This window comes from Macaca fascicularis, chromosome 18, assembly GCF_037993035.2.
Source record: "Macaca fascicularis isolate 582-1 chromosome 18, T2T-MFA8v1.1".
NCBI lineage: Eukaryota > Metazoa > Chordata > Mammalia > Primates > Cercopithecidae > Macaca > Macaca fascicularis.
The window spans coordinates 43485394-43752911 of record NC_088392.1 but is presented as its reverse complement, the minus strand read 5'-3'; the positions used below and the strand labels follow the sequence as shown (position 1 = coordinate 43752911).

The following is a 267518-nucleotide window of genomic DNA, read 5'->3' as shown; positions in this document are numbered from 1 at the left end:
ATCAATATATCAGCCCGAAGCTAGCTGCCTCCTCCTGGAAGCCTTTGAGGATTGGAAATAACTGGTCCTGGCTTGGGCTCCTGCGCACAAGACCCCCTGGACCGAATGAAATCCAGGCTCTGCGGGGTGATAGAAGCGATCTGATCAGATGGTGGTCGCAAGGACCCGGTGTAAGCTCCAGAAGGCCTGGGAGCCCACAACGCCCGCAGTTGCTAAAGGTGTAGACGCCTTGGCGTCACGGCGGGTCACGGCGGGCCCCACCGGCACCTGTTGCAGATCTTCCCCTGGGGCACGTTTCATTTTTTATTTTACTTTTTGATGTTGCAGGTGTTTTTAATGAATGGGGTCACGTTTTAGTCTAAAATGTCATGGAGAGGTCATCGCTGCTGTTTCCCCTTGACTCTGGTTACTTTGTGGTGTCCTAACAGGACCTCCAGGAGCTTAGCTGCTCTCTGACTCCCTTTCCATTATCAGGAGGCAAGACCCTTCCCTGCCCATTCCACCCCAGCAAGAGGGGCCCAAGATTCCTTCTTCTCCTTCCACTCTTCCACCCTCACAAATAAAACCCCTCTCTGCATTGTATTAGATTGGTACAAAAGTAATTGCGGTTTTTGCCATTACTTTTAATAGTAATACAGGGCTTATGACAAAGTACTCCCTGGTATGACAGGCCCCAAGCCCAACCTGAGGCCCAGAGGGGTTGAATGACTTGCCCAAGATCACAGTTTATTTAAGGGATGAAGAGCTCAAGGTTAGAGCTCTGCCCTTCTAAACAGAGGCAAAGACAGACATCCTTCCTGGGGCAGATCCATCCCGGACAGAGGAATAGGTGCTCAAGGAGGGGAGGATAAAGGTCAAGTTTGCCAAGACTGGCACCAGACCAGCCTGGAGAAGCAAGCGTTCACCCCTGGAGCAGGTTCTAGTTACGCCCAGACACAGTGAAAGGGCAATTGCTAGAGTGATGTGAAGCACCTCGAACAAGTTCTGCTCCATAATACTGCCGCCAGCGCCACTCAGATGAACTCCCAATAAAGTCATCCACAACTGCAAAGACGGAGAGGTGGCTTCCAGCCACCAAGCATCTCCAAGGGATGCATTCATTTACCTACTTGCTCATATCCTTTGAAAGCAGTGAGGTTAGAAGGAAGGCAGAGAAGCCTGGCAGAACTATCAAGGGGCAGCAGAGGACATGGTAGGCAGTAGGAATCTTGGCTTAACTGCAGAGGTAAGAAATGGCACTAACTGGGGACACAGAAGCGGGACAGTTGGAGACACCACTAAGGTTTTTCCTAGAAGTTTTAAATATTCTGGAAAATAGTTTAGATGCAATTCTAATTGTCACATTTTCATGTTTAATATATGTATAATTGTTAAGTTATTAGAACGTTTCACAAGCTCTCACAGTACATTGTGCTTGATTTTCGCAACTCAGACCCTAAGCTCCCTGAATTTTAACTCGCTTCCGCCATCTGGTGACAAAGTTTGTAATTGTAAATGGTCATCTCGCTGCTGGAAAATACTCTTCATTCCTCAAACATTTAAGTTCATCTCTGGGGCAGGTATTGTGAGTAAAAAGACAAAGTGTGTGCTATATCCAAGGGGTATATTTAGGATATTTTACTAACTTCTATGGTTTGAATGTTGCCCCCTCCAAGAATTCTTGTTGAAACTTAATCTGAAATGAGACAGTTTTGAGAGAGATAGGGTCTTTAAGAGGCGATTGGGTCACGAGGGCCACTAGTCCCATTCATGGATTAATGGGTTAGTAGATTAATGGATTATCAGGGGATGAAACCAGTGGCTTTATACTTTACAAGAAGAGGAATAGATGGTTGGGTGCAGTGGCTCATGCCTGTAATCCCCGCACTTTGGGAGGCTGAGGCAGGTGGATCACCTGAGGTCAGGAGTTCAAGACCAGGCAGGCCAACATGATGTAACCCCATCTCTACTAAAAATACAAAATTAGCCAGCGTGGTGGCACACGCCTGTAGTCCCAGCTACTTGGGAGGCTGAGACAGGAGAATCACTTGAACCCAGGAGGCGTAGGCTACAGTGAGCCAAGACCGCGCTACTGCACTCCAGCCTGGGTGAGACAGAGTGAGACATCATCTAAAAAAAAAAAGAAGAAGAAGAAGAAGAAAAAGAAGAGGAAGAGAGGCCTGAGCTAGCATGATCAACCCCCTTGCCATGTTATGCCCTGTGCCACAGAGTCCCCACCAGCAAGAAGGCCCTCACAAATGCAGCTCCTCAACCTTGAACTTTTCAGCCTTCATAACTGTAAGAAACAAATTCTTTTCCTTTATAAACTACCTAATGTCAGATACTCTGTTATAAGCAACAGAAAACATATTAAGACATTAACAAAGTTAAACAATATTATTATAGCAATTATGAAATTATTTAATACATTTAAGACAAATAATACATTTAAGATAATCACTGTATTTTGGCATAATCTCTTTCAACAATATATATTTGCATGAGTAAGTTCTTATTGTATATAAAATGTTGAGTCTAGCTTTTTTAACTTAATATTTCATAAGTATTTTCTAAAATCACTAAATATATTTTTTCTAACAAAAAGTTTGATAGAACATAGGGCTGGCCACTTTATAAGCAGACAATCTTGCATGTAAAAATTGAAAATCTCTGTGAAGGGCTGGGTAGGGTGGCTCACACCTGTAATCCCAGCACTTTGGGAGGCCGAGGTGGGCAGATCACTTGAGGTCAGGAGTTCAAGACCAGCCTGGCCAACATGGTGAAACCCTGTCTCTACAAAAAAATACAAAACTTAGCCGGGCAGACGTGGCACAGCACCTGTAATCCCCCCTACTTGGGAGGCTGAGCCAGGAGAATCACTTAAGCCTGGGAGGTAGAGGCTGCAGTGAGCCAAGTTTGCACCACTGCACTCCAGCCCGGGTGACAGAGCGAGACTCCATCTCAAAATAAAATAAAATAAAAATATCGGTGAAGAGAAATTTGGCCATGTGATCAAAATGTAAAATGCCCCTACCTTTTGACCCAATGAGTCCATGTCAAAAAACCTACCGTTCAAGTATATTCTTACATATGCAAAGTAAAATATAATACAGTTATTCATAGCAGTGTGGTTATTTTGGAAAAATATACTTGAAATAATTAATGTCCATCCATGGATTACTAGCTCAATATATTGTCATATATTGATCCAACGAAGTCATATTTAGGCATAAAAATTGAGGAAGCTCTTTGCGTATTGGTATGGAACAATCATCAGATATATTAATAAGTAAAAAACAAAAGGCAAAACAAGCTATGACTAGAGTGAGAAGAAAAAAGAACACACACACACTTTCAATGGTCCTCTCTGAAGTGGGGGTCTGGGGCCTGAGAGATAGGAGAAAGAGAGCAGAAGAGAGCCCTACTTTTCATCCCGTGCCCTTCTGGACCTTAGAATTTATACTCTGTGAGTTTATTATAAACCCAAAGAAAACTCATCAATATCATTTTTAATTTTTGCATAACTTCCCATCAAGCAGATATACCAATATGTACTTAGCATTTCCCTAATGCTTTTGGAAATATTACTGTGATAAATATCTTTTATACAAATCATTGTTAAAACTACTCACAGTGGAGGCCAGGTGCAGTGGCTCATGCCTATAATCCCAGCACTTTGGGAGGCTGAGGTGGGTGGATCATTTGAGGTCAGGAGTTCGAGACCAGCCTGGCCAACATGGTGAAACCCTGCCTCTCCTAAAAATACAAAAATTAGCTAGGTGTGGTGGTGGGCACCTGTGATCCCAGCTACTTGGGAGTCTGAGGCAGGAGAATCGCTTGAACCTGGGAGGCGGAGGTTGCAGCGAGCTGAGATCACGCCACTGCACTGCAGCCTGGGTGACAGAGTGAGACTACATCTCAAAAAAAAAAAAAAAAAAAAGAAAGAAAATTACTCATAGTGGAATTACAGGTTAAAGAATATAAATATTTTTAAGGTTCTTGAAATATATTACCAAATAGTTTTCCACAAAAGTTGTTTCAGTCTATACTCTCAGTAGTGTACAATGGTGTCCCTGCCTTTCCAGAAACATTGGATAACATCATTCATAATCCTTGTTATATGATCATGGAAACGTTCTAGTGCTGTAAATTTGCATGGTTTTTATCACTACTTGATCAGGTTTTTCATATGCATGTTTTTTCAGGCTATGCCATCTTTTGGGAATTGTCCTTTGTCCAAATTTATCTCTAGAAGTTTTGTTAGTTTTCTTTTTTTTTTCTTTTTTAAAGCCAATCAAATTTAGTAGTGGGGGACTGTACATCAACTTTAGTGACAATAATATTAATAAGTTCTGATAATCCACTACCATTGGACCAGTGAAAAGTCGTGTTGTTTTTTTTTTTTTTTAACCAATTTGCCATTTTTGTTGCAAACATGTCTTGCTCTGTATTTCACGGCCTAGCACGCTATCTAGCACATCATAGGTGCTCAATAAACATTGATTTAACTGAATTAAATTAATTTGTATTTAATTAGATTTTGCGGGGCCCAGTTTTCATGTTTATACAACCCTATGTATTGACGTCCTCTGTCATTTTTTCCATTGCTTCTTTTGTTTAAAATCCCTTCCCCATCCAGGATCAGTGCAACACAGATGTGACTTGGAAGAACCTCGGAGCAGTCCAACCTATCTCGTAGTTACAAGGACTTGCTGACTTCAAAAAGTAAGAAATCATCCCACCCAACCTGTACTCATTACCTACCGCTGCAAAATACATTACTTCAGAAATTGCAGCTTAAAACAAGAAACATTTATTATTGCCCCCAGTTTCTCAGGGCTAGGGATTTTACAACTGTGTGAGTCTGGCTCAGGGTAACTCATGAAGTGGTAGGCAGGCTGTCAGTGGGGCTGCAGTAGGCCTGAGCCCCACCAGGAACTGGAGAATCTGCTTCGAGCTAATTCCTGTGGTTGTCTGCAGCTGCTTGCTGGCTGTTTGCCTAAGGTAAACGTCATAGTGGCATGGGCTTTGTCATAAAGCTGCTCACAACATGGCAACCTGCCTTCCCCAGAGCAAGGGATCTGAGAGAGAAGGAAACTCAGGCAGAGGCCATGTTATTTTTATAACCTAATCTCGGAGCCCTATTTCAGGCCATGTCACCAACAAGTGGCAGGAGTTCCTACCTAACCCAGACCCCAACCCTGGGTCTGAATGGAGATTCCCATGCAACTCAGATCTGTGAGGCACTGCTGTGTCTCCTCTCTGCCCATCAGTGGTCACCTACGCACAGCATTAACACTGCTAGCTGAAGTCCAGGTTTTGCTTTGGGGAGGAACCCATACTCTTGTCAGAATGCCCTGGTACAGTGAACTAGCCATGCCACTTAGAAATTCCATGGCAGGAATGCAGTGGAGTGCCATGGAGTGCAGTGGCAATGATCTCGGCTCACTGTAATCTCCACCTCCCGGGTTCAAGCAATTCTCCTGCCTCAGCCTGGGACTACAGGTGCATGCCACTATACCCAGCTAATTTTTGTATTTTTAGTAGAGACAGGGTTTCACCATGTTGGTCAGGCTGGTCTCCTTGAGTTACGTTTTTATGGATATGTTGTTATACATATTCCAAAATTATTTTAGATCCCTAAAATTCTCATATGCCTTGGTATGTTATCATGTAATTATGGTAATTGTTTTAAATTATTATAGGCACAGAAATAACCAAATTTATTTGTCAACTGTGTGTTTAACTGTGACCATTTCAAGTCATTTCCACAGTTAAGTGCTTAGATCCAATGCATTTTCTTTTTTTTTTTTTTTTTTTTTTTTTTGAGACGGAGTCTGGCTCTGTCGCCCGGGCTGGAGTGCAGTAGCCGGATCTCAGCTCACTGCAAGCTCCGCCCCCCGGATTTACGCCATTCTCCTGCCTCAGCCTCCCGAGTAGCTAGGACTACAGGCACCCGCCGCCTCGCCCGGCTAGTTTTTTGTATTTTTTAGTAGAGACGGGGTTTCACCGTGTTCGCCAGGATGGTCTCGATCTCCTGACCTAGTGATCCGCCCGTCTCCGCCTCCCAAAGTGCTGGGATTACAGGCTTGAGCCACCGTGCCCGGCCGATCCAATGCATTTTCTAAAAGCTCTTTGCAAGCAAGTAAAATCCTAAAGTGTGTCTTCAAAGAGATTCATGAAAAGGATGGAATTGACCTTGACAAGCACTCTTGAATACAGGTTTCCGGTAACTTAGGATCATATTATTTGGACTGGATGAGAAGTCTCAGAACTCTAATGAAGAGACTGCCTGGTTTATGAAACTGGTAATACAAGCAGGATAAAAACTAATTGAATATCAAGAAAATAATTTGCCATATTTTCATGCCAAATTAGTCAAAACTGAAATTGTTTATATATGCAATTTGAATGAACACTTATGGTCCAAATCATATTACCTATGATAGCCCATTTAATAAATAGTGCTATGCACCTGAATTAGAGAAACAAAATTGGTATTTAGGAGGATACAGGCCAGGTATGATGGCTCATGCCTGTAATCCTACTGCTTTGGGAGGTCAAGGTGGGAGGATCACTGAAGGCCAGGCAGAGCAACATAGTGAGACCTCAGCTATACAAAATATTTTTAAATTTTTTAAAAAAGGATATAAATTCAGTGTTAAGCATGGACTCATGGAGAGCCTAGATGGCCACCTGGTCTTCCCTGAGTCCTTAAAGCTTCCATTATTAAAAGCTCTTCAATCTACGGATCATTATGGAAGGGCTAAAATAATCCAAATAACGAGTATGCGTGTGTGTGTGTGGTGACTGTCCTAAATCACTAAAATGGTTTATGACCAATATTTGGTTTGTTACATCCATCCCATAATCCTGGGAAGACAATCAAAACTTCAGGTACATTTCTGCTACCTGAGGGGCTAAACATTTACAGAGGGATTTCATTGAATTGCCATTTTCAGAGCACATTTTCTGGTTCTTTTCTGCTTTCCCATGCAAGAAGGCTGATGCTATAAGAGTAGCTAAAGGGTTATTAGGAAATATCTCTCCCTCATGGGGCATGTCCAGAGAAATCACCAGTGACAAAGGTACTTGTTTCACTGGACAAGCTGCAAAACAGCTAGATGAAGTATTACAGATATAAAAGCACTATACAGGCCAGGCATGGTGGCTCACGCCTGTAAATCCTAGCACTTTGGGAGGCCAAGGCGGGTGGATCACTTGAGGTCAGGTGTTCGAGACCAGCCTGGCCAACATGGTGAAACTCCCTCTCTACTAAAATACAAAAATTAGCTGGGCATGGTGGTGTGCACCTGTAATCCCAGCTACTTGGGAGGCCGAGGCAGGAGAATTGCTTGAACCTGGGAGGTGGAGGTTGTAGTGAGCTGAGATTACACCACTGCACTCCAGCCTGGGCAAGAGAGCGAGACTCCATCTCCAAAAAAAGGAAACAGGCCAGGTGCTGTAATTTATGCCTGTAATCCCAGCACTTTGGGAGGCCAAGGCAGGTGGATCACCTGAGGTCAGGAGTTCCAGACCAGCCTGGCCTACATGGCAAAACCTGGTCTCTACTAAAAATACATAAACTAGTCAGGCACAGTGGTGGGCACCTGTAGTCCCAGCTCCTCAGGAAGCTGAGGCAGGAGAATTGCTTGAGCCCAGGAGGTGGCGGTTGCAGTGAGCCAAGATTGTACCACCACACTCTAACCTGGGTGACAGAGAGATTCTATCTCCAAAAAATAAATAAATGAATAAAATAAAAGCAGTATACAAAGCTGATTGAATCAACTGGTCAAAGATATTGCAGATTGATTACAGTCAGATCCATTTCCAGTGGAAAACAGAAGTTGACCCTTTATGAAATAATCACTGGAAGGCCTATGCTCCTAATAATAGAAACTTGTGTATCTTCAGCTCCTAAACTCTGATAAAACTAGATGCTGCGAGGCTTTAATGCATTTTGCCAAAATGTATTTTTACTATGTAAAGGAAGCTTTTCATGTAAAGGAAGCTTTTCATGATCCGTCAGCTGAGGACAATCAAACCCTTTATGAGCTAGAACCTGGACACTGGGTCTTCTGGAAACCATCAGAGAAAGACTTCCCTTTCCAAACACACTGCAGCCAAACTTCAGGACCTCAAACCTTAGATCTGTAATCTCACAACTTAGAAGGGACTTCAGACTCTTACAACTGTACACACCCAATGAAAATCTTAAGGTAAAGCTAACTAGGTAAATCTCCCCAGAGACAGATGGCATCCTAGATGTGGATAGCCTTCCCAAGATCACAGAGCAAGACTTCTCTGCCATCATATGACTCTTAGCTATTAACTTTTTTCTTGCTTATGTCTCTATGATGGAAAAATGGTCTTGTGCACCCCATGGGGTATACTTTTGTGGAAGAATTTGCAGCCGACTTTATACATGGGCAACTTTATGCCTTGATGGATAGAAGACAAAGGGCCAATGTGAACTAGGAATGTTAATGGTATATTTGTTGTCCCATCATCAGTCAGAAATACAACATTGGTCCACTCTCTTAACTTACATCATAGGTTAAAGAGGACATTGTCAGGAGGCCCTCACCATTCTGTATGGGCATTATTCACTAGGTCCCTTTTTCCATGGCTTGGAGTAAATGTAAATGAGGCCATGATTTAAAATGTATCATTTATAATAGGCTCTATAGCAAATGCTACTGCAAAGGCTATGTTTAGACGAAAGACTTCTTTCAATTATCTTTCTAAAGTTGTACTAGGCCAGAAGCAGTGGCTCACGCCTGTAATCCAAACACTTTGGGAAGCTGAGGTGGGAAGATCACTTGAACCCAGGAGTACCAGACCAGCCCGGACAACATAGCAAGACCTCATCTCTACTAAAAATAATAATAAAAAAAATTAGCCTGACATGGGGGCACGTGCCTGTATTCCCAACACTTTGGTAGGCTGAGGCAGGAGGATCGCTTGAGCCCAGGAGATTGAGGCTGCAATAAACTATGACTGTGCCACTACCCTCCAGCTTGGGCTACAGAGCAAGATCCTGTCTCAAAAATAAAATAAATTGTACTAGATCTCTAGTAGTCTAGTGGTTAGGAAAAAAATTAAGTTGTACTAGATAACACAATTGCTCTAGACTACCTACCGGCTGAACAGGGAACAATCTGTGCAGTTGATAACACTTCTTGTTGCACATGGATGAATACATCAGGCATTATAGAGACTCAGTTGCAGAGGATTAACAAACAGGTTGCTTGGTTAAAATGAGTGGACTCTTCATTTGGCTCATTCTTTGATCTATTTGATTTTACTTAGTTTGGTTCATGGCGCCCCCCTGGGTAAGGAGCTTACCCCAAATTATTGGTATTATTCTCCTGATAGTCATAATAGTAGTCTCCCTGCTGTGCTGTATTCTCTCAAAAGTTTTCAATGTTTGCATGTAGCCATTCACAGAATGTCAAATGGCCTTTGACTGGAATGAGAAAATATTCAAAAAAATAAATGTGACCATCAGAACACTGTAACCTATAAATGATGTGCTGAGATTGGAAACCCAAAACGTAACTGGGAGTGGCACTAAACACCCTATGTTTTAGTCACACTGTCACCTAAGTGAGAACCTGACCAAAAGGGGGGAACTGTAAACAAAATTATAGGAGGCCATTGTTTTGGACTGAGCTCGTGCACTACGTCCTAAGAGACCAGACCAAACCAAAATGAAGTAACTCATGCTAAATGCGACATAATACAACTGAAACTTTAAAGGAGGCGGATATATCCCACAACAGATCGGGGGTTTTGTTGTTGTCGTTGTTTCGGCTTCTGAAAACACGAGATTCCAACATAAGAAGTCTCATCTGCTCTCTAACCTTTACAAAACAGTAAACCACCTTTGTAAGGTGGGAACAGTAATCCTTGTACCCACCTTACAAAGCCCACTGTTTCGCTCTTTCCCAGTGGGATTTGAGACCAAATAAATACATTTACAATGGTGACAGTGACACCAATGCCTAAAGTTTTGGTCAACATCTCAATTTTGAGAAATGTCAGTTTTAAGAGGTTGACCACAAGAGGGTAATTGGAAATTGTTTAGGCTAACGCTGCCTCCATACTTGTTTGACCTAAGATTCTCCATACATAATGAGTTGTAACCTAACTGGATGTGTAAACAGACTATAACCTACTCTTGCAACAAGTACGTGAGTTTCAATCACAGCAGCCATGCATCAAGCAGTTACAGGCAGCCAACTGTTCAAATCGTTTCAAACAGGCAAATGTCAGGTGCAACCAATCTAGCTGTTTCTGTACCTCACTTCCATTTTGTTACATCCTTTTCCTTTTTCTGCCCATAAATTGTCTCTGACCATGCAGCAGCACTGGAGTTGCTCTGAACCTATTCTGGACCTGGTGGGATTGCCCACTTCAAGAATTGTTCTTTGCTTGATTAAACTCTGTTAAGTTTGTCTAAAAAGTTTTTCTAACACATATAATCCATATACTGCAAGCAGGTTAAGTCACTGTTCCCAAAATAAACTATGTTCCTACTTTCATTCCTTTGTGTATGCAGCTAGGTCTACCTAGGTCAAGAATGCTCTTGACTTTCATTCTCTGCTGTCAAAATCTAACTGATGTTATAATACACTGAATTTTTTTTTTTTTTTTTTTGAGATGGAGTCTCTCTTTGTCATCCAGGCTGGAGTGCGGTGGTGCGATCTCAGCTCACTGCAACCTCTGTCTCCTGGGTTCGAGTGATTCTCCTGCCTCAGCCTCCCAAATAGTTGGGATTACAGGCGCCCGCCACCACGCCCAGCTAATTTTTGTATTTTTAGTAGAGACGGGGTTTCACCAGTTGGCCAGGCTGGTCTCAAACTCCTGACCTCAGGTGATCCATCCGCCTTGGCCTCCCAAAGTGCTTGGATTATAGGCGTAAGCCACCGCGCCCAGCAATACACTGAATTTTTTAAAAACCTGTGAGTCTACACTGATACAAGAAAGCTTTCCTTTGAGAAGAATGCAGCCATTAAATGGAGAAAATAAGTATAAAATCACCATTTTATAACTCCCAATGTTAAAACTACTTCAGGAAAGGATCGAATATATCCTATACCATTCAGTAAAATGTGTTTGGGGAACAAGATATTCACAAATCCCAAAGCATTACCCCAAAGAATACTTATTACAAAAGAAAAAAATGTATCTTGTCACATGTGTCCCTACCAAAAATCTTTATCTTGAATCTAAATCTCTAATCAAATTCAAAATGTGGTATTGTGTAGGACAACTAGTTGACTCCTCAAAAAATTCAGTCATGGAAAACAAGACAACGAATGGGGTATTCAAAGATTTGTACTTAAAGAGACTAAAACACACAAAGTAAATGTCATAGGTAAATGTGGCTTTAACTCTGGTTTTAAAAAGATAACCATTGTAAGATTCTAGGAAGCCAGGTGCAGTGGTGCCAGGGGCAGTAGCACATGCCTGTAGTCCCAAGTACTCAGAGGGAGGTGGATGAATTGCTTTATCCAGGAGTTTGAGACTTAGCAAGACACAATCTCAAAAAAAAAAAAAAAAAAAGCTTGGGATACAATTAGGGAAATGTTAATATGAAGTGCATATTGCTGAATTAATTTTCTTAGGTATAATAATGGTATTGTGGTTATTTAGAAGAATGTTTTTACTCTTGGGAAACAAAGACTGAATTTTTTTTTTTTTTTTAAGATGGGGGGTCTCGGCCAGGCACGGTGGCTCACGCCTGTAATCCCAGCCCCTTGGGAGGCCGAGGCAGGCAGATCTCACGAGGTCAGGAAATCGAGACCATCCTGGCTAACACAGTGAAACCCTGTCTCTAATAAAAATACAAAAAAATTAGCCGGGCGAGGTGGTGGGTGCCTGTAGTCCCAGCTACTCAGAAGGCTGAGGCAGAACTTGCAGTGAGCAGAGATCGTGCCACTGCACTCCAGCCTGGGCGACAGAGCGAGACTCCATCTTTTTTTTGAGACTATAGTCTCAAAAAAAAAAAAAAAAAAAGATTGGGGAGGGGGTCTCATTTTGTCACCCAGGCTAGAGTACAAGAGAATGAATTTTTTTTAAGACAGAGTTTCGCTCTTTCCCTCAGGCAGTGGTATGCTCACTGCAACCTCTACTCGCTGGGTTCAAGCAATTCTCCTGCCTCAGCCTCCCAAGTAGCTGGGATTATAGGCACCTGCCATCACACCCAGCTAATTTTTGTATTTTTAGTAAACATGGGGTTTTGCCATGTTGGTCAGGCTGGTCTCAAATTCCTGACCTGATGTGATCCACATGCCTCGATCTCCCAAAGTGCTAAGATTACAGGCATGAGCCACCACATCCAGCCAAGACTGAAATTTTTGAGATGAAGTGTCAAGATGTCTGTAACTTACTCTCCAATGATTCACCAGAAAAATAAAAGAAAATGCACCAAAATATTAACAAGTGGTGTATACTGAAGAAGGGTAAATGGATATTAATTGTACTATTCTTTCAATTTTTCTTTAGGTCTGAGTATTTTCATAAAGTCAGTCAAGTCCGGCAGCCTTGTAACTCTTGCCAAAAGTCAACTCCTCCATAAATCCCTTCCTAGTTCTACCATTAAACATAGATCTTTTAATCCAAATGGCACTTTGTAGTGGTTACTCCATCTTATTTGTATTTCTATGTAGCAATTATATAGTATTTACAAGTCATGATGAATTGGTCTTTCGTTCTCCCTCCTCCTCCTTACTCCTAGGTTAGGTAAGTTGCTGATGGAGTCCTTTTGTCTCTTACTCATCTTTGAATCCTTTTTAAGTGTTCATCTCATAGGTAATGCTCAATTAATAGCTGAACTAAGCACTACTTTAGATATGCTTACCTTAATATTCTTGCAATCACAGATTATAGAGCTGAGACGCTAAGAGACTTTCAGGAGAGCAAAAAAGACAAGACCTTATAGTTAACAGTTTTTAAAAAACAAGTCTGAAAGCCGTAAAACTTTGTATTTCAAAGGTCAAGAGCCTTCTCAAACGTTCACCACCCCCAGTGATAAGATAAATGCACACAGACACAATTTTGTAACAGTCACTTGGTTGCCACATAGAAGGACCATTTGGCAGTGTATCTAGGCCTGCCTAGTAAAAACAGCCAGGTGCCTATGAGGTCTTCTATGTCATTAGTCTCTAAGTACTTAGTAAAAAGCAGTATTTCAATCTCATGGTTCATTGCTGTAACAGAAAGGGCTGGATTCTATAGCTCAGCAAAGGCACCGGGGAAAGGACTATGCAGTTTTAGGGGAGATCTTGAAGTCTCCTAGCACAACTTTTTTTAAGAGTCAGAGGCTGGAATGCAGTGGTGTGATCATAGCTCACTGCAACCTGTTTCAAACTCCTGGGCTCAAGTGATCCTCCCAAAGTGCTGAGATTACAGGCGTAAACCACTGCACCTGGGCTATCATATTTTTTTAAAATATCACATCGAGGCCAGGCGCAGTGGCTCACATCTGTAATCCCAGCACTTCGGGAGGCCGAGGCGGGTGGTTCATCTGAGGTCAGGAGTTTGAAACCAGCCTGACCAACATGGTGAAACCCTGTCTCTACTAAAAATACAAAACTTAGCCAGGTATGGTGGTGCACACCTATAATCACAGCTACTCAGGAGGCTGAGGTAGGAGAATCGCTTGAACCCAGGAGGCGGAGAAGGTTGCAGTGAGCCAAGATCGCGCCATTGCACTCCAGCCTGGGTGATAAAAAGCGAAACTCCGTCTCAAAAAAAAAAAAAAAAAAATCATATCAGACCGGACCAGTAGTTAACAATTGGAATTTGATTTATAATAGACAAACATAGTTATCTTCATTTGAGAAGCTTATTGAGCATTTACGTGCCAGGAGTGGGCTAGGAGATACAGTCAACAAACAAACAATACATATTCCCAGTAATAAATTAATTCCAATCCATTAGCCACTCAAAAGTATTTTTCTCCATAGTAATCACCACTGACACTAGGTATAAAATGCTCCAACAGGCCGGGCACGCTGGCTCACCCTTGTAATCCCAGCACTTTGGGAGGCCAGTGGATCACCTGAGGTGAGTAGTTTGAGACCAGCCTGACCAAAATGGAAAAACCCCATCTCTACTAAAAATACAAAATTAGCCAGGCGTGGTGGCGCATGCCTGTAATCCCAGCTACTCGGGAGCCTGAGGCAGGAGAATCGCTTGAACCCAGGAGGCGGTGGTTGTGGTGGGTTGAGATCGTGCCACTGCACTCCAGCCTGGGCAACAAGAGTGAAACTCTCCAAAACAAACAGAAAAACAAAACAAAACAAAAAACACCTCGAAATGTGCAGAACCTTCTAACTAAAAGTAACTTCCTTATTCCAGAAAAGGCAAATCAGATCCAGAAGTTATTTCTCGAGTAGACAGCTAGAAAGCAAGAGTCAAGATCAGAAATGACCAATTGCTATCGAGTTCAGTGTTCCTCTAAGTACTGAAAAGGACTTATGAGTACTTTAAGGGCTCTCTCCCTTTCCTACCAAAGATGTTGGAACCCATATATGTAAATATATTTTGACTTACTGGAGACCAAGTGATGGATAAAAATGAAGTTTCGGTATAGCAAATCTCCATCAACAAAATTAAATGGCAAGGGAGGGGGAACCCTAGGAAAAATATTTTAGAACATGACCATGCATGATCCCTACAGACAAAAGCCTTTATAAATCCGTCTGGCTAATATGGTGACACCCTGTCTCTACTAAAAATACAAAAATTAGCAGTGCATGGTGGTGGGTGCCTGTAGTTTCAGCTTCTCGGGAGGCTGAGGCAGGAGAATCGCTTGAACCTGGGAGGCAGAGGTTGCAGTGAGCCGAGATCGGGCCACTGCACTCCAGCCTGGGTGACAGAGAGAGACTCCATCTCAAAATAAATTAAAAAAAAAAAAAAAGGTTAACACAGTAAGAATGAGCAAAGGCTATGAAAAATTAAAAGTAAATAAATAAATCAATCAGTAGGCCGGGCGTGATGGCTCACACCTGTAATCCCAGTACTTTGGAAGGCCAAGGCGGGCAGATCACGAAGTCTGGAGCTCAAGAGCAGCCTGGCCAACATGGTGAAACCGTCTCTACTAAAAATACAAAAAATTGTCGGGAGCGGTGGCTCAAGCCTGTAATCCCAGCACTTTGGGAGGCCGAGACAGGCAGATCACGAGGTCAGGAGATCGAGACCATCCTAACATGGGCTAACATGGTGAAACCCCGTCTCCACTAAAAAATACAAAAAACTAGCCGGGCGAGGTGGCGGGCGCCTGTAGTCCCAGCTACTCGGGAGGCTGAGGCAGAATGGCATAAACCCAGGAGGCGGAGCTTGCAGTGAGCTGAGAGCTGGCCACTGCACTCCAGCCTGGGCGACAGAGCGAGACTCCGTCTCAAAAAAAAAGTTAGCTGGGTGTATTGGCATGCGCCTGTAATCCCAGAGACTCCAGAGGCTGAGGCAGGAGAATCACTTGAACCCGGGAGGTGGAAGTTGCAGTGAGCTGAGATCACGCCGCTGAGATCGCACCACTGCTCTCCAGACTAGGTGACAGAGCGAGACTCTCTCAAAAAAATAAATACATAAATCAGTTTAAAAAAAAAAAAAACGCAGTAAGGATGAGCAAAAGTTATGAAAAGTTAGTAACAGAATAAATAAAGTAGCTCTTAAAATATTAAAAGATGGTCGGGCGTGGTAGTTCACACCCGTAAATCCCAGCACTTTGGGAGACCAAGGCAGGAGGATCACTTGAGCCCAGGAGTTCATCATCAGCCAACATGGCAAGACCCTCTCTCTAGAAAAAATAGAAAAATTGGCTGGGTATGGTGGTATGTGCCTGTAACCCCAGCTACTCAGGAGGCTGAGGTAGAAGAATCGATTGAACCCAGGTGGCAGAAGCTGCAGTGAGCTGAGATCACACCACTGTACAGCCTGGGTGAGAGATGGAGACCCTGTCTCAAAACAAACAAGAGATACTGCCAAGTTTTCATAATCCTATGCATTCTATCTTCTCAGCTTTTGTTCCCAGCAGATTTTTTCATTTCCCCGGGAATTTTAACTGTCGTATTATTTTCCTGCCTACAGTACCTCTTTATGCAGGTACACCCTCTGGGCAGAGAAGCCAGCTATGCTCTTCGGTATTGTCAGCCTGCCACATACATCAAGTTTAGGAATTTTTCTTAAACACAAAGCATTCCAGAAACTTACAAAGAGCAGCTAGGTGTGGTGGCTCACACTTGTAATCCCAGCACTGTGGTAGGGCAAGGCAGGTGGATCACCTGAGGTCAGGAGTCCGAGACTGCCCTGGCCAACATGGTGAAACCCCGTCTCTACTACAAATATTTAAAAACTAGCCAGGCATGGTGGCGGGCACTTGTAATCCCAGCTACTTGGGAGGCTGAGGCAGGAGAACTGCTTGAACCCAGGAGATGGAAGTTACAGTGGGCTGACAGGGTGCCAACTGTACTCCAGCCTTGGTGACAGAGACTCTGTTTCAAAAAAAAGAAAAAAGAAACTTAAAGAGCTCAGCCTTGAATTATCTACCCCAGTTGACTGTACCAATATTCAAGTAAAATATATCAAGAAGCATGTTTACCAATTTCTCAATTTGATCTTGGTTTTAAAGAATAACAAATGACAGAAACAACTACACATTATGGAACCTTTATTTTTCATGTGATTTCTGTACATAAGGAGTATCAGAGTAACCCTTTTACAAATGGAACTAATTTACTAGAACAATGGCAAAATTGAACTGGTATTTGATGTGAATCCACAGGAGTTTAAGCTTCAAATCCAGCCAAGAACTTTGTTACAATCTCTTTCAGCTTTGCATCTGATTCTTCTGAGATCTTTCCATCAGCCCTATTTGGAAATAAAAGCAGGTCATAAGTTCTGACCTGGACAAAATTTTAATGACTAGCCTAACTACAGATCTGAAAATAATTTTAACTTTATATCTTAAACATAACTTTACAAAACAGGCCAACAATTGCATTCATACCTGATAGTACCCAACAGGGCTTGGTGCTGGCTGATAACATGAGACAAGAAAGCATTCTCAAACTTTGTAATCTTGCTGGGCTCCAGTTTATCAAGATAGCCCCTTACACCCGCATAGATAACAGCCACTTGTTCTTCAATAGCCATGGGAGCTGGAAAGATACAAAAAGAATGCCAAGTGAGTTGCTCAAAGAAATGAATGACATGTTACCAAAGTCAGGAAAACTTACTTTTTCTCCAATTCCTAACATGTCCCTGAAATTATCTATTCTTCACAATCTCAGTGACCGAGAGCTCCACTTAATAATCCTTCCTCCCTCCCCCGACAGAAAACAGTTATTTCTTATATTTTCAAGGCTTGAAGTATACAATCTTTCAGTATAGTCCATAAGCACTGTTTATAATCTGACAGTATTAATACTGTTTTGGGTATAAATATTTTGCTGAAATCACTTGACAAAATAAAAACATATTAACTTTCTTTTAAATCTGCCAAATTACACATTCATATAGCCAAGTGGGGGAGGGGAATCTAACAAGCCTTAATTCCTGAAAGGCAGACATTATACTTCAGTTTTCCTGGTTGTGAAGCCCCTATCATTTACATTCAAATGACAATAAGAAATGTAGTTTGGGCCCAGTGTGGTAACTCACACCTGTAATCACAGCACTCTGGGAATCTGAGGTGGGTGGATCACTTAAGGTCAGGGGTTCGAGACCAGCCTGGCCAAAACAGTAGAGGTTTTACCATTTCTACTAAAAACATACTCCAGCCTGCGTGACAAAGGGAGACTCTGTATCAAAGAAAGGAAGGGAGGAAGGGATGAAGGGAGGGAGGGAGGGAGGGAGGGTGTTAGTTTGGGGCTGGGAATGGTGGCTCACGCCTGTAATACCAGTACTTTGGGAGGTGGGAAGATGGCATGAGGTCAGGAGTTCAAGACCAGCCTAGGCAACACAGTGAGACCTTGTCTCTAACAAAATATAAAAAAAATTAGCCAGACATGGTAGTGCATGCCCGTAGTCCTAGCTACTCAGGAAGCTAAGGCTGCAGGACTGCATGAGCCCACGAGTTCAAGGCTGCAGTAAGCTATGATGGCACCAATGCACTCAACCCTGGGTGACACAGCAAGACACTGTCTCTGTTTAAAAAACAAGGCTGGGCACGGTGGCTCACGCCTGTAATCCCAGCACTTTGGGAGGCCGAGGCGGACGGATCACGAGGTCAGGAGATTGAGACCATCCTGGCTAACACGGTGAAACCCCATCTCTACTAAAAATACAAAAAATTAGCTGGGTGTGGTGGTAGACACCTGTAGTCCCAGCTACTCGGGAGGCTGAGGCAGGAGAATGGCATGAACCCGGGAGGCGGAATTTGCAGTGAGCAGAGACCGTGCCACTGTACTCCAGCCTGGGCGACACAGCGAGACTCCGTCTCAAAAAAAAAAAAAAAAAAAAAAAAATACAGGGCCGCGCACAGTGGCTCACGCCTGTAATCCCAGCACTTTGGGAGGCTGAGACAGGGTAGATTGCCTGAGGTCAGGAATTCAAGACCAGCCTGGCCAACATGGTAAAACCCCATCTCTACTAAAAATACAAAAATTAGCCGGGCGTGGTGGCTGATGCCTGTAATCTGAGCTACTTGGGAGGCTGAGGCAGGAGAATCGCGTGAATCCGGGAGGTGGAGGCTGCAGTGAGCCAAGGTCGCACCATTGCATTCCAGCCTGGGCCACAAGAATGAAACTTCGCCTCAAAAAAAAAAAAAAAAAAAAAATCAAAAATCAAAAAACAAATGTAGTTTAAGTAAAAGTGCCTTTGATGAAAGATAACAGATAACAACACATAGTACAGGCTGTGATATGTGATGTAGCTCTGTGGGCCTGAGAAGACCTTGATACACAATAAGAACCTGACCAAACGAAGAAAAGAACAACTCACAATACTGTCCTTGCTTCAGCAACTCAGTTAGACGCACACCACGACTCAAAAGTTGTTGAGTGGCAGCATCGAGGTCAGAACCAAACTGGGCAAAAGCAGCAACCTCACGATACTGAGCCAATTCCAGCTTCATGGTACCTGCCACCTGAAATACAGAAATTACTGTACTGTAACTCAGTGACACAGAGCACTATACAAATATAGTTAATATATGAATACTTTAAGATGCTAATCTAATGATAGCCCCCTTCCTGCCAAGTGAGGCAAAATTACCTGCTTCATAGCCCTGGTTTGGGCAGCAGATCCGACACGAGACACAGACAGACCAACGTTAATGGCAGGGCGGATACCTTTGTAGAACAATTCTGTTTCCAAGAAGATCTATAAGGTAAAGAAATACGCATGCTAGCAAGCTTAAAGTAAGAAATCAGCTATCTTCAAATCTGTCATTATGTCAAAAAGCTGAAACTCAAAACCTAAACATAATAGTCAACATCTTTATACTGAAATATATACAAATGAAGAGATATAATTTCTATTTGATTCAAAATTATCTAAAAGGGAGAACAGTAGTGGTTAAAAATGAAACAAGAATGAAACACACTACTCTATGAAATAACTGGGTGACAGATACGTTGGGTTTCACCATGCCATTCTGCTAACTTTTCTATGTATTTGAAATGTTCCATAATAAAAAGTAAAATGCATTTAGCAAATCAGTTAATATACCATTAGTCTAAACCAATGCCTTAGAATTATCCAAATCTTTTTTTACATTTATTTTAATCATAATATAATACCTGTCCGTCAGTGATGGAAATGACATTCGTTGGAATGTAAGCAGACACATCACCAGCCTGTGTTTCTATGACTGGCAAAGCAGTCAAGGAGCCACCACCAAAAGCATCGTTCATTTTGGCTGCTCTCTCCAACAATCGGGAGTGTAGGTAGAACACATCACCAGGATAGGCCTCACGACCAGGGGGACGGCGCAGCAACAGAGACATCTGACGGTAAGCAACAGCCTATGGTACAGAATAGGTTTGTGAAGTTGACCTATTAAATAGAAGTTGCATATGTGAACTTTCACTGCAGTACAAATAAGTAGATTCTAAAAATACATTTCCTTTGACCTGTTTGGATAAGTCGTCATAGATGATCAAAGCATGTTTGCCATTGTCTCTAAAATACTCTCCCATGGAACAGCCAGAGTAAGGAGCCAGGTACTGAAGTGGGGCAGCATCCGAGGCTGTAGCTGACACCACAATGGTGTACTTCATGGCATCTGAGGAGAAAATACATTTTATGTTTTACAATGTTATCAATATTGTGATTTTAAATTGGAGGCTACTATAAAAATTACCCAAGTGCCAGAAGTATTTACTATTAAGAGTTAATCAGGCTGGGTGCGGTGGCTCACGCCTGTAATCCCAGCACTTTGGGAGGCCAAGGCGGGTGATCATCTGAGATCAAGAGTTCGAGACCAGCCTGACCAATATGAGGAAACTCCGTCTCCACTAAAATTACAAAAGTTAGCCGGGCGTGGTGGCATGCGCCTGTAATCCCAGCTACTTGGGAGGCTGAGACAGGAGAATCACTTGAACCCGGGAGGCAGAGGTTGCGGTGACCTGAGATCGTGCCATCGCACTCCAGTCTGGGCAACAAGAGTGAAACTCTGTCTCAAACAAACAAACAAAAAAGAGTTAATTAGAATCAAACAGCTTCCACTTTAAAGAAACCAACAAAACCTTTAAATGTATTAGTGTTTTATATTATTTTACTTACTGATTTGTATTTAAAAGTTCAGCTCATTAGGGAATAATTAAAATATATCATCATTAAGGAGAAGCTATTCTACAATTAGCAGTAATAGGACTTGAGATAATAGCAACAGGACTAAATTTCTTTTACTACCTGCATCTGTAAGTCTCTTCACCAACTGGGCAACAGTGGATCTCTTTTGACCAATAGCAACATAGATACAGTACAGCTTCTTCTTTTCATCAGATCCATCATTGAAACGTTTCTGGTTAATGATTGTGTCAATAGCAATTGAGGTTTTCCTTTAAAAAGATAAAGTAAACAGAAATCTTCCTAAACTTAAAAGGTAAAATTTTACTACTATTAATCCTCATATTACATTCTAATGTCCCCATTACCATTTACCATTCCAAGACTAAAATGTAATCCTTCCATTGAGCAAATTTTAGTTAGCACTTTTAATATGCTTTTGAGTCTTTACCCAGTCTGTCGGTCACCAATAATCAGCTCACGCTGACCACGACCAATTGGCACCAAGCTATCCACAGCCTTAATGCCAGTCTGCATTGGTTCCCGCACTGAAATTCGAGGAATGATACCGGGGGCTTTCAGACCAACTCGCCTACGGGTCTTGGAACCAATTGGACCCTGTTAAAAAAATGAAAAGAAAAACCCTAAGCATAATCAGTTCTGATGTTTGTTAAAAGCTGCAACTATATCTAATCAACATTAAACCTACCTTTCCATCAATAGCATTACCAAGAGCATCAACTACACGACCCAACAGCTCCTCACCAACTGGAACGTCCACAATGGCTCCTGTCCTCTTCACTATATCTCCTTCCTTAATCAGTTTATCATTTCCAAACACGACAACACCAACATTGTCAGATTCCAAGTTCAAGGACATACCCTGCACAAAAGACACAACTGAACATCAACGAAGCTGAATGGGCACTCCTCCCCATACACCAATACTACCTAAGAAAATAGCCGGGGGGAAAAGCAGTATTGTCCTTTTCACCTGGTTTATTCTTTAGTACTTTTCCAACTAAATAACCCTCTCTGATTGAGACGTTTAAAATAGCAACATATTCCCTTGAATAATCTTAGGACAGCACATTGATAAGCCTAATATGCTATCATATCCTCAAATAACTGTTACAGAAGCAAAGAAATTGGACAGGTTAATAAGCTTTTTCCACTGCATTTTCTTTGGCAATGACTCTTGGGCTGGGTGATCAGTATGAAATAAAGTGATGGAAATCTTAAGACAAATGTGATTATCATCTTTTTTATGTGTGAGAAGCTCCATAAACAGTTTCAAAAATTAATCAAAACCTGTACTCTCTGGGTTAGTAGAAAGTGAAATTAAAAGCTACCTAACTGAAACCAATCAAATACAAATTTTTCGTAACCTAACAGCACCAAATCACCTCTCATCATTATAACTATATTTTAGATCCTTAAATCATGTCTGAAGCAAAAAGGCTATTCCAGGAATAGTCTGGTCAGTAATGAAAACTCTGGAGAAGTACTTGGAGTATCATGGAATATCATTACAGGTCCAAAAACTGTAATCTACATCTCTGATGTTCAATACAGCATCCAATAACCACATGTGGCTATTTAAATTTGTCAAATTTAAAAGATGAAAAATTCAATTCCTGTCACATTAGACATATTTTACATGATTAATAGTGATAGTAGGTACCATATTAAACAGATGTATTCTCATCACTGCAGAATACTATGTATGTCCAATACTATTGGACAGTATTGTTCTAGACACTTGGATTTTAAAAGCTAAAAGGGGAACTCGGAATTAATTTGTTTCGACCTCACCTTTCAAAAATACTGTATACTGAAGATGTTAAACTGGCCAATGTCTTACAGCTCATGATAACTTTGGGCTCTGTATTTAAGTCTTCCACATCAAGTGGCTTTTTCCATAGTAGACATTAGCAAGAGTATCAAGACTATCTTTTCCCATACCTGTGTGCCTACTAAACAGTTCTACTCTCTAGTTTATCCAGATGTCATCTTCTGCTTTCCCTAACTCCTACAACTTATGTCTCATACCACTGACAGATGAGACTCAACCCAACAGAAAGCAGACTTACATCATTAGAGAGCTTCTGATAGCTACACCAAAACTCGCCTTTGAACAATAGGTCTACTCACTAGAAATACAAAGTCACGAACTTCCAACTTTCCACCAGAAAAATTCTGTTGAAGTTATCAAATGCTTTGCTTTTGTATAAAATAATCTTAACAGCAAGAAAGAACAGACTTGAACTTCTTGGATTTGCAGTTAAAGTTTACTCAATTTTATATTTTGGAGCCAGTGGCTACAAGTTATATATAAATCAGTCCCTAGAGTAAAAAAAAAACCTGGCAAATTCAAACCCTTAAGTTTATTCTCTTTACGATATATGATAATAACAAGAAAAAAAATCTGAGGCAAATTGAGACAAAGTTTTTAAAAAATCTGACACAATCTCTGATGCACTAAATGAATAACTGAGAAGACTTAGATACCAAAATCTTATTTTATAATTTACCTTTAAACCTGAAGAAAACTCTACCATTTCTTCTGCCTGTACATTCCTCAGCCCATGTACGCGGGCAATACCATCACCAATACTTAAGACACGCCCAGTTTCTTCAAGGTCAACAGAGATATCAGCTCCAAGAATACGCTCTTCAAGAATAGAGGACATCTCAGCAGTCCCTATGGAAGACATTTCAACTCAATTACAAAAATTATCTGGGCCAGGCGCGGTGGCTCACACCTGTAATCCCAGCACTTTGGGAGGCCGAGGCGGGCGGATCACCTGGTCAATCTCAAAAAAACAAAAATAAAAAATAAAAACCAACTGTGTGTCTTTAACACTTTAACAAAGTGTGTCTTTCTCTTTCAAGGCACACAGGGTAGTATAGGTGGTATTCTTCATCTTAGCATATAGCGGTCAGGTGCAGTTGCTCACGCCAGTAATACTAGCGCCTTGGGAGGCAGGCGGACCACTTGAGGCCAAGAGTTCGAGACCAGCCTGGCCAACATAGCGAAATCCCATCTCTACTTAAAAAAAAAAAAAAAAAAAATTAGCCAGCTGTGGTGGTGCATGCTTGTAATATCAGCTACTCGTGAGGCTGAGGCAGAAGAGAATCACTTGAACTCAGGAGGCGGCGGTTCCAGTGAACCAAGACTATGCCACTGCACTCCAGTCTGGGTAACAGAGCAAAACTCTGTCTCAAAACAAAACAAAACAAACAAACAAAAACATCCCAGCACTTTGGGAGGCCAAGGTGGACAGATCACCTGAGGTCAGGGCTTTGAGACCAGCCAGGCCAACATGGTGAAACTCTCTACTAAAAATACAAAAATTAGCCGGGTGTGCTAGTGCACGCCTGTAATCCCCACCACTAGGGAGGCTGAAGCAGGAGAATCACTTGAACCAGGGAGGTGGAGGTTGCAGTGAGCCAAGATCCCACAACTGCACTCCAGCCTGGGCAACAGAGTCTCAAAAAAAAAAGGAGGCCAGGCACAGTGCCTCACACCTGTAATCACACCACTTTGGAAGGCCAAGGCAGGTGGATCACCTGAAGTCAGGAGTTCGAGACCAGCCTGGCCAACATGGTGAAACTCCGTCTCTACTAAAAATATAAAAATTAGCGGAGTGTGGTGGCGGGCACCTATAATCCCAGCTACTCAGGAGGCTGAGGCAGGAGAATCACTCCAACCCGGGAGGCAGAGGTTACAGTGAGCCCAGATAGTGCCAATGCACTCTAGCCTGGACGACAAGAGCAAAACTCCATCTCAAAAAAAAAAAAAAAAAAAAAAAAAAAAGAACATATATACGCTGAGTGTGTGGGTGTGTGTGTACACATACACGTATACATACACACACTCACACACACATATATATTTAACCTTTATTTTGAAAGTCCATATACTCATCTCCAAAGAAATTCCCCAACCTATAATGTCTTCCTATGCTCACCTCCCCATTTCCCTACCACATCTGTAATGTGCAAGTTCACAGACTGCCAAGTATCTAGCAGTTACTGCCTTTGAAAAATAAAACCTATCATTAGGAACTTACATGTTTTCTGGCACAAGTATACATATGTAACAAACCTGCACCTTATGCACATGTACCCTAGAACTTAAAGTATAATAAAAAAAATAACAACAAAAAAAGAAGTTACATGTTTTCTAACGCTTTTTCAAAGAGGAAAAAAGAAGTCTTTCACAGGTCAGAAAGATTCCATTACCTAGTATACGGTCCTTCCGTTTCTACCCAAGGGCCATTATCAGAACAAAGAAGCTGTACTAACATCAAAAGAAAAACATGTAACTGTAGTTCATTTGATTATAACAAGAGAACCACGACAGGGCTAAATGGCACACAATGGTTTAAGAACCTCAGAGTATATACAAACTAAAGAAAAAACTAACAAATGAAAAACAACCCACAACAGTTACATGATGTATGTAATTTTGATCTTCATCTAGTGTGATAATTTGTATCTTCATCTAGTAAGTGCAGTGTAGACTGAGAAATAGTGACTTACCAGTCTTCTGAAGATGAGTGTTAGAGGCATGGAGGTTCCTTGCAGCAATGAAAGATGAACCCAAAGCATTTCTGGAGACCTAGTGCAAAAGTATTCTTAAAAATTTGAATTTTAACAGAGTCTTTATAAAACTGACAAGCTTAAACAAATGCCAGCTTAGTATGATCAAAGTACTGGTGAAAATACTTATTATATATAAAGCATTTTGTTTAAAACGTTAAATGAAATGAAGTACCTTTTGATATATGCGAAAACCTTTTATACAGCTCCTAGTACACAGTAAACACTCACATATTTTTAAAATGCAGTCTGTATTTTATTACTATTTTTTTGAGACGGCTCACTGCATCCTCCACCTCCTGGGCTCAAGCAATTCTCCTGCCTCAGCCTCCCGAGCATCTGGGATTACAGGGGTGCGCCACCACCACCCGTTCAACTTTTTATATTTTTGGTAGAGATGGGGTTTCACCATGCTGGCCAGGCTGGTCTCCAACTCCTGACCTCCAGTGATCTACCCGCCTCAGCCTCCCAAAGTGCTGGGATTACAGGCGTGAGCCACCCCCGACTTACTTTTATTTTTTGGGACAGGGTCTCACTGTCACCCAGGCTGGAGTGCAATGGTGCAATCACGGCTCACTACAGCCTTGACTTCCTGGGCTCAAGTGATCCCACCTCAGCCTTCCCAGTAGGTGGGACCACAGGAGTACACCACCTGGCCAGGCTAATTTTTCTATTTATTTTTTTTTGTTGAGACAGGATTTCACTGTGTTGCCCAGATTGTACTCTCTCTCTCTATATATATATATATATAACATATAAAATATATAGATTTAAAATACATAAATATATATACATAGTATAAATATATATAAAAATGCATAAATATATAAAATATATAGATATAAAATACATAAATATATATACATAATATACATATATAAAAATACATATATTATATATACACATATATATATTATATATATAAATACACACACACGCACACACATATATACACACACACACATAATCTTTTTCCCCCCCAGACGGAGTCTCACTCTGTCACTCAAGCTGGAGTGCAGTGGCAAGATCTCTGCTCACTGCAACCTCCACCTCCCAGGTTCAAGCGATTCTCGTGCCTCAAGCCTCCTGAGTAGCTGGGACTACCAGTGACCACCACCACGCCCCGTTAATTTTTGTATTTTTAGTAGAGACAGGGTTTCGCCAGGTTGGCCAGGCTGATCTCAAACTCCCGACCTCAGGTGATCCACCCACCTTGGCCTACCAAAGTGCTGGAATTACAGGCCTGAGCCACCGCGCCTAGCCTTGCAGTATTTTAAAAAGCAACTGTTGGCAGGGCGCGGTGGCTCACGCCTGTAATCCCAGCACTTTGGGAGGCCACCAAGGCGAGTGGATCACCTAAGGTTGGGAGTTCGAGACCAGCCTGACCAACATGGAGAAACTCCGCCTCTACTAGAAATACAAAATTAGGTGGGCGTGGTGACACATGCCTGCAATCCCAGCCACTCAGGAGGCTGAGGCAGGAGAATCGCTTGAACCTAGGAGGCGGAGGTTGCAGTGAGCCGAGATCCCGAGATGTCCCAGCCTGAGCCACAAGAGGAAAACTCCGTCTCAAAGAAAAAAAAAAAAAAGCAACTGTTAACAAAACCTAAGTGTCTTTCCCTTTAAAGGTACCCAATTTTTATTATTTTGACTTAAGATGTCAATGTATTTCCAATTTTACTTAAAAAAAAAAACAAAAAACACAACAACAAGCGACCAGGCACGATGGCTCACGCCTGTAATCCCAGCACTTTAGAAGGCCGAGGCAGGCGGATCACCTGAGGTACGGAGTTCGAGACCAGCCTGGCCAACATGGTGAAACCCCGTCTCTACGAAAAAATACAAAAAGTAGCAGGGCATGACGGTGGGTGCCTGCAATTCCAGCTACTCGGGAGGCTGAGGCGGGAGAATCGCCTGAACCCGGGAGGCGCGGGTTGCAGTGAGCCAAGATCACGCCATTGCACTGCAGCCTGGGTGACTGAGCGACACTCCGTCTCAAAAAAAAAAAAAAAAAGCAAATAAAAACCTAATAAATGCTAGAGTTAGATTAGAAACTAAGAGTTATGGGATGTGGACTTATTTTACTCTCTCAACAAATCCTGCAGCCACCTGGAACTTCCTTTTGTTTCTTTCCTTCAAGTTTTAAGGCTGCGACTGGTTACTGTCAATTCTGAAGCTACTACCTTCCATAGGAGCCAGATGAAAACCGTTAAAAATGCATTTTTGTTAACAGAAAACCATGATGCTACCAGCAGTTGTTAAGGCAGCAAAACAGCCAACATGTTTATTTCAACTTTCAAATTCAGATTACTTTTAAAACAAAAAAAAAGTGTCAGCGTCAATGCGTTTACACTGAAATGTTAATTTCAAGGGAAACAACCAAGGGCATTAACTCTTACAGCCATTTGCCAACCTTGTTCTCTTTTACTTGAATTCTCAATCACTAAAAATTACTCAAAACCAGGTGGAAAACTCTAGGACAAATTATTTAAACACGTTCAAGTGCCACAAAGCACACTCTCTTGCCGGAGAGACAATTTAGAAACCAGCTTCACTGCTGCCACAGTGCTGGCCACATGAAATGGTTCTTTGCACCTGCACGATGTTTTCACGGTCGTTTCGTATTCAGCACTAAGAGAAAGCCTACTTAAGTATTCCAAACACCACCTCCATTTATTCCTTTCCTCTAAACTGAGCTCCAGGCAAAGGTGAAATGCTGCTGACCTTCACACAATGTCAGACTTCCATGACTAGCTTCAGCAAGAGCTGACAGCAGTTTCCTGACCTTCAGCAGGACGCGACCCTAAGAATCCGCCGAGGAACCTCACCGATTCGGAAAAGGCCTCGGAGAGCTAGCGCCCAAGCCCTGACCTTCACCCAAGACCCTACTTCTCGGGCCGCTCTCAGTCGAAGACAGGAATCTTGAGGTCTTCTATCTGGACACCGTCGAGTTCACTGTCTGCCCTGTACCATTCTGCCTCACTCTGCGCAGGCAGCGAGCAAAAGCGGACCTCTGTCGCCCGCTCTGCACAGCCCCAAAGCCACGGGTGCAAGATGGCGGCATCCGCCACAGCCCCTCGCCCTCCTGCAGAAAGAGCGCCCGAGGCGGCGCACCACCACCCTGCAGCCCCGCCCGGCCGCCTCCACCATGCCGGCCCTCGGTGCTCACCAGTCCGGCCCGCCGAGGGAGGGCGCGGACCACGGCCGCAGCAACGCGTACGGACAGCATCTTTGCAGTTTCTCCGCAGGCGTTACCTCTGCAGCCGCAGCCTCCGGACTGACTGGGACAAAATGGCCGAGCCGCAAAGAAGGTCAAGACAGCCGGCCCACCTGACCCGGAAGTACTGCCCCTCGCGTTCACCACCGCTCTCCCCCGCCCCCCGGGGCCACTCTGCATTTTTTGGCAGGTTACTTATTTTTTAAGTAACATTTTTAAGTTTAAACCTCAAAATGAATGATTAGATATATTCCAGCTTTGTCCTGGCATTCGTTATACATTTATTTTTGTCTTTTGGGTCGACCTTGTGGTTGCCCCAGGTGACCACGTGGGTAGCGGAACCTGCTAAGCAGCAGTTCCCAGGCCCCATCCGGTGCTAGATGATGAGGGCCTCACCCCGTCGGGGGCCCGGCAGTCTTGAGGACCAGGGCCATTAATAGTGTCGGTAATGTTAGACCGCGGTTTAGCACGAGTAGCAACAGTGAACAGCTAAACCCCGGGACTGGCCACCAGCAGGGCGTCTCCCACAGAGCCCTTTAATCTGCAGGTCGCTAGCCCCACCTCAGACCCTCTGAGTAGAAAATTTGGGGCAATCTTTATTTTTAACAAACACCTGCACTGTTCCAGGTGATCCGATCTGCACTCAGGTTAAAGATTCCCAGCTTTTTTAGATTCATTCTAAAAGAATCCTGTCAGTGAATTAGAGCAAACTGTTTAAAAATCCTGATAACTGGGGGAGGGAGAGCATCAAGATAAACAGCTAATACATGCGGAGCTTAATACCTAGGTGATGGGATGATAGGTGCAGCAAACCACCGTGGCACACGTTTACCTATGTAACAAATCTGCACGTCCTGCACATGTATCCCAGAACTTAAAAAAAAAAAAAATCACAAGGAGGCCTAGTACAGCGATTGCCAGTCCTACTGAGAATTGTCCAGAATCAGAAGTCTTACACCAGGACAGGACAAGGACTCACTTTTTCCTCTGCCAACATCTAGTTTCATGCCATTGGGAACTCTACTTCTTCATTTGGACTAAAAGGGAGATGATGAAAAAATGCTTTCTATGCTTACCCCGATGGGCTTTTTTTTTTTTCTCTCCACATAATTACTATACTGAGATTGTTGTGATATATGCAGGATTTGTGTGTATGTGTGATGCTGGTTATGTCATAGTGGAGACTTATTAACGTTGCCTTCACTTTTCTATTTTTTCATTTATTTTATTTTATTTAAGACGGGCTCTCGGCCGGGCGCGGTGGCTCAAGCCTGTAATCCCAGCACTTTGGGAGGCCGAGACGGGCGGATCACGAGGTCAGGAGATCGAGACCATCCTGGGTAACACAGTGAAACCCCGTCTCTACTAAAAATACAAAAACTTAGCCGGGCGAGGTGGCAGGCGCCTGTAGTCCCAGCTACTCTGGAGGCTGAGGCAGGAGAATGGCGTGAACCCGGGAGGCGGAGCTTGCAGTGAGCTGAGATCCGGCCACTGCACTCCAGCCTGGGTGACAGAGCGAGACTCCGTCTCAAAAAAAAAAAAAAAAAAAAAAAAAAAAAAAAAAAAAAAAAGACGGGCTCTCACTCTGTTGCCCAGGATAGAGTGCAGTGGGTTTATCACCATTCATTGCAGCCTCGAACTCCTGGGCTCAAGCAGTCCTCCGACCTCAGCCTTCCAAGTAGCTGGGACCACAGCAGTGCACCACCACACCTGGCTAATTTTTTTGTAAAGCCGGCAGGGGGTGGGGGTGTCTCACTATGTTGCCCAGGCTGGTCTCAAACTCCTGGCTTCAAGTGATCCTCCCTCCTCAGCTTCCCAAAGTGCTGGGATTACAGGCGTGAGCCACCACGCCTGGTCCACTTTTCACTGTTTGGAGAAGCATTTTCAGCTCCATCCCCCAAATCCTGGCTTACACCTAAAACCTGAATTTGGGTGAGGCAAATGAATATCCGGGCTACAAGGGTCATCTCCTGAAACATGGCTTGTAAGCATGTAATTGGCCATCCTTTTCTCTAGTATTCTGCTAACTTTTCAAGGTAAGCCATGGGGAAATAGAGCAACAATTTTCCTGGGAATCAGGGGTAGAAAAAGGCTGTCTAAGTTGGGTGCAGTGGCTCACACCTGTAATTCTAGCACTTTGGGAGGCCAAGGTGGGTGGATCACCTGAGGTCAGGGCTTTGAGACCAGCCTGGCCAACATGGTGAAACCCCATCTCTACTGAAAATAGAAAAATTAGTCAGGTGTGGAGGTGGGCACCTGTAATCCCAGCTACTGGGGAGGCTGAGGCAGGAGAATTACTTGAACCCAGGAGGCAGAGGTTGCAGTGAGCCAAGATTGCACCACTGTCCTCCAGCCTGGGCAATAAGAGTGAGACTCCATCTTAAAAAAGAAAGAAAGAAAGAAAGAAAAAGGCTATCCAAGTAAAATAAAATACAGAGACGAATTCTCCAAATTTAAAATATTTAGGAAGCAATAATTGCCATTCAGGGCATACACACAAACAGGGTGGTCTTTGGTATGTCAGAAGAACAAAGAGATGGTTAGAGGTTTTATTTTTGCAAAAGAGAAATGTAGCCAGAAACAGTGGCTCATGCCTGTAATCCCAACACTTTGGGAAGCGAAGATGAGTGGTTCACTTGAGCCCAGGAGTTTGGGGCTGCAGTGAGCTGTGATCACACCAGTACACTCCAGCCTGGGCAACAAAGCAAGACCCTGTATCAAAACAAAAACAAAAAAAGAGAACTGTTACATATTGCTCTTTAAGAAAGTTCATTGTCACTAGTAAGGTTTTGGGGAGCTGGCAAGTTTTGATTGGCAAGTGATGGCAACTAGGTAAAACGATTCTTAGAGTCACTGCAGGTTGTTTTAACAGTTAATTAGATAAAACTGGTTTAGGTTACAGCAGGCAGTTTCAGCAGTCAGGCTTGCAGATAATTACATTTTTGGAGCAATGTTATGTGCCCTGAGTACTTTTTTTCCCTTTACCTCTCGAAACTGTTTTAGTTGGGGATGACAAGAATGACCCAATCAACTTTCACAAGCTAACAGGAAAAAAATATAGTTTATAAAAACAACAAGGCTGGGCGTAGTGGCTCACACGTTATCCTAGCGTGTTGGGAGGCTGAGGCGGGCAGATCGCCTGAGGTCAGGAGTTCAAGACCAGCCTGGCCAACATGGCAAAACCCTGTCTCTACTGCAAATTCAAAAATTAGCTGGGGGTGGTGGTGCATGCCTGTAACCCCGGCTACTCGGGAGGCTGAGGAAGGAGAATCGCTTGAACCCGGGAGGTGGAGGTTGCGGTGAGCCAGGTGGAGGTTGCAGTGAGCCGAGATTGCGTCATTGCACTTCAGCATGCACGATGGGAGTGAGACTCCATCTCAAGACAACAACAACAACAACATTAGTCGGCATGGTGGCTCACACCTGTAATCCCAGCACTTTGGGAGGCTGAGGCAGGTTGATCACTTGAAGTCAGGAGTTCAAGACCAGTCAGGTCAACATAGTGAGATCCCCGCACCCCCTGCCCCGTCTTTACTAAAAATACAAACATTAGCTGGGCATGGTGGCACATGCCTGTAATCCCAGCTATTTAGGAGGCTGAGGCATGAGAATCACTTAAACCTGGGAGGTGGCGGTTGCAGTGATCACTGCACTCTAGCCTGGACAACACAGTGAGATTCTGTCTCAAAAAAAAAAAATACAGGGATATTTTGTAAAATTTGTAGTGATAAAAGTGGACACAAGACATAAAGATAACTTTTTTTGCCCCATACTGAAGGGCTGCACCAGTTTATCTGAAATTTGGTTACAGAGCAGAGATATATTTAGTTTTTGTTTTGTTTTGTTTTTTGTTTAGAGGCAGGTTCTCACTTTGTTGCCCAGGCTGGAGTGCAGTGTCTCAATCTCTACTCACTGCAAACTCTACCTCCAGGGTTCAAGTGATTCTCTTGCCTCAGCCTCCCGAGTAGCTGGGATTACAGGCATGTGCCAACGTGCCTGGCTAATTTTTGTATTTTTAGTAGAGATGGGGTTTTGCCATGTTGGCCAGGCTGGTCTTGAACTCCTGACCTCAGGTGATCACCCGCTTCAGCCTCCCAAAATGCTGAGAATATAGGCATGAGGCACTGCGCCCAGCCAGAGCAGAGATATATTTGAAGCAAAAAGTATAAGCAACACAGGTTGGGTGTGGCGCCTCATGCCTGTCATCCCAGCATTTTGAGAGGCCCAAATGGGAGCATCACTTGAGGTCAGGAGTTCAAAAACAGCCTGGGCAACATAGCGAGACCCTCTTTCTACAAAAAAATACAAAAAGTTAGCTGGGTGTAGTGGTGCACACATGTAGTCCCAGCTACCCAGGAGGCTGACGTGGGAGGATTGCTTGAGCCCAGGAGTTCAAGGTTGCAGTGAACTATGATCACCACTGTACTCCAGCCTGGGCGAAAGAGCAAGACCCTGTCTCTAAAAATAAAATAAAATAAATAATAAGTAAGCTTGGCTTGCTAGTAAGTTTCCTTTGAAAAGAAAATCATTTTAGGCTAAGCGCGTTGGCTCACACCTGTAATCCCAGCACTTTGAGAGGCTGAGGCAGGCATATCACTTGAGGTCAGGAGTTTGAGACCAGCCTGGTCAATATGGTGAAACTCCCGCTCTACTAAAAATAAAAAAATTGGCCATGCATGCTAGCGCAAGCCTGTAATCCCAACTACTGGAGGGGCTGAGACAGGAGAATTGCTTGAACTCCGGGGGCGGAGGTCTCAGTGAGCCAAGATCATGCCACTGTGCTCCAGCCTGGGGAACGGAGAAAGACGCCATCTCAAAAAGAAAAGAAAATGCCATGCGCTGTGGCTTACGCCTGTAATCCCAGCACTTTTTTGGGAGGCCGAGGAGGGCGGATCACGAGGTTGGGAGTTCAAGACCAGCCTGGCCAATGTGGTGAAACCCCATCTCTACTAAAAATACAAATATTAGCAGGCGTAGTAGCATTTGCCTGTAGTCCCAGCTACTTGGGAGGCTGAGACAGAAGAATCGCTTGAACCCAGAAGGCAGAGGTTGCAGTGAGCCGAGATCGTGCCACTGCACTCCAGCCTGGGCGACACAGCAAGACTCCATCTCCAAAATAAAAAAAAAAAGAAAAAAAGAAAATCATTTTAAATATGCAAATGACTTAGGAGGAAGATATTTGGTGCTAAACCTGATCCACAATTTGATATTAAACCACACTTGACAGAAAGTTGAGTATATGATCCTTCCTTTAGCTATCCTCTTTTCCTAGTAACACAGTACCCAATAGGAGGTTGCTGATGGCAGTGTGGAGACGGAAACACTCAAATGGAGCCAGAACGTTTCGGTCACCTTCCAACTCTACTACCTAATCTTGATCAAGTCATTTAATCCTTGTGTATATGTTTTATGTAAAAATGGGTAAAATAATACGTGTCCATTTATTTTACAGAGACCCTGCAAGAATGAAACAAAAATATAAAAACATATTAAAAAGTTACCTTGCTATATAAATATATATGAAGAACCTCTCATGCTGTTTAAATACAGGGTGATGGAGGGAGGAGACTTAGGGAAGGCAAGAAATGAACTGAACAATGGCTGAGCAGCAGTGACAGTACCAGCAGATCGACGCCACTAAAAAACATTTTCCTGGCCGGGCGCAGTGGCTCACGCCTGTAATCCCAGCACTTTGGGAGGCTGAGGCGGGCGGATAGCCTGAGGTCGGGGGTTCGAGACCAGCTTGGCCAGCATGGCCCGTCGCTACTAAAAATACAAAAATTAGCCGGGCGTGGTGGCACATGCCTGTAATCCCAGTAGCTACTCGGGAAGCTGAGGCAGGAGAATCGCTTGAACCTGGGAGGCAGCGGAGATCGCGCCATTGCACTCCAGCCTGGGCAACACAGCGAGACGCCGTCTCAAAAAAAAAAAAAAAAAATTCCGTAGTTCTTAGGTAGGGGGAACTAACGGACCAGGTTAAGATTGCCGCAGCTCATATTGCCAAGGTAGAATATAAATTCTAAATGGATGCAATCAATGTGGAAGAAACACAAACATCTTGCTAACCAGAACCAAACGTTTCAAGTACTTTTTTAAACGACAAGTGATTCAAGCGAGAAATAAAAATAAAAGAAAGAAAAAACAACCTGGTTCTAGGCTGCTCTATTTCTCGTAGTGGAGATTATAACGCGGAAGGCGGGAAGAGCTGGGAAGTGGCAAGCAGGCTTGCGATGCCAGAGCCTTGGACCAGCCTTGCACAGGCGCTCAGCGGCCGGCAGCCCAAGGAAAAACCACAACTCCCAGAAATCCCGGACCCGGCGAGGGGCGGGTGCCCACGGCGTGTGGGCGGAGCCTAGGGAGTGAGCGAGGCGCATCTCCAGCGGGAGCGGCAGCTATGGAGCCACTGGAGGAGAGAGAAACGCAGGTGCTGTGGCGGGAATGGGGATCGGTGGCCTCCTGGAAAACGCGTTTTTGACACCCCCGCGCCGCCAGCGCGTCTCCTGCTCGCGCCACGTCTACTTTTCTCTCCCGTATTCCACACATCCGTCTTTCAGTGCTGCAGTTACTATCTGCAAGCCCCCTTGTGCTTAGACCCTCCTGAAAAATGTCTTTCTCTTCCTGCCCGGGCCTCCCCTTGTTTGGATCTGGCCTGGGAGAGGCGTTGAGCAGCCCCTGGCGACAGACTCTGGAGTGGGACTTAAGAAGCCAAACCCGCCTTCCGGTTCGCTGCTCACCCCGATGCTTCCACATCTGAGCGGCTTCCGCGCCCTGCATCCCAACACTGGGAGCCTCCCGGCGCGGCGGGGCGTCTGGGGATCGAGGGACAATTGCTTTTTTCAGGCCGTGCACGGTCTAATAATGCTTTCTCACTGTTCTATTAAGCTTTACGGTTTTTCAAGGGGGGCAAATTGTTAGCCTGTACTGCTTTTGTAGATTTGGGAAAGAACGGATAGTTCTCTGTTAATTTTTAGTCTTGTTCATTGTGTACTTGCTCACTTTTTATTTTGCTGATATCTAGTATCTCCCTAAAGACAAGTGAGGTTGTGAAGTAGGCCTCCAAAATAGTCACAGAAAGCATTTAGTTTGCTTTTGATCACTTCTTTGTCATAATCTCATCGAGCCATTACAGTAAACAAGGCTTATAATATTTGTCTTTCTTTTAATGGTTAGGTTGCTGCGTGGTTAAAAAAAATATTTGGAGATCATCCCATTCCACAGTATGAGGTGAACCCACGGACCACAGAGATTTTACATCACCTTTCAGAACGCAACAGGGTCCGGGACAGGGATGTCTATCTGGTAGTAGAGGACTTGAAGCAGAAAGCAAGTGAATACGAATCCGAAGGTGAGATTAAGTCCAGAGTTTTGAACGAGAATAAATAGAGGTAACCAAATTTTATAACTCTAAAGTATACAGGATTAATTTACTGTAGACTACTTGTTTTGCTCCTTTATTTTTCCCGGATTTTTCATCCACTGTGTTATAGTAGTAACTTTCTTTTTTATTATTGTTTCATGTTATATATATATATATTTTTTTGAGGGGGGACAGTCTTGCTCTGTCACCCAGGCTGGAGTAGAGTGGTGTGATCTCAGCTTAATGCAGCCTCCACCTCCTGGGTTCAAGTGATTCTTGTGCCTCAGCCTCCCAAGTAGCTGGGACTACAGGCCTGCACCATCACGCCCAGCTAATTTTTGTATTTTAGTAGAGACAGGGTTTCACCATATTGGCCAGGCTGTTCTCGAACTCCTGACCTCAGGTAATCTGCCTGCCTCAGCCTCCCAAAGTGGTGGGATTACAGGCATAAGCCACCCTGCCCGGCCAGTAGTAATTCTCTGAATAATAAATGTTATTATACTAAATACCTTATTGGTACTCCGATAGAAAAATAGTAAGCCTTAAAAGAGTCTAAACTTGTTAGCCTGACACACAAGATGCCTTGTGGTGTTTTACTTACCTAATCTGTTTGGTCCATTTCCGGTCTCGGTGATTTAGTCATATGAACCTATCAGGACACCTGAGGTGGTGGCCATGAAATATGAGACTTGGACAAAATTACCCTATGACTACGTATCAGGAGATTGCATTCGAATTTTCTGCTGGGCATATATAGTTTGAAAAAGTACATTCACGACGCCTATTGTTTTTATAATACAAACCACAAAAGTAAAGATTGACAAAAATCTTTTTAGATACGAGAATATACCAAAGAGAGAGGAAGTGAGGCCTGCATCTCCCCTATGTTTAACCAGATGTATGGTATTTGTTACATATGATATTTTGAATATAGTACAGTTTATCTTTGATTCTATTGCATATGTGCATTTTTCCAGTTTTCTTTTAAAAATCAATATACAGCAGGACCAGGTACAGTGGCTCACACCTGTAATCCCAGCACTTTGGGAGGCCAGGGTGGGCAGATCACTTGAGGCCAGGAGTTTGAGAGCAGCCTGCCAAGATGGTAAAGCCCCGTCTCTACTAAAAATACAAAAATTATCCAGGTGTGTGGATAATTTTTGTGTGCTTGTAATCCCAGCTACTTGGGATGCTGAGGTGGGAGAAATGCTTGAACCCGGGAGGTGGAGGCTGAAGTGAGCAGATATCACACCACTGCACTCCAGTCTGGGCAACAGAGTGAGACTCTGTCTCATAACAAGCAAACCAACAAACAATTAATTAAAAATTAACATATGGTAAAACTGACTTTTTGTTTTTGTGTACCATGTTAATACACTTAGAGTGTAGAACCACTCCCACAATCTGAAATCACACACACAATCAGGATGCAGAACAGTTCCATCACCCCAAAAACCTCCCCTGTGCCACTCCTTTATAGCTATATTCGCCCATATATGTGCTTTTAAAATTGTCTTATTTTTAAATGATTTTATTTTTATAATTATTAAAATACAGTACAGAGAAAGGGACTTGGAGCCCAGAAAAATCTCATTTTATAAGAGCTTTTTTGTCTATCATATACTGTAACCAAAAATCTAAGCATTTCAAAGTAAAATTATTTATGTCTGTCCTTAAATACCTTTCAGGGTGATACATATTAAATAACAAATGTTCTAACTAATGTAAGCAAAATTTTAACACAGTTTTTTCTGTTTAGGTATCTAGAAAAGCATTGCCACCATTGATATCTGATAACTCTGTGCATCATTACTTCTCTTTTCTAAGTTTTTCCTTCTTTTATACAGTGAAAGTGTTGAGCAGAAAATGAAAAATATGTGGAACTTTATAACAAGTGTACATTCATGTGTATTGGTAAAGAGTTTCAGTTTCTTCTGTTTGCAATTCTAAAAACTGAGTAGTAACGCCATATATAACTCTCTGAACTTGAATGACCTTTGAGTTAAAAATAATCCAAATCATTTTTTAGGTGCAGTTTTTATTTCTGCAAAGCACAGTTCTTTACAGCACATGAGATTGGAACATTTTGGAAATATTTGCAGGAATTGGGAAAGGACATAAAACTTTTAGACGAAGTTTTTTTGTTGTTGTTTTTGTTTTTTATAGTGGAGAGATAGAGTCTTCCTATTTTGCTCAGGTTGGTCTTGAACTACTGGGTTTAAGTGATCCTCCCACCTCAGCCTACCAAGTAGCTGGGATTATAGGTGGACACCACGTGCCTGGCTGTATGAAGATATTTAGTCATGAGGAATAAAGATGAAACTATTGAAACTATTTATTCTTCATGCCACCGATTTGTCAGTTGAGGAGGCAAATGAAAAGAAATTGCCCTGGCTAAAACCTCCAATACGGTGTTGGACAGAATTGGCAAGTGCTCTGTCGCTCTGTCACCCGGGCTAGAGTGCAGTGGCGCGATCTCCGCTCACTGCAACCTGCACCGCCCAGGTTCATTTGTAGCTGGGATTACAGGCAGGCGCCCACCACACCTGGCTAATTTTTTTATTTTTGGTAGAGGCGAGGTATCACCATATTGGCCAGGCTGGTCTCAAACTCCTGACCTCAAATGATCCACCCACCTTGGCCTCCCAAAGTGCGGGGATTACAAGCGAGGAAATTTACTTCTATTCCTAGTTTGTTGAGTACATTTATCAAGAAAGGGTATTGGATTTTGTCATTTGCTTTTTTTGTGTCTTTTGACATGATCATGTGATTTTTGTTTTTTATTCTGTTCATGTGATGTATTACATTAATTAACTTTCAGACATTGAACCAACATTTATCCCTAGGAAAAATCTCAGTTGCTCCTGGTATAATTTTTTTTTTTTTTTAATTTCTTTTTTTTTTTTTTTTTCTTTTCCTGATGGAATCTTGCTCTGTCACACCCAGGCTGGAGTGCAGTGGCACGATCTCAGTTCACTGCAACCTCTGCCTCCTGGGTTCAAGCAATTCTCCTGCCTCAGCTTCCCAGAGTAGCTGGGATTACAGGCACCCACTACCACACCCCGCTAATTTTTGTATTTTTAGTAGAGATGGCGTTTTGCCTTGTTGGTCAAGCTGGTCTTGAACTCCTGACCTCAGGTGATCCACCCTTCTTGGCCTCCCAAAGTGTTAAGATTATAGGCGTGAGCCACCATGCCCAGCCAGTTTTCTTTTCTTATAATGTCTTTATCTGGTTTTGGTATCAGGATAATACCAGTCTGATGGAAAGAGTTGGGAATTACTTTTTTTTTCTGTTTTTTGGAAGAGTTGGTGAAAAATTGGTATTAATTTTTCTTTAAGTTATTTGGTGGAATTCAGTGGTAACGTCATCTGGACCTGGACTTTTCTTTGGGAGAAGGTTTTTTATTGCTAGTTCAATCTGTTCACTTGTTGTAGGCCTATTCAAATGATCTGTTCTTGAGTCAGTTTTCGTAGTTGGTTCATTTCATCTAAGTTTCCTAAGTTGTTGATATACAATTGTTTTTAGTATTTCTTTATAATTCTTTTTATAAAATAGGTTGATAGGACTGTCCTCGCTCTCATTTCTAATTTGTCTTCTCACTTTTCTTCTTAGACAATTTATTTATTTATTTATTTTTTGAGACAGAGTGTTGCTGTGTCGCCCAGCTGGAGTGCAGTGGTGCAATCTCAGCTCACTGCAACCTTTGCCTCCTGGGTTCAAGTGATTCTTCTGCCTCAGCCTCCCAAGTAGGTGGGATTACAGGTGTGTGCCACCATGCCCGGCTAAGTTTTCTATTTTTTTTCAGTAGTGTTGGGGTTTATCCATGTTGTTTAGGCTGGTCTCGAACTCTTGACCTTGTGATCCGCCCGCCTCAGCCTCCCAAAATGCTGGGATTAAAGGCATGAGCCACCACTCCTGGCCTTATTTATTTATTTATTTTTGAGACAGGGTCTCACTCTGTCTCCCAGTCTGGAGTGCAGTGGCGCCATCACGTGAGCCTTAACTTCTGGGACTCAAGGGTTTTCCTGCCTCAGCCACATCCCACACTCCTCATGCCCGGACCCCCTTCCCACCCCAACTCCTGAGCTTAAGCAGTCCACTCATTTCTGCCCCACAGAGTGCTGGGATTACAGACTTGAGCCACTGCCAGGCCACTGCCTCTCCATTTTGTTGATCTTTCTAAAGAGCCAACTTTTGCTTTCACTTTTTTTTCCCTATTGGTTTTCTATTCTCTATACTATTAATTTCCACTCTATTTTTTTTTCTTTCCTTTTTTTTTTTTTTTTTTTTTTTTTTTTTTTTTTTCCCGAGACAGAGTCTCACTCTGTCACCCAGGCTGGAATGCAGTGGCATGATCTCATCTCACTGCAACCTCCGCCTCCCGGGTTCAAGCGATTTTCCTGCCTCAGCCCCATGAGTAGCTGGGATTCAGGCACAGGCCACCATAGCCAGCGAATTTTTGTATATTTACTAGAGACAGTATTTCACCGTGTTGCTCAGGCTGGTCTTAAACTTCTGACCCTGCCTCAGCCTCCCAAAGTGCTATGATTTATAGGTGTGAGCAACCACTCCTGGCCCACTCTAATTTTTAGTATTTCATTACTTTGGCTTGCTTTAGGTTTAGTCTGCTCTTCTTTTTTCAGTGTCTTAAAATGGAAAGTTAGGCTATTGATTTGAGATCTTTCTTCTTTGTTAAAATAGGAATTTACAAGTATAAATTTCCCTCCACATGCCATTTGCAATGTATTTCATAAGTTTTGTTGCATTGTATCTTTATTTTCATTCTTCTCAAAGTATTTTCTAATGTGTTTGATTTAATCTTTACCTGTTGGTTATTAGGAGTGTATTGTTTAATTCGACTTTGTATTAGTTCGTTCTCACACTGCTATAACGAACTACCTGAGACTAGGTATAAAGAAAAGAGGTTTAATTGACTCACAGTTCCATGTGGCTGAGGAGGCCTCAGGAAAGTTACAATCATGGTTGAAGGCGAAGGGGAAGCAAGGCACGTCTTACTCACTATGCCAGAGCAGGAGAGAGAGAGCGCGCAAAGCTGGAAGTGCCACACTTTTAAACCATCAGATCCGGTGAGAACTCACTATCACGAGAACAGTAAGGGGGACGTCCGCCCCCATGATCCAGTCACCTCCCACCAGTCCCCTCCCCGACACGCGGGGAGTACAATTCAACATGAGATTTAGGTGGGGACATGGAGCCAAACTATATCACACATATTTGTGAGTTTCCTAAATTTCTTTCTGTTATTGATTTCTAATTTCATTTCATTTTGACCAAAGAATACCTTGCATTATTTTGATCCTTTTAAATGTATTGACATTTGTTTTATGGCCCAGCATAAAGCTATTCTTTCCTGAAGAATGTTCCATGTGCCCTTGAGAAGTATGTATATTCTCTCGTTGGGTGGAGTATTCTTTTTCTTTTCTTTCTTTTTTTTTTTTTCCTGAGATAGAGTCATGCTCTGTCGCCCAGGCTGGAGTGCAGTGGCGTGATCTCGGCTCACTGTAACCTCGCCTCTCGGGTTCAAGCAGTTCTCCTGAGTCAGCCTCCCAAATAGCTAGGATTACAGGCACATGCCACCACGCTCAGGTAATTTGTGTATTCCTAGTACAGACAGGGTTTCAGCATGTTGGCCAGGCTGGTCTCAAACTCCTGACCTCATGATCCGCCCACCTCGGCCTCCCAAAGTGCAGGGATTACAGGAGTGAGCCACCACGCCCTGCCTCAGTTGCTTTTTTGAACAGTTAAGAGAAGAAAGTAGAAAAAATATGCATGTATGTTCTCTTTATAATTCCATAGTTACCATTACTTACAGTCTTTGTTTTTTCATATGCATTCAGATTACTATTTGAGGCTACTTGATTTCAGCCTACAAAACTTCCCTTAGTTCTTGTAAGTTGAGTCTGCTAGCAACAGATTCTCTCAGTTTTTTTCTATCTAGCAGACTTTATTTTGTCCTTTTTTTTTTTTTTTTGACACAGAGCCTTGCTCTGTCACCCAGGCTGGTGTGCAGTGGCATGATCATAGCTCACTGCAGCCTCAAACTCCTGGGCTCAAGTGATCCCCCTGCCTTAGCCTCCCAAGTAGATAGGACTACAGATGTGAATCACCATGCCCAGCTTAATTTTTTAATTTTTTTTTTTTTAGATGGAGTTTTGCTCTTGTTGCCCAGACTGGAGTGCAGTGGTGCAATCTCAGCTCACTGCAACCTCTGCCTCCTGGGTTCAAGTGATTCTTTTGCCTCAGCTTCCCAGTAGCTGGGATTACAGGCATGAGCCACCACACCTGGCTAATTTTGTATTTTTAGTAGAGGCAGGGTTTCATCATGTTGGCCAGGCTGGTCTTGAACTCCTAACCTCATGTGATCCACCTATCTGACCTCTCAAAGTGTGGGATTACAGGCATGAGTCACCGACCTGGCCTTTAAAATTTTTTTGTAGTGGTGGAATCTTGCTATTTTGCCTAGGCTGTGCCTTCATTTTTTAAAGGTAGTTTTGCTAGGTATAGGATTCTTGGTTGAAGATTTTTTTCTGTTTGAGCACTTTGAATGTGTTATTTCACTGTCTTCTGGCCTACATTATTTCACCAAGAAGTCAGCTATTAATCTTGCTGGGGCTTCTTTGTAAGTAACAGGTAGTTTTTCTATTGCTGCTTTCAACATTTTCTTTTCTTTTTTTTATTTTTTTTTGAGACGGAGTTGCCCAGGCTGGAGTGCAGTGGTGCATTCTCGGCACACTGCAACCTCCACCTTCTGGGTTCAAGCGATTCTCCTGCCTCAGCCTCCTGGGTAGCTGGGACTACAGGCGCGTTCCACCATGCCTGGCTAATTTTTTATATTTTTAGCAGAGACGGGGTTTCACCGTGTTAGCCAGGATGGTCTTGATCTCCTGATCTATCCAGCTCGGCCTCCCAAAATGGGATTACACGCATGAACCAATGCACTCGGCCTCAAGATTTTCTTTTACTTCAGCATTTTTTACTTTGATATGTCTGTTTGCAGTTCTCTTTACATTTATTTTACTTGCATTTGTTGAGCTTCCTGAATGTGTATATTATTGCAGAGCATGGTAAATTTTCAGCATTGTTTCTTGTTATATTATTAATGTTATTATTTTTGAGACAGAGTCTCACTCTGTCGCTCAGGCTGGAGTGCAGGAGCGTGATCTCGGCTCACTGCCACCTCTGCCTCCCCAGCTCAAGTTCTGTCTCAGCCTTCTGAGTAGCTGGGATTATAGGCATCTGTCACCACACCTGGCTAATTTTTGTATTTTTATTAGAGACGGGTTTTCGCCATGTTGGACAGGCTGGTTTTGAACTCCTGGCCTCAAGGGATCCTCCCACCTCAGCCTCCCAAAGTGCTAGGATTACAGGTGTGAGCCACAGGGCCCAGCCCAATTTTTGTATTTTTAATAGAGATAGGGTTTCATCATGTTGGCCAGGCTGGTCTTGAACCCCTGACCTCAAGTGATCTGCCTGCCTCGGCCTCCCAAAGTGCTGGGATTACAGGCATGAACCACTGCACCCAGCTAATTTCTTGTTATATTATTTTCACTTCTTTCTCTTTTCTCTCCTTCTGGGACTCGCATTATGTGTGTGTTGATATGCTTAATGGTGTTCCACATTTCTTTGTGGCTCTCTTCATTTTCTTTCTTTTTTTTTTTTTTTTTGAGATGGACTCTTGCCCTGTTGCCCAGGCTGGAGTGCAATGGCACGATCTCAGCTCACTGCAACCTCCGCCTCCCAGGTTCAAGCTATTCTCCTGCCTCAACCTCCTGAGTAGCTGGGATTATAGTTGCGCGCCACCACACCCGGCTAATTTTTTGTATCTTTAGTAGAAATGGGGTTTCACCATGTTGGCCAGGCTGGTCTCGATCTCCTGAGCCTCGGCCTCCCAAAGTGCTGGGATTACAGGCATGAACCACTGCGCTTTGCCTTTCATTTTCCTTTATTCTTTTTTCTCTGTTCTTTGGCTTCCATATTTTTATTTATTTATTTATTATTTATTTATTTATTTTCCATATTTTATTAATTTAATTTAATTTATTTATTTATTATTTATTGTCTCACTCTTGTTGCCCAGGCTAAAGCAATGGCACAATCTCAGCTCACTGCAGCCTTCACCTTCTGGATTCAAGCGATTCTCTTGCCGCAGTCTCCCAAGTAGCTGGGACTACAGGCGTGCACCACTATGCCTGGCTAAGTTTTGTATTTTTAGTAAAGATGGGGTTTCATCGTGTTGCCCAGGCTGGTCGAAAACTCCTGACCTTGAGTGATCTGCCTGTCTCAGCCTCCCAAAGTGCTGGGATTAGAGGCGTGAGCCACCATGCCCAGCCCACAATATCTTTTGATCTATTTTCAAGTTCACTTATTCTTTCTTCTGCCACTGCAAATCTAGCGTTAATTCTCTCTAATGAATTTTTCAGTTCAGTTATTTCACTCTAGAATTCTCATTTAGTTCTTACAATTTCTTTCTCTTCATTGATATTCTTTATTTGATGCAACATTTTCATCTTACCTCATGTTCCTTCTTTAATTGGTTTCCTTTAATTCTGTGAACACGCTTATTATGGATATTTGAAGTTTTTCCTGATAAAGCCAACGTCTGGTCATTCTCACAGGCAGCTTCTGTTGCTTGCTTTTTTCCATTACAGTTCCTTTCTTGTTCTTTGCATTCCTTGTTTGTTTGTTTGTTTTTTGAGACGGAGTCTCGCTCTGTTGCCCAGGCTGGAGTGCAGTGGCGCGATCTGGGCTCACTGTAAGCTCCGCCTCCCGGGTTCACACCATTCTCCTGCCTCAGCCTCTCGAGTAGCTGGGACTACAGGCGCCCGCCACCATGCCCAGCTAATTTTTTGTATTTTTAGTAGAGATAGGGTTTCACTGTGTTAGCCAGGATGGTCTTGATCTCCTGACCTTGTGATCCACCTGCCTCGGCCTCCCAAAGTGCTGGGATTACAGGCGTGAGCCACTGCGCCCGGCCACGTTCCTCTTTTTTGTTGTTGTTGTTGTTCTTGGAAACTGGACATTTCAGACAACATATTGTATCCTTGCTGGGTACTCATCTTACTTCCTCCTGTTATTGTTATTTGCTTAGCTGTCTGCTGGCTGGACTATTTTAGTGAAGTCTGTTTATCCCCTGTAGTGTTAAACTCCTGATGTTGCTCCTCAGGGAGACACATACCTGAGTATCCCCAAGCTCACTCTGAGTTGACAGTGTTTGGGTCAAGCTGACTTCCTCTCTTTCACTGAGCACACCTAACTGTAAAATTCCACTAATTGACAGCTGTTGTTTTCAACAAGGCCCTGGGCATAAACTGCTCTACAAGCAATTCCAATCAAATTCTAGCTCCCTTGGAGGAATAGTTTCTGAGGTCAGTTAGATATTTGTTTTATCTTCTGGATGGCTCCTCCTAGATGTCGTACTCACTGGTTCTCCCCTGCAAACTAACTGCCCTGCAGTTTCGCCTGTGTCTTGATTCTGCTCCTAATTCCTTTGACCACAACTTCTACTCTTTTTGAGATTGCCGTTAGGCTTGAACCTCTCCAAGCTCTGTTGCAAATGTAGTCAGTTCCTTTGGGAAGAGATGGGGAGCCATCTGTTTTGTGACTTGCTTTTCCCCCGAGGCAAAATCTCTGAGGCCAGCCTCTAGAGTTGGAGTTGGGGCTGGGTAGGGAAAATGTCAAGTTTCTCACTGAGTGATATGCCAGCTATAGGAACTGCTTGGTAGAGAGGGAGTGCGGCAGCCTTAGGTCTTCTTGGCTTGCCTCTCCTGGTGTGGAACCACCACCTCACTAGCCGGAGCAAGGGCCACTGGGACTCCAGTATTCTCAGCTTGCCTTACTCCAGGAGCTTCCATTCCAAGAGCAGTGGCTGGGCAGACACCTCTCGACCACATCCCCTTGGGACTTGGATGCAGTAGCAGATAGCTAGTGGCAGGATAAAAAACACTAAAATCTTGCTTCTCCCAGGAAGAAAGCCTTCTAGCTGGGAGCTGGGAGCAAGGAAAACCCTGTGTTGACTGTAGCAGTCTGGAGTGGAGTCTCCGCCTCCGTGAGCTGAAAGGGCGGAGGGAGGAGTCTTGGTTCAAATACCACAAATTCTCAGTGTCCTTACTGAGTTTTTTATAGATTTTATTGAATAGTTGTTTCTTCATTTGCTGTTTACCCTTAGGACCATTTTTAGAGGCTTTAAATGGTTGGGTTTGTTTTCTTTCTTGTAATTTTCACCAGTTTCACTGAAGAGCAGGTCAGCCCAACTCCTGCACTACTATGCTATAAGTTGATCTCCTGATCAACTGATTTTTGACAAGGGTGTAACAAGACAATTCAACCGAGGAAACAATAGCGTTTTCAACAAAAGGGACAACTGGATATCCACATGCTCAAGAATGAAGTTGGACTCGAACTCACACGAAATAGAAGAATTATCTCAAAATGAATAAAAAGCCTAAAAAGGCCAGGTGCGGTGTAATCCCAGCACTTTGGGAGGCCGAGGTGGGTGGATCACCTGAGGTTAGGAGTTTGAGACCAGCTTGGCCAACGGAGCGAAACCCCGTCTCTACTAAAAATGCAAAAATTAGCCAGGCATGGTGGCATGTGCCTGTAGTCCCAGCTACTTGGGAGGCTGAGGTGGGAGGATTGCTTGAGCCCAGGAAGCAGAGGTTGCAATGAGCCAATATCATGCCACTGCACTCCAGCTTGGGTGATAGAGTGAGACCCTGCCTCAAAAAAAAAAAAAAAAAAAGCCTAGAAAATATAAGAACTAAACCTAAAATGCATAGAAGGCAACAAAGGTATATACCCTTGTAACCTTGGATTTGGCATTGGTTTCTTGGATATGATACCAAAAGCACAAGCAACAAAAGAAAAAGTACTTAAATTAGACATCGTCAAAATGTAAAACTTTTGTTCTCAAAGGACACCATCAAGAATATGAAGACAGGCCGGGCGTCATGGCTCACACCTATAATCTCAGCACTTTGGGAGGCTGAGGCAGGTGGATCACCTGAGTCTCGAGTTCAAGACCAGCCTGGCCAACATGGTGAAACTCTGTCTCTACTAAAAATACAAAAATTAGCTGGGTATGGTGGCATGCACCTGTAATCTCATCTATTTGGGAGGCTGAGGCATGAGAATCACTTGAACCTGGGAGGCAGAGGTTGCAGTGAGCCAAGGTCGTGCCACTGCACTCCAGCCTGAGCAACAGAGCAAGACTGTCTAAAAAAAAAAAAAAAAAAATGAAAAGAGACAGTCCTCAGAATGGGAGAAAATATTTATAAATATATCTGATATGGGACTTGTATCTACAACATGTAAAGAACTCTTACAACTCAATAATAAAGGCTGGGCACAGTGGCTCACACATGTAATCCCACCACTTTGGGAGGCTGAGGCGGACAGACTGCTTAAGCCCAGGAGTTTGAGGTCAGCCTAGGCAACATGGCGAAACCACAGCTCTAAAAAAATCACCAAAATTAACCAGGCATGGTGGTGGACACCTGTAGTCTCAGCTACTTGGGAGCCTGAGGTGGGAGGATCACTTGAGCCCAGGAAGTGGAGGTTGCAGTGAGCAGAGATTGTGCCACTGTACTCCAGCCTGGGTGACAGAGCGAGACCCTGTCTCAAAAACAACAACAAAGAAAACCTCAATAATAAAAAGACAACCCAATTTTAAAATGGGCAAGGGGTATACATAGACATTTCTCCTACGAGGATACACAAATGGTCACAAAGCCCAGCATCATTAGTCATCAGAGAAATTCAAATCAAAACCACAGTGCTAGGCTGGGCACAGTGGCTCACGCCAGTAATCCCAGCACTTTGGGAGGCCAAGGCAGGCAGATCGCTTGAGTCCAGGAGTTCAAGACCAGCCTGGGCAACATGGCAAAACACCATCTCTACAAAAAAATACAAAAATTAGCCAGGTATAGTGGTCCACAGCTACCTGGGAGGCCGAGGTGGGAGGATCATCTGAGATCGTGCCACTGTTCTCCATCCTGGATGACAGGGAGACCCTGTCTCAAGAAAATAAGCAAATACCACAGTGCTACTTCACACTCACTAGGATGGCTATAATCAAAAAGACAGATATTACAACTGTTGGAGAAGATGTGGAAAATTGGAGCCTTCATCACTTCTAGTGGGAATATAAAATCATCCAACCACTTTGGAAAACAATCTGACTGTTCCTAAAATGTTTAAACATAGAGTAAACATATGACCAGCAATTCCATTTATACCCAAGAGAAATGAAAACATGTGTTCATATCAAAACCTGACACGTACTGAATGAGTGTTTTTAGCAGCATTTGTAATAGCCAAAATGTGGAAACAACCCAAATGTCCATCAGTGGTTAAGTGGATAAATAAAATGTGATATGTCCGTATAATGGAATATTATTCAGCAATAAAAAGGAATGAGCCGGGCGCGGTGGCTCAAGCCTGTAATCCCAGCACTTTGGGAGGCCGAGACGGGCGGATCACGAGGTCAGGAGATCGAGACCATCCTGGCTAACACGGTGAAACCCCGCCTCTACTAAAAAATACAAAAAACTAGCCGGGCAAGGTGGCGGGCGCCTGTAGTCCCAGCTACTCGGGAGGCTGAGGCAGGAGAATGGCGTGAACCCGGGAGGCGGAGCTTGCAGTGAGCTGAGATCCGGCCACTGCACTCCAGCCTGGGCGACAGAGCGAGACTCCGTCTCAAAAAAAAAAAAAAAAAAAAAAAAAAAAAAAAAAAAAAAAAAAGGAATGAAGTACTGGTACATGCTGTGGCATAATGAACCTTGAAACTATTGTGAGAGAAACTAGTCACAGAGGACCACACATCTTATGATGCCATTCATATGAAATGTCCCAAATAGGCAAATGAGTAAAGACAGGAAGTGGTTGCTAGGGTTTCATGGGTTGGGAGATTAGAAAGTGATGACTAAACAGAGCTGGGCATGGTGGCTCACACCTGTAATCCTAGCACTTTGGGAGGCTAAGGCTGGTGGATCACCTGAGGTCAGCCTGGGCAACCTAGCAAGATCTGGTCTCTATAAGAAAAAAATAAGCCAGGGGCGGTGGCTCACGCTTCTAATCCAAGCACTTTGGGAGGCTGAGGTGGGCAGATCACAAGGTCAGGAGTTCAAGACCAGCCTGGCCAACACAGTGAAACCCTGTCTCTACTAAAAATACAAAAAACATTAGCTGGGCGTGGTGGTGGGCACCTGTAATCCCAGCTACTCAGGAGGCTGAGGCAGGAGAATCACTTGAACCCAGGAGACGGAGATGGCAGTGAGCTGAGATTGCACCACTGCACTCCAGCCTGGGTGACAGCGAGACTCCATTTCAAAAAGAAAAAAAAAAGAAAAAAGAAATAAAGTGATGACTAAGGGTTGTAGAATTTCTTTTTGGAGTGATGAAAATGTTTTTAAGAATAGGTTGTACCGATGGGGATACAACTCTGAATACACTAAAAGCCACTGAATTACATACCTTAGGTGGGTGGCTTATATGGTATGTGAAGTATGTCTTGATAAAGCTGTTAAAAATGTTTTAAAAAGCAAACAGTCACCATGGAACTCTTTCATGTTTTTAGCCAAGTATCTTCAAGACCTTCTCATGGAGAGTGTGAATTTTTCCCCTGCCAACCTCTCTAGCACTGGTTCCAGGTATCTGAATGCTTTGGTTGACAGTTCAGTGGCCCTTGAAACAAAGGATACCTCACTAGCTAGGTAATTCTTGCTTCGGTTTTAATTTCCACAATCATATCTGCTATAAGGTCTTAAAGACTTTTTGTTCTCAGCATAATTCTATATGAAAAATTGGCAGTAAATACAAAGCACTGAATTTAGTTACTTCATGTCTTTGCCAGTAAGTATAATTAATTTGGATAAACTTGGTATTGGTTAATTTTTAGTGTTTTCTTCTTCCAGGATTAGGTTTATGAAGGGTGGTTCTCATGTATATTTGGAAAGGAGTTACTATCACATTGTTTCCTGTGTATAAGAAGAAAGATAGTATGCTAAATGATTTGGTTGAGCATAGTAAATTTTGGTTATGTCTACCTTTTTGTTGAGTAGGTAAGGAATTTTCATTCTTTTTGACAGGCATTTTACTTATATAATAACATGATTCTTCCAACAACCTTTAGAGGAAACTGAGGGTCAGGAGGTGTGGGTTAAATCATTTCTCCGAGCTACTAAATGGCAGAGCTGAGATTCAAAACCAGTCTTATAAAGTTCATATGACTATCACTTTTGGCCATATCTTAGCTAGGACTACTAATATTTTGTTTTTGTTTTTGTTTTTGTTTTTGAGACAGAGTCTCGTTCTGTTGCCCAGGCTGGAGTGCAGTGGCGTAATCTGGGCTCACTACAACCTCCGCCTCCCGGGGTAAAGCGATTCTCCTACCTCAGCCTCCCGAATACCTGGGATTACAGGCGCTTGCCACCATGCCCGGCTAATTTTTTTGTATTTTTAGTAGAGACAGGGTTTCACCATGCTGGCCAGGCTGGTCTCAAACTCCTGACCTTGTGATCTACCCACCTCTGCCTCCCAAAGTGCTGAGATTACAGGCGTGAGCCACTGCCCTTTAGGACTATGAATATTAATATAACCTATAATCAAAGAACAACGCAGCAGAACAGTTTACCTGTCAACTTAAAGGCAATTTATATATAAACTCAAAGAGTAGTGTTTTAGGTATAAGAACATGCCTACTGCCGGGCGCGGTGGCTCACGCCTGTAATCCCAGCACTTTGGGAGGCCGAGGCGGGCGGATCACAAGGTCAGGAGATCGAGACCACGGTGAAACCCCGTCTCTACTAAAAATACAAAAAATTAGCCGGGCGCGGTTGTGGGCGCCTGTAGTCCCAGCTACTCGGGAGGCTGAGGCAGGAGAATGGCGTGAACCCGGGAGGCGGAGCTTGCAGTGAGCCGAGATTGCGCCACTGCACTCCAGCCTGGGCGACAGAGCGAGACTCCGTCTCAAAAAAAAAAAAAAAAAAAAAAAAAGAACATGCCTACTGTATGGCAGCAGAAATCTAGACTTGAATTAAGTAAGTTCAGCAGATAACAAATACCAGTTGTATGTTAATTGCATAAGCATTGGGGAAGCAAGGATGAATCATATAATTTCTTGCCCTTTTTTTTTTTTTTTTTTTTTTACAAATACAGTGTGTTTTAGAATTTTTTAAACTTTTTCTGATACTTACATACTATCATACAACTTAAAGTCACATTATGTTTTGTGCCTTCTTACTATAGCTCTGGTATAACACTGGGGAAGCAAGATGAATACGATAGTAACTGCCTTCAAGAACAGTCTCTGCTTACAGTCAAATAAGGGAGATGGAAATGTAACTATAACATAGTGTGACAGCTGTAACAGTAAAAGTATGTATAAGGTACAGCTGGGTAGCACAGAGAAGGAGGTAGTTAATGCCAGGATGACAGTGATGCTCATCTGAGTTTTGAAGGAACAAATGGAACTTTGCCAAATGAAGAAGGGCATTCCAGGCAACGGGAACAGTGTGTAAAAAAACACATAAAGGTATGAACAGCATGGTTATATAAAAATCTACATAGCAGTAAAGTCATTTTTAGCAATAAGGAGTAATTATAATGATTGCCCATTAAGCCCATGTATATGACCAGATTCTTCTTTTAGTTTTATCCCTGCAGTGAATGATTTGACCTCTAATCTCTTTCGTACCAAATCAAAAAGTGAAGAAATCAAGATTGAACTGGAAAAACTTGAAAAAAATCTAACTGCAACGTTAGTATTAGAAAAATGTCTACAAGAGTAAGTAACTGAGTTCTAAATGGTGACAATTTATAAATAAGGGAGTAATAGGACATTGTCAAATTTAGTTTTGGCAGTAGGTATGATTTTAAAAACATTAGGAAATAGGGTCCATGAAACACTTTTTTAAGTAGAATGATTAGTGAAGCTGGAGATCGTTGGATATGACTTTTTCAGCTTTTTTTTTTTTTTTTGAGACGGAGTCTCGCTCTGTCACCCAGGCTGGAGTACAATGGCGCGATCTCAGCTCACCGCAACCTCCACCTCCCGGGTTCAAGCGATTCTCCTGCCTCAGCCTCCTAAATAGCTGGGATTACAGGCATGAGCCATCACGCCCAGCTAATTTTGTATTTTTAGTAGAGACGGGGTTTCTCCATGTGGGTCAGGCTGGTCTCGAACTCCCGACCTCAGGTGATCCACCCACCTTGGCCTCCCAAAGTGCTGGGATTATAGGCGTGAGCCACTGCGCCCCGCCTGACTTTTTCAGCTTTTATTCATACAATTTCTTACCTTGTTTTTTTTCTTTTCTTTTTTCTTTTCTTTTTTTTTTTTTTTTTTGAGATGGAGTCTCGCTGCAACATCCAAGCTGGAGTGGTGCAATGTTGCAGTCTCGGCTCACTGCAGCCTCCACTTCCCAGGTTCAAGCGATTCTTCTGCCTCAGCCTCCCCAGTAGCTGGGAGCACAGTTGTGCACCACCACACCCAGCTGATTTTTGTGTTTTTAGTAGAGACAGGGTTCGCCATATTGGCCAGGCTGGTCTCGAACTGCTGACCTCAAGTGGTCCACCTGCCTTGGTTTCCCAAAATGCTGGGATTATATGCATGAGCCACCACGCACAGCCTCTTGCCTTTTTTTAAAAAACAAATAATGTGGGTTTTAGAATTTTCAAACTCGGCCGGGCACGGTGGCTCAAGCCTGTAATCCCAGCACTTTGGGAGGCCGAGACGGGCGGATCACGAGGTCAGGAGATCGAGACCAGCCTGGCTAACACGGTGAAACCCCGTCTCTACTAAAAATACAAAAAACTAGCCGGGCGAGGTGGCGGGCGCCTGTAGTCCCAGCTATTTGGGAGGCTGAGGCAGGAGAATGGCGTAAACCTGGGAGGCAGAGCTTGTAGTGAGCTGAGATCCGGCCACTGCACTCCAGCCTGGGTGACAGAGCGAGACTCTGTCTCAAAAAAAAAAAAAAAAAAAAAAAGAATTTTCAAACTCTATGTGATTTTTTTTATACTTATAAACTACCATACAACTTAAAGTCACATTATGTTTTGTTGTGCATTCTTGCTATAGCTGTGGTATCCCTCTTATGATGCTTTAGGCCTTTTTCAGGTCCTTTTTACCCCAGAGATTAGGGCCTATAGATCAGGGGTATGTGTACATATGCACAAGTAATTTGGCGGTATGTAAATTTATTCAACAAATATTGACTACATATGTGCAAGGCACTGTGTTGTCACATTTATCTTTATTTATTTATTTGTTTAATTTGTGTTTCTGAGACAGAGTTTCTCTCTTGTCACCCAGGCTAGAGTGCAGTGGCGTGATCTCAGCTCACTGCAACCTCTGCTTTCCAGGTTCAAGTGTTTCTCCTGCCTCAGCCTTTCAAGTAGCTGGGATTACAGGCACCTGCCACCACACCCAGCTAATTTTTTTGTATCTTTAGCAGAGATGGGGTTTCACCATGTTGGCCAGGCTGGTCTCGAACTTCATGTCACATTCAGTAAAGAGGTTTTTAGGACCTCCTATTTCAAATTGACTTCAGGATATGTTAAATTATTATTATTATTATTTAAACAAAATTCACAGTTTATTTAGGTTGAAATAAACTATACAAAATTGACTTTCTTTGCCAAAAATAACAGCAATATTTTCCATATTATTTCTAGATAAGCCACAAAACAAAATATGGAACGCTTCACAAATTTGCACATCTTCCTTGTGCAGAGGCCGTTCTAATTTTCTCTGTATTGTTCTAATTTTAATATATGAGCTGCCGAAGTGAGCACCAATTTTTTTTTTGAATGGCCGATTTACTTTCTTCAAGAATAATTGGCTTACATTAATTGTAAAATTGTTGTAAACCTGGGCAGCATAGTGAGACTGTCTCTACAAAAAAAATTATTTATTTTATTATTTTTTTAAATTTGAGATGGAGCATTACTCTACCGTCCAAGCTGGAGTGCAGTGGTACAATCTCAGCTCATTGCAACCTCCATCTCCCAGGTTCAAGTGATTTTCCTGCCTCAGCCTCCCCAGTAGCCAGGATTATAGGTGCATGCCACCATGTCTGGCTAATTTTTGTATTTTTAGTAGAAACAGGGTTTCACCATGTTGGCCAGGCTGGTCTTGAACTCCTGACCCCAGGTGATCTGCCCACCTTGGTCTCCCAAAGTGCTGGGATTATAGATGTAAGCCACTGTGGCTGGCCATCTACAAAAATTTTAAAAATTAGCCAGGTGTAGTGGCATGTGTCTGTAGCCCTAGCTATATGGGAGACTGAGGTGGGAGGATCACTTGAGCCAAGGAGCTTGAGGCTGCAGTGATCACACCACTGCATTCAAGCATGCGTGACAGACCAAGACCTCATCTCTTAAAAAAAAAAAAAAAAGCCCAGAGTGCAACATGGAGGGAAAGATGACCTGGTTACCAACTCTTGGCCAAGCCAGCATTGAATCCAAAAGTAGTAGAGTTTCTATTGTACAATACTTTTACTGAGGAGAAGAAGAAAATGTTTTTAATTTTGCTTTTTAAAGGGATGTCAAGAAAGCAGAGTTGCATCAGTCTATAGAAAGGGCCAAAGTTGATAATCGTCGTCAGAACATGGACTTTCTAAAAGCAAAGTCAGAGGAATTCAGATTTGGAATCAAGGCTGCAGAGGTTTGTATGAAGGACTGAATATAGTTAGCTCTCTTCATCCTTATTTTTTACCATCACCCTCACAGCTAGGCATTATTATTCCCTTTTTACAGATGAGAGGACTACGGAGAAGTTGGTAACTTGCCTAAGATTACATAGCCAGCATTGTAAGCAGATCTAGATTCAAACTCAGGCATCCAGGCTCTGAAACTCAGGCCTTACACACTGTACCCATCTTGTCACAAATGCATGAGTGTGGAAAGGATTCACATGTAAGGTGCAAATGCTTAGATACATGTACAGTTTTTCATTTATACTTTGTAGCTCCTCTTTACTGTGTTATATGTTAAAAATATTTGATGGTGGTCACTTTTGAAATAATTTTTTAACTGAACTCCTTTTTTTGGTAATTGTAGGAGCAACTTTCAGCCAGAGGCATGGATGCTTCTCTGTCTCATCAGTCCCTAGTAGCACTATCGGAGGTGAGCTTATTTTAACTTAATTTAACTTTCTTTAAAATTTCACTCCACGATCTGCTTTTTCATTTGTTTATTTTTATTTGGCTTTTATTCACTGTGGACCTGATTTCTTTTCCTTTACCATTGTACTCTATATTCACTGGTATTTATATCTTTTATTCCATGTTTAGCTGTATATGCCCTCACATTTCCATGGTTTCCTTTTTATTATAAGTTAGAAACTCTGCTGGAGTCACTTATGTATTATGGATGTATTTATTAGACAGATTTATTAAAGGACCATAAGCTAATCATCTAGGTGCTCCCCTTTCTTCTCTTTCAGTAGACAGTAAAATGCAGGTCTCCAAACTCCTGTAGTTACCAAATGCAATTCTGGGATTTTAGGTTATATAAAGGTTTTGCCTGTTTTGGTGGGAAGAGAGAGAAATAGCGGGTTTTGTTTTGTTTTATTATTCTTAACATTTTTCATACTTCGTTCTTGGAATCTAATGTTGACAATTCATAAATATGTATTTGGGACTCTAGTTCTTCCTTTACATTTTTTTCCCTTGTTTTAATAAATAGAGATGGGGGTCTTGCTATGTTGCCCAAACTGGTCTCAAATTCCTTGGCTCAAGTGATCCTCCCACCTTGGCCTCCCAAAGTGCTGGGGTTAGAAGTGTGAGCCACCACACCCAGCCTCCTTTAGGTTTTGATTCCTCTTAATCACATTCTTTTGTATTCTTAGACAGCATACTTCAATCCTATTGTTAATAAATGGGAGTAAAGACCATGCATGGTGGCTCACACCTCTAATCCCAGTACTTTGGGAGGCAGAGGCAGGAAGATTACTTAAGCCCAAGAGTTTGAGACCAGCCTGGGCAACAAATCAAGACTCTAGCTCTACAAAAAGTTTTAAAAAACTAGGCCAGGCGCGGTGGCTCATTCCTGTAATCCCAGCACTTTGGGAGGCCAAGGCAGGCGAATAACATAAGGTTGGGAGTTTGAGACCAGCCTGGCCAAAATGGCAAAACCTTGTCTCTACTAAAAATACTAAAATTAGCTGTGTGTGGTGGGACATGCCTGTAATCCCAGGTACTCAGGAGGCTGAGACAAGAGAAAGGAGAATCGCTTGAACCCAGGAGGCAGAGGTTGCCGTGACCTGAGATCGTGCCACTGCACTCCAGCCTGGGTGACAGAGCAAGACTCCATCTCAAAAAAAAAAAAGAGCTGGGCACGGTGGCTCACGCCTATAATCTTAGCATTTTGGGAGGCCGAGGTGTGTGGATCATAAGGTCAGGAGAACGAGACCATCCTGGCTAACACGGTGAAACCCCATCTCTACTAAAAATACAAAAAATTAGCTGGGGTGGTGGCACATGCCTGTAGTCCTAGCTACTTGGGAGGCTGAGGCAGGAGAATTGCTTGAACCCAGGAGGCGGAGGTTGCAGTGAGCCGAGATTGCGCCACCTCACTCCAGCCTGGGCGATAGCGAGACTCCATCTCAAAAAAACAAAAATTAGCCAGGCATGGTGGTGCATGCCTGTGTTCCCAGCTACCTGGGAGGCTGAGGCAGGAAGGTTGCTTGAGCCCAGGAGTTTGAGGCTACCGTAAGCCGTGGTTGTACCACTGCACTCCAGCCTGGGCAACACAGAGAGATTCCGTTTCAAAAAATAATAATTAAATAAGAATATCACTTTCCTATTTTAAGCATCTAACAGGTGCTGTTTCCATTTGGAGTGAGTTTATCTATTTATCTTAGAAGCTCTTTATTTGATAACATTATTTAAAACATACTAATGTAAATGCTTTGTTGTGTTTTATTTCAGAAATGGGCAGTATTAGTTGCATTGTGAATGTTTCTGTTACTCTGTGACTGTGTTCTTTTACCCCCAGAAACTGGCAAGATTAAAGCAACAGACTATACCTTTGAAGAAAAAATTGGAATCCTATTTAGACTTAATGCCGGTAATACTTTTCGTGTATTAAAAAAAAATTGTTTCCTCCAACTTTCCCTAAGGGTACTATATGACCATGAAAATAGTGTGTTTAAGCCAGGCGTGCTGGCTCACGCCTGTAATCCCAGCACTTTTGGAGGCTGAGGCAGGCTGATCACCTGAGGTCAGGAGTTCGAGACCAGCCTGACCAGCACGGTGAAACCCCGTCTCTACTAAAAATACAAAAATTAGCTGGGCATGGTGGTGGGAATCTATAATCCCAGCTACTGAGGAGGCTGAGGCAGGAAAATTTCATGAACCCGGGAGGCAGAGGCTGCAGTGAGCCGAGATTGCGCCATTGCACTCCAGCCTGGGCAACAGAGTGAGACTCCCTCTCAAAAAAAAAAAGAAAGAAAGAAAATAATGTATCGGTTTTTAAGGGTTTAAAGTCAGTGGTCAATTTCAGTGTTATATGTACATTGGGTCTTCCCTCTGGGAGGCTTTTTGCCTTTTGAAAAGGATTGTGGCGTTATTTTTCTCCTTGAGTCTGAATTGAGGCAATATGACTTTTCCTTGTTTTATTTTTTTTTTAAAGAATCCATCTCTTGCTCGAGTGAAAATTGAAGAAGCAAAGCGTGAATTAGTAAGTAGTTCCTGTAATTTTTTCAGATTTTTTAAAAAAGAAAATAAATGCTAATATAGCTCAAGTCCTCTTCATCCTTCTTTCCTTTCTCCTCAGTAGTAAACTGCAGTCCTAAAGTTACTGTGTATCATTCTCCTGCAGCTTTTAATGCTTTTTTGGTTGTGTACGTGTGTATATATTTTTTCCATTAAAAAACATATAGTAACTGGGCACGGTGGCTCACACCTGTAATCTCAGCACTTTGGGAGGCTGAGGCGGGCGGATCACCAGAGGTCAGGAGTTCAAGACCAGCCTGGCCAATATGGGGAAACCCTGTCTCTACTAAAAATACAGAAATAAGCTGGGTGTGGTGATGTGTGCCTGTAATCCCAGCTACTCGGGAGGCTGAGGCAGGAGAATCGCTCGAACCTGGGAGGTGGAGGTTGCAGTGAACCGAGATCACGCCACTGCACTCAGCCTGGGGGACAGAGCAAGACTTCATCTCAAAAACAACAAAAAAAAACCACATAGTAGTATTTTAGCCTTTTAAAATTTTGTGTAGATTTCCCTAGTGGAAAAAGGGGGATATATTGGGACATACAGAATATTCTAGGCAAAAAGAATTTGCAAAGTCATATAAGCTGAAAAATGGAGGACTTATTCAAGCTGTAGCAAGTGATAAGTTCCAGCTGCTTAGAAGCATGAAATGTAAGATGGAGTTGGAAAAAGTTCATTGGTTTATGATGTAGAGGGCCTTAATATATAAAGAGTGTTGAACTTAGAGGATGTAGAGACCATGGAAAGCTGCTGTGTGTTTGCTTGTTTTTTAAACTCAAGAGAAATATCAAAGCTATGCTTTTTATTTTTTTTTTGAGAAAGAGTCTTGCTCTGTCTTCTAGACTAGAGTGCAATGGTGTTAGCTCACTGCAACCTCCGTCTCACAGATTCAAGCAATTCTCATGCCTCAGCCTCCCAAGTAGCTGGGATTACAGGTGCATACCACCATGCCCAGCTAATTTTTATATTTTTATTTATTTATTTATTTTTTTAATGGAGTCTTGCTCTGTTGCCCAGGCTGGAGTGCAATGGCATGATCTCAGATCACTGCAACCTCCACCTCCCAGGTTCAAATGATTCTCTTGTCTCAGCCTCCTGAATAGCTGGAACTACAGGCACCTGCCACCACGCCTGGCTAATTTTTATATTTTTAGTAGAGAGGGGGTTTCGCCACATCGGCTAGGCTGGTCTCGAACTCTTGACCTCAGGTGATCCACCCACCTTGGCCTCCCAAAGTGGTGGGATTACAGGCGTGAGCCACCACACTCGGCCAAATTTCTGTATTTTTAGTAGAGATGGGGTTTCACCATGTTGGCCAGGCTGGTCTCCAACTCCTGACCTCAAGTGATCCACCGGCTTTGGCCTTCCAAAGTGCTAGCATTATAGGCATGAGCCACCAAGCCTGGCCAAAGCTATGCTTTTTGATCAGGTTAGTGCATTAGGAAGATTATTCTGTAGCCAGTGTTTAGGGTTGATTGGGGGAGGGAGAAAGAAAATTGCAGAAACCAATTTGCCTATTTAGGCCAGAGAAGAAGTAAAGAGGACAGTGGCAATGAAAATGGAAAAGAAGCTGGGCGCAGTGGCTCACACCTGTAATCCCAGCACTTTGGGAGGCCAAGGTGGGTGGATCACAAGGTCAAGAGTTGAAGACCAACCAGGCCAAGATAGTGAAACCCCATCTCTACTAAAAATACAAAAAAAATTAGCCAGGCGTAGTGTTGGGCGCCTGTAATCTCAGCTACTCAGGAGGCTGAGGCAGAGAATTGCTTGAACCCAGGAGGCAGCGGTTGCAGAGTGAGCCGAGATCGTCCCACTGCACTCCAGCCTGGGTAACAGTGACACTGCGTCTCAAAAAAAAAAAAAAAAAAAAAAAAAGCAGAAAAGAGGTGATGTGAGTGACATTGTGGAAGCATATTGTTTTAGTAGCAAAGGCCAGAAAAATTTATTCATGTGTCATTACAGATTTCTCTCTCTAAAGGTTTTTTTTTCTCTTCCCTTCACATGTTTCTTAGAATCACTTAGGAGTCTGAGTGCTTTTGCAGGGGAAGAGAAGGGAGATGTAAAAGCAAGGGAATGTCTAAAAGCGTATTAGATATTCATAATGGTATTTTTAAAATTTTTTGTTTTAATGTTTCCTTTTTTGTTTCCCTTATTTTAAATAACATTAAATAAAAGTTAGAACATCTGTTTTATGTCGTTATTTATGGTATGTCTTTCTTCCTATAGGATAGCATTGAAGCTGAACTTACAAGAAGAGTAGACATGATGGAACTGTGACATGAGCCAAATAAACATCCTTTTCCCTAGCAAAGTAAATCGAATAGGACTTTACAGAGTTCTTTTTCCTCTTGGCATTTCTTAATAACAAAATTTTGTGTGTTCTTAGATTACAGAATGTCATATTTGATAGAATATGGTTTCTTACTGTATATTGCATTTTTGTGCCCAAATACATAGTTTTCATATTAAAAAGGCTTTTCTCTTACTTCATTTCTATGTGGTTGGTGGTTAAGAATCCTTCAGTAGCTCTACAAGGCAAACGTTACAACAGTTGTGCATGTATTCATTAGGTCAGCTAAAGTGAAAAGGAAAGGTTCCACAGCTCCCCAGTATGTTTCTCCCACTCTCTTCTTCCTCCAGGGGTTTGCTTTCATTCTTTTTGATCAGCTCACTGCCTGCCTCCAAATGTTAATATATGCAGGAATTTAGTTTATGAAAAAGATGACCTTTTAAATCAGTAGTAGAAAGATGGATAATTCAACACTTGGCATTAGGTCCATACTTCACACCTGATGTCAGGATAATCCAAAGAATCAAATATTTAAATATAAAAAATTTAAAAATAAAGGTACTAGAAGAAATCGAAGGGAAGTTTTAATGTTTTGACCTCTTTTTAAGAGACAGGCTCTTGGGCCGGGCGCGGTGGCTCAAGCCTATAATCCCAGCACTTTGGGAGGCCGAGACGGGCGGATCACGAGGTCAGGAGATCGAGACCATCCTGGCTAACACGGTGAAACCCCGTCTCTACTAAAAAAAATACAAAAAACTAGCCGGGCGCGGTGGCGGGCGCCTGTAGTCCCAGCTACTCGGGAGGCTGAGGCGGGAGAATGGCGTGAACCCGGGAGGCGGAGCTTGCAGTGAGCTGAGATCCGGCCACTGCACTCCAGCCTGGGCGTCAGAGAGAGACTCCGTCTCAAAAAAAAAAAAAAAAAAAAAAAAGAGACAGGCTCTTGCTATATTGCCCAGGCTGGCCTCAAAATCCTGGACTCAAGCAATCCTCCCACCTCAGCCTGTTGAGTACCTGACACCACAGGTATGTGCCCCTGCACCCAGGCTAATGTTTGATTTTTAAATAATTGTGAGTCAGACATGTATGACCAGAACTCAAGTGCCATCAATAAGTGCTTAAAATCTTTAAATGTTTTGTTTTAAGCCAGAGTCTTGTTCTGTCTCCCAGGCTGGAGTGCAATGGTATGATCTTGGCTCACTGCAGCCTCCACCTCCCAAATTCAAGGGATTTTCATGCCTCAGCTTCCCAAGTAGCTGGGACTACAGGCGTGCACCACCACATCGGCTAATTTTTGTGTTTTTATTAGAGACGGGGTTTCACCATGTTGACCAGGCTGGTCTCGAACTCCTGACCTTAAGTGATCTGCTTGCCTTGGCCTCCCAGAGTGCTGGGATTACATGCATGAGCCGCCGCACCTGGCCTATTTGAATATTTTGAAATAATAAAAATACCTGCATGGCAAGATCTATTGTAAGTAAAATCAAAGGACATGATAAATGTAGTACAGGAGGAGATTTTTCACTGTACCTTTTTGTGCCTTTTAAAGTTTTATACTATACAGTTAAAAAAAATCAGCTTTAAAAAAATTATTTCAATGTCTTTAAAGCTTTTTTCTTCTTTCCTTTCCCTTGCTGCCAGCCAGAAAAAGACATTTGTATTTTCTTTTGGAAACTGTCCATATCCTTTTGCCATTTGTGTATTAGCTTTTGGTCTTTTTGTTAACAATTCATGTATTAGCTAAGTTAATCTTTTGTGATTTGACTTGCAAATATTTTCCAAGTTTGTCATTTGACTTAATTGCAGTGCTTTTTATAAGGCAATTTGATAGACTGATTTTGGAAATGACCACAATAATTCTTATTATCTCTATGCACTCACCCCTTTGTAATATGACTTGGCTATTTCTCCCATCAAAGGAGAGTCTATACTCCACCTGCTGTATCTGGCTTGGCCCTATGACTTGTTTTGGCCAATGAGACAACAGCAGATGTGACAAAAGCAAAGGAATATAAACTATGCACTGGGGCTTGCTCTCTCTTACTTCTCTTTGGAATTCCAAAACCACCATTTAAAGAAGCCGGGACAGGCCTGTTGGAGGAGAATAAACTATATGAACAGCCTGGCATGGCGGCTTATGCCTGTAATCCCAGCACTTTGGGAGGCCAAGGTGGCTTATTATTTGAGGTCAGGAGTTCGAGACCAGCCTGGGCAACATGGTGAAACCCTGTCTCTACTACAAATGCAAAAATTAGCTGGGCGTGGTGGTGCACACATGTAGTCCAAGCTACTTGAAAGGGTGAGGCAGGAGAATTACCTGAACTCTGGAGATGGAGGTTGCAGTGAGCTGAGATGACACCACTTGAGCGATAGAGCAAGACTCTGTCTCACAAAAAAGAAACAACATGAAGCACAGACAGTAATTCCAACTGAACCTTGCCCCCAACCCTTAAGACCAAACTGGCTGCCAATTGCTAGATATGTGAATGAGGTATTCTTAGACTGTCTAGTTCCAATTAAGCCACCAACAAACTGCAGAGATCAACCAAGCAAGCCCAAGCCAGAAGCTCAACTGATTTGAAACATTCATTATATTTTAGAATTCCTCTGCCAGGCACGATGGCTCAAGCCTCGTAATCCCAGCACTTTGGGAGGCTGAGGCAGGTGGATTACAAGCTCAGGAGTTTGAGACCAGCCTGGCCAACATAGTGAAACCCCATCTCTACTAAAAATACAAAAAAATTTAGCTGGGCGTGGTGGCAGGCGCCTGTAATCCCAGCTACTCTGGAGGCTGAGGCTGTAGAATCGCTTGAACCCGGGAGGCAGAGGTTGCAGTGAGCCAAGATCCTGCCACTGCATTCCAGCCTGGGTGACAGAGCAAGATTCTGTTTCCAAAAAAAGAAGAAAAAAAGAATGCAAGTAAAATGACATCAAACAAGCAGACAGTTTATTAACAGCAGATCTAAATTAGCTGGGCATGCTGGTACATTCCTATAGTCCTAGCTACTTGATTGCTTGAGCCCAGGAGGTTGAGGCTGCAACTCCAGCCTGGGCAACAGAGCAAGACCTTGTCTCTGAAACAAACAAAAAGGCCAGGCTTGGTGGATCACTGCTGAACCCCAACACTTCAGGAGGCCAAGACAGGTGGATCACCTGAGGTCAGGAGTTCAAAATCAATGTGGCCAACATGGTGATACCCTGTCTCTACTAAAAATAGAAAAATTAGTTGGGGATTGTGGCACGTGCCCGTAGTCCTAGCTACTTGGGATGCTGAGGCAAGAGAATTGCTTGAACCTGGGAGGACAAGGTTGCAGTGAGCCGGGATTGCACCACTGCACTCTAGCCTGGGTGACAGAGTGAGACTGTCTCAAAAAAAAAAAACCTAACTAAATAAATAAATTTTAAAAATTAAAAAACACCCAGCAGACCTACATTAATGGAAATTCTAAAAAAAAAAAATATATATATATATCAGAAGGAAAATGATTCCAGATTGAAGGCCTGGAACACAATGGAGAATTAACTGCAAAGAATGTGGCAAATACATGTATGTGGGTAAATATAAAAAACGTTGACCAGGCCAGGCCCAGTGGCTCACACCTGTGAGCCCAGCACTTTGGGAGACCAAGACGGGCAGATCACCTGAGGTCAGGAGTTTGAGACCAGCCTGACCAACATGATGAAACCCTGTCTCTACTAAAAGTACAAAAATTAGCCAGGTGTGGTGGCATGAGTCTGTAATCCCAGCTACTCAGGAGGCTGAGACAGGAGAATCGCTTAAACCCAGGAGGCAGAGGTTGCAGTGAGCTGAGATTGCGCCATTGCACTCCAGCCTGGGCAACAAAAGTGAAACACTGTCTCAAAATAAATAAATAAACAAAATACAAAAAACAAACAAACAAAAAACATTGACCAAGAAACAGTAACAAAATGATTAATAGGGGCTGGGTGCAGTGGCTCACACCTGTAATCCCAGCACTCTGGGAGGCTGAGGCAGGAGGATCGCTTGAGCTTAGGAACTCGAGACCAGCCTGAACTACATGAGGAAACCCTGCCTCTACCAAAATACCAAAAATTAGCTGTGTGTGGTAGCTGGTGCCTTTAGTCTCAGCTACTCAGGAGGCTGAGGTGGGAGGATCACGAGCCCAGGAGGAGGAGGTTGCAGTGAGCAGAGACTGTGCCATTGCACTTCAGCCTGGGTGACAGAGTGAGACCCTGACTCAAAAAATAATAATAATGACATGGAAAATAAATACAAAGGAGAGGATGAACAAACCAAAAGTTGATTCTTTGAAAAGATTAGGAAATTTGCCATGTTATGTAAATTTTTAAATGAATAGAGATAGCATTATTCATAATATTTTCTTGCCTCCAGCATCTAAAGTGAATCTCCTTTGCTTCCTTGTTCCAATAACATTTGGAGTTACAAAAAAGGTGGTGGGATAGGGAGTACAGCTGGTCAGGAAGCCAGGAAAGCTGGGTCCAGAGAGCACAGAGGAGTGGAGTAGATCCTGGAGGAGTCAGGGGCAGCTGCTCCGAGGACCTTCTGTCTCTTTGCCTTGATGTGCCAGGAGGGATGTGGGGTGTGGACAAGCAAACATTTAAGGCAGTCCAAAATTAAAACTTTTGCTATAATTCCATTTCTAGGTATCTAACCTGCATATATCTTGCAAACATCAAATACACACACATATGGGGAGATGGTGGCGTAAGAGGGAGGAGCCTCCATATTTTTGTCTCCACTTCTGGTCCCTGCACTGCATGTCTGACTGTAGAGAACCACCATGTTACTCCTAAATACTTCTCCACTTGTCTCCTAAGAGCAGACATTCTGAGATAACCACTATGAAGTGATCAAAAACAGGGATTTTAACATTGATACAATATTATTAAATGTTATCAAGTTGGGGGCTGGGCATGGCGGCTCACACCTGTATTCCCAGCACTTTGGGAGGCCAAGGAGGGCAGATCACCTGAGGTCAGGATCACCTGAGGTCAGGAGCTCGAGACCAGCCTGGCCAACATGGTGAAACCCTGTCTTTGCTACAAACACAAAAGCTAGCCAGGCGTGGTAGCAAGCGCCTGTAGTCCTAGCTACTCGGGAGGTTGAGGCAGGAGAATTGCTTGAACCTGGGAGGCAGAGGTTGCAGTGAGCTGAGATCACCACATTGCACTCTAGCCTGGGCAACAAGAGTGAGACTTTGTCTCAAAAAAAAAAAAAGGTATCAAGTTAACATTGATAAAATATATAATCCATACTCAAATTTCTCCATTGTCTCTGTAATGCACTTTATTATTATTATTATTATTTTAGGACAGAGTTTTGCTCTTATCATCCAGGCTGGAGTGCAGTGGCACAATCTTGGCTCGCTGCAACCTCTGCCTCCAAGGTTCAAGCAATTCTCCTGCCTCAGCCTCCCGAGTAGCTGGGATTACAGGTGTCCGCCACCATGCCTGGCTAAATTTTTTTTGTATTTGTAATAGACATGGGGATTCATCATGTTGACCAGGCTGGTCTCGAACTCCTAACGTCAGGTGATCTCCCTGCCTTGGCCTCCCAAAGTGCTGGGATTACAGGCGTAAGCCACTGTGCCTGGCCTGTAATGCACTTTATAATAGTTGTTTCCCCGTCCAGGATTGTATATTGTGTGTAGTTATGTCTGTCTTAAGCCAGCTTTAGAGACCTCGTTTTGACCATTTTGCTTCATTAGACCCCTATATCTAAGTCTATGAAACTTTCTTTCCCAAATTCGGTTGTCTGAGCAGGTCAGACAGGATGGTACAAATCTAGGAACCATTGCATATTGAAGCAGAAGACTTTCCTTTGCCCCAGTGTTTTGCCAGTGGGAGGGGCAATACAATCAAGAGATTTGTGTTTGCTGCTACTTAATTAAGAACTCGTGACCTAGGCAAGGGGTAAAGTTACCATCAGAATAGAATAAATTGAGACAGCCTGTGTTCCATGGGAAGCATGCGAAGCTCAATATTGGATAAGAAGTGCATCATGAATGAAAAGATGTTCCTTGTGAAAATGTGTCTGCAGCTATTTTTAGAGTGGACTGAGGATTGTGTGTGAATGTCCTTGGAACTTGTTTGATTGCCAGGAGAACTTTTTCTTGTGGATTGTCACAGGAGCACGTGACAGATGGCTCACTGCAAGGCTGGCTATGACCCTATGCCTGGATTGCTGATGTGGGTTAGGTGAGATGCCACCTAAAGAGGGCAGCCTGTCAGCTTTATTTAGTACCATGATGCATGGACGTCCTTCTGATCCTGGCGCAGCTTCCTCTCACGTTGTGCAGGTGTATATTTTTAGGCTTATTTTGCAGTACGCTGCTCTCACATTTTCGGTTTTCTTTAAATTCTGCAGCAGCAGTTGTGGGCTGACAGGCTGCCTCCACAGTGTTGGGAGAGAGAATTGTTCTCTCTACTTTTTCAGGATCCAGATTTTCTGCAGCATATTCAGACTCTGAACAGGAAACCTAGCTCTTATGCTACTTAGCGATATGATCTTTAAAAACTTCACGTAAGGCCGGGCGCGGTGGCTCACGCCTGTAATCCCAGCACTTTGGGAGGCCGAGGCGGGCGGATCACAAGGTCAGGAGATCGAGACCACGGTGAAACCCCGTCTCTACTAAAAATACAAAAAATTAGCCGGGCGCGGTTGTGGGCGCCTGTAGTCCCAGCTACTCGGGAGGCTGAGGCAGGAGAATGGCGTGAACCCGGGAGGCGGAGCTTGCAGTGAGCCGAGATCGCGCCACTGCACTCCAGCCTGGGCGACAGAGCGAGACTCCGTCTCAAAAAAAAAAAAAAAAAAAAAAAAAAAAAAAAAAGACTTCACGTAAATTCTGTGATGTCAAAACGGATATCACAGCTGCCCTACCATCCTCCCACCTCACTCACTCACTCACTGAATTCTTAACAAGTATTAATAAGCACTATGTGTTAGGAGAGGAGTTACAAAGATAAATAAGAATTCCCCCTCAATCTCAGAGAGGCAATTTATAAATTTACAGAATGTCAGGCTGGAAGGGACTGTCCAGTGCAAATTTTAGTCTTATAGACAAGGAAACTAGGGCCCAAAGAAGTAAAGTGACAGCCCAGATGTCACCCCCAGTCAAGATCAGAACCCAAATTGCTTACTTCCCATCCCAAAGATGTTTCCTCCGCATCACTTACCTTTGGCTAAACTCTAATTAAAATCTCAATCACTAGAGCTAGCTTTTAGCTACTTTAGAAATCTAGATGGGAGATACTCAAGCTCCTCAAATGTAAAACAATAAATTTCTTTAAAAAAAAAAAAAGCTCTAAACAACTTTTAACCACAAAAATACCTGCTTATTGTAAACATTTCCAATAATTCTAAAACATATAAAACTTAAAAGTCTAAGATCAGGCCGGGTGCAGTGGCTCATGCCTGTAATCTCAGCACTTTGGGAGGCCGAGGTAGGTGGATCATGAGGTCAGGAGTTCAAGACCAGCCTGTCCAAGATGGTGAAACTCTGTCTCTACTAAAAATACAAAAAGTGGCCGGACACGGTGGCTCAAGCCTGTAATCCCAGCACTTTGGGAGGCCGAGACGGGCGGATCACGAGGTCAGGAGATCGAGACCATCCTGGCTAACACAGTGAAACTCCGTCTCTACTAAAAATACAAAAACTTAGCCGGGCGAGGTGGCAGGCGCCTGTAGTCCCAGCTACTCGGGAGGCTGAGGCAGGAGAATGGCGTGAACCCGGGAGGCGGAGCTTGCAGTGAGCTGAGATCCGGCCACTACACTCCAGCCTGGGTGACAGAGCGAGACTCCGTCTCAAAAAAAAAAAAAAAAAAAAACAAAAAGTGTGCTGGGCATGGTCATGGGCACCTATAATCCCAGCTACTTGGGAGGCTGAGGCAGGAGAATCGCTTGAACCCAGGAGGTGGAGGTTGCAGTGAGCCAAGATCACACTACTGTATTCCAGCCTGGGCAACAGAGTGAGACTGCTTAAAAAAAAAAAAAAAAAAAAAAAGTCTATTTCTACTCCTATCTCAAATTCTACTCCCTAAGGGTAACTACTCTCATTGGAGTGTATCCCTCTAGACTTTTATCTATGCAAACCCAAAATGTACACTTTTTTTTTTTTTTTTGAGATGGTGTTTCGGTCTTGTTGCTTAGGCTGGTGTACAATGGCACAGTCTCGGCTCACTGCAACCTCTGCCTCCCTGGTTCAAGTGATTCTCCTGTCTCAGCCTCCTAGTAACTGAGATTACAGGTGCCCACCACCACACCCGGCTAATTTTTGTATTTTTAGTAGAGACGGGGTTTCACCATGTTGGTCAGGCTGGTCTGGAACTCCTGACCTCAGGCAATCCGCCCACCTCGGCCTCCTAAAGTGCTGGGATTACAGGCGTGAGCCACTGTGCCCGCCTAATGCATTTTTAATACATGGTACACATTCAGTCTCCATGTTTTCCTCCTATGTGTATAAAGATTCCAGATTCTTCTTGATACTTTGTTGTCTCTGTCCCATCCCCTGTGCTGTGCTGTGTTGGGAACTATGGTTCTATTGCTGCCAAGGATCATCAGCTCAGGTTTATAATTCCCAATGCTCTCTCTTGGCCAGACTTCTACAGGCAACGTTATAGACAAATGTTTTTGTGTTTTTGAAACATTTCCTGTCATCTGCAGCTAAATGCAATTACATAAAAGAGAAATACACCTCTCTTTTGTTTAAACCTTGTTTTTGTGTTTTCTGTCACATGCAGCTCTGGGTCACTGTGTCAGTTTTGAATGGCATTTAGCTGCATATGACAGAAAACACAAAAACACGGTTTAAGCAAAAGAGAGGTTTATTTCTCTTTTATGTAAAATATCAGAAGCAGGCAGTCCAGGGTGGAGGTGGCAGTCTCTATAGGCATCAGGGATTCAAAGTTCATTCTTTGTGCTCCACTACATTTCCATCCTCAAGGTCACCTTATGGTTATACGATGGCTGCCGCAGCATCTGCATTCACGTCCACATCACTTTGAACAAGGTTACTTGCAAGAAGAGCTGGAAAATGCAGTGCGTTAGTGGTCAAACTGCTGCACAGAATAAATTTGCGGTTCTGTTAGTTAAGGAAGAATGAGAAGAAGGATTAACATGAGTAACTAGCAGTTTCTACCACAGTAGAAATCCTTTTTTACCTTCTAGTCCCGGGTTGAATTTTCTGCTTTAGCTCACTTTCTATTCTTCGGAGAAATAAGATTTCTTTTCTTTCTTTCTTTTTTTTTTTTTTTTTTGAGACAGAGTCGCGCTGTCTCCCAGGCTGGAGTGCAGTGCACGATCCTGGCTCACTGCAATCTCCGCCTCCCGGGTTCATGCCATTCTCCTGCCTTAGCCGCCCAAGTAGCTGGGACTATAGGCACCCTCCACCATGCCCGGCTAATTTTTTTTTGTATTTTTAGTAGAGATGGGGTTTCACCGTGTTAGCCAGGATGGTCTCGATCTCCTGACCTCGTGATCCACCTGCCTCGGCCTCCCAAAGTGCTGGGATTACAGGCATGAGCCACCACGCCCGGCCTTTTCTTTCTTTTCATTCAGCTTTGCCACTTCTTTTCCTGCCACCTGTTGTTCTAACAAAGCTCAGTTTTTCTTTCTCTTCCAAATTGAGATGTCAGATTCCCTTCTGTTTGTATTTTTTAAAGTAACATTTTAACATTTGCTTCATATTCTAGAATTATGTCTCTCCTCATCTCCAGATTCACAGACATATATTCTTGAGTAACCTTTCTTTAAAGCAGAGTATATATAGCAAAACCAGAAGGATATGGCTTGATAAACTTTCACAAAGGAACACACCCCTGGAAATATTACCCAGATTAGGGTCCATATAGAGTATCATCAGGAAACTGCCTTTCTTTTTCTTTTTCTTTTTCTTTTTTTTTGAGACAGAGTCTTATTCTGTTGGCCAGACTGGAGTGCAGCAGTGCCAAGATCTCGGCTCACTGTAACCTCTGTCTCCTGGGCTCAAGCAATTCTCCTGTCTCAGCCCAAGTAGGTGGGATTACAGGCGTGTGCCACCACACCCAGCTAATTTTTGTATTTTTAGTAGAGACAGGGTTTCACCATGTTGGCCAGACTGGTCTCGAACTCCTGACCTCAGGTAATCCGCCCACTTTGGCCTCCCAAAGGGCTGGGATTACAGGCATGAGCCACCGTGTCCAACTGGAGACCACCTTTCTTATGTCCCCCAAAGTCATGTCCTTCCCCCAAAGTCATGAAGATCCCAAGTTGTATTACTTTGATTAATATTTCCAGTTTTAGAACTTTATTGAAATGAAATCAGACAGCATGTACTTTTGTGCCTAGCCACTTTCACATGTTACATATTTGACGTTTGTCTATAATGTTGCAGGTAGCAGAAGTTTTTTATTTCTGTTGACTTTAGAGCAGTGATTCTTGGGGACGGGAATTGGTGGTGATTTAATCTCCCTAGGGGACATTCGACAATCTCTGGAGACATTTTTTGGTTGTCACAACTAGGGTAGTGCCAGTTGTACTGCAGTCTAGTGGGTAGAGGCCAGTGGTGCTGCTAAATCGTATATGGTATACACAGGTTAGCCCCTCACAGCAAAAAGTTATCTCGCCCAAAATGGCAATAGTGCCCTACTTTAGAATACCTCATTGTTTTATTTACCCATTCTACTGTTGATGGACATTTGTGTTGCTTCTACTTGGGGTTCTTATGAATAAAACTGCTATGCACATTCTCATACATGTTATTTGGTATGCATATGTGTGCATTTATGTAAAGTGGATACCTAAGACTAAAATTGCTAGTATGTTCAACTTTAGAAAAATCTACAATACATTTTCCAAAATGAATGTTTTAATTTACACTCTCACCAGCTATGTGTGTGAGAGTTCCAGCTGCTCCACGTTCTCATAAATCCTTGGTATTGCTATTAAAAATTTTTCTAGGCTGGGCACAGTGGCTCATGCCTGTAATCCTGACACTTTGGGAGGCTGAGGCGAATGGATCACTTGAAGTCAAGAGTTTAAGAACAGCCTCGCCAGCATGGTAGAACCCTGTCTCTACTAAAAATACAAAAATTAGCCAGGCATGGTGGCAGGTGCCTGTAATCCCAGATGAGGAAAGAATCGCTTGAACACGAGAGGTGGAGGTTGCGGTGAGCTGAGATCACGCCACTGCACTCCAGCCTGGGCGAAAGAACAAGACTCTGTCTCAAAAAAAAAAAAAAGCTAAACTATTTTTTGAGTGTTAGTAGTATACAATTCTAGTTTTAGTTTGACATTTCTATATGATTAACAAGGTTAAGAACATTTTCACATACTTGTTGGCTATTTAGATACTCTGTTTTGTGAATTGCCCATTTAGTCTTTTGCCCATTTTTCTGTTAGACTGTGCCTTTTTCTTATTGATTTGTGGCAGTTCTTTATATATTCTGGATATTAACTCTTTACCTGCTAAAGTATTGCAAATGTCTTATCTTATTTTTGGCTTGCCTTTTTGCTCTTTTAATAAATAACATCTTTCGACGAACAGATTTTTTTTTTTTTTTGAAACGGAGTCTCTTTCTGTCGCCCAGGCTGGAGTGCAATGGCGCAATCTCAGCTCACTGCAAACTCTGCCTCCTCGGTTCAAACGATTCTCCTGCCTCAGCCTCCTGAGTAGCTGGGATTACAGGCATGCACCACCATGCTCAGCTAATTTTCATATTTTTAGTAGAGACGGAGTTTCACCATGTTGGCCAAGTTGGTCTCAAACTCCTGACCTCAAGTGATCCACCCATCAAAGTGCTAGGATCACAGATACTGAGCCACCACAACTGGCCTGCCTTTTTCTATGGGTTAGAAGCAGGCCACAGGCCCTGTCTCCACACAAGATGGAAAAATCACACAAAGGCATGAACACCAGGAGGCAAGGCTTGTGGGGACCACTCTGATTCTGTCCACTACACAACATTTCTGCTGAGAAATCATCTGTCCACCAAACTAACATTGTTTATCTTTAAGTAAGTGTATTTTTTCCTGCGTTTTTTTTTTTTTTTTTTTTTTTTGGTTTGTTTTTTTGTTTTCTTTGAGACAGAGTCCCACTTTATTGCCCAGGCTGGGGTACAGTGGCGTGATCTCGGCTTACTGCAACTTCTGCCACCTGGTTCAAGCGATTCTCCTGGCTCAGCCTCCCGAGTGAGTAGCTGGGATTATAGGCGCCTGCTACCGCACCTGACTAATTTTTGTATGTTTAGTAGAGACGGGATTTCACCATCTTGGCTAGGCTGGTCTGGAACTCCTGACCTCAGGTGATCCACCCGCCTCGGCCTCCCAAAGTGCTGGGATTACAGGTGTGAGCCACTGCGCCTGGCCATTCTGTGGTCATTTTTGTCTCTCTGTCTTTGGTTTTCAGCAATCCTATGATGTGCTAGCTGAGTTTTTCTTTTTTTAACTTATCCTAATTAGGGTTCATAGAACTCCTTGTATTAGTAGCTTGACTTATTTTATCTCCTTGAAAAAAATCAGCATTATCTCTTTTAAGTATTGCCTCTGCTCCATTTTCTCCCTCCTTGTTTCTCATACCACCAATGACCTAGATGTTAGACTTTCTCACTGTCTCCAGTAGACATTTTGCACTCTTTTCTGTATTTTCCACCCTCTTTTTCTCTCCTCTTTTTTCCCATCAGCTTTTCCTCCTTCAGTCTGGATTTTTTTTTATTATTATTTTATTTTTTTATAGAGATTGGGGTCCTACTATGTTGGCCAAACTGGTCTCGAATTCCTGGGTTCAAGTGATCCTCCTGCCTTAGCCTCCCAAAGTGCTGGGATTACAGGTGTGAGCCACCGTGCCCAGCTTGGCAACCAGTTTTTGTTCAGCTTTTCAGCATGCCTATCCTACACCATTTATGAATCAGCACATTCCTCAAGGGTAAAGAGAGGCTTCATTCCAGGAGTTTCTCTTCCCTCTGAACCTTAGCCCCTCAAGTACTGACTACTTGGGCAGCTCTCTCATACCTTCAAACAATTTTTTTTTGAGATGGAGTCTTGCTCTGTCACCAGGCTGGAGTGCAGTGGCATGGTCTTGGCTCACTGCAACCTCTGCCTCCCAGCTTCAAGTGATCCTCCTGCCTCAGCCTCCCACATAACTGTGACTACAGGCACGTACCACCACACCCAGCTAATTTTTGTATTTTTAGTAGAGACAGAGTTTCACCATGTTGGCCAGGATGGTCTTGATCTCCTGATCTTGTGATCTGCCCGCCTTGGCCTCCCAAAGTGCTGGGATTACAGGCGTAAGCCACCGCACTGGGCCCAAACAATGTTTTACTTTGCATTTTTTCAGCTTTCCTAGTTGTTCTCTGCAAAAGGATTCATCTACCCACATAGGCCTACATTTATACTTAATATAGATTTCACCATACTTTCCCACCAGGTCTGAAGTTAACTACTACAGTTCATATTTTTCTGTTTGTTTGTTTATTTTGTTTTGTTTTTAGAGACAAGATTTTTATCTGTTGCAGAGGCTGGAGTGCAGTGTCACCATCATAGCTCAAGCAATCCTCCTCCCTCAGCCTCTAGAGGATGACAGACGTGCACCACCATGCCTGGTTAATTTTTTTTGTGGAGATGGGGTCTCTCTATGTTGCCTGGGCTTGTCTCAAACTCCTGGCTTCCAGCAGTCTTCCCACCCCGGCCTCCCAAAGTATTGGGATAACAGGCATGAGCCATTGTGCCTGGCCACATTCCTTTTATAGGAAGCTAATATTATATCACACCCCTTTGTTATAGAGAATGGTCCAAGAAAAAAAACTCTATCTGTCTGTCTGTCTATCTATCTATCTATCTATCTATCTATCTATCTATCTATCTATCTATCTATCATCTATCTATCTCACGACCCTGATATTGTAACTGGCAAAAGGGTCTGGCTGCTTGCTGTTTGTAAAAAGAAGCCAAAATAATAACAAGGTGTGATAAAAAAGAGAGTGAGACTTTATTATCCATGCCAGCAAGGGAAAGAATGAAAAAAATTCTACTTTTGAATTTGTAGAGGGAGTGCAGGGGTTTTTAAAGAGAGGATTTGGGCCAGGCATGGTTGCTCATGCCTATAATCCCAACAATATGGGAGGTGTAGGCAGGCAGATCACTAGAGCTCAGGAGTTCAAGACCAGCCTGGGCAACATGGCGAAACTCCATCTCTACAAAAAATACAAAAATTAGCCAGGTATGGTGGCACACACCTGTATTCCCAGCTACTTGGGAGGCTGAGGTGGGGGGATCACTTGAGCCCAGGAGGTGCAGGCTGAAGTGAGTGGTGATGGTGCCACTGCACTCCAGCCTGGGTAACAGAGTGAGACCTCGTCTAACACACACACACACACACACACACACGGGGGGTGGGCGGTTTGGAATGCAGAAGAGGAAGGGGAGCTAGCAGGTATTGGGCAGCATGATTTTCTCCAATAGCTTATCTTGAATTATTGTTCCATCCGGTGAAGGGGTTGGCGCCATCGTGGCTCAAGGTGTCTGGTCTGTATCAGGATCCAGCCCCTGAAGCTTCTAAGGAAATATATGACCAGATAACTGAGTATGGTATGTGCCTAACATGCATCTAAGTGAATACGTGTACATAAAGCATGGGAACATAGAATAGGAAAAGAAAAGGATTGGAGGTTCACAGCACATTCCGAAGCTATATTTGAAGCTGAAAGGAAAGATATATGCAGTTTGTCTCAAAGTTGTATCTTGAGATTGAGGAGAAAGGAGGAAAGAAAACAAAACTTTAAAACACAGTTTGGGCTGGGCGCAGTGGCTCACATCTGTAATCCCAGCATTTTGGGAGGCAGAGGTGGGCAGATTGCTTGAGCCCAGGAGTTTGAGACCAGCCGGTGCAACATGGCAAAAGCCCACCTCTACCAAAACAAAACAAAACAAAATTAGCCAAGTGTGGTGGTGCGTACCTGTGATCTCAGTTACTCAGGAGGCTAAAGTGGGAGGATTACTTGAGCCTGGGAGGCAGAGGTTGCAGTGAGCCAAGATTGCGCCCCTGCACTCCAGCGTGGGCAACAGAGCCAGAGCCCTGTCTAAAATAAAATAACTAAAAGCGGCCAGGCATGGTGGCTCACTCCTATAATCCCAGCACTTTTGGAGGCCAAGGCAGGCAAATCACAAGGTCAGGAGTTCAAGACCAACCTGGCCAATATGGTGAAACCCTGTCTCTACTAAAAATACAAAAATTAGCTGGGGGTGGTGGTGTGCGCCTGTAGTCCCAGCTACTCAGGAGGCTGAGGCAGAAGAACCGCTTGAACCCGGCAGGCGGAGGTTGCAGTGAGCTGAGATTGCACCACGGCACTCTAGCCTGGGCGACAGAGTGAGACTCCATCTCATATAAATAAATAAATAATAAAATAACTAGCCGGGAGCAGTGGCTCATGCCTGTAATCACCGCGCTTTGGGAGGCTGAGGCGGGTGGATCACCTGAGGTCAGGAGTTCAAGACCAGCCTGACCAACATGGAGAAAACCTGTCTCTACTAAAAAATACAAAATTAGCCACGCGTGGTGTTGCAAGCCTGTAATCCCAGCTACTTGGGAGACTGAGGCAGGAGAATCACTTGAACCCAGGAGGCGATGGTTTCAATGAGCCGAGATTGCACCATTTTACTCCAGCCTGGGCAAGAAGAACAAAACTCCATCTAAAATAATAATAATAATGATAATAACTAAAAGTATAATTGGATTGTTCGTAACGCAAAGGATAAATGCTTGAGGTGATGGAGACCCCATTTACCCGGATGTGATTATTACACATTGTATGCCTGTATCAAATTATCTTATATACTCCATACATATATACACTTACAAAATACATATACTCACAAAAAGTGAACATAAAAAACAAAAGAAAGCAAGCTCGATGCTGCCAGGAGAATTTACTGTTTGTTTTAGCAAACTTCTAATGATAGACCCCCTGTTTCTCAGAACATTAATAAGAAGGGCTTAAAATTAAGAATACTTCATTTCTCCCTTTAAGGCATATATGTAATTCCTCAATTCAGAAGTGTCTTTCTCAAGGACCAGAGAGCCATTCCTTTGAAATGTAATCATCAGAAAGGATAGGCCCTCTGTCTCCCAGTCGCTGTGGAAGGGCAGAATCCCTAACTCACATAATTGCCAGCTAGCAGACACAGCTGGCCTAATTGCATTTATACTGACCAACCCTTTGCAGTTTTTCCCCTCGCTGACTTTACTGGGACCTCACTTGTCTCCTCTGTCATTCTGTCTTTCGAAGACCCAGTCAACTCAGCACAAATCAGAAAGGAGCTTGGGCTTCTCGGCCTTTGAGATCAAGTGCAGAATGCAGTTTGGCTCTTTCTTCTGTCAGCAGTTGCCGAATAAAACCCGAGTTTTGTGTTTTTGTTTTTCTTATAGAGACAGGGGTCTCACTGTGTTGCCCAGGTTGGTCTCAAACTCCTGGCCTCAAGCACTCCTCCTGTCTCAGCCTCCCAAGGTGCCAGGATTACAGGCATGAGCCAAGGCCCTTGGCCAATAAAATCTGTTTTCACCACTTTCACTACTGTGCAGCTGTGTTTGTCTTTAACAGGTAATACCAGTGTGGTGATGGTGGTGATAAGTGTTTTAGTCATTACTGCTGTATAACAAGCTACTTGAAAACTGGAATAAAACAATCACACCTTCGTGGGTGAGAAATTTTGACAGAGTATAGTGGACATGGCTTATCTTTGCTCCTTACTATCTGGGGCCTCAAGTTAGCAATATTTAAAGAATCATCCATTCCATAGCTGAGGAGTAGAATCACCTGGAGATGTCTTCGCTCATGTCTGTATGCTGGCCGAGATCTCAGCCTCTGGCTGAAACACTTATACATGACCTCTCTGAGTGATGTATGTGATGGCTAGTTTGAGTTTCTTTTTGACATTATTGCTGGTTTTTAAGGGTAGATGTCTCAACAAAGTATATGGCACTTTTATGACCTAACCTTGGGAGTCACAAAGGATTACTTCCACCATGCAATATCAATCAAGGCAGTCACAGTAGTCCACCCAGAGTCAAAGGATTACTTCCGCCATACATATCAATCAAGGCAGTCATAGTAGTCCACCCAGAGTCTAAGGATTATTTCCACCATATATATCAATCAAGGCAGTCATCATAGTCCACCCAGAGTCAAGGGAAGGGGACACAGACTCCCCACAATGGGAGGAGTGTTAGGATTACATCATGAGAAAAGCACAAAACCACCTTCGGAAAACAGTCTGCCAGAAAGAACAACCTTGTTGTGCTCCTGAGTTGAATGGAAATTCTTCTACTAAAGGGGTTTTGCCTTTAAGCTTGGGTTCAGATTTATTTATTTATCATGTCAAGGAAATTCTTTTAGTACAATTTTATTTGGTTTTTATTATTATTTTTAATCTATATATTTTTATTTTAAACTGCACCGCCCTTGGCCCCAGGACCCAGGGAGGCTGGTTTTTTTTTTGAGACAGGGTCTCACTCTGTTATCCAGGCTGGAGTGCAGTGGCGTCATCTCTGCTCATTGCAGCCTTGACCCCCAGGGGTCAAGGGATCAGACTCCTGAGTAGCCTCAGACTCCTGAGTAGCTGGGACCACAGGTGTGCACCACCATGCCCAGCTAATTTTGTTTTTACTTTTTGTAGAGACGAAATCTCATTATGTTGCCCAGGCAGGTCTCGAACTCCTGGGCTCAAGTGATCTGTCTACCTTGGCTTCCCAAAGTGCTAGGATCACAGGTGTGAACCACTGCACCTGGCCTTGTTGGTTTTTTTTTTTTTTTTTTTAACAGGTAGTGAATTTTTTCAAATGCCTTTGTATCATCGATGAAAAGGCAGCAAAGTGAGGTAATAATGAATGAGGTTGTGGTTGCTCCCTTTGAGGGAGCAGTTTCTTCATTCAATAAGCATTTTTGAGCACGTATGGTGTGCCCAGCGCTCTGCGAGGCACTAGATAAAACATTGAACCAAACTGAAGTAGTTCCCTGCCCTCAAGAACTTTACACCCAAAATGACCCAGATCCTGTAAACTACCAGAAGTCTGGCATTTATGCCAGTAAACACAGAGAGAAGTGTTATGGCCTGCTCTCTCACCTCTGTTACCAAACAAAACCAATAACCTAACCCTGCAGCTCTCTCCTTCCTAGGACACGGAATCACTTGTTTGAAGGGCAAGGGGGGGGCCGTTGACATATATAATTTTAGCCACCAGAGGGCAGTCACATCTTTAAGATACTTTCAAAGTTAAGGAAAAAAGGACAAACCCAGTCCTTGAAAGGCTATTGGGTGGTCCTGGGGCGAAAGTCAAATCACATGGTAAGATTCGCTCCCAAAACGACAAGCCCAGCGCTCAAACCACTCTCCTACTTCGGGCCTGGGGATTGCACCCATTTAGCATGAGGCTCTGGTTCCTTGAGGGGAGGATGATGCATGAAATCTGACAGAGGGTCGCCGGGTGCAGTGGCTCACACCTGTAATCCCAGCACTTAGGGAGGCCAAGGTGGGCGGATCACCTGAGGTCAGGAGTTCGAGACCAGCCAGCAGTCTCTACTAAAAATACAAAATTAGCCAGGCGTGGTGGTGGATGCCTGTAATCCCAGCTATTTCGGAGGCTGAGGCAGGGAGAATTGCTTGAACCTGGGAGGCAGAGCTTGCAGTGAGCCGAGATAGCGCCTTTGCACTCCACCCTGGGCGACAGAGCGAGACTCCATCTCAAAAAAACAAACAAACAAAAACAAAACAAAAAACACACAAACAGAGGGTCTCCTAACCAAAGCAAATACTTCAGAGGATGTTAACTACATAGGAAGTCCTAGATGGAGGGGCCTAGGGACCCACAGTACTCACTGAAGAGAGTCCCTCAATGAGCATATTTTGTTTTATTTTATTTTATGAGACAAGGTCTCACTCTTTTGTCCAGGCTAGAGTGTGTGAGTGTGTGACCATGGCTCACTGCAGCCCAGGCTCAAGCGATCCTCCCACCTCAGCCTCCTGAGTAGCTGGGATTATAGGTTATTGCCACCGTGCCCCACTACTTTTTGTACTTTTTGCAGAAATGGGGTTTCGCCGTGTTCCCCAGGCTGGTCTCAAATTCCTGGGCTCAAGCGATCCACCCACCTCGGCCTCCCACGGCACCCAGCCCTAAAGGAGCATTTATTGAGCAATATCTATTCAACAATAAGTTCTGTACTTGGGCTAGAGAGAAATAGACTTGCTCTGGCGCAAAGAGAAGACTCACTTACACAACATTATGAGAAAGAAAATCAAGGACAATCCTGAGCCAAGCAGTGTCTAGCCAGGATGTCCCTTCCCTCCATTCCCGGGGAAGCACATGGAGAAACACCCGGGATGCCAGTTGTTTAGACACAGCATGCAGCCTTCACCCTGGGAGTACTGCCAGCTTGGGAATGCTGCCAGAAGGCCCCAGCCCATCCCCTTCCTCTACCTAGCCTGGTGTGAGGGATCTATTTCCAGTCTTTGGTGTTTGCTTTGTGTTTCTTACTTATTTATGTATTTATTTTCTTGTCGGAAGTGTTTTATCAAAGGCCCACATTTCCTCCCCAATCTGAGGCTTGAGCAGCTTTGTCAAAATATAAGCAAGACAGACTTTCAGGCTCTACCCAGCCTCCTCCCACCTCCACATCAACGAATGCAGAGCCCACTTGAAAGAGAAGAAGGGAAGGGAAGGAGATCTAGGAAGGAAAATGGTTTAAAAATCACAAAAATGGCCAGGCACGGTGGCTCATGCCTGTAATCCCAGCACTTTGGGAGGCCAAGGCAGGCAGATCACGAGGTCAAGAGTTCAAGACAGCCTGACCCATATGGTGAAACCCTGTCTGTACTAAAAATACAAAAATTAGCCAAGCGTGGTGGTACAAGCCTCTAGTCCCAGCTACTCGGGAGGTTGAGGCAAGAGAATTGCTTGAACCCAGGAGGCAGAGGTTGCAGTGAGCTGAGATCACGCCATTGCACTCCAGCCTGGATTACAGAGCAAGACTCCATCTCAAAAATAAAATAAAATAAAAAATCTCGAAAACCTGCTTCTCCCACAGGGCTGTGAGAATGCATATCCTTAGCCCAAATCTGGCATATGGTCAGAACTCAATGAGTGTCAATTACGGGCTCACAATCCCTTACTGGAATTTCCAAAGCCCCCAAAGCTCTAAAACTCAAAGGTTTTTCATAATTCATTTGGCAAAACCTGATCTGACCTGAATTCATTTGGCAGCAGAACCTCGCCTGAACCCCCATTTTGGTCAACTGCAGAACTCTAAGGCCTGTGACTCCTGGGTGCTCCTTCAGGTGCTACTGGGGGAATTATGTTTATGGTATAAGCATCTGATTACCTATCTGAAATCTGGAACATTCTGAATTCTGAAATGTAACTGGCCCCAGGGACCTGTTTCTATAGGAAACCTAGGTTCTAGATCTTGTTTCTGCTGTTACCTAGCTGTGTGACATTAGATGTGGTAGACAGACAGACCCTAGAGTGGCCCTAAAATTTCCCATCTGCTGCTGTTCACTTTATTTATCTACTTACTTATTTCTGATATGGAGTCTAGCTCTGTCGCCCAGGCTGGAGTGCAGTAGCGTGATTTCGGCTCACTGCCACCTCTGCCTCCCGAGTTCAAGCAATTCTCCTGCCTCAGCCTCCCGAGTAGCTGGGATTACAGGCATGTGCCGCCACACTCAGCAAATTTTTGTATTTTTAGTAGAGACGGGGTTTCACTGTGTTGGCCAGGCTGGTCTCGAACTCCTGACCTCGTGATCCACCCACCTCAGCTTCCCAAAGTGCATGAGCCACCACGCCTGGCCTATTTATTTATTTTTCAAGACAGAGCCTTGCTCTGTCGCCCAGGCCAGAGTGCAGTGGCGCGATCTCAGCTCACTGCAACCTCCGCCTCCTGGGTTCAAGAATCTTCCTGCCTCAGTCTCCCAAGTAGCTGGGATGTAATCCCCTCCCTTTGAATGTGGGTGGGACACATTCAAACTTTGTGTGACTTGATTCTCACAAACAGAATATGGCAAAGGTAAAGAAATCTGGAAGATGTAATTAGGGTCTCAAATCTGTTGATTTTATTTCATCAAAAGGGAGATCATCTGGGTGGGCCTGACTCAATCAGTTAAAAGCCTTAAAAGGCTTTTAAGGACTGGCCCCTTTCTGAGGTTGGAGACTCTCTCTCGGTTATTGGCTTTGAAGAAATTGACCTGGTATGAGAAGACCTATGGAGAGAGCCACTTGGCAGGGAAGAGTGGGCAGCATTTAGTTGCGAGAGCATTCGGCTGACCACCAGCAAGAAAATGGGTACTTTGGTCCTACAGCTGCAAGAAGATGGATTCTGCTAACAGCCTGAGGGAGCCTGGAAGCAGGTCTTTCCCTACTTGAGCCTCTGATGAGACTCCAGCCCCAGCTGACACCTTGATTTCAGCCTGGGGAAACGCTGGAGCAGAGGAGGCAGCTAAGCTGAGCTCAGGCTCCTGACCCATAGAAATGATGCTAAGTATGTGTTATTTTAATCTGCTATATGACAATCATTTTTAGGTGATTTGTGGGCAACACAGAAAGCCAGTACATTAGGGAAGTCTCTTAACCTCCCTGGGTCCCAGTTGCGCATCTGTGAATTAGGGAAATGGTTGAAGCGGGTCACACCTAGGAGTCTCTCAGGCTCTAGCTTTTGGAGACTCTGTATGGGCAGATGCTGAGTGCTGCACCGTTGTGAGAAGGAAGAATTGTTCTCTAATGGGTGAGCAGGCTAGTGCTCTAATGTGGGGGGCTGTGGGTGCCAAGGAGGTGTGTTGTTGAGGTGGCTGCTGCAAAATGCAGACAGCTGAGGACTCACCCTGAGTCCTCGATGACCCATCTGCCAGGCTGGACACTGACCACAGCTGGCACCACGCCTGGCTGCAGAGGCGATCAGCTTTCAAGAGCAGGAAAAACAAACATCCTCTTTCCCCTGCTCTGTAAGGGAAGCACAACCATGCTGGGCATCCATCCCCACCTCTGTTAATTTAGTAGCGGGGCAAAGGGTCCACTCTGCAGTCTTCCTCCCATGACACCTAAAACTCTTGGGCTGTGACCTCTAGGACTGCCCTGAGGAGCTCTTGGGAAGCTGAGTCAGGAAGGGCATCAGGTTTCCTGCTAGCTCTTGGCACACTTCTGAAGTAGGTGAGCTTGTGCTTCTGTGCTGTCCCACCCAGCCGGTCTGCCAGGTCTCTCTGCTTCCCACACCCACTGCCGCCTGTCCCGGGGCCCAGACCACCAACACACGCCAGAGGTGGGGCACCCACTGTCTGCCTTCCCTCCCCCAATACTCCCTCACACACAGCTGACACGCTCATCTGACTGGCTAAAGGGATTGTCCCTTATTAAATTCCTTGGGGGATGATCTCATTAAGCCTTGTTATGGGTCACTGCTATTTCGGGGAGAATAAATTTGCTGCAATCTATGGGCAGCTAGCTAATTGAAACCTGAGGAAGGGGCTGGGGGAGAGGAGGGTACGGGTGAGGGAGTGGAGGGAGCCTGAAAGTGTGGGGAGTCCCTGGCCTGGTGAGAGCTGGGAGCTGGCTGGGAGGAGGCTGAAGGTGCACATGAGAGTAGCCGATAAGGAGGAAACCACAGGCTGCGGAGGGGGAGGGGAGACAAAAGCAGGTGTCAGCTGCCTCCTGATGCAGGGAGATAGCCTCCTAACTGCCTCCCAGGCCTCTGCGCTCAGCCCGGCCCCAACACATGAGTCCAGGCCAGCACAAAGTGATAAGCACCTAGGCCAGGATGTGGCAACAGAGATGGAAAAGAAGGAGATATGAGAGAACTTGGAAACAAATTCGATACAGGGATGAAGGAGAGGAAAAAACCCAAGATGACCTTTAAAGATGCCTGGAGAATGGGGAGAGGCGCCAGCCGGAGCACAAGCCCAGCAGAGGCCCCCGAGCAACGCCAAGTTCACTGCTCTGCTGTTTCAAGAATCCTTCTTCACCCATTTCCGAAAAAACGTTTCCTAGCTCCAGTTTTCTGCCCCTTCAGCCTTTCATTTATTCATGCAAGCATTCATTCGGTTCGTCGGAATGGAGACTTTTCACAGCACTCTATCAGCCCCTCTGCTGAATACCGGCAATGCAAATATAAACAAATACATTTTATAGGCCAAGCGTCTTGGGTCCACCCAGAGCAGTAGCTGCTCCCAGGAGCTCTTTTCCTTCCATTCCCTCTTTTCCAACACTTGTGTTGATTTTCAGGATAGCTGCTGCAGAGAAGAGAATGCAAAGATGGAGGAAGGTTTTGTGTTGGGGATCTAAAGACAAAGGAACTTGTGACTTTTGGTCATGCTGGGAGACAGGTGACCACTAATTGTGTGGCCCTTGGCTGGTCTCTGTTTTTTTGAGACTGAGTTTTGCTCTTGTTGCCCAGGCTGCGGTGCAGTGGCACGATCTCAGCTGCAAGCTCTGCCTCCCAGTTTCAAGCGATTCTCCTGCCTCAGCCTCCCGAGTAGCTGGGATTACAGGCATCCATCGCCATATTGACCAAGCTGGTCTCGAGTTCCTGACCTCAGGTGATCCACTTTGGCTGGTCTCTTAATGCTCACAGCCTGAATTTTATCACCTGTAAAAGGAGAAATAGGCTTAGGTGATTTTAGAAACCTCTTCTAGTTTCTTTCTATGCTCTTGTTTTATGGATGCGAAAGTACTCTGAAAAGTTTGATTTCTACACAGATGTAAGGTAGTTCTTTATTTCAGAAAGCGATAATAATGCGAGTGCCCACAGGGTGGATGTGGGTTGTGAAATGGAAACTCCATCCCCCACTTCTTCCTTCCCTTCGGAGGGGTCGCCATTGGAGCCACATTCCTGGAGTCTTTCTGGCCTGACTCTCCCGGCAAGAAGAATGGTTCCCATGCAGTAATATTTTCTCCATCCAATATTTTGTCTGAAATGTCATCAGGAAACATTAATCCCCATGGATCCCATGTCAGCTGCACTCCTTTATATTTCAAGACCATTGTGGGAGGTAGAGCATGAAACCAATTCACCGTCTGGTGTGAAGGTTTCAAGGGAGAAGTTGAGCCTGCGAAGCCTCACCAGGTGCTCTCTTTAGGACCTGCCTGAGGGTAGATTCTGGGCTGCTCAGACAGGGCTGAGCTTATCCAGCACTCCTGTGACTGGTTGAACAGTCTGTCTACATTCACTGTGACAGGAATGTGATAGGAAGTCCATGGGGGCTGCTCATTTGCACTATGTCCTCCAATCCAGCTTTGATCTGCCACAAAGTTGACATTTAAGTGTTCACGTGTTTCTTGTTTCCTGCATCTTATTTTTTAGTTGGTTCCAAACTTGAGGAGACAAAGAGAGAGAGCGTTGTTTATTACACAGGCCCCAACCCTAGCAAGAGAAAACAGAACAAAAAACCATCACAGTACACATTATAAGTCTTCCTTGGGGATTTTGTTCTTTTTTTCTTTTTTTGAGACAGGGTCTCACTCTGTCATCCACAGTGGAGTGCAGCTACATGATCTGGGCTCACTGCAGCCTCCACCTCCCAGGTTCAAGCAATTCTCCTGCCTCAGCCTCCCGAGTATCTGGGATTAGAGGTGCCCACCACCATGCCCAGCTAATTTTCGTATTTTTAGTACAGATGGGGTTTTGCAGTGTTGACCAGGTTGGTCTCAAACTCCTGACCTCAAGTGATCCACCTGCCTTGATCTCCCAAAATGCTGGGATTACAGGAGTGCGCCACCACACCCGGCTAATTTTTGTATCTTTAGTAGAGACAGGGTTTCACCATGTTGGCCAGACTGGTCTCAAAGGAGATTTTGTTCTTTTTTCTAAACTTCTCTCTTACCCTTGCCTTCCCCACACCAAAATGAGTATCAGCCTCCGGGCACTCATTCCCAGAATGACCCGGTCCTTTCATTCCACTGTGACATCTTTCCAGAATGCTTTTCTTCTTCTCTACGAGGCAAAATTCTTGTCGTTCTTAGAGTCATGGCTCAGAGTTCTCCTCCTCGGTGAGTCAATCCTTCTCAAGGAGCTCAGGCTGAGTCTGCAGTTTCTTTGTCTCAGTTCCTAGGACTCTATTCTATTATGCTATCACTAGTCCTAATGGGAGGAGACCTCATGTCTGTCTTGCCCAATAGAGCAGACTAGGTTGAGTGCTACACCTGGAAGGACTTCCTCTGGCCACATCTGTGTCTTCTTAGAACTATTGTGTCTGGAGTTTCCTGGGTGGGGAAGGGAAATGAAACCTCAGCAATGACTGGCATGAATTCTCCTGCCAGGTGGGGGCCTTAAAGTAGAAATCGAATTGATTTCTAGGAAATGAAGAAAGTGATGTTTCTTGCATACTTGAGTTGGAGGGCTAGAGTATTATTTACTATAAATAAATTCTGACCTTGTTTATTCCTGAAATGTTGCTCTCCTCATTCTTCCATCCTAGAAATTTTGTCAAGGCTTGAATCAGTCCAGAATTTACTCTCTTGTTCCCTTACCTGTTGCTTGGAATGTGACCGTTTGGGGAGTGTGTTTTGTTTTGTTTTGCTTTGTTTTGTTTTGCGACAGAGTCTTTCTCTGTTGCTCAGGCTGCAGTGCAGTGGTGCGATCTTGGCTCACTGCAACTCTGCTTCCTGGGTTCAAGCGATTTCCTGCTTACTTTGTTTTTTTGTATTTTTAGTAGAAATAGCATTTCACCATATTGGCCAGGCTGGTCCCGAACTGCTGACCTCAAGTGATCTGGCTGGCCTTGGCCTCCCAAAGTGCTAGGATTACAGGCATGAGCCACCACACCTGGCATGGGGAGTGTTTTACCATTCCTGAGACTAGATGGTGACAGGTCCTTCCAACAGCCTGAGCCAAGCCTGACACAGATGGGAACCCCTTCAGTGGATGAGTCCTTCCTGCCACAGACTAGATGTAAATAAAGTCCTTCTACTGTGTCTTCAGTGAGGACAGGAGAACAGAGGGCTGCTCAAGGTCAAGTTGTACACTCAGAGGCTGGAGAAGAAGCCCCACCCAGAGAAAGCCCAGGTGAGCTGTTCAGGACAGGAAGGATCCTCCGAGACCTGCAGATCATGCCACCAACCAGCATCAGGCCTACCTCCAAGGAGCACAGGGTATCCAGGAAGAACATCAGGCCGCACTCACTTTCGGGCTAGACCAGTCCCCTCTATTCCAAAGAATACTTTTTAGGACTGGAAGCATCCCTCTCGCCTCCTTAGCCCCTCTCTTGTCCTTGCTGCCCTCCTTGACCTTGGTTCCCTTTGTTTCCAGTGAGCCAAGTGGAGGTATACTCTCCCACCTCGTCACGTGCAGCCTGCCTGGGAACACAGTGTCTCCGAGGCTGACTGAGGAGAACAGACCTTGAGGAGAAAAACAGCAGCACAGAGAAGGAAAAACAGAGGGAGGCCTGGGGAGAAAGGAGAGCTGTCAGCTGGGGTTTCCCACAGAAGCAGAGTCTGAGACAAGAGCTGGCACACAGGTCATTTATTTTGGGAATTACCCCAGAACAGGAGTGAGGAACTGGGGAGAGTGACCTGAGGAAGGAGGGAGAGCCATTCCAGTGTGTGCTGCCTTATCAAGCTCGTCTCCGAGGAGGCCGCCTGGGCTTGGTCCACCTGTTTGCCCCTAAAGGGAACCAAAGAACGAGCTTCAAAATCGTTCATCTGAGGGAAATAATAGAGAACGTTTATCCACCAGTTCTGGCTCCCTCGGGACAAGGTTGCCCCATAGGATGTTAACTCCTTCTCTCGTCTAGGTTTGTCCATGTGCAATCCAGAGTGTCCCAGGAGGGAAACCCTGGGGCAGGTGACACCCACAGGCAACTACAACAGTGACTGGAGGGTAAATGTGAACCAAGGTGTGAGCTGGGGCACCATACAAAAGAGAAGAGTGAGGCCGGGCGCGGTGGCTCAAGCCTGTAATCCCAGCACTTTGGGAGGCCGAGATGGGCGGATCACGAGGTCAGGAGATCGAGACCATCCTGGCTAACACGGTGAAACCCCGTCTCTACTAAGAAATACAAAAAATAGCCGGGCGAGGTGGCAGCGCCTGTAGTCCCAGCTACTCGGGAGGCTGAGGCCGGAGAATGGCGTGAACCCGGGAGGCGGAGCTTGCAGTGAGCTGAGATCCGGCCACTGCACTCCAGCCTGGGCGACAGAGCGAGACTCCGTCTCAAAAAAAAAAAAAAAAAAAAAAGAGAAGAGTGAGGACGAAGCTGCAGCACAAAATGGAGATTAGAAGGAAAAGCGAGGGCAGTGGAGCCATCGTTGTCTGCTTGCCTGATGCACACAGCAAGTCAATATGCCGAGACACCGGGCTGCCCAGTGAAAGAGGTTTAACTGTAGGGTCACTGAATGAGGAGATGGGAGAAAACCTCATCTCTATCTCTCCAAGGAATTTGGGGTTAGGGTTCTCAAGGGTTTTGGAGTGGGCAGAAGTGCGGAAATCGTTGATTGGTGGAAGAGTGCAGGCTGAAGTCCTGGGTCAGGGAGAGGAAAAATCTGTATTCTCACATGGATCCTGTTCCTCTGTGGGGGTCTTCAGACTGGGTGCTGGAACTGGGGGGTCTGAAAAACCTTTTAGGTCGGGCGCAGTGGTGCACACCTGTAATCCCAGCACTTTGAGGGCCGAGGCACGTGGATCACTTGAGGTCAGGAGTTGGAAACCAGCTTAGCCATCATGGTGAAAACCTGTCTCTACTAAAAATACAAAAAATTAGCCGGGTGTGGTGGAGCATGCCTGTAATGCCAGCTACTCAGGAGGCTGAGGCAGGAGAATCGCTTGAACCCAGGAGGCGGAGGTTGCAGTGAGCTGAGATAGGGTAGTGCCACTGCGCTCCAGCCAGGAACCATGGGGATGCAAATCAATTATTAGTCTTATGACCCTAATGTCAGAGATCCTACCTGTAGGCAAAAAGGCAGTGCAAATGGTCAGGAACTAGTGACTTTTAGCAACAAGAAAGTGGGCAGAGTGCAGCCTTATTAATTAGTGTTTAATTACAGCTCTATTTCTGTCCAGAACCCAGCATACAATTCTTGTCAGCCCTCTGGGGGCAGTCCCAGGAGGACAACTGAGGAGAAGACAAAGCAACAACAAACAATCCTTGTTTCAGGGAGAGATGTGAGCAGGGCAGAGGCAGCCTTTCAGCAGCCGGGGCCTCTGCCAAGCTCCTAGAACTGGTTGGGGTGAGCCATGAGTGGTACAGAGTTCTTGCTGCTACAAAACTCTGGCAGGCCCACTGGCAGGGATGAGTGGCCTTGGCAGTGACTGTATATTCCCACCCCCTTGTAGCCAGGGGCAATCTCTTTTGGGCCTTGCATGATAATAAGCTGTGTCCTGAGCGTTCCTGACTCTTCCAGTTCAACAATACCAATTTAGAGTTTTTAGCTGAGAACACACCTCTCTCAAAGGACAGGCTGAAGGAACAGGATTATAAAAGGATCATGACCTGCTAGAATGGAAACAAGTTTCCTACAGTTCTTGTGGCAGTGCCCCCCCCCCACCCCCAGTTAGGGTTATGGTCACTCCCTGCCATCAGTATAACCCCAAAGGTTGGATGGATTTGAGGAGATAGATTCTAGAAGCTTCTGAAATTAAGTGGAAATCTTTGGAAAAGTAAGAAAAGAGTTCCAGGGGAACCTTTTCACTACCCTTTGGAAAGGCCTGGAACATTCCATACTTGTATTCTATCTACACTTTAGACTCAGTCTATCCCACAATAGTGTGGGACTCTTTCCATACTATGAGTCCATTGTGGACTCATTTCCACAATGACATTTTCCCTCTGTGAATTAACAATATCAATAGCACAGATTTAGCTTTAGCTCTCAACGGTCCTTTTTTTTAAAATTTTAATTTTTTTTATGTTTATGTTTTCGAGATGATGTCTTGCTCTGTCATCCAGAACTAGAGTGCAGTGGAGCAATCATAGCTCACTGTAGCCTCAAACTCCTGGCCTCACATGATCCTCCTGCCTCAGCCTCCAGAGTAGCTAAGATAATAGGTGTGGACCACTGCACCCAGCTCAATTGTCTTCTTATTGTTCTTTTCCTTTGAGTTATTCTTGTCTTTTTGTATCATAAATTCTAGAGTTAAATTAGCTGGGTGTGGGAGTGCATGTCTATAGTTCCAGCTCCTCATGAGGCTGAGGTAGGAGAATCATTTGTATCCAGGAAGCAGAGGTTGCAGTGAGCTGAGATTGCGCCACTGCATTCCAGCCTGGGTGACAGAGTAAGACTCAAACATTTTTTAAAAATTAAAAAAAAATAATAATAAATAAATAAATTATAGAGCTTTGTATTTTCCTGGTTCCTGGTACACCAGGACTAGAAAATAGTTGGATTTGTGAATCAGTAAGAATCCACAAGCGTGTGTGTGTTAGACTGGCCTTCTTAGGCCACCAGAATGTTATGATTTGAGGATTCTATAAAACCTGGCTTGGATGCCGGGTGCGGTGGCTGACACCTGTAATCCCAGCACTTTGGGAGGCCAAGGTGGGTGGGTCATCAGAGGCCAGGAGTTTGAGACCAGCCTGACCAATATGGTGAAACCCTGTCTTTACTAAAAATACAAAAGTTAGTCGGACATGATGGTGTGTGCCTGTAGTCCCAGCTACTAGGGAGGCTGAGACAGGAGAATTCTTTGAGCGTGGGAGGCAGAGGTTGCAGTGAGGAAAAAACAAAACAAAAAACCTGGTTTGGGAAGTCGAGACTGAGGTGAGCTGTGATCGCCACTGCACTCCAGCCTGGGCAACAGAGTGAGACCGTCTTCAAAAATAAAACCCAAACCAAAACAAAACAAAACAAAAAACGTGACTCAACAAAAAGATCTCCCTCTCCCGAGCTGACCTGCCTTACTCTTTGAAATTCCTACCCTGTGTGTCACTCCTTGACTGCTTCTAGAGAAGTGTTTGTTTTAGATGGACAGAAGTGTTTTGTCACCTGGGAAGGGCAATATTAGTCAGCTACCACTCTAGTAAGAATTAGTTTCTGTAATTAATTGTTGTTAAGACATGGGGTATGGAAGCCTTAGAGATTGAATCCTAGGCCAGGAAGGTGTGGTTATTGGAAGTCAGGAGCGGCAAAGAGGGCTGAGGTCCTGGGGCCTTGAATGATGAGAGAAGGCACTGGCTGGGTTTAAGAGGTCATGAGCATAGCAGGGAAGGACACACCGAAGGTAAACTTTGGGTTCATATTTTTGCCTTAGGTAAGGCTTCCTGTAGTGAAGGCAACTCATTCAGGAACTGCTCTGTTTGCTTCTTTTTTCGTTTTTTTGAAACAGGGTCTTACTGTGTTACTCAGGCTTAGTGCAATGGTGAGATCATGGCTCACTGCAGCCCCGACCTTCCAGGCCCAAGTGATCCTCACATCTCAGCCTCCAGAGTAGCTGGGACTACAGGCACATGTCACCACGCCCAGCTGATTTTTTTTTTTTTGTAGAGACGACAGTGTCTCCCTATGTTGCCCAGACTGGTCTTGAACTCCTGGGCTCAAGCAATCCTTCCACCTCAGCCTCCCAAAGTGCTAGGATTACAGGTGTGAGCCACCTTGCTTGGCCTCTGATTATTTCACTAACAGGTCTTGTTACCGGAAAGGGGTCCCAATCCAGACCCGAAGAGAGGGTTCTTGGATCTTGCGCAAGAAAGAACTCCAGGTGAATCCATACACTAAAGTGAAAGCAAGTTTATTAAGAAAGTAAAGGAACAGGCCGGGCGCAGTGGCTCACGCCTGTAATCTCAGCACTTTGGGAGGCTGAGGTTGGTGGATCACCCGAGGCTAGGAGTTCAAGACCAGCCTGGCCAACATGGTGAAACCCTGTCTCTACTAAAAATACAAAAAACTAGCCAGGTGTGGTGGTGGGCACCTGTAGTCCCAGCTACTTGGGAGGCTGAGGCAGGAGAATCACTTGAACCTGGGAGGTGGAGGTTGCAGCGAGCTGAGATTGTACCATTGTACTCCAGCCTGGGCAACAAGAGTGAAGCTTTATCTCAAAAAAAAAAAAAAAAGAAAGAAAGAAAAGAAAGGAATAAAACAATGGCTGCTCTATAGGCAGAGCAGCCTTGAGGGCTGCTGGTTGGCTATTTTATGGTTATTTCTTGATGGTATGCTAAACAAGGGATGGATTATTCATGAGTTTTCCTAGAAAAGGATGGGTAATTACCCTGGAACTGAGGGTTCCTTCCCTTTTAGACCATATAGAGTAACTTCCTGATGTTGCCATGGCATTCGTAAACTGTCATGGCCCTGCTGGGAGTGTCTCTTAGCATGCTAATGTATTATAATTAGCTTATAATGAGCAGTGAGGACAACCAGAGGTCAATTCCGTCACCATCTTGGTTTTGGTAGGATTTGGTCAGCTTCTTTACTGCGTGCTGTTTTATCAGTAAGATCTTTGTGACCTGTGTCTGTGGCGACCTCCTATCTTATCCTGTGACTTAGAATGCCTAACTTCCTGGGAATGGAGCCAGTAGCTCTCACCCTTATTTTACTCTGCCCTTATTCAAGATGGAGTCGCTCTGGTTCAAACACCTCTGACAGTCTTAGTTGTCTGCAGGCAGAGACTGGCCGTATGTACCTTATATACCCCCCAGTCTGACCCAAAGTGCATGTGTGTGTGTGCTCTCTCAGATTAAAGGGATGGGGCCAGATTTGCAGCTCACCCTCCAGCTTTGCAGGCATCCTGGACTTGTGGTGGGCCTGGCTTCACTCAGTCAGGCCTCCCTGATATCCCAGGGACAGATTTAGGTATGCCTCCCTGCAGAGCTGGCCTTCTGCCCTTCTGATGACTCGAAGAACTAATGAAAGAAATCACCAGAAGAATTAAAAAGCTAGAACAGTTGTACTATGCACTTTAAGGACACATTTCTTCAAAAAGTGAAGTTAGTACAGAGATGCCATTATGTTGGGACTCTGTATTTTTTTTACTTTATTGATTTATTTTGAGACGGAGTCTTGGTCTGTCACCCAGGCTGGAGGGCAGTGGTACGATCACGGCTCACTACAAGCTCCCCCTCCCGGGTTCACGCCATTCTCCTGCCTCAGCCTCTGGCGTAGCTGGGATTACAGGCGACTGCCACCACGCCCAGCTAATTTTTTGTATTTTTAGTAGCGATGGCATTTCACTGTGTTAGCCAGGATGGTCTCGATCTCCTGACCTTGTGATCTGCCTGCCTCAGCCTCCTGAAGTGCTAGGATTACAGGCGTGAGCCACTACGCCCAGCCCGGACTGTTTAAAATATGGTAGTGATCTCTGAGGTCCCTTCTAGGCTGGTGCTTACTCGTGGTTACCAGTAAATTACAGCTACTCATGAATTGTGGAGGCTTTTGAAAACTACCCAGAGGTCTGTGGTCCTGGGGGTTTGTCGCCTGGCTGGTGGGGGCCCTCCTAGTCTGCTGTCCCCAGCCCCCAACCAGGTTCTGTAAATCTCTGCTTTGTCTTTCTCCTAGGGAGTCCCAGTCTATTTCCCCAAGGCCTGGTGCCTTTGCACCAGACTCCTCAAGAGAAGACTCACATGAGATACTCTGCTTCATTTAATTTTAGGTTATTGTTGCTGCTGTCAGTCTATTGAAGTATTTCAATGAATGCTTGTATTGTTCTCCTGCCCAGAGTTTTTTCAGATGATCAGCACATTATAAAACACAATAATGAGTCTAATTCCCCACCCCCAATACGCACACACAATGGCACTGCTAAGTCCCACAGATATGTACAGTAGTGAAAAGAGTTTGGGATTTGAAGGCAGCAGAATGACGTTTAGTCCCTATTTTCCCATTTAGTGCTGGTGGCCTTGGGCAACTCATTCATTCATTCATTCATTCATTCATTCATTCATTCGATAGGCATTTATTTGAAATCTTTTGGTGTCAGTTGTATAAGCGCTGCAAAATGGTAGCAGTATCCACCTACCCTAACTACCTTTCAGGGCTGTTTAGAGGAGCTAATGAAATCCTACTTATAAGACGGTTCAAGTTAAGCTCTATACAAATGTACATTCTTGGCATGAATAAGCAAAAAGACAAAAACGAAATTGGAGGGGAGGGGGATAAGGGCCCAAACCATAACCCTTAAATATCATTTGTATGAAAGACACACCTGTTTTGGAGTCTGGCTGTGCCCTGCACTTTCCTGATGCCAGCCTTCCCTTATGCCAGACTTTGCCCGGGATACCTTTCTCTTCATCTCCATCCATGGAAGCTTTGCTCTTTCTCCAAGGCCCTAGTCAAAAGCTTCCTCTTCCAAGAAGTCCTTGGTGCTCTTGGGAATTAATTCCTCCCTGCGACATGTCCCTATACTGCATCAACCCCCTCTGCTATTGCGATGTGTTTCTAGGTTGAGCCCTGTTCTTAGACAGACAGCAGTCATCTTGAGGGAGGTGACCACGTTCTCTTCCAGGAATCCTGATTCCCTCCCTGCCCTTTAGCCCATGTGACTTGCTTAGGTGAACTGTCTTCTCTGAGCCTCAGTTTCCTTCTCTGTAAAACCTACCTGTCCTGCTCATTGTCATGAGGATTATATGACAAGAGCCTAACAATGTGCCTTGTGTGGTTAGTGGGCAGGCTTCCAATGAATACTTTTAGAGTAAAATCGAACAACATGCATCATTTGGCTTAATACTCACCTAGAGAAGACGGGCGTGTAATCACGTGTGCACACAAGGAATGTTGGGATGGTCCTCACCTGGTAATATTTTCCCCACCCACTACTCTACCTGAAATTTCACCAGGAAAGATGAATTCCCATGGATTCCACCTCAGAGGCACTCCTTTATAATTCAAGACCCCTGGGAGAGGCAGAGCATGAAACCAACTCACCTTCTGGTGTCTGGGGGAATGACCGCTTTGACTGCCACCTAAATAAAAGGTAGAGAGGGTCACACGGAAGGAAGGCAAGGAATCCTCTCGAGATTTGGCCTAGGACTGGTCTTGCTTAATATAACATATTTAGTTCAAACCAAATATAACATATTTATTTAAAGTCAGGCCAGCCACAGTGGCTAATGCCTATAATCCCAGCTCTTTGGGAGGCCATGGCAGGAGGATCGTTTGAGGCCAGGAGCTCCAGACCAGCCTGGACAACAGAGTGAGACCTGTCTCTAAAAAAAAAAAGAAAAATTTAGCTGGCCATGGTGATATGTGCCTCTAGTCCTAGCTACTTAGGAGGCTGAGGTGGGAGGATTGCTTATGCCCAGGAGTCCAAAGTTACAGTGAGCTATGATCATGCCATGGTACTCCAGCCTGGGTAATATAGAGAGACCCTGTCTCTAAAAACAATTTAAAAATAAAAATAAATAGGCCAGGCACAGTGGCTCACACCTGTAATCCCAACACTTTGGGAGGCCAAGGCAGGCAGACCACCTGAGGTCAGGAGTTCAAGATAAGCCTGGCCAACATGGTGACACCCCATCTGTACTAAAAATACAAAAATTAGTCGGGCATGGGGGCATGTGCCTGTAGTCCCAGCTACTCGGGAGGCTGAGGCAGGAGAATCACTTGAACCCAAGAGGCAGAGGTTGCAGTGAGCCAAGATGGCGCCACTGTACTCCAGCCTGGGTGACACAGTGAGACTCCGTCTCAAAAAAATAAAATAAAGTAAATATAATAAAATAAATAGGCCAGGCACGGTGGCTCACACCTGTAATCCTAACACTTTGGGAGGCTTAGGCAGGTGGATCACCTGAGGTTGGGAGTTCGAGACCAGCCCGACCAACATGGAGAAACCCCGTCTCTACTAAAAATACAAAAAATTAGCCGGGCATGGTGGTACATGCCTGTAAATTCCAGCTACTCGGGAGGCTGAGGTAGGAGAATCGCTTGAATCCGGGAGGCAGAGGCTGCAGTGAGCCGAGATTGCGCCATTATACTCCAGCCTGGGCAACAAGAGTGAAACTCTGTCTCAAAAAAAATAAAAATAAAAATAAAAAATAAATAAAAATGAAGTCAAAGTTTTAGAATCCTGTATTTTTTATTTTTATTTTTTTGTCTGGTACTAGTTTTCTAATTCTCTGACAGCAAGTGAGTATCCAAACAATTCAATGCAATTCTGACACTAACCACCGAGAGTTATTTCAAACCCCACAGGATAAGGGCCCAGTACCACAAGGCTGCCCCCACTTCAGATGCTAGCCAGAACTGAGGTGCCTGGGCTACCCACATTTACGTCTAGCAGATTGTGAATTTGGGGGTTCCCATGACCTCTCCCCCCTTAAATTCAATAATTCACTAGCAGGGCTCACAGAACTGTGGAAAGCACTTTCCTTACTAATACCAGCTTATTATAAAGGATTCAACTCAGGAATCTAAATGGGAGGTCCCGAGTTGGATCCTTTATAATATCCTTCCTTACCTTAGGCAAGGAAGAAAGGCAGATTATAGCTTTGAGCTTCCATGCCCTCTCCAGTGGGCCATCCTCCCAGCACCAACTGGAAACTCTCTGATACGTGGTTTTGGGGATTTTACTGAAGTTTCCTTAGACTTTGGTGATTGAACTCAATCTCCAACCCCTCTTCCATCCTGGGAGGTTGTGGGTGGGGAGGGGGCTGAATGTTCCAACCCTCTCTCTAATCATATGATTGGTTCCTGTGGTGACCAGCCCTCATCCAGAAGCTATCTAGGGACTCTCCAAGAGCCACACTCAGGTGTGGCTGAAAGGGGCTCATCCTGAATAACAAAGGACATTCCTACCATTCAGGAGATCCTGAGGCACTTAAGAGCTTTGTGCCAGGAACTGGGGCAAAGACCAAATGTGTATTTTTTATTCTACCACAGATACCCTGATTTTGTCTTTACTTAAATACTGTAGTTTTTGGGAGCTGGGGAGAGGAAGATGAAGACAGTCTCCATAAAGCTGATGTTACAAGGGCTTTGAAGTTTTACCAAGCCCTTTCTTCCAAAGCAGCGTCTCAGCCAGTCGCAGTGACGCATGCCTGTGATCCCAACACTTTGGGAGGACAACGAGGGCGATCACCTGAAGTCAGGAGTTTAAGACCAACCTGGCCAACATGGTGAAACCTGTCTCTGCTAAAAATACAAAAATTAGCTGGGTGTGCTGGCAGGCACCTGTAGTTTCAGCTACTTGAGAGGCTTAAGGGAGGCGAATCACTTGAACCAAGGAGGCGGAGGTTTCAGCGAGCCGAGATTGTGCCACTGCACTACTCTGGTCCAGGCGACCAAGTGAAACTCTGTCTCAAAATAAAATAAAATTAAACACAATTAAAAATAAAAATAACGAATAAATCCCAGGCTTCTTACACTCTCATTCAGTCCCCCAACTTCCCTTGAAGCCTTCTCTCTCCTCACTCCTCTGCTGTCCAGCCGCAGGCATCTGGCCCTTGGGTAGTTGTCCTCCAAATATCCCAGGGGCTTTTCTACCTCTTACCCACCCCTCCCACAAAGTCAGTTTCTCTGCACACTTGTCCTTTCAATCACACAAACTCTTTTTGGCTGTCCCATCTGCCAGGCTCTATACTGGACACCAAGGGGGCAGTGAAGAAGGATGACCTGGCTCTGCTCTCAAGGCACTGAGTCTTCCTCCTTTGTTTTTTTGTTTTGAGATGGAGTTTCGCTCTTGTTGCTCAAGCTGGAGTGCAATGGCATGATCTTGGCTCACTACAACCTCCGCCTCCCGGGTTCAAGTGATTCTTCTGCCTCAGCCTCCAGAGTAACCGGGATTACAGGCATGCGCCACCACGCCCGGCTAATTTTTGCATTTTTAGTAGAGACGGGGTTTCACCGTGTTAGCCAGGATGGTCTGGATCTCCTGACCTCGTGATCCACCCGTCTCGGCCTCCCAAAGTGCTGGGGAGTCTTCCTCCTTTTTAACTACCTGTAGGCAGGTTTCAGACCCTCCCTGAGGCATTCTCCTGTTGCCTTGTCTGCAGGGGTCTCTCCTTCCTCCTGACTTCTCACCCACTTGGCACCTGGCACCACTTCCTTGTTTTGACATCCTTGTAGGTTTCGGAATCTTAGGTCTACTTCCTCCATTCACTACACTTGCACTGAGTGTGTCTGGGGTCTCTGCATGAGGCTCTGAGCATGGTCAGACAGCAAGGACCCTACCCCCTGGCCGCTCTTCTCTCTGGTGTGTCCGATGGAAGTGAAAAAGAGCATGCAAAGCAGGAACACATGAGGGCATGTGTTAAGAAGAAGACGGGTGCAGTCACGGGGAGTGCAGGTGCTAGTTCAGATGGGGTGTCAGAAGAGCCTCTGCCCCACCCAGGAGGTCCCCCAAGGTCAGGCACCATGTCATACAGGATAATTCCTTTTCATTAAAAAATAAGAGGCTTATACATACTTGTTAAATCCCAACACTGGGAGGACGAGGCAGGAAGATGTCTTGAGTCCAGGAGTTCAAGACCAGCCTGGGCAACATAGTGAGACCCTGTTTCTACGAACATTTTTATTTTATTATTATTACTATTTTTAGAGGGAGTTCCACTCTTGTTGCCCAAGCTGGAGTGCAATGGCGCGATCTTGGCTCATCATAACCTCTGCCTCCTGGGTTCAAGCGATTCTCCTGCCTCAGCCTCCTGAGTAGCTGGGATTATAAGGATACACCACCACACCCAGCTAATTTTTTTTTTTTTTTTTGAGACGGAGTCTCGCTCTGTCACCCAGGCTGGAGTGCAGTGGCGCGATCTCGGCTCACTGCAAGCTCCGCCTCCTGGGTTTACGCCATTCTCCTGCTTCAGCCTCCTGAGTAGCTGGGACTACAGGCGCCCGCCACCGCGCCCGGCTAATTTTTTGTATTTTTAGTAGAGACGGGGTTTCACCGTGGTCTCGATCTCCTGACCTTGTGATCCGCCCGCCTCGGCCTCCCAAAGTGCTGGGATTACAGGCGTGAGCCACCGCGCCCGGCTAATTTTGTATTTTTAGTAGAGACGGGGTTTCTCCACGTTGGTCAGGCTGGTCTTGAACTCCCAACCTCAGGTGATCTGCCCGCCTTGGCCTCCCAAAGTGCTGGGATTACAGGCGTGAGCCACCGTGCCCGACTACAAAATTTTTAAAAATTGCTTGTGGTCCCAGGTACTTGGGAGGCTCAAGTGGGAGGATTGCTTGAGTCCGGGAAGTTGAGGCTGCAGTGAGCTGTGATTGTGCCATTGCATTCCAGCCTGGGAGACAGAGTGAGACTCGGTCTCAAAAAACAAACAAAACAAACAAACAAAAAACCAACAACAAAAAAACAATGAAACAAAAAAATGAAACTGTCCTTTGCATTTATTTTCACTTTTTTTTTTTTTTCCTTTTTCAGAACTTACAGACTTTCTAAATAGATGGAGTTTCTGGGGGATCACCTGGTTGGAAAGAGAGATTTGGAGCTGGGTTTCAGAGTACTTTATCCAAGACAGATGAGTCTTAATTGACCAGCCCAGAGAACCAGGGTGGGGAGCTGGAAGTTTGTGGGGGAAAGGGGCCCCCCTCCCAGTCACCCTTGGCTCCATTTTCATGGTATCCTTCTGCACTGTTCCATTCTGGTTCCACGTGAACCTGCTGCTCTGGAAAAATGAGTCTGTTGAGATGGAAATTTCACTTGTATTTGACCACTGAGAGTCTGTGGCCTAGAAGGTGCTGGCCTGGAGTGCTGCCATCAGAGCGGCAGCCTCGTTCTAGAGCATTCTGCCTGAGCCCAGCATGGAGCAGAGAGCTGAAATCATGAGTCATTCTACTGTCACTCCTCCAGAGCCTGCAAGGGAGTACTGGGGGGTCATCCATGTCTGACAGGCGAGGACAATGGGGCTCAGTGAGGTTACATAACTGCCTGAGGGTCACTCTGCTAGAGAGAGGCAGAACTCGGTCCAACATCAGGTCTGTCAAACCCCAGAGCCCCCGGTCCTGACAACTGTCTGATCTTCCACTACTTAGAGTCCTTAGAATGCTTCTGGATGTCCTTGTGTTGGAGGAAGCCATTTAATCCCATGGAATGACGCTGTGAGGCAGAGCGCGTCATGTTAACCCTGGAAGCGGTGACTTGTCTGAGGTTCTGTGGCTACTATTGTGCAGAAGGTCAGCATTTCCCCGGAGGCCACTGGCAATCCTAGTGGCTGCTGGCTATGGTAGGGGTGGGTGGTTATGTTGAGGGAGGCCAGGTTGCCCCCTTTTTTTTTTTTGAGTCAGAGTCTCGCTGGAGTGCAGTGGCACAATCTCAGCTCACTGCAACCTCTGCCTCCCAGGTTCAAGCAATTCTCCTGCCTCAGCCTCCCAAGTAGCTGGGACTATAGGAGAGTGCCACTACAGGAGCGTGCCACCACACCTGGCTTTTTTTTTTTTTTTTGAGACAGATCTCACTCTGTCACCCAGGCTGGAGTGCAGTGGCATAGTCTTGGCTCACTGCAACCTCCATCTCCAGGATTCAAGTGATTCTCCTGTCTCAGCCTCCAGAGTAGCTGGGACTACAGGTGTGCGCCACCACGCCTGGTTAATTTTTTGTATTTTTAGTAGAGACGGGGTTTCACCATGTTGGCCAGGCTGGTCTTGAACTCCCGACCTAAAGTGATCTGCCTGCCTTGGCCTCCCAGAGTGCTAGGATTACAGGCCTGAGCCACCACGCCTGGCCTTAGGTTGCCCAATTCTTAGTAATCTGAGATGGAAGGGAGGGGGCAGCCCAGAGCCCAAAAATGAGGGTTCCTCCCCTCGTCTCCCCTACTTTCATCATCTGTAGGGTGGTTCTCAAAATCATGTCCATTTTACAGGGCAAATGGTAGAAGTAACCTGCTCAGTCAGGATAGATCAGATTACAGTCAAAGCCAGACCAGCCACACCCTGATGCTACTGTCCAGGCCACTACGGCTGGCAGGTACCTGCTGCAGGCTTAGCCCCAGGCTAGGTGGTATATCAGGTGCAAAAAATGATGGTGAAGAGTGATTCTGACAGGCTTGGCTCTGGACTCTAGGGCTATGACAGAAATTGAGAGGATGACAAATATGATTTAGTAGTAACCCTACAGATAGGCCAAGGGCAGACATGTTTGTAGGAGCGTGTGTGTGAGCAGGGCAGTCTTGACCCACAGCCGGAGGCCGGGATAGAGTGGGTAGTGAGGGTAGTGGTGATGGGGGTTGTGTCTGGGCTGAGCTGGTTTTGTGGGGGAGATGGCATTTCAGGAGCTTGTAGAGCTAAGTATTGGATACACAGAAGACTTTGAGGCAGAAGTAGGGTCCCTTCTGCTCCTACAGAAGAAGAGGAAGAAGCAAGTAACTGTCCCATTTAATAATGGAAATACAGTAGTAATAAAAATATTAGTAATTAGGATATCAAATACCCTAGCCTCCAAAAATATGCAAAGGCCATTCGCTGCAGGAAACTGACTTATTGGTATTAAACAGGAGAAGGGGCTGGGTGTGGTGGCTTACACTTGTAATCCTAGCACTTTGGGAGGCTGAGGCGGGTGGAGAACCTGAGGTCAGGAGTTCGAGACTAGCCTGGCCAACATGGTGAAACCCTGTCTCTACTAAAAAATATTAAAAATTAGCCGGGCGTGGTGGCATGCGCCTGTAATCCCAGCTACTCGGGAGGCTGAGGCAGGAGAATCGCTTGAACTGGGGGGGCAGAGGTTGCAGTGAGCCAAGATGGCGCCACTACACTCCAGTCTGGGTGACAGAGCAAGACTCTGTCTCAAGAAAAAAACAAAACAAAACAGAACAAAAAACAAAGAAACAACAATAACAACAAAAAACAGGAGAAGGACCCAAGATGGTATCTCAGTAGTCAGGGCAGTATTCCCACAGCATTGGTTAGATCAGACTGTCATGGAATCTTTTAAAAACTCAGTGTGTTAGTCCACATTCACTCATTCATTTTCGGACAGTTGTGATCTTAGTAGTGATTTTTTCTTTGCTTTTCTTTTTTTCCTGCAAGAGGCTGGGCTCTTGTCACTACCCCACAACCTCTCAAATCCCTTGAGGACTCAGGTAGCAGAAAGTAAATACATGAATGAACGAGTGAAATAACATATACAGATAAACTACTTAGCTAGCACACACTACGTTCTCAGTGATTCTCAATGAGGCAGTGGTGGCTGTGGTTAAGAAGTAAGCTCTGCCTGTGTTGTAATCCAACACTGCCACTTACTTGGATGTGTCATCTTGGGCAGGTCACTCTGTGCCTCAGTTTCCACCTTTGCAACTTGGGGCTAGTAATGCCATCCAACTCATAGGGTTGTTATGAGTTGTAAAGAGGATTCATTGAATTTAACCCATTTAAATGCAAAGTGCCTGGTATGTAATAGGCATTCAATAAAAGTTATTTTCTTTTCATAATTATTCTTGTAGTTAGGGATGAAAAACTCGCACTCCTGTAGGCAGTCAGAAAAAATGAGTGAAGTGGGGGAACTAATGGGCCTGGTCTGAAGGGGGATACTGATGTTTAGGGGAGTACGGACTCAGTAGTGTAAGATTTTCAGAATCTCCTCTTGACGGGTCTCATCCGAGGTTCCAGCACAGCTCTGTAAAGGTGAAAGCTTTATTATTATTATTTTTCTTCTCAAAACACTGCAGTGCTTTGGGTGAGCGCGGGTCCTTGGCCAGATCTTGAGTCGTGAGATGCGTCTTCAGCATCTCCTGCTTCTCCTTGGGAAGCCCTCTACCCGCCAGTTGGCCCGCGCCCTCCTCCCCGTTCTCGGGGTTCGATCCACCTCCTTTCCCCTACCCTCCTAAGGGCTGACTGCAAATCGGAGGGCGACTGCAGAGGCGGAATTCGGGGCAGAGCGGCGTCTCCCCTGCGGGCCCCGTCCCACCAGCAGGTGGCGGTCGATCTGCAAGGCCTGCAAGGTGCCCCGGCAGAAACTTGAGCAGATGTTGGTGCCGCTGCCCAAGAAGACCTCAGCCTAGTCTCCCCGAGCCCGGCTGAGTCTCCGCGAGCCCAGCTGTCCGCATCCGCGAAAAAGCGGGGAGAGAAGGGCGCGGGCCCTCCGGAGGCTGGAGCGACTCAAAGATTCAGACACCGCGAGCTGCTTTCGGAAGGGCTTCAGGAGGGGGTGAGTACTGAGCAGCGCACAGAAAAGGGAGCGCTGTCCTTTGTTGAAGGCATTGTCCTTGTCTTGCATTGAGTGGCTTTCACACACCCCGGGAAAGACATTTCTGGAAGGAGACAGTCTCAACAGAAGGAGGGAGCGCGGGAAAGAAGCCCGGGGAGCTGGCGCCTTTACGCCCCGCGGTCTGCAGCGGGAGGAGCGCGGGTTCCATCGCGCCAGATGGCGCTGTCTGGCTTTTCTCGGGCCTCGGGCGCCAGTCTCCAGAGGTCCCCGGCGCAGCAGCCTCTCTAGCCGGCCGACGCAGGCTCTGTGTTTCCGGGCGGAAGTGAGGCGCCGAGCGGAACGGCCTCTGGTGACATTTTCTTGGGGGCGGCGCGGACGACTGAAGGGACTTGGTGGTAGAGGCTGCGGAGGCGGCGAGGTTCACTTTGATCCCGGCAGGGGCTCTGACCGCGACCCTCTGCTCGCCGCCGGCGCTTGTTCCGAGGAGGAGAAGGCGGCGGTGGCCGTCGCGTCCTGAGTCACCGCAGCGGGGAGAGTCCCAGCCGGGGGGTCGGTGCGTGCCCCGACGGGGCGCGCGCGGAGCGAGCGAGGAGGCACGGAGTCGCAGCGGAGCGCAGGTGAGGCGGGAAGGGGCGCAGGGCCGCGGCCTGGCTACTGGTCGAGTTGCGGAGCCCGGGCTGCGTCCCAGGGATGCGTCGGGGCGAGTCGGAGGGCTGCGGGCCGCGGTGAGGGCTCTGCGGCGTCCGGACGCTGGGATCCTGGCGGGCCCGGCTGGTGGGCGCCGGGAACTCGCAGCCTGGACTGGCGTCTGACGCGGGGGCATCGCACCGCTCCAACCTCCTTGCTCGTCAGCCGCTGGTGACCCTAGCGTCCTCCCGGCCCGGCGGAGTTGGCTACGGCACCCCAAGCCCCCAGACGCTGGGGCCGGGTCGAGGCAAGTCCTTTTCCGTGGGGTACTAAGGAGAGGCTGGAGGTGCCGCAGTCCCCGGGCTGCGGGGGGAAGCGGCTTCACGGCGTTGGAGTTGTCTTCACGCAACTTTCTGGCTCCTAGGCCCGCCTGGGAAGCAGTGGCGGCAACTCCGCCAGCTCCGCGAGCCGGGGGTCTGGCGCCGATACCTGCCCCTGCAGTGGAGAGCTCCAGGGCTGCGGCCGCAGTGGCCTTGGAGGAGGGAGAAAAGGCTTTCTTAGGCTTGGCGCCGCCTGCCTCTCGGCGTTTCCACTACCTTCGGTCGGCAGGCGCCTCCGGTCAATGGGAGAGATGTGTCAGTCTCCAAAATTGACCGCTTCTGGGGAGTTCGTCAACTTTATTTCAAAACCGGTGAGGATGTACACTGACGAACCCGGCTTAAAGACTATCGCCTTTACGCAAGCCATTCATTCTCACTTTTAAATTGTCCGCCTACCCCCCACCCCACTCCGTCCCCGGCAGCCCCCATCACAAAATTGATGTTCGCAGGTTGAAGTAGAGAACATCGGTAGGAGCCCTCCCAGATAGATCCTTGAGCAGTTTCGGCTTGGATGGGTTTTTCGTTTTTTGCCTGACCTTTTGCTTTTTGAATCCTCCCACCCAGTAAAATTAAAATCCCACTGATAATACTTCGTCAAGGTTGGACTTCTTAATTACAAATACATCTGCCAATTTTGCTTAGGCTATTATTGTGTAGTATTGGGTACATGCTAACAGTTTGAATCACTCCCTTTCTTCTCTTGGGATATTTTAAGGATGGAAGCTATTAACTTTCTAATGTAGTTTTGCTGATCCTGGCAATCTAGATTCCTCCAGTAATCAGAGCATTGCCTTTTGGTTTAACAAGCATTTTTAGAGGCCTGCAATTGATAGTTACTACCTGATGTCCTGAGGAGTCACATCGCTATTTTATTTATTTATTTATTTATTTGAGACGGAGTCTGCTCTGTAGCCCAGGCTGGAGTTCAGTGGTGTGATCTCTGCTCACTGCAACCTCCGCCTCCCGGGTCCTGGTTCAAGCAATTATCCTGCCTCAGCCTCCCGAGTAGCTGGGATTACGGACACGAGCCACGCCCAGCTAATTTTTGTATTTTTAGTAGAGACGGGGTTTCACCACGTTGGCCAGGCTGCTCTTGAACTCCTGACCTCGTGATCCGCTCTCCTCAGCTTCCCAAAGTGCTGGAATTACAGGCGTGAGCCACCGCGCCCGGCCTGAATCAGATTTCTTAATGGGAAAAATTTTTTTTCTGACACATTTTTGGGAAAATTTTTTTTTCTGACACCTTTTTGTGAAAAATGGGATGGACTGGACATTGGAGCTGGAAACTTTCCCCATTGTTAGAATAAGTTCACAGTGTAGTTGTTACTTACTCACTTTATATTACTTTAACATGCATCTATTTGAGAGTAGCTGTCATAATCTTTGTTTTATGGTTATCATGATTAATTCAAAACCCATATAGTAAAGATAAATTCAGCTTTAGGTTCTAATTTAATGCAGTTCCTTTAGGACTGAGGGCTAATGCATGTCCTTCAAAGGTTTCTTGCTCCTAATGTTAATAGTGACATTGGTACTTTCAGTCTTTTTATTGTATGACTAGTAAATTCTGTGCGCTTGTGTAGTTACTCATTATACAAGAAGTTGTTTTGTTGGGATTCCCAGTCTTACGGCTTTTGTTGACACGTGCATGAACAGACTTGATAGATAGGCAGTTTCAGTATTCTTTTTAAAGTTTGGAATTCGTGTACACTAGAGACCCAAACCTTACTTTGGTAAATCATCTTAGATCTTCCTTATTTTCCTGCACGTAACTGAGGATGTGGCAATAGCATGTATTCATGTTTACTGAATTGACAGTTCTTGAGAAAAACCTGTAAAAGGTGAAAAATGTTGTGTGTGTGTGCTTTTTTTTTTTTTAAAGACACTCTTACTCTGTCACCCAGGCTGGAGTGCAGTGGCATGATCACAGCTCACTGCAGCCTCAACCTCCCAAGCTCAAGCAATCCTCCCACCTCAGCCTCCCAAGTAGCTGGGACCACAGGCTTGTGCCATCACACTCAGCTCATTTTTTAATTTTTTTTTTTTTTTTTTTTTGAGACAGAGTTTCACTCTTGTTGCCCAGTCTGGAGTGCAATGGCACGATCACGGCTCACTGCAATCTCCGCCTCCCGGGTTCAAGTGATTCTCCTGCCTCAGCCTACCAATTAGCTGGGATTACAGGCATGTGCCACCACGCCTGGCTAATTTTGTATTTTTAGTAGAGATGGGGTTTCTCCGTGTTGGTCAGGCTGGTCTTGAACTCCTGACCTTAGGCGATCTGCCCGCCTCGGCCTCCCAAAGTGCTGGGATTACAGGCGTGAGCCACCATGCTTGGCTAATTTTTAAATTTTTTGTAGAGATGGAGTCTCCCTATGTTGCCCAGACTTGTCTTGAACTCTTGGGCTCAGGCAGTCCTCCTGCCTTGGCCTCCCAAAGTGTTGGGATTACAGTTGTGAGCAACTGCACCCAGCCTAAATGTTGTATTTTCAATGTGTTCCTTTAAGGAATACTGATTTCGGTATCTTCTGTTATTTTAGGAAAGAGTTTGGGACCAAATAAAGTTTCTTGGGTTACTGTAATTCTGTAGGCAAAATGAAATACACGTGATAATTTGAATAAAAAGTTGTGAGACTATAAAAGGGGAGAGCTATATAGAAGGGGGATAGAAAAGAGTGGATAAAATATTTGTGAGGGGCTGGGTGCAGTGGCTCACACCTCTAATCCCAGCATTTTGGGTGGCTGAGACAGGAGGATCAGTTGAGCTCAGGAGTTTGAGACTAGCCTGGGCAACACAGTGAGAGCCTCTTTCTCTCTCTTTCTTTCCTTTTTTTTTTTTTTTTTTTGATGGAGTCTTGCTCTGTCGCCCAGGCTGGAGTGCAGTGGCGCAATCTTGGCTCACTGCAACCTCTGCCTCCTGGGTTCAAAGGATTCTCCCACCTCAGGCTCCCTAGTAGTTAAAACAGGCGACTGCCACCAGGCCCGACTAATTTTTGTTTTTTCAGTAGAGATGGGGTTTCACCATGTTGGCCAGGTTGGTCTCAAACTCTTGACCTCAAGTGATCTCCTGCCTCGGCCTCCCAAAGTGCTGGAATTACAGGTGTGAGCTACCACGCCCGGCTTTGAGAGCTAATTTCTATAAAAAATAAAAAAACTTAGCTGGGTGGGGTGGTGTGCATCTTTAGTCCCTGCTACTTGTGGGGCTGAGGTGGAAGGATCGCCCAGGAGGTTGAGGCTGCAGTGAGCTGTGACTGTGCCACTGCACTCCAGCCTGGGCAACAAAGTGAGACCTTGTCTCAAAATAATAATAATAATTCAGTTATGATAATAATAAAAACCTCTTTATTCTCACAACACTAATTTATTGAGTGTTTACTGTGTGCCAGCAGTGCTGTAGTTGCAGGAACTGTAGTGGTGAATAAGACCAACAAGGCCTCCTGGTGCTTAAGGAGCTTAGACATTTAAACGTGAGGTTTGAGTTGGATTTCCAGGTGAGCATGCCAGGCTAGGGCAGCCTAACCAAAGTCATGATTGTCAGTGCACTTGAATGGTTAAGTGGGGCCAGTGCCTTGAGTTTTCAAAAGGAATGGGTAGGGCAGATGGAGATAGGGCCAAGTTGCAAAGGTACCTTATTAGTCCGCTAATGGGTTGGGAATTTTCTTCTTTTTGGAGGAAAGAATTCCAGGTAGAATATGAAGAATGTGATAGGCATTCCTTTTATTTTTATTTTTATTTATTTATTTATTTATTTTGAGACAGAGTCTCACTGCAGTGCCCAGGCTGGAGTGCAGTGGCACAATCTCTGCTCACTGCAACCTCTACCTCCTGGGTTCAGACGATTTTCCTGCCTCAGCCTCCTGAGTAGTTGGGATTACAGGCATGTGCCATCATGCCCGGTTAATTTTTGTATTTTAATAGAGATAGGGTTTCACTCTGTTGGCCAGGCTGGTCTCAAACTCCTGACCTCGGGTGATCCGCCTGTTTCGGCCTCCCAAAGTGCTGAGATTACAGGCGGGAGCCACCATGCCTGGCCCCGACATTCCTTTTTAAAGATTTTTCTGGGGCTGGGTGCAGTGGCTCATGCCTGTAATCCCAGCATGCTGGGAGGCCGAGGCTGGTGGATTGCTTGAGCCCAGGAGACTAACCTGGGCAACATGGCAAAACCCTGTCTCTACAGAAAAATTAAAAGATTATCTGGGTGTGGTGGCATGCACCCGTAGTCTCAGCTACTCAGGAGGCTGAAATGGGAGCAGCAATTGAGCCCAGGAGTTGGTGGCTGCAGCGAGTGGTGATCACACCACTGCGTGAGACTCTTTCTCAAAAAAGAGAACAAAAATATATTTTTTCATTATCCTTAAGTTGAGTGAATATAAATTTTTTTTTGAGATGGCATCTTGCTCTTTCACCCAGGCTGAAGTGCAGTGTCAGGATCTCGGCTTGCCACAACCTCCACCTCCTGGGTTCAAGTGATTCTCCTGACTCAGCCTCCCGAGTAGCTGGGATTACAGGCACGTGCCACCACACCCAGCTAATTTTTTATATTTTTGGTAGAGACGAAGTTTCACCCTGTTGGTCAGGCTGGTCTTGAACTCCTGACCTCAAGTGTTCCGCTCACCTTGGCCTCCCAAAGTGCTAGGATTACAGGGGTGAGCCACTGCGCCTGGCCTAGTGAATATAAATTTTATTGGTTTTATTTATTTTGGTTTGGTTTATTTATTTTGATTTCTTGGTCATGAGATTAAAGAAATCTGATATTTTTCTTTAGTTGTCAAATTCCGGTCTTGGTTTTGAGTTTGACTGTTGTCATGATACTTTTCTAAATCCTTTTAGCCTTTATCTTTGCTTGTACCTCCTTTCCTTACTTTTTCAGGACTCTTATGATTCCACTTAAAGAAGCAGTGTTTTCTGCTTCTGTGTGGGCAGCTTCTCTCAGCAGAAGTGGGATTGATGTTCAGTCAGTCAGTTTTCACACTCAGCCTACAGGGCCTTGTAAAAGTAAGGAGCAGGGTGAAACTAAAAAGTATCTTGCTTTTTTAAAGTTACCTTTTTTTTTTTTTTTTTTTTTTGAGACAGAGTTTCTCTGTTGTTGCCTATGCTGGAGTGCAATGGCGCAATCTCCGCTCACTGCAACCTCCGCCTCCCGGGTTCAAGTGATTCTCCTGCCTCAGCCTCCCAAGTAGCTGGGATTACAGGCATGGGCCACCACACCCGGCTAATTTTGTATTTTTAGTAGAGACGGGGTTTCTCCATGTTGGTGGGGCTGATCTCAAACTCCCGACCTCAGGTGATCCACCTGCCTCGGCCTCCCAAAGTGCTGGGATTACTGGCGTCAGCCACCGCGCCTGGCCTATAGTTCTTTTCTATATTCCTGAACTGCTAGGAGAGGAAACTGTGTGATCTATGTATTATACAGATTTATCAGAACATATTTGTAGCAGCTGATAATAGTAAATGTGATTTTAAAATACTTTAAAGTAGCCAGTATAATTGAGATTTGATAAGTTGTTTGCTTAGTTGTTAGGATTTTTGGCTTTAATATACAGTGTTTTAAGTTTTGTTTCTGTTCTCTTTCATGTCTATTCAAAATAAGGGACCTCATTCCTCTTTGCTCAGACTCTGCCACTTAATAGGTAAATGGTATAAATTCCTAAATTATTAACTTTAAGTAATTTTAAAACCTATCTACATGAGTATTTTCTAGTTAAGTGACAATTTAAAGTGGAAATCTATCAGCAGGGACTTAATGCATATGTGGTATTTATACCTGGTTAAATTAAAAACCCATTTACTGAACATTTACGTGCCAGGTGGTAATGGGCACATAAAATAAGCAGTTTGGGGCGGGGCACAGTGGCTCACGCCTGTAATCTCAGCACTTTGGGAGGCCGAGGTGGGCGGATCACCTGAAGTTGGGAGTTCGAGACCAGCCTGACCAACTTGGAGAAACCCCATCTCTACTAAAAATAAAAAATTAGCTGGGCATGGTGATGCATGCCTGTAATCCCAGCTACTCGGGAGGCTGAGGCAGGAGAATCTCTTGAACCTGGGAGACGGTTGCGGTGAGCCAACATTGTGCCATTGCACTCCACCCTGGTCAACAAGAGGGAAACTGTCTCAAAAAGAAAAAAAAAAAAAAAGCAATCTCTGCCCAGGGAACTCAACTAGTGAACCAGATGATTTCTAAGTTTCCTTCCTGCTCTAAAATATGAAGAAGGGAAAGTAGATTGTAAGGGAAAAAAGTACTGCATAACAAAACAACTGTAGTATGGAACTGGTGTTTTCTTTCATAAATTCATTTTAAATAAGGTATTAGAAAATAGCATTTTTCTTAGTATCTCTAAGCTTGAAAGGCTGGAAACTTAAATGCCATTTTTTGGGCTGGGCATGGTGACTCATGCCTGTAATCCTAGCACTTTGGGAAGCCAAGGCAGATGGATCATGAGGTCAGAAGTTTGAGACCAGCCTGGCCAACATGATAAAACCCTGTCTCTACTAAAAGTACAAAAATTAACTGGGTGTAGTGGTGCACGCCTGTAATCCCACCTGCTTGGGAGGCTGAGGCAGGAAAATTGCTTGAACCTGCGAGGCAGAGGTTGCAGTGAGCCGGGATCATGCTATTGCACTCCAGATCTGGGCAACAGAGCAAGATCGGGAGGTGTCGTTTTTTTTGTAATGCCTGTTCATTTGTAAAATACATTTTTTCTGTGCTTGTAATTCAAGTCCATGTATTCTGATTGTTGTTCAAAGAGAAACAACATTAAATTGTTAAAACTTACTTAGAGCAGCCATTCCTAAGAATGTATATAAACTAGAATTGTGCTTAGGTAGTCTAGAAATTAAGTTTATTTTTACTGATTGATTGATTGATTGATTGAGATGGGGTCTTACTGTGCTGGCCAGGCTGGTCTCCAACTCCTGGGCTCAAGTGATCCTCCCATTTCGACCTTTCATAGTGCTAAGATTATAGATGTGAGCCACTGTGCCTGGCTGAAGGTAAGTTTTTATTAGCATAGTTAGCATTAGAGAAACAAAATACTGACCAAAGTGACCAGTAGAAGTTATTTTTTCACTGAGTTGACTGGTTTAAAAAAATGACCTTTACGGGCCGGGCGCGGTGGCTCAAGCCTGTAATCCCAGCACTTTGGGAGGCCGAGGCGGGTGGATCACGAGGTCAGGAGATCGAGACTATCCTGGCTAACATGGTGAAACTCCGTCTCTACTAAAAATACAAAAAACTAGCCGGGCGTGGTGGCGGGCGCCTGTAGTCTCAGCTACTTGGGAGGCTGAGGTGGGAGAATGGCGTGAACCCAGGAGGCGGAGCTTGCAGTGAGCCGAGATCACGCCACTGCACTCCAGCCTGGGAGACACAGCGAGACTAAGTCTCAAAAAAAAAAAAAAAAAAAAAAATGACCTTTACGATGATGTCTGGAGTCTGCATTTTGTTAGGTGCCTTATAATTAGCGAAAGGTATTGTCGGGGATAGGAAAGTTGGGTGTGGACTAAAACTTAAGGAAAACAGGATTGTTTTTCTTTCTGTATTAAGAACAAAAACTTCATGTGGTTAAAATTTTAAGCAGTATTCTGTCTGCTTTAGTTTTAACCTAGCGTAGAAACATAGCTTGTAGCTTATTCTTAAATCAACAATTATCAAAGGTTTCTTACTATTTTTCTCACTGAAATCAACTAAGCACTTTGCAGTGAGCCTGCGGGTGTGTATAGTGGAGAGAGTTTCGGCAGCTTTTGTCTTGGGACCTCGGTTCCTGGCATGTAGTGATCCATCTTTATGTGAATTGTCTTCTGAAGGACATAGAAAATGACTAGGGCAGAAATCTTGGAGAAAATTTAGAATCTTTGTTTTAGGGCCAGGCATGGTAGCTCACATCTGTAATCTCAGCACTTTGGGAGGCAGAGGTGGGAGGACAGCTTGAGCCCAGGAGTCTTAGACCAGCTGGGGCAACAAACTGAGACCCCGTCTCTATTAAAAAATTATTTTTACAAATTAAAAGAACCTCTGTTTTAAATTATTCTTGATTTACACTGATGGTGCTTTTGAGTACTTTAGAAAATCTCTCATTAGCCACAGTGGTTTTTTTTTTTTTTTTTTTTTGCATTTGGTAACTTCCTTGGCTTCTTACTTGATGCTAGTTTATTCACAGCCCTGGTGCAGGTCCAGGTACATGCCAGAAGTAGTAATATCTGCAATATGAAGTGATTTGAGCAGCCATTATCACTCTTGGCCTATTTATAGAGCTTATATCAGTGGAGAAAAGGTTGGCTGGCAAGCAAGCAAAGCTGATCTCTGGTGGTTGCAATCTCACAATTTATATTTAAGTTCTGGATAGGCCAAATTCAGCACATTATGGACAGATCCATTCAGCTGTATTAATATTAGTGTTCCCTTTCTCTACTCTAACTTTTTAGAACTCCAGTTTCCCAGTCAGCTTCACTGTTAAAGGAAAGAAAACCGAAAAACTTAACCACACTAAAAAGGAATAATTCCTTAATGTCATATGATAGTGTTCAGATTTTTCTGTTATCTCATAAATGTGTCAGATCAAGAGCCAGATAAGTTCCCTGCATTGTTTTGTAATCTGTAGGTTCGCCCTCCATTTCTTTTCCCTAGCAAATTATTAGTTACAAAAGAAGTTTTCCCAGTCTGGATTTAGCAGTTACATTCCTCTGGATTCCTGTGGTGGTGGTGGTAAATGTTTTTCTCTGACCCCTGGGTTTCTTGTTAATTGGTATTAGATTTAGAAGCTTGATCAGATTGTTTCTATAATATGTATTCTCTCTCTTGCTTCTTTTGCAGGGGATGAAGGGGAATACTTTTTTTTTTTTTTTTTTTTTTGAGGCGGAGTCTTCACTCTGTCGCCCAGGCTGGAGTGCAGTGGCACCATCTCGGCTCACTGCAAGCTCCGCCTCCCAGGTTCGCGCCATTCTCCTGCCTCAGCCTCCCGAGTAGCTGGGACTACAGGCGCCCGCCACCGCGCCCGGCTAATTTTTTGTATTTTAGTAGAGACGGGGTTTCACCGTGTTAGCCAGGATGGTCTCGATCTCCTGACCTCGTGATCCGCCTGCCTCGGCCTCCCAAAGTGCAGGGATTACAGGCGTGAGCCACTGCGCCCGGCCTGAAGGGGAATACTTTATAGATGGTACTTGCATCTGTAGATGCATAATACTTGGTTCCCTGTGATGTTAGTAGCTTTTGGCGATCATTGCCCAGTTCTGTTAATTAATTGCTCGTAATTCCTCACTCTGAATGGGACATCCTCTCATCATACCCAGCTTGAGTCTTTTATGCTTGTTTATAGCTTCTTCAAACTTTTCTTTCTTTTGAGGAGTAAGGGAAGGGATAAGTTGCTGTGGAGAAAAGGGCTCTTTCTACTATATTGTATTTCTGTAAGTGTTTTTTATTTTAGTCCTAATCTTTGGTTCTTGCACTGTCTACATTGTCTATGCTGCAACTTCTTGGTGGGAAAACTGACTCGAAATCCCAGCAAATAATTGAAAGAAGTCCTTCAAAACCAAATTTAAAAAAATTTTTTTTCTGAGACGGAGTCTTGCTCTGTCGCCCAGGCTAGAGTGCAGTGGCACGATCTCAGCTGACTGCAACTTCCGCCTCCCGGGTTCAAGCGATTCTCCTGCCTCAGCCTCCTGAGTTGCTAGAATTACAGATGTGTGCCACCACGCCTGGTTAATTTTTGTATTTTATTTTTGAGACGGAGCCTCGCACTGTCACCCGGGATGCTGTGCATTGGCATGATCTCGGCTACTTGCAACCTCTGCCTCCTGGGTTCAAGCGATTATTCTGCCTCAGCCTCCTGAGTAGCTAGGATTACAGGTGCCCACCACCATGCCCAGCTAATGTTTTTTGTATTTTTAGTAGAGACGGAGTTTCACTGTGTTGGCCAGGCTGGTCTTGAACTCCTGACCTCGTGATCTGCCTGCTTTGGCTTCTCAAAGTCCTGAGATTACAGGCGTAAGCCACTGCGTCCAGCAATTTTTGTATTTTTAATAGAGACGGGGTTTCAGCATATTGGCCAGGCTGGTCTCGAATTCCTGACCTTGTGATCTGCCTGCCTCGGCCTCCCAAAGTGCTGGGATGACAGGCATGAGCTACCGTGCCCGGCCTCAAAAACCAAAATTTATGGCCAGGGGTTGTGGCTCACACCTGTCATCTTAGCGCTTTGGGAGGCCAAGGTGGGCAGATGGCTTAAACACAGGAGTTCGAGACCAGCCTGGGCAACATGGTGAAACTCCATCTCTCCTAAGAATATACAAATTAACTGGGCGTGGTGGCATGCGGCTGTAGTCCCAGCTACTCAGGAGGCTGAGGTGGGAGAATCACCTGAGCCTAGGAAGGTAAGGCTGCAGTGATCTGTGATTGTGCCACTACACTCCAGCCTGAGTGATGGAAGTGAGACCCTGTCATAACAACAACAATAACAACAACAACAACAACAAAAGATTTAGGAAGATTAGTATTATGAATGCAATGGAGTCTCTTCCTAGAATTAAATGTGTGAGGCAAGGGGCCTTCATTTGAATTTTAGTAAGATATTGCTTTCTACCTCATTTTGTGGTTATATAGCTAAAGATAATTAGTTTCATAGTGCCTCATTCTTGCATATTTATGTATAGACACACAATCACTTTATATACAGTATTCTAAATGTAAGGAAACAGCTTTTTTAGGCTGTTAGCAGTTGAGTCAGTTTTCGTCTTAGGTTTTATGTAGAAAGAGAAAAGGGAAGTTACTCTGTGAGAAATGATTCTATGTAATGGAATATATTTTCATGTACAAATGAATAGTACTTTTAAGCAAACAAGTTGTTTTCATTAGTGGTCTTGGTTTAAAAGATTGAGTTCATCAATTCAACAAATATTTATCAGATATTGATTATGTGTTAGGAACTGTGAGTGAACTGATGCTGAGCATGATCCCTGTTTTCATGGGAGATTGCAGCATAGAGGGCTGAGGGGGTAAGTAAAAATATTTACGCATGTAATTTGTTTCTTTTCAATTGTGTTTCTCATAGTGTGCTGTTTATTATTCTCCTCCCTCATGTATAAAGTTAACTCTTAATTTCTTGGGCTTATATTTCCTCTGATTGCTCCATGTGCGCGCGTGTGCCACAGTCGGAAAAATCAGGTAATAATTGTTAGGTGTTAATTTTCTTGGATGATTACTAGTATTGTGATTGTCTTCCACCATTGTCACAGCACTCTACTGTGCTAGCCAACTTGTCTAACTGAAATAACTTTTAAGTCTTTTTGTGACAATTGCTAAAGCCAGCAGGAAATAGGCACACAATACTGTTTGAAAGCCCTGCTTCATTCTAGTTTTATCTTCATGCATTGCTGTTTGTCTCTTGTTGTCCAGTCTGCATATTCCCTATCCTCAATTCTTGTTTTTATTTAAAAAACCAGGCAAGGCCGGGTGTGGTGCCTCATGCCTGTAATCCCAGTACTTTGTGAGGCCTAGGCGGGCAGATCACTTGAGGTTGGGAGTTGGAGACCAGCCTGGCCAACATGATGAAACCCCGACTCTACTAAAAATACAAAAATTAGCTGGGCGTGCTGGCATACGCTGGTAATCTCAACTCCCCAGGAGCCTGAGGAAGGAGAATCGCTTGAACCCAGGAGGGGAAGGTTGCTGTGAGCTGAGATCGTGCCACTGCACTGCATGCAGCCTGGGCGGCCAAGTGAGACCCTATCTCAAAGAATAAAAATAAAAAAACAGGCAAAACTTTGAAAATACCAAAAGTTGGGCATTTTGGACAGGGAGGGGGGCATTTTTAAGTGTTTAGGTGTAGAGTAGGCAAACTTTCACAAAGAGCTAAGAGAGTGTTTTTATTTTATTATTTTTATTGATTTTAATTTTTTTTTTTCTTTTTTGAGACGGAGTCTTGCTTTGTTGCCCAAGCTGGAGTGTAGTGGCACAATCTTGGCTCACTGCAACCTCCACCTCCCGGGTTCAAGCAGTTCTCCTGCCTTAGCCTCCTGAGTAGCTGAGATTACAGGTACATGCCACCACACCTGGATAATTTTTGTATTTTTAGTAGACACGGGGTTTCACCATGCTGGTCAGGCTGGTCTCGAACTCCTGATCTCAGGTGATTCGCCCACCTTGGCCTCCCAAAGTGCTGGGATTATAGGTGTGAGCCACTGCCCCTGGCCAGTAACTGCCTTAAAGGCAGAAATTTCTATTTTCTTGGAGTTATCTATGTTCTTGTTGGTGGTCTCTTGACTTCGGTTTATTTAAAGTTTCATTCATATGAGAAGTGCCCAATTTCCTTGATTTTTGGTGCCAGGATGGTACATAATTTTTGAATAATAGATTCAGTAATAAACATACATGGTTTAATATTTAAACTGTAAGCCAGCTGACAGTTTTTGGATTTTCAAGCTAAGCCTATTAAAAAATAACTTAAAAAATTTGTTTAGACTAAACTGCTGTGAGGCTAAACTATAACTCCCTTGCTAAGTAACTCCCTCCCTCGCTTAATAACTCCCTCTCCCCTCCCTGTATGGCATAGTTTTTCTTTTATTGATTAACCATTTGGCATGCATTGAGCATAATTTTAAGTAAGCACAGTATGGAAATACACTATGTGTTTTTCTTGAGATATAATACTGAAGATAATAAAGGAATAGTGGTTGTGTGGTTTCTGTAAAATAACACAGTGGATGTTTTGTTTTTAGGGAAAGTTATCAAATCAACAGCACTTAAATTTTATATGAAGTAGCTTAGTATTTGTGATGGAAACAGTAGTTTATACTAATTAAGCTATAGATCTGAGCAAGGATATAATATACTGATTGCATTTCATGTGCATGTGCGTGTGGTTTTTTTTTTTTTTGAGACAGAGTCTCACTCTGTTGCTTAGACTGGAGTGTAGTGGCACAATCTTGGCTCACTGCAACCTTTGCCTCCCAGGTTCAAGCGATTCTTCTGCCTCAGCCTCCTGAATAGCTGGGACTACAGGCATGTGCCACCATGCCCAGCTAATTTTTGTATTTGTAGTAGAGATGGGGTTTCACTATATTGGCCAGGCTGGTCTTAAACTCCTGACCTCGTGATCTAGCTGCCTTGGCCTCCCAAAGTGCTGGGATTACAGGTGTGAGCCACTGTGCCCAGGTATGGGCCTGCTTTTTTGAAAAAATAATTCATTTGTAAGCCTAGTATTATTATGTCTATTCGAAGGGCACATATTATTTTTATGATGCCTTGGCAGGTAACGTCAGGCAGAAGTAACTGAGGTAAAGAGTAACTGTCCACTTGTGCAGATTTTGTCCTTTAAAATCATATATATTTGAGATGGAGTTTCGTTCTTTTTGCCCAGGTTGGAGTGCAATGGTGCAATCTTGGCTTACTGTGACCTCTGCCTCCCCGGTTCAAGTGATTCTCCTGTCTCAGCCTCCTGAGCAGCCGGGATTACAAGTGCCTGCCACTACGCCCGGCCAAGTTTTGTTTTTTAAATAGAGACGAGGCTTCACTGTGTTGGCCAGGTTGGTCTCGGAACTCCTGCCCTCAGGTGATCCACCTGCATCGGCCTCCCAAAGTGCTAGGATTACAGGCGTGAGCCCCCGCGCCCGGCCACAATCATATATATATATATGTATGTATAGTTTTTTTGAGACAGAGTCTCACTCTGTCACCGGGGCTGGAGTGCACTGGTGTCATCTCAGCTCAATGTAACCTCCTCCTCCCAGGTTTGAGTGATTCTCCTGCCTCAGCCTCTTGAGTAGCTGGGGCTACAGGCGCCTGCCAACCATGCCCAGCTCATTTTTTGTAGTTTTAATAGAGACGGGGTTTCAACACGTTAGCCAGAATGGTCTTGATCTCCTGACCTCATGATCTGCCCACCTTGGCCTCCCAAAGTGTTGGGATTACAGGCATGAGCCACCATACCCCAGCCCCTAAAATCTTTTTTTTTTGAGACGAAGTCTCACTCTCGTTGCCTATGCTGGAGCTCAGTGGCGTGATCTTGGCTCACTGCAACCTCCTCTTCCTGGGTTCAAGTGATTCTCCTGCCTCAGGCTCCTGAGTAGTTGAGATTACAGGTGTGCGCCACCACGCCTGGCTAACTTTTGTATTTGTAGTAGAGGCTGGGTTTCACCATGCTGGCCAGGCTGGTCTCGAACTCCTGACCTTAGGTGATCCCCCGGCCTCAGCTTCCCAACGTGCTGGGATTACAGGCATGAGCCACCGTGCCCAGCCTAAAATCATATTTTTTAAATAAAAAAAAATACATATTTTGAGACAGGATCTCACTCTGTTGCCCAGGCTTGGGTGCGGTGGTGTAATCATGGCTCCGTGCAGCAGCGACCTCCCTGGCTCAGGTGATCCTCCTGTCTCAGCCGTCTGAGTAGCTGAGACTACAGGCATTGCACCATGAGGCCCAGCTTGTTTTTCTTTTTTCTTTTTTTTTTTGAGACGGAGTCTCACCCTATCGCCCAGGCTTGAGTACAGTGGCACCATCTCGGCTCACTGCAACCTCTGCCTGCCAGGTTCAAGTGATTCTCCTGTCTCAGCCTCCCAAGTAGCTGGGACTACAGGCGCACACCATCACGCCTGGCTAGTTTATTGTATTTTTAGTTGAGATGGGGTTTCACCATGTTGGCTGCCTGATCTCGAACTCCTGACCTCATGATCCTCCCGCCTCGGCCTTCCAAAGTGCTGGGATTACAGGTGTGAGCCACCATGCTTGGCGGCCCAGCTTATTTTTCTTATTTTTAGTAGGGACGAGGTCTCACTATGTTGCCTAGGCTGGTCTCGAACACCTGAGCTCAAGCAGTCCTCCTACCTTGACCTCCCAAAGTGCTGGAGATTACAGGTGTGAGCCACCATGCCTGGCAAAAATTTTAAATGGTTGGGGAATTATTAACGTAGAAATACAAGATTTTGAAATGTCAACTTACCTTTTAAGAAATCAAAATGGTAGCTGGGCACAGTGGTTCATGCCTGTAGTTCTAGCACTTTGGGAGGCTGAGGCAGGGGGATCACTTGAGCCCAGGAATTCAAGATCCTGAGTCAGAAAAGATCTTGGTATGTTGAAAGATCTGGAGCCTAATGAGGGCAAATGATGCTTATGATGATATTTGAGTGACACGTATCTGGGATTTAAAAAAAAATCAAAGTTGACCGGGTGCGGGGTGGCTTATGCCTGTAATCCCAGCACTTTGGGAGGCCGAGGCGGGTAGATCACCTGAGGTCAGGAGTTCGAGACCATCCTGGACTAAATGGTGAAGCCCCGTCACTATTAAAAATATAAAAATTAGCCAGGTGTGGTGGCTGGTGCCTCTAATCCCAGCTACTCAGGAAGCTGAGGCAGGAGAATCACCGCAACCTGGGAGGTGGAGGTTGCCGTGAGCCAAGATCACGCCACTGCACTCCAGCCTGGGTGACAGAGCAAGACTCTGTCTCAAAAAAAAAAAAATCAAAGTTTATTCTAATTGGAAGGAAACATGTAGGGAAAGTATAGGTCAAGGCAAGGAGCTGTCTTGTTCTCCTTCTTAAGTGTGAAATGTAGATGTGCTTTTATTTACACAAAAGGTGTATTCTTGTATATTTGTGGGTAACCAAATTCTAAATAGCAACCTTCAAATACATTGAGAAAACTTACTTTAAAGGAGTCTGTATTAAAACATTTTTTAAAAAAAATTTATTTAAAGAGATGGGGTCTCATTATGTTACCCAGGCTGGCCTTAAATTTCTTGGGCTCAAGTGATCCTCTGCCTTAAGCTCCGGAAAAGTTCGTACTGCAGACACATGCTGTGGTGCCCAGATAAAACCTTATCTTTGACCAGGTGTGGTGGCTCATGTCTGTAATCCCTGCAGTTTACAAGACCAGGGTGGGTAGATTGCTTGAGTCCAGGAGTTTGATACCAGCCTGGGCAACATAGTGAAATCCCTATTTCTATAAAAAATTAGTGGGGCTTGGTGGCGTGTGCCTGTAGTCCCGGCTACTTGGGACACGGACACTAAGGTGGGCGAATCACTTGAGTCTTAGGATTTGACGGAGCAGTGAGTGATGATCATGCCCCTGCCCTCTAGCCTGCGTGACAGAGTGAGATACTGTCTCAAAAAAAAAAAAAAAAAAAAAAGAAAACCTTATATTTTAAATGTGTATAACCTAATTTATCTTTTGTAATGATATAGACATTCAGAACTTTCATGTTTGGTTGAAGAAGGCTACTTGTGTAGCAGGATCTAGTTTTATCGTAAGAGGCAGGTTGGAAATTCAGAAACTCTTCTAAATATATCTATCTAAAGATATCTTGGCCATTGACCTACATATTCTTTTCTTAGGAATCAGGATTATGCATTTTAGGTTAGCTATGAGCAATAATTAATGAAAATAATTAAAATGTTCTGAAAACCTAAATAGAATTTTTTAGAGATAGTTGTCAATATGGAAAGGCCATTTATCCTGTGTAGTGTTTTTAAATTACAGCTTTTCAGGCTGGGCGCGGTGGCTCACACTTGTAATCCCACACTTTGGGAGGCCGAGGAGGGTGGATCACCTGAGGTTGGGGGGTTCAAGACCAGCCTGACCAACATGGAGAAATGCCGTCTCTACTAAAAACACAAAAATTAGCTGGGCATGGTGGCTCATGCCCGTTAGTCCCAGCTACTCTGGAGGCTGAGGCAGGAGAATCGCTTGAACCCGGGAGGCAGAGGTTGCGGTGAGCTGAGATCGCACCATTGCACTCCAGCCTGGGCAACAAGAGCGAAACTATCTCAAAAAACAAACAAACAAACAAACAAACAAATTACAGCTTTTCAAAAAACCTACAAATATGCAGTAAAACATTCACCATTTTAAAAAACTCATTAGTGTCTAGAGCATTCTTTGGATGGGTTTTTGAAATGAAATTACGTCTTTTAAAAAAATTCTTGAAACTTTGAAAACATTGAGATCTCAGCTAATTCATGGTAAGATTATGCTGTGTCTTAAATTTACCAGCAGCCCCAGTGACACCCTTGTAGTGCAGCATGGAGGCACTAGTTTTAATGCTAAGAAGCAAAGGCCAAGGTAGTACAGATTGCTCCCATATTGCCTTTTCCAAGTCTGTGTGTAGACCCATTAACTGCACTGGTTTTCTGTATGCTATGACCCTAGCTCCTATGAAAGATGTTTTTGCAGAAGATGGCTATAATGTGTGTTTATGCATCATCTGTGTTTTTTTTAAAGCAAAAATGAGATTTAATAGATTCATTTAACTCTGATAAATCCAGTGTGCAACTGGTCTCTGGCCCAGTTGGATCCAGGGCTCATTTGATATTATCTCGGCACTGTTTTTCTCTCTTTGTGTACTGGCTCTGTGTACTACTTTTGGTCTTTATTTTCAGCCAGGCTTTCCTCTCATGAGGGCAGAGTTGGCCCCCAGTAGCTCTCAGCTAACTCATTTCCTCAGTATTGAGAAAAAAAAATTAATAGACTTTATTTTTTAGGTCAGTTTTAGGTTTGCAGAAAAATTTAACAAAAAGTACAGAGGGTCCTCAACCCATTTTGTCCTGTTATTAACATATTGCATTAGTCTGGCATATTTGTTACAACTGACAAGCTAATATTGATACATTATTATTTGTCATTTATTTAATTTAATTTTTTTTTTTTTTTTTGGTAGAGATGGAGTCTCTATAAAACTTCATCTTGCGTTGCCCAAAACTTCATCTTGCCACCATGCCTGGCCTGATACATTATTAAAGTTCATAGTTTACATTAGGGTTCACTCTTTTTGTATTGATTAACACAGGGATTCTATGTTGAATAAAACTAAGTAACAGTTCCAGTCTGGCCAACATGGTGAAACTGGGCATGGTGGCACGTTCCTGTAGTCCCAGCTACTTGGGAGGCTGTGGCAGGAGAATTGCTTGAACTTGGGCAGTGGAAGTTGCAAGTGAGCTGAGATTGTGCCACTGCACTCTAGCCTGGGTAACAAAGTGAGACTGTCTCAAAAAAAAAAAAAAAAAAAAAAAAGTCAGAATGTGGACTCTGGAATGACTTTATTTAAAATCCTGACTCTACAGTACTGCCTACAGTATTGGCAGTATAGGTTCTGTGAATTCATGCAGATTCCCTTTTTTTTTTTTTTGAGAGATGGAGTTTCGCTCTTGTTGCCCAGGCTGTAGTGCAATGGTGTGATCTCGGCTCACTGCAACCTCTGCTTCCAGGGTTCAAGTGATTCACTTGCCTCAGCCTCCCGAGTAGCTGGGATTACAGGTGTGTGCCACCATGCTCAGCTAATTTTGTATTTTTAGTAGAGACAGGGTTTCACCATGTTGGTCAGGCTGGTCTTGAACTCCTGACCTCAAGTGATCCACCCACCTCGGCCTCCCAAAGTGCTGGAATTACAGGTGTGAGCCATTGCGCCCAGTCGGTTTTGTTTTGTTTTTTGTTTTGTTTTGTTTTTGTTTTTTAATGACAAAGTCTCACTCTGTTGCCCAGGCTGCAGTGCAGTGGTGCAATCTCAGCTCACTGCAACCTGCACTTCCTGGGTTCAAGCTGTTCTTGTGTCTCAGTCTCCCGAGTAGCTGGGATTACAAGTGCACGCCAGCACACCTGGCTGATTTTGATATTTTTTGTAGAAATGGGGTTTCACCATTTTGGCCAGGCTGGTCTTGAACTCCTGGCCTCAGGTGATCTGCCCACCTTGGTCTCCCAAAGTGCTGGGATTACATGCGTGAACCACTGTGCCGGGCCCCTAACCTTACATTGTAGTGGATGTTTACACACCTTTAAGTTAGGTCAAATGTAACTTTGAAATCTCTTCTTGGGTTTTAAGTTCAGTGCCCCTAACTTTTCTTGTTTTTTCCCTAAAAGACAGTGTTGCTCAGTTGCCCAGGCCAGAGTGAAAGGCTCACTGCCACATCCAACTCCTGGGCTCAAGTAGTCCTTCTACATGCCTGGCTAATTTTTAAATTTTTTGTATAGATGGGGTCTGGCTATGTTTCCCAGGCTGGTCCCAAACTCCTTGCCTCAAGCAGTCCTCTTGTGTTGGCCTCCCAAAGTGCTGGGATTACAGGTGTTCACCACCATGTCTGCCCTCTGGTTTGTTTTTATTTTTCCCTATATCTGTCTTATTATGAAGGGGAGGTTTAAGATTCTGTAACAGGCTGGGTGCGGAATCTCATGCCTGTAATCCCAGCACTTTGGGAGGTGGAGGCGGGCGGACCACGAGGTCAGGAGTTGAAGACCAGCCTGACCAACATGGTGGAACCCCGTCTCTGCTAAAAGGGGCTACTACAGAATTTTTTTTTGTTTTTTGAGACGGAGTCTCACTCTGTCGTGCAGGCTGGAGTGCAATGGCGTGGTCTCGGCTCACTGCAACCTCCACCTCCCGGGTTCAAGCAATTCTCCCACCTCAGCCTTCCGAGTAACTGGGACTATAGGCGTGTGCCACCATGCCTGGCTAATTTTTTTGTATTTTTAGTAGAGATGGGGTTCCACCATGTTGACCAGGCTGGTCTCGTACTCCTGACCTTGTGATCCGCCCGCCTTGGCCTCCCAAAGTGCTGGGATTACAGGCGTGAGCCACCATGCCTGGCCTCTTGTTTTAATTTAAATTTAAATTTAATTAATTAATTATTATTTTTTTTTGAGATGGAGTCTCATTCTGTGGTCCAGGCTGTAGTACAGTGGTGTGGTCTTGACTCACTGCAACCTCTGCCTCCCGTGTTCAAGCGATTCTGCCTCAGGCACCCGAGTACCTGGGACTACAGGTGTGTGCTCCCACGCCTGGCTAATTTTTTGTATTTTTAGTAGTGACTGGTTTTCGTCATGTTGGCTAGGCTGGTCTCGAACTCCTGACCTCAAGTGATTGAAGTGCCTTGGCCTCCCAAAGTACTGTATTTACAGGCATGAGCCACCATGCCTGGCCTTAAATATATTTTCAAAGACTTTAAAATATACACAGAGATGTGTAATAATGATTCCCCGTGTACCTACTTATTACACAGTTTCAATGATTATCCACATTTTGCCATTTGTTTTTAGTTATGCTTTCTACTTTCATTAATTTTTTCCTAAAGTTTTTTATTTAACCTTTTTTTTTTTTTTTTTTAGATAGAGCCTCACTCAGTTGCCCAGGCTGGAGTGCAGTGTTTTGATTGTAGTTTGCTACAGCCTGGAATTTCTGGGATCAAGCAATTCTCCTTCCTCGGTCTCCCAAGTAGCAAGGACCATAGGTGTGCACTGTCATTCCCATTGTAGAGATGGGGCCTCATGATGTTACCCAGACTGGTCTCAAACTCCTGGGCTTAAGCAATCTTCCTGCCGTGGCCTCCCAAAGTGCTGGAATTACAGCTTGAGCCACTATGCCTGGCATCTCACATAAACTTTTTTTTTTGAGGGGGAGTCTTGCTCTGTCACCCAAGCTGGAGTGTAATGGCACGATCTCAACTCACTGCAGCCTGTGCCTCCTGGGTTCAAGCAGTCCTCCTCCTTAGCCTTCAGAGTAGCTGGGATTGCAAGTGTGTGCCACCACACCTGACTAATTTTTGTATTTTTAGTAGAGACAGGGTTTCACCATGTTGGCCAAGCTGGTCTCGAACTCCTGACCTCAAGTGATCTACCTGCTTCAGCCTCCCAAAGTGCTGGTATTACAGGCATGAGCCACTGTGCCTGGCCCAGATAAACTTTTGAAGAAACCCAACCATTATACCATTGTCATCTGTAACAATTAATAATAATATAAAATAATTTACTGTCTGATCTGTGTTTACTTTTTCCTGATTGCCTCAAAAATGTCATTTTTAAGTTGGTTTGTATGATACTGATCTTTCTTTTTTTTTTTTTGAGATGGAGTCTCACTCTGTCGCCCAGTCTAGAGCGCAGTGGCGTGATCTCGGCTCACCGCAAGCTCTGCCTCTCGGGTTCACATCCTTGTCCTGCCTCAGCCTTCTGAGTAGCTGGGACTACAGGCGCCCACCACCACGTCCGGCTAATTTTTTGCATTTTTAGTAGAGACGGGGTTTCACCGTGTTAGCCAGGGTGGTCTCTATCTCCTGACCTTGTGATCCACCCGCCTTGGCCTCCCAAAGTTCTGGGATTACAGGCATGAGCCACTGCACCTGGCCCAAAACTGATCTTTCTAACTAATATTTTTATTAAATTGCAGTGAGATATATATGTTACTCTTTATGGTGGTCTTATCCAAACCCTTTTTGGGTACAGTTTGAGCATTTTTATTCCAAAATGTTTGGGAGCAGAAGTGTTTCGAGTTCTGGATTTTTAAAAAAAAAATATGCATTATACTTACAAGTTGAGCATTCCTGATCTGAAAAATTCAGAATTTGAAATGCTCTAATGAACATTTCTTTTGAGTGTCATGTCGGCCGTCAGAAAGTTTTTGATTTTGGAGTATTTTGGATTTGGGGATTTTTAGATTAGGGATATTATGTGTATTATATCTAAAAATTTTATGAACTCAGTATATTGTTACAGTCACTACTTCATACAGTCTTATGCCTCGTAAAGAAGCTAGGAGAAGGTCAGCGTGGTGGCTCACACCTGTAATCCCAGTGCTTTGGGAGGCTGAGGCGGGCGGATCATGAGGTCAGGAGTTTGATACCAGCCTGGCCAACATGGTAAAACCCCATCTCTACTAAAAATAGAAAAAATTTGCCGGGTGTGGTGGCAGGCTTCTGTAATCCCAGCTACTCAGGAGGCTGAGGCAGGAGAATCGTTTGAACCGGGGAGGCAGAGGTTGCAGTGAGCTGAGACCACACCACAGCACTCCAGCCTGGGAAACAGAGTGAGACTCCGTCTCAAAAAATGGAACAAAACAAGGCTAGGCACATTGGCTCATGCCTGTAATCCCAGCACTTTGGGAGGCCAAGACGGGTGGATCACGAGGTCAGGAGATCGAGACCATCCTGGCTAACACAGTGAAACCCTGTCTTTACTAAAAATACAAAAAAATTAGCCGGGTGTAGTGGCGGGCACCTGTAGTCCCAGCTACTCGGGAGGCTGAGGCAGGAGAATGGCGTGAACCTGGGAGGCGGAGCTTGCAGTGAGCCAAGATCACGCCACTGCACTCCAGCCTGGGCGACTGAATGAGATTCCGTTTCCAAAACCAAAACAAAACATAAAGAAGCTAGGAGAAGAGTAGAGACTGAATATAGTTATAGTTTTTATTATATTAATCAGCTGTATTTGTCATTTCTGGTTTTTTTCATTTGCTCCTGTGAATTCAGGATACCATCTGCAGTCAAATTTTTTTTTTTTTTGAAATGGAGTCTTGCTTTGTCACCCAGGCTGGAGTGCATTGTCGTGATCTCAGCTCACTGCAAGCCCTACCTCCCGGGTTTAAGCGATTATGCCACCTCAGCCTCCTGAGTAGCTGGGATTACAGGTGCGCATCACTACGCCCAGCTAATTTTTGTATTTTTAGTAGACAAGGAGTTTCACTATGTTGGTCAGGCTGGTCTCAAACTCCTGACCTCATGATCCGCCTGCCTCGGCCTCCCAAAGTGCTGAGATTACAGGCATGAGCCACCATGCCTGGCCTTCTGTCATTTTCTTAGCCCAATACAGCTTTGCTTTCACTTACCTCCTTTGTGCTTTTTTTTTTTTTTTTTTTTTTTTTTGAGACAGAGTCTCGCTCTTTGCCCAGGCTGGAATGCAATTGCACAGTCTCGGCTCACTTCAACCTCTGCCTCCTGGGTTCAAGTGATTCTCCTGCCTCAGCCTCCCAAGTAGCTGGGATTACAGGTGCTCATCACCACACCCAGCTATATTTTTTTTGTATTTTTAGTAGAGACGGGGTTTCACCATGTTGGCCAGGTTGGTCTTGAACTCCTGACCTCAGGTGATCCACCTGCCTCAGTTTCCCAAAGTGCTGGGATTACAGGTGTGAACCAATGTGCCCGGCCTCCTTTACACTTTTATTGGCAAATATATATTACATTTTTATATCTTGTAGGCCTAACAATACATTTACATACATACTGCTTTATATAGCAGTTGCCTTTTAAGTCAGTTAAGAGGGGGAAAAAAAACAGAAATAGGCATTTGTATTCTCCTTTTTGGGGGACAGGGTCTTGCTCTGTTGCCCAGGCTGGAGTGCAGTGGCACAGTCTCAGCTCATTATAGCCTCGACCTCCTAGGCTTAATCCATCCTCCTACCTCAGCCTCTCAAGTAGCTAGGAACCATAGGTATGAGCCACTATGCCCAGCTAATTTTTGTATTTTTTATAGAGATGGGTTTCGCCATGTTTCCCAGGCTGGTCTCAAACTCCTGAGCTCAAGTGATCTGCCCACCTCAGCCTCCCAAAATGGTTTGATTACAGGCTTGAGCCACTATGCCTGGCCCATTTGTAGTGTTTTGAAAAATAATTGCATAATTACTTTTATGCAGTTATTTAATGTTTTTTGTTTATTTGTATGACTTTTGATTACTATCTAGGGTCACTTGCTTTTAGTCTGAAGAGATTTTTTTAGTATTTCTTGTAAGCTGGATTCACTGGCAACAAATTCTCTGTGTCTCGGAAGGTTTATTTCACCTTCATTTTTAGAAGGTAGCTTTGTTGGATATAGGATTTTTGAAAAACGTTTTTTCTTCCCTTGAGCACTTTGAATATGCTATCCACTGCCTTCGGGCTTTCATTGTTTCTATTGGAAACTCAGCTGTTAATGTTATTGAGTTTTCCTTGTGAGTAATAAGTCATTTTGCCCTTTCAAGATTTTTTTTTTTTTGGGTTTTAGCATTTTTATTGTGATGTGTCTCATTGTGGCTCTCTTTGCATTTATCCTACTTGGAGTTTATTGAGCTTCCTTAATGTGTAGATTCATGTTTTAAAAATAAATATGGGAAATGGTGCCAGGACATGGGTGATCATAGACACACTCTTTTCACTGTTGCTGTGCCCAACGTGGAGCCTCTGTTCTCCCAAGTGGGGGATGTTAAGAAGGAAGCCCATTCCTCTGGCAGTACTTGCCAGAACTTAGGCTCAGCGACAGGTAGCTGGGGGCAGGATGAGAAATGTTGTCCTGCTTCTCATTGGAAGGTAGCCCAGGAGTTTAACACCACAACCCTGGCAACATGGCAAGACCCTGTCTCTACAAAGAAAAAAACATTTTTTAAATTAATGAGGTATGGTGACACATGCCTGTGGTCTCAGTTACTTGGGAGGCTGAAGCAGAAAGATCACTTGAGCCCAGGACCTTAAGGCTGCTCTGAGCCATGTTTATGCCACTGTACGCTAGCCTGGGTAATAGAGTAAGGTGGTCTCCAAAAAAAAGTGGTTAAAAAAACGTAAACTTACCATCATTACATACATCGTTTTAAGTATGCAGTACAATAGTGTTAACTATATGCATATTGTTGCGCAACAGCTCTCTACATCTCTTTCCATCTCACAGGATTGCTCTGCATTCTTTTTAGTTTTTATTTGTTGAGACAAGGCTTCACTCCGTTGCCTAGGCTGGAGTGCAGTGATGCTGTCATAGTTCACTGAGTGTTGCTTTTTAAGTTTCATTTTCTAATTGGTAATATATGGAATTATGGTTTATATATATATATATATACACACATATATATATATATGCTTTTTTTTTTTTTTCCCTGAGATGGAGTCTTGCTGTGTTCCTCAGGCTGGAGTGCAGTGGCACAATCTCTGCTCACTGCAACCTCTGCCTCCTGGGTTCAAGTGATGTGACTTTTCTGCCTCAGCCTCCCAAGTACTCAGTCCCTCCTGGGACTACAGGCGTGCGCCACCACGCCTGACTAATTTTTTTATTTTTAGTAGAGACAGAGTTTCACCATATTGGCCAGGCTGGTCTTGAGCTCCTGACCTTGTGATCTGCCTGCCTCGGCCTCCCAAAGTATAGGGATTACAGGCCTGTATGTTTTCTTAATATGGAGAATTACAGTGATTGAGGTTTAAATTTTTTTTTTTTTTGAGACGGAGTTTCGCTCGTGTCACCCAGGCTGGAGTGCAATAGTACAGTCTTGGCTCACTACTACCTCTGCCTCCCAGGTTCAAGTGATTCTCCTGCTACAGCATCCTGAGAAGCTGGGATTACAGGCGTGTGCCACCACGCCCGGCCAATTTTTGTATTTTTAGTAGAGATGGGGTTTCACTGTGTTCACCAGGCTGGTCTTGAATTCCTGACCTTGTGATCCGCCCACCTCAGCCTGCGGAAGTGCTGGGATTACAGACGTGAGCCACCTCGCCTGGCCGAGTTGTAAATGTTAAGCCTATTTTGCCTTTGTAAGATAATACCACTTGTATTTTTGTACCTATTGTTGCATAAAAATTGTCCCAAAATTTAGTGGGGTGATATTAGCAATAAACATTTATCATTTCAGCATCTGAGAGTCAGATATTTAGGAGCAACTAACTAGTTGGTCAGTTTTGACTATGAGATTGCAGTCAGGTTGTCAGCTTGAGGCTTCAGTTATTTGTAGGCCTGATGGGCTGGAGTATCAGTTTGCAAAGTGACTCACTCACATGGCTGGCAAGATAGTGTTGGCTTTTAGTGGAAACCTCAGATTCTTTCCATTTGTACCTCTCCAAGAGTGCCCTCATGGAATGGTGGCTGGGGTCTCCTAGAGGAAGCAATCCTAGGGAGAGAAGTGAGAATAAAGAGAGCAAAGCATGCCAGGTGGTAACTGTCTTCTTTATAACCTCATCTTGGAAATCATAGAACATTACTTCTACCATCTTCTGTTATTAGAAGCAAGCCACCAAGTCCAGCCTGCATTCAAGGGAGGAGAATTAAGGTCACCCTTTTGAAGGGAGGAACATCAAAGAATTTGTGAACATATAAAAAAAAGACTTTAATTCCTGTTTTGTGGCCATGAGTTATTTACAGTTTTCCACATGCCAGATATACTTACCTTCCAAGATTGCCCAAAAGTCATATCCCTTTCTTTTTCTTTTTCTTTTCTTTTTTTTTTTTTGAGGCAGAGTCTCGCTCTATTGCCCAGGCTGGAGTGCAGTGGCGCAATCATGGCTCACTGCAACCTCTGCCTTCTGGGTTCAAGTGATTCTCCTGCCTTAGCCTCCCTAGTAGCTGGGATTACAGGCGCCCACCACTACGCCAGCTAATTTTTGTATTTTTAGTAGAGACGGGGTTTCACTGTGTTGGCCAGGTTGGTCTCCAATTCCTGACCTCAAGTGATCCGCCCACCTTGGCCTCCCAAAGTGCTGAGATTGCAGGCGTGAGCCACTGCGTCTGGCCAAAGTCTTATCTTTTTACAGCATTTAATTAAGTCCAACTTTGGCTGAAGCTTCTCCAGTGAGGTTCCTTGAATGTAGTTCCTTGAATACAGTTTCATTTGATCTGAAAACTTATGAACTAAAGAGAGAACTTACCTGTTCCTGTACATATACCCAACATATAATAGCGGGTTAGTCATTGGATAACATCTGTAGACTCTCTTTTCAAAAAGGGGGAAACAGGAAGTACACTGGGGTCACTGATCTGTAGCATTTCTGAAATCCAGGAGGACATGTGTTGGTAGTTCCTTGATTAGGACTTAAAGCCTACTTATGATTCGGCATGATATACTTTCCATTTCATTTTTTTGTATGCCATTATGGGTATTTTCTTCAAATCTGTCTTTTAGTTTGCTAGTTTTCTCTTTAGCTGTGTGTATTCTGTTACTTAACCTGCCCAATTTTTCCTACGATATTTCCATTTTTGAAAATTCTGGGCCAGATGTGGTGGCTCATGCCTGTAATCCCAGCACTGTGGGAGGCTGAGGTGGGTGGATCACTTGAGGTCAGGAGTTCAAAACCAGCCTGACCAACATGGTGAAACACCGTCTCTACTAAAAATACAAAAGTTAGCCAGGTGTGGTGGCAGAGCCTGTAGTCCCAATTACTTGGGACGCTGAGGTACGAGAATCACTTGAACCCAGGAGGTGGAGGTTGTAGTGAGCCGAAGTTGCGCTACTGCACTCCAGAATGAACGAGACTGCATCTCAAAAAAAAAAAAAGAATGGTTTGGCTCTTTTTTAAATTTAATTTTTAATAGTTACATTGTAATGCAGTTTTGAAAGATTAATTTTTACATTGGTCCATAAAATGAAGAACTATGAGATAATATAATAAAAAGTTGATTCTCCCATTTTGATTCTCTGTCTACCTTTCACCTTCCTACTTTTCACAAGTAACAATTACTAATTTCCTGTTTCCTTATGGATTTTTAAAGTATACAAATGTAGGTAGATTTTCTTCTCTCATGTTTTATACAAATACCATATTGTACACACTCGTCTTTTTTTTGAGATGGAGTTTTGGTCTGTTGCCACCTCCTGGGTTCAAGCAATTCTTCTGCCTCAGCCTCCTGAGTAGCAGGGACTACAGGCGTGCGCCACCATGCCCTGCTAATATTTGTATTTTTAGTAGAGATGGGGTTTCACCATTTTGGCCAGGCTGGTCTCGAACTCCTGACCTTGTGATCTACCTGCCTTGGCCTCCCAAAGTGCTGTGATTACAGGTGTGAGCCACCGTGCCCAGCCTTTGTCTTTCTTAGAAATGGACCTTAGAGATCCTTTCTAATATAGAAAAGAGTTCTTCATTTGTAGTCCTTTTGTAGCTTAGTTTTCTCATATAATCATAAACTTAATCTGTAGTCCAGCTAGAATTGGAAGATGAAATGGGAAATATGGAACCCATAGAATTGCAGTAAATGAGCACACAAAGATTATGGATTTGAAAGCAGTCTGGGAGTAAATGAGATAAAAGAAAATTAAATTTGAGAGTTGCCCTCAGTCAATATTTAAGACCTTCTTGCTTGTTTTGCACCTCTAGACCCTAAACCTTTCTTTGCTTTCACAGTATTCTTGCCATCTTTTACCTTTCTATGGTGGGCTTACATGTCATCCCAGTTAGGCTGAACTGCATTTCCTGGAAACCCCTTTCCTGTATCTTTCTTTTTAAATTTTTAAAATTATTATTATTCTTTTGAGATGGAATCTCTCTCTCTGTCGCCCATGCTGGAGTGCAGTGGCGTAATCTTGGCTCACTGCAACCTCCGCCTTCTGGGTTCAAGCGATTCTCTTGCCTCAGCCTCCTCAGTAGCTAGGATTACAAGCACGCACCACCACGCCTGGCTAATTTTTGTATTTTTAGTAGAGATGAGGTTTCACTGTGTTGGTCAGGCTGGTCTCGGACTCCTGACCTTGTGATCCGCCCGCCTCAGCCTCCCAAAGTGCTGAGATTACAGGTGTGAGCCACCGCACCTGGCCAGGATGGGATTTTTATGGTTGGGCTTTGGCACAGCTAGGGCAGTTGAAGTCTGGCTGTAGATAGCAGTATCCATGAAGTGGCTTCTTCTTCATTACTACAGCTGCAAAGCATTGCATTGGACCTCTGAATATTTTTTAGCATCTGTTGTCATTGTCCCTGCTTATTTTGATTACATCATTTTTTTTTTGAGACAGTGACACTGATGCAGCAGTTATTTGAGAATATCTTATTTCATCCTTAACTAAAGTGCCTAGCTCGTGCTAGCTACACACAAATAAATGCCTTTTCTATGTTGAATGCCTTTTGTATGCTACAAGTACATGGGTGCCAGTAGGGCACTACTACTATTTTGATTACATCATTTTCTTTTTTTGTTTTTTTTTGAGACAGGGTCTTGCTTTGTCACCCAGGCTGGAGTGCAGTGGTGTGATCACAGCTCACTGCATCCTCAACCTCCTGGTTTCAAGCGATCCTCCCACCTCAGCCTCCCGAATAGCTGGGACCACAGGTGCATGCCGCCGTCTTGCTAATTTTCAAATTTTTTTTTGTAGAGGTAGGATCTCCTTATATTGCCCAAGCTGGTCTTGAACTCTTGAGCTCAAGAGATCTTTCCTTACCTTGGCCTCCCAAAGTGCTAGGATTGCAAATGTGATCTACTATGCCTGACCTTGTTTTTTTAATTTATTTTTATGTTTTATTTTTTTAAATTTTGAAATACTTTTCATATAGACTTTCAAAAAATATGTGTAGGATGATTCCTTGTGGGTTTGAATATGTGTTTGTAGTTTCAACAGACTCTGTGAAGTAGACTTGTTTTTTGGTCCATTTTGGACTTTTTTTGTCCTATAAACTCTATTTGGTTAAATTTATGTGATGGGGATTCTGAGATCCTAGGGTGACAATGCTTTCCTTCATTGCGGATTTCTTTGCTTTTTCAGGGTTTCTTGACCACGTGGACAATGTAAATTTGAATTCTAGATCCCAGTAATAATAAGGAAGTGGTATCAAATTCTCCGAGTTCTGATCTCCCAGCATTGGCCTGCAAGTTTCTTGTAAGCCCTCTGTTGGCAGGTGTTTTTTTTCCCCCTAGATCTCCTTTTCACTAGTGGTATAAGCTCCTGTGAGGGTCCCAACTCATGGCAGGAATATCAGATCTAGTTTTCTTCTTTTTTTGAGACCGAGTCTCACTCTGTTACCCAGGCTGGAGTGCAGTGGAGTGATCTTGGCTCACTGCAACCTCTGCCTCCTGGGTTCAAGTGATTCTCCTCCTTCAGCCCCCTGAGTAGCTGGGATTACAGGCGCACGCCACTACGCCTGGCTAATTTTTGTATTTTTAGTAGAGACGGGGTTTCGCCATGTTGGCCAAGATGGTCTCGAACTTCTGACCTCAGGTGATCCACCTTCCTCAGCCTCCTAGAGTGCTGGGATTACAGGTGTGAGCCACAGTGCCTGGCCTAGATCTAGTTTTCTTAACTTTGCCCTGGACTAAAGCTTAATCTCTGTTCTCAAACTAGTATGGTATTTGCTCCCAGGACAACTCTAGTATTTCCAGGTTGTTTTATGTCCAGTTTTTAGCTCACTGTTGTGTCTGTGTTGGGAGGCACACTTTGAAGTTTTTCTTACTTTGTTGATAGTTCGCAAAATATTAAAAATGTTGTAATTTCCTCAGGATCTAGTTGCCCTTTTTGGGTAGCATGCACGCTAGCTGATAAGTGCCCTACTAGCACCCGTGTACTTGTAGTATAGAAAAGGCATTCAACATAGAAAAGGCATTTATTTGTGTGTAGTTAGCATGAACTCAGCACTTTAGTTAAGGATGAAATAAGATATTCTCAAATAACTGCTGCATTAATGTCATTGGAGGGATTATAGAGAAGGAAGAGACTATATTTGTTTGGAGAGATTGTGTGGACTATATTTGTGTGGAGAGGCTGAGGAAGTTGGATCACCTGAGGTCAGGAGTTTTGAGACCAGCCTGACCAACATGGCGAAACCCCGTATCTACTAAAAACACAAAAATTAGCTGGGCGTAGTGGCGGGTGCCTATAATCTCGGCTACTCAGAAGGTTAAAGGAGGAGAATTGCTTGAACCTGGGAGGCAGAGGTTGCAGTGAACCGAGATCGCTCCACTGAATTCCAGCCTGGGCAACAGAGTGAGACTTGGTCTCAAAAAATAAAACTAGATCTGATATTCCTGCCATTTTCGTTACTGTTGGAGAATGAAATAGAAATATGTAGATCATGTGTCTTCTAGATATGAAGGACTTGGAGGGAATACTGTTTTACTTCCACCAGAATGACTAAAATAAATGCCTGAAACAAACAAAAAACCAACAATGCTAGTGCTGGTAAAGTGTGAAAAAAACAGAGACTCTCAGACATTGTTGGCAGGAGGACAAATTGATGGAAGCATTTGGGAAAACCTTCTAGTAAAGCTGAACATAAGCATATTCTATGACTTAATTTAGGAGTTGTATTAACTCCTGGGTATATATACAACAGAAACATGTGCAAACGTGCACCAGAAGACATGTATGAAACTTTTCATGAATGCATTGCTCATAATGTCCCAAACCGGAAAAAATCACAAATGTCTATCAAGAGTAGAATGGATAGATAAATTGTGATATAGTTATACAGTGGAATACTTTGCAGTAATGAAAATAAGCTGCCGTTGCATACTGTTGCATGGATAAGCTTCAGAGACATTGTTGAACTAAAGAAACTTGACACAAAAATAAAAGAGCAGGCAAAATGATTTGTGATAAATGTCAAATAGTGGTTACTTTTTAGGGTGGATAGTGACTAGAGGGGACACGAGGGATGCTTCTGGGGTGTTGGGAATGTTCTGTATGTGGTCATTATATAGATAAGTTCATTTTATATGAATGTGTCAAGATGCACACTTAATGATGTGCATTTCTTTTTTTTTTTTGAGACGGAGTCTCGCTCTGTCGCCCAGGCTGGAGCGCAGTGGCCGGATCTCAGCTCACTGCAAGCTCTGCCTTCCGGGTTTACGCTATTCTCCTGCCACAGCCTCCTGAGTAGCTGGGACTACAGGCGCCCACCAACATGCCTGGCTAGTTTTTTGTATTTTTTAGCAGAGATGGGGTTTCACCATGTTAGCCAGGATAGTCTCGATCTCCTGACCTCGTGATCCGCCCGTCTTGGCCTCGCAAAGTGCTGGGACTACAGGCTTGAGCCACGGCGCCCAGCCACGATGTGCATTTCTTTGTGGTAATATTACAATAAAATTTTTCTTAAGGTTTTTTTTGTTGTTTTTTTTGAGACAGTCTCACTCTGTCGTCCAGGCTGGAGTGCAAGGACACAATCTCAGCCTCCGCCTCCGCCTCCCAGGTTCAAGTGATTCTTGTGCCTCAGCTTCCTGAGTAGCTGGGATTATAGGCATGCACTACCATGCCCAACTAATTTTTGTATTTTCAGTAGAGATGGGGTTTTGCCATGTTGCCCAGGCTGGTCTTGAACTCCTGGGCTCAAGTGATCCACCTGCCTCGGCCTCCCAAAGTACTGGGATTACAGGCGGGAGCCACCACACCCCCAAAAATGTTTAAGGAGTCTGATTTGATTTAAAGAGCAGAGAACTCAGCCCCTAGTTTGTTTTTGAGTGGGCTCATATTCCTTTTGAGAATTTGTGGGCATAGATTGAGTTTTTACGGGAAGGGAAGTGGGTAGGAATTTAAATATTGAAGGTAAGAATAGACCTGCATGGAAAGTTGATCTGTAGTATGTGTCTTACAGACTTGTTTTTATGTTCTTTTTTTTTTTTTTTGGTCACAGTTACAGAATTTTAATATCAGTTTTATATAAACTGAAAGACTGCAGTAATCTTAGAAAAAATTGTGGTAAATTCTATTCAGAATACCTTGTTCTCTCATTCTCTCAAGGGAGATTGGTATACACCCTATCCACTTGATGTTGAAAGCTAAATTTTTTTTTTTTTTTTTTTTTTTTTTGAGACGGAGTCTCGCTCTGTCGCCCAGGCTGGAGTGCAGTGGCGCGATCTCGGCTCACTGCAAGCTCCGCCTCCTGGGTTTACGCCATTCTCCTGCCTCAGCCTCCTGAGTAGCTGGGACTACAGGCGCTCGCCATCGCGCCCGGCTAATTTTTTGTATTTTTAGTAGAGACGGGGTTTCACCGTGGTCTCGATCTCCTGACCTTGTGATCCGCCCGCCTCGGCCTCCCAAAGTGCTGGGATTACAGGCGTGAGCCACCGCGCCCGGCCCTATTGAAGCTAAATTAGATAAGCAGCAGAAGGTGTCTTGCTAGGCCCAGTCCTAGATTGCAAATGAATCAACAGGATCGATCACCTGTTAGGCTTTCTTTTTCTTTTTTTTGTAAGCCTGAATTTCTGTGACAGGAAAAGTACTATAGCCTCTTGTATGCAAAGGCTTTGTTTTGTTAGCAAAACATTGACTTTCTTTAAAGTTGCCTTTCTTTTTTGGTCTAAGTAGAAAGCATTATTTAGTTCAGAGTATTGTTTTGTAAAATAAACATCAAATTCATGAATTACCTAATATTAATACTTTTGCATGTGGAGCAGCAATATAAGTTAACTGGTTTATGTAGACCATGTTTGAGGCATTAGCTGCTTGTGTTTCTTACAGTTCTAGGTTGGTAATGTAAAATAAATAGATGCAAGAATGCTAGCAATTAGAATACCCTATTTTACATGAGTGTAGAGGAAAATCTTACTTAGAAACTATCATTTAACGGGCTATGCTTTTGTCAGTTTATGGTGTCAACTTGTGGTTTCAACTGAAAAGGAAAAGGGCCTGTGGCAACAATAAACTTGTAACAGCAGATGACTTTTTGCGTTCCTTACATTAGGAAGGAGGATACAGTTTTAGTTTATTCGTTTTTTCCCCCCTTCTTTTTTTTTTCTGGAGACGAGTCTCACTCTGTCGCCCAGGCTGGAGTGCAGTGGTACGATCTTGGCTCACTGAAACTTCTGCCTCCTGGGTTCAAGTTACTCTCCTGCCTCAGGCTGCTGAGTAGCTGGGACTACAGGAGCCCACTACCATGCCTGGCTAATTTTTTGTATTTTAGTAGAGATGGGGTTTCACCATGTTGCCCAGTCTGGTCTCGAACTCCTGAGCTCAAGCAATCTGCCCGCCTTGGCCTCCCAGAGTGCTAGGATTGTAGGAGTGAGTCACCATACCTGGCCTATTTGTTTGTTTTAATGGGAGCATTATGTCATTTTAGTGATGTTAAAGGATGGTTAATGATGGTTGTTCACAGGTAATATGGAAAGGGGTAAAAAACCAGTCTTAGCTTATTGAGTGCTTAATGATTTTATACAATGCTGTGTCTAAATCTTCAGGAGGATTTCTGGTAGTGCTTGATCTTTGGTAAGATTCCATTAATCGTGGTCCTTTCTTACAATCTAAGTCTACAGGAAGTTGTTAACAATCTAAGAGGAGCATTTCGAGAAGGAATGTTTTCTCTGTGTTTTATGGGTGTGTCTTATTTCCCTCCAAAAATAATTCCTTGCCTGTCAGTTTATATATGAAAACAATTGATTCACATCTTTTGAACTTTAATTTATGTTAAAGTCTCTTCTGTGTTCACTGTGGTTTTTCCCTGGATGAAATGATGTATTTAGCCATCACCTGTCCTTATATCAATGATGTCAAAATCTGTGAGACCTGTGGATTGTTTTGTTTTGTATTTTCAAGACAGGGTCTCACTCTGTTGCCCAGGTGGGCATTATTTAATTCAGTGCTGCAGTCCCGGCTCACTGCAGCCTTGACCTCGTGGGCTTACACCATCCTCCCACCTTAGCCTCCCTAGTAGCTGGTACTACAGGTGCGTGCTACCGTGCTCGGCTAATTTTTTAATATTTTTTTCTATAGGTGGGTTTTTTTTTTGTTTTGTTTTTTTGAGACAGAGTCTCGCTCTGTCGCCCAGTCTGGAGTGCAGTGGCGTAATCTCAGCTCACTGCAAGCTCCGCCTCTCAGGTTCACGCCATTCTCCTGCCTCAGCCTCCTGAGTAGCTGGGACTACAGGCGTCCGCCACCACGTCTGGCTAATTTTTTGTATTTTTAGTAGAAACAGGGTTTCACTGTGTTAGCCCGGATGGTCTCGATCTCCCTACCTCGTGATCGACCCGCCTCGGCCTCCCAAAGTGCTGGGATTACAGGTGTGAGCCACCGCGCCCGGCTGTAGGTGGGGTTTTGCCATGTTTCCCAGGCTGGTTTTTAACTCCTGGACTGAAGCGATCCTCCCACCTCTGCCTCCCAAAGTGCTGGGATTACAGGCATGAGCCACTGCCCCCAGTAGAGACCTGTGTTATGAGGATTATCCAGTCCAAATCCAGGTTGATTATTTCTCTACCACCAAGCTTTTTTTTTTTCTTTGCTCTGTCTCCTAGGCTGGAGTGCAGTGCCATGATCATGGCTCACTGTAGCTTCAATCTCCAAGGCTCAAGTGATCCTCCCACCTCAGCTCCCTGAGTAGCTGAGACTACAAGCATGCACCATTACACACGGCTAATTTTTTAATTTTTTGTAGATACGGAGTCTCACTGTGTTGCCCAGGCTGGTCTGGAACTCCTGGCCTTAAGAGATCCTCCCACCCCTGCCTCCCAAAGTGCCGGGATTATAGGGCTGAGCCACTGCTTGGCCTCTACCACCAAACTTTTTACTTTTCCCGTAGTCTACCTGTAGTCACCCAAAGAGTGGTCTTCAGCCCCATTTTTTCTCTTTTAGAGAACTTCCCTGATCTGTGATGAAACCTTGTCTCCTCTCTCTTTAAAATATCTTCTCTCAAATCTGACTTTACTGATACTGTTAGATCTCATTTATGGATAATTTAAATAATATTTTCGTTTCAGACATTAAACACTATCTCTTTGAGAATCACTCAGCTGAGTTATTGGGGATACTTAAAACACAGTCCTTGTTTTGTTTTCTCTGCCCTGCTATCAAACATTGAATTTATTCCTTTTATCTTAATGTATGTTTGTACCTTTTAACCCACTTCTCTTCATTCTCCTCCTCTCTCTGCCATAGCCCTTTTTTTATTTTTATTTTTTTTTTGAGACAGGGCCTCACTCTGTCACCCAGGCTGGAGTGCAGTGGCATAATCACAGCTCACTGCAGCCTTGACCTCCCAGGCTCAAGCCATCTTCCCACCTCAGCCTCCCAAGTAGCTGGGCTACAGGCATGCACCACTATGCCCAACTAATTTTTAAATTTTTAATAGAGACAGGGTCTCACTGTGTTGCTCAGGCTGGTCTTGAACTCTTGGGTTCAAGCGATCCTCCCACTTTGATTTCCCAAAGTGCTGGGATTACAGTTGTGAGCCACTGCACCTGGTCAGTTCTTACTGATTTCAGTGTACACATAAGTGATCCTTCTGACACTACTCAGTAAGTTCTGTGAGGAACTCTCTTGTAAGATTTTGTCTACCACCTTACCTCAGTCACCTACTTCCATGGTTGTAGCCTAACTAGGGCTTCTTGAACTATCCATTGTGAAGGACCAGCATATTTTTATTTCTAGTCCACTGTGGATTGATTATTTTGTAACATATGATAAAAATCGATTACTAGGAAGTTGAAATACAATATAAAGTTGTTACAAGTTTCTCAGTAATTACTCAGTTTCTATACTTTTTGTTTTTCTTTTTGAGATGGAATCTCGCTCTGTCACCCAGGCTGGAGTGCAGTGGTGTGGTCTCGGCTCACTGCAACTTCCGCCTCCCGGGTTCAAGCCATTCTCCTGCCTCAGCCTCCCGAGTAGCTGGGGTTACAGGCGCATGCCACCGTGCCCGGCTAATTTTTGTATTTTCCGTGGAGACGGTTTCACCATGTTGGCTAGGCTGGTCTTGAACTCCTGACTTCATGATCCACCAGCCTTGGCCTCCCAAAATGCTGGGATTACAGGTGTGAGTCACGGCGCCCTGCCTTCTATATTTCTTTCACTGCAGGTGTACATTGATTTACAGACAACACTTTTAGTAGCATTGTTTTAGATCCTGTCAGTTATCAATAACTGTAACCCTTCCATAATCTGTTTCATTCACAGCACTCTTGGATTCTATCTTTCCAGCTCATTCTTTATAGCACCCTGATTTCAATATTTTTTGGCTCTGTTGGGATGTCCATTCCATCGGCCTATCCCATTTTTAGTGCTCTGTACCTTCTTGATGTGATCATTAGAATGATTTCCTTGCATACCCTCTTGCTTCTTTCTTGCTTCGTTCTACTTGTTGGGCAAAACTAAAATTCTGGTTAAATCCAAGATTTACCTTGTTGCACTTGGATTTATGCAGCTGAACTTGAATGGAGAAAAACATATACATATATACCAGTCTTTAAGTTCATGGCTACAGTCCTTAGAGTGGGCCCTTACTATTGCCTGGGAATTATATTATAGTATATTGTACTTCCCTGGTTCCTTCACTTTCCTAGTAGTGTTTCACACCTAGTCCTCTGATCAACTTCAGCACTACCTCATTCATCCTCACCTTAACTGATGACCTTGCTTTATACCTTAAGAAATTTGCAATCCAAAGAAAACATACACAGATTCTTATAATGTTTATCATTAGTCCATGTAAAATTAGAATGATGCCTTTTTTCTTGATAATACTTTTTGTGTTAAGGTCTGTTTTGCTTATTGCAGATAAAGATGAATCAGCTGGGATGGTAGTTGATTATATGATTTTCTGTTCTTAAATCTTTTTTTTCTTTTCTCTTTTTTTTTTTTTGGAGATGAAGTCTCGCTCTGTCGCCAGGCTAGATTGCAGCGGCTTGATCTCAGCTCACTGCAGCCTCTGCCTCCCAGGTTCAAGCGGTTCTCTTGCTTCAGCCCCCCAGTAGCTGGAATTACAGGCATGCGCCACCATGCCCAGCTAATTTTTGTATTTTTAGTAGAGACGAGGTTTCACCATGTTGGCCAGGATGGTCTCGATCTCTTGATCTTGTGATCCACCCAACTCGGCCTTCCAAATGCTGGGATTACAGGTGTGAGCCACCGTGCCTGGCTCTGTTCTTAAATTTTTTATGTGTCCTTATATATGTGAAGTAGACATCAGCCAGTTACAGTATACAGTTACTTAACTACAATTGTGCAAAGTACTGTGAAGGAGGATAATGTGGGTAATATGCATTTCCTAGGGGTAATATTAGTATGTAATTTTATCAAAGGCTAAAAATATTAGCCTGTATTATTACCAAAGGATTATTCTGATTTCTGAAGGGTAGCCAGCAAGAGGATAGGCACAAAATGAAAATGACTGTGAAAGGCCAGAGATCTGGAAAAAACTCTTTTTATGTGACATTCTTGGTAGTTGGAGGGAGCTAGAGTGTGAGTGGCCCAAGATGAAAACTAGAAAGGTGGGCAGGGGTTTTGAGCAGGGGAAAGCAATCACATTTTTCCTCTTAAGTTTGTGTTAATGGTCCCATAATTTGGAAATTGAGCATTGTGAATTGTTCTGACTGTATGAACTATTGTACTCAGCAGTTTTAATCTCTGTCAGATTCTCCATAGCAGATGTTATAACACTTCTTCATTTTTTTTTTTTTTTTTTAACAAACCCCCAAGCCTGCCTTCTTTTTCACTTTGTATTAAGCTTTGCTGACCAAGAAGGAGGTCTGATAAGAACTTCCTCAACTTTTCTCTTCCAGATTTTCACAAGTAGCCTTATTCAGCTTTATACTTTACACTCCCTGTCTCCTGTTTGAGCACTGTATACTGCTTAAATTCCATGGTTTAACTCTGAACTGTACGCATCTTTTGTTGTCTTAGTTTCTTAAAGAGTACAAGGACTAAAAAGTGAATTCATTTTCATTGTCCATAATTAACAACCTTTTTTTTTTTTTTGAGACGGAGTCTTGCTCTGTGCCCCAGGCTGGAGTGCGGTGGCGCGATCTCGGCTCACTGCAAGCTCCGTCCCCCCGGGTTCACGCCATTCTCCTGCCTCAGCCTCCGGAGTAGCTGGGACTACAGGCGCCCGCCACCTCGCCCGGCTAATTTTCTTGTATTTTTAGTAGAGACGGGGTTTCACCGTGTTCGCCAGGATGGTCTCGATCTCCTGACCTCGTGATCCGCCCGTCTCGGCCTCCCAAAGTGCTGGGATTACAGGCTTGAGCCACCGTGCCCGGCCTTTTTTTTTTTTTTTTTAAAAAGATGGAGTCTCGCTCTGTCACTCAGGCTGGAGCATAATGGCGTGGTCTTGACTCACTGCAACCTCTGCCTCCTGGGTTCAAGCGATTCTCCCGCCTCAGCCTCCCGAATAGCTTGGACTACAGGCGTCTGCCACCACACCTGGCTAATTTTTGTATTTTTAGTAGAGATGGGGTTTCACTATGTTGGCCAGGCTGTTCTCGAACCCCTGACCTTGTGATCCATCTGCCTGGGCCTCCCAAAGTGCTGGGATTACAGGCGTGAGCCATCATGCCTGGCCAACAACGTGTTTTTTCAGATTGTTGCATATAATCTATTTTCCTCCACGTTCACCACTGATCAGAAAGCAATATATAATCCCTTTTTAAAGGGAGAGAAAAACATCAGATAAATCTCAACTTGCCTTTACCTATCCTCCTCTACCCTATCTTCTAGAACTTTAAAAATTACTTTCTCTCATAAAGATAACATATTTACCTTGTAGAAATATTGCTCTGCCTACTGTATGGAAAACAGGTTGGTGCATAGGAGAAAGACTGAGTCTGAAGAGAGACAGTGATGGTAGTCAGTACTATTGAAAATAAATGATGGAGGTTGTGTCTAGAGTGGTGACAGCGGAGATAGAGAATAGTGGACAGACTAGAAAACTGTTAAGGAGGTGGGATTGATAGGAGTTAGTGAATGATGGAAGTGGTGAATGATGGGATGCAGTGAGTAAAGAACAAGGCATCGTCAAAGATAACTCAGGTTTTTGACATGAGCAACTGAGATAATAGCAATAGTGCTATATACTGAGCTAGAGAAAGCCAGAGAAGGAGCAGAGTGGGGTAGATCAGAGATGATCTGGATTTGGATATGATGTGATTATGGTACCTTTCCAAAATCTAAAGATATCAACTGGGTATTTGGGTGGACTGGTATAGAGTTCAGAGATCTGAGCTGGAGAAATAAAATTACTAGTCTAGGGATGGTGTTGGAAAATATGGGTTTAGAAGAGCTCACTTTGGGCCAGGCATGGTGGCTCACCTGTAATCCTAGCACTTTGGGAGGCCGAGGTGGGTCGATCACTTGAACTCAGGAGTCTGTAACCAGCGTGGGTAACATGGTGAAACCCCGTCTCTACAAAAAATATAAAAATTAGCCAGGCATGGTGGCTTGCACCTGTAGTCTCAGCTACTTCAGGGGGCTGAGGCAGGAGGGGGGGTGGGAATAATTGGGCCAAGGAGACAGAGGTTACAGTGAGCGAAGATGGCGCCCCTGCACTCCAGCTGGGGTGACAGAGTGAGACCCTGTCTTTAAAAAAAAAAAAAAAAAGAAGAGCTCATGTTGGTGGATGGGCAAAACACCTAGACCTAGGACTAAATCCTGAGATTTGGTAGAGGAAGTTAAGCCTACAGAGTAGACTGGGAAGGACCAGCCAGAAGAATAGAGAAACCTTGAAGCCAAAGAAAAACATTAATTGGTTTAAAGAACAGAGTAGTCAGGCATAAAATGCTGCTTAAATATTAAGTAAGATTAGGGCCAAAATATGTTGGATTTAGAGATAGGGAGGTCATTAATGACCCTGGTAATAACTGTTCCACTGGTTTTTTTGTTTTTATTTTTTGAGACAGGGTCTTGCTCTGTCACCCAGCCTGGAGCGTACTGGTGCAAACACGGCTCATGGCAGCCCTGACTCCCTGGGCTCAAGGCATCCTCCTTGCTCAGTCTCCCCAGTAGCTGGAACCACAGCATGTGCCACATGCCCAGCTAATTTTTTTTTTTTTTTTTTTTTTGAGACGGAGTCTTGCTCTGTCGCCCAGGCTGGGGTGCAGTGGCCGGATCTCAGCTCACTGCAAGCTCCGCCTCCCGGGTTCACACCATTCTCCTGCCTCAGCCTCCCGAGTAGCTGGGACTACAGGTGCCCGCCACCTCGCCCGGCTAGTTTTCTGTATTTTTTAGTAGAGACGGGGTTTCACCGTGTTAGCCAGGATGGTCTCGATCTGCTGACCTCGTGATCCGCCCGTCTCGGCCTCCCAAAGTGCTGGGATTACAGGCTTGAGCCACCGTGCCCAGCGCCCAGCTAATTTTTAAATATTTTGTAGAGATGGGGTCTTGCCATGTTGCCTAGGCTTGTTCCTCTGGTTTGATAGGAGGAGGTGTCAGGTTGGATTGGGTTGCAGAAGGGAGTGTGAGAGTTAAGGAAATAGAAGTTTATACAGCTGTCATAATAAGATCGACTGTGAAAGAAGAGCATGATACCTAGAGAAGGAGATGTGAGATTGAAGGTGATAGGTCGAAGGAGGATTTCAAAAATGAATGAATGAATGTTCCAGTTGGATGTGACAGGTGGACGAGAGCCAAGGAATAATCAATAATGTAAGGTTCTAGGGAGATGAGAGGGGGATGAGCTCTAGTACTCATGTAGAGGAGGTTGCGTTTAGATTGGAGGGAAGAACAGCATGGGGGAAAGTGCTGTTCTAATAGGAAAAATGTTGTATATTTATTACGTCACTGAATGTAAATTTACTGTCAACGTTAACCCAGAGGGTTGATAACCTTTTATGCCATTTATGTGATGCAATTCCTATTTGACAATTATATCATTTTATACTGCTAGCTACTTGACTGTTCCTACCAGAAAAACCTATTTTTTTTCCCTTGACCAAAAACAATATATGCAGTATATAATCTGGTCATTTGGAAATATTACTCTTTATGTATGATATCATTTCCCCCTGTGGTTAGCACACTTTGTTTTTATTCCACTGCAGGGAGTTTACTCAGAGCTTATGTTTTCACTTTCTGTGACTTTTTTCTCCTGTATTTAATTAATTATAGCAAAATTCCACTATAGGGAGAAAGCATAGTAGAATTTATTGACTAAACTTGACCCAAGAAAAAGTCTCCTTTTTCTTCAGAAGACTTTCATGTCAGAGTGGATTTTTGAATAGATAATGCTTGTATACGTTACAAATTCAAGAGATACAAAACTGCATACTGCACTGTCTTCTCTTGTTCCCTTATTCACCTGCTTTCCTTCCCAGTTGGTATTACTATTTTCTTAAGTGTCTTTCCAAAGTCTGTGCATCTACAGGTAAACTCATGTAAATATAGTTTTGTTATTTATTTACATAAATGCTATAATGTATCTTTTTTCATTAAAATTGCGTGAGAGCTGTTTCTTATCTCTCTGTATAAAATGCTTTTTCTTTTTTAATGGCCACATTGTATGAACATACCATGATGAGCTAACTTGTGTCCTATTTATGGTCACTACTAGTCTTTTGTGATTGATTTGAGCATATTTAAGTGGTTTTATCTGCAATACCAGTTACTAATTTAGGTAGTAGAAATTAAATCTCAGTTAACACTCAAATTTAAGGAACTTGAAAGATAATCATTAAATTGAATGATGTGCCATATTGTCATTTTTTTTTTTAACAGGGAAAACAATCTAGATTTGCTTGTGTTATCCACACAACTTATTTCTTGAAGAAACAAGAGTTGTATGGTCATTTTAACAAATTTACTTTTCAGTCTGATGCTGTATTATGTACTTTGAAAATATCCAGTGCTGCCTTCTTTCACAAATTGAGACTTTGATGCTTGTCCTATATAGCTGACATTAATTTCATCTGAGCATATTTTCTCAGATATTTTAACCTTAAGAAGAATTTTTTTTGTTTTTTGTTTTTTTTGTTTGTTTGTTTTTTGAGACAGAGTCTCACTTTGTCGCCCAGGCTGGAGTGCAGTGGCGCGACCTCGGCTCACTGCAAGCTCCGCCTCCTGGGTTCAAGTGATTCTCCTGCTTCAGCCTCCTAAGTAGCTGAGATTACAGGTCCCTGCCACCATGCCCAGCTAATTTTTGTAGTTTTAGTAGAGATGGGGTTTCACTATCTTGGCCAGGCTGGTCTTGAGCTCCTGATCTTGTGATCCACCCGCCTCGGCCTCCCAAAGTGCTGGGAATACAAGTGTGAGTCACCGTGCCCGACCTTGAGAAGAATCTTTATTCCAGAATATACAACTTGAATCTCCATAATATAATTAACTCTCATTTTTATTCAGTTAGAAAATCTTGGTCCCCTCCACTGCTAAATTTGGCTTAAAAAAAAGAACTTGGATTTATTCCTCATACCTGGGGGTATTTTGTATCTATGAATATTTTATTTCATGTTTGTATTGACAGCATGCTTTATTTATAACGGTCTCCATTGGTTTAACTGTTACTCCCTCTGTTGGCTTTCAGAGGTGTTACATTTTTTTGTAATGGTGTCAGAAAAAATATTTATGCTGATTTTCACTTAGCTCCAACATTAGTACTATAATTGATACAAATATGTGAAGTAGGCTGCACACAATATTGTTTTATTTATTTTTGATTTATTTTATTTGTTTTTGAGATGGAGTCTTGCTCTGTCACCCAGGCTGGAGCGCAGTGGCGTTATCTTGGCTCACTGCAACCTCCGCCTCCCAGGTTCAAGCGGTTCTTTTGCCTCAGCCTCCCGAGTAACGGACTACAGGTGCTCACCACCGTGCCTGGCCAGTTTTTGTGTTTTTAGTAGAGACGGGGTTTCACCATGTTGGCCAGACTGGTCTCGAACTCCCGACCTCAGGTGATCCACCTGCCTCTGCCTCCCAAAGTGCTGGGATATAACAGGTGTGAGCCACCACTCCTGGCCTAGGATTGTTTTAAATTAACAAATGTTTCAGTGGCCATGAATGTTCTGGTTTCCATGAATGTGTTAAGGAAACTTAATCAGAATGCCTGTTTTATCAACAGCTGAGAACAGGGCTATGAAAAACAAAACAGGTATACAGAATGTTTGTATTAAGCAAAAAGTGGACTTGGCATGTTAGATCTGTTTTAAAGGATTTTTCAAGTATGTCCTAGTTTTTGTCTACTATAGATTGAACTATCAAGTTAACTTGATGGAGTGAGATGCTGGAGATGCCATATTGCACCTAACTAGCATACCATATAGATTAATGGTTGTGTGTGTCTGTGACCTATGGACATGATAGTTGCTTTCTGTAATGTAACACTTACAGGGCAAGTTATTTACTTGCTTTCTATATTTAGCATCCTCTTTAAAAACCACCAGATTTTCAATAGGTTCTTGGAAACCACAACTTTAAATGGAACAAGATACTGCTGGTCTTTGAATGATGTCCTTTAGTTATAACGTTAATGAAAAAATTGGTTTTGTTAAACGTCATTTCACTTAAAGTCTCAGTTTCCAAGAACCTATTGACGATGTTAAGTAAGGACTTAACTGTATAGGTCATAAGCTTTTGAGGTTAAATATTATGTCCTGTACGGTTAATTGGAGTTAACCGTACAGGTTAAATATTATGTCCTGTATGGTTAATTGGAGTTGTATCACTCACAGTGGTGGTAGAGTGTTAGGTTTTAAATTTAGCATCCAAAGTGTAAAATGGGTGTAGAGTATTTTCTCTTAAATCCTTAATTCATTCATAGAATATACTAGGCTTTCTGGGTTCTGTATTTAGTGACCATTGTTGATAAAACATGTCACTAAACTAAAACTAGTTTAAACACTAGCCTCACATTCAGCATGATGAGGTATGTGGGAGCTAGGTAGGATTGAGGAAGCATCAAATTCTGGCCTTTCATCTTAATGCTTCACTAGAGCAACTCCTATTAAGGGGACTGCAGACAAGTTTGATGCATAGTATTTGGTTGCTCATTTGCCAAATGCATGTAATTGGATTGTGCATGTGTTTTTGTTTTTTTTTAAACATAAGTGTAGGGGCCAGGTGAGGTGGCTTACTCCTATAATCCCAGCAGTTTGGGAGGCCACAGTGGGTGGATCACTTGAGCTCAGGAGTTCGAGACCAGCCTGGGCAACATGGTGAAATCCTGTCTCTATAAAAAATGCAAAAATTAGCCGGGTGTGGTGGTGTGCTCCTGTAGTCCCAGCCATTTGGAAGGCTGAGGCAAGAGAATTGCTTGAGCCACGGCAACGGAGGTTGCAGCTGAGATTGCACCATTGCACTACAGCCTGAGTGGCAGAGTGAGACCCTGTCTCAAAAAAAAAAAAAAAAATTGATGTTTCTCTATTGTAACTCCCCTCCTCCTGCCTCCTTTCTTTTTGGATTTGAATGTAAAAGTAGTCATTCCAGGTAATGCATTTCTAGACTAGTGTTAAAGCATTCTTTTTCATTTATATCAAAGTCAATACATGCATATTATATCAGAGTTTTGAAGATTTCTTTCTAGAACACTTTAAATAAAATTGTAAACTGGAAAATGTTCGTTACATGTTGGCCTTGCAAGTTCAGTAATAGTGATTAATATTATGGCATTTTTAGTAGCTCAGTATGCTTAGATTTTGATGGTATTAGTCCTTTGAATTTGACTTTTGATCAGAGAAGCAGATAATAATATGTATATATTTTAAAGGCCTGTGTAATGGTAAGTTTTGCCCCACCGACTTATAAAGGTAGGCATGTTGTGTTGACCAAATAATCTGGCATTCTGTTTATTGACTTTGTGTGTTTTTGTACAGGTTGCTTTCCTGTTGCATCTTTGATATCATTTCCTAGACTCTACTCCATGATTTAACTTGAAATTCTGAAATGAAGATGGAGGAGGCAGTGGGAAAAGTCGAAGAACTCATTGAGTCCGAAGCCCCACCAAAAGCATCTGAACAAGAGACAGCCAAGGAGGAAGATGGATCTGTAGAACTGGAATCTCAAGTTCAGAAAGATGGTGTAGCGGATTCTACAGTGATTTCTTCAATGCCCTGCTTGTTGATGGAACTGAGAAGGGACTCTTCTGAGTCTCAGTTAGCATCCACGGAGAGTGACAAGCCTACAACTGGCCGAGTTTATGAGAGTGACTCCTCTAATCACTGCATGCTTTCCCCTTCCTCTAGTGGTCACCTGGCTGATTCAGATACATTGTCTTCCGTAGAAGAAAATGAACCCTCTCAGGCAGAAACGGCGGTAGAAGGAGACCCTTCAGGAGTGTCTGGTGCCACAGTTGGGCGCAAGTCTAGGCGGTCCCGATCAGAAAGTGAAACATCCACTATGGCTGCCAAGAAAAACCGGCAATCCAGTGATAAACAGAATGGCCGAGTCGCCAAGGTTAAAGGTCATCGGAGCCAAAAGCACAAGGAGAGGATCAGGCTACTGAGGCAGAAACGGGAGGCTGCTGCAAGGAAGAAATACAACCTGCTGCAGGACAGTAGTACCAGTGATAGTGACCTGACTTGTGACTCAAGCACGAGCTCATCGGATGATGATGAAGAGGTTTCAGGGAGCAGCAAGACAATCACTGCAGAGATACCAGGTAGAGGATGTTTTTTAAACTGACTGTAAAGTACCTGATGGCATTCTCAGCTGTCAGGCTCAGTTAGATGAGTGACACTTGAAAAAATCCAGGAGACCTGCAGCTCTGTGTAAATTTGAAGACTGCAGTCTATTACAAGACATGGCCAATTTATAAAACCTGTTCTGAGGTTTCCAGTGCACTTTAGCACATCAGGAAAAAAAAAATTAAATGGTTAATGATAGGGACAAGATTATTTTTAAGTAATGGAATTTCTCACAAGTCTCTCTGTAACACATGACCTGAACTCCCATCGTTGCCTTTTTAGCACTGCTTAGATTTAATACTCACTGTTCAGCATCATTACTGAGTACATTCTCCTCAGGAATAGGCACCTTGCTTTATTATGTAGCCACTGCACTCAAGCTTATAGTGTTTGAAATAACACATTCTATCTTTTGTTAAAGTTTTCTAATAATTTTTCCTCCAAAAACAGTAGTTTTATGTGTTTTACCCCATATTCAGTGCATGATAAGCTAATTATCCTTGTTACAAATCTTTCTATCTTAAGTTGTCACTCACATTGAAAAGAATGTCTTTCTGAAAAATTTTCCATTAGTTTCCCAAGCTTTAAAAAAGTTTGTTAGAAATCTGCTTGTTCTAGCTCTCATTGGTATAAGGGTCTGTAATTTGTTACATATTTGGTAAATCTGCTTTCCCCATATTATTCCATCTGGTACTGTGTACTATAATACAAAGGCAGTCTTGAGATTTCATAGTGGAAGAAAGATGTATCTGAATGGCTCTTAAGTAGTGAATTCTTATTATCCAAGAGATCCTTACAATATGATCGGGAACATTTTGTAAACTATATGACGTTGAATAGGTCATGGCAGTATTGTTTATTGCCACATTGAAGAGGGGCAAGTTCTGATTTTCTAAAGTTTTACGAGTGACTATGTTTTTTTTTTCTCTCTGGTTTTCTGAAAGCTTTCTGTATCTACATGTGAAGACAGCATATTGCTGATATACAAAGAATATTTGAAGAAAAATCATATTGGTTAATGAAATCTATAGCTTCCCAAAGTTATATAAATTCAGTAACAAGAATGATTGGTTTTAAAGCACTTTATAGATGTTGAAGTTCTGATAATAAGTCTCGTTCATATAATATAAATATGAATCTCAAACAATCTTTAGAAATGCTTTTTACTGTTTTAATATCTCTGTTGAATTCCTTTGCTATCGTTCCTTGTAATAAAACTACCGGGAAGGGGATTTCAATGGAGCTCATCAGTTAATTGCATGAGAGAAACAGACTTTGGGGTTGTTCTAAAGCAGGTTTTAGGTATGTATTTTAGTTTTACATGTAATAATATTTTTAAGAGAACCTTATTAATACCTGTAAAATTATGCATTCCTATATCTTGTTCTAACCTCCTAATCAAGACCTTGATGGATCTCTTAATACAATACTTAATCCAACTTACTAAACAGGATCTTATGTAACTACCCCAATACTTTGCCTTTTTATGGAAAGGAAGAAGGTGGGTAAACAAAAATCTCTCTGAAGACAGAACCCCATTGTAAGGTGGCTTGAGAAATGTCTTCATAGGCACTTTCCCTGTTTTGCTTAAATAGGTTAGATGTGCTTTGTTCATATTTTCCTAATCTTCTTTCTAATTGAGTATCTTGATTACTGCTTAAAACTTAAAACACCAGTGGTCTATTTCTTGTCTCTTCTGAATTGTGTACTAACTGAACACCAAAGTAAATTAATTTAAATCTATAGTTTGGTTTCTCTTATTCACACCATTTAGTAAGTTTGTGGCTTTTGAAATATAGTTTTCTAAGGTAATCCTGGAGAATCAAATGGTAGATTGAGGTATAGGACCACTGTATATGACTGCCTGGGTGTGTGCTGGCAGTTTTGGGAGGTGCCATTCCCATAAGACAGGTATGAATGATCTTTACTGGAATTAGGCAAAGCAGCAAAGACGGAACAACCTAGAATTCAAATATTAGGAATTTCATTTCAATTGTCCATATTGTTGTCTCTTGAAAAATTATGACATTGTGAATTTTTAATGTAACAGTGATGTATCTTTCAGTTTCCTGAGTCACCTTATGACTTTGGGGAAGAGAGGAGGCACACTCAACCTTATAGTAAGAGCAGTTGTCGAAAAGTTGCATAAATTGTAAAGGTAGGATAAATTATGAACTGACTTGAGTTCAACAACATGGACATTCAGGTGAACTTAAGCTGGATGGGCCTAACAGAATCTCTTGGATGTCGGAACGTTAATTCAGCTGTTTACACAGAATGGAAACCAAGTGGAAAAGTAAAAACCAATTATTGCCATCCTCTTTCATTAAGGTGCAACCCATTTAGTAATTCAGAAAATACTCTATAAGCTTTTGTTTGGGCTCAGCTTAGAAGTTGAAGGCGTTATCTTAAATAATTCCTATTAGGATATCCTAATACCTTAATCCTAAATGTTATGTCAAAGAATTGTAACTGTTAATGCATTTTCTCTTTTAGAGAGTGCAAGTAATTAATAATGCAGACCAGTATAGTGCACGATCATACTTTGAGTTTGATATCTGGGCAACAGATGTTTATGATGATTTTTAAAGTCAGCAGTTAATTAACTGACAGGCAGCTTAGTGTCGGCGCTAGATCATCTATCCTTAAAGGTTTTGGAAGTATATTGATGTTTTAAGGATCTGTTTGGAGGTATCATATCAAAATAATGCTGGCAGTATTTTCATTTGGGAGACTTAGAGATGAGTAAAGGGCATTTTATAGTAAATATGTAATATTTTATGGTGAATTCATGTAAAAGTACTATGTGATGGTTATCTTGAATATCAAGGCTTTTATCAAGTGATTTCTTTCTTTTTTTTTGAGACCGAGTCTTGCTCTGTCGCCGGGCTGGAGTGCAGTGGTGCGATCTCTGCTCACTGCAACCTCCGCCTCCCAGGTTCAAATGATTCTCCTGCCTCAGCCTCCCTAGTAGCTGGAACTACAGGCGTGTGCCACCCTGCCCAGCTAATTTTTGTGTATTTTTAGTAGAGATGGGGTTTCACCATGTTGGCCAGGATGGTCTTGATCTCCTGACCTCATGATCCGCTTGCCTTGGCCTCCCAAAGTGCTGTGATTACAGGCGTGAGCCACTGCGCCCAGCCATTATCAAGTGGTTTTTTTATGCATTATCTTTTTGTGCTTTGATCGTTCTCTGCAATTTTATGATTAGAGCATTACTTTTAATGGGGGGGCAGTTTCTCTGTAAAATCAGTTTTGAGACTAGCTCTATAAAATCTGTAGTTGGAGGGATTTTGATTTTAATGTAAATAATGGACATTAGCCCTCATTCAGTTTGAAAAAGTTAATTTTCTGAACATACTAACATACATGCATGGGTATACATGGTCAGTGGGGAAAAGTTTTTCCAGTAACTGTTTTTCATAAATATTTAGCAGAGTGGACCTCCATACAGGGTACCTTTATCTTGTCTTTAATGACCTGCTTTGTGGTTAAATGCCTATTCACACTGAGGTTCCAAAAATAATACACCCCATGGTAGGTAAGAGTGAGTTGTCTTGGTTGGTTTGCCTTTGAAAATCTGATTTCTTTTGGAGAATGTCGTTGAGGGTACTGAGGACAGCTGTCTAAGTTTACTTGAATTCTCAATCCATGCAGCCAGGCTAGACCAGCTCAGCCCCGCTTCAAGACAGGATCTCAGCACTCATTACTCACCATACATATTTAATGCAGTGAGCTGCATCATGACAAGCTATCATCTTAACTCATAGTTTTTCTCTGGTAGAGATAATTATACTTATTATACTTGATCAGTTAACTCTTGCTTAAAAATTAAAAAAATATTTTTAAGTGACAAATTATTTGTAGAAATTTTTGAAAATAAAAAAATGTGAAGTAGAAAATTAAAATCACCCATAATTCTGCTTTTGTTAACATTTGAATATGTTGTCTTCCATGATATATAACAAAATTTGTCTGGATATTGTGTATGTCATCCTTTCCTTCTTAGCTTTGCGTTTTGAGTGTTTAACTAGAGCACTAAATATTCTCCCTAGAACATACGGATTTTGAATAATTTAGCTAATCATAAAAATAACTTCCCTAATGTTGGTCCTTTGGGCTCTTTTAAGTTTTTGCTGTTATGAGTTAAGGGTATGAACACTTAAGGCTCTTGACCACATACTGCCATACTGCTTTTAAAAAATAATTAAGTTGAGTGCGATGGCTCACGCCTATAATCCCAGCACTCTGGGAGGCTGAGACAGGTGGTTCACTTGAGGCCAGGAATTCGAGACCAGCCTGGTGAACATAGTGAAACCCCATCTCTACTAGAAATAACAAAAGTTAGCTGGGCATAGCAGCACGTGCCTGTAGTCCCAGCTGCTCCAGAGGCTGATGTGGGACGATTGCTTGAGCCCAGGAGGCAGAGGCTGTAGTGAACTGTGATTGAGCCTCTGCACTCCAGCCTGGGTGACAGAGCAAGACTCTGTCTCAAAAAAATCCAAATAAAAACAAAAATAAGTTTATTTCACCCAGGAGCTTGAGTGTTCATGCACTGTATTCTTGCTATGGAATATTAATTTTTTTAAAAAGCTTGCTGATTTGATAGAAGAGTGATATCTTGCCGATGTGGTGTCTCACGCCTGTAATCCCAGCACTTTGGGAGGCTGAGGCAGATGAATTACCTGAGGTCAGGAGTTTGAGACCAGCCTGGTCAACATGGTGAAACCCCATCTCTATGGGGAGGAAAAAAAAAAAAAAAAAAAAAAAATTGGCCAGGCGTGGTGGCGTGTGTCTGTAATCCCAGCTACTCGGGAGACTGAGACAGGAGAATTGATTGAACCTGGGAGGTAGATGTTGCGGTGAGCTGAGGTCACGCCACTGCACTCCAGCCTGGGTGACAGCAAGACTCTATTAAAAAAAAAATGGTATTTTGATGTTAATTTGCATTTCTTTGATCACTACTGAAGTTGAAAAATGTTTAGCAATTTGTATTCGTTTGGTAAAGTCTGTTCATATTCTTTGCACATTTTTCTTCTGACGTGTTTTTTCTTACTAATTTTTGAGGCCTTTTAACCTTTTGGGGATTTAATTGCTTGGCAAATTTTAAATATAAGGCAGTGAGGAGGATTCATGGTTGAAAATCCCAAACCCACATAGTGAATCCATGAAGCACAGTAATTGATCTTTTTCCTAGATTGAATATCAAATGATTTCAGTGGCTAAAAGCCCCATGTCCCTATTTTAAGCCTTTTGTAATCTGGTTGTAGTTTGGTAGCTATTTAAGAGACTCACAAAATACATTGATAACAAAACACTGACAGGAAATAATCAGGTAAAAACTGTCTATTTTCAGCTTGGTAAATGCAAATCAGGTGGGTAAAATACATAGGGTTTTTCAATCTGGCTATGTATTAGAATCAGCTGGGTGGCATTTAAAACGTCTGATGCCCAGACCCCATTTTAGCCCCATTCAATCAGAGTCTTTGGAGTCTGACCCCAGGCATCAGCTTTAAAACTGATGACATTTATACGATCAGCCTTAGGTGATGACACTGAGTAGCCAGGGCTCAGAACCGCTCAGTTAAGCAATGATATGTTAAGTCTCCTATATCTGAAAATCACTGTGAAACTGGTAGTCTGATTCAATTAAGTTCTCTTACTGCTAATGGTTATCAAGTTCTAAACAGTGGAGTCTGGTTTTTTTGAAATTACATTAGTTATAAATTACAGCACAGTTCTATATTAATTAACAAGCATTAAGTGCCCTCTTTTACTTCATTTAAGCGATTATTTGAAAAGCATGCGATGTCTAAATGTGGTTTTCTATATGCTACAAGGTCTGGATGATGTTAACTTAATTAAAAAACTTTAAAGTCTTACTGGTGGGTATCCTTTGGCAATTTCTTGTGTTAAAGCACCAAGATATTATTTTTGGCCTGCTTTTCTTATTTCCTAAAGTGAGTGCCTATATTAACTTTGTAAAAGGAAAAGCATAAAGTCTTTTTCTCAAAATAAGGTATATCTTAGTGTTAATAAAAGAGCATGTGTGTGTTTAAGGTGAGAATGTGGTCCCTTTTTTTTGTCATTGTTTTTTAATAGATTTTGCTTTTAGAGCAGTTTTAAGTTCACAGCAAAATCGAGCAGAGGAGACAGAGAGTTCCCATGTACCCCCTTCTCCCATATAGCCATGGCCTCCCCTACTATCAACATCCTGCACTAGAATGGACATTTGTTACAACGATGAACCTACATTGACACATCATTATCACCCAACGTCTGTAGTTTACTGTTAGGGTTCACTCTTGGTGGTGTAAGTTTTGTGGGCTTTGATAAATGCATCATTGGTCCCTGTTTTTAAGGCCTCAGAATGTCTTGCTTATCAGTGATTATTGCTTGTAAGAATCTTTATGAGGCTACAACTTACCTCACTGCCCCCAGCATAAATGTTCTTATATCATTTTCAGCTTTTAAATACTCATTTTTAGTATTCATTGAGAAATAAATAATGCGAGAATCTAAAGCAGATCAAAGGAGGCATCTGATTTCCTGTCCTGTGCTTCAGTTTGCCCAGCACTTATAATGGGGCTTAAAGGAAGTTAAGCTTTAAATTTCATTTAGTCTTTTTTCCCATAAGCTAAACATACTAACCTTTGGGGAAAGTCATGTCCTTCTTGAGGGAGTTTTCATATAAACAAAACTTTTTTAAAAAGTGAGGACAGCATAGGGCATGGAGTAATCAGAGGAAAAGGAATAATATGAAATTAGAGGTTGGTGACCGATTTCATGAGGTTTTTATTTGCTAGGTAGAACTGGGCTAAATGTTTGTCTCACAGCCTTTTAGGCATTGAAAATAGGTGGCCTGACTGAATTAAAAATTCTTTTTTATCTAGGAGAAGCATAGTTGTATTTGATAGTGAGACATGGGAAACTTCTCTTTGCATCTTCGTAAAAGGTCACTTTGTGATAAAGCAAACCATGTTTTCACAAATTAGTTTAACAAACGCTCAGTAGAGCATTCCATAAGAGCATTATTTATAAGACTCTCGATGTAGGTTGATGGTATAAGGCCAAGATTGATTGATTCCATCAATCATTCTTTCATTCAGCAAGTATCTGAGCACCTAGTCCATGGCTTTGGGGATACTACAGTGAGAGAAGTCTCTGTTGTCATGGACTTAATCTTTCATGAGGAGACAATAAATGAATTCATCATATGCTATCAGGTAGGGCTATGTGATGTGAATAATAAGCAGGATATAAGAGATAAAGATTGACTAGGAATGGGGTAGAAAAGCTATTTTAGTTAGTGTAGTCAAGAATGATCTGAGGAAGTAACATTTTTATTAGATCCCTTAGAATGAAGAGTTCAGTATAGTTTTATTAGAGACCTAAACTATAGGGGACCCAAACCAAAGATGATCTAGCCTAGTTCAAGGATGAAATTATATATGTATGGGACCATATCCTAAACTGGACCACTGTGCTACTGGGTATTAATAGTTGTACACATGTTCAGATGTTTGGAAAGTGCTGGATTATGTGTTAACAGATGTCATTTGTTTTAAACCTCAGGGCGCTTCAGCCATTAATGAAGGTGCTCTCCAGTGGGAAGGATGTGATTTGTAGTATATCCCAAACTTAACTACATTTTGTTTTGTGTGTGCATTTTAACACTTTACACAGACCAGTTTGTAAAAGCTGACCCAGAGGTACTCTGTATCATCTCCTTCATGTGGTTTTCCGTAAGAATTAAAAAAAAAAATTAAAACAGATCTTTTGTGTGGTAAGAATCATCACCTGAGAGTGATTGTATAATGATTGAGTATGGGCCAGCTGACAAAACAACTTTTTAGAATTTTAAAGTGAAAGGAGTTAAAATACTCAAGAATGCAGTAGTTCTCAACTAAGGATGTACATTAAAATCACCTGGGGAGCTTAAACCGAAACAAATCTTAGGTGCCTTGGAGCCACCCTAGGTTTTGGTATTTAAGCCTCTCCAGTTCTTATTGTTCAGCAAAGGTTGGAAACTACTGTTACAGATTCAGTCAGTTGTATTCAGCCTGTGTAGTAACAGAATACATGCTGCCAGGTAGATATATTAAAGCTATGAAAAATAATAATATTTCATTTTTTTTTGGAATTAGTGGCTTTGAGTAATGAATTTAATCACTACCTATGAATGCTAGATCTATCAGGCTCTCCTTAGCAATGCTTATGTCATTTTCCTGAGTAAGTGTGTCTTAATAAAAATACAATTTCTGAAGCAATAATGTTTTATGAAATGGCCTCAGTGTCTTTAAAGGTGCCTTCGGTCATGCTGGGGGATCTGAAGGAGCGCCCAGGGAAGTTACAGGATTACTTGACAGGGGTGCTGTGTGATAGGAACTGCACAGGCAGTGTCCTAGAAGAGGCCAGGAGCTGTTTTTCCAAGATGCAGAGGCAGACAGAGAAGTTCCACATGTGGATGGAAAAGGTAACTTACCCTGACACTGGCAAAGAGAACAAGCAGCTACTCGAACCCAGGGGACCTAAATGCAACTAGTTGGCCAAAGAATTTTCCCTATCACCCATCAAGTGCTTACATGGCAGATGCCTGATTTCCAAGTACTGCCACAGCAGCCCTTTGGTTCTTACATGACTTGTCCAAATATTGACAGTATGTCAGAGTTCCCAAAGATGTATAATTGCAATTTTCTAGTTAACGTTGCTGGAAATGGGAATATTACCTAACAGCCTTTGAATCTATCACAAAATGAATTGTATTGACAATCTGCATTTTGGATTGTGTGAGAAATAATATGCTTTTGCCCATTGTAAGTTTCTTTTGATGATGTTGCTGGGTTTTTTTTGAGACAGAGTCTCGCTTTGTTGCACAGGCTGGAGTGTAATGGCACGATCTCGGCCCACTGGCCCACTGCAACCTCCGCCTCCTGGGTTTAAGCGATTCGCCTGTCTCAGCCTCCCGAGTATCTGGGATTACAGGAGCCCGCCACCATGCCTGGCTAATTTTCTTTGTATTTTTAGTAGAGACAGGGTTTCACTATGTTGGCCAGGCTGACCTCGTGATCTTGAACTCCTGAGCTCGTGATCAGCCCACCTTGGCATCCCAAAGTGCTGGAATTACAGGCGTGAGCCACCAAGCCCAGCCCTGATGATGTTTTAAAAGCTGCAGTAAAAAACAGCTTCCTTTTTAAAAATTAGGTATTTGCGACAGAAAGCCCCAGAATTGGATACATTTTAGCTTGAGTTTTGTTATGTATGGTTGGAACATAGAACCATATTTATACAATAGTAGGAGCCATCCTCTTCCTTGCTTTTTACCAAAAATAGAAATAAAACAAAAAACTGGAAATTTTAGTGAACCTAAATAGGTAGATGGTTAATTCCTTGAGAATCTCTTAGCACTTACTCTGTACAGACGCTGTTGACTTCTGCTTCTAATTGGGGGACCTCATAGTTAACTGTGAAGATCATAGTTAACTGTGAATGTACTCCATGAACATTTTTATGTAATTATTCCACATGTCATTTAATAATCTAATTTGTTGCTAGTTTTTCATGAATTATATTCAGTATCACTTGTATGCAGAAGAACACAGTACGGTTTTGAGCAAATATTTGCTATGTACCTACTATTCAAGATAATGTAGGGAAAACAGATTAGACTGCAGCTTGATTTCATGCATGAGAAAAATAGTATTTTTCATTGACATGGAGATGGATTTTTATTTTGAGCTTTAATTTAAAGCTCAGTGCCCAAGGTGGTAATCTGGTAGGCATCAGCCAGTGGAATTTCTGGTACCCTGATGTAAAGGGTACCTGTAGAGGATAAAGATAAAATGGTCACTATATCAAGGGTATGTATTGGGTGGGGTTTTAAATTGCTAGTGACTAAGTTTATTAGTGAATGTACTACCAGTTTAATTTTGTTTTCAGTCCTCGAATTAAAAATAAATGGACCTTAGTTATGTTAAATAACTCATAGAGCGTGTCAAAAGATAGGAAATATCACAGGATTGAAGGTCTTGCAACATGATAGATGTTTTTATGTGCAGCCTGGGATTGGTAAATGCTGGCATTTTATCTTTTAAAGATTTCTAGTAATAATGTGAGACACAGCTAAATTAGGATGACGGTCTTCAATAGGAATATGTAAGTTTGCTGATACTAAGTGGTTTTTTAAAATTGGGTTTTCCACTGGATTTACTTTTTTTTTTTTTTTTTCCTGAGATGGAGTTTCGCTCTTGTTGCCCAGGCTGGAGTGCAATGGTGTGGTCTTGGCCCACTGCAGCCTTTGCCTCCTGGGTTCAAGCAGTTCTCCTGCCTCAGCCCCCCAAGTAGCTGGGATTACAGGCACCCACCACCATGCCCAGCTAATTTTTGTATTTTAAGTAGAGACAGGGGTTTCACCATGTTGACCAGGCTGATCTCAACCTCCTGACTTCAGGTGATCCACCTGCCTCCGCCTCCCAAAGTGTTGGGATTACAGGCATGAGCCACTGCGCCTGGCCTGGATTTATTTTTGAGAGGAAATTAGTCTTTCACATTTATAATAACATCAATATGAAAAAGGTTCATTTTATTTAATGAAGTTGCCACTTAGGAAAAAAAACCGAATTCTGCTTGTGTGTTTTTTTTTTTTTTTTTTTTTTTGAGACGGAGTCTCGCTCTGTCGCCCAGGCTGGAGTGCAGTGGCCGGATCTCAGCTCACTGCAAGCTCCGCCTCCCGGGTTCACGCCATTCTCTTGCCTCAGCCTCCTGAGTAGCTGGGACTACAGGCGTCCGCCACATCGCCCGGCTAGTTTTTTGTATTTTTTAGTAGAGACGGGGTTTCACCATGTTAGCCAGGATAGTCTCGATCTCCTGACCTCGTGATCCACCCGTCTCGGCCTCCCAAAGTGCTGGGTTACAGGCTTGAGCCACCGCGCCCGGCCGTCTGCTTGTGTTTTTTAAGAGGAAATATAGGTGGTATATTTAGAGTCTCATATAAACAATCAAGATCTTCGATATGTCTCTCAATATTTGTTAGTAACGTTACTCAGAAAATATGTCACCACTTTGTTTTGATTCAGTTCTATATCCATATTTGTAACTTGTAAATTACCAGTAATAGACTGAACCAGGTTTTTTCCTTTTCTGGTTTTGAATTGAAAAATTGAAAATTGCTGCTTTATTTGTTTTTTTCATTTTAGAACTGGTTTTATGAGAATTGGAAGTTAACTTTGGGGATGACTTATTTCTGTGTTCAGTTTTTGTTTAAGGATATATACATCCTTGTACAAGGATGTATATAGTATATATGACTAGCAGTCTCTCCCTTTTTTTTTTTTTTTTTTCATTTTTTGAGATGAAGTTTCGCTCTCATTGCCCAGGCTGGAATGCAATGGTGTGAACCCAGCTCACCGCAACCTCCGCCTCCTTGGTTCAAGTGATTCTCCTGCCTCAGCCTCCTGAGTAGTTGGGATTACAGGCATGCGCCATCATGCCTGGCTAATTTTTGTGTTTGTAGTAGAGATGGGGTTTCTCTATATTGGTCAGGCTGGTCTTGAACTCCCAACCTCAGGTGAACCGCCTGCCTCGGCCTCCCAAAGTGCTAGGATTATAGGCATGAGCCACTGTGCCTGGTCGATCTCTTCTTTTTTTGTGTAATGATTTTTAGATTTTCTGAACTTAATATTTGACCAGTAGAGGTAAGGTTTGAACACCGGGAGCAACTTACAATAAATAATGTTAGTATGATTTTTCACTGTAAAATATATAAGAGTTTGTTATAACTGATGGGTTTCTCTCTGAAATGATAGTGCAACATTGGTTAACTATTTCCCCAAACAGATTTTTTTTAAATTAAGTTTTACATCAATAGGAAGAACATATTGGTTTTGGATGACTGAATGAATTTTAATGAATCTACAGTCTTTACTTGAAGTTTAGGTATTTTCAGGGAAGTTCTGTTTTCACCTTCTTCCTGGAATCCCAGATTTTTATTAGACATAGATTTTTAGATGTAAGAAAATATTAATTTAATTTCATCATGTTAAAGACTACTTTTCTATGCATGTGTAAACTGCTTCAAGCACTTAACAGGCTTCTTTTTTGTTTTATGATATAATACTTAATATATTAAGCATGCTTTGAAATGCATTTTAAGATAGAAAAGGTTAATTTTTTAAAGAATAACATAGACAACTTATTGCTAGTGTTGTATTGACTGGATCCATTCTAATTTTTATTGTTATTGGATAATCAGGCAAGAGCTCTGTAGATTTTTTTTGCCTTTAAGAAAAAAATTTCAGTGGAATGGAATTAACAAACCTAGGTAGGTTTTTTTTTTGGTGGGGGTTGGGGAGATAGGGTCTCACTCTGTCATCTAGGCTGGAGTGCAGAAAGGTGCCGGCTTGTCTCACTGTAACCTCTGCCTCCCAGGCTCAAGCAGTCCTCCCACCTCAGCCTCCCAAATAGCTAGGACTACCACCTGGCTAATTTTTGTATATTTTGTAGAGACAGGGTTCTGATACATTGTTCAGGCTGGCCTCAGACTCCTGGGCTTAAGTGATCTGCACACCTTGGCCTCTCAAAGTGCTGGGATTCTGTGGGATTCGCATCTGGCCTAAAACATAGGTATTAATAGTTGATATTCAAGGTAAGAATAATATTTTGAATATTTGAAAACTAATAATTTTGGAAAGCCTTTTCTACAAAATTTTGAGTAAAGGAAGAAAAAGAGGTTTTGGCAGAAAGATAAGGAATGCCAGAATACACTGATTTAATTCTTAGAACCTATACCAAAATATTAAAAATTTATCCTAAAGTAAAATTTAACATCCCGTGGTTTGGAGAGTTTAGGAATAATTTATAACAGAAACATATATAGGAAAATTTTTATCTTGATTTTCAGTTTTTGCAGAGTGCTTTGAAGGTAATACATCTCTGTCTTAAGGAGTGTTGTTTTGAAAAACAATAGATTTTGCTTTACAATGGTTACACCTTTTCCAGGTAGAGCGATTAAAAAATTCCCCTTTCAACATACTTTGTTTTTATATTACAGACATTTAAAGAAGTGTCAATATGGGAAGTACTTGTTGTTTTTCGAGACGAAGTCTCGCTGTGTCGCCCAGGCTGGAGTGCAATGGCGCTATCTCAGCTCACTGCAAGTTCCACCTCCCAGGTTCACACCATTCTCCTGCCTCAGCCTCCTGAGTAGCTGGGACTATAGGCGCCTGCCACCACGCCCGGCTAATTTTTTGGTATTTTTAGTTGAGATGGGGTTTCACTGTAGCCAGGATGGTCTCGATCTCCTGACCTCATGATCTGCCTACCTTGGCCTCCCAAAGTGCTGGGGTTGGTTTTTTTTTTCATTTTTTCCAGATGGGGCGTCGCTCTGTTGCCCAGGCTGGAGTGCAGTGGCACGGTCAAGGCTCACTGCAGCCTCAACCTCCCAGGCTCAAGTGATCTTCCCAAGTAGCTGGGACCACAAGTGTGTGCCACCATGTCTGGCTAATTTTCTTATTTTTTGCAAAGGTGGGGTCTTGCTGTGTTGACCAGGCTGGTCTTAAACTCCTAAGCTCAAGGGATCCCCCAGCCTCGGCCTCCCAAAGTGCTGGGATTACAGGTACGAGCCACCACGCCTTGCCTTATGAAGTAGGGTTTTTTTTTGTTTTTTTGTTTTTTTTTTTGAGTTGGAGTCTCGCTTTGTCGCCCAGGCTATAGTGCAATGGCGCGATCTTGACTCACTGCAACCACCACTTCTTGGGTTCAAGCGATTCTCTTGCCTCAGCCTACTGAGTAGCTGGGATTACAGGTGCCTACCACTGGCCCGGCTAATTTTTGTGTTTTTAGTAGAGATGGGGTTTCACCATGTTGGCCAGACTGGTTTCAAACTCCTGACCTCAGTTGATCTGCCTGCCTTGGCCTCCCAAAGTGCTGAGATTACAGGCATGAGGCACTGTGCCTGGCCTGTGAAGTAGTTTTAATATACATATTTTTTACTTGACTAGTGTAGGTTATTGCATTCTCTTTTCCTGAGGCAGCGTGTATTCTCAAGATTACATGTATAGTACTCATAATACTAGTAAGTGGGAATTACTTTTGGATTATGTGACATCATTTTTATGTAGCTATTGTTTAAGTCCCTAGTGGTCCTCTCTTCATTTCCTCTGAATTCCCTTAATTTTCCTAGAATTTTAAGAAGGTTAAGGACTGTGTCCTGTTTGTATGTATTTGTAGTCTATAAAAGGTTAATGCTGGAAAGAAATCTCTTTCAGCCTACAACACTAATCCAGAAATGGTTGAAATGCTTTTTTATTTAAGAATAAAATCCCATGTCTGGACTGTTGCATCTCTCTAATATGTGCATATGGAATTTTCCCTTTGTCTAATCCATCAGATAATTTTTTTTCTCTTGTTTTCATGGGAGAGAATTAAAAGGAATAAGCTGCAGACTTTTAAAAAATGTTTCATTTAAAAAATCACCAAACATTGTAAAAAAAGTAACTTGAGAAATGTTAGGAAACAAATTATAGTTTTAACTACCACAATTATAATTTTCTTACTGGTTGTTACGTGTTGATACTTCCTTTTAGTATTTCTCTTTAGTTGGCATTTAAGAGGCCATTATCCTCTCACTAAAGGTAAATGTGTTTTTTGATAATCTAGCTACAGCCTGCTTTCTGCCTAGTTTGTGCTAGCTCAGTCCTAGGACATTAGATACCTAATCATCTTAAGAGAATTTAACCAGCAGATTAGAGTGATCTGGTTATTTGAGCCACTTATTAGACAATAGTAACTCTCTTAATCATATTGATCTGTACTTTTTGTGCATTATTAAAATCGAGCATAGTTTTTAAAGCCCACATACAATTTTAATTTCGAGCACAACAAGGTCAAGTTAAAATCTTAAGGCTTAATATTTTACATGAAGTTTTACTTTTTTTAAAATTAGAAGTAGCATAGAGATTGTTATTTGGAAAGCTCCAAGGGAAAGCATTATCAGTTTTTTGTTTGTTTGGATTTTTACTAAGAGAAATGAGTCTAGTTTCAGGGATGTGTGTATGCATGTTTGTACCCATCTTCAGAATTCTGAAATAACTGAATTTCATTAATGTTAGACTTGTCAAGTGGCTGGAGGCAGATAACTGTACAGTTGCTACAGTGATTTCTAATGGATTCAGATTATTAATATAATACCTGTTTATTGCTTCCTAACAGTATGTAAGAAAATAAAAGTTGCCTACATATAAACCTAGTTATGGTAATTAAGCTTGATAAAAAATGTCTTTTTAAGATTAAAGGTTTGGGGCTTTTATTTTTGTTTTTTGAATCTCACTAGTAGACCGAGTAAAAGAATATACAGTAACTAATTTATTTTGAGTATTGCTTTTGTCATTCCCTGCTGTTACTAAGATTTAACAGCAAGAGTCCCTGGGTCTAGGTATATCTCAGTTTACATAAGATTTCTTTCTTTTTTTTGTTTTTTGTTTTTTTTGTTTTTTGAGACAGAGTTTCACTCTCGTTGCCCAGGCTGGATGGAGTGCAATGGCGCGATCTCGGCTCACTGCAACCTCCACCTCCGAGGTTCAAGCGATTCTCCTGCCTCAGCTCCCCAAGTAGCTGGGATTACAGGCGCCTGCCACCATGCCCAGCTAATTTTCTGTATTTTTAGTAAAGACAGGGTTTCACCATGTTGGCCAGGCTGGTCTCGAGCTCCTGACCTCAGGTAGTCCACCTGCCTCAGCCCCTGAAAGTGCTGGGATTACAGGCGTGAGCCACAGTGCTCAGTCTGATTTATTTCTTAAAAGTTGTGTGCAGAATGATTTAAAGTGTATTAAGTCTGTTTGTTAATGAAAGAAACAATATAGTGAATTCTTTTTTAAGCAAAGTACCGTAAATTGATGTTACTGGTAATTTTTATTTTTAACATATAGCTGACTTTGCATAAAGATATACAGTTACATGAATGTTATAAGAAAGCTGGCAAACAGGCTTTGTGTTATCATTTGTTTAAAATAGCAAATTATGGGCAAGTTATCTTACACAAAGGTAGCCTTTTAAATTAATTGTATCTTTTATATTTTATTTAGCTTATATTGATTTTCATCTCTCGTTTAAAAACATTATTTAAATAGTACAGTGAGGGTACAATGAAAAAAATTTCATGGAATGCCACGTCAGAAAATACAGTGTCAAAACAATTTCAGTAAATTTTTTTCTCAAAATCCTCTTCAGAAATAACATATGCCCTTAATCCTAGTACAGATAAAAAACATGTCATTTTAATTTGTTTAGAAGTTACGAGATTGTGAATTGTAAGTAACATGGAATAACTTCCAAGTTTCTATACTCATTTTTTCCCCCCGGTTTCTATTTTTATTTCCTCTGAAGTTTATGAAAGTTAGTAGAAATTGCAACCAAACTGTTAGTTTGCTAGTATTGAGTAGATATTCTCATGTTATGTTAGATTACCATAGTGTAAAATAGAAGACATCATAAAAAGTGAAGGAATAATCCAGAAAGAAGTGTATTCTTTGGCTATTAAGTCTTATTCATAATATAACTTTAAGATTTGGGAAGAATGTTATGAAATTACTGTTTTTATTTTATTGCATTTTCTTAATATCCTTTACCTCACTGTGCATTTGACATGTAACCTAGATGAATAAAAATTTTGAAAAAGAAATGTTTCCTGTTACTCTGTTGAGGATGGTGTTATGTGGTTCCCTACCAGTTAATTCATATTAGGTGTTTCTGAATCAAGAAACTTGCTTTTCTGTAATGAAATAAATGATATTAGTTTCTAGTTAATGTAACAATAGATTTTACGTATTTGGGAGATTATTTTTAGGTTTTTTGGTAGTTGAGAAAAGAATACCACTGTGAACATAAAAAGTCAAGATTTTTTTTCTTTAAACTGTATGTCCTACTAAACTATCCTATTAAAAATTGATGAATATTTGAAAAAATAGCAAAATTTAGACTGATTCAAGGAGAAATCAAAAGGCTAGAATGTGGAATGAATGACTCTTTAGCAGGGTACGTAGACATAGGGATGTGGCTAATATATCTAAATTTTGTGCTCTTTCTCGCTGTATGTAGTACAGATATTTTAGTTTTTTTTCTCTACGGATCTAAATCCTCAAAGCAGTAGGTCATGGATTTGTCCCTGAAACAGATAAATTGAAAGATGGTGACCTCTTCAGGTGCCTCACTTCTGTATTTATAGCTTTTCTTAAATATCCAGATGAATTACCTGAGTTATCTTTCGAATAATCCCACTTGAATCAGAGACTTCACAACTTTATAGTTAGTGGTGACACATTAAGTTGTTTTTTCTTTTGATCAGCTTTTCCATTACTCTGATAATCTTGGATCTTTGCTTTTACCTCTTTTGATCATTTCAAAATGGTAAACCCTTCATCAATATCATAAATAACTTTCCTGGGTGGACAAAATGATGCAACGTTTATCAGTATAAGGACAAATTTAATCCTTAAAATCTTATTTTCATCTTGGAAACTTTATAACAAAAAGTTTAAATTTTTAATAATTGAGTATAATGGAAAAAGTACAAAATACATTCATTTGGTTTTATTTTAAAAATGACTTAACTCCTAAACATAAAGTTTCAGTGCATATTGCTGCATTTCATTTCCATGTAGCCCTATCTTAGACATTTTTCCTTTTACTAAAATAATTTTCTGATATTATTCTGAAGAAAATAATACATATATAGTTTTTGGTATTTAAGGCTTTTTTCTGGACATGGCCCTTTATAGATTTTTATCTTTTGTTGATGAAATTCTTCTTTTCTAAGAGATGTTTTGAAAATGACTGCTCTCTTTTCAAATTATTCTGCATGTATTTTCTATTTTTTGATTGATATTTTTACACTTGATCTTAGTCAAAAGGCCAAGAAGCGATGATTGGCATTTTTATTACTGTTTTTTCTCTTTCTTTTTTGAGATGGAGTCTCACTGTGTTGCCCAGGTTGGAGTGCAGTGGCGTGATCTTGGCTTACTGCCACGTCTGTCTCCCAGGTTCAAGTGATTCTCCTGCCTCAGCCTCCCGAGTAGCTGGGACTACAGGCGTGTGCTACTCTGCTGGGCTAATTTCGGTATTTTTAGTAGAGATGGGGGTTTCACTATGTTGCCCAGGCTGGTCTCAAACTCCAGACCTGAAGTGATCCACCCACCTCAGTCTCCCAAAGTGCTGGATTACAGGCGTGAACCACTGTGCCTAGCCTCATTTGTAAATATACATTTTCATCTTGGTAAATATTCTAATGTGTAATGAAACTGCTTTTTTTTTTTTCTTGAGTAGGTTCTATTAAAATGCAAATTTCCTTCTGTAGCTCTTGAGGTTTGCCTCTTTCCCTCAGTCCCTCATGCCCACACCTTATTCCCAGTATTTAGATTCCTTGGCTAGATAAGGTGTAAGATTTTTTGCTTTTCGCTATCTGGATTGAGGCTAAGTATGATGTTTACCCCCTCCTTTCTCTTGGTGTTGTGTGGAAAACAGAACCGGGCCTAGGCCATCAAAAGGCCTAGGGTCCTTTGATGGCATAGGGTCCTTTGACAGCAACAAGACAGATTTTTTTTCTTCTTTTAGTGAGGAGATTGGAGAGATTGGGTATGGCAAAGAGGAAGAAGGGAATTTCTTCTCGGCTTTATTGTATATTACTATGGCTGCATAGACATTGAAATGGGGGTCAAAGGGGCCAACCATGTGTTTGTCCATTGCCCCACCTTTCCTTGTGCCTTAGACTTAGCAATAGAAAGGGAAGGGGGAATGATATTCCCATGTGTATCTGGGTTACAAGAATTATTCATGTTTCCTAGATTTAGTTAGCGTTCATAATGAGAGAGTGACAACACTTGTGTTAGTGGAGGTGCTCTTGTAGGCAAGATGATGCTAAATGTAGATTAATCCTGAGCAATTTCCATTTGGCTTTGAAACATTTTTCTATGAATACATGTAAGCTGACATTTCACTTCAAACAAAAATACAAAAGTCATGTTTGTGATGACCTTATTCAACTATGAATCCTAGCCAAAGCATTTACTTACCGAGTTGGGTTCATCTATGACCAACATCAGGCACTGGCATAGGCACTGATGTTCCTCAGAGCTTCTTGCATGCCGGTGGTATACACAGAGTATACATGCAAAGGTAAGCAAACAAACAACAAAATAGGGCAGGTGCTAAGTATAATGGAAAGGCAGGGCAGTGGACCAATATTTAAATTCCTTTTGTGTTTTTTTGTTAACGTTGTCTTTAACCCTCACCATAACTCCGTGAAGACACTGATTAGTGAAATAGTTTACCAGGGTCATGTAGCTAAGAGGAAGTAGGCAGGGCTTTAACTTGTGTCTGCTGCCAAAAATCTATAGTTCCTGTGCTGGGAGCACCAGTCTCATCCTGTATATTCTTCTTTCCTTCAGCAGTGAGAACAATTATAGTCTATTGTGGTTTCACCTAATTAGGACTCAAATTTTCATCTGTAAAATGAGAGTAGTGTTTGTTTAGTTTTAAAATCCTGTGCTTCTGATTATCAAACCTGGAAAGGGGAATTTGTCATGGGATGAACATAGTAAAGGAAAAGTTAGGTTTTGTTTTGTTTTTTTTTTGTGATTCAGATTTTCTAATGAGATTTAGAACATACTTGAAAAGGAAACTAATTCATAAAATTAAACATTTGATGGCAACAGTGCAGAAGGCTTTAAGGTCATAAGGGGGTAGACCTCACTGTATCAGGAATATGTGACAACACAGATATATCTATATTTTGGTATTTGAAAAGTTAGAACCTATTTAGTGTAGGATAGAAGCTTAGTGAGACAGTACAAACCCATTTCTAGCATAAAATGGATGAGTTAATGTTTTTAAATAAAAAGTAGTTGGTAGATTTTTTAAAAAATCTAAAATATTATTATAATTTTTAAATAATAGAGATGGAGTCTTGCTATGTTGCCCAGGCTAGTCTCGAACTCCTGGGCTCAAGTAGTCCTCCTGCCTTGTCCTCCCACCTCGTCCTCCCAAAGTGCTGGGATTATAGACATGAGGCACTGTGCCCAGCCGTTGGTGGGTTTTTGACCTTTAACTTTCCCTGTGTTGTCATTATAACAGCAAACATTTCAAAATAATTTGATCAGGAGGAGAAATAGCACCTGAGTTACCCACAGATTGAATGGTTATTAATTAACACAGATGTGTTACATTTACCTCTATAGAAAGATGCTTTTAATGATTATAGAAAAACCAGTAAGTTCAATATTAGAAATTTATGTTTTAAGATTGTGACAGACATCAGAGCTGGCAGATGGGAGAATGTGCAGCTTGGATAACTTAAATGTTGTAAGCATGGAATGTGCCTATGTTAATGACTGAATCTTAAATTGGAAATGTTTTCATGTATAACTTAAAGTAATTACTTTTATATTTTTGAAAATCAAAACAGTCTCTTTGTAGCAATGCAGTTGTTTTAGTAGCATAGAGGAATAATCATGTGAGAGCAAGGGCAGTATCCCCATGTTTATTCTATCCTATAATGAACTGATAGAATCAAATAGATAGCAGCTTCTGTTTTTTTTTTTTTTTTTTTTTTTTTTTTGAGATGGAATCTTGCTCTGTTGCCCAAACTGGAGTGTAGTGGTGTGATCTCAGCTCACTGCAACCTCTGTCTCCTGGGTTCAAGCGATTCTCCTGCCTCACTTAGCCTCCCAAGTAGCTGGGATTACAGGCATGAACCACACACCCGGCTAATTTTTGTAATTTTAGTAGAGACGGATTTTCACCGTGTTGGCCAGGCTGGTCTCAAACTCCTGACCTCAAGTGGTTTGCCTGCATCAGCCTCCCAAAGTGCTGGGGTTACAGGTGTCAGCCACCATGCCCGGTCAGCTTCTGTTATTAATGTGCTGAATTTTCCTAGCTCCTCCCCAGCGATTTTTTTTCCCCTTCAAGAGATATTTCTTTTTAAAAGCAGATAAAATAACTGCAGAATCTTAAAATCTTACCTGTCATTTACTTCTGTATAGCAAGAATCACATTTTAAAAGAATGTCACGAATTGTTACCATAAGTTAGCTAATATTTGTATAGTAACTCAGAGTACAAATCCTGACGCCTAGTGCTTTTTTTTTTGAGACAGAGCCTTGCTGTGTTCCCCAGGCTGCAGTTTAGTGGCATGATCTCGGCTCACTGCAACCTCTGCCTCCCAGGTTCAAGCGATTCTTGTGCCTCAGCCTCCCGAGTAGCTGGAATTATAGGCGTACATGCCACCACACTCAGCTAATTTTTTGTATTTTTAGTAGAGACGGGGTTTCACTATGATGGCCAGGCTGGTCTCAAACTCCAGATCTCAAGTGATCCACCTGCCTTGGCCTCTTAAGTACTTGGATTACAGGCGTGAGCCACCACACCTGGCCCCAAGTGCTTTAAACAAATCTTATTTAAGTTTGATTTCCTAATGATAGTGTAAAATGACCTTGGAACACAAGATCCTTAATTGTGGTTTCTTGTTGGAAGACAAAGTTGGAAAGACAACCATTTCATTATTTTATTGAAGTTTATATAGTATTGACTTGTCATTGTTTGAATATATTGGAAATGAAAAATGACAGTGATCATAATTTATTTTCAATTTTAAGTGTAATATATGAAAATATTGCTGTCTCTGTTTATGATGAATACTAAATTTAAGCTAAGTTATAAGGTATGCTGTTTGGAAATATGGAAGATACAAGAATGAAGCCAGATAACAAGTTTATGCTTGTATTTCCTACTGATGAAGACTTTCAGACGAGTTATTTTCATGGGTAGGTGATGTCACTCTGCATGTATACACTTATACTTTTTTGCATGATTATACATGTAGGAGTGGTACAATTTTGACTTGACTATTGACCTGTTGCCTCAATTTGGGGATGGGGTGGAGAATATGAGGGCAAGATGCTCTGAATGGTATTAGTCATATAAATTTTAAAATAACTCACTAAAATAACTTACTACAAACACCTAAAAAAAAAGCCCTTAAAAAATAGAACATATGGTCAAATAGTCAATATTGTACTTGGCCCTCATATCTTCTGCACCCAAGTATTTGGACATCACACAGTATCTTGATTCCATAATAATCATTTTGAACTCTGACGAGAACGCCATAGAATATTGCAACTTTCTTTTCTTTTTTTTAGAAAAGAAAAACCTCAAACACGAATCAGTTTCTTGATATTTAAACTAAAATCAATTACCAACTGATACCAAGGCCACACTGTTGAATTTTTTGGTCATTGAACTTGATTTACCCCTTAAGGGGATCTGGAAATTATTTTTAAGTGGTCAACTAAAGTTGTCCTGATCGTCAGAATTTCATATTGTGACATGTCTGTTCTTTATACAGTGGCACCTAACAACTCATTTGCTTTTATGTTTGGTCATTTTGTATTTAAAAAATATTACTACATAAACTTGTGGTTTGGTAGTTTAGTTTTAAGGGGTCACTACCCAAAGTGTGTTTTTGTTCAGTGACAGTTGACACAATGGATATTTGTATTAAAATAGTAATACTTCATTGTGTTACATTTTTATGATTCATTGACATATATGCATTCCTTCATAGAGTTTCATAAAATAGGTGTGTTTAATATTCATTTGTTGGATGATATTTTAAAAACCTTAATGGAAATAAATAGTTTGCTTGCGCTTCATAAATAGCCTTTGGGGGAGAAAACAACATTCCTTTATTTCTGCTTTATATTAAAATAGGAGTAGTAGAGGAATTTCTTACTTGAAGGGAAACTTTATGTTTGCTTTTTGCTGTTAATGTTTTTCTTAAAAAAGGGGTAGAATTAGCATTTTAAAGCATGTATCTATTCTACAAGCATGAATTTTGACTTATTTTAGCATGAATTGCTGCAGTGTAATAAATTTACTTTGAAACTCAGCTGCCTTTTTCAGCCAGTTAGGGGGATTTGAGGGTGGAAGGGACCTCTTCCAGTAAGAACTTTAATATCTTCTTGTAAAATCACCCATAAGATTGCATATCATTTAGTTGTAGTATGAGCTGGTTGTCTTTCTTAGGGAAAAGGAAATAGAAATATCTCTCATAAGATATCCAAAGCAAAATCCTGAAAATGGATTTTGTTGTGTTGTCTTTTAATAGAACGTCATAAAGTATATAACATCCCTGTTATTATAAAAGGACTTTACTGGAAATAGATGCATTAGTCAAAGAGCTCTAGTGTTAACCTTATTTCTTTAGGACATAGCAAAATATATTTGATTTTCTTTTCTGAATCTACTAGAGACTTTTTATATTACCCAGTAAGAGAGAGAACTAGATTCATTCTTTTAAAAAATATAAATTGGGTTTTAATAATTTGCATCAGTTTTTTCCTTTAAGAAATCAGTTCCACTTTCTCTGTGGAGTCATCCTTTTTTTCTTAATCTTGCTCTTTAAAAGTATGACAGGAATTCAGTGTAACATTGTTGAGTATAGTCTTGTCTTCTGTTCTTCATAGTAACACTCCTTTTCCTCCTTCCAAAATGTGTCCATCATCTTTGTAAGCTTGGATTATCTTTTTCACTTTCACATTTTGTACAAAATACTAGATCTATAAAGTGCAGCTTTTCTGATCAAATAGAATAATGAAGGCAACTGACATTAGAGGGCTCTTACTAGTTTCAGAAGTATTTTTCACCCCGCACGTTAGATACAAGTATACATTTTCTTTCCTCCCTAGATGGACCTCCAGTTGTAGCTCATTATGATATGTCTGACACCAACTCTGAGCCAGAAGTGGTAAATGTGGACAATTTATTGGCGGCTGCAGTAGTTCAAGAGCACAATAATTCTGTAGGCGGCCAGGACACAGGAGCTACCTGGAGGACCACCGGGCTTCTAGAGGAGCTGAATGCAGAGGCAGGTTGGTCTTCCCCATTCCCCTTCTCTAATGGTGTAATATGCATGTGTCCTGGCAGCTGTTTTCCTTGTAGTGGACCCTGATGAGGAGAACAGGTCATACCAGAGACATCTGGCACTGAATGATTGATTGTGACTATCCAGGCTGCCATTTATACCCGAAACAATTTGGATAGCTTGTCATTCATCTTTCCTACTCAGAAGGAATACAAATAAGAGCATTTAAGACATTAATTGTAGGTATTGGTAGGTTTCAGTAGGCATATTTCTTGGATTAAAAATGCCCAATATATGCAAAAATGACCCAGATATGCTCATATTCTTTGGCCAGTTCTTTCTCTCACTTTAATTCTGGGTAGTGACCTTGCAGCTTGGATAGGGAATCGTTGAATCTCTCTCCCTGTGGGGCTGGCTGTTCATACACAGCGCTGCCACTGTTTCTTGTGCTTCTTGCTGTGGAGTGAGCCTGTTAATTGCTCTTCAGTAAGTTCTCATTTGTCTTTTCTAACCCCTTTCTTTTAGTTTCTGTCTCTGTTAGCTCAGGAAAAAAAATCTCTGTCCCTGTCTTACATTTTTTTAGTTTTGTGATTATTCTTTAAAGTGGTATTTATTCACTAAAAAATCCACTGCTATTACCTTTGAAAAACTTCACGATACCTCCAAGTCTCCTTCAGTATTTTCCTCAACACTTTCAGCATTCTAATTTAAACCTTTTTGTTGTTGTTGTTGTGAAAGTACTAGCACTGAACATTTAAGAAGAGAAGAAGGGGATTGAGAGACTGCTTATGTAGTGTATAATTTCTTTAGTGTTGCTGAAAGATTATAGTTTTCTAGTTAATTTATAAATGCATTGGTTTTATGAGTTATCTAATAGTTTAATCACTACCTAAAGTTACTTTTATGAAAAATGAGTTTTATAAAAAATTGAGTTATAGTTTAGAACTTTTTATATTGAGACAGAACTCCACTGATTGTTGTTGTCTTTTTTTTTTTTTTTTTTTTTTGAGATGGAGCCTTGCTCTGTCGCCCAGGCTGGAGTGCAGTGGCACGATCTCGGCTCACTGCAAACTCCGCCTCCCAGGTTCACGCCATTCTCCTGCCTCAGCCTCCCGAGTACCTGGGACTACAGGCGCCTGCCACCACGCCTGGCTAATTTTTTGTATTTTTGGTAGAGACGGGGTTTCACCGTGTTAGCCAGGATGGTCTCCATCTCCTGACCTTGTGATCCGCCCGCCTTGGCCTCCCAAAGTGCTGGGATTACAGGCGTGAGCCACCACGCCCGGACTGTTGTTGTCTTAAATGATTCCTTTCATAATCTTCGATTGGAACTACAGAAAAATCACTTGTTTGTTGACCTGATTGATTTACTGTAGCTAATTTTGGAACAGAACCTGGATTTAGTTTTGATTTTTTTTTTTTTTTTTTTTTTTGACTGGTAACTGCCTGTTTGTCCTTGGACCAGTTGTTTCTCCTCTGGACTTCAGTTTTTATATATATAAATACTTGTTTTGCCCAACAAGTGTCTTTTAAGGATTTATTAATACATATTAATACAAATACTTTGCAAAGAAGTAATAATGCTTCTGGGCACAGTGGCTCACGCCTGTAATCCCAGCACTTTGGGAGGCTGAGGTAGGAGGATCACTTGAGGTCAGGAGTTCAAGACCAGCCTGACCAACATGGTGAAACTCCATCTCTACTAAAAATACAAAAATTAGCTGGTCGTGTTGGGTGTGGTGGCGGACGCAGTGGTGGGCGTGGTGGTGGGCGCCTGTAATCTCAGCTGTAGAATTGCTTGAACCTGGGAGGCAGAGGTTGCAGTGAACTGAGATTGTGCCACTGCACTGCAGCCTGTGTGACAAAACTAGACTGGGTCTCAAAAAAAAAAAAAGGAAGTAATAATGCTTTATATCAGTAGAAAGTAGTTTGGCCACATTTTGTACAGTGTGTGTTTCTAAATTACTTTATTTATTTATTTATTTGAGATGGCGTTTTGCTCTTGTTGCCCAAGCCAGAGTGCAATGGTGCGATCTTGGCTCACTGCAACCTCGGCCTCCTGGGTTCAAGTGATTCTCTGGCCTCCGACTCCCGAGTAGCTGGGATCACAGGCGCGCACCACTGCGCCCGGCTAATTTTTTGTAGAAATGATGTTTCACCATGTTAGCCAGGCTGCTCTCGAACTCCTGACCTCAGATCATCTGCCCACCTTGGCCTCCCAAAGTGCTGGGATTACAGGTGTGAGCCATCACACCCAGTCTTGTAATTTGTATATTAGATGGTTTATCTTTGTTTTTCATCCTTTGACAATTAAGTCATCCATTCCACTTCAGTTTTATTTCCCTGTTTTCTTAGTCTTGCTATTAAATACAGACCATTTTATAGTGAAGTTTTGGATTAAAAAATGAATGATTACCAACGTTTTGCTCTTCATATGCAGAATTCTTAATATTAGGTTGAACCATATGGAATTGTTAATATTTGATTTTTTGACCTGCCACAATTCCAGCCATTTCATATGACTTAACTGAATAGTGCAAAGTTCGAGGTTTTAAAATATCATTAAAGTTTAGCTTTTGGGATAGCATTCACATTTTCAGATTCAAGTAATTGTTAACCTGATTATTTAAAAAGCACTCTTAGGAAACTCCTACCATTCTTTTTAAGAAAGAAAGCATGGCTGGCCGGGCGCGGTGGCTCAAGCCTGTAATCCCAGCACTTTGGGAGGCCGAGACGGGCGGATCACGAGGTCAGGAGATCGAGACCACCCTGGCTAACACGGTGAAACCCCGTCTCTATTAAGAAATACAAAAAACTAGCCGGGCGAGGTGGCGGGCGCCTGTAGTCCCAGCTACTCGGGAGGCTGAGGCCGGAGAATGGCGTAAACCCGGGAGGCGGAGCTTGCAGTGAGCTGAGATCCGGCCACTGCACTCCAGCCTGGGTGACAGAGCGAGACTCCGTCTCAAAAAAAAAAAAAAAAAAAAAAAAGAAAGAAAGCATGGTAAAAGTATGTGAGGAGGAAAACAACTGTGGCTTCAGATGTTTTCCTTCCGTTTGCCCTTCCCATGCCAAAACTATCCTAAATTTGATATTTAATGTGTGGTATTCCTATGTATTTCTTTATATATTTGTACTATATTTGTTATGTATCTAAGTAAGCATGTTTTTAAAACTAATTGGTATCACATTGAAGGTAATCATTTGAAATGTGCTTTTTTAGTTAAACATTTTATGAGTTTTGTTGTTGTTATGTATGGCTCTAGTTCATTCATTTTCCACTGCTATTTAGTATTCCACTATATGAATATGTCACAATTTACCCATTCTCTTGTTGGACATTTTGGATGCTATCTTAAGTGATACTGCTCTTAACATTTCTTTATGTGTTTTTTGGTAGAGCATTTGTGCATATTGGACTATAAATTTTGTGTAGGTTTCTGTATATCATAGGATGCAGTCACCACTGCTCGGCAGATCCCCATGACATTTTGTTATGAAGCTTATTGGCTCTTTCAAAGGCATTTTTTTTTCTCAAGTCAGACAATACTGGTATGTGGGTAATAAATAAAAATAATACTATAGTCTTGATGTGATTATCATAGTGGAACCCATCTTGTGAAGATACCTGAATGTGCTTATGGTGTCTCAATAAAATATTAATAGAATTTATGCTTAGGAGCCAGTTAATAGTTTTGAGACTTGGACTATTAGTCAGATGGTCATTCTTATGGTGTGAGTGTAAGTTAAAATTTTAATAGTTAATTTGGGATCTCTCTTTCCCCTTTACAACACAATAAAAGCCTAGTTATTGAACAGAGTATTCAGGGGTTCACTTTAATCAACAGCAGCATCTCAACGCAGGTCCACAGCCTCATGGATCGCATCGGTACGCACTAAAGATAGAGTAGTTTGCCTATTTCCAAGCAATTAGATGATTATCTTGCATCCAAAATATATATTTAGTTTTAGTTTTAACCTAGGCAAAATACTTGAATCACATGCAGGCGTTAAAAAGTAGGTTGAAATTAGAGAAGCTGCTGATCAACGAAAGACCTAAATTTTCAATTTCAGCTCCTGCCATGTGTTTGCTTTTTTTAAATTGATGATGGAATTGAACACTGTAGTGGGTGGTTTTGAACCAGTAGCCACTTAGAAACCACATGCCCTCAGGTAAATTATATAAAGCCCCAGTTTTCCCTATGTACAAAACTGGGACACAGCCAGTTATAGTATCTACTCCAAAAGGTTATTGTTACCACTAAGTGAAATACAATGTGTTTACTATGGAGGACAGCACATAGTAGGCCCTCAGAAATGCTAACCAGCATTATGTTAATATGCTGAAGTAGACTGAATAAGGAAGTGATTAATGTATCAATCACTGAATTTCTAATTACTCTCTTGTGTTGCAGCGAGTTGCTCTTGCGATAAGTACTTCTTAAATTTTGCCAGAGCGTAGAAATTACTCAGTGTGCTTATAAATATTCACACTCCTAGGTTTCTCCCGGATGATTCTGTCAATAAATCTGAAATGGTTTCTGGGAATCTCTTTTTAATAATAACCTCAGGTAACTCTTGTATCCAGCACGTTTAGAAAACTGTATTAATGTATCTGAAAATGGCTTCATTTTTGTTGCTAGTAAGGGCTCACTGCAAATATAAATGTAGCTGGGGCAAAAAGAAGCAGAAGCCTTGGTGAGGAAGGCTTATAAATGTGGTAAACTGAACTTATTTAGGATTTTTTCCCTGGGAAGTTAAAACTTTAAATACCTTATCTTTTCCATCAGCCTTCTTGTCAAGAAGGTAGGCTCTGAGCATTTTCCCCATCTTTACAATAGGGATGGTAATCTTGATTTGTCCCTAACATGGTGGCAGTACAGAGAAATGAATCCTGGGTTTCCTGTTCCTAGTGTAGGGTTTTTAATAATCAGACCAGAATGGCCATGTTTCTGAATCAGTATTGTGAAGGAGATGAAGTATGGTCATGTTCTTCACGTTTATCTGCATCAAATTGATGGTAAGATTTTATATATATATATATATTTTTTTTGAGGGAGTCTCCAGTCACCCAGGCTGGAGTACAGTGGCACATTCTGGGCTCACTGCAACCTCTGCCTCCTGGATTCAAGTAATTCTCCTGCCTCAGCCTCCCAAGTAGCTGGAATTACAGGTGTGTGCCACCGCGCCCGGCTAATTTTTGTATTTTTAGTAGAGACAGGGTTTTACCGTGTTGGCCAGACTGGTCCCGAACTCCTGACCTCCAGTGATCCGCCTGTCTTGGCCTCCCAAAGTGCTAAGATTACAGGCATGAGCCACCATGCCCAGCCAGATTTTAGATTTTTGACCTCTTCCTTCACTTTTTTTTTTTTGTGGGGGGACAGATTCTAACTCTGTTGCTCAGGCTGGATGCCGTGGCAATCTCGGCTCATTGCAGCCTACGCCTCCTTGTTCAAGTGATTCTCCTGCCTCACCCTATCCAGTAGCTGGGATTACAGATACCCTTCACCATGCCCAGTTAATTTTTTTGTATTTTTAGTAGAGACCGGGTTTCACCATGATGGCCAGGCTGGTCTCGCCCTCCTGATCTCAAGTGATCCACCCGCCTCTGCATCTCAAAGTACTGGAATTTCAGGTGTGAGTTACTGTGCCTGGCCCTCTTCCTTCACTTTTTAAGGTTGTCTTTAACATTCTCTTTAAAGAGCTAAAAGTAGGCCGGGCACTGTGGCTCATGCCTATAATCCTGGCATTTTGGGAGGCTGAGGTGGGTAGATCACAAGGTCAGGAGTTGGAGACCAGCCTGTCCAATATGGTGAAACCCTGTCTGTACTAAAAAAAAAAATACAAAAATTAGCTGGGCATAGTGGTGTGGGTTCCTGTAATCCCAGCTACTCGGGAGGCCGAGGCAGGAGAATTGCTTGATCCCGGCAGGTGGAGGTTGCAGTGAGCCGAGATTGCGCCACTGCGCTCCAGCCTGGGTGACAGAATGAGACTCTGTCTCAATTAAAAAAAACAAAAAAAAACCCTAAAACTAGTAATTTGCTTGTTTTTAAAGCTAGATGAGTAGTGACTTAAGATGTTATTATTATTTTTTTTAAATGCCTAGTATGCGACTGTCATACAGTGTGTAATATTACTTTCTCTTCAGTTTGCTGCAAAGCTCAGGCCTAGTTCTGACCCAGTGGATTTACAGTTTAAAAAGTAGCTGGATTATTTCCTTTAAAGACAGAAAGAAACTGTTTTCCATGATAATTTAGTTACTACTTTTTCTATGCTTCTTTTTCTTACCCTATCTTGGTAACTACCTTATCCTGGTAACTTTTTCTTACTCTATCTTGTTGAAAAGGTCTGCAGTGGGAGGACAAAATTCAGAATTTTCTCATATAGTGAAAGAAGTTATCTTTCCAAAGACCTACACAGAGACAGCCAGCTGTCACAATAGCTAAATATAAGTGCTCTGCTTTATTTTCAGTTTAATATATGGCAATTGTGGTATTTACATTTTTCTCTACAGGGCTTGTTCTTGTCTTAGAACTGGAAAAGATTACTACCACTGACAGTATTTGAAGAACCTCATAGCATCTTTGGCTCACTTTTGTGTATGCTTTAGGCACTGTTCTGCCATTGGAATCCTGTGAGGTCCTCCTTGGGGGGTGGGGCGGGGTGGGGAGGGGCAGAACAGAAAAGGCCCAAAGGCCAGAGAATGTCAGGTTCTGTACTGGAGCTCCCAAAGGGAATGTGTGGCATGCTGAAGAGGGTTACAGTGACAGAAAAGGACTAATGGTCCTGGCTCTGAAATAGAAGAAGGAAGAGGCAGAGGCATCCCAGAATGCCTTTGGTGTCCCCATCTCATTGTCCTAGCTGATTTGTTTTCTCCGTGGCACAATTTATCTAAGGCTCTGACAGGAAATTTGGCAAATGTCTCACACTATTAGTCTAGGAGTTCTTAACATTTACCAGGCAGTCTATATTTAGCACCCCCATCACTTTCTCATGCCTCTTATTTTATCTTGTACTAGTATTTTGACCAAGCAATACAGATAAGAGCAGACCCCCGGCCAGAGTCTATAAGAGCAGACCCTAAGCCAGGCGTGGAGGCTCACGCCTGTAATCCCAACACTTTAGGAGGCCAAGGCGGATGGATTACCTGAGGTCAGAAGTTCAAGACCAGCCTTACCAACATGGCCAAAACCCATCTGTACTAAAATACAAAATTAGCCTGGTGTGGTGGTGCATGCCTGTAATCCCAACTACTCAGGAGGCTGAGGTGGGAGAATCGCTTGAACCTGGGAGGTGGAGGTTGCAGTGAGCTGAGATCGCGTTGTTGCACTCCAGCCTGGGCAACAAGATCAAAACTCCATCTCAAAAAAAAAAAAAAAAAAAAAAAGCAGACCCCAATTTTAAGTGACCAGTTTTAGCATATTGTTTGGGTTTTATAACCATGTTAAATACCAGCAGGTTTGGATTGCAATTTTTACGGCAGAAATTGCACTGCCAGAATTGTTTGGATTATCTAACAGTGTGGAAGGAATATTACTAGTTTTTAGATCCATAATGAATGAATAAAGTTAGAAGAATCTGAAATGTTGGTGATGGTACCTTGTTTTGTTTTTTTAAGACAGTACAAAATTAACAAAAGTAACATAGTAGCTTTTCATTTCATAAAAAATAAAGTGATGATATTTCTAGCTCTGGAGTAAGGCTATTGGAGGTGGTAAGTTGAGGATGGCGGGGTCCTAGTCAGTGAAGAGTGGTTATTCAGAAATATTGATGATGGATGTTTCACAAAACATTCCTACTAGAGACGGTAGAATTATAAATTAGAACTCTGGTTATGGGAACTGGGCAAAGAGATACTAAGAATTAACTAATTATGTCATATTCTTGTTGTATTTTCTTAATTACCGTTGTTTAAAAGCATTGAGTGATCAAGGAAGAAGAGTTTGGTTATGGTGACCCTGCCTGTCCACAATCTGCCTTTTTAATTTGGTTTAATTCATTCCATTTATTTATTTTTAGGATCCCAACAGGCTGAACCCCTTACTGTGAGTCTATCACAAGTGGCTTTTAGTACCTCTTGGAGCTCAGCCCATTGCTTGCTTGCTTATTGATTGATTAAGACGGCTTCTCGCTCGGTCATCCAGGCTGGAGTGCAGTGGTATAATTCAGCTCACTGCAATCTCTGCCTCTTGGGTTCAAGCAATTCTTCTGCCTCAGCTTTCTGAGTAGCTGGGACTACAGGGGCATACCACCATACCTGCCTGATTTTTGTATTTTTAATAGAGACAGTTTTACTATGTTGGCCAGGCTTGGTCTTAAACACCTGACCTCAAGTGATCTGCCTGCCTCGGCCTCCCAAAGTGCTGGGATTACAGGTGTGAGCCATGTAGCCCAGCCCAGCTTCTTACTTCTTAGTGAGTAGACACAGACAGTTTTGAGGTGGTTTTTTCACATAAATAATTAGTATTCATGATAGCAGGACTTGTAAGTAGAGAGAGACTAAGACATGTGCCAGGACTGTTTCATGAATGAGTAACTGTCCTGGAGTCAGTACATGGCAGTGAAATGGTAACCTCCTGGAAGGCACTGCCTGCTGGTGTTGGTACAAGAGGATAGAGATGAGTAATTTATAAGTGGTCTGCATCCCAGCATTGGGGGTTAAGAGCAGCTTCCTCTTCAGAAGACTTCAGGGGAGACAACGTCTTCAGGAAGGTCAGTCAGGTTTCCACAAGGAGGTGGAGAGAAAGTTCAGTGTATTTTACCATGAAGTTGGCATTCCAGAAAGCAGTGGTAAAGTTGTAGGAGGGTGAGCAGTGGGTGACTGGAGCAAAGGAAAACAACAGAGTTTGGGATAAGATGGCAAAAAATGGATGATCCCTGGTGCTTGTATTTTGTGGGTAGCTAAGAGGGAGAAAGTATAGTGTTTTACTTCTTGTAATCGCTGGTTTTCCTTCTACCCCTCGTTACTGCTTTTTCCTTTTCTACTCTGTAGGCTTTTCTACACTCTTTTTTTTTGGAGACAGAGTCTTGCTCTGTCGCTGGGCTGGAGTGCAGTGGCGCGATCTTGGCTCATTACTGAAACCTCCGCTTTCTGGATTCAAGCAATTCTCCTGCCTCAGCCTCCTGAGTAGCTGGGACTACAGACGCACACCACTACACCCAGCTAATTTTTGTATTTTTAGTAGAGATGGGGTTTTACCATGTTGGCTAGGATGGTCTCCATCTCTTGACCTCGTGATCTGCCTGCCTTGGCCTCCCAAAGTGGTGGGATTACAGGTGTGAGCCACTGCACCTGGCCTCTATTCTCTTATGTAGCTACTTCTACCACACTACTTTTCTACGTCGTTGGACCAATCACCCATCCCTTTATCAGTCCTCTCCCAGCTTCATGTCCTTCCCTATCAAGCCTATATAGGCCCAGCTGTCCTTTGCCAAATGTCACTTGGCAGTCTGATCACTGGATGCACACTTTGAGCCTTTATCTACCTGCTAAGCATAGCTGGAGAAAATCACTTTGTTACAGAGTTAAAGCTTGCCTTAATTTCCTAGTCTGTGGCCTCATTCAGGCTCTCAGTGCTTCCCATAAATCCCGCCTTTTCCTTACGCAGGATTCTTTCTTCATGGTGGCTACTTGGCTTTTCTGCATCTGCCCACACCTACACTCTGCAGATGGCCTTGCCACATTCTTCAAAATCCAGATTACCTCAGCTTTCTGCTGTCAAACCTATTCTCTGCCCTTTTGGAATATGAACAGGTCTCTCTCATTGTTAAAAACTACACATACATACATACGTACATACATACATGCATACACCCCTCCCTCAAGCCCATATTCCTTACTCAGTATCATCCTATCTCCTTTTCTTCTATAGCCAAACTTCTTAAATTGTGTTTACTCTTCCTTCCCTTTCATTATTCTTCAGATTGCTTTGCTATATTGGCTTTCTCCCAGGCTGGAGTGCAGTGATGCAATCATGGCACACTGCAGCCTTAACCCCCTGGGCTCAAGCAATCCTGTCGCAGTTTCCCGAGTTGCTGAGTCTATAGTTACATACCACCAAGCCTAATTCCCCGCCCCACCGCCCCACCCTGTCTCTTAATTATTTATGTTCATCAATACTTGGGTTGTGTTCTATAGACCACTTTTACTTTTCTGGATGATCTGTATTCTCTCACTTATTGCAGAGGATTTAACAAGTCTGTATTTCCTCTTTAGATCTCTGACCTGAGCTTTAGAACAGTACCGATTGTACCATTGACTGTCATCTACTGACTTTATGATAGTTTCACTCATTTTTGAAACATTCCTGGCACCTGTCTTAGTCTGTCTCTGCTTGCAAGTCCTGCTATTATGAACACTCATTATTTATGTGAAAACTTAAGTTATGTGAACTGCTTATTGTATATATTAAAGGCACATTATCATCATGCCCTAAGCAACCACCCTCAGCTTTTATTAGTGCACTGAATGGCCCTGTAACTCTATCCCTTTACCTAAGTCGGAAACCTAAGCATCATTTTTGACTTTCTGTGTTTTTTCATTTGCCTAATTCCCAACGTCACTAACTCCATTCGTACACACACACGGAGTATTTTCCGTTGTTTTTTTTTCCTAGTTCAGTCGCAGTCATTTCTCACCCAGGAAGCTGCAGCAGTCTAACTGATTTTGTTGCCTCCCGTATTTCCTGTCCTGCTTGCTATCAGTTTCATTTCTATACTCTGAAAAGAAATTCTTTAAAATGCAAAACCAGATGACGTCACTCCTCTGCTTAAATCGTTAAGTGGCTTCCTACTTCTCGAAGTTAAATCCAGACAGCTTATCATGATCTGACCTGCTGACTTTGGTAGCCTTGTTTCTTATTACTCTTTTGACTGTTACCCCAAAATCTCACCAAACTTTTATACCTTAAAGGACAACAGAATGTTCCGTATGCCACTTCCCCTCACCTGTGCCTACTCTTCCTTTAGAACTCAGCTACCCTGATTGCCCTCAAGTCTGGTGAATGTTCCCTATCAGAGCAGTTTTCAAGCGATGGTGCAATAGACTGCTTTTTATTATCTCTGCATATATTGCAGGTTCATTGAGGGTAGAGACTATGCCTGCCTTGTTCCCCATAGTATTTCTAGCACTTAGCACAGTGCATAGCATGTCACAAGTATTTATTGCAGGTACAAACAAATAAACAGTAAAGACTGTTTGAATTATTGAGAGAGTCTGTGATTTTGTATTCTTCCCTAGCAGTTCAGTTGGAACAGTGTGCATGAGGATAGCCATGACTAAAACATTGAAGTAGAAATTGGATGAAGACTTGGCCACAACAAGGTATTAGGGATCAGAACAAGAATCTAGGTTTACCAAAGCAAGGCTTAACCAATTCTATTTAAGCAGCCTCCCTAGATTTAATAAAACAGGGTTTTATCTGGTGAATGCCACCTTTTGTGTACTTATAGGGTCCAGATATGTGCCCACTGCCAGTGCCACATGATCTGGATTACAAACCCATGCAGACTGTGATATATAATCTCAATCACTTGTTTAGCTAGGAGCCATTCTAAGCATTAAAAATTTTTCACATATATGCATCCTTTTCAGTCGAAGGATAAAAGATAAAAATAGTACTAAAGAATTATGAAAAAGACCCACAATCATATTCAAACTTGATTATTTTTCACAGCTTTACCCAGAATCTACATATTTTTATAGTGTTATATGTAATACTTTATATGTTAGTATACATTTTTCCAAGTTGCTACATAGCACTGTAATGAATATCTTTGGATATAACATTTTGCTTATTTAAAGGCTAAAGAGTAAATTATTAGGGATGGGTTTACAGGGTCAGAAGGTATAAAAATTGTAAGCCTTGCTTTGTGACTGTCTGTAGCTTTCCAAAAGGTTTACACTCAAGGGTGACAGGAGTATGAAAATTCAAGATTTGGCCAGGTGCAGTGGCTCACACTTGTAATCCCTGCACTTTGGGGAGGCCAAGGTGGGCGGATCACCTGGGGCCAGGAGTTTGAGACCAGCCTGACCAACATGGCGAAACCCCATCTCTACTAACATTACAAAAAATTAGCTGGATGTGGTAGCGGGCGCTTGTAATCCCAGCTACTTGGGAGGCTGAGGCAGGAGAATTGCTTGAACCCGGGAGGCAGAGGTTGCAGTGAGCCGAGATTGCACCATTGTACTCTAGCCTGGGTAACAGAGCGAGACTCCATCTCAAAAAAAAAAAAAAAAAAGTACAAGATTTCTCAATAACCTTGAAGCATTGGGTTGAGTGAAGGGAGAAGAGAGTTGTATGTAAAATTTTCTGTGCTTTCCTTTTTTTTTTTTTTAAGACGGAATCTCCCTCTGTTGCCTGGTTGGAGTGCAGTGGCGCGATCTCGGCTCACTGAAACTTCCGCTTCCTGGGTTCAAGCAATTCTCTATCCTCAGCCTCCTGAGTAGCTGGGACTACAGGCACGCGCCACCATGCCCAGCTAATTTTTGTATTTTTAGTAGAGACAGGGATTCAACCATGTTGGCCAGGATGGTCTCGATCTCTTGACCTTGTGATCCGCCCGCCTTGGCCTCCCAAAGTGCTGGGATTACAGGCGTGAGCCAAAATTTTATTTTCTTTACATTGGTTTAGTTTAGGTTAGGTGTCATGTAGATTTTTTTTTTTTAAAATATGGGAAATAATTTTGTATCAGATCATAATATATTTAAATAAAAATACCCTTTAGAGAGTAAATGGGAATTTGTACTCATTGCAACTCTGTTTATTCTGTGTTAACTCCTAGGTATTCTAAAATTCACCCTTTTAAATCAGAACATTTAAGAGCTGGTACACATAGGCCGATTTATTTTAGCTGTTGCTAGAATTGTTTTTAGAGCCACGTACTTTGATGCCATGCCATTAGCCATTATTGAGAGTTCTGTGAAGCTCGTGTTTTCTGTGATGTTGGAGAATGTGTTTTATTGCATCATATAATACATGCTTTGGGAAGACTCTTACAGAAGAAGTCCTTACATGCCCCAGTGCCACAAACTGTTATGTTTTTCCAGAGTTTGTGGTTTGTTTCTAAGGAGAACTCTCAGCAATGTGCAAGTTACATTTCAGTTGCTCAGAGCCAAAATTGTGATTTACCTCCAGTCTTTCTTTTTAGATGTAGTTTTGGGTCAGATTTTGTCAAATCTATGTTTCTTTAGAGAGAACATATGCTAAATCTTTCACAAAGCATCCCAGTATAAATATGGTATTAGAGATTACTTCTGTTATTGTTCCATATGTGCCTTTGGGCTTTTCCGGTTTAGAGTTTGGCTCTATTAAAATGATAAGCAGTAGAGATCCCCACTGCCTTCTAGGTGGTTATGCAGGTCGTTTAAAAACTGACTGGAGTTGAATGCAGAAAGCATTACAGCATAAAATATATAGAGTTTATTATGGTTTAGGTAGACAGATATAGGTATTTACCAAAGCATTTAAATTATTTATCCTAAGGAGGTAGCGAGTGAGAGACTTTGAGTTCATACTTTTATGTACTGCCATGTTGTTTGAATATACATCATGAGCATGTATTCTGTTTATTTTTTTAAAACCAATGTTTGAACAAAGAACACTGCCCCAGCTTATTTGACAGTTTTGCTGTGGCAAGCTCTCACAGGGTGATTCTGTTTCCGTGACTAAACCTAGATGACAAATCTGTCAATGAGTTGTTTCCACTGTTTATGAGAAATAAAATTATAGTGCTTTTTTCTCTCCCCTTCTCTCTCAGGTCATTTGGATCCAGGATTCCTAGCAAGTGACAAAACATCTGCTGGCAATGCACCACTCAATGAAGAAATTAACATTGCCTCTTCAGATAGTGAAGTAGAGATTGTGGGAGTTCAGGAACATGCAAGGTAGGATACTAATTGGAGTAGTCTGATATTTTAAGTTATAAATTCTATTTTAACCAGAAAACAAGTTAAAAGAAAATGGTAGTAGACTTTATGGCATTGCCGGCATGAATGAATGATGGGAGCTCTCGCTTTTGTTTGGCTTAAGAAATACTTTTTTTTAGACATGATATGAGCCTTAGAGTGTGTTATATATTGTCTCATATCAAGAACATTTCAACCATACATGTCTGTGAACTAGAGCTGATGGTTTTTTCTTTTAAGCAAATGTTTAGTTAGCTTGACAGACTTCTCATTTAAGGCAGAAGTATCACTACTTTTTTCTCTCACGTTCGTACTTTCTTGCCTTTCACTTTACCTTGAAATATACTGGGAGCAAACAGTTGGGAAACATGCATCTGACATCATGCCTCTTTGACTGGTTTCCTAGAGCACCTCTCCTTGTCTCTCATTAAAAGCAAACTTTTAAGTTATTTTGGTCTGTTTTTACAGAGTATATTTCTAGTAATGTTCATATAACTAAGGGAGTCTTGTTTCTTGGGATTAAAAAAAACCCCACAAGACATCAAGTTGGTATGTAGCATTATAAACATAATTTTATGAAGTTTGGCATTCGTTAAGGTAGGGGTCAGCAAACTGTGGCCCATAGGCTAGTTCTGGCCTGCTGCCTGTTTTTGTCTGGGCTGTGAGCTAAGAATGATTTTTACCTTTTTAGATGGCTGGTGGAAAAAAAAAATCAAATGAAGAATGATACTTTGTGACATGTGAAAATTACAGGAATTAAAATTTTAGTCTATAAATAAAGTTTTATTTTAACAACCGTGCTTGTTCATTTTGTATGTAATCATCTATGTCTGTTTATGCACTCCATTGGCAAAGTTGAACCATTTCAACAGAGATTATATGTCCTCCCCAAAGCCTAAGATATGTACTGTCTGAAAAGTCAATACCTTTGCAGAATACATTTGCTGACTCCTGCTTTAAGGTATGTTCATAATAATCGGTTCCAGCCCTTTCAGCGATATTCTTCTGAAACATTCTGGAACATCCTCTTCTCCCCACCTCCCCCACCGCACGTGCACACACCCACCCACCCCCCAAACTTCAGACTTTAGAGCTTGTGTGTTTTGTATAAAGCAAACAACTTTTCTCCCATGCCACAAGAGTGAAGTTGTGATTTTCTGATAAATAGGTATATAACATAGTGTATTCATTACTTGGCTCTTTGATCTGATTTTACTCTGGTTACCCAGGTAATAAAGCACATTTGCCAGCATTTCTTCTGTCTTTTATATAAAAGACGAACTTAGAAGTGTAGAGTGGAGATGAAATACAGATACATGTATGTTAAGGGTACCTTTTCTAGTGAGATCTAAGTATACTTTGAGAGCATTTTTCAGTCAAATAATTGGAACCTTAAGGATGTAGAGTTAATTTGTAGTTTAACGTGCCATCTCCTCAAAAATGGCCAATTCTGACTTTTTGAGAACTAGTCTTGTCCTAGAACTTCATCTTCTATTCTGTATTTATGCCTTCTGTATTTATTGTGTTTTATTCTGTAAGTATGCCTGTAAGGCTGCTTCATTTTTTCTTTTTCTTTTTTTTTGAGATGGAGTTTCACTCTTGTTGCCCAGGCTGGAGTGCAATGACACAATCTAGGCTCACTGCAATCTCCACCTCCTGGGTTCAAGCGATTCTCCTGCCTCAGGCTCCCGAGTAGCTGGGATTACAGGCATGCGCCACCACGCTTGGCTAATTTTGTATTTTTAGTAGAGACGGGGTTTCTCCATGTTGGTCAGGCTGGTCTCAAACTCCTGACCTCAGGTGATCCGCCCACCTTGGCCTCCCAAAGTGCTGGGATTACAGGCATGAACCACCGTGCCCTGCCTCTTTTTCTTTCTTTCTTTCTTTTTTTAATGATTATTTTCCTTGTTCTGGTGAGAAAGAATTTTTATTTTTCAGTCTTTCCTCTTTTTTTTCTGCCTTAATTACAAATTTTTTCCTATTAAATTCTCTTCCATTTTTCTGTTTAGGCCGACTTACCCACCAGATGAGAAAGCTAGAACTACTGATTTCTTCCTTTACATCAGCAAATTTTTGCCTTTGGTTTATTTCACCATTGTTTCTTATGATATAAGTTATCCTTTTAAGCCATGTGTCAGGATCTTTCTAGACTATTGTATTTTTAAATTTTAGGGTTCCTACTATGATACCCTGCCCACTGACAGGTTGATGTGTGTGAATTATCTTCAGATGTGCCAGGGACATATTATTCATTCACCAACTTCCTTTTGAGTTACATTTCAAATGTTAATTCATTGGACTTACGGGTTCCAACTTAAATAGGGAAGGAATAGGTAGAAACCTGTATTGTTTATCTAGTCTCTTACTCTGTGCTAAGACATATCACTCGGTCAGGTTCTCTATTAATTTCTAACTCGTCTCCCTTTTTATTGTTTCCTTATGCCTAGAAATGTTACAGCATGAACCACACTTATTTTTAGCTTCTTTGTTCAATGTTTCTTCATCATTAAATGTTTATCTTCTTTTTTTTAAAAAAACAACATTTTTATATCTGGAGTTACAATTATCATTATCTTTCTATTAAAACCTGGAAATTTAAATTCTCAGTTCTCCCCACCCCAACACACAATCCCTATTCTACACTTGAACGAAGTGACTTTGTCTACATTTTAAATAACATTACATTATTTTCAAGGATTTTTTCTTACAGGCTCTGAAGCATAAAGCTGTGTTTTATTCTTATTCATTGGTTGAATCCTGGGAAATCATATCTTGTAGGTGACATCCATTTTAAAACCTCACTGGTGGTTAAAATTGTCCATATAATGGAATGTAGAGTTTACAGGTTCTTTGGAGTATTTTTAACTGACTCCTTTGTTATTTTGTGAGGGTGTCTTTTATATTGATCTTGGGTCTAGGACTGAGTCTTTCCAACATTTTTTTCCCCCAGCAGCTTCTGTATCAGTAGCCTGATAATCTTTCAGACATTGAGATTAAAAAGCTGAGAAGCAAGTAGGAGAAGAGGCGTTCTTGTTGGTTGCTTCAGAGTTGCCCCTTGGCTGCCTGTATCTCATCTGGAATTTATTTCTTTTACAGGTATAGGGTTGCAGTTATGAAGTATTGATGTGTTTCTGGCAGGGTTATCACTTGGAAAAAGGTTTTAGGTTTTGATCCACATCTTTTTGTTCTCATTTGATTTACATGTATAGAGTAGATGTTTTGTTTGGATTTAGTTGTCCTGTTCTTTTTTTTTCTTTTCATATTCTACATTGTTGTTGGATTTTTAAGAGTTTTTAAGAACTCAGATTTGGTCCTTGAGTTGTTCTCTGGAATTGTGGCTGCCCTGACTTGTTTTGGGTGCCATTTTTCCATATTGGAAGCATTTTGTTTGGCCTTTGCACTGAGTAATTCTAGTTGTGATATGCCTCCCCGCCCCCACCTTTTTTGATAGTTATTTTTCTTTTCTTGAATGCTAATATCTTCCCCTATTCTTTTATTTTAGAGTTCGATGTATTCGTTTCTCTTTTGTGTATCCCCTAGTCCTAGACTAGAAAACATGCTTTCTGAACTAATGGTTGAACGCATATTTTATGATTGCCTTGTATTGCTGTGTTGAACTCCTGGTGTTACCTAAATGTTATTTCCAGATGTTAATTTTTGGACAGTCCAGTTTCACAGATGCTCTTTTCTAGTGAGATGGAGACTTTCCCAGCATCTCTAGTTCTTCTGTGCCCACTTAATTTTGCCAAAACTCTTAATTTACGAACTTCAGGCCAGTAAGTTTTTTTCTCCTTGGTCCTGTTATTGTTTCCTTCTACCGACCTCATTGATAATTGCTCTAGGAAGATGAATACATATAGCCCAGATCTGTATGTTTTGGAACTGTGTTGAAACAGTTCTTTGGATACCTGTTCTGAGGACCTCATTCTAGTCTGTTAATCCTGTGATCATTGGTGTTAATATTGGGTTGTTCCTCAGCAAAATAATTGGTGTAGGAAGCTGTATTTGAGACTCATTGCTTCATAGGACCAGTTGCTAACTTTTTTTTTTTTTTGAGATGGAGTCTCACTCTATTGGGTTATTCCTCAGCAAAATAATTGGTGTAGGAAGCTGTATTTGAGACTCATTGCTTCATAGGACCAGTTGCTAACTTTTTTTTTTTTTTTTTTTGAGATGGAGTCTCACTCTGTTGTCCAGGCTGGGGTACAGTGGTGTGATCTTGGCTCACAGAAAGCTCCACCTCCCGAGTTCAAGCAGTTCTCCTGCCTTAGCCTCCTGGGTAGCTGGGACTACAGGAGCACGCTGCCATGCCCGGCTAATTTTTTGTATTTTAGTAGAGACAGCGTTTCACCATGTTGCCCAGGCTGGTCGCGAACTCCTGAGCTCAGGCAGTCTGCCCGCCTCGGCCTCCCAAAGTGCTGGGATTACAGACTTGAGCCACCATGCCCGGCCCTGTTGCTAACATTAACTCCAAAAAAACTAGGGGGACAAATGAGTGTTTCCCTACAATCACAAGGATTCATTTCCTCTTCAGTTAGGAAAAAGAAGTAGAAATGTTATCTAAGAGGTCACCTTCAGGCTGTCTATAAATGAGAGTAAAAATGATTAATTTTTAATGTTGTTTTCCTGGAATAGTAAGCTAACTATATCAAAAGTTGATCATCAGAGCCTTCTCTGTGTGTGTGTGTGTGTGCACGCGCACACTTCATTTCCACTGTGCAGCCTTTCTATTGATATTAGTGTATGAAGAACAGGAAATTATTCTGTCAAACCATATTGTTTATAATGTAGTTTCCCCAACATTTTGGGAAGCGAGACCCAAGCATTTTCTTGGTTATAAAATGCAAAATATGGCTCTAGGTTGTGTTTCATACCTGTCACCAATTGTATGCAGATTAAACGCTTTGTGAGAACAAAGCCTATATCTGCACTAATACAGATTAGTAATACAATTGATTGGACTAATTGAAAATCAGTTGAGTATGTTCCTACCTCATATCTTTCATGATACAGAAAAAGCATATGTGATAATACATGAAACTCTTTATTTTTTATGTTGTCTCACAAAATTTTGAGCCTCTTAACATCTGTTATAGGACCACTCCAGAGGCTTAACAACCATTGTGCTCCCTCTTTCTCCTGGAATTTTTTCCCTATCTGGTATACATTTTTGTGTAATGTATACTGTCTTATAAAATAGTTGAAATATTTCTCTAGCACCCTTCTGTTTACTAGATGGACTGTTTTTTCCCTCTGTGGTTTAAAAAAAATGTGTTAAAAGCCTTGTTCTGTCCTCATCCATCTCCTAACTCCCATTTTATTCAATGTGTTTGAGATCATTAAAGTAAATGATTTTTGTGAATATTTTATTGGCTAATAACACGTATAGGTAACTAATAATGTATCTTTAATTTTTGCAAACTTCTTATACCCAAGTAACAAGCACTCAGATCAAAACACAGAAGTCATGCTGTGCTTTCTTTTTTGAGACGGAGTCTCGTTCTGTCACCCAGGCTGGAGTACAGTGGCACGATCTCAGCTCCCTGCAGCCTCCGCCTCCTGGGTTCAAGCGATTCTCCTGCCTTAACCTCCGGAGTAGCTGGGACTACAGGTGCATGCCACCACGCCTGGCTCATTTTTTGTATTTTTAGTGGAGACAGGGTTTCACCATGTTAGCCAGACTGGTCTTGATCTCCTGACCTTGTGAATCCACCTGCCTTGGCCTCCCAAAGTGCTGAGATTACAGGCGTGAGCCACCACGCTCAGCCACTCTGCACTACTTTCTAATTACAACCTCCCCCTTCTCTTTTCCCGTGTGACTACTATCTTGACTTTTTCTTTTTTTTTTTTGAGACAAAGCTCAGCCACCCAGGCTGGAGTGCAGTGGCATGATTTCTGTTCACGGCAGCTTTGATCGCCAAGGCTCAAGCCATCCTCCCACCTCAGCCTTCCGAGTAGCTGGGAGTACGGGTGCCTACTACCACACCCAGCTAATTTTGTGTGTGTGTGTGTGTGTGTGTGTGTGTGTGTGTGTGTTTGATAGAGATGGAGTTTCACCATGGTGCCCATGCTGGTCTCGAACTTGTGAGCTCAGGCGATCCTCCCATCTCACCCTCTCAAAGTACTGGGATTAGAGTCATGAGCCACCGTGCCAGCCTATTCTGACTTTTAATGATTGTTTTGCCTGTTTTTGAACAAATGTTAAAGTCACTGTTGACCTTGGAGGGCATCTTAAAATCTTCCTTAACATTCCTGACAGATGCCTCAGCAATTACTTGAGCGCTTAAAAGGCAATTCATTCTATTTGTTAGTGGCTTTGTTCTATAGCAATGATTATCTGAAACTTGCCTTCTAAAAACTGATTCACGGTTCTTAGCATGCTCTCAGTAGTTTTACCTTGAGCATGAAATAGTACCTTTCATGGTGGCTTCCGCCTCACAGTGATTCTCCCGTCTTTGGGAATTCCATGTACAACTATTAATAATTAGAGTTAGGAAAGCTTTTGACCAAAGGTAGTATCATCACATTCTCCAGATAATCTAAAATTTTGAAGTAGGAGAAATAGAGAGGGTTAGGGGTTGTTCCGTCATCTTAGGCTCTTTGAGGTGCCCAGTGTCCTTCTAATAAATTCTCTTTATTATTTAAAGTAGCCTAAGCTGGTTTTTGGTAACTGGAACCATTTGTAACATAACTACAGAAGTGATCTATTTTTAGATAGTTGAAGTGCCCTGTCTCCTATTCTGTCTCCTTCAGCCATTCCTCAGTAGGAGATATGGTCTCTAAACCTCTTACTCTCCCAGTTCTTTTCCTATGCCAGACACTTTCTAGACTCTTCTTTGCTGCTTATTGAATGGCCCTGGGAACCAGGCAGTGCTTCTCTCAGTCAAACATGCTATAGTAACTTCAGGTATAGCCTGAAGAAGGCATTCTTATTCAGTGGAAAATAAACCATTGAGTGGAGACCTGATTTTATTCCAGTTCTATACTTAACTTGTTTAAGAGCCTAGGTGGTTGTCTTTTGGCCTAGGTTTTTTCTTCTGTATAATAAACAGATTAGATCAGATTTTTTAAAAAGCCATTGCCTGATGTTACATTGTATGATTACTTAGTGAGCAATACAGATAAACAATTGGGACAATACAGTTCTTTTACTTCAAAGATATTTTTAGAAATTCTCCCAAAGATTACATTGACTCTCTCTGCCACTCATTCATTGCCTGAATTCTTACCAGGTTTCTAGCCAGCTTGACTTCAATTAGTGCTTGTACAGGTGAGCTTTTGAATTGTCAAGTAACTTTATACTTCTAAATTGTTTGGGCCTATCTTTGTATTCTGATGGTTTTAGCTGTGTTTTGCCACACCCAATTTGATACACATATCTGTAAAGCAGCAACATGATATGGAAAGCATTGGACCCAAAATCCGACCTGTCTTCCTTGGCCTATCACTTTCAAGCATTGTGAGTCTGAGCAAATCATGTAACCTGTTTAAGCCTCAGTTTCCCTCTCTGTAGAGTGAGGATAGTAAATTCCATGCTTACCTCATAGGTCTGTCGGAATTGTCCAATGAGATAATATATGTGAAACCGCTTAGTAAACGTAGTGTTTCATTGGCCTTCAGTCCTCAAAACCATTTCTATAAATGTTGAATGGACTCCTTTGGCTGACATTTTTCCATGACTACATGGTCATTTAATATGAATTTATATAATGGGTTGAACAGATACGAATTAGACATTGGGCTTTATGTCCCTTATTTTAATGTTCCTATTTATTTCGCTAGCTAATCTTTGAAAAGGTAGTAGCCTCTGGGTTAGTAACTACTTAGCCCATCTCTGGACAGATGACGGGCTTCTGGTACTGTAACAAATTTGCATTCTGCCCTCTGCTCTGGCCCTGAGAGTTCTGTTCTTAGGAACTTTTCTTAGTAAGGGAGAAGTTACCAGGTTAAGCCTTTGTAGGAGTAGGGCATGTTTGCAGGAGCTTAAGGGTCCTTGGGGTAGTTTTGCAACTGAATCTTGTCCATTATTACCTGAATGTTCTTTTGAACCTGGGAGTTTAGGTAGCATTAAATCAAAGCCGAAATTCTCAAGTGGCCCAGCATTATTTGTTGCTTACAGATTGTCAGACAGCTGCTCAGGAGCCACTGTGGTAGTTTAGTGACTGGACTCATGCCACTTGTTACTTCTCACGTACGCTACCTAAGGTCTGCCCAGGAAGTTTAGATGAGAGGACATAGCATTGGTCTCATGAGTTGCCTGCCTTCCTCTCATTTGAGTCAGAACTTAGTGTTTTGGCCTGGAGGTTCACAATTCTATCATTTGACTGGAATGTGGAATTCAAACTGTCAGTGTTTCTGAAACAATTTTATTTCAGTGAACTCTTGGTATGACTTGCTAACAAGGCAGTTCTGTCCCTCTGATAGAACCCTTTTAGTGGATCTAAACTGAAGATTCAGCTGTGTTACTTTCACGGAACCAAATTGTAAGCGATTCTGTTGAATGAACCAAGTGCTTCTGTTGTGACCTTCAGGACAAGGGAAATTGATCCTTTATTCATGATCTGTTACTGACAGACTTTTAGAAATTTAATCTATAAAAGGGTATTACTGTCACTGTCTTTGAAGGCATTATTACCAATTATAAAGCTTATTTTAAGAACAAGTTTTAACTATTTTTTTTACTGTTTGGTTTGTTCAGACTAAGATTGTTTGGGCATCTTTGTTCTGGATTTATGTGTTGCCCTGTCATGAAGATCCCAGAGGTGTAAATGAGTCCAGAGAAACATCCTCTCACCCATGGTCAGTGACTAATTTAGACACAGCTCAGGAGTTTCCGGCTGAGATAAGACCCTTGGCCTTTTTAAGGCTAAATTGAGAGAGGGACCAAGTGGAGTGTCGTGGGGTGGGGAGAGAGGGAGACAGAGATGGAGGGAAGGATATTGATTGTGGGTTTTATGAACTTGCATACTAGGTTTATCTTAGTAAAAATGTTGATCAGTACAACTGAGGTCATATCGTCTTCTGTTTTTCCTGTGGTGGAATTAACCATGCTTTTGTTCTTCATCTCGATTGCAGGTGTGTTCATCCTCGAGGTGGTGTAATTCAGAGTGTTTCTTCATGGAAGCATGGCTCGGGCACGCAGTATGTTAGCACCAGGCAAACACAGTCATGGACTGCTGTGACTCCCCAGCAGACTTGGGCTTCACCAGCAGAAGTTGTTGACCTTACCTTGGATGAGGATAGCAGGCGTAAATACCTACTGTAATACAATGTCACTGTGTTTCCTCTGCACTGTTCCCTTCCACTTCCTCATCCTTTGTGACATGGAAGTTCATTGTCATAGCTTCAGCTTCAGAAGCTGTTTGTGGCATTTGTAGTATTCAAACTCATGGAAAATTCCCTCCTCTTCCCCTTTTTTTAATTAAAAGAAGTCACTTAGGAAAATAACTTATCACAGAGAAAAGAATTTCTTCCTTCACTCAGTAGGAATATGAGAATGATGAATTTTATTAGACAGCTTTATTTTACTTGGTGACTTTTAATCTTAGGAAACTCTGCCTTCCTTTTAGAATAATATTTTAATTGCCAGGCAAAATGGGTTTCAGTTTTTGAATCTTGTATTTATTTTTCTGTATAATGAAATTAATATCTAGACTTGACCACTATCTGCCCACCCCATTGGCACTTCCATCTTAGGGCATTCGCACACATATCAGTCAGGTCCTTATTGGCACCTAGTAGGGCATGTGCATTTAAAAACCTGTCCTTAAAAATAGAAGACAGAAGTATTAAAAGTATTTTTTCTTTATTTTAAGTAAGTCTTCTGCCTTCTTTCCTGAGTTTGCTCCTGTTGACTTCCCACAGCACAGATAATTGACATGTCCCTTTGTGTTTATAAATACTACTAAGGTGACTTAGTTGGTCTCCTTGTTGCAATAATTAATAACTCTTTGCAAAATGTCTCCTTGGAGACAGAGGCATTTCAGATAGATACCCACCATGAGGTTTTCTGGGCATCTGAAAGTATTAAGAGTTCAGTGGGAAAAATCTCTCTCCCTCGGCTTTTTTTTCTGGTTTAGTCAAATAATGGGTGAACATAGAAACCTGTTGGGAAGAATATGAAAAGTTACGTGGCCTCTGAGGCTACAGGCACTTGCAAATCTGAGAGGAAAGTGCTGTCTTTTATAGCTGGTCTCTATATAAAGAGGATGTAGCAACAACTGTTTAACATCCGAGATGAAGTGGACCTGATGTTGTATTTGGGTATTTTTCTCCTCTATCTTCTAAGAAAAAAAAATACCATAAGAAGAATCAGAATGTACCATAAGAAGTCAGATGCAAAGCACGTTAATTGGTAAGTTTTACAGTATCTAAAAGGATTAGCAAAGGGTAGTAGGAGCTTCAGGGAATTCAGGAAATGCCAGCATTGGAATTTTGTGGCATTAGTTACTACCTTCTTTCTTATAATATGTTGTAGTTACTAGTGAATTCTTTTAAAAGCAATACCTAGAGTTAGAACACTATTCTGCACAGGGGGAGTGAAGTAATATTGGTTTAGAAGACTTCACTTTTTGTTTTTCATGGTTTTTGTTTGCTTTTTTTGTGTGTGTTTGTTTCCATTGTTACCATTACTATGGCCCTTTGCCTCTCTCTCCAAATCCCCTGGTGGCTCTTCTTATCATAAGAGTATGAGAACTACCATTTTCAGTTTTCATTCAGCAAACAAATTTACCAAGTGCCTGCTCTGCATAAGGCACTGTGAGGGGTGGGTGCTCTGGGGGCTGCTGAGATGAATGACACACACCCCACATAAGCACGCATCAGAGTCTGCCTGCCTCCACCTGCCTGGCCTGTTCTTCTTCTTCTTCTTCTTTTTTTTTGTTTTGTAAAGACAAGTTTATTCCTTTACCCTTCTTGTTGCATTAGTTCTCCTATATATTCCTTCTTCTTTGATCTTCTCTGATAACATCTCATTTGATCTGGCCTCTGTCCTTCATCGGTTTTTTTTTTTTTTTTCTGCTTTTATTAGATCAGGCTTTTAAGATCATGAACCTCCAATTTTAGCAAATAAATCTCTCACATGGCCACAATTCTAGACAAAAACCAAAGACCCAGAGGCCAGAGCAAAGTAGGACCGTCTGAAGATTCACTACTGGTGTATCTTTGGACCTTCACATTTTACTTTAGGATTAATTTATTGAATTTTACTGTTACACATAGTTTTTGACTTGAATTAAAATACTAGACAAAGCAGAAATGTACAATTTCTGGTCTGTGTTTTCCAGGAAAATCATAGAGAAGAGAATAGAGTGGATTATGTGACTTGAAGTTTTTGCAGCTAATTTTTTTCCCCCACTATCAGGGCAGAGGCCCATTTTAATGAATGTTTTTGCATGACCTGTTCTTAAGTTAACCACATATTTTTTTTCCCCAGTTCCACACAGCAGGTGATTTCCCGTGACATATTTTCTTCATAGTCCCTAATAGTCATCCTCTACAGAGTTGGTGTGCTGTGTGCACTGTGGATGAGGAACAGAGTGGAGCTGTAACCAGTCTCTTCTCTGGCCCTTTGCGTTTATGTCAGCTTGCACTTTTCCCTCACTTATTCCTAGTCCAGCTCCCAACTGCCTGACTTAATGGACCAGAACAGAGATTTGGATATTAAGATGAAGAGGGGAGGGGAAGGGATGGTGGAGATAGACAGCTCTCCCCTACTAGGTCGGGACATTTCCCTAATAACTGTAGAGAGACTGTTTCAACTCTCCTTTCATTGCTGTTTTCAGAAGAGTGGAGAGTGTGGTTTCAGGCAAGGTATTAATGATACAATTCCGTGGTATACAACTCCTGTGACATTTGAAGTTTATTTTAAAGGGATTTTTCTTAATCAGAGTTTTACGTTTGGTAGCATAAGTAGTTCTTTATGCTTCACAGGACATTGTCTTCAGAGTAATCTCTCTGCTAAAATGGTACACATGGGTCACAGATTGGTTTATGCCACTGACTTGGGAAAGTTTCCATTCCCTCCGATTTGTGAAAAACAGAGCAGTGACCTAGCTGTTTTATCATCATGACTGCCATGTAACCTATAATTGCTGCTCTCCAGTAATTGTCTTTTCATTTTGATGGTAGGGGCCAGACTGAATGAATAATGCATTCTTTTTTATTCAGTTTATTTCATTCAGTTTATTTTTGGCAAACATCCCATAAACTTTGCTTTTATTATCAATTATCAATATGAATCGTCTGGTTTACTAATTTAGTCATTTGTTCATCTTTACTTTTAGTAGATTAGCACCATAACTAACTTAAGATAAGTTTGTTACCTGCTTTTCATACTGTCACAAAGGTTTTTGAAAAAGCTGGGGACACTATTTTGTCTTTTAAACTTTTTTTTTTAAGGCAAAGCAAGCACCCCAATCCCTGTTCTCCAATATGTGTATGATGTGACTTCCATGTAGATATAAAAATGATTGTGCCCTAACCAAACTTCCTCAGATTGTGCACTGTTTGTTTAAAATAATCACGTATTTTAGTCTGATGCTGTTGTATTTTTTCATTTTATTTAAAACACTACTTACTTCTTATTCTCTTAACAAATTTTAAAAGGTAGTGATCTTAAAAAAAAATCACTGGATAACTAGGAAATATTTTTGTTGTTGTTTTGTTTTTTAAAGAGTACAGAGGCCATTGAAGCCTTTTGCTCCTCTTACCGTGAAAATGAAATGTTAGCCATTGTATGGCTAGGAACCAATGCACTTGGCAGTTAATGGATCTGCTGTTGCTGGAGTGTGAGTGTGGACTTGATGCAGTGACGACAAATCATTGCTTAGAATTAATGTTTTCAAATGTGCAACTCTAGTTTTTAAAACAAAAATTGGTTCTTTACATTCATTATTTAGGTTTTGTTTCCCTTTAGTATTTAATGGTCTTTGGAGAAAAAATAATAAAACAGAGTGTTATATATATATTTTTTGGTGCAAGATAAGATTTTCTGTTTTTTGAAATAAGTCTGTAGCATAAAGGTTAAACTATTTTAAGACAAAATAAAATAGAGTGTATTTAAACAATGATATCTTCTGAGGTTTTTTAATTTTTTTTATTTTTTATTTTTTTCCTATCTGCTTCAGTTAACTAAGTGGTACCTGGAGCAGTTTCCAGGTTACCTTTTGAATGTGAAAGATTCTATTTTGTTAACAGGTCTTATCTTTATAAGATGTCTGAGTTTCAAAGCAAGAGCTGTATCCTTGCAAGGTTACTTGCAAAACTACTCCCAAGAAGTAGTTTTCCTCAAGAATTTTTAGTTCTGCTTGTACTGGAAAATGATCTATTAACAATTAGGAAACACAATATTAACAAGTAGGAAATATCTTTAGATTTTTGAAATGGTTCTTTTATACCACCCTGTATCTAAGATGTAGACATATTCATACCTATAAGAAACTCTGGCTGGGTGCGGTGGCTCACACACCTGTAATCCCAGCACTTTGGGAGGCCAAGGTGGGCGGATCACCTGAGGTCAGGAGTTTGACACCAGCCTGGCCAACATGGCAAAACCCCGTCTCTTCTAAAAATACAAAAATTAGCTGGGTGTGGTGGTGGGGGCCTGTAATCTCAGCTACTCAGGAGGCTGAAGCAGGAGAATCGCTTGAACCCGAGAGGCAGAGGTTGCAGCGAGCCAAGATCGTGCCACTGCACTCTAGCCTGGGCAACAAGAGCAAGACTCTGTCTCAAAAAAAAAAAAAAAAAAAAGGAAAACTCTTCTTTGACTCTAGAAGGAAATAGTTTACCTAGGATCTCACGTTTGAACCCTTTTGCCCTTGGATGCTGCTTTTTGAAGAAGAAACTAGGCACAAGTAAGTAATATAATCTGTAGCTAGTGCTTTATCTCATTTGGACTGCTTCTTTCTGTTCTTTTGCAGGCATTTGGCCTTTCCTTCCCTTATTGGTTTGTTTTTCAGAGTAGATGCCAGCTATTTATAATTATAGTCTAATCAGAAAAATTACAGATAAAGAGTCTTTACCAAATATATATATATCTCTTCAGCTCCATTTTTGCAGCCAAAGTAAAGTGAATTTCTTCTAGGTTTTGTTTTAACCGCACTTGGAACCAAGTGCTCTATGAAAGAGCGATCCTCCTAGGTCATTGGTAGGTACTATTTTATTTTATTTTTTTTTTAATGATTCCATGATTGAAAGCACTGATTCATAGAATTAAAGAAGTTCTGGGCTACAGTGGAACTTTAGCTGGGAGAATCTGCCTGGAGCAGAAGAAAGCAACAGTAAGTAGTGGTAGGAGCAGTGAGCTCAGAAAAAGATGCAAGTAATGATCATGAGTGTCAGAAATTGGGAAAGAGCACCCATTCACTTGATACTCTCTGTTGGTTTAATCCATGTACTGCTCCACACGTGACATGCCTTCTAGGTGGAAATGGCTTTAGGCAGGGATCCCTCTGTGTGATGAAGATTCCCTGCCAAGCCTTGAGGACCCATTTGGTAGAGTAGGGTGAATGATGGGAGTGAGTGCTGGCAGCAAAGTCAGCCCTCAGAAAGGAAGTGTGGCAGCAGCAGGTGGTATAATCTGTTCATAGACCCTGGCCTGCTGTTGGGAACACACCTTGGTTGTAAATTATATCTGTCTAACTTCTTACTCTTTAGTGAAGGAAGCTATTTGGTGCCAGCTTTTTCTTTTTTATTAAATTTTTTTTTCCCCATTGGCCTTGCTGAAGCTTTTAGAAGACACCAGCTTTTTCTTTTGTGCTTTGGCAATTGACATATCAGAGTCACATCTGTTCCTCTTTCATGATTGCTCCATACTGAGAGTGGAAAGGTAAAGTGTAGTGGACTGTTCAGCCCACACTTTTGTGACTGATTCTAAAGCGAGCAAATCTGACTTGAGGCTGGATCTTGAATTCTGCAGCATGAGAGGGTTAGACCAGAGGCCAGGTGAGTGACTTTAGGCCTGACCCAGGAAACAGGAGATCCCAGAAAGGCCAAGTGACTGCTAAAGGATTTGGTTTCTGCACCTGTAAAATGAAGAATGTCTCAGGTTTATTTTTTGAAAGTAAAAGGCTGTGCGATTTTAGGGGATGATTCATTGTTCTGCAGAGCCATCAGGCTTTTCAAACAGTAACTCAAGAGAGCTGCTTACTCCAAAAAACTGCTCAAAGGACTATAGTTCTATCATCTCACTTAAACCTTGGGAAGGCATTGGATGACTAACACCCACAGAACCTTGAATTTCTACAAGCTATTTTCAAAGTTTTAAAAGAATGTTTATTTCAAAAATTACACATGGGGTAAGAAGTACAGATTATCCTAATTTTACAGATGGGAAAACTGATAGAAGAATAACTGTGTATTTGGATTTACATAGGTAGACTTTGGGAGAGTAGATTTAAAAAAAAAAAATGGTTCAAATTAGAACCTTTTAACTGTTCAGAAAAACAAAACCTCAATTTTCTGGTTTTCCTGCCCATTTTCTCTGCTTCACTTAGGGCAGAGAAAAAGCAAGTTGCAGAATGTGCACTACATGCTATTTGTTTGAAATTTAAAAAGACAGTATAATACTGCATACTGATAAAGGATACATATGTAGTAAGAGTATAAACATGCATGAGAATAATAAACACCAAATTCAGGGTAATAGTTGCCTCTGGAAGAGGGGAACGGGGAGGGGTCACAGAGGACTTCAGCTTTATCGGTAAAATTTCATAAGTTGGGTAGGAAAGACACAAATGTATGTTATTCATTGTACCTGTTTGTATATCTTAAATATTTCTTAATCAAATTAATTTTTTTCCTGAGAATGAAAACTCTTTTGTGACTTTCCCAGTGTTAGTGGAAACAAGATCTGAAGCTGATTCCTTTTAGAAGCTCTCAACACTTCTTAGCTATGTCACCAAATGCATGAGCAACAACAAAAAACAAATTTGATAAATTAGACTTATCAAAAAAAGCTTTTGTACCTCAAAGGATGCCATCAAGAAAGTAAAAAGACAACCCACAGAATGGGAGAAAATATTTGGAAATACTAAATCTGATAAGAGACTTGTATCTGGAATATATAAAAAACTCTTACAACTCAATACTAAAAAAAAAAAAGAAGAAATCCAATTAAAAAATCAGCAAAGGATCTAAATAGACTCTTCTCCAAGGAAAATATACAGTGGTCAATAAGCACATGAAAAGATGCTTAACATTTCCATCAGAGAGCTGCCAAGATAAACCACAATGAGATACGACTTCACGCCCACTGGGATAACTAGAATAAGAAAGATAGGTATTGGTGAGGAAGTGGAGAAATCAGAACCATCGTACATTGCTGGTGGGAATATAAAATGGTGAGTCACTTTTGAGTTTGGCTGTCCTTCAAAGGTTAAACCTAAGAGTTGCCATGAATGTTTATAGCAGCATTATTCATAATAGCCAAAATGAGAAAGAACCCAAATGTCTATCAACCAATGAGTGGATAAACAAAATACGATGTAGCCTTGTAAATGAATGTTATCCGGCTGTAAGTAGGAATGAAATGCCAATACATTCTACAACATTGATAATCCTTGAAATCACAATGTTAGCCGGGCACGGTGGCTCAAGCCTGTAATCCCAGCACTTTGGGAGGCCGAGATGGGCGGATCATGAGGTCAGGAGATTGAGACCATCCTGGCTAACACGTTGAAACCCTGTCTCTACTAAAAAAAATACAAAAAGCTAGCCGGGTGAGGTGGTGGGCGCCTGTAGTCCCAGCTACTCGGGAGGCTGAGGCAGAATGGCATAAACCCGGGAGGCGGAGCTTGCAGTGAGCTGAGATCCGGCCACTGCACTCCAGCCTGGGCGACAGAGCGAGACTCTGTCTCAAAAAAAAAAAAAAAAATCACAATGTTAAATGAAAGGAACCAGGTACCAAAGACCACATATTATTCCATTTACAGGAAATATCCAGAATAGATAAATCTATAGAAGTAAAGTAGATTAGTGGTTGCCAGAGGCTGAAGGAGGTAGAAATAGGGAGTGACTGCTCATAGGTAAGGGGATTCTTTTTGGGGTCTTGAAAATACTCTAAAATTAGAGTGGTAGTAGTTGCACCTCTGAACATTCAGTAGCCCACTCTTATCCATGGTTTTGCTTTCTGTGGTTTCAGTAACCTGTCTATTGCAGTCTGAAAATATTAAATGGAAAATTTCAGAAATAAACAATTCGTAAGTTTTAAGTTTCACACTCTTCTGAGTAGCATGATGAAATCTTGCACCGTACCTCTCTGTCCCACCTGGGTCATGAATTATCCGTTTGTCCAGCGCATCCATACTGTATATACTGTCTGCTCATGCAGATACTTAGTAGCTGTCTTGTTTATAAGATTGATCACAAGAAGGGTGAGTGTAGTACAGTCAGATTTGAGAGAGACAACATTCATATAACTTATTACTGTATATTAAAATTCTGTTTTGTTGGTACGTTGCCTCATTTATAAATTAAAGTTTAGGTATATATGAATAGGAAAAAACACTGTATTATAGGGTTCAGTACTATTCATGGTTTCAGGCATCCACTAAGGGTCTTGGAATCTATCTCTGGCAAATAAGGGGACTGTTGTTCTAATCAGCCTTGAATTATACACTTTAAAAGGGTGAATTTTATGGTATGCGAATTATATCTCAATAAAGCTGTTATATGAAAATACACATAACCTTTGGAATTGAGAGTGTAGTGCCTTAAGCTGTTAATACCATGTTATGAATAGGTACCACACTTCAGAAAGTGAGTTGAGATAGTGGAGGTAGGAAGGATAGTAGGCAGGTACAGCTCAGCTACAGGGGACCCCAAAGACCAAGATGGCAGTCACTGAAGGTGAGCATGACCAACTTTCTCCCTGGCTGCAGGCTTCCCTGACCCCGAGATGTGCCTTTAGTAGGAGACCTATCCCCTGTGAAGAGAAATGTGGCTTGCTGAGGTTTCTGTGACATCCAAACCTGCCACCGAAGGATGAAGATTTATTCAGAAAGAAACTAACCTTCATTCCCTGCTGAAATTTGAGTGCTTATCAACTGCCAGGGAGCATTCCACAGACAGGCTTTTGGGAGGTGGGGTAAAGGGTGCAGGCATTTTTCCCCTCTGGGCAAGAACATCACCATAGCTTGTGAGCTCCTGGGCCTGCCCCTGGCTTTTGCCCAGAAAGTTTTGCAGTCACTCTGACATCCTACCAGAGAGGCTGTAACTCCATCCTTTGGGCACTGAGGTGGGGATGGGGATGCTTTCTCGTTATACATGCCCTTTCCTTCTGAGATGCTGCTTCCATGATTCCCATTCCCTCTCTTGGTTGCAAGCCCTGAGAGTCACTGCTGTAACTGCTGAAATTTCATGGCATTCCTTAGGGGTGTGAAGGCAGAAAACATGTTGGGACCTTGACTTTAGTCAGTGCTGGGCACATCTCTTTGGTTCATTTAATAGTCTACATCTCCTCAAGTCTTGGCTAAATTCTTGCTGATTCGTTTGGGCTCTTGGTAGAGTGGATTCATTTGCCATTACGTTAAAAGTGGCTATCTTAAGAATGCAAACCTTTTATTCAGGTGAAATATTCAAAAAATTTTCAGCATCCTTTCAGGCACCAACCAGTTAGAATTAACACTGGAGGTGTGGCTGCCACAAGTTCCTGGAACCGCAGTCTGTGGCAGATATGGAATTAACCCTAACACTGCTAGACTGTGTGAATCCTCGGGCGCTGCCAGGGTGGGGAAGAAGGCACTCAAGCAGTTCAGGGCAGGGGCCCTTTACCAGCTGGAACTGAAGTATGTCATTGTTTTAATAGCCAATAGAACCAAAGAATGCATTTGCTTAACCTCTCCGGACCTCAGCTTCTTCACTCATAAAATGGGGATAATAGTTCCTACCTTACAGGATTGTCATAAAGAGTTAATGACTGGAGGTCTAGTTCGCTCCATCCATCTTGTCAGCCCTACACTGGTCCTTATTTGGCTAGCTCAGCTGAGAAGTGTGTATAACAAAATCTGTCTGTAGGCCTGCTGACTATTTCACAGGAACACCGTTAAAGCATTACGTGCATCCTTGAGACATAAATGAAGTACTTTAGAGAAAGGAGCAAGCAACAGTTGGGTATATGATAACTGGCATGGGGTGGCAAAAAATCACAAGTCTCAAGATCTAGGTTTGGGTCATGTCTTCATTGCTAACAAGCTGTGTGACCTATGAGGCCAGCTACCTCTGGTTCTTACCTTCTTCATCTCTAAAAGGGAGGATAGTTGTATGCCTACCACCATCCCTAGATTTGCTGTGAGGGATCAAATAAGACAACAGGACAGCAGTTTGGAATTTGCAGATTCAGATGACTATAGAAGCAACGCTGTTAATGGAAATAATTCATTGGTCCAGATAAAAGTCAAATGGGGAGTGTGGCAAACTGGATAGAATATATGCTAATATAAAGGAGGAAGTTGCAACTGTTATGAGAGTAAATGTTCAATGTTGCCATATCTATGGATTTTTCAAGAGAAAATGGAAATCTGGATTTTAAAAATATAGATGTGGAGTTTCTGATTTGTAAATGTTCGTGTGTGGCCATGGTCAGGTCTGCTGAATATATAGTTTGAAAAGACCTGTTGGTTCAGGAAGGAAGAAAAATTGGGTGGGCTGTCACCGATGTGCCACCTTCCCCACTCCACACTGTGAGCCTCCCTGGCCTGGGATAAAAAACAGTGAGCCTAGGGTGGTTCTGGTGCTCTGAACCCCATTTTTGTGCAGACTACTGAGACCTGGAGTTACAATTGAGGTACTGCTGTAAGGGACTGAGTGCACCCAGGGAGCTGTGGTCACTCGCGTCCTTGGTCTGATGTTTCCTGTGTACCTCTCTGGCTGGCTAGACAGGTAACCAAAGAGAATGGAGGTCAGCTCTGGGTCATCAGTCTTGAAAGTCTTAACCTGGATCAATCCTGTTTGTCCTCTCAGCCAGGAACTGTGTGGGCCAAACAATACTTGTCTAGAGGACTGGTTTAGCTTGAGGGCTGGGGGTTTACTCCTTCTGGAATATGCACATTTCACTGATTGAGCCAGTGCTTAGTATTTGCTATGTGCTAGGCACTCGGCCAGACCCTGGGGCCAATCCTCACCCTCAAGTAGCTGGCTCTGTCTGGTATAACAAACTATTGTCACAAAACCTGACAAATGCTGCTAAGATTAGCACTCAATGCAGGGTGCTTTGGGAACAAAAAGACTCCCTAAACTAGCTGGTGGGATGGAATGAATGAATGATGGAGGAGCTCTTGCAGAAGGCAATAGTTCAGCTGAGTTTGAAGGATGAGTAGGAATTAATGAAATCCAGGGAGGTAAAGAGTGGAGGGTGTGGGTAGGAGTCATTCAGATACAAAGCTCAGGCATGGCATGGAGGTGAGAGAGAGCACATCTCAGTAGAGGGACTGGTAGTTGGGAGAAAGCAGGAGTGATAGGGAGCAAGCTGGAGACGTAAGAGCTATATGGCAATGGACCTTGAATGCCTCACTAACATTCCACAGACATGCCACCTCTGGAAACCAATAGAACATGTTTATTACCTACAAAAAGCCTACTGTTGGAGGTAGAAAGCGGGCATCTGGATACATAAATGCAACAAAGATGTACCTCCGAAATGATGGGGAACAATGTAATTATTGTATAGAAGGGAGGAATAAGAGCCACTCTCCCTGGAAGTGGAGTGAGTTAGAGGAGAATTGATATTGGAAGTAGGGAATTTTATTAGGAAGCTTCTGCAGGAATCGAAACAGATAAATGATGAAGGCTGAATCAAGGCAGTGGGAGGGGAAATGGAAAAGAGAGGTCAGAATGAAGAAAGTTTGAATCTGTGGGACTTGTTGATGCAGTGTTGGCGGGGGTGAGGGATGAGGTGAAGAGCCCATGGGTGAGGAAGAAAGGCTGCCAGATGTTGCATTCGCTAAGTAGGAAATACAGACAAGGCATCAGGTTTGGAGAGTGCAGCAGGTGCTTTTGGGTCACGTGTGCCCTCTGAGGTGAGGATAAGTTAATTGCCTTTTGTATGCTCTACCACAGTGGTCCCCAACCTTTTTGGCAGCAGGGACCCATTTTGTGGAAGAAAGTTTTACTGGGGACTGAGGGGGGAAATGGTTTCAGGATGAAACTGCTCCACCTCAGATCATCAGGCATTAGTTAGATTCTCATAAGGAGCATGCAGCCTAGATCTCTCACATTTGCAGTTCACAGTAGCATTTGTGCCCCTATGAGAATCTAATGCCACAGCTGATCTGACAGGAGGCGGAGCTCAGGTGGTAATGCTTGCTCACCCGCTGCTCACCTCCTGCTGTGCGGCCCAGTTACTAACAGCCACAGACGGGTACTGGTCTGTAACCAGGGGGTTGGGGACCCCTGCTCTGGCATTACGAAGAACACATGGTGCTCTTTGGCTTTGGAACGCAACACATACCATATTTAGAAATACTGCTCCAACCCATTCATTGCATGACTTGAAGCAAGGAAAGGCTCTGCAGCACAAGCCAGGCTACAGTGCTAGCTGCCCTGTCACTTGGACCATATGACCCAGCAAATCCACGATGCCAGAAGTATTCCCAGTAGAACATGAAGTGTGGAGTCTCTGGCAAGCTGCAGTAGGAGAGGTGTATTATAGATTCCTAAGGATTTTGGAGCAAGGCTATGCCTTCTGCAGCAGAGAACTATAAACATTTTGAAAGTCAGATCCCAATGTATGTTGGGTCCTGGTAGAGACAGAGCATCTGACCACTGGACATAATTAATCAAGACATCAGAGATGTTTATCATGAGCTGGGTTTTGTGCCACTCAGGTCATAAATTCAAGCAGGCAAACAGCAATTCATTCTAAGATGGAAGGTGTACATCTCAGGGATCAGGCATGAACAGGGCCAGAGGGTAAAAGTAAGCAGCACATGCCTCTTCCTCAGGCCCCCAAGGCCGGCACCCTGTTGCGTTAATGACTCCTTCACTTCACACCAAGGGTTTTCTTGTGACTAGTCTAGAATAATCCTAGGCCTAGTTCATTGTGTTCGTGTTAGCCAAAATGGACTGCTGTTTCTATTTAAAGCTCCAGTTAAGGTAACCCTGAAAGACAGTGGGTAGGGGAAATTCTTGCAGTGGGCAGAGCTTCAAGCCTCTTCATGTACACCTGCTCACCAACTTAGAAAAGAGGGAAAGGTGGTATGCAGGCTCACACAGAACTGTCACAGTTGCAGCTGAAATCAGAGGTTGAAGAAGGGAATGTGATGAAATTTCTGATTTGTAAATGTTCGTGTGTGGCCATGGCCAGTCCTGCTGAATATGCAGCTTGAAAAGACCTATTGGTGCAGGAAGAAATAAAAATAGGGTGGACTGGAAGTGCCACCTTCCCCACTGCACACTCTCTGAGCCTCCCTGGCATGGGATAAATCTACCACTCCAAGCCACTTATGCCCCACATTAAGACTGTCTTGTCACTGAGTCTTCAAGGTGGCAGCCAGTCATCTAGTAAAAATACTTTGTACAGGAAAGTAGAACAGGCTACAACCTTGCTCACTGTTGCAGCAGATCTGGAGGCTGAAATTGCTGTTCATTATCTCCCTTTTCTTTCTATTCTAGATTGTCCTCATTGCAGTACATAGGAGTGTATGTATTTCTGTTGCTTGAACTGTATGACTTAGGATTCCATAAGAATACATATGGAATCTTGGGCAGCAAGCGGCTTGGCTGATTGGTCAGTCACGGGCCTCAAAGGAAAAGGATGAGAAGGGAGACAAGGAGGCCTGTGGATGATCCCATGGGAGTGGGCACAAATGCTTCCCAGAGAGCATCCACCATGGGAAGGGTGCTGAACAGCAAGGTGGATGATGTGACTCACCCTGTAGAGGCCAGCTTTGTCCCCAGGGCTTGCACAGTAAGCCTGTGAATGGAGTAGCCATGGTGACCAGGATGGAGGCGAGGCGTGGGCCCACGGAGATAGCTACTGCCACTGCTGACTGGTGATCTGTCAGTGCAGAGACAGGCCCTGAGCCTTTGGTCAGCCAGCCACTTGAGGCATCTTGACTACATCAGGCCCCTTCCACCTTGGAAAGGGCAGCAAATCCTTTTTCCTGGGGTTGCTACCTCTGGTGTTAAGCTGAGGGTTTCTGGAGTGCCTGATTTATCTACATATGATGCCTCATCACATCACTGTAGATTAAGGGGCCCATGTTACGGCAAATTAAGTGCAATAAGGGTTGCATGACCGGGGGTTCACTGATCTGGTATATACCACAACTAGAGGAAGCCATGGACCTAATAGAATGATGGGATTGCTCGTTAAAAACTCAGTTTCCCAGAGTCAAACCATAAAGGTAAAAGATATATGTATATTAAAAGACTCAGTTAAGGTTCCCAACTCAAGGATGATACACTGGGTTTGGCTATTGTCATCCAGGATATAGCTGATATGTGGTACTGTGTCTCCAGTTGCTAGAACACACAGATTCAGGAATCAGGGGTAGATACAGGATTGGTCCCTCTCACCATCACTCTCAGTGATCCACTAGCACCAAGGTGAAAGAATGTCTAGCATTCAAAAAATATACTCAAGAATAGATCTGAAATCCAGGAGAATGTCTCTTGGTGCCATGGGCCCTTGTAGCAAGCATGGCCTGAAAAGGCCAAGTCACCTGAGGGCTCAGACCCCCAGGGATGTCAGTAACTGTCAACCCATCAGGCAAGCAACCTAGACCAGCTCAAGTGCTGACAATGAGGGCAATCCTGAATAGAGGCTGGAGAAGGAAGACAATGAACAGCAACGTCAGCCCCTGGATTTACGGCAGCAGGGAGCGGGGTTGTAGCTCCTCCTGTTAACTTTCTTGTATGAAATATTTTTGCTAGTTGCCTGGCTACCACCTTGAAGACCCAGTAACAGAATGGACTTAATGAATGTGGGGCATGAGTGGATCAGAGTGGTGCAAGCCGGGAGTAGACCACTTTCCATGTCCTGCATCACATCCCCTTTCTTGGCCTCTGACCAGCTGCAGCTGTGGTAGGCAGTTCTGTGTGAGCTTGGACTCATGCTGACAGCACCCCAATTCCATCACACGGAGTGCATCATTCTGATTTCTATTTCAGCTCCTACTCCAAAGTCTCAGGAGTCTGTTTGGCTTGTGTGACTCAAGCAGAGCCCAGAAATTAGGGGAGTTAATGGCCCTGGGACAACCCTCACCAATGGAGGATGGGAGCCGGTAGACAAATGCCCCAGCCTCTTTGAGTTGGATAGTTCTGGGAAGCATTCTGTATGCTTTTCAGGAGATCCCAGCACAATTGAGCCCCCGTTGCTCATGGCAGTGACTTTGATGATGGACTTTATATTGGCTTTTCCTCCTCACTCTCACTTTTTCACTCTCCTCAATTCCTCACTCCTATGTCCTGAGATCAACTCCCAGTTAAACCACCTGCATCTAAATCCTTGTCTCAATCTCTGCTCCTAGGAGAATTCAAACTAAGACAGGAAGGAAAAGGTCAAGTTCACTCTGAGCTTGAGGTGCTGAAGAGACATCCAGTGGAAATGTGCAGCAAGGCAGCGGCCACGTGACTTTTGGAGATGCTGATTTATGTATCAGCATGTGGTGACAGATAAAAGCACAGGCTAGAGAAAATGCATTCCTAAGAGGCCAGTGCTGAAGCATCCTTCCAAGGCAGGGGTTCTCAACCAGGAGCCATTTTACCCTCTAGCAAACATTTGGCAATGCCCGAGGACATTTTTGGTTGTCACAACAGGAACAGGAGCCTGCTACTGGCATCTAATGAGTAGAGGTGAGGGATGCTGCTGAACATCCTACAGTGCACAGGCCAGAACCCCATAATAAAGAATGATCCAGCCCAAAATGTCACTAGTGCTGAGGTGGAGAAACCTGTTCTAAGGGCATTGCATAGCTGCTGCGAGAGTGATGCTGTGAAAGCTGGAGTTTCACGTAGCCAGAGGGGCCAGCAGGCAGTGCTGCAGGGGCCATGGGAATTAAGAACCAATTATTGCCCATTGAGTTCAGCAACTGCCAAAACAATTTTATCAGCACCATGGGGCAGAAGCCAGTGCCTTGAAGGCAGTTAATGAAGATGAGTACAGATTCTTTCCATGAGCTTTGAGGGGAAGGAAAAGAACAAGTGTTTGGGCTTAGCCAGAAGGAGCTGTAGAGTCAAGGAAGAGTTCTAAAAGATACTGGAATGATAAACATCCTGTATATGCTGATGACAGAGCACCAGTGGGGACACCAGAAAGGGATGATTGATGGAAGAGAGAGAGCCCAGGGACATAATGTGGTACTCAAAGACAGATGAACTAACTTGGATCAGGTAAGGAAAACCTTCCCTGGAAGTTGGAAGGAGGCAAGGGTGGGCATAGTTATACCTACAGTTGTCAGGGAGGAAGGGTAGACTGTTGAGAGAGTTAATCTATAAGCCTTTTTTTTTCTTTGCTTGTTTTGCAGGCTGTAAGTACAGAAGTGATAAGGTAAGAGGCCTGGTATTAATACCTACTTGTTGATTCATTACATATGGCGGTTTACTGCAGTTTGCATTGCTCTGCTTTCCCGAGGGTCTCCTTGGGAAGTTTGTCCTTCTTGCCTGGTGTGTTTCAGAGGTAAACACAGGGCAATCCCAGAAACTCGGGTTTTTCTTGAGATGCCAGCTGAGACTCCCTTTCTCTGTGGAATGCCCTGTGGAAACTCAAAGTTCACTCCAAGATGTTTGTGGACTTGGGGTGTAGGTTCTTGGTGTTACCTCTGCCTCTTGGTTCCTGTGTCTGCACGTGCTCCCTCTATTCTGCCATGGACTTAAAACTTGGACATGAAACCCTTCTGTTATTCCACAGAACTGCCCAGGCCCAAGCATTTGGGTGTGGGCTGGGTCTGCTTTAGATCTTGTAGTACCCTCGTGCCATTTTGTGAGCATGTTGGCGATCCTCGTTTCTTCACTGCTCCTCATCTGTTACCCTGCAAATTCCCCCCATCTTCAAATCTCTCTTCTACTATTTACCCAACTGTCCTGAGCTCCCCACCCTGAAACAGGCTTAGCTCAAATTATCATGGTGCACAGTAGACAAGAAAGCCTCCTCTTAGTCCGATTCATCCTCCAATAGAAGGCTGTTATCATGAAAAATAGTGAAAATGTGCTTTCTGTCTGTAAGGCCACAAATTCAGTAGTTAGGGTTTGGGAACCTCAAAGAGGTCTAAACTAGGAAGGCCCCACTCTTCAAAGACCATAGTCTCATCTGTAAGGGATTAGCTTTGCCAGGGACCTTGTAGGGAGAAGTTGAAAGGCACAGCAAAGCTAGAGGCAAATGAAAGGCCCAGGTGGGAAGAGGGTCCTGGCCAACCCTGCCCCCCTCTGCTTGTCTCCAGAGGACTGGCCTGGAGGTCCAGAGGCCTGGCTTCTGGAACTTGCTACTCTACTCATCAGTCTATAATCTTAGGCCTTGGTACTCTCATCTGTAAAGTGAGCATAGTAAGGTGGGAACAAAGATTTGGTGATGTAGGATATATGCTTACCTGCCTCAGTAGCTACTTAATATGTTTTATTTTCTTTTTTGAGATAGGGTCTCGTCGCCGCCACCCAGGCTGGAGTGCAGTGGTGCCATCATGGCTCACTGCAACCTCTCCCTCTGGTCTCAAGCGATCCCCACCACCTCAGCATCCTGAATAGCAGGTGCAAACTACCACACTCAGCTATTTAAAACAACTTTTTGGTAGGGGGTCCAGTGGTCGGGGAGAGCTTTGGGGGGGTCACTTGATAAAGGGCCTTCCAGCACAATGGTTACTCCACCCCTTTGTGTTCAGGTTTCCTCGAGGGTCTTTGAAACGGAATGGTAGTAGCACCTACTTGTAGAGTGCTTGTGCTTGTGAGTGCTTGCACAGGCTGGTCTCAAACTCCTGGCCACAAGTGATCCTCCTGCTTTGACCTCCCAAAGTGCTGGGATTACAGGTGTGAGCCACTGTGACCGGTCAGCTACTTAATATATTTTACACACTATATCCCCTCTTTGATTTTGCAGCAAGAGAAAGGCCCAGGCCTTAATATTTCTTGCTTGGATATTCAGAATCATAAACTAAATGGTTCTACATAATGAGCTAAATGATTCAACAGCTTCCTTCTTTCATGCTGGCCAGTCAGCCAGCCACAGTGGTCTGGAGACACAAATGTCTCCAGTGGAGACACAAATCCCTGGTGCCCCTCCGGAGCCTCTGCTCTACCTGAGAAGATGAAATGATTACAGACAAAGCCATCAACCACAGCGGAGACACTGTGGGACTGATGGCCAGGGAAGAATTTATTTTGGAAATAAAAATGAATTAATATTTTATTTTGTTTATTTGATTATTATTATTATTATTTTGTATTTCGAAATTGGAACTCCCTCTGCACAGCCGCACAGTCAGAGCAGAGCCCTCCCGCCTAGCCGCACTTTACCAGGCTCCTGATGCAGTCCCAGCAGCGCCCAGCAGAGGCCGACCTAGCTCTTCCCTAGCTCCGGCTCTGGCAGAACGAGGGGGGTGAGTGGGTGCGGGGGGTGGGGACGCGCTTGGAGATTTGGAGGCTGTTTCTCTAAGCCAATGTTTTGAAAACTTTGTTGACTATGATTCACAGTCAAACATAGATTTTATATCACGAGCCAGTATAGGCTTACGCACATGGATGTTTTGCTGAACAATACTTACTGTCACTACCTGAGTGCATTCTTGTCTATTTCTGTTCAGGTCTGCCAGATTGGGTCATTTAAAAGATGCTGCTTACACCCACTGGCTGATCTCACAACCCACCAATAGATGGAGACTTGTACTCAGAAACCTACTGGGAGTCTAGACTGGGCGTGGGGGTCCAGTGGTTGGGGAGAGCTTTGGGGTCACTTGATAAAGGGCCTTGCAGCACAATGGTTACTCCACCCCTTTGTGTTCAGGTTTCCTCGAGGGTCTTTGAAACGGAATGGTAGTAGCACCTACTTGTAGAGTGCTCGTGAGGCGCTTAGGACAGTGCTTGCCCCCAGGAGGCGCTCAGAAAAAGCAACTCTTTTTCCAGTTAGAAACAGGGATTGCTGTGGAGTGCGCAGCCTGCCTGGGTGTCTTGTGGATTCATTGACCCAACCTCTGTTGACACTGGTTACCAAAGATAAACAGTAGATGTGACAAAGGCTTAGGTGGCGATGACCACCGGGTGCTCCGGGAGCATATGGGCACCTGGAGGACTCCTTAGCTCAGTGGCTCTCCCAGTGTGGTTTCTGGACCCACAGCAGTAGCAGTCTCACCTGGGAACTTGCTAGAAATGCACATTTTCAGACCTAAACCCAGATGTATAGAATCAAAGTCTGGGGCCGTGCCCAGCAATCTGTTTTCATCAGCCTTCCTGGTGATTCTGATGCCTGCTCCAATTTCAGAATGACTGCCCATCGTTACCAGACTCACTACAAGTTACAGTCATCTGCAGGGCTTTTGTCTAGGGTGCACCCTGTACTGGTTTAATTGCAATGTCTAGGAATGGGAGTCAGGTAGCAGGATTTTTACGAAGATTCCCAGGTGATTCCAGTATGCATCAAAGTAGGGGAACTGCTACCCTAACCCAAACCTGGGCAGTGGGGCACCAGAGAAAGCTTCCTGGAGGGGTGTTAGATAAGCAGAAACCTTAAATGCAGTTGGGGCTTGATAGTGAACATGGGTTGGAGGGGAATGTGGAGGGGCTAGGAGGCCACTGGTGTCCATAGACATTTCTGAAGACACTATAATCTAGCGTTAAGAAGCTGGGGTACACGAGTTCAGTGTTCCAATGAGCTATGATCATGCCCCTGTACTCTGGGCTGGGTGACAGAGCAAGGCCTTGTGTCTAAAAATAAAGAAGCTAGGCTATGGGGATAAGCCGCCTGGGTGCGAATCCTGCTCCGCCCTTACCAGCTGTGTGACCATAGAAAGTCACTTAACCTCTCTGTTCCTCTTCCACACGGGGTTCCCATTCAGCACATATAGAAGGTGCTGGTGGGATGGGCATTATAATCATAAATTGAGCGAAAGGCCCAGAACTAAACCAGAATGTTTTGGGGAGCTTTGAGTGGCAAGAGATGGCACCAGCCAGATGAGAGGACAAAGCCACAAAAGGCTCTGGACCTAAAGGCACTAGGAAGCCATGGAAAGTGGCATGCGTGGGGGAGCCACATGGAGATATGTGTGGATGTGCCAGAGAGCAACAAGGTGGAGGAGAGCAATCAGGGAGGGGCTTGTCCCCAAGAGACAGGGGAGATGTGGTGCCTGCCTGCCAGAGAGATGACTGAAGAGCTGAGATGGTGAAATAGGCAGGACTTGGAGACAAATTAGATTAGGTGGGAGTGGGAGAGGAGATGAAGAAATGTCCCTATTTCTGGGCTGGATGAATGAGGTGGTTGTGTCCTGATTTGGGGCACCCCTGCACACCCAGTCCCAGCACCAGGCTCTCTCTGTTCTGTAGACCGAGTCTGGGCCATAGGCATAGTGAGAGGAGCCTGCCGACTCACACTTCCCCCCACCTGACTTCCCAGGAACAATTTGAATGTTTTGGAGTCATTCGTCATCCCTCGGTTGAAGACAGTGAAGGCCCATCCAGGCAGACTGACTTCTTGTTACTGAATGTGTCATGCATGTTCCCACCTCCAGGCCTTTGCCCACACCTCCACCTTTCCTCCCTGTCTACCAGAACCCAGCTGTCCATCATCCTCTCCTTCACAACACACCGCTCCTTTAAGGCTTGCCACTTTGAGCCCTCCTGACCTCAGCGATTGTCCTGGAAGTGGGCAGCAGTCGTGGATTGCTGCTCAATCGGATGTCAGTCCGTGCACCTGTGGCAACTGAAATATAAGCTCCTGGAGGCTGAAAAGGGCCTCCCAGGTCTCTGCCCCTCCCAAGATGCCTGGCTTAGTGTTTTGTCAAACAGATGTAGGATGAGGGCCCTGATTAGACTGGGAAGAAAACACAATTCAATTACCAGCCAGGAAGGACTTGTTGAGAATTGGATTATCAGCCTCTGGGGGCTCAGTGGGAGAGAACAAAGGGTGGGAACTTCTCACAGGATTGCCCTCCCTGGGTCTCCGGAATTGGGTATATCAGTTTCTGTAATGTGGTGCCTCTCCCATCCGGCAAGAGAGGTGGAGACAGCTGGGCTGAGCCCTCTTTGGCCTGTGCCAACTCCCTTCCAATCCGCTTCTCCCGGTGCCTGGAGGTGGAGGTGAAAGATGCCACCAGCACGCGCAAGAGGCAGGACCACGGCCAGTGCTCTAGAAAAACCACTTGGCCCCTAAGGACTCCCTTACTGTGTGCCTATGGCCATGTTAGGTGCTGCACAGGACGTGCCAGAACTACTCAGACAGAAGCCTCAGAAATAACAGCCCCAGAAACAATGCCAGGGTAGAGGAAGTGAGAACTTGGACTTTGGACCCAGATAAACCCAGGTTTGGACCTGCAATTGTTCACAGTCTAAGGGTCAGTGCAGGAGCCTGAACCTTTCTGAATCAGTTTCTTCATCTGCTAAATGGTCATAATAGCAACTGTTATTCAAGTTATTAAAACTTTACACACACAGACATATATATATTCAAAAGTATGATACAGTGCTAAGTGATACACACGATGAAGTATTGTGGTCTTTAGCATGGTGTCTGGCATAGAGCAAGCTCCCAGTATGTGGCAGCTGTTGCTCCTGCTGTTGTTTCATTCTGGTTCTGAATAATTACCGGATTTGCAGGAAGGGAGAGTCCACCGAGAATGGTCCTGAATGGCCGGAGAAGGAGACGGGACTTTTAGGGTGAGTTCGGAAAGAGAGGAAGGACCAACCAGCCAGTAGGAGCAAAATGTCCCGATTTCCAAAAAGTGAAGAATATGATTCCTGGGATGTAAGCTTAATGACACTCAGTAGCATTCTAGAATTATTGAACAGGTGGTCTGGGAGTGTTTTGCAAAGAACCATGCCTATCCTGGAATTAACTCATTAAAATCGTGTCAAATCAAACTCCCAGGGACTTGTGTTATCAAATAATTTTTTTTCTTTTTCTTTTCTTTTCTTCCTTTTTTTTTTTTCTTTTCTTTTTTGAGATAGGGTCTCATTCTGTCACATAGACTGGAGTGCAGTGGCACAATCATGGCTTACTGCAGCCTTGCCTTCTTGAGCTCAAGCAGTCCAGGCTGGTCTCAAACTCCTGGGCTCAAGTGACCCACTTGTCTTGTCCTCTCAGTGTGTTGGGATTACAGGCATGAGCCACCGTGCTCAGCCCAGAATTTTTTTTCATTCATGTCACATATTTATTGTCAGCATCATAGGAAATGCCAGGGGCATTTTGGCAAGGCACTGAACGAAGTCTCCCATGCTGTCTGTGTGGTCATGAGAAAGCGATGTGTGAAGAGGAGGTGAAGTCCGTGACAGTGGAAGCTATGGGGCTCTAGTCCAGTCACTGGAGGGTCAGAGGAGCACCCTGACCCTCTCTCTGACGGGGAGGGATGGCACATTAGAGAACGTCAGTGGCTCTGGAGGCGCCTGCCATTTAAGCGTGAAAAGCAATAGCAGGACAACAGAGAAGTAACATTATACATGAAATTATTCTTTGTAGTAATGGCAGTAATATACATTCATGGTACAAAATTGGGAAAATACAGAAGATCATAAAGAAGTAACTAAAAGACACCTGCGAGTCTACCTGAATGGCACGATTTAATAACATGGCTGACAAGAATTACTGGGAGAGTGGAATTTAGGTAATACAGAAGATGGCAAGGGGTTCAGGATTGTTGAGCCAAGAAAAGGGCTCATGCTGTCAGTTTTTGAGGAGTTGACAGGCTGTCAGGAAGAATCTATAGGCTATCGGGTTCCATTCGAGAGGGCAGGAGTAGAACACAGAAGCTCAGAGAGGCCAGTTTCAGCTCATGGACAACAGGAAGAGCGTTGCAGGCAGGAATTCTCCCCCAAGGGGTCAGGCTGCCTTGGGAGGGAGGGGGGTGCCCATTCCTGGGAGTATTCAGTGGAAGCTGGTTCTTTGTCACTTTCTCTGAATGTTACCAAAGATTTCCTGCCCTTCTCTGGCTCCTTTCAACGCTAAGATTGTGTATCTATACGTGAAGACATGGAGGCAGAAAGAAATGTGTTTAGTTATCGCTCAGGGAAATCAACATGATGCAAAACAGTGTGCTCTCAATTTTATTGGAAGAATATAGTTAAATATATATTCATTGAAAAGACATGGCAAGGAAGTGAATATTAATGCTTGGACTGTGGGAGATGTTTTCACCTTTGGACTGTTTTGATTTTTCCAATTTTTCTACAGTTGACTTATTTTAAAACCCAGTAATGTATCTGCTACATGTGTGAGGATACTTTCTCTACTGAAACAATAGATTAGGGCAGGGGCAGGAGGGAGCTTTTTTCTAGGTATGTACATAGGGTGGGATGGATTGCAGAGGGCCTCAAAAATCAGGCAGGACTGTTTAGATTTGAAGGTCACTATAGTGGCAATGAAAATGACTTTATTTGCTGAACCAAACTCAGGACTGATAATCTAACAAACAATAGCATGCTAATGGGGATAAGAAGACAGAATACAGTATTCGAAATTGCAAAAGTCTCTGAAAAAATCATGTCTTAGCTTGGGCTGCCATAGCAGAATACCATAGATCGGGTAGCTTAAATAAAAGAAATTAATTTTCTCGCAGTTCTGGAGGCTGGAAAGTCAAGATCAAAGTCCATCAGAGTTCAGGTTCTGGTGAGAGCTCTCTTCCTGGGCTGCAGACGACTACCTTTCCATTGTGTCCCGACTGGCAAAGAGGGGGAACACCGTACTCTCTTCCTTTCTTATAAGGACACCAGTTTCATCATAGGGTCCCCACCCTCATGACCCCGTCTAAACCTAATTGTCTCTGAAAGTCCCCGTCTCTAAATACTATCACCTTGGGGGTTAGGGCTTCAACATATGAATTTCAGGAAGACACAGACATTCTGTCCATAACGATCAGTATTACAATTGGGAGCCTTGTGGGATTCTTAAGATAGTGACATTCATTTGCTTATTCATTCATTTAGCTTAGTAACATTTATGAAGCCCTAGCTATGTGCTAGACACTGATGTGCATATGATGTAATTAGGTCTTGTGGGAGCTGAGATGGGACACACTGGAAGATGAAAGTTAAATTCATCAGGTCAGTTAGCAGATCCCTGAAAATCTAGGTGAGGGATTCTAAGTCTCAGGAATAGGAGTGGTGAGGATAGGAATTCTGGTGATATTTAAAGAAAGCCTTTGCTTGCTTCACAGTTGCGCTAAGGGTTCTTTTCATTACCCTGAACGGGGTAGAGTAAACAGTAGGCACTCAATGTACATTAGGTAAGTAATGGGAATGTTTCTGTGGGTAGAAGGGCTTGAACTGAACCTCAAATGAAGAATAATTTTTTTTTTTTTTTGAGACGGAGTCTCGCTCTGTCACCCAGGCTGGAGTGCGGTGGCCGGATCTCAGCTCACTGCAAGCTCCGCCTCCCGGGTTCACACCATTCTCCTGCCTCAGCCTCCCGAGTAGCTGGGACTACAGGCGCCCGCCACCTCGCCCGGTTAGTTTTTTGTATTTTTTAGTAGAGATGGGGTTTCACCGTGTTAGCCAGGATGGTCTCGATCTCCTGACCTCGTGATCCGCCCGTCTCGGCCTCCCAAAGTGCTGGGATTACAGGCGTGAGCCACCGCGCCCGGCCGAAGAATAATTATTAATCAACACTTTGTTGCAATATACTTACCCTGAATTCTTACCGCGTGCCAGCTATATTGCTTATTGCTAAAGCTACAAGGAAGAGACGTAGCCATCACCCCAAAGGCATCCACCAAATGACAGTCTGAGAGGAGAGACACAAATGTAAGCAATGAAAAGCACTTATAACAGACTAATGTAATGTGAACTAAGGTGAGCCCAGATAGAGGTACAAATATTCTAATCTGTAGGGGTCAAGGAAGACACCAGAGAGAAGGTGACATCTGAGTTGGGCACACAGAGTTCTCTGGGATGGTCCATGGGTGGGATGAGCGGTGGAAGTCATTCCCAGTAGATGGAAAAATAAGGTATACGGTATGGTGGGGGAATGATGGCGTGGTCCCTCTCAGTCTGCTTTGTGTGTGCATTTATTTCCAGCATTCCTTAAAAGCTGGCTGCGGGCTGGGTACCTGTAATCCCAGCTCCTTGGGAGGCTAAGGCAGGAGGATTGCTTGAGCCCAGGAGTTTGAGACCATTCTTGGCAACATAGGGAGACCTCATTTTTACAAAAAATAAAAAATTAGCCAGGGCATATACTTGTGGCACATACTTGTGTTCCCAGCTACTCAGGAGGTTGAGGTGGGAGGATGGCTTGAGCCTGGAAGGTTAAGGCTGCAGTGAGCCGTGATCATGCCACTGCACTCCAGCCTTGGCGACAGAGCGAGACTCCATCTCAAAAAAATCCAACCAAATGAACAAACAAACAAAAAATGCTGGTTGCACATCTGTAGGGCTGTCAGCCCAACCAACCTTTATCCTTTCTGAAAACTGCTCCATCCCATTCTACATAATTACAGCAAGAAGAGTTATGAGGATATACATGTCTGTCAGACCAGAGTTGATTGGTCCGGGGATGGAATCCTGACCAAACTGGGATGTTCAGAGTCCTTCCAGGGAATTTGGAACTGGGACACTAGATCCTAGCATCAGCCTCAGTGATCTCTTGCAGTTACTGTAAATTTGAGAGCTGTGTGTCTAATATCCTATCTTGCGAATTGGGTATCAAAGAGGGCCAGGTCCTGGTGAGGTAGAAATGATATAGGTACGCCAAGAAGGACCAAGATGAGACATACTTGGGAGAGGACTGTCTGCATGTCCTCCAGTGGTCTAGCCCCTGGCTGCAGCCCACTTCTGAAGTCCTGTTGTGGGGTCCGTGGGAGATGGACCAAGCAAAAGTGAGGTGAAGGATAACACGCATTCTCACATCCTGGAGGGGCCGGCAGTCTCTTCTCTGTGGTGGTACAGACATCGCTGAAACTGTGGCTCTTTTCAGACTCAGGCTATGTACCCACCCGGAGTTAGGGAATTTAACAGTGAAAGAGCACTATGTTTTACATCAGTGTATTTCAGAGAAATACACTATATGAGCGTATTTCTAATGGGTGTAGGTGTTAAAAGGTGTAGATAAAAACTTTAACCCACGGCAGAAAGTAGATAGAGAATAATAAATATTCCATGATGTAATGAATCCTTTCTGCTGAAAACCACTGATCTGAGATGGCTGAAGGATCAGAAATCCATTTGCCTTGATCAATTACAGAAGCAAAATTCTGACACAGCCCATTTCTCTCTGTCTCTTTTTTTTTCTTTAAGGGGTGGGATCTTGCTCTGTTGCCCTGGCTGGAGTGCAGTGGTGCGATCATAGCTCAGTGCAGCCTTGTAATCCTGGGCCCAGGAGATCTTCTTGCCTCAGCCTCCCCAGGAAACACGACAACAGATGCTTACTACTGTGCCTGGCTAATTTTTTTAAAAATTTTTAATTGAGATGGGGATCTCACTGTGTTGCCCAGGCTGGTCTCAAACTCTTGGCCTCAAGCAATCCTCCTGCCTCAGCCTCTCAAAGTGCTGGGATGAGCCACTATGCCTGGCCTCGTTTCTAAATCTGATTTTAGTTTGTGGGTTATGACTCCTGGTTGACTGGAATGGGGATATCAGGGAATAGTGAGAGGTATCGGGAAAACAGATCTCTAGAGCCCTCCCAAATATTTCTTGCTATGCAGCCGCTGTCTTTGCTATCGCCAGGAAAGGTTGTGATGCCTCTCAAGTTACAGCCAGATAACTGGAAGAGAGTCCTGGCATAGGGTTCCTACTCCCCTCCCCACAGCCTAAGAGTTCTGTCTACATACTCCTAGAGCACGGTCCTTTCTGGGTCATGGAGTTTATTTCACTGTGGTGTCAATTTACTTGTCTTTTCCCTTCACACACTCTGGCCAGAGCTGTACCCAGTGAAAAATGTAGTGCCCAGTACATAACAGGACTTGGTAAGTATTTGTCAGATGAATGAATGCACAGCAGATTAGTGGGGAGAGAGCGTGGAGTCAAGACCAGTGAGAAGGCAGATGTAGTAATCTTAGAGATCATAGGAGTGTTTAGTGGGTGGGGACAGAATGGAAGGAGCACACTTCTACTGCGTAGGTGGCCCTTGAGGCTGCCTGAGTAGGGGCTCACACACCACTCAGTGCCACTGACCACTGAGGAACAGCAGGAAGCAAGTGGCCCAGACACTGACCTGACACCTTCCCCAGCTGCCTGACCTGTAGACCAGGACAGACACTTTGGGACATTTTTCATTCCTTCTGATCAGAAGACTTCTTGAGAGTCATTTAGCAAGAACAGGCCACCCCTGGCTCCCATTGTACCCACTGGCTGATTTGCAGTGTTGCTTTTCTCAGGGAGTCACTCCCCACATCTCCAGGACCCCTCTTTGCTGGGGGCATTCAGAACCTGCCTCTCCGGCTGGGTGCAATGGTTCATGCCTGTAATCCCAACACTTTGGAAGGTTGAGGTGGGAGGACTGCTTGAGGCCAAGAGTTCAAGACCAGCATGGGTGACATAGTGAGACCTTCTCTCTACAAAAAATAAAAAATAAAAAGATGGGTGTGATGGCACATGCCTGTAGTCCTAGCTACTTGGGAGGCTGAGGCAGGAGGATCCCTTGAGCCCAGGAGTTCAAGTTTACGTTGGGCTATGATTGCACCTTTGCACTCCAGCCTGGGCAATAGAGCCAGATCCCATCTCTATGAAAAAGCAAAAGAACCTGCCTCTCTTCTCCCAGTCTCCCTCAGAGGCAGCCAGCGGGGGGCCTGCACCGGCGCACAGAGTCTTCTGCCCGGAGTACCCTCTCCTGGCTGCTCTGAGCCACACCCACCGACTCTTCTCACCGTTGGTGCCTGCACAGGGATCTGCAGCTCACAGTGTGCTTTCCCAGCCGCTCTCAGAAAAGGTCTCCTCCATGCTCATTTTGCAGCACAGCACACGGGTCCGGGGAGGTTATGTGGCAGAGCTGGACCAGAACCCAGGACTCCTGAAGCCAACTTCTTTGAACTTTCCACGCTTAGCACCTTGCTGGACACACTCATCCCCTCCACTAAGTAAGAAACACCTAACGGTGGAGCCTGGGTATTAGTTTCTTAGTCCTTCCTCCACACCACACCCAGGGTGATATTTTGTGCCAGGTGGGTCAAGTGGTCAGAATGTTTGCTGAATTGAAGGTGGGAGGCAGAGGTTAAACCCACCTTGGACTGGAGGCTTCACTACCTGGAAAGGTTGCACCGGGAGAGGCCCTAGCACGCACGGTGTGTACATGGCCATCTGGTTTTGTAAATTTGACTAAAGTAAGATAGTTTTAAATGGCACTGGTTAAGTCCATTGTCCCTTTCCTCTGCTGCCCCCTGTCACACTTCCTCTCCTGACAGATGGTGTTGGGGTGGCTCTGGGCATTTGGGGATCTAGCTAAGGGGAAGTTGAGTTGGAGGAACATTGAGTTAGGGTTAAGTGGGGTTCACTTACATGGCTCACAGCCACTTCCATGTATATATTGCTTCTTGCTAGTCATCCTAGTGTAGAAATGGCTTCTGGGGTGACTCCTGCAGCTCACTACTGACTCTTCCAATGCCATGACATGAAGGCTTAGGGCCAGCAGCTGTTGGCAATATGAGTGTGTCTGGTGAGGCTGGACTGTGGTATATGTGGGTAGTGTTGGAGAAGTAAGGTTTGAAATGGAAGAGCCAGAAACTGGTCTGGGGAACATTCTTCTGACCATCGAATGCATAACATCAGAAGCTTGGGCTCATCTCAATGGCAGTACAATCCTATAATGCATACTATACTTTTTTTGAGAGAGAGAGGAAGAGTTTCACTCTTGTTGCCCAGGTTGGAGTGCAGTGGCACGATCTTGGCTCAGTGCAACCTCCGCCTCCCAGATTCAAGTGATTCTCTTGCCTCAGCCTCCCAAGTAGATGGGATTTTAGGCACCTGCTACCACACTTGGCTAATTTTTAATATTTAGTACAGACAAGGTTTTACCACGCTGGCCTGGCTGGTCTCGAACTCCTGACCTCAGGTGATTCACCCACCTCAACCTCCCAAAGTGCTAGGATTACAGGCGTGAGCCACCTTGCCTGGTCACAATACTTTTTTTTTTAAGTGGGAATCATGTGTAAGAGAATGTATTTCTATTCTGTAATAGAATCAGATTTTTTGGTGTGCAAATTTCTGACTGATTTGAACAAGGAAACTTGAAATGCCCTGAAATCTTATAGCTCATGTCCAAAAACTGATAGGGGTTTCCCCAACTTTAGCAACAACCCTCAACAGTTACATGACAATACCAATAATAATTTGTGAATGTGAATTTTCTCAACTGTCCATAATCAAAACCAAATTTGGATTAACCATGTTAGAGAAAACACTGAAATATCTTTCTATTTTCTCCATGGAGACAAACATTACAAAATTGTCCCAAGAAAAGCTAATCAAAAAGTATGCAGCCCCCCAAATAATATACAGGAAAATTTTAATAGAGGCAGATTGGGCTGTTAACTAATAAAAATGTTGTGTTATTTTTCTGTGTTTTGTGATTTTGTGGTAGTTCTCCACTTTTTAACACTTGTAATTTGTTATGCTTTCTTTTCTCGTTCTACATAAATTGTCATGTTTGTGCTAATTTTGTATTTGTTATTTGGTGTTATTTTTCTTTTCTTTTCTTTTCTTTTTGAGATGGAGTTTCCCTCTTGTTGCCCAGGCTGGAGTGCAATGGTGCGATCTCAGCTCACTGCAACCTCCATCTCCCAGGTTCAAGCGATTCTCCTGCCTCAGCCTCCCAAGTAGCTGGGATTATGCTCATGTGCCACCATGCCCGGCTAATTTTTTGTATTTTTAGCAGAGACGGGGTTTTTCAATGTTGGTCAGGCTGGTCTCGAACTCCTGACCTCAGATGATCCGCCTGCCTCGGTCTCCCAAAGTGCTGGGATTATAGGCGTGAGTCACCGTGCCCGGCCTTGGTGTTATTTTTCTTATCTAACCTCCCCCGCCACCCCCAGTAAACTGCAGACCCATGACTCGGTCACTCTCTTTGGGCCTTGTGTCCTTCCATCTAGGCAGGGATGGGGCCCTGACCTTGCCTCGAACCCTCTTCCAGAGAGAATTAAGAGATGATCCTGTTAATTGTTCAGTCATCCCTCACACGTGCAGAGGCAAAAGCACATGACTTTATTTGATCCTTACTGCAAACCATTAGGGAAAAACTCCATGTTTTCATTGTGGCAGTGTTTGAATGTACGCAAAAGGAGGTGAACACGCGCGATGCATGGTGCAGGATGGGCTTGGTGACGTTCCCTGACACTGGGTTCTGGAATGGCAGGGCCAGACGCATGATCTCTGCAGTTTGACTCCTCTCTCCATGCTGCTCCCACACTTTATGGCACATGACATATGTAATTATGTGGTCACATCTGCATCCTTCCACCTGGCTTGGAAACAGGCAGCACCTCTGATCCTCAGGGTGGGGGCAGGAATCCAGTGGCAGCTGGAGGGCTGTCTACAGCTGAGCTAACGGGATGCTTCTGAGCATGGAGAGGACTGAGTCTGTGTCTCCCTGGGGTCTGATGGGCACAGATCTCTGGACAGCATATCTCTGGGCAAGGGAACAGCATCAGAATCATTTGGAGAGCTTTTCTTATATATGTGTTGTGTGCCTTATCCCAACCTATTCTAATACCAGCAGGGATAGGGAGAAGACAGGTGCATTTTGGAAAATTTCCCAGGCAAATCTTATACCCATCCATTCTCAGAGTGAGAACCATGGCCCAAGGGGCTCATGGGAGTAAGAAGTCCATGGGGACCCAGATCTACTCACGGCTGAATGTAGCCACCTGCTCCTAGGGGAGCGTGGAGTCAGGGCTGTGTATACAGCCGGAGCTGGAAAGTCAGACTTGCCTGGTCCACCTCCTCAGGAGCTATTTGACCTTGGGCAAGTCACTTGACCCTGAAGTCCTCTGCCTGCTTATCTACATAATGGAAATCATCGAAGCCCTTACCTCAGGTGAGATAACGCTCTTAGCACAGAATCTGACACACCACACTCAAGAATGTTAGCCACTCTGTTATTTCCAATGGTGACATCAGACAAGGGTGAAGGGGAAGGAATGTTCTCTGTTCTGGGGCCCAAGTGAGCTGCAGACTCTTCTCCCTCCTTCACAGGCAAGATGCCAATGGCTAGAGGCTCCTCCGGAAATCCAGCCCAGCCAGATCTCCTTTCAGGCTGGAGCTCGGACCACCCTCCTTTGTCTGGAGCTGGGGAAACTGGTTTGGGGAACTGGAGAGTTTCTGGTGTCACCCGCACCCTTTCTCTTCTGGGGGCTGTTCTCAGCAAGGGGAGAGCCATGCAGACAGGCGTTCCTTTTCAGCATGAACAGGTGGGAAGCCTGGAACCAGAGAAGGATGCTGGGGGGCTGGGGGTGGGTGAGGAGTGCTGGCGCCGGCGGGGAGGCTTTGACAGGGCTGTGAAGGAGGTACATTCACAGACTCCCCAGAATCCTCTCTTCCCTCTTTTTTGGCAGCCCTGATCCCCAAGGTGTCACACTACCAAAGCACCCTCCATGCAGGGGAAGGGGGCTCAGTCAACTAACACCCATTAAGTATCGTATTTAAGATGGGGCAATACCTTGTAGTGATTTTGCAACTGGCACCAGAGCCCTTTCTTCAAATGTTCCTTACTCAAGTGCTCAGACTGGAGAGAGACTGGGGGCTTGGCATCGTCCCTGCCACACACACAGCAGTCCCAGGGGTACCCCTTGGGTCCCTGGGGCTGGGGAAGCATGACCAAACAGCAAAGGAGAGATGATTGCCAGGGAGTCTCAGCCACGAGAGCCTCTGAGGCCCATCCACTCCCTGTCCCCTTCCCCTGTGAGCTGCCCACTCCTGCCCCCGCCCCCTCCCCGCCACTCCTGGAGCCAGGAAGGGCAGAGTCAGCACTTGAACTCAGAACCCTGTCGTCAGATTCCTGCTCGGCCCTTGGTGGTGGGGACTGACGGGGAGCCTTCTCATCTGCCCATCCTGCCAGACTGGCTCCAGGCCTGCAGGACCCACTCTGATATTTGGGCATGGACCCTGTGCCAGACCCTTCCTGCCCGAAACCTGAGGTCTCCAGCCCTTGTCTGAGGGTTTTCTGTTTCCTGGTCCTGGGAGCTTGCAGGGAGGGGACAAAAATGAAGATCTAACCCCACTTATTGCCAACACTCTTGCCTCCCTGTGCCAGGGATTAGGGATGAGAGTGCTTTTGAGGCAGGGTCCCCACAGCCCAGGTGGGCTGATGAGATGAGCTGTCACCCCATATTATCCCTCCTGTCCCTACCATCACTCCCTCCTGTACGCTGAAATGCCACTGGAGGGAGGTCCCACACTTTCTGCTGTGTGTGCCCAGCTGCCACCCCCAACAAACAAATTCCTCTGAAATTGATCCAGCCAGGCTACTGGGCAGCCCCTGGCTGGACACATGAGAACGACAGCATGCATTTTATAAATGTGACCAAGGAGGGAGGCCCTGCTGGAGCAGGACAGAAGGGGCTCTAGTGTTGAAGGCGTACTGGTGCTGCCCTTTGAGTTAACTCATCCCCCTAGGTCTTCACACATCCCGTGTCCTGGACACCAGCCTCCCTCTTCTATCCTCGGATCCATCTGATGCCAAAGCCAGTGTTCCTTCCTCCCCACACACAGCAGTCAGAAGTAACAGATTTGATGCATGCACGGCCAAATGGAGGAGCTTAAAACAGAGCCGAGAGAAGAAAGTCAGAGCGTGAGATGCACAACACAACCCATTTACATTAATTAAAATAGATGTGCCCCAAACGAAGATGTGCATGTATAAAAACATGAAGTCTGTTAGCAAGGTGCCCCATGGAGCAGACAGGAAGAGAGTAGGGAGTGGGGTCAACAAGAAATCAGAGAACAAAGAGAGAGAGAGAGTGAGAGAGAGAGGGAGAGGAAAAAGGAAGAAAAATGAAGCAAGCAAACTCTTTAAGCCACTTCTGAATGTTTCTTCTGGGAATAAAATTTGGATTTATTTAACATATATATTTTTTCACATAAAATAAAGCCTGTACAATTTTCAAAAATGGAAAGTTGTTTTGATCAGTATTTTATTATTATTATTATTATTATTATTATTATTATTATTATTATTTGAGATAGGGTCTCACTCTGTTGGTCAGGCTGGAGTGCAGTTACCCAATCACAACTCAATGCAACCTCAAACTCGTGGGCTCAAGCGATCCTCTCGCCCCGCTTCTGGAGTTGCTGGGACTACAGGCATGCGCCACCACGTTCAGCTAATATTTTATATTTTTGTAGAGTTGGGGGTCTTGTTATGTTGCCCAGGTTGGTCTCAAACTCCTGGCCTCAAGTGATTCTTCTGCCTCGGCCTACCAAAGCTCTGGGACTACAGGCATGAGCCATACCGCACCAGGTCTTGGTTAGACATTTTTTAAAAGCAGACTTGTGTGTGTGTGTGTGTGTGTGTGTGTGTGTGTTTCTTTTTCCTGAAGGCTGTTTCATGGCTTACAGGGCAAAGGGTAAAGGACCGATACAATGTTCTCTTTAAAACGTTGTAGAAACAAAGAAAAGAAGTCCCTTTCTCTGCATAGGAAGGGACAGATGTGTCTGAGCTGATCCCACGCCATGACAGTGGCTGCATTGCCCCTGTATCAAGGCCACCTGCAAGTGCAATCAGAGAGAGTCAGACTTTGACTGTGTGAAGATACAAGACGATTCCAGGGTGAGACATGAACTAGAAAAAGAAAAAACGAGGATGGAGAATTACGCACACTCTGTACTGGAGAGTTACTCTCCAATGAAGAAGAGGAGCCCTGTAGACTAAATGACTCCAGAACTTTTCACAGAGCAAACACGAACCAAATAAATGAGCCCTCACTGAGATATTGCATGGTGGGTTGTGGTCAGAGTGCCAATCCAGGAGGCTTCCTGAAGGAGGTGAGCACCAGAAGCCAGAAGCACCAAGCCAGAGGCTGAGCAGGCTGGGCAGGAGCTATTGCTGTGTACTCTGGAAGCAGGGGTAGCTGGTTTGGACCCCTTCATCTGTAAGAGGACACGCTAGACCTCCTGCGTGCACTCCTTTGATCGGCCTCTCTCAGTACCTTTGAAAGGGGCGTGGGTCTGAACCTGGAGCTGGGCATTGTTCTTCATGCCCTGTGGAGGAGGCTCCTCTAGGGGCGAGTGTGGAGGGCAGGCTGGAGTCTTCTCCTGAGCAGGTCGGTTCTCGTGTGTGTGTGTTTGTGTGTGTGTGTGCATGCACAGGCAAGCACCTGTGTGCACGTAGGCATGAGGGAAGGGGTGGTTAGGGCCCAAATTTACCCAGTGAAGAGAGCCCAAAGTTGCAGTTTTTGTCACCAGGAAGTACGGAGGTACAGGCCAGCAAACCTCTTGGAGGGCCCAAGAGAGCAAGCTCAGGTTTATAGAAGCCATCGTCAGCAGGGGAGGGGCCTGAGGCCTGTCACTTGGCAGGACCCATTAAAGAGAAAAGGGCTCAAGGTCCCAAGTACGTAGAAGAGTGGCCACCCCCTCCAGGAGCATGAGTGGAAATGATGTGTGTCCCTGGTGGGAATTTGTGGGCTGGGTTTTATTTATTATTGACAAATAAAAATTGCATAGATTTATGCTATACAGCATGATGTTTTGAAATATGTAAACATTGTGGAATGGCTAAATCACACTAATTAATATATGTATTACCACATACACTTATCATTTTTGTGTGTGTGGTGAGAACACTTAAAATTTACTTCCTTAGCAATTTTCAAGTGTCCAGCATTGTTATTAACTATAGTCACCATGTTGTACAATAGCTCTCTTGAATGTATTTCTCCTCCTAACTGAAATTTCATATCCTTTGATCGACATCTCTCTAATCCCACCCCCTCCCCAACCCAGGCTGGCGCCTTTAAGCAGTGGGTGTGCCTCCTCTAAGTTTTCTTTCCACTGCACAGTTGCAGACCGCAAAGCCTTAGGCCAGGGTTGGTGGAACCACAGAAAAGAATGAGCTTGGGTGCCTGAATCACCACAAGGAAGACAGCTGCCCCCTGACGGGACTTGGACTGTGCCTTGGACTCAGACAGGAGAAATAGATTTCTACTGTGTTCAAGCCTGTCTGCATCTAGGGCCTGGTTATCTCAGCTGTTTACCTGCCCTAATACTCAACATTCCCAGGCTTGTACGTGCATGCATCATTACCCCTGTTGAGTCTGTCCCTGCTTAGGCCTCCATAGTTGCTGGATTCCTCCATCCATCCACCCATCTACCCATTCATCCTACAAATGCTATTGACTTTTTTTGGATGTGTACACTGTGCCGGGTGCAGGACTCATGTCTTACTGTGTTGCTCACACTCTTCACTGCCTCTCCAGCTTCTCTGAATCCCATTCGATTTTCCCAGTCTACTTCAGACCCGCTGCCTGCTCAGAAGCCCTTCCTGACCGCTGCAGGCCAGGCCTTTGACAACTCAATCCCTCACAACTAGCCAGTCCACGAACCCATTCCTGGATTCTTTTCTGGGGGGCAAAACGGGGGAGACAGGGATGTGAATCCTCCCAGACTGGGAGAGTAAAAGTCTCAGGTGGCAGAGAGAAGGTGAAAGCTAATTTTAGCTATAAACCCACAGATGTCAGGCATGTGGAGGAAACAGGACCTCTTGATAATGGATGACATTTCTCCTGCGTATGAGCCTCTAATGTCCTCTCTCACTCTTCTCTTGGACACACGCACGCCTTCAGACCCACAAACAAGACAGCGGGGCAGTTGTGCCTGAAACAACTGAGAAGTTGGGTCCTCGCCCACATGGGTGAGAGTTGCTGCGGCAGCTGGCAGACCTTGGTGGGCCACATGCCAGGCAGAGCTGGGACTCCAAGGAAGGATACTGGGGTGACCCTGGAGGAGGTCTAGGTGGGAGGGTCTGAGCTCAGTTCCAAGCCTGGGTGTCAAAGGTGCTAGAGAGAGTCATGGAGCAGGGCTCTGGCCTTTCCCCACTGGGTCTATTTGCCTTTCCATATTTTATAGTTTTGATAGTTAGCTTTCTAGAGGTCACCTCCTCCGTGAAGCCTTCCTGAGTTCTATCAGGCAGAGAATTCCCTCCCACCTTTTTCATGCGCCTGTTACAACCCTGAGGTCGTGGTGTCATCGTTTATCTTTCTTTCTAAACTATGGCTATCCCAGACCCAGGACTGCTAGTATCCAGTACGGCACCCGGCACAGAGAAGGCACGCAATACACAGTAATAATAACAGAGCTGTCCCTAACAGATGAAGAATATGGACAAACTGAAGGAAAAGAGACTTAAAATCCTATAAGAAAATGTAAAAAGATAGGAACAGACAATTCACACACATAAAAGATATAAAAATAGCCCTTAAACAAAGAAGAAGATGTTCAGCTTCACTCATATTAAGAGAAATGCTAATTAAAAGTCACTCATCAGCCAGGCAGAAACGCAATCGCTTGACAATCCGTGCTGCTGAGGGCGGTGGGGAGACAGGTCCTCTTAGACATTCGTTGCTGGTTGAAATTCAAAATGGCAAAATCCCATGAAAGATAATTTGTCGACATCTGAGAAAACTACATAGACATTTACCTTTCCACTCAGTAACCCCCTTCTAGGAATTTACCCTGAAGACACATCTTAACAGTATGAAAATACATAAGTACACACACTCATGGCAGCATTATTTGTAATGGCAAAAATATAGGAAATTACCTAAATGTCAGAGCATAAGAGATGAGTCGAATAAACTAGGAGACAGCCACACAGTGGGGTGCTGCCCAGCCATAAGAATGACCCGGCAAGATCTCTGAACAGATACGGAGTGATTTTCAGGAAATGTTACGTGAAAACAGCAAAATGCAAAGAGAATATGTAGTATACTGTCTTTTATGTAAGGAATAAAGGAAATAAGAAAAAGTGTATGTATCAGCTAATTTCTTTTCCAAAAAGAAGCATAGGAAAGATAAACTAGAAACGAATAAAATTGATTATCTTTGAAGGGTGAGGTGAGGGACGAAGACTGGAGAGGAGTTTGTGACAGTGATGCTTCTCTTTCATTTTCAGAATTATAAAAATATTATATGTATTAAAAAACTAATAGTAAATCAACAAGGATGTGGCAAACCCTAAAATTGAGTTTAAATGGAAACAGATGAATCCAAGTGTATTTCAAATTACTAAAATAACCACACTAAAGGGGAAAAAAAGGAAACTAAGTATGTTTGGTTTTTGTTGTTTTTTGTTTGTCTCACTCACTCTATCACCCAGGCTGGAAGGCAATGGCACGATCTCGGCTCACTGCAACCTCTGCCTCCCAGGCTCAAGTGATTCTCCTACCTCAGCCCACCAAGTAGTTGGGACTACAGGTGTGCACCACCATACCCAGCTAACTTTTTGTATTTTTTTTTTTTTTTTGTAGAGATGGGGTTGCACCACGTTGTCCAGGCTGGTCTCGAACTCCTGGGCTCAAGCAATCCTCCTGCCTCGGCCTTCCAAAGGGTTGGGATTACAGGCATGAGCCATTGCACCCAGCTCCAAGTAATTTTTGAACACAGTACTTTGACATATCCCCTCAGTCTACAGAAAAACAGAGTTAAAAGTAAGTCTTGATCTCTTAGGCGGCTTGTTTTTTGCAGTATAATAAGAACATTATTGGGATAATTGACAAAACTGGAATATGGACTTCAGATTAGGAAAAAATAATTGTATCAATATGACAAATGTAAATTATGTTTATAGTATATTAAACACTGTGGTTATGCAGAAGAATATTCTTGTTCTTAGGAAATACATGCTAAAGTATTAGTGCTACTTTTCTGTTTGAAATTATTTCAAAATAAAAGTTAAAAAAAAAGAGCCCTCATGTATTGTGCACTTACTGTGCATTGGACATTGCCAGTACCCCTCATCTGTTGTCTCCTTTAGTCCTGACAACACTCTGAAACCAGAATTTTACCATTCCCATTTTACTAATGAGGAAACTGAGGCTCAGTGAGGGTAATTACTGGAGGTATCTGCTAGTGATCTTGGGATAATTTGAAGCCAGGTCTGCCTGACTCTAAAATCTCCCAAACATTGAATGAATGAATGAATGAATGAATGAATGAATGACTAAGGGTCCCAAATAGCACTTTGTTGTTTCTCCCTAGCCATGCATGGGACTTTCTCTTCTCTGTGCCTTGGTTTCGTATCTTTACAATAACTCCCTGCCTCACCAATGTGCGTGCCATCTGTTAGCGCAGTGATGGTGGTGAGTGTGGCTTGGCAAACAGGAGAGCTGTTCTCCACGCATTCCAGGGGCTGTAGCTTGGCCAGGGGGAGGGCATGAGGGAGGCTGCAGACAGAACGAGGATTTTCACCAGGAGTGGGGAGTGGCAGGAGATGCCGCCCGCGCACAAAGTGGCAAGTGGGGCTCACTCACCCCGGCCAGCAGGTGTGTGGGGGAGACGGGGGACAGGACAACATTGAAGAAGTGACTGGGTTGCTGTTGAGCAGAGGGGGATACTCTTACTATAACTCCTGACCTCCCTCAGGTGCCCGCAAGGAGATGTCAATCCTGTTCAGGGAGAAACTATCTCCATGTGTCCTGATTGGTTTATTTCTTCTTGGAGCCAGATGCGGGCAGGAATCGTTCAGCTCATTCCTCAGCGGAATGAAAGAGACAGGTGGGCTGGTCCCAGGTGCTCAGATACCTTCCAGTACACCTAGGAGACTGTAGGCCAAGTGCCCTGTGGGGGAGAGCAGGTGGGGCTCATGTCCAAACCCAGGGATGTTTGCGTGATGTTGTATCTGCAGAAGCCCCATCAGCAAAACAATAAAGCAAAGGTGCTCTGATCTAAGCCTTGGGAGAGGGAGGTTGGACGCCTCCCCATCCCCTGCCCCCTGAAGAGCGGCTGCTCAGCCCAGAAGAGCAGAATGAAAACCATGTCCCAGTCGGCCAATAAAAGCCTTCCTTCTCCCCTGCTGCCTCCCAGCTGCTCCACCCACCATGAGGCTGGCCCAGGCATTAAATTAGTTTGGTTTCCCCTCTACCACCACAACAGTAGAGCGTTTGGTCATGCATCCTAATATTTGCCCCAGTGTATCATCTCTGCAACTAGACTTGGGGGCTTCCTCCTGAAAGATGCCAGGAGATGACAGAGAGGGGTTGAGGGAGACCCCCACCGATGATCTACGATCCGGGGAAGATTGTCTGTAGTCGTCCTGAGATGGAGGTGGACTACCCAGCTGACCAGAAACAGGTCCACCCGTCAGACCTCTTGCAGACCCCCCTTCAGCCAGCACGGGGCAAAAGAGCATGTTGCTTGCTCTCCACTCTGTGGAGGGGGTAGAAGGTGAGGCAGCTGCATGCGGAGGGTACATTGAGATCCTGAGTATGGTCCATGAGTGATTCCCATCCTGTTCCCTCAGGTCCGGTCCTGACCCATCCCATCCCCTCCCATTCATTCCACCCCATCCCACCCCATCCCACCCTGCCCCGCCCCACTCCGCCCCATCCCATTCCCATCCCACCCCATCATTTTTAGCTCCCCAGGAGCACTTCCACTAACTTTTTCAGCTTCTTCAATCCCCACCCTCTAAGGAAACCAAACCTGGATTGAAACTAAGACGAAACTTAACAAAAGTTTGCAAAAGAGAAAGGCAGCCTCTGAGAGCTGAGCTGGCCGGCCCTCTTCCTTGAACAGAAACAATGACAAAAAGCAACCATGTCACACAAGGCTGCTTTGTGACCGTCACAGACCACGACAGAAATAAGACCCCTCCACATGAGCACAGACAAAAACAAGAATACCAGCCGAACCACAAAAATAAACCAACATCTGCCTCCCCCAGCCGATGGGAGTGGCTGTGGCTTCTTTACCAAATATAGGGTCAGCACTGTTTCATTCCTCCGCTTCTAGGTCAGAATCCTAAAGATACTCTAAAGTCCTCGGCCATAGAATTCTGCTGCTCCCTGACTGCACCCAGTGGAGAGGAAATCCCCACTTCTCCGAACCCTTCCCAAAGTCACTGAAGAAACACAAACCCTGCAACTTCCTTCTAACACAACCCTCCAACCGGGACGCCGTGGCTTCTCAGGGGTGTGGTCTCCCCGTCACAGCTGCATCAATAGATGGAGCTCTGGTTGGCTGCAGGTGTCTTTCCAGCAGTCCCTGACTGATGGTATCAGCTGGCTCAAGGGTGCTCATCATGAGAGCAAGTGTCTTTCATACAGTGCACCAAGTCAGGAGCCCTTCCTTCCAGCTCCCACTCATGTCTCTGCCACCAGCTACATGACCTTGAGCAGGTCCTTAACCTGGGAGTCTCGGCGTCCCTGGCTGCAAAATGGAGCAGGACTTGCCTTGCTACCACTCCCGGAAAGGGAGGATGGAGAGAGACACTGTAAAGGTGGCTGGGAGTAGTCTGACCCTTGCACAAGGTCACCATGGAATTTATTTTCAACTTCCGAGGGTGAAAAGGGACATTATTGGTAACTACACTGAGGCACAGGTATAAACCAGGCCTCTCCCCAGCAGAAGGGGAGGAAAGGTGACCTGCCTCAGAGGAGCTATGGGAAATGAAGACAGAGAGGGTGTGAGGTGCCTCTGGGAGTTGATGAGTGTAGTGGGGTGAAGGAGGGCCCCCCAGAAGACATACACATGTCCTAACCCTCAGAACCTATGAATGTGACCTTATCTGAAAAAAGGGTCTTTCCAGATGTAATTAAATTAAGGATCTTGAGATGAGTCATCCTGGATTACCTAGGTGGTCCCTGAATCCAATGACAAGTGTCTTTATGGAAACAGAAGAGGAGAGAAGACCCAGGGCACAGATAAGCCATGGGAAGATGGAGGCAGGCACTGGAGCACTGTGGTCACAAGCCAAGGAAGCTTGGAGCCACCAGGAGCTGGAAGAGATGGTGCCTCTGGGAGTTGATGAGTGTAGTGGGGTGAAGGAGGGCCCCCCAGAAGATCCTTTGGAGGAAGTCCAGTCCTGCTGACATCCTGATTCTGGACTTCTGTCTTCCAGAATTGTGAGAGGATAACTTTCTGTTGTTTTAAACATCAAGTTTGTGGTGATTTGTTATGGCAGCCCTGGAAAACAAAACCAGTGGTTAGGGGGGCCTTTAAGGACACTCTCCCTGGATGCTCTGTCCCTCCCAGGGATTCTCTCTGGAATTATTCAGTTGCAACAGAGGTCACCCTCCAACTCCCACCTCCTGGCCCAGGTTTCAGCCTTGCCCAGGGAGGAGGTAGGGCTCCAGGCCTGCAAGCGTCTCTCCTGGAGTGCTGAGCCCTAGACGCACACCTTGCCCCAGCTATGGGGAGGGGGCAGCTGTCTAAGCAGCTGAGGATCTGAGGATTGCTCTAGTGTGGCAGAAAAAGAGCCTAATCCATTCTGTTTTAGGGGCATCTGGCCAGGCCCTGGCCCAGGACTGGAGAAGCTGTGGGAAGTAGGTCTGCAGGCCTGCCCAGGAGCCAAATAAAAGCCGGGGTCAGGGGAAGGAGCAGCAGAAGATGAAGTCAGAGGCCTGTAACCTCCCCTTCCTTCCTTCCTTCCTTCCTTCCTTCCTTCCTTCCTTCCTTCCTTCCTTCCTTCCTTCCTTCCTTCCTTCCTTCCTTCCTTTCTTTCTTTTTCTTTTTCTTTTCTGAGACAGGGTCTCTGTCACCCAGGCTGGAAGGCAGTGGCGCAATCTCAGCCCACTGCAATCTCCGCCTCCTGGGCTCAAGCAATCCTCCCACCTCAGCCTCCTGAGTAACTGGGACTACAGGCGCCTGCCACCATGCCCGGCTAATTTTTGTATTTTTTGTAGAGATGGGGTTTTGCTATGTTGGCCAGGCTGGTCTCAAACGCCTGAACTCAAGCAATCTAACTGCCTTGGCCTCCCAAAGAGTTGGGATTATAGGCGTGAGCCATTGCGTCCGGCCACCTCCCCTATTATCACTTTTAAGAGGATCTGATAAACTGGCTCGTGCCTAGACCTGAGTATGGCGCTTCCTCTCCCTGGGGATGGGGGCAGGAGGCAATGCTGGAAAGGATGCCTCGGATTCAGGGAGGAATGTTGGGTATTGTGCAGTGTTCCTTCCTCCCCTTTCCCCATCATACTCCCCATCACTCTCATCACACTTTTGAACTAAGGTCCCAAATTCCTTCATGGATCCAGATAAGATCTGACATACCCTGCAATATCTTTTAATATGCAAATCCCTGCGATAGAAGCAACTGAGGCCCCTGTATTGATTCCCTGACGGAGGCAGAAGGTCCCTGTAAGGGAGAGATGGGAAAAGAGAGAAGACATCCAAAGGGAAATTCCATTTTCTTCCGTATTTCGACCTGGGCCATGCCTGGTGCCAAGGCTGCAGGAAAAGTTAGCAATGATGGGAAATGTTGGAATTTGCATTTCCATTTCTAGTGGTTTCCTCCTTTCTCCACCCATTTTCCAGTCTTGCTTTTCTAAATTACCTCCTGCTTTCCCCAGAGCTAGAGCTCTGGAGCTGGGCTGCTCAGGGAATGTCATGGTCTCCATTTTGAGGAGATTTATAACAGGAAAGGCTAGAAGGAAACATTTAATTTAAAAAACTTTTACATATAAGCATTTACTCTTTGTGATGTATAGTTTTAAGGGTTTTGGCCAGTGCATACAGTCATATACTTACCACCAGTGGCCCGACATAGTTCTATCACCCCAAAATTCCATGTGCTGCCCTTTATTTTATTTTATTTTATTTTATTTTATTTTATTTTATTTTATTTTTGAGACAGAGTCTGGCTCTGTCGCCCAGGCTGAAGCGCAGTGGCACTGTCTCAGCTCACTGCAACCTCCGCCTCCCGAGTTCAAGCCATGCTCCTGCCTCAGGAGGAAAAAGTAATCAGCTTGTTTATCTCTACAAAAAATTCCCATTGGGTTTTAATTGAGATTGTGTTGAATCTATAGATCGATCTGGGCATAGCTGACATTTTAACAATATTGAGTGTTTTTTTCCATGAATGCTCTGTGTCTATCCACTTATCTTTGATTTCCTTCAGTAGTATTTTATAGTTTTTGGCAGACAGATCCTACATATATATTATTAGATTTATACTCAAGAATTTCATTTTTGGGTGCTATAGTAAATAGTACCTTAAATTTTTTTTTGAATTGTAATTTTGCATATTGTTCAGAGCAGGGGTACTTAAAATGCAATTGATTTTTTTTTTTTTTTTTTTTTTTTAGAGTCAGAATCTCATTTTATCACCCAGGCTATAGTGCCATGGTGTGATCGTAGCTCACTGCAACCTTGAACTCTTGAACTCCTGGGCCCAAGTAATCTTCCCACCTCAGCCTCCCAAGTAGTTAGGACTATAGGCATGCATCACCGTGCCTGACTAATTTTTTATTTTCATTTTTTGTAGAGGTGGGGGTCTCACTATGTTGTCCAAGCTGGTCTTGAACTCCTGGCCTCAAGTGACCCTCCTACCTCGGCCTCCCAAAGTGCTACAATTAGAGGCATGAGCCACGATGCTCATCCTACAATTGATTTTTGTATGTTTTTCTTGTATCCTGCAAACTTGCTAAACTTACTTTTGAGTTCTAGGGGCATTTTGTAGATTCTTTGGGATTTCCCACAAAGATAATCATGTTACTTGTGAGTGGAGACCATTTTATTTATTTATTTCCAGTCTATATGCCTTTCATTTCTTTGCCTTGCCTATTGTATTGAGTAGAAATTCCAGGGCAATGTTGAATAAGAGAGGTGAGAAAGGACAGCCTTCTCTTATTCTTGATGTTAGGAGGAAAGCATTTAGTGTGTCACCATTAAGTATGCTGTTAGCTGTAGGGGTTTTTTTTTGTTGTTGTTGCTTTGTTTTGTTTTGTTTTTTCCTGAGACAGAGTCTCGCTCTGTTGCCCAGGCTGGAGTGCAATGGTGCGATCTCAGCTCACTGCAACCTCTGCCTCCTGGGTTCCAGCGATTCTCCTGCCTCCACCTCCTGAGTAGCTGGGATTACAGGTGTGCACCACCATGCCCGGCTAATTTTTGTATATTTAGTAGAGACAGGGTCTCACCTTGTTGGCCAGGCTGGTCTTAAATTCCTGACCTCGTGATCTGCCTGCCTTCACCTCCCAAAGTGCTGGGATTACAGGCCTAAGTCTCTGTGCTTGGCCTGTAGGGTTTCTACGATGCTCTTTATCAAGTTAAGGAAGTTTCTTCCATACCTAGTATGCTGAGAGTTTTTGTTATGAAGGCATGTTGAATCTCGTCAAATGCCTTTTTGTATCTAATAAAATAATCACATTGCTTTTCTTTATTACTTTGTCAATATAGTGAATTACATTGATTTTCAAATGTTGAACCAGTCTCAAATTTCTAGAATAAGACTCACTTGGTCTTAGTACATTATCTTTTTGTTTTTAATTGCTGAATTCATTTTTCTATTTTGTTAAGGATTTTTGCATCTATGTTCATGAGGGATAGATATTGGTTTTTACTTTATTTTTCTTGTAATATCGTTGTCTGGTTTTGTCATTAGGGTAATTCTGGCTTGGTAAAATGAGTTGGAGAGTATTTCTTCCTCTTACTTTTGGAAGATATTGTGTAGAATTGGTATTATTTTTTCCTTAAATGTTTGATAGAATGGGAAGCCCTGGAGTTATCTTTATTGAAAGGTATTAAACCATGGATTCAATTTATTTAATGGATATACAACTATTTAGGTTATCTGCTGCTTTTTGAGTAAATTTGGTTGTTTGTGTAAGAAATTACCTATATTCTCTTATTATCCTCTTAATGTCTGTGAAGTCTGTAGTGCTGTCTCCTCTTTCAATTCTGTGTCTTCTCTTTCTCTCTCTCTTTCTCTCTCTCTCTCTCTCTCCTAGTATGGCTGGCTAGATGTTTATAAGTTCTATTAATTTTTTCAAAGAACCAGCTTTGGTTCCATTGATTTTGTTCGTTGTTTTTCTGTTCTTTATGCCTCTCCTTCTGCTTGCTTTGGGTTAATTTACTTTTCTTTTTCTAGTTTGTTCAGGTGGAAGCTTATTTTACTATTTGAGATCTTTCTTTTTTTCTAATAAAAACATTTAGTGTTATAAACTTCCCTCAAAGCACTACCTTACCTGCATTATACAGACTTTGATATGTTGTAGGAGAAAGCCACTTTAAAAGGCAATAAAATATTTAACTAGTAGCTGGGTATGGGAAATTGAAAATAAAGGGCTTAGACACAAAATTAGAAGGTTTCATTGGAAGCTAAGACTACTAGCAGTTGGGAATGAGCAGGCAAGGCTTTATAAATGAAGTGAGATTTGAACTCAGCTTTAGAGATGGCATAGTGAAGGCTGAAGGTTGCCTAGCCAATATCCATTGCACTCTTCTTCCCTAGTAATAGAACCCTGTGCTCAGTTGAGAAGAGTTGCCTAGCCTCCCTTATAGTTAGATGTGGACATGAGCCTGGGTTCTGTGGATGCGATGCAGCCGAGGTGGTGTGTGCGACTTTGAGGAAGTCTGCTTCAAAAGAAGTGGCTCACAGGGGAGACGTGCATTCATTGTTGTTCTCTCTGTCCTCCTTTTTGCTTCCTGGCAGACATCTTGGTCTGCAAGGCATACTTGGGGTATGGAGTGGGTGTATGGGGATGCCAGAGCAAAAAGACAGAAGCAGCCTGGGTTCCTGACAATTTTATGGAGTTTCCACACCAGCCCTGGATTGCTCACCCCTGGACTTACTCTACCCAGATATTATAGAATATACCATTGGATGTTTGAGCCACTTTTACTGGGGGAGGAGGGATTCATTTATCTGCAGCTGAGGGCAGTCTTGATCCCGATGAGGAGGATTAGGAATGTAGAGGGGAGAAGAAAGGGCATTTAGCAGAGGGATGAGGAGCAATGCTGGAGGAAAGCCTGGGGAAGATGAAACTGGTGGAGTGGAGACCAATTTGTCTGTGTAGGGCAGTAGTGGGAAGTGGGGTTGGTAGGAGCCAAACACTAGAAGGCCTTAAAGGAATCTAAATGCTACTAACCTGCTGGAAACTTTGGTAAATTGGTTTCACTTTCCTGGGCTGCTTCCTCATCCATAAAACCTGGGGATTTACTTGGATTAGAAGCTTTCAACCTGAAGTTCATGCACAGATTTCATGGGAGTCTAAGAACCTCTTGCCAAATCACATACATTTTGCATCTATGTGTACTTTTCTGGAGAGAGGCCCACAATTATAATCAGATTCTCTGAAAGGTCTGCAGCTCCCAAATAGTTAAAAATCACTAACCCAGATGCTTCCCGCATGAAAGGTCTCTCACTGACTTTATTATATGGGCTAGAAGGAGCCTTTGATGTTTTCTAGGGAGCAGGGAAGTGAACATGGTAAAATTAAGGTTTTGGGTGCCTATGAAACATTGTTAATCTGATAACAAATACCTGTATAAAATGTGTTTTTAAAAGTTACAATGCAAGAAAAAGAAAATTAAAACTTTCCTGTAATTACTCTACCCTACGAACACCATGGTAGCTTCTTATTTTCAGAGAGATACATTATTTATTTATTTGTTTGTTTTTTATTTATTCACTTTTTGTTTTCAGGCAGAGTCTTGCTCTGTCACCCAGGCCAGAGTGCAGTGGCATGATCTGGGCTCACAGCAACCTCTGCCTCCTGGTTCAAGCAATTCTCGTGCCTCAGCCTCCCGAGTAGCTGGGACTACAGGTGTGCCACCATGCACAGGTAGTTTTTGTATTTTTAGTGGAGATGGGGTTTTGTCATGTTGGCCAGGCTGGTCTCCATGTTGGCCAGGCTGGTCTTGAACTCCTGACCTCAGGTGATCTGCCCACTCGCCCTCCCAAAGTGCTGGGACTCTAAGTGTGAGCCACCATGCCCAGCCTATACATATATTTAAAAAATAAAACTTGGATCACCTAAATGTACCGCTTTGTAACCTGCCCTTTCACTCAGCAACATACAGTGAACATTTCTCCATGCTATTAAGTGTTTTTCTACGATACCCATTTTCTATGGCTAGGAAATATTACACACAGGAATTTCTGGGTGTTTTTGTGCTATGGGAGGCAAAGGGTTTTGAGAGTAGGTGCAGCGGGGGCACCAAATTAGCAAGAATCCGACACTGTGCAAAATGCCAGGAGGCTGCGATCAGCATCCCCAGGCAGCCTGGGGGTATGAGATAGAAATGATGAAACTCCCCCCACCCTTGAACTACTCCATAGAATGGGATTGGGGGTGCACACAGAGCACAAGGAGTAAACTGCAGGATCCATAACAGGCATAGAACTAAAAGCCAGAAATAAACCCCAGAGAAAATCACATGGGAAAATGAAAACTTTCCTGCACAGGTGGGAGTGGATTACAGACACAATGGAGCAGGTGGTCTTACCTGGAAACCCAACTTGCTTTAAAGCTCTGTGAAGGGCTCTGTGCCCTCCCATGCTCCCACCAAAGCCTTCTGGAATCCAGATCATATTTATCAGGACAAGCCCTGCCATGACTTTACCTTGAGAGAAGGCACTAGAGATTTGAATCCTTTTGAGGGCAGGGATTCAGGAGCTCATGTCTGGCTCTGTCCCCTAGGTGAAGGGAGTGGGCGCACACTCCCAGGAGGTCCTGGCATTTGCTGGGCACTGCGCCTCTCACAACAGTCTGAGTTGTAGGAATGATGATCCCATTACCTGGATGAGGAAATGCAGGCCCTGAGAGGTCAGGTGACTTGCCATGGTCCCCTAACCAAAGGCTCGTGTGAAGAGACCTGAAGTAGGCAGGGAGAATAGGGGCCCCTGGAGGAAGTTTCCCGAGGGATAGGCCGGCAACTGCGCATCTGTGTCATGAGCACCCTGGGGTGGGGCACGAAGACTGTGAGGGTTGGGGGTGGATGGTGTGCAGGTAGGTCCAGGCCTGTGCATGTGGAGTAGGTGAAAGAGTGAATAACATGCAGATTTCAGAGGGGAAGATTACAGCTGGGAGCTACATACTGAGCAGGAGCTGATGAAAAATTCCCTGGCTCCAGATGCCACTGCAGGCCCCTGAATGGGGAGGATGGCAGGGCTGGGCCGGGGCCTCTCCTTCAGCAAGGGTCCCTGCTTTGAAGTGCTGAGAGCAGGGGGAGGGTGATGCTGGGGTCTTTCCACCAGGAGACTCAGCTTGGAGATGGGGACAGAGGCGAGAGTGTCTATTGCATTTCAAATCAGAGGTGAAACTCAAGTCACCCTCCTCCCTGAAGCCCCCACCCACCTGGGACACTTTGTCCTCTCCCTGTTTGGACTCTGTCTGTGCCCCTAATCTGTGTCACTCAGTACACACTGGTCCCATTGCTGGGGAGCTTTTATCTTCTGTCACGCTCTCCTTCAGAGGGCAGGGGCATGCTGCCTATCCTCCAGGCACCTGTCCCCTCCGCCCACCCGAGGCCTGAGTCCTTATGAGAGGCTTGTTGCCCAAAGCTCTTCCTCTTCCTGATGGCGGGGACTTGTCCAGGGGATGAGGGACTTGTGCAGGGCACCCTGAAATTAAGGGTGTGGTAAGCCAAGGAAGGGAGCAACTGGAAGATGCTGGAAGCCAGACTAAGGATAGAGTGGCCATGGAGTGACAGCTGGGAGCTGCAGCCTTTACAGAGCTAGAGACCAGATAGCTTTCTTGGGTCCATGTGACAAAGTTGCAACTACAGGGCACATAAAAAGGGGGGCTCTAATCTCATATCTTCCTATCGTGTATATTTTAATATCTTAGTAGCCTCTTAAGACCTCAGAGCCTCACTTTTCTCACCTGCTGCTAGACTGATCTTTCTAACAGGCAAATCGGATCATGCTGCCCATTGTTCAGAGCTCTTGGGGGAGGTGACAAAGAAAATCCCAGGCCTGGCCCCTAAATGCTTTCCTGCCTACTCTGCTTTCACTGTCTCAGCCTAAGCCCATATCTGTCCCCCAACCTAACAGTGGGGCTCACACTCCTCCAGTGTCCTTCCCCAGCCCTGGTCTCTCAGCCACCCAGGGACCACTGGTTGGAAAGGAGGAGCCTTGTGGGTGGGTGAAGGGCCTTGGATCTGGAGCTGGTCTGGACCCTGCTGTGGGATGTGGCTGAGGAGGAGGAGGAGGAGGAGCAGGAGGAAGGGGCTAGAGGCTGGCATTTGCTGCAGGTCCCTGCAGAAAAGCCCACTGGGGTCTTTGGCCCAGGTTGGCCTCCCCTCTCCTGTCTCCGAGCCTCTTGGCTGCAGAGAGCAGAAGTTGGGTGTGGGGTGAGGGGGTGCTCGGGCACAGCTGCTGTGCCACACTCTGGCAACAGGTGACTGACAGGGGTGCACCCAGGTGGTGGTGAGGAGAGCCCACCGCCCTTAGACCCACACGGCCCCATGAATGCTGCTTTCTCACCTGGGAAGCGAGGCACCCAGACCATCATCCAAGTTAGGGTTCAGGCTTCCTTAATTTCTAGGAGAGCCTTTCCTTTCCTCCCCAGCCCTGAAGAAGCCACTAGTCTTCATGCTCCCTCCCCTCTCCTCCTTCTCTTGAATGGAAGAGTGCTGTATGTCTTTACAATAAATACAGTGCACAAGACTGAAGACCTCTTACGTGTCCCAAGCAGGGCAGTTTGTTCCAGTATACTCCAGCTCTGAGCTGGAGTGTGCGCGTTTGCAGCCCAGCTCCTCCACATCCTGGTTCTGACGTTGGACAAGTCACTTAACTTCAGGGCCTCAACGTCCCTATATGTAATATAGTGCATGGCAATAGAACTCAATCCTAGGGTGAAAGAGGGCTAATAGAGTTAACAGTGTCAAGTTCTCAGGACAAAACCAGGCACACCCTGAATGCCTGCCAAATATGAGTGATGATCGTCACTTTTCCATGTGACTAGTTCTTGCCAATGACACTGAGTAGTAATGCTGGGTCACTTCCAAGATAAGATATGTTGGCTGTTGAGAAGCAGGTATGCCTTCTCTCTGTTCTCCTTCCCACCTGCCCAGGGGAGGCTGGCAGGTTGACTGGACCTGAGGACCCTAACTCACCAGATGGGAAATGCTGCTTGCCTGCCAGCCAGGAATATCCAATATTTAATAAGGAGATCTAATTTGAAACATTTGTGACTTGTCTGTTACGGCAGCTGAAGGGCTTCACAGAGAATGTTTGAGCAAGGTTTGAAGGGTGAAATTGGGGTAGGGGGTGTTAGAAAGAGAAGTGTAGATTTCAGCCCAGTAGAGAAAGAATTGTTGGATAGTGACAGGTGGCCCCATAATCTCCGTGAGGCAGCGAGGCCCTTGGGCTTGGAAGTGTATGAGTAGAGTCAGTCAGGAATGTTATCCTGGAGAGCTAGGTGGCCTTTGGTGTCCCCCTCAGCTCCGAGGCCACTTCCAGCTTCCAGAAGGAAGGAGTAGAGTACTCCACGAGGTTGCCTGGAGTATCCCACACCTTTCTTCAGGGCTCGCCAAGCCTGGAGCGAGAGCTCACCGTTAGCTGCCTACAATGACCATGTTAATTGGGTATACTGAGAAGCCACCTACAGTTCCCAACGTGGCGACCAGGCTGTGTTCCAGAAATCTCTATGTGAGCCAGTTGTTTGGAACTCAGAATGCATTTCCCCATAGAAACCAAGTTATAAATGGTGGTTGGTTTTTCAGGCCAGTCCACAAATTCCTATTTAACTCATAATGTTCCTGGAGTTAGCAATGCAACGTTAACTGTGCTTGGTCACCATTTGGAGCATGGTGTATGTGAGAAAATGCATGTCAGGTTCCAGTTTGGAGTGCAGGCATACATCTCACTTCTAAGTGGCATTAGGAGGTTGGGGATGTCGTGGGGAGCCTGAAGGAAGGGCAAGTACCTTTGGGTATCAGGAACCCCCACTGCAGATGGAGAGCTCCATGTCCCCAAGATTCTGAATTGAGGAACAACAGGCAAAGACCCACAGTGAGATGGGGCAGGGGCAGGAATCCAGACACGAATGCCTCTCCCCCACCTCATTGGGCAGATCGGCCATGGTGCCTGCACAAACTCCATGACGGTGGGTGTGACTGAACTTTGGCCCAACCAGGCTCCCAGCTGCAGGTGGCCCATGTGCGGGCCACTTAGTGACCACCTGGCTGGAAGAACACTGCCGTCTGGGGAAATGGAGGTGGGTAAAGCCAATCCACTGTGGAAAATGGACTGCAGAATAGAGAGAGGCCAAGTCAGCTGGTAGCCAGGAAGGACTGCAATGCAGAAACACATTCACCAGCCAGGGTTCCAGGAGGCAAGCGACAGGCATTGACTCTAGTTTAATGAATGGAAAAGAAGGTTCTGCAAAGGGCTCTGGGCTACGCACTGGAGAAGGCCCTGTTAGTGCTGTGGCCAGAGCCCTTGCATTCACGCCACACCCTGAAGTCAGCTTACTGTGACAATGCACAGCTTGCTGGCTGTGGGGAACATGCTTGGCCTGTGTGTGGGGCAAACTGGAAGTGCTGGGGCTAATGCCGGTGGAGCAGCTCTCAACCAATGATGGGTGGGGAGGTGGTGAATAAGTACCCCAGCTCTCCCTTCCTTTGATCAAGGTAACACTGAGGCCTGGTCTACACTGTCTCCCAGAGTTCCCCTGCAGGATTGAGCTCTGGTTACCCTCAGTGGTAACTGGTTTAAAATAACAGTCATCTTTTGCTATGGAACACATCATCCTAAAATGCTGTGGCCTAAAGCAATAATGATGAATTGTTTCCCATGATTGTCTGGGTTAGCTGGTGGGTCTTCTGCTGGGTTTGCCCAGGCTCATGCTTGCAGCTGTGTTCAGCTGGAGGCTGGCCAGGGCAGAAGGCCCAAGACGGGCTCACTCACACATCTGGCGGGTGGCTGGGTGCCTTGGTTCCCCTCAACGTGATCTCCCATCCTTCAGGAGGCTAGACCGGCTTCCTTATAAGATGGTCTCAGGGCAGCATTCAGAGAGGGCCCAGGCAAAAGTGGCCGGACGTCTTTAGGCCTAGGTTCCAGAACCCACTCAATGCCAAGTCTACCATATTCTATTAGCCAAAACAAGTCTCAAGACTGGCCAGATTCAAGGGGGTGGAGAAATATACTCCACCTCTGGATAGGAAGGGTGATCAAGTTCTTTAACAAGAATTGAGGATACTGCAATGGGAGAAGTCACATCCATGAAACAATCTGCCACATTTGATAACTTTATTAGCTTCCTTCCCTTCTCCTACCTTCCCTTCCTTCCCTTGTCTCGTACCATTGTCTTCCGGCATCCCCTCTCAAATAAATCCTTATACTTGAATACCTGAATCAGTGTCTGCTGCTGGGAGAACCTAAACCAAGATCCACACAGAATCATTTGGCAGGCTGGGAGTCAGGCTGCAGGCTCAGCTACCAGGCAGGATAGCCCACACCATGCCACAGAGGAAGCCAGGGCCACTGTCCCAGGCTGGTACCTCTGCCCTGTGGTACTTTCTTTTTCAGGTGCCCATGTTTGATCAAAGCCTGTTGGTCAAATGGTGCAATCTAGGTCACCTGTGTGGGGCGTTGTTGCAAGGAGGCTGCAGAGATGAGGTTTCTGAGCTCAGCAGTGGGGAGGAGGGACCCATACGGCTGGAAATTCCCCCAGGCAGAGCAAGGCTGTTCAGCACTGTCCACTTCCCCTAAGGAAGCAGAGAAGAGCATTCAGGAAGGCATGACCCCAGAGGGGGTAGGTCCCCAGGGAGGCCTGGAGTGGCTTTCCCAGTCTGTCCTGTCCTGCCCAGTTTCCTGCCCAGCACTTCCACCTTTCTTAAGGTGGTCTAGGTAAGGCTTGGTTTATTTCTACCAAAGAAGTCCAACTAACCAAGATCAAGGTCCTATAAACACAGGGATCTGTGCTGTGGTGTTAGTTGTGCCCTGTTCTGGAATTGGAACCACAAGACCTCCTAGAGAGAAAAGGGACTTCCTGGGCCCCACCATCCGCTACAGAGAGCCCACTGGATCTTGGGCAGTATCGCCTGCCTTGGTCCCTGTGATGGTTAATTTCAGGTGTCAACTTGACTAGGCTAAGTGCTGCCCAAGTAGCTGGTGAACATTATTTCTAGGTGCCTCTGTGAGGCTGTTTCCAGAAGGGGTTGCCATTTGAGTCAGTGGATGGAGTAGAGAACACCCTCGCCACATGGAAGGGCATCGTCCGATCGGCTGAGGGGCTGAATAGAATGAGAAGGCACAGGAAGGGCATACTCGCTCTCTCTTCTCTTCCTGGGATGCTCATCTTCTCCCGCCCTTGGGCATCAGAACTCCAGGTTCTCAGACCTTCAGACCCTGGCACTTCCCAGAGCCCAAATTCTTAGGCCTTTGGCCTAGAACTGAAAGTGATACCATCAGTTCCCCAGGTTCTCCAGATTGTGGACTCCAGTGGAATTCCAGCACCAGCTTCCCTGTTCTCTATCTTGTAGATGGTAGATCATGGGGCTTCTCGGCTTCCATAACCACGTGAACCAATTTCCATAATAAATCCCCTCCGATATATCTCTCTCTATCCTAGTGGTTGCTTTTCTCTGGAGAACCCTGACTAACACAAGTCCCTAAGAGATGGCTTCTGTCCGCACGACACCAATGCCTACTGGGTTCTTATAAGTACATTCTACTTTCTTAAGGTGGTCTAGTTAAGCCTTGTTTCTTTCTACCAAAGAAGTCCAACTAACCAAGATCAAGGCCCTATACACACAGGCACTTGTGCCATGGTGCTAGTTGTCCCCTATTCTGGAATTGGGACCACAAGACCTCCTAGAGAGAAAGGGGACTTCCTGAGTTCCACTATAATGTACCATAAGTACATTATGCTTAGACTTTGGTGGTTGTAGCTTGTTGGTTCATCTGTTGATTCATTACTTCAGTCCACAAATGCTTATTGTGTATCTTGGAAATATTCACCCCTCTGGAGAGAATCACAGACCTAAAGCTCTGAAGTAAGAGCAAATTCGTAAGTCTTTGTACAGTGCTCATCAGTCAATCAAATCAGACATTGAAAAAATTTCAGTCATTGCCTTTCAATATTGCTGTACTTTAGTTAATTATAAAAATCAGGATGATATATACGCCCATTTAAAAAATCCAAACAGGCTGGGTACAGTGGCTCACACCTGTAATCCCAGTACTTTGTGAGGCCAAGGTGAGAGGATCGCTTAAGCCCAGGAGTTCAAGGCCAGCCTGGGCAACATAGTGAGACCCCTATGCACCTGTGGTCCCAGCTGCTTGGGAGGCTGACGTGGAAGGATCACCTGAGCCCAGGAGACTGAGGCTTCAGTGAGCCATGATTGTGCCACTGCACTGCAGCCTAGAAAACACAGGAGATCCTGTCTCTAAAAAACAAAAAACAAATGAAAAAGCCAAGTAGTACTAAGCAGCTTATGATATAATGTGACAGTTCCTGGCACCACTCTTCCCAACTATACCACTTCTTCCTTAAAGGCAAGTACTAAACTCCATTGTTTCTCCCGGAAATTACTCACTTCTATATGTTTGAAGAATATGCCTATGCTGCTATCTTTTGATTCCTTAATCATAGGTCTTACCTATTGATTTCTTATTATAATAGATTAGGTTTAGTGGTCTTACAAAAAAATCTTCTCTCTCCTCTCTCCTTCCTCTCACCCATCCTTCCGATATAGCTATTTTACAATTTTTGCTTAAATCAACATTCGGTCTAGGCTATTATGCCTTTGCAAAATTTATTCACAGCTGTGTATTGTAATACATGTTGTTTTCTTTTTTTTTGCTTTTGTTTTTCCCAAAGTTAATAATTTCTTTGTTGTTTCCATTTGCTTAGCTTTCTTTGTACCCATTGCATATTCTTCCCACCATATACTTTTCCATAAAGTCAATTATAGAAAGTAACTTGTTATTTCCAGTTTTTTTCCTTGGAGTTGTCCCTACTGGAGACTTTATTTTCCACCAATCTGAATTTGCTCTTCTCTAGGCCTGCCATCCAGTTGTCAACCTGTGACTTCCTTTTGCTGTCACTCTTTTTTTCTTTTCTTTTCTTTTCTTTTCTTTTTTTTTTTTTTTTGAGATGGAGTCTTGCACTGTCGCCCAGGCTGGAGTGCAGTGGCGCAATCTAGGCTCACTGCAAGCTCCGCCTTCCATTCTCCTGCCCCAGCATCCCGAGTAGCTGGGACTACAGGCACCCACCGCCACGCCTGGCTAATTTTTTGTACTTTTAGTAGAGACATGGTTTCACTGTGTTAGTCAGGATGGTCTCCTGACCTTGTGATCTGCCCTGCCTCAGCCTCCCAAAGTTCTGGGATTACAGGCATGAGCCACTGCACCCAGCCACTGTCACTCTTAAAATGCCCTTTGCCTTTCCTCTGAGTTGGAGCCTGTGTGTCCTGGATCTCATGGCATTCTCTTCCTTGGTTTACTTTCTTGCGTTGGAAGTGTATCATCTGACTAGCACTGTGGCATAGCAGCAGAGTCGTGATAATGACTGCACTGGTCTGGACTGGCTGCCCACTGCCCCTTTTAAGTGTCCCTGTACTACCCTCCTGGAAATTATCTTGGCTCTTCTTTAATGTGTATTTTGTTCCTTGCATTCTCTTCCTTGGTTTTAATGGTGAACAACTTCTAGTAGCTCTCTAAGAAAGGATCGGGGTGACAATTTTTGGAGACTTTGCATGGCTGAACAACATCTTCTCCCACCTGACTGATAATTTGCGTGGATATAGAATTCTGGGGTGGAAATTAAGTTTCTTTAGACTATTGAGGGTCTTGCTTCATCCTCTTCTCTGCCAGTATGGAGGCTGAGACATTGAAGTCCCTTGGCATCACTGACCCCTCATGTATAACCTGTACTTTTCTCCCTGGAAGTTGGTAGGATCTTCTCCTTGTCCTTGGTGCGTTCCGAAAATTCCCAGTGGTCGTCATTGGAGTGGAACTGTTTTCAGCCACGGTGCTGGAAGCTCAGTGGGCCACTTAGTGTTCATGGTGCAGAGAGCAGAATTATTAAAAAGACCCTCGAGCCTGTTCTGGGCTGCCTAGACATAAGCTGGCTGCACTTCGGATCCGCATCTCTCAGTAGGAGGAGCTACGCCTAAGCTCTACTTCCTACAGGACCAACATCTTCCTTCCCCAAACTTGTCCCCCAATGGGATCCTGGGCCTACAAGCTCCCACAGACTCCAAGGCCTCCAGATGCTGGGCAGCTGGTTACCAACAACGACAAACATCAGGTACCCTGGATCCAGACTGCCCGATGCCCAGAAGTCCATTATTACTCCCAAGACAAGGCAATTTTATTACAGTTGCCTGTAAAGGGGGATATAAAAGTGAAATCCACAGTGAAGATGGGGTCCTTTCCTAGAACCAGAAGCACACTGCACCCCAGCAGCACCCTCTGTGGAATGAGGGAAACCTCAGGGGTTCCCATCCCTTGTCTTCATGGCTTTTCCTACAACCCTTGGCCTTGTCTTCTCTTTCTCCAGTAAAGACCATTTCTTACTGCTTAATGTGGGATGCTGTGAAATTCTCCTTGAATCCTGGTGCATGCAAGAGATGAAGACCCCGAAGAACCCATTTTCACAACAGTTCTGAAACTCATATTCTTCCAGATCAGGAAATATTCTGGAAGTATTTTGAGAAGGATTTCATCATCTCTGTTTTGTGTGTTCTCCTCTTGCTCTCTCCTGTTTCTCCTGCTAGAACTCCTCTTGGGTTTTCCATGTCTTTGACTCTTTGCTCTACTTTCTGGGAGATTTCCCCAAGTTAATCTTCCACCTCTTCTATTGAATTTCATGTGCCTGCTCTCATGTTTTTGATTTCCAAGAACTCTTTTTTTTTGTTCTCTCAATGTTCTTCTTAAAATAACATTCTGTTCTTGATACGTGACATCTTCTCTTATTTCTCTGGAGATATTAATGATCTTTAAGCATTTTTTTCTTCTTCTTCCTGCTTCGTCTCTGCTGCCTCCAAGTTGTGTGATCTCTGTCTTCCTTATTAGAGGCTTTTCTAGGAAGTCCGATAACCCTTGGTCATCTCCTTGTAATTAAACGTAGTGGTGGATGGGAAGGAACCAAAATGCAAATTGGAGACTCTGAGTAGGTGAGCAGGGCACATCAACTTTGAGCTTCAGTGTAAGGTGATCCCGGTGGGCCCTTTTTTGGGAAACTCCTGGGTCGATGTCTTCAGGTTTTTCCTTTTGGGTGGTGAAATGCCTGGGGAATTATCTTCTGATGTCCTGTCTGAAGGATAAAAATATGGTGCCAGTCTTTTGAAGGCTGAGTTACGGAGGACTTGGTGGGGGTTAGGGCACTGATTCATTCTCTGCTTTATCTTCTGCAGAGAAGAGCCCTCCAGACCCCCACTGGCATGAGTATGTCACCCACGTCTGGCCAATAGGATATGCCTATAGGCTAGGGAATGGTGTGGTGTGTGCTGCAATTTCTAGGGGAAATTTTCCTTTCTGATAAAAAAGAGAGACACACAGAAGCCTTTCCTCTCTTCCTTTCCCTCTTGCCGATCACTATGATGTGAGGGTATGGATTCATGAGCTGGGCAACCATCTTGCAGCAACAATGCAATAAACTAGAAAATGGAAGCCCGTATACTGTGGTTTGAGGAGTGAAAAAATGAAAAGACCATGGAGCCTTGATTACATTGTTGAGCCTCTAAACTCATCGAATATCATACCTACTCCAAATGCAGGACATGCCAAGTCAATAATAAACGAACTCGTGGTTTAAGCCTTCATTAATAATATTTTCTCTTCATTACAGGTGAAAACAGCCTGACTAATAACACTCCCAGAACATGTTACTGGTCTCAAATTGTTCTGGCTACTGGAAAGAAAGCTATGGCTCACTGGAGTTGACGATAAACTAGCAATTTATTCATTCAATATTTATTGAGTACCTACTGTGTGCCAGGTACTGACTTAGGTTCTGGATTTGAAATCCAAAATCTAACTAGGAAGATGTGGGAGGCATCAACCAGAAAGAGATTAAGCAGGATTCTCCTGATGCTCTGACTGCTAGTTAACACGTGTGGAGCATTGCTGTGGCCGAGCACTGTGTTAAGCACTTAACACTTCACCTGCACACCAGCCTCCTGCTGTAGGTCATATTATTAACCCCACTGTGCAGATGAAGACACTGAGGCTCTGAGAGCTTAGAAAACTTTCCCATGGCAACATGGCTAGTGAGTATCAAATCCTTTACCCCACACTTAAGCACTTCACAGGTAGACAGGTCATGAGCACCCCTTTTGCAGCCAAGAAGAAAAGGGCATAATTTGGCAGAGAACAGGGAGAAGTGCTGTATTAGTTTAGCCAGTTGGTCAATCAGTTAAGTAGTGAGTGAGTGAGCAACAGATCACCCATTCAAACGAATGTGGGTTCATGTCATCATTTATGTGGGTTCATATCATGAGCAACCACTGCACTAGGCTCTGGGATGCGAGACCAGACAAGACACTATCCCTGCCTCCAGGGCCCTTGTAGCATGGACACCAGTAAGCAGATGACCAGAGACCAAGTGATAGGAGCTGTATTCATCATGCACACAGGTGGCCTTGGAGCACAGAGGAGGGCTAGATGGATTTTGACTTAGGAGAAGGGGAGAGAGCTGGGGACTAAACGCTTCACAATGGGGGTAATATTTTACCTGGATTTAAGAGCAAGGCTCAGGAAAACTGTTTGGTTTCTCAAAAAGTTAAACATATGACCCAGCAATTCCTCTCTTAGACATATAGCCAAAAGAACAGGATACTGGGACTCAAACAGATATTTGTACCTCAGTTATTATGTAGTACTATTCACAATAGCCAAAAGGTAGAAACACCTTGAGTGTTCATCAGTGGATGAATAAACCAAGTGGGTATATACACACAACGGGATGATATTCTCGAGTGTTCATCAGTGGATGAATGAATGGTTAGACCAAGTGGGTATATACACACAATGGGATGATATTCAGCCATTAAAAAGGAATGAAATTCTGACACATGCTACGACGTGGATGAACTTTGAAGACATCATGCCAAGTGAAATCAACCAGACATAAAACTACAAATATTTTATGACTCCACTTATAGGAAGTACCTAGAACAGGCACATTGATAGAAAGTAGATTAGAGGTTACCAGGCACTGGGGGAGTGGAGAATGGGGTGCTTCATGGATTGGGGGTTTCTGTTTGGGGGGATGAAAGTTCTGGAAATTGTGGTGATGGTTATGCAACATTGCTAATGTACTTAATGTGAATGTCCTTGATGTGACTGTACACTTAAAATGGTTAAAATGATAGATTTTATGTTATGTGTGTTTTGTATTTATCAATAAAACAAAACGAGGTAGTCAGGCTCAAATTTTGCCCAGGTTGAGATGTGGCACCTTCCATCAGGCATTGTAGAACCTGGGCCTCCAGGAAGCAGGACAGATGAAGGGATCTAAGAAACCATGCCAGCCGGGTGCGGTGGCTCTCGCCTGGAATCCCAGCACTTTGGGAGGCGGAGGCAAGGGATCACCTGAGGTCAGGAGATCCAAACCAGCTTGGCCAACATGGTGAAACTCCATCTTTACTAAAAATACAAAAATTAGCCAGGCATATTGGCGTGCGCCTATAGTCCCAGCTACTTGGGAGGCTGAGGCAGGAGAATCGCTTGAACCCGGGAGACGGAGGTTGCAGTGAGCCGAGATCGTGCCACTGTACTACAGCCTGGGTGACAGAGTGAGACTCTGTCTCAAAAACAAACAAACATACAAAAAACAAACAAACAAACAAACAAAAAAACCATGCGAAATCATAACCATGGCGAGCTTAGTCTCATGCTGGGAGCCAGGAGGGTGGGTGAGCCCAGGGTGAGCAGGGGTCAAGCCATGGGCAGTGCTAAGCTGGAAGGGTGTCCTGGTACAGGGGCGAACAGGCAGGAAGGGCAAATTCAGATGCCTTCAGGTGCGGGTGAGTAATGGGATCTGTGAGCCTCAGAGGGGAGTATGACCATAGGGAGTGGGGTCACTGTGGTGAAAGGAGAACTTTCAAATAAAAGGCACACCAGACAAGTGCTCTGCTGGACAATCACACCCACAAAGCCCCGCCTCTGCTGCCCTGTCTATCCTGGGGCTGCCAGACTGTGCCCCATGTGCAGTCTGCAAGGAAATGACTGCTTGTCCCCTGCTCGCTGTCGTCTCAGGTCATCTCCAGGTGTCTCCTGATCTTCTGACCCCCTTGGCCTGTGCAAGGATTCAGGACTCACGAGCAAAACCTTGTTTAGAAGCATCCAGGAGGAATTCCCCACCTATCAACCTTTGACAAGGCACTTCAGACTGTCCCTTTAGCCATGACTGTCGTAACTATAGTTAAGGTCCTCTGGGTGAAAGAATCTAAGGGTCAGAGACTGGGAGCAGGCAGGGACGGTCTGGAGAAAGCCCTGAATTTACAGATGGAGAGGTGGGACCCAGAAAGGCAGCCATGAGTAGGGAGCCCTTTGCCACTGGAAGGCTTGCAAAGGCTGAATAATCCCTTGGGGGTGATGCTTCTATCAGGATTCTCTTCCTGAGTCAGCGGATGGACTGGACTTTGTAAATAGTCCCTTCTGGTTCTGAAAGTCCCTGATCCAAGGCCCCCCATGAAGCTGCTGTCAGCTCATTTCCCTCCTCGTTAAATTCATTCCCCATCTGGCTTTGCTTTGGAGAGGTTATTATTGGTAATCAACCATCAATTCATCTCTAATGATGCAGCCTGAACACATTGTTGGCTGAAGCCTGGACCACATCTGCCTTGCAGGGTGACATCCCTAGGAGGTCTGGCTGACCTCTGACCTCTCCCCACCCCTCTTTGGACCCATAGAGGCCCCACTTCTGCCCTCAGCCTCTCTAACTCAAGTCCCCAGGACCAGCCTTATAAATCAGCAGTGGCCTTCCCTGGGACTCTGAAGGCCTCTCAAATCTACCCCTTCTGCCTGGCCCAAACCTGAAACTCTATCTGCAGAGTCTGTGGTGTTTGACCCAAGGCACTGTGACTACCCAGAGAGGCACACTCTCAGATTTCACTGGAGGGCAGGGGACCCAGGAGGGGAGAGAGGGACAAAAGGGAGGGAAATGCAGCGCCTCAGTACCTATGCTAAGGAGGGCTGTGCCTGTGTTTCCTGAGCTGTGAGAAGACTCAGTTTCCAGAGGGCGGACAGGTCAGACAGGTGCTTCTGCGTAAATTTACATGAAAGCTTATTGCTTTTCCTAAGGGCACATTTTAAACAATACCTTAACCCAAAGGATGGGGATGGTGGCATTTTAAGGCACTGTGCCTGATTTGGGGAGACTGCTGAGGACATCAGTGGGAATCCCGGGCCACTCAAATTCCACTAGAAGGTGAGGCCCATACCTCTAGCTAGGTGTGTGGCCAGCCTCGCTTCTGGGGGTTGGGACAAAAAGCAACACTATGCAAACAATGTGCATCACATCTCTCCTAACGGAGCCACCAGGGCTGGGAGGCACACCCGGGTGTGTGCCCAAATGCCAACTTTGCAGCCTCAACTTGGATAAAGTATCCCAACCTCTTGGAGCCTCAGTTTCCTCAACAGTGAGAGGAGGACAAGCTGAGCTGCTGTGCTGCCGCAGGGAGGGTTGGTGAGCAGCAGGTGAGGAAGCACGAAGACATGGGACAGAGCGGTGCTGGTGTGGAGCTCTGCAAGGGCCCTCCCCCCAGGTCTCAGGCCAACATCTCAGGACCCGTCTCCAAAAGAACGAGTCACCTAATACTAAGCACAGAGTTCACTGCAGGAGTCAGACACCAGCTGCAAAGTCAGAAAGGAGGCTAAGCCACAACACTATCAAAATGCTGGCCTGAGAACCTGATTTTTTTTGAAAAAGAAAATCCTCAGTTCTCATAGGATTAGACATTTCTTTTGTTCTCCCTCAGCAGGCTCCAGGGCAGCAGAACTGGGAGAAGTGGAAGTGTTCTTTAGGTCACACTTTTGCTCAAGAACGCACAGTGGCTCCTCGGTGCTAATAGAGGGGCAGTGAGCAGCCCCTGGTCAGCAGCATGCAGGGCGCCGGGTGTTCAGTGGGGAGCAAAGCAGGCATAGGGCCACCCAGCCTCAGGGGCTGGCCAGCTAGATCTCAGAGCCATGTTTTTCAAAGAGGGGCCTCCGACCACCTGCATGAGATTCACTTGCCAAGAGGTCATCCTTGCTTAAATGCAGGTTCCTCAGCCCTGCCCTTGGCCTCTCTGGGTCAGAATCTCAGGGACTGGGACCTGGGGGATCTACCTTTTATTTATTTTTATTTTTTGTCTTTGAGACAGGGTCTCGCTCTGTCACTCTGCCCAGGCTGAAGTGCAGTGGTGCAATCACAGCTCATTGCAGCCTCAAACTCCTGGGCTCAGGCAATCCTCCCACCTCAGCCTCCCAAGTAGCTGAGACTACAGACATGCATCACTACACCTGGCTAATTTTTTACTTTTGTAGAGATGAGGTCTTGCTACATTGCTCAGGCTGGTCTTGAATTCCTGGTCTCAAGCCTTCCTCCCGCCTGGGTCCCCCAAAGTTCCGGGGTTACAGGCACCAGCCACTGCACACAGCCAGGATCTATCTTTTAAACAAGTTCTCCATAGGATTCTTAGGCACACTGAAGTGTGAGAACCAGCCCCGTAAGGACCTGCATCCAGGGACTGCCCTGCACTCTTGGTGGATTTTTTTTTTCTTTTTTGAGATGGAATTTTGCTCCTGTTGCCCAGGCTGGGGTGCAATGGTGCGATCTCGGCTCACCGCAACCTCCACCTCCCAGGTTCAAGCGATTCTCCTGCCTCAGCATCCCGAGTAGCTGGGATTACAGGCATGTGCCGCCATGCCCTGCTAATTTTGTATTTTTAGTAGAGATGGGGTTTCTCTATGTTGGTCAGGCTGGTCTCAAACTCCCGACCTCAGGTAATTCTCCCGCCTAGGCCTCCCAAAGTGCCCGGATTATAGGCATGAGCTACTGTGCCCGGCCCTCTCTGTGGATTTCTACACTTCACCTGCCTCCCCCACCAAGGAGGGAGTCACTGAGGGAAAATGAAGAAATAAGGAATGAAGCGAGGTCATGATGTCTCCCTTGCCTGCAGGGAAAGCCTAAACCACCACATCTGTCACACCTGGTTTCTTCAGCTGCTCTTAGCATTCAGTGAACACATTGGGGCCACTTCCCCCTGCTTCCTCTTCCTGCTTGCCTCTCCTTGTGCATTAAAGCGGTGCTTCTTCTTACGCACACAACTTACCCAATTTCGTAAACCTGAACAAAATCTTGCATCACAACCAAAACATGTCATCTCTGTCTTTGCCCGCCTGGGGAGTAATCAGTGGTCATGTGATGATTTTACACCTGACTGCAAGTAAGAGAGAGTGAGAAAAAGTTGCAAAATAACAACAGCTTCAGTGAGACTGCAATCTAATTCTTTCCCATTTCAAAGAAGTCATAAGGAGGCTGTCTGGGGCTGGTAGAGTGGCTTCATGAAATCATCCAGTAACCAGCCTCTCTCAAAGGAGCTTCCTGACCATCTTCAGGGTGTACTTTCCTCCAGTCCTACATGGCTGTTCCAGTCCAGCCCTGCAATCCATCTTCCAGTTAGTACAAATGATAAAGAGGTGGAGAAAGGCACACCTCTTTGCATTAAAGAACACTTCCTGGGAATCACACATGAACTTCTGCTTACATCCCATTGCTCAGAATTAATCACGTCTGACTGCAAAGGAATCTGGGAAATGTAGTCTTCAATCCAGGTGGCCATATGCTGAACTAAAAGTCAGAGACTGTATTATCCAGAAAGAAGTGAGGAATAGATAACGGGGCCTGCTAGCACTCCCTGAGACACCTTGGCAGCATTCCCCAATTGCAGGTTTGCCGTGGTGAGCCCTATATTTGAGTTGATTTATGAATATATGAAACTGTCTCATGTCCAATAAGAGCAAAATCAGAGAGCATGTGGAAAAGTCAGTAGAAGTTAGAATCAGATAACTACAAAAGGATTAAGAGGAAAGTTTAGCTTTTCAGAGATGAGTATATGTGATTCCTTTGAATGGCGTCGATTTGGATTTAAGAACAACTGGATTAGAGACCACCACTGAAATCTTAACGTCATCATAAGGAGAAGAGTGCCTGTAGAACATTCTTTTCCCTGGTTAAAAAGGTCAGGTGTTGATTGAGTGTGGTGGCTCATGTCTGTAATCTCAGTACTTCAGGAGGCCGAGGTGGAAGGATTACTTGAGGCCAGGAGTTGGAGAACAGCCTGGGCAACATAGTGAGACCCTATCTCTACAGTACAAAAGAATTTTTTTTTTTTTTTAATTAGCTGGGCGCTGTGGTGCACCTGTATAGTTCCAATTACGTAGGAGACTGAAGTGGGAGGATCACTTGAGGCTGGGAGATTGAGGCTGCAGTGAACCATGATCAAGCCACTGCAGTCCCGCCTGAGTGACAGAACGAGACTCTGTCTCTAAAACAAAGCAGCAGAACAAAAACAAAAAACAGAACAGGCATGTCATCGGTTCCTCCTTGGCCCTGCATTCAGGATCAATGTGCCATTCCTAAGCCTGACTTTCAATCCCATCTGATTTCCCACCCCTAGAATCTACTGCCACCTTTGTTCATGGTGTGCTTACACGGTAGATTACTTTCCCTGACGCTTCACTCTGATGCTCAAAACCCCCCAGTGCTCCCCACTGCGTACCAAAGAAACTTCTGGTTTCTTCACCAGGCATGCCCACACACACTCTCTGTTCCCATCACATTAATCCACTCATGTTTCCTTAACTCACCGTGGGTCTCCGTGTGCGCTGTCCCTTTGGGCATGTCCAAAGAGGCTTTGCAGGTGTCCACTTGCCACTGCAGGAGAAGGACATGTCCTGGCCGGCGGAAAAAGGATGAAAGACGTGGACCAGAACCACGCGGCAATGCACAGATGCCATGAGAAACAACAGCCGTAGCCGCCTCGGAGCTGGCCAGCCTGCAACTCAGGGAGAATAAATGCTTACTGTTGTGTGCCACTGCCACTTGATAATTATTAATGATGTAATAGGTTGGTCGCAATCGCTAATGCATCCATCTGACTAGACATGCTCTTTCCTTGTCTAATCCGCTCTGAAGTATTTTCCTTTTCTTTTTCTTTTCCTTTTTTCTTTTTTTTTTTTGAGACGGAGTCTTGCCCTTGCCCTGTCGCCCAAGCTGGAGTGCAATGGTGCTATCTTGGCTCACTGCAAGCTCTGCCTCCCAAGTTCATGCCATTCTCCTGCCTCAGCCTCCCAAGTAGCTGGGACTACAGGCGCCCGCCACCATACCCAGCTAATTTTTTGTATTTTTAGTTGAGACGGGGTTTCACTGTGTTAGCCAGGATGGTCTCGATCTCCTGACCTTGTGATCTGCCTGCCTCGGCCTCCCAAAGTGCTGGGATTACAGGCGTGAGCCACCACGCCCGAACTGCAGTATTTTCAATGACTTGTTTTAGGGTACAAATGACGTCTACCTTCAGTTAGGATTAGATTTGGCCATGAACACAGAGACCCAAGTCTCAGTAGCTTAAACAAGACAGGAGTTTATTTTTCTTGCATCGAGTTTGTGAAGGGGATACACTGTCCACCACAGTCATGTGTGGTGAGTGGGAGCCGTCTATGTTCCTGAGGACTTTAGTGGCAGAGGGGAGACCATCCAAGGAGGGCTTCAGTGGCAAAGGGGAGACCGTCCAAGGGAGTGAGTGGGGACTAGAATCTAGCCTGAACTCCTGGCCTATGTCTGTGTCAAATGTGAGAAAGAGCACTGCTTCCTAACTTACCCACCCAGGGATAACATATTTTTGTGTGCCTGCAGAATGCAAGGATATGTGCTAGCTTTTTTACTTTTTTTTTTTTCCTTTCTTTTACCTTTTTTTTTTTTTTTTTTTTTTGAGACAGAGTCTCGCTCTGCTGCCCAGGCTAGAGTGTAATGGCACAATCTCGGCTCACTGCAGCCTCTGCCTCCCAGGTTCAAGCGATTCCCGAGCCTCAGCCTCTCAAGTAGCTGGGATTACAGGTGTGCGCCACCACACCGGCTAATTTTTGTATGTTTAGTAGAGACGGGATTTCACCATGTTGGCCAGGCTGGTCTCAAACTCCTGCCCTGAAGTGATCTGCCCACCTCGGCCTCCTGAAGTGCTGGGATTACAGGCGCGAGCCACCACACCTGGCCTGTTTTACTTTTATTTTTGGAAAAAATTGCAAATATAATCAAAAGTAGAGAGAATAATGCAATGAACTATCTCATGTATTCTTCATCTAGTTTCCACAGTTATCAACACAATGCCAGTCTATTTTCATTGCTACAGCTTCTCACTGACCCCTCCCCTTTTTCAAAGAGAGAAGAACCATCCAGATGTCATTTAATATAATCTGTAAAGCATCTGTAAATACAGTCATCTCTCAGTATCTGTGGAGGAATTGGTTCCAGGACCCCTGCAGATACCAGAATCCAAGGATGTTCAAGTCCCTTACATAAAATCACGTATCTGTTTATCACCTATGCACACCTCCCTGTATACTTTAAATCCTCTCTATAGTCATGAGACCTAATGCAATGCAAATGTTATGAAAATAGTTGTGACACTAATTTAAAATTTGTATTAATTTTATTGTTGTATTGTTATTTGTATATATATATTTTTTCAAATATTTTCAACCGTTAAGTTGGTTGAATCTTTAGATGTGGAACCTGGAGGTAAAGAGAACTGACTGTGTAAGGGTTTTTTGTGTGAACATCACCATAATATCATTATACCACCTAAAAATACCCCAATAATTCCTTAATATCATTAATATCCAGTCAGTGTGCATTTCCTCAATTACTATTTATTTATTTGGAGTGTAGTAAAGCGAGCATGGCTCACTACAGCCTCGGCCTCCTGCGCTCAGGTGCCTCGGCCTCCTGGGTAGCTGGCCACATTCAGAATGGTTTTTTTGTATTTTTTGTAGAGATGGGATTCCATCATGTTGCCCAGTCTGGCTTCGAACTCCTAGGCTCAAGCAATCTCCTGCCTTGACCTCCCAAAGTGCTGTGATTATAGGCTTGAACCACCACACCTGGCCCCCAATTATTTTTATAGTTTACTTGTTCTAATCCCATCTCATGAAAATCTAAACACTGCATTTGATTGATAGATCCCTTATGTCTCTGTAGGCTCCCCCTCCATCTCCTTTTAGCACCTGTTAATCTGGTTTTTGAAGAAAATGGTTGGTTTGTCCTGTAGAGTTTCCTCAATCTGAATTTTGCAGATTACATTCCAGTGGTATCTTTTACTACATTTCTTTGTTTCCTGTGCTTCCTAACAGTTGGAAATTAGATCTGGAGCTTTCATCAGGCTCAGGTTTCATTTTCTGGAAAGACCACCACATGGGTGGTGGTGTGTTCTATCAGAAACGCATCATGGCCCATTGTCTCTCTTTTGCTGATATTAGCAGCCATTAATGGTCATTGCCTAGAACTTGTATTTCATCAAGATGACATACTCATGATATCATTTTTTATTTATTTGCCAATACTTCTATAAAAAGAAATTTCTCTCATTAAATATTTCATTATCTTAAAATAATAGAGCTTGTATGGGAAAGACAGGACACATGCTTGATTCTTTCTCTTTATTTACCAATTTCTAGCATCCTCCAAGCGAACTTTATCTTCTATGAAAGCCATCCCACAATGTTCCTGTCTTCATTCCTGTCCCCAGGACTTAATCATATAACGCCCCCTCACTGCCAGGGAGTCTGGGATCTTCAGCTGGGATTTAACCTGGGCAGCTGGGTGCTCAGATAATTTCCCAATTACATTGGAGAAGGGGATTGTGGACCCCGGTACCTGCTTCATTTCCTGTTGGCCCATACTGTTTGAGGGTTGAAGTGGTTTCATTCATCTTATCTTGTATCCCTTGCACTTCCTGATGCAGAGGGCTCTGTTCAGTGACTGTGCAGTGAACATGTGAGTAAATGGTGCAGTCCTCACTGTTCCCACACTTTCCATGACCCAGGTTCCCAATTCGGCACAAGTACATTGAGCTCCTTCCTATATAGCACATTCATTCCAAGGTGCTGCTTCTCTTCTCTCTCTCTCTCTCTTTCTCCTATTCTCCTCCTCCTCCTCCTCCCCTTCCCCTCCACTTCCACCTTTTCCAGTTCCTTTTCCTTCTTTTTCTTTTTTTTTTGAGATGGAGTCTCACTCTGTTGCCCAGACTGGAGTACAGTAGTACCATCTTGGCTCACTGCAACCTCCGCTTCCCGGGTACAGGCAATTCTCCTGCCTCGGCCTCCCCACCAGCTGAGATTACAGGCATGCGCCACCACACCTGGCTAATTTTTGTATTTTTAGTAGAGTGGGGGTTTCACCATGTTGGCCAGGCTGGTCTCGAACTCCTGACCTCAGGTGATCTGCCCGCCTCGGCCTCCCAAAGTGTTGGGACTACAGGCATGAGGCACCACGCCTGGATCCAGTTCCTTCTCTTTCTCCTTCTGCTTTTAATTCTGGGCCTTTGTTCATATTTTGCCTCCTTGACTCAATGCCACTCCCATTTTCTTAGCCTGTTCAAAATAGACCCACACTTTAGGATTCTCACCTCCCCTGATCCATCCAAAGGACTTCCTGAGTATTCAGGCCTACCTTGACTTCTGTCTGACTCACCATCATCTTTGGTTATGGGCAGCCCGACCTGATTACTCTTTACTTTCTTGTGTTTATGCCCTGGCTCCCCAGCAGCCATCAGTGCCTGAGGCCATGCCTCTTTTTGCAGCAGGCTGCATCTAGAATCCCCGCCACATTCAACACAGGGCTGTCATGACACCAGTCCCAGGGGGTTCACTGATTGACGCATAGCTGTTTTGCACAGCTTTTGAAAGCTGTGTCAACTTGATGTCAACACAACATGGAGAAGAGCAGGAATGCTGTCATCGTTCTTGAACATTTTTGTTATCTACATGACTGATGTGGTGAGTTTGTTTCATTTGTTGACTAAAGGACAATGTGGTCATAACCTACATGTAATGTTGAGCTCCAAAAGAGCTGTTCTTAAAACAGATACTTCTGGGCCCCAGAAACATGATGATCTATAGAAATCTTTTTGAAGGTGGCCATAGTGGAGCCAAAAGAGAGTGGGGATTCGAAGTGTGGGTCAGAGACCAAAGTGACAGCGCTTTCTCCATCCTCTAAGGCCATGTTTTTCCATTTTGGATTAGGAATTATAGATCAACCTTCACTTTCATTTTTTTATACTTCTTGAGCCTTACATGCTATGCCACAAACATGCACTAGGTATTGATTTTGGCGGGGATTGACGGGGTGCGGAACATACAAAGGAAAAAAACCCCGAAGAATGGAATATTTCTACAAATCTTTCTACTCCAGAAATCTGCTTTATTGTACTTCTATGGACTTTAGCTAATGGGAGGGAGAGTGGAAAACAGTCATCCCAGCCTGATGGAAACAGAAAGTAGAAGCAAGACTAGGCTATGTGCTAGGAAATATGGATTCTAGTTTTAGCTCACCCATTGAGTGGCTGTGACCTTGTTTACAACCTTCTGAGCTTTAGCTTCCTCATCTGAAAAACAAGAGATGGGTAAGACAATAATCGACTTTCATTCTGGAGACATCACTGTATTTACGTGTCTAGAATTCTGTTTGTGTGTGTGTGTGTGTGTGTTTTCAGATTCTTTACCTACTTTCTCACTGAATCCTCAAAATAAACCTATAAGGTAGGTCTGGCAGGGGTTGTGCTAATCCCCATTACACAGTTGGGTGTATTGGGGCTGAGAAATGTTAGGTAGTTGACAAGGTCTCATTGAAAATGAAATTCCTCCTCCTAATCCACAAAAATTCCTTCTTAGCAGGAGGCTCATGCCTGTGTTTGTATGTTGGTGTACTGACAAATGCAGGCATCTGTCTGTCACGTTTCTCTGATGTGCGAATGTGAAGGATGCAATTATTAGGTGGACTCATAGATTTCCCTTGGTTTGCATTGCTGGTCTGTTCTTTGATGATTGCCTTTGCCTGAGGGATGTTCCATGCTATAGCATAATTTACACTAACTGCATTAACTAGGCAATCATAAATAGCAATTGGATAGCAAGAGGTGGTGAGCAAGGAGAGATGGTGAAGTGAAGGGAGACAACGAAGAGCCGAACAGCCAGGCCCGATTCTGTGTACTCTACAAATATTAACTCATCTGGTTCTCACAAGAACCCCACCAAGAAGGTTGCTATCATCAAGCCCATTTTACAGATGTTGAAACCAAGGCCTAGAGGAGTTAAATAATTTGCCTGAGCTACTAAGTGTCAGAGGCAGAATGTGAAGTCAGGCAATCTGATTCCAGAGCTTGAACCCTAACCACCTTCCTGTCAACGTCAGATTGGGTAATCATAAGCTTTTGCAAGCTGCTCTGGTACGAAGTAAGATTTTTAGAAAAGAATGCCCACCCAAAACTAGCAAGGTTGCACAGAGAAATTGGCATACCATATACATACTGCTGATAGTACTGACAATGAGTTTTAACTTTTTACAAAGCAATTTGTGGCAAAAGCCATAAAGTTTTCCATATTTGTCAATTCATGAATGTCAATCCTAGAAGTTTATTCTACATTTATAGTTCAACCAAAATGAGATGCCATATGCATGAAGTTTATTGTATGATCTGTAATAATGGAACACTGGGAGCAAATTAAGTGCCCTAGAATAAGGTATGATTAAGTAATTTCATTCACTTGTTGGAATATATAAAAACATTTGAAATGATAATTACAATGGCTACGTAAAAGGACAGGAAAATGTTTCTGATAAAATGTTAAGTTTAAAAAGCAGGATGAAAAATATGTAGATTATGATGACAACTATGATATATATGCATATTGGCCAAGCCTGAAATAGAACAGGAAAATATTCGAGTAGTTAGGTGCTTGTTAAAGTCCTTTCATTTTTTTTCAGATTTCAATTAGTGGTGGCATTGTGTTTATTTATCAGATAATGAAAAAAGGAAAGAGCTGGTGGCAGAAGTGGGTTGAAAAAAATTGCCTAGGGTGAGACTTGGACTGTTGCTGGGAGACTTGCCACTGGCTGTCTTCATCCCTGAGTTCTCTAGGGGCAGCCAGAGTTTAGGGTGGGAAAGAGAGCTCAGGCCTGAGGGATCCAGGTGCTTGTGGGAGAGAGAATGGTGCACCCTGGGTTCTGCCCTTGCCACTGAGAATGTGGTAGCTGTCTCGGTAAAGCCAGGCTGTGGTTTTCCCTTTGCTGTCCTGTCCATTGCCTCATCTCACTTATCCCATTCCTTATTCTTCAAGTCTCAAAAGCCTTAGAAGTCACTTTCCTGGAGTCAACTTCAACTCCTCCCCCTGCCACCCACTGGGCTGGGTGCCCCTCCAAGGTGCCCTGTTTGTCCAGCTTCCCATACTACCCACTTCTGCATGGACCAGGCTCTATGGTGATTGCCCATTTGCATCTCTGAGGCCCTCTCTGGCCTCCAAGAGTTGGGATCTTGGGCAGATCTGGATCACCCTGGATCCCTATGCCCTTACTTAACACAGCATGGATTAAACGAATGACCCTCCTTTTCCAAGGTGAGGGCAGGTTGGGGTTGTATTAGATTCTTTCCAGCTCCACATATTGTGATTTTTACCATCTCCTATTTATCATACTCATTAAATAAAGAAGCCACTGGGTTTTGAAGACAAGTCCCGATGTAGGGAATGTCCTCTGTCTTTTTGCCCGTGGGTGGGCCACTGAAGCATTGTCTGGCTTTAGTGTGTGGACTGTGAGCCGGATGGGAGGCGTAGGGTTGCCTTGGGAGTTTTCACAGAAGGTTGGCTGAGCTTGCAAGAACACCGCCTCAGTCGTCCTCCTGGCAACAAGGCTTGCGGTGAAGGCTCTTTGATTGGGTCTTGCTTGTCCCCAGCTGGACTGTCACAGGGCACATGTGACACGGTGGCCGTGCCTCCACGTGTGAATTTGCAAGAGCCGCAGAGCCTGATGTTACATATCTGCCGGCTGACTGTGGAAGTGGGCGTGTCTGTGCACATGGCTGGGTGTACCTGTCTCAGATCAGGGCAAAAGGTAGATGAGTGGCCCTGGGTTTTCTGGGCAGTGTGCCTCTGTGTAGACTGTTGGCAAAGACCTCAGTCAATGAGTGAATTTCAATTCAGCAAATAATTATTGTGAGCTTTGTGCTCTCCA

At 43.7% G+C, this 267518-nt stretch overlaps 3 protein-coding genes, 2 long non-coding RNA genes and 1 other non-coding gene across 12 annotated transcripts; 4 read left to right on the top strand and 2 right to left on the bottom strand.

Annotated features, from left to right (window-relative positions):
* Positions 1–16643: 16643 nt before the first annotated feature.
* Positions 16644–28615, bottom strand: ATP5F1A (ATP synthase F1 subunit alpha). Its single transcript, XM_005586803.4, has 12 exons — positions 28502–28615; positions 25273–25351; positions 23259–23428; positions 21434–21607; positions 21176–21342; positions 20848–20996; positions 20067–20218; positions 19734–19958; positions 19207–19314; positions 18934–19078; positions 17000–17150; positions 16644–16860 (listed from the first exon to the last, which is right to left on the bottom strand). Exons 1-12 carry the CDS (start codon positions 28559–28561, stop codon positions 16779–16781), a joined length of 1662 nt encoding a protein of 553 aa, XP_005586860.2. The 5' UTR covers positions 28562–28615; the 3' UTR covers positions 16644–16778.
* Positions 28616–34903: 6288 nt separating this feature from the next.
* Positions 34904–60111, top strand: HAUS1 (HAUS augmin like complex subunit 1). Of its 3 annotated transcripts, XR_012427097.1 has the most exons (10): positions 34904–34973; positions 35720–35894; positions 49502–49637; positions 51172–51457; positions 51575–51709; positions 54463–54586; positions 54982–55047; positions 56920–56991; positions 57556–57603; positions 59866–60111. XR_012427097.1 is itself a non-coding variant. In XM_005586802.4 (9 exons), exons 1-9 carry the CDS (start codon positions 34944–34946, stop codon positions 59914–59916), a joined length of 837 nt encoding a protein of 278 aa, XP_005586859.3. In that variant the 5' UTR covers positions 34904–34943; the 3' UTR covers positions 59917–60111. The 3 variants fall into 3 exon arrangements, 2 of the variants coding, with proteins under 2 accessions (XP_005586859.3, XP_073878500.1); XM_005586802.4 differs by lacking the exon at positions 51172–51457; XM_074022399.1 differs by lacking the exon at positions 51172–51457 and having other exon boundaries at positions 35720–35934.
* LOC123570163 (U6 spliceosomal RNA) lies at positions 53609–53715 on the bottom strand. The gene has a single exon (XR_006694155.2). It is a non-coding gene; the product is annotated as a U6 spliceosomal RNA (small nuclear RNA).
* A 41551-nt stretch (positions 60112–101662) lies between the features above and the next one.
* On the top strand, positions 101663–199445 carry ARK2N (arkadia (RNF111) N-terminal like PKA signaling regulator 2N). 5 transcript variants are annotated; one of them, XM_005586800.4, is made up of 5 exons: positions 101663–101875; positions 147756–148540; positions 172300–172482; positions 186231–186357; positions 195454–199445. In XM_005586800.4, the coding sequence occupies exons 2-5, from the start codon at positions 147826–147828 to the stop codon at positions 195641–195643; spliced, it is 1215 nt and encodes a 404-aa protein (XP_005586857.1). In that variant the 5' UTR covers positions 101663–101875; positions 147756–147825; the 3' UTR covers positions 195644–199445. The 5 variants fall into 5 exon arrangements, with proteins under 5 accessions (XP_005586857.1, XP_073878498.1, XP_005586856.1 ...); XM_005586799.4 differs by lacking the exon at positions 101663–101875 and adding an exon at positions 102227–102492; XM_074022397.1 differs by lacking the exon at positions 172300–172482.
* Positions 199446–200392: 947 nt separating this feature from the next.
* On the top strand, positions 200393–202486 carry LOC141409023 (uncharacterized). Its single transcript, XR_012427095.1, has 2 exons — positions 200393–200524; positions 202211–202486. It is a non-coding gene; the product is annotated as an uncharacterized lncRNA (long non-coding RNA).
* Positions 202487–202628: 142 nt separating this feature from the next.
* On the top strand, positions 202629–206998 carry LOC141409024 (uncharacterized). The gene is made up of 2 exons (XR_012427096.1): positions 202629–202718; positions 206901–206998. It is a non-coding gene; the product is annotated as an uncharacterized lncRNA (long non-coding RNA).
* The last annotated feature ends 60520 nt before the right edge of the window (positions 206999–267518 follow it).

What these genes read in the sequence shown, in the direction of transcription:
- ATP5F1A (XM_005586803.4), bottom strand. Translation starts at nt 28,561, where the DNA reads ATGCTGTCCGTACGCGTTGCTGCGGCCGTGGTCCGCGCCCTCCCTCGG. An exon ending in GTAATGCTATTGATGGAAAG is followed by an intron (nt 21,343 to 21,433) that starts GTAGGTTTAATG and finishes TTTTTTTAACAG; the next exon opens with GGTCCAATTGGTTCCAAGAC. An exon ending in ATTGGTGACCGACAGACTGG is followed by an intron (nt 20,997 to 21,175) that starts GTAAAGACTCAA and finishes ATCTTTTTAAAG; the next exon opens with GAAAACCTCAATTGCTATTG.
- HAUS1 (XM_005586802.4), top strand. Translation starts at nt 34,944, where the DNA reads ATGGAGCCACTGGAGGAGAGAGAAACGCAG. An exon ending in TGGAGGAGAGAGAAACGCAG is followed by an intron (nt 34,974 to 35,719) that starts GTGCTGTGGCGG and finishes TTTAATGGTTAG; the next exon opens with GTTGCTGCGTGGTTAAAAAA. An exon ending in TTGGAATCAAGGCTGCAGAG is followed by an intron (nt 54,587 to 54,981) that starts GTTTGTATGAAG and finishes TGGTAATTGTAG; the next exon opens with GAGCAACTTTCAGCCAGAGG.
- ARK2N (XM_005586800.4), top strand. Translation starts at nt 147,826, where the DNA reads ATGAAGATGGAGGAGGCAGTGGGAAAAGTCGAAGAACTCATTGAGTCC. An exon ending in AATCACTGCAGAGATACCAG is followed by an intron (nt 148,541 to 172,299) that starts GTAGAGGATGTT and finishes TTTCCTCCCTAG; the next exon opens with ATGGACCTCCAGTTGTAGCT. An exon ending in GGAGCTGAATGCAGAGGCAG is followed by an intron (nt 172,483 to 186,230) that starts GTTGGTCTTCCC and finishes CTTCTCTCTCAG; the next exon opens with GTCATTTGGATCCAGGATTC.